This window comes from Panthera leo, chromosome C2 (genome assembly GCF_018350215.1).
Source record: "Panthera leo isolate Ple1 chromosome C2, P.leo_Ple1_pat1.1, whole genome shotgun sequence".
In the NCBI taxonomy this organism is placed as follows: domain Eukaryota; kingdom Metazoa; phylum Chordata; class Mammalia; order Carnivora; family Felidae; genus Panthera; species Panthera leo.
Window position 1 is genome coordinate 58,046,175 of NC_056687.1, and position 244,905 is coordinate 58,291,079.

At 41.4% G+C, this 244,905-nt stretch overlaps 3 protein-coding genes across 5 annotated transcripts; all 3 read left to right on the forward strand.

Moving 5' to 3' along the window:
• Window positions 1-72,898: 72,898 nt before the first annotated feature.
• On the forward strand, window positions 72,899-183,437 carry PHLDB2 (pleckstrin homology like domain family B member 2). Of its 3 annotated transcripts, XM_042955110.1 has the most exons (19): window positions 72,899-72,932; window positions 91,125-92,473; window positions 114,660-115,022; window positions 120,423-120,566; window positions 121,592-121,729; window positions 134,160-134,288; window positions 140,082-140,237; window positions 141,170-141,280; window positions 144,182-144,271; window positions 147,912-148,055; window positions 150,905-151,045; window positions 152,238-152,337; window positions 156,257-156,277; window positions 159,781-159,988; window positions 170,936-171,026; window positions 171,916-172,062; window positions 174,081-174,300; window positions 179,739-179,824; window positions 180,424-183,437. In XM_042955110.1, exons 1-19 carry the CDS (start codon window positions 72,929-72,931, stop codon window positions 180,562-180,564), a joined length of 3,783 nt encoding a protein of 1,260 aa, XP_042811044.1. In that variant the 5' UTR covers window positions 72,899-72,928; the 3' UTR covers window positions 180,565-183,437. The 3 variants fall into 3 exon arrangements, with proteins under 3 accessions (XP_042811044.1, XP_042811045.1, XP_042811046.1); XM_042955111.1 differs by lacking the exon at window positions 156,257-156,277 and having other exon boundaries at window positions 72,900-72,932; XM_042955112.1 differs by lacking the exons at window positions 134,160-134,288; window positions 156,257-156,277 and having other exon boundaries at window positions 72,901-72,932.
• A 1,599-nt stretch (window positions 183,438-185,036) lies between these two features.
• Window positions 185,037-200,386, forward strand: ABHD10 (abhydrolase domain containing 10, depalmitoylase). The gene is made up of 5 exons (XM_042903300.1): window positions 185,037-185,247; window positions 187,905-188,088; window positions 193,730-193,841; window positions 194,362-194,499; window positions 199,110-200,386. The coding sequence occupies exons 1-5, from the start codon at window positions 185,106-185,108 to the stop codon at window positions 199,452-199,454; spliced, it is 921 nt and encodes a 306-aa protein (XP_042759234.1). The 5' UTR covers window positions 185,037-185,105; the 3' UTR covers window positions 199,455-200,386.
• A 6,988-nt stretch (window positions 200,387-207,374) lies between these two features.
• TAGLN3 (transgelin 3) lies at window positions 207,375-221,089 on the forward strand. Its single transcript, XM_042955573.1, has 4 exons — window positions 207,375-207,695; window positions 208,838-209,012; window positions 218,781-218,883; window positions 220,643-221,089. The coding sequence occupies exons 1-4, from the start codon at window positions 207,516-207,518 to the stop codon at window positions 220,782-220,784; spliced, it is 600 nt and encodes a 199-aa protein (XP_042811507.1). The 5' UTR covers window positions 207,375-207,515; the 3' UTR covers window positions 220,785-221,089.
• The last annotated feature ends 23,816 nt before the right edge of the window (window positions 221,090-244,905 follow it).

Sequence of the window (244,905 nt, forward strand, 5' to 3'; positions counted from 1 at the left end):
CGTGAGTTCAAGTCCCACGTCAGGGTCTGTGCAGTCAGCTTGGAGCCTGGAGCCTCTTCGGATTCTGTGTTTCCTTCTCTCTCTGCCCTTCCCCCACTCAATCTCTGTCTCCCTCTGTCTCTCAAAAATCAATAAATGCTAAAGAAAAAAAAATATGGCAGTCTTTCCCATGTGACTTATGTCTTTGGAAGTCATTCTTAGAATATGTCCTCAAATCTCCCAATGAAATATAATATTTTCCTCAAATATCTTATTTTCTACACATGCTTTTTAATCCATGTACAATTTCCTTATGAATATTGAATATAATAGGAATCTTTTCTTGTCCCCTCAAAAAAAAAAAAAAAAAAAAAAAGAGGGGCGCCTGGGTGGCTCAGTCGGTTAAGCGTCCGACTTCAGCTCAGGTCACGATCTCACAGTCCATGAGTTCGAGCCCCGCGTCGGGCTCTGGGCTGATGGCTCAGAGCCTGGAGCCGGCTTCCAATTCTGTGTCTCCCTCTCTCTCTGCCCCTCCCCCGTTCATGCTCTGTCTCTCTCTGTCTCAAAAATAAATAAACATTAAAAAAAAAAAATTAAAAAAAAAAAAAAAGAAAAGAAAAAAGGACCTAGAGTTTTTAACTGACCTAAAACACAGTAAGAAGCAGCAATGAGGCAGACAAACAGATTAATGCAACTTTAAATTTCCTTCACAAAAATCTAGGACGCACAAGAAAGGAAGTAAATTCTATTGCATTCTCCATACATTGGACCATACTTATGAAGTGCACTCTGTGTCTTACATCTAAATTGGAATATTGATAAATTGGAGGATAGTCAGAGAAGGGCCATCAGAATGAGGGTGGTTCCAGAAATCCCGTCTTTTGAAAAACAATTCAAGGAATGTTTTGCTTGGAGAAGAGATTAAAGCTGATGAAAATTATATTCAGATTTAAGAACGACTGCTGTGAAGAAGAGCTAGGTTCATTCCATGTAGTTGTAGATGTCTGCACTTGGTGCACTAGAAGGTATAGAAATGTTTATTTCACTTAAATAAAGGGAAGAATTTTGTGTCAGTGAGATCTGTTCAGAAAGTTTTATTTATTGATATTCCCATTACTGAAAGAGTTCGAGCAATGACTAAATTCTATCAGAAGTTTGTAGAGGAGACCCTTGCCTGCCCTGGGATAACGGGCCAATGATCTTTAAGACTCCTGCAAAAATCTAAGAGTTTACAATTCTGGAAAATGTTTGACCTGCCTGAGGAAAATGGCTTCATAAATAACCCTTGTTCCCTTCAAACTAGTAGGTTTGAGTTCCTAAAATGGCTTTTGTTGAAAATGGCTTAAACAGTTAAGGGACACGAGCACTAAGTTCGGGCCTTGGTGCACTAGCCCAGGCGCCACCGCCCAGTCATAAGCAGTAGAACCTTAGACACATGACTTATGTTTCTGGGGCTATAGTTTGTCATTCTAATTAGAGAAGTGAAATAAAATATCATCATTAGATGATTTAAGGGCCCTCTCACAGTCTAAGATACTATAATTTTATGTTTAATAAGTAGGTGAAATAAACTTTATAATCATGTTTCCAAATAGAAACCCATGTGCCTGATCTAACAAATCTTGGTCATTTCAATACCTTATCTCATTGAGAGCCCTTAGAAGCAAATCCAAAGGATAAACCCAAGGTTCATACATTCATTATTCATTAAAAAAAAAAAAATTAAAAACCTGTTTTGTATCAGGCACTGTGTTAGGCACCAGAGGGTCAAAGATGACTAAAATGAAGTCCGTACTCTCACAGATTTCACGGTTTAGTAGTGATGACAGCCTAGTAGACTAACAATTACAATACAATGTGATAGGCGTGGTGGGTGTCTTTAAGGGCCGTAGGTTCAGACACAGGCATCTTTTATCCAAGTCTCTAAATGGTAGGTCTAGCTGATATCTGAAGATTCTCCCAGCTGTACATCTTGCGCACCCTTCTAAATCAGAGGGAAGACTAGCCTACCAAGCCCACTTCCCCAGGGCTAACCAGTAGTTGTATTAAGACAAATGCTGAGCAATGCCCCCAAGGCTCAAGTCAGAGACTCAATTACAACTGCCTGTTTAAGATTAAAGATGCCCCTGGAGTCTGTCAACCAAACCACAAATGACCTTCATAAATCCCTCCTGATAATTACCTTCTGTGAACATTTTCCATGGTGCCGGCTCATCTAAGATTTCTTAGTATGGTATAAATAAAACCTAATGTGATATCCTTTTTGTGCTTTAGTTATCTGCTCAATAAAGGCACATTTTGTTTCAGGGAAGGGTCTAATGACACACTGACAAGTGATCATATCTTCGTGTGTAATTGTAATGGCAAAGTTCACTGATTTGAGTAATGGCTGGAAAGTGATTCATGTGGTCTAAAGCTGGCCTTTGCAGAGATAGTTCTAAGATCTGCCTCTTAGAGCCTGCAAACAATTGGGGCAGGATTCTAATATTATATTTTGTATATCACTGAGCCCTCAGACTCTCACCTTATGAAATCTCAGCTTTTGCTTCAATAGAAATAACCTGCCAGCTCCTCATGATCAGGAACAGAGGAAAGGAAAGTACGTTAGCTGACAGAAGAGAACATTTCAACAGTCCCTTGACGCATGTGATTGTGTCTCCCACTACCAGATTTCAAATAAAAACACCTCTCCAGGTATCCCACAGCCCAACAGAGAAAAACATGTCCTAGAATAGTGGTCTCAGAATCATCTAGACGGCTTGTGGAAACATGGAATGCTGACCTGTATCCCAGAGTTCTTGATTCATATAGGTATGGCGTAGCATGTAAGAATTTGTATTTCTAGCAAGTTCCCAGGTGATGCTGCTGCTGCTGGTAGAGGCATCAAATTTTGAGAGCCATTGTTCTAGAAGATAGTCAGCTGATGCTTGACAAATGCTTTCCCATCTTGAAGAACTTCTCAAGACAAACCAGGCTTCTGTATCCACTAAGGGTCTTCAGAGAGAGTTCTCTCAGAAATGGAATAAAGATAAGATTGGAAGTAAATATCATTAAGAGTTCCCTTGGGGCCAGAGGAAATGATATGAATAGAACAATGACTCTTTGATGTATTGTATAGGTGGATCACATCCACAATAGGTAGACCCAGTGACCTGATATAAATCAGCATGAGGAAGATAGGACACCATTTATGAGGGTAACATACTTAAGATTACAGTTGTCTCTCTCCCATTCTTCAGTAGTATCCCAGTGCTTCTGTTTTCTTGGTATTTATGGTGCCTACTGTGGAGCAGTAGCTATTGGGCCGTTACATACTCCATATAATACCTGAGAAACTCCAGCTTACAATTCTTACCCTCATGATTTCAAGGTACTCAAAGTGAATGTATTCTCTATTTAAATAGTTCAATAATTCACCATTTAGGGGCATTTATTGTACTCTCTTTAGCAGGCTATGCTATCAGAATGTCTTTAGAGAATAGCTAATGTCAAATCAGATGGTCCTTAGAAGTGAAAGATTCTTCTTTCTCTTTGGGCACTTTTTTTGCAGTTGGGTTTCAAGGCTGGAAGTGAGGACTCTCTCCACTCTGTCATCCACAGACTCTCTTCCTGACTTTGTATGGTGTGTGATGTGGCCCAGCACCTGCCACAGATTAGAGCACTTTCAAGCTGGAACTGCGATGCTCAGTTTGCTTCTATAGATTTCCAAAGACATGGCTGGTGGCCTGGGTTGACTCTGAGTTTCTCTCCCTTGTTCTCTGGAGCTCTGCTTCTGACCTTGCCATTTCCCTTCTGGTCCACCTTGCCTCGGGGAAGACAGAACCCCCCCCCCCCCATGGGAGAAAACAGAGACATTCCACAGCCACAGCCAGAAAGAAAGGACCACCCCAGGGTAGAACCACTGGCAGCCCACCCAGGCTATTCTCGGGTGGATCCAGCCTTCTTGCATATTTCTCTAAAATAAAACATCAAGTTGAAGATACACCAAATACTTTTTCTACAGTTTTTAAAACAAACATAGACTTTGTAGGCCCCCAAAATAAGCCTTTGAGAATAAAGCAGTAAATTTTTCAATAAATATATTAAAAATAGATGGTAAAGAACTCTGTAATCCAGCAAAGACTGGAATGGGAGCATGAATGGGAAATAGGCCAAGATTCCTAGTCACAAATAGGTTCCTCACTTTAACCAGTATGATCACCTCGTGCATTCTGAACTGAGGGGGTCATTAGTTTCCAGGAAGAGAGACGATAGAACATTCCAGCCTTAAATGTGGTTAAAGGACAAGAGAAAGGAATTCAGGCAAAGGAACTAGCAAGTGGAGAAAACCATTACACATTTTCCTTTTTAATTTCAAAGTACTAATTTAGATAGATGTCTTTTTGTGTCTTATGAATGCCACAGGATTCATCTGCATGGTTACCCTCCTCTGACTAAAAACTAAGACTGACATAGTGATAGACTCAGTCCTGATCAGAAGTAGAACCTGGAAATTGTGGCCATCAGTCCTGCTATTTAATGTCAAGGCCTTTAGACTCTAATGGTAGAAAAGGCCTGGAAGAGAAAGAATATGCCAATATCACCTTAAATGACATTAATTTGAGGGCGCCTGGGTGGCTCAGTTGGTTAAGTGTCCAACTTCGGCTCAGGTCATGATTTCGCCGTTCTTGAGTTGGACTCCATGCTGACAGCTCAGGGCCCAGAGCCAGCTTCAGATTCTGTGTCTGCCTTTCTCTCTGCCCCTCCTCTGCTTATGCTCTGTCTCTCTGTCTCAAAAATAAACATTAAAAAACATTTTTTTAATGACATTAATTTGACACTCCCTAAATGGAAAGGCTCCTATAACACTTCCTTTTTTTGTGTGGGTAGTTAATGATTTTTTAATATATTGTTGGATTTGGTTTGCCAGTATTTTTTTTGAGTGTGTGTGTGTGTGTGTGTGTGTGTGTGAGTGTATTTATATTTAAATCCAAGTTAGCATATAGTGTAAGAATGGTTTCAGGAGTAGAATTTAATGATTCACCACTTACATATAACACCCAGTGCTCATCCCAGCAAGTGCCCTTTGACCCTTCTCTTATTTCTCTAATTGATCTACCTTTTATTTTTCTCTCTGAAGAGAGACTGAGATGTGGTGGCAAAATTGAAACGAATAGAACTACCACATAAGGATACTTTAAATATTAAAGGATAACTTATGGGAAAGAGCCCATCATAGACTAACCCCTTCTTCTTCCCTTGTTGACAGAGCAAACACATTACAAGATGTGGGCACAGAAGTGTCATTATAAGCACTCCATGAGGTTCTGCCCCTCGTGGGAGTTAAACTGGTAAGAAAGAAACCAAGGTCACACATCAAATCCCTTTGTGACTCTTTTGCAAACTGAGATTTATTCTCTCTGGTTATCACTTCAGGCTTTAGAACAAAGCACTGGACAAAGAAGTGCTCCTCACAGCCAAGGAAGGTACTACTAAACAACAAATTATGCCTGTAGTTGAAGCTTCTATCAGATTCCTGGCATCAGATTAGGATTTCCTTTGAAGGAAAGATTGTTGTCTTCGATAGAACTCCTTATTAGTCCTCTTTCTTAGAAGGTATAATAATATACTTTCTATGGGAACCAGGTAGTCACTTGGTCAACCAACAATTAAAGAAATACCATTCATATTTGCTTATACAATTAGCATACATCTTCCTGTCTGGGTGATTTCAGAAGCTATAAGAACAAAATAGTTTTGCTGTAAATATTTATAAGTACATTTCCCATTAAAAAAAGAGAAATAATTAAATGCTCTGCCATATACACATGGGAAACCATGTGAATGAGAGTATAGTTTTGGGTTCAGTTGGTCCTGAGTTCAAATTTCTTTACTAGGTTTGTGGACTTGGGAAAACTATTTAACCTTCATGGAATGCAGTTTTCTCCTCTGTAAATGTCAATGGTAATAGCTTACCTTGTAGGGTTGTTAAGAATTACATGAGGGGCGCATGGGTGGCTCAGTCAGTTAAGCGTCCGACTTAGGCTCAGGTCATGATCTCATAGTTGGTGAGTTTGAGCCCCGCATCAGGCTCACTGCTGTCAGCACAGAGCCCTCTTTGGATCCTCTGTCTCCCTCTCTCTTTCTGCCCTTCCCCTGCTCACTTTGTCTCTCAAAAATGAATAAATATTTTTAAATATGCCTTAAAAAAAGAATTGCATGAGAAAATGTGTATTATGCACTTAGTTCATATAGTTTCTGACCCTATAGGGAATGGATCAATAAACAGTGGTTAATATAGTGGTAATGACTACTAACTGCCAGAATCAACCAAGCTACCATCACTGGGGGGCTATGTGCCTTGTGCATTTTTGTTTGACCCTTATCTTCAGCCAAATGAACAATGCAAGAAGGACTTCCTAAAAAATCTTGGAAGCAATAACCTCTCTGATTCTCACCAACACCATATGTGAAGTCCATGTTCTAGTCAGTCAGAGTCTGTCCAGACAAAACCACCTTAGAACTTTCAAAAGGAGTTCATCGCCACCATATCTGCTGAAGTGTCTTATGAGCTTGAGTAGCTTAACTGGGGTGAAGGGGGTGCAGAAAGCTTCAAACAAAATCTATTTTCCAGATTTTCAGTATTGTAAAAATACTTTGATGAATAAATAACATTGTAGGTAAATGGATCTTACCATCACCTCAGAGGTGTTTCAGGTCAGTCAGCTACCAGGAAGTGGAAGCCTAGCTTCTTAATGTTTGTTTCTAGTCAGAAAAAGGCTAGGGTTTTCATAATTCTGAAGAGCTCACAGCATGACCCTGAATATTCAGCCTCCCCTATCAGAAATAAAGGCCATTCTCCACTTAGAGACTGGCTAAGACAGAGGCTCCTGTTATTGGAGCACTACATGGACTCACTCGATTGCCCTTTAACTCCAGGCAGGCTCCAAGTGCCTCCTTTCTGTCCACTAAAGCAGATTAATTCAAACTCCTCAGGTAAATGTCTCCTCTGATAAGGAACCAAGGTCCAAAGTCCTTGAAGATTTTTCGATTTACCTTCTAGAAGTTTCTAATCCACATAATGAAGAACCTGTCTCTTCACACTCTTTTCATAACACTTAAGGCATCAGGACTGTCTCATTAGGTTGATAAGGGATTTCAGTTAAGGAGCCAGACGATGACAGTGAACGAACTAACTTGTGTTTGTGGCCACCCAGGCAGGGTTTGACCAAGGAAGATAAGCTCGTTTCACGGATGCAGTACAAACTTTTGTTTGGTGAGGTGAGCATAGTGTAAGGAAGGCTGCCTACCACTCTGGACAGCTTTTAGCCCAAACAGTGCTCTGGTATGATAAGATTTGTTTTCCATTTGGTTTGCTTCCTTTTACAGGTACTTTAAAAAATGTGTGGGGCGCCTGGGTGGCTTGGTCAGTTAAGCGTCCGACTTCAGCTCAGGTCATGATCTCACGGTCCGTGAGTTCGAGCCCCGCATCGGGCTCTGTGCTGACAGCTCAGAGCCTGGAGCCTGCTTCACATTCTGTGTCTCCCTATCTCTCTGCCCCTCCCCTGTTCATGCTCTGTCTCTCCCTGTCTCAAAAATAAATAAGCGTTAAAAATTTTTTTTAAATGTATGATTATTAAAAGGAAGCATAATAATACAGAGATAAAAAATTTAAAAAAAATTAAATGTTTTCTGGAAATCCACCAATACCTGCTATTAAGGTATAGCTATTAAGGCTATAAAATGCATCCACTTAACCTATTTTTAATGTACATATTCATTTTTTAAATGATGTCGTGTTGAGCAAACTGATTTGTAATATGCTTTCCCCTTGACATATTATAAACATTCTTCATTCTTCATTCCTCTGTAATATGGTTTTAACTTACTGCCCAATAATCCATGTTATGAATGTACCACAATCATTTAACCAAGACTGAATTGTCGCTCTTTGAATAGTTTCCAGATTTTCAGTATTACAGAAATACTTTGATGAATAACATTGCAAATAAATGTTTGCCTTAGTATCATCTCCTAGTACCAACTCCTAGATACAGCCTTTGCTAAGTGAAAGGCTGTGTGCAGGATTTTGCTCACGTGAAGAAGGGTTCTCTGAGCATTTCTACACAGACTCCTACAGAGCAGATGCAGTGGTTTCTCTCGTGGGAGTAGACTTTCTGGGTTTTAGATAAATGATCATATGGCTTGGTTTCCCCGTGGCAGTCTCAGTTAATTCCTGCTGACCCAGGGATGCACCCTACATGTGTCCTTTTTTATTTTCAAAGGTGTCTTGGATTCGGCAATATATAGTCATCCCAGCCATAGGATAGATGAATGCTCTCCTTTAGGAGATAATGCAAAGCTGTTTTTCAAAGCTATTGCACCAACTCAGACTCTCCCAATAACATGTACAAGATGCTGAGGCTCTATAGCCTCTCTGACACCTGGTACTGGTTATCAATCAATGGGTTCTCCAATGCTATTTTATTATAATCATGATTTACATTTCCTGGTTTCTGCTGATGCTAAATATCATCTCATATTTTTGTGAGTTATATATTTCCTATTTTTAGAAATTTCCGTTGATACCTTTTGGTTATTTTCCACTGGGGTGTTTGGATTAAGTCAGTAAAATCTGAACAAAACCCAGATGCCCATCAAAAGAAGGCGTGAATGAGCTGTGCTATATAAAAAGTAAAATCATTCTGCAGCCAAAAGGAGTGAATCAAAGTAACATGCAGCACTATGGGTATCTTACCAATATATTATTAAATGAAAAAAAAATTGCCCATAAAAACTAAAAACACGTGCTCACACACGTATGTGTGTGCATAACAAAATAAAATTTTAGAAATACAAATGTCACAAAAAAAATCTACATCAAAACCAAGGCATGGGGTGATGAATATGAGATTCAGATGACTTCAGATAGGAGGGAAGCAGAAGGATGAAATGCATAGAACTTACAGTTAGATGTCAGTTATCATCAAGATCTGAGCATTCGGGGGTGCCTGGGTGGTTCAGTCAGTTAAATGTCTGACTTCGGCCCAGGTCATGATCCTGCACTTTGTGGGTTCCAGCCCCACCTCAGGCTCTGTGCTGACAGCTCTGACCTAGGAGCGTGGAGCCTACTTCAGATTCTGTGTCTCCCTCTCTCTCTGTCCCTCGCCTGCTTACGCTCTGTCTCTCAAAACTAAATATTAAAAAAAATTTTTTTTAAAGATCTGAGCATTTGTTTTGAGTGGTACATTCTAAGAATTTATCACAAATAAATAAGCTAGTGAGTAAACAAATAAACAAAATAAGGCCATGTGTGTGCAATTAACCAAGATTGTGATTAATTCATTTGCAATGAGGAGAAAGGAGGAAATTCACATTTGAAGGCTATTTATAGATATCACCAGATCCGCCCTCAAGAAAAATTAAACAATGTATATTCCCACCAAAATGTACAAGTCCCTGTTTCACTTCATCCTGAATTACTTTGTAAAGGGAAAGTGGTTGAATTGGATCCGTGTGGGCCCTAGTATGAAGAATGAGACTGGAACCCCTGTCCCTGATGCATGAATGGCAAGCCATTTGATCAACCTTTACCCTGTTCATCTTTGCTGAAGGCTTCCGATTTTGGTCTTGTGTTGGAAGATGGGACACGAAGGAGGGGCTAGGTAGCACTTGAATGAGGAGTGGAACCATATGGAAGGCCTCTCTTACCATTGTTTCCAAAGGCTCTCAGATGTGTAGAGAACCACATGCGCTCCGGCTGTTTCCATTTTTATTTCAGCCACAACCCGGTTTTCAGTAATGTTTTTTAAAATGTATTTGCCAATACTATTCTATAAACTGCCTGCTGTCCACCGCTATCATCATTAAAGGTAACAACTAATGTGTGGTTTTTGTTTAAGGTGCTGCGTCAGGTATATAGATAAGAATAGCTCCTCTACAATCAGATATACTTGTATTTATATATTTATTTATTTATTTATTTATTTATTTATTTTTAATCAGATAAATATGCTTAGGTCTCTGCCCTCTAGTCATAGGAAACTGCATCTCAGCAATATTTAAGAGCTCCTTCCCCTTGCAAAGATGCTATGAGAATAGAAATGGATGAGAAGATGATGGTGCCCTAACTAGAAAATTTAGTTCATCACCAAAGTGCATACTGTCCAAGTCCATTTGAACATGGTTACCTCTATTCTCTCTGTGGAAGGCTGGAGCTGGGGACTTTCTTTTCTTTTCTTTTCTTTTTTCTTTTTTTGTGAGAGAAAGTGTGTGTGTGTGCACGCACGAGCAGGGGAGGGAGAGGGAGAGAGAGAACCTTAAGCAGACTCTATGCCCAGTGCTGAGCCAGATGCAGACTCTATCTCATGAGATTGTGAGATCATGACCTGAGCTGAAATCAAGAGTCAGACGTGTAACCGACAGCTACCCAGGCGTCCGTGGGGACCTTTCATCAAGGCCCTCCACACTAGCCTCCACAATGGCTTCCATTAAAGATCTCTCCATCCCCAGTGAGCTTCATGGGAGCAGAACTAGGCCCCGACCATATTTATTTGAAAGTAAATACACATTTAATAAGACCACCCACTTCCACACATCTTCAAGTCTCGAAAACTCCTGCTCTCTTTCCCACCCATGCTGCTTCCTCTAACCTCTGCAGCTCATACCCCTGTTGGATAATCCCTCAGGGTGTCTCAGTCCCTAACTTTCATAAATAAAGTCCTTTTTTCTTGAGGGGAAATGGAAAAATACTTCTCCATCTTTGGAGTCTGCTAGAGTAGTGAAAACAAAGTAAGCTAATATCTCTTAAAAACATTCCAGAGGTGTTAAAACATTGTCCTTGTGGTTCTACTTTCCAAATTTATGTCAAAGAGCCACCCAATTCTCTTCAGCTCCTTTGCTGTCATCTAATTCAAGCCACCATCATCCTTATGTGTACTCTTACATCAGATATAAACAAATCTCCTTGAATCCATGCCTGCTCACTTCTAAGGGATTCTTTATAGAAGAGCCATTGGGAGATTTTAAACATACAAATCTGATTGTGCTCCATCCCTAATTGGTATGATATAAAACAATAAGAATAACAATACAATTAAATTAAGATCCTTATCAAGTTCTACAAGGCCTACAAGCCTTCGCGCCTTATTCTCTGCAGCTCTTCTCTAGGTACTTGACACAACCAGTTTTGTTTGTTTGTTTGTCTTTATTTTTTATTTTTAAAAAAATTTTTAATGTTTATTTATTTTTGAGAGAGAGAGAGAGAGAGCAGGGGAGGGTCAGAGAGAGAGGGAGACACAGAATCCGAAGCAGGCTGAGGGCTCTGAGCTGTCAGTACAGAGCCCGATGCGGGGCTCAAACCCATGAACCGTGAGATCATGACCTGAGCCTAAATCCATATGCCCAACTGACTGAGCCACCCAGGCACTCTTTAAACTCTCCCTAGCTCTTCACTACCTCAGGTTTAATCTATTCCTCTGCCCGAAATCTTTTCCTGCCTACCTCTCACTCATGTCTCATGTCTTACCTATATACTATTTCCTCAGAGATGTCTTTCATTGATTCCAGAATCTAAATGAGTCACCCTGTTTAAGTTTGTCATTATATCCTTTATTGTCCTTCTTAGCATTATCATAATTCATTATTATCTATGTGCTAGTGTAGTTAGTTATTCAATATCTGTTTCCCCTACTGACCTCATAACACCAGTGATGAACAAATAGTCGACACTCAAGATATTAATGGAAAAAAGAGAATGATATGGAATCTTCAATGGCTTAAATTCTATTTAGGAGGATGCACACACACACACACACACACACACACACACACACTAATCTCATGGGTCATTGAACAGCCCCACCCTTTCTTAATTCTCTGCTCAGACACTGGATAAGTAACTACAAGGCCCAGCCATTGCCACAGCATTTCTGTTTCTTTTTTTTTTAACGTTTATTTATTATTGAGAGACAGAGACACAGAGCGTGAGCAGGGGAGGGGTAGAGAGAGGGAGGACACAGAATGCGAAACAGGCTCCAGGCTCTGAGCTGTCAGCACAGAACCCACGTCGGGTTCTGAAATCACAGACTGCAACATCATGACCTGAGCCGAAGTCGGTTGCCGAACCAACTGAGCCACCCAGGCGCCCCAAACATTTCTGTTTCTTGTTATTGTTGACTACCATACTTGAAAGCAATTCAATCCATGTGTAAGGATTCCACAACACAGTCTGTCATGAGACAAAGGCCAAAATGCCTTGGTTCTATATTTGCTACAAGCTGTGCCTTTTAAAATCCATCCTATATGTGGCCTTTTTGATGCCTGGGAGACCTCTGTCAATCTACCAAAAATGTTTACAGGCTGAAACACTAGGAAGCTGTATCAAAAATAAATATTGAATTATCTCCCAAGCACAAACTGAGAAATATTTGTCCTTGCATTTAATCAACATTAAGAAGAATCAGCCTCCTGAGGCACACCTCACAACCTTTCCCCTTTCACTGTGACTCCTCCCCAACACCTCTCCACCCTCCCCCCACTTCTCCCTTGGAGTCATACGCTTTTAGAACTAGAGTGAACATGCAGGATCCTCTTAGTTTTACATAAGGCAGAACTAAGGCTCAGCAAGATGAAGTGACTTGCCCAAGGCCACTCAGTCATGATTACACAATAGTTAAGGAATGGAAAACACAGTGTAACAAGGTGAGCTTTTAAAAGCAGAGTCCCAATAACTGACAGGCAAATTTTCAACTTAAAAAAAAAGAAGCAAGTAACATTCAGAGAGAGAGTTCTAACTTTTCAAAGGACATTTTAAAAGTTATTATTACCATCAAACTAGAGAAAAAAAGGACATAAGACCTAAGAATTTTTTTTTAATATTTTTTTTTACGTTTATTCATTTTTGAGACAGAGAGAGACAGAGTACGAACGGGGGAGGGTCAGAGAGAGAGACACACACAGAATCTGAAACAGGCTCCAGGCTCTGAGCTGAGCTCTCAGCACATAGCCCGACGCGGGGCTCCAACTCATGGATCGAGAGATCATGACCTGAGCCGAAGTCGGACGCCCAACTGACTGAGCCACCCAGGCGCCCCTGACCTAAGAATATTTTAAAATAAAATCATTTGGTACAGGAATATCTTCACATGATCTAGGCTTGTTTGCATTTACTTTTTTTTAAATTTGTTTTATGAATTTTTTAATCAAGTAAGATTATGTAAAAATTATCTGGACCACAACTGCAATGAAATTATTAAAACATTAATTTAAAATGTTGACTTTTCTTTAATCTGAACAATTCTAGGATCCGGCATTTTTTATGTTCACAATATAAATGATCAATTACAACACATTTACTGGATTCTTATTCTGCAAAGGACAGTATTCTGAACCCCCTGAGGGCCAGGAGGATGAGCTTGAGTTGGGGGTGGCTTGGAAGAACTCGCACTTAGTTGTGGTGACAGAAAACCCACAGCCAAACACTCACATCCAAATTGGCCATGGTATCAACACAGTTTGAAAAAGAACTTGTATAACTATAAGAGCAATACCAGTCTCCAAATTGACTTTTGGGAAAAAGAAACATTAGAAAGGAAAACTACCCAAACTTTGATTCTTCACATTGATGAAGCAGAACGTTTTAGTTGGTCTGTAAAAGTATAGCTCGATTGTTTAGAAATTGTTTTTTTGAAAGCCAGGAGTTACTCTGAAAAAAAAATTTCATACCAGATAGAAAATATTTCTTTTCTTTTTGTCTTCTTTTAATCTTTATTTATTTTTGAGACAGAGAGAGAGAGAGACAGAGTATGATCGGGGGAGGAACAGAGAGAGAGGGAGACAACGGAATCTGAAGCAGGCTTCAGGCTCTGAGTTGTCAGCACAGAGCCGGACGTGGGGCTTGAACTCATGAACCACAAGTTCACAACCTGAGATAAAGTTGCTTACTACTGAGCCACTCAGGAGCCCCAATTAGAAAATATTCCTAAAGGTAGTTGGAAGACAAGAATAAAGAAGTATTTGATGTCTCTAAGTCATTGAGTACTGAATTAGTTTCTCCTTCACATCAACTTATAGAGACTTCAAGCAGTTTCACTGCTGGGAATTTATCCTGTGGATACATTCCCTATGTGAAGATCTTCATTGTGATTTTATATAACTTCTCCAAATTGAAACAACATAAATGTTCATCAGAAGGGATTGATTTAATCTGTGGTGTTCGACCTATGTGGTAGAATACTACACACTCCTGAAAAAGAATAAGGGGGGGTCTACAGGTTGCAATAAGGGAGAATATCTAAGAAATATCACTACATGAAAAGGCAAAGAACAAACTATGTATAAAGAGGATCCTATTTGTGAAAAAACAACATTGTATAAATATACTATTCATAAAGCATTTCCAGAAGGATACTCGTGAAACTCGTATCTTTAGGAAATAAAAGTATGGGTTGGGGTGAAGAGAACTTGACTTGCTAACTCTATGCTCTTCTGTACCTTTTGATTAATTTTTCTTAAGTTTATTTAACTTGAGAGACAGAGAGAGGGGAGAGGGGCAGAGAGAGAGGGAGAGAGAAAATCCCAAGCAGGTTCCACATTGTCAGCACAGAGCCCTACTCAGAGTTCAATCTCACAAACCATGAGATCATGACCTGAGTTGAAATCAAGAGTACGACACCTAACCAACTGACATGCCCAGGCACCCCTTGATTAATTTTAATCATGGATAGGTATTACTTTTTATTAGATTTTTACACTATTATACTTATATAATTTTAAAGCTATCGTGCTTTTAAATTACAGTTACTTGCGAAGCTGTCCTAACTGCTTTTCTTGTTGTCCGCCTTTAGTTTCTATAGCCCAGTGACCCTGCCATGGCCAAAACATACGCCTTAGCTTTTCCCATCTCCAATAACAGCAAGCCCTGGCAAATGTGAATTTTCATTTCCCCTCCTGAACTCTTTCATCTTGCTTTTTTTGAGAAGTACTTTCCAGTTTCTTCACAGAAATCTATTCACACAGTGCATTTTAAAGTTCCTGCTATAATTAAGTTAAAAATTTAAAATCTTATGGGTTCCTTAGTTTTTCAACGAACCGTTCACTCAACCTATCTTTAGGGAGTCTTGAGCACATAGCATTTTACAAGTTACAAGTTGATGAAGACAAAGTAACTGACTTTAGGGAGTATAAAATGCAGTGAGAGAGAGAGAAATTAGTTTTACTCTATATAACATAGTTGAAAAAAGCCTCTTAGAACACCAAGAGGGTGTGGGGACACAGATGGAAAGTTACTAAATTACACCGGATCCAGGATGATTTCCAGGGAAACTTAACAATTAAGATGAATCTTGAAAAAGAAGAGATAGTTGGCATCACTACACAGCCTTCACTAGAACATTTTCCATGGCCTAAAATTAGAGAATTTTAGACCTAGAGGTGACTTTACAGAATAAGTCTAATCCTCTAGTTTTAAAATAAAGAAACATTATCTTTTAAAATAGCAAGGGCTGTGGGGTTAGATTAAGCGGCCAGCTCAGAATGGATGCTTAACAAACGTTCATTTCCTCCAGGATCAGCTACATCATTTACAAGGCCTCTTGTTTGAAAATTATTAAGAATCTCCAGACAGCTCCAGTGAAGTGTTACACTAAGATTGGGCTCTTCTGAGCACTGAGCCCTATGCACTTGCCCATATATCACTCGGGCTCCCGAGACAGGGCTCCCTGCCTCCACTTACCCACCTTTCCCAGAAGCCCCTCAAGGCAGAATCTGAACAAGAACCCCGCATTCTCAGGTTCTGTTTCATGCCCTGTGCTCTTCAGATTTAGAACAAAAATCCAACAATAATTGGCAATGCCAATGCCATGTATAGAGGCTAATGTTCTAAGCCTTGTCCTTTTTCATTTTTGCATATTATAAAAAGCAAATGAATGTTTAATGCCATTTTAAAAAATGTCTAGAACAAGAAAAATCCCTACCGAATATAGGAAAGCATTCTTCCAGCAAGGCTGGTGGTAATACTCAACCCTTTTACCTAGATGGACAAAGACTTCTCAAAACTTAAAAATTCATAAATAATTCATTAACCTAAACTTTTTTTAACTGAGGGGGATACAAAGGTCTCATAATTATTTGTATATATTAAGTAACAAATGTGTGCCTTCATTTATTCACATAACAGATACGAATCAATGTGTCCCAAGAGTCTAGGACATGGCCGGCTCATGGTGGGTGTTCAGTGAAAGATGGGTGACAATAACAGATTATTGAATAAATGAGTAAAGAACCACAATGGAGTGTTACTGGCCACAAAAAGGGATGAAATATTGATACATGTTGCAACATAGATGAACCTTGAGAACATTACGGGAAGCGAAAGGCAAGCCCGCGGAGACGGAAAGCAGATGAGTAGTTGCCAGGGTCTGGGAAGAGGGAGGAATGGGAAGTTATTGCTAATGGGTACAAGCATTTGGGTTTTTTTTGGGGGGGTGATTAAAAGGTTCTGGAATTAGGGACGCCTGGGTGGCTCAGTCAGGTAAGCGTCTGACTTTGGCTCGGGTCATGATCTCACAGCTCATGGATTTTAGCCCCACGTGGGGCTCTGTGCTGACAGCTTAGAACCTGGAGCCTACTTCGGATTCGGTGTCTCCCTTTCTCTCCGCCCCTCTCCCACTCACACTCTGTCTCTCTCTCCTTCAAAATAAATAAATAAATAAATAAATAAATAAATAAATAAATAAATATAAAAAGGGTTCTGAAATGAGAAAGCATTGATGGTTGCAGATGGTTGCTTGTGAATATACCCAAAACCATTGACTTGTACACTTTAAAGAGTGTGGATATTACAGTACATGACTTATAACTCAATTTTAAAACTTTTTAAAATAAATAAGCCAAGATTAGATATTTAAATTACTTGCTAAAGATCAAATATCGAGTAAGTGCATTTCTGAGACTACCACAAAGACTTTGGGCTTCTAAGGAAGGCTTTCAGTCTACCAAGCTACTACCCCTGCAGAAGTCTGCAGGGCCCCATCAGCTCTCTGTACGGCTCGTAGAGCACTGTGCTTACATACAGGAAACCACCTGGACTAAAGCATTAACACAGCGGTAACTACACCTTGATTCCAGAGGCTCTGGCCTGTGAAGATTGTAGCATAAAGCAGAGGAAAGAGAGAGCAGTGGCAGAGCACCTTCCTAGAGGTTCCTCATTTTCTCTCTGTCTTCCTAGATGCCACTCAAGTAGGCCTTGTGCCTCAGGTCTTGCTTGAGAATCCAGAATAACTAGCCAAATACCCCTATGGTGCCTCTGCTGTGTTCCATGATCCCATAGAACATTTATTTCCTGTTTACCAAACCTGATTTATTTCCAGGCTAGCATAGAGTAAGATGACCCATAACCTCTTGTGAAATGCTCGGTATTTGTCCTTCAGGACAGATGTTAGGTCTGTTAATTTGGTTAATAATAAAATAACAACAATCACACCTTCTCCTGGCTTGTGGGTGACATAAAAAGTTTCTTAAAGTCCCTTTTATTTTGTACATATGTTCATTTGTCACAGCAGAATGAGGCAATAATCGTGCATAATGTCTCTCTTGGAAAAAATGGAATGGAGGTGCCTGGAGTGGTCAGTCAGTTAAGCATCTGACTCTTGGTTTCTGCTCAGGTCATGATCTCATGGTTTATGAGTTTGACCCCCGTATAGAGCTCTGTGCTGCCACTGTAGATCCTGCTTGGGATTCTCTCTCCCTCTCTCTCTGCCCCTTTCCTGCTCATGCTCTCTCTCTCTCTCTCTCTCTCTATTAAATAAATAAACTTTCAAAAATAAATTTAAAAAGAGAATGAACATAGGGTTAAAACCTCCATCTTCTGCAACTGAGTTTATTATTCTTTCTTCTTCCCTGCCAAGGGAATCAAGCAGTCTTTCTTGCACTTAATTTTTATTTTGCCGAGATGATGGGGTGAGGTATAAGGGACGTAGGTGATGGGGACATGTGGTTTTTGTCCTCTGAAGAAACGTTAAAGGCCAAGGTACTGTTCCCAAAGGATAGAATTAATCATAGTTAAAATGGCAACCTGTCACTGGAAAAGGAAAGGAAAAGCAGAAATATAAAATAAAGCAGATACATAACATCAGGTAGCACCAAAGAGATGAAAGATTTCACTCTAAATGTGTGTAGGAGATTTTATGCGAAAAGTTTATACTAATCAGTAGGCACAAAAGAAAAAGCAGACTTGTCCACATTTTCATTATGATTATTTGGCCATTGCTCTAATTTTGAAATCAGGGATTATTCCTTGATGTGTGTGGTACTTGGGAGTGCGGTAATGGGAGAACACAGAGAACAAAAGCTCCGCTTTTTTGCTGTGAAGCCGGGAGAACAGGCATCTCGCCAACACTCATGTGGTTCCTCAACTTTTGGTCTGGATCCGAATGTCTCTCCCTCACCAACCAATAAGGAATGTAATGTAAGATGGTGACTAATGGGTTCTCTGCAACCCTGAGACCGGTTCTGTTCAAGCTCTTGGATGCCTGTTAGCTCCAGTCCTTTGAGTCTCCCCGAGGACTGCCCCCTCCATAGAGTGGGCGCCCCCTCCGCCACCCACAGCCACACAGGACTCCTGGCGTACCTCAGTGACAGTTCCACCCTGACTGCTAGTCATCCTTGGAATTTGAGCTATAAGAACCCATCAATTCCTGACTCAGGCACTTGAATCAATTTTCAGTGCATGAAGGATAATTGAATGGGACACCATCCCACCAACCAGCAAGCATGAGGCCTAGAAAAACCTGGGCTTTGAAATCAAACAAACCCAGAACTTTATCTCAACTCTGCCCTGTATTCTTTGTAGAACTCGAAAGAGTTCATCTCACTGAGCCTTTATTTCCTCCTCTATTAAAAAAAAAAAACAAAAAAACAAAAAAAAAAGGAGATGTCAATATTTTTCTTGCAAGTGTCACTTTAAAAAAAAATGAGGTAAAGAATAAAAAATTTTTAATTTACAAGTATTTCTTAACAAATCTTAGGTTTCTTCCTTCCTGTTTCAAAGCTAATGACTTCAGGCCAAGCAGTATCTTGAGAGGGATCAATCCCAGACCAAAAGCCAGTAGTCATTAGACGACATTTGACTTAATCAGTCCCCTGAAACTGTTTACATGTCCTTTCTTGTCCTCTCTGTATTCCAGTATCTCTAAACCTTTTGTTCATTGCCACACTCCCATAGAGCCTTTTGGACATTTTTTCCTAATCGTCCTCTCCGTCATGAAATTTAATTCCACAGAGATACTATTAGATCTGATTATGTACTGCTGTGTATATATGTGCTTTATACATAAAAAGAGTAAAATTCTTTTACCCCTTCCCATGCCCAGAACCAATTTCTGCCCCTCTTGGGGATGCGATGGCTGCCATTGAAAATGCGTGATCTATCTGTAAAAGCTTAGAGGAATTTATGAGGAGAGTTTTTTTGAAGCCTGCGGAGGAAGACATTATTGGAATCCACTTCAGAACACTCTTCCTATCATCATCTCATTACTCTTCAAGGTAGAAAAGAGTTAGGCTAGTTTTAACAAATTTTTTATTTCCTATGATTAGCTGCTCAAGGCCCAAGTGAATATGTCAAACATATAGGAAGAAGCTTAGGCACAAAAACTAAGTGACATGAGTCTCTTACCTTCTGATGTGTTTCTCTCAACTCAGAGGACATCATGACGTGCCATCTGTAGCACGAGGGCACAGATAATGGGTCCAAACTTCCAAAAACCAGTCCCACGTCAACTGATTAATTGGTTTCTACTTTGCTCTTTGAAGATATCCACATTTTGCTCGATTAAACTTTTATTCTTAAAAAAAACAAAAAATTTTTATTCCTGATTTAAAATGACAGCTTGTCCCACTTTCATCTTAGTGTACACGACTGAAATTTTTATGAGAACATTGCTAAACTGCAGTGTTTGTTTAAATTTTTAAATGACTCCGATGACAACCAGTAAGATTTAATTTGCACACTGAGCTTCTGAAAAGTCTGGTCATCATTCTAATTGTTTTCAGGAAAACTCGAAATTTTGTGAGAACAAATTTCGTTTAAAAAATTGTGTTGATATAAATAATATGACAGTATCAACTTTGAGTCAAATTAAAAGCAAAAATATAAAAAATATAACAACAATAGAGTAAAACTTAGCTGCCAGGAAGGTTGTAGAACAACAGAGACTCTCCTGTATTGTTGGTGGAAATCAAATTGAGAGATAGCCGCTCTGGAAAACAGGTGTTTTCTTAACAAGTTAAATATATACTTGCATGTTACAACTCCACTCCTAGATGGGAGCATTTGCCCAAGAGAAATGAAAATACAAGTCCAGGGGTGCCTGGGTGACTCAATCAGCTAAGGGACCGACTCTTGATTTCTTGATTTCTAACAATTCGTGAGACTGAGCCCCGAGTCGGGCTCTGCACTGGCAGCACGGAGCCTACTTGGGATTCTCTCTCCTTCTCTCTCAATCCCTCCCCACCCCACAAAATAAATAAACATTAAAAAAATAAGAAAATACAAGTCCACAAATGATTTGCATACAAATGTGTATGGTGGCTTTTTTCATAATAGCCAAGAACAAATTGTGATACATCCACTGAGTGTAATACTACTCAGCAATAAAAAAACTAATTACTGATAAGTGCAACAACCTAGATGAATCTCAGAAACAATATGTTCAGTGAAAGAAGCCAGATACAAAAGGGTACATACTGATTCCAAATTTATGGAACTCTGGTGAAGACAAATTTAATCTATAATGACAAAAAGCAGGTCTTGGTGACTAGGGCCAGGAGCCGTGGGAAGGGGTTGGCTGAGAACGACACAAGGGAACTTTTTGGGGTGATGGAAATGTTCTGTATCTTGATTACAGAGATGGTTGCATAAATGTATACATTTGTCACGAGTTCCCGACTTCAAACGTGTGCATAAAAAAGGGAGGCCAAACAGACCAAGAAATAGACTCTTGACTATAGAATAAACTGATAGTTACCAGAGAGGTGGGGGGCGGGGGGGGGGGGGAAGATGGGTGAAATAGGTGAAGGGGATTAAGGAAGGCACTTGTGATGAGCACTGGGTGATATATGGAATTATTGAATCCCTATAGTGTATACCTGAAACTAATATTACGCTATATTTTAAGTAACTGGAATTTAAATAAAAACTTTTTAAAACAAGTAGGCCAAAATGTTGTTAAAGATGCAGCATTTCATGAAAGTTACTTGTCATGGAAATGCCATAAATAGTATTTATAGAATTATTATAGGGGCCATCTTATAGTACAAGACTCGGTACCATTTTTTACAGCTTAATTGAGATGTAATTCACACACCATGAACTTCTCCTGTTGCAAATGTGTAGTTAGATGACTTTTAGCAAGTGGCTACAGTTATACAGACATCCCCACATTCAGTTGAAACCCCCCTCTCATCACCCCAAAAAGTTCCCTAGCACCTCCTTCCCAGTTGGTCCCCATCCCAACCTTCAGCCTCAGGCAACTACCAAACTACTCTCTGTCTCCATGCTTTTGCCTTTTTTAGAAATTTCGTATAAACAAAATTTTATCTAACACAAAATGTAGTCCGTGACTGGTTTCTTTTTCATGTTCTCTTATTAGTTTATTAGTTTTCTCTTCCTTTTTTTTTTTTTTTTTAAGATGATGAAATTCAAGTCCAGTTGGGAATAGGACTCGTCTGAGTTCACACGTTGGTAGCAGATCCAGGACAAGAGCCCACATTTGCTACTCCTCAGTCCAGGACTTTTCCACGAGAGCATGCTCTTGTTGGGATGCAGGATGTCAGAATAGAAAACCATGTGGTTCAGGGGATCCACTCTGCTGTCACTTTAGCCGGTGTGGGCTTAGGCAACCAACACAACTTTCTGAAGTCAAGTTCTCCCTTAATAAAATGAGGATGATAATACCGAATGCATAGCTCTGTTTGAGGAATAAATGAAGTATACAAAATGCTTAAGACAGGGCTAGACAAACATCAGGAACTTGGTAAATGACAGTTATTGTTGACTGGAAAATCACTTAAAGCACATTCCATCTTGAGACAGAGGACATAAGGAGGGAAAGCAATACACGTTAGTAATTGAAGATTGGGGTTTAAACATTGACTTATTTAAATTTTAAAAGAAAAACTAATCTCACAGACCAAAGATAGTGCCAACAAAATTGGGGTAATTTGCTAAATGCAGTTAACTGAAACATTGCTTTATCTCCTTCGTAGTAAGAACATTTTATGATTAATCTCTCTCTCTTTTTTTTTTTTTTTTTGCCTGAGTTTATGCCTAACTCGATAGTTCCCAGTCCTGACTGCACATTAGAGTCACCTGGGGAGTATTAAAAATTACCAGTGCCTGGACCCCAGCCCAGAAATCCTGACTTCATTGCTCTGAGGCACTGTCTGGGCATTGAGGATTATAAAGGTTCCCCTGGCAATGTTAATGTATAGCCAGAGTGGAATAGTCATGGCCAAGTTAAATTTGATTCATTCCCTGGGCTTTAGGAAACGGGTGCAAAATTGTGGATTAAACTATTTTTAGAGTGTACCACTTCTGACACCTTTGGACGAGGCAAACCACTGAGCGTGCTGGTCCCCACTCAGAGGTTCCATCCACAGATGATCTTTTCTCATTTTCTAAGCAGCATGGGGTAAGTTTGTGTAATCAAGCGTGAAGGCTTTGTATGAATGACATCCGCTACTTCTGTTTGGAAAGAGGAGGCCATCCTCCCCCCTCCACATCCTATACTGCCATTTTCTCTCCTCCTCAGAACTGGGTATTTAAAGACCTATTCACAAGTGATAAGTGCATCTCACATGAGTAACAATATCAAGGAGACAAAATCTGCCTGGACTGCTGCGTTAACGTAAGAGCTCTGAAAGACCCAGGAGGCTTGAACAAGCCTTCTACCTTCTCTGGTCCTCAAATATTTAATTTCTAAAACTAATGGAATTTATTCAAAGAACCTTAAGGTATTTTCCAGTTACTATGATCTGATGGTTGTAATTCGCATGACTAATATAACAGTGAGCAAATTATTTACTTAGGGTCCAATTTACAATTCAATACCAACACCAAGCAACTTGGAAATGAGGGTGTAGCTCTCTGTTGAAGCCGTCGGCATGTACACATAAATGATATATTTGATCTTTAAGCAGTATATTTAAATTGCATCTCCCAAGATAGGCCATGGTTCAGTTTATAATTCCCAGAAGGAATTGACAGCTACAATCAAGGAAAAGCTACATTAATAAATTATCATTCTTTACAGATAAGGTAATAACAGGACCCCGATTGATCTCCTAACTGGTCACCTTCGGCGTTGCAGAGGTGACAACCGTTACCTGGTAAAATGACGAGGACCTTTCTCGTGATGCTGCTGCTTCCTGGGAAAATCGCTAACAAACCCACATTAATCAGAAGCGCCAGGAGAAATCTCCTGCTATGGAATTGAAGGAGACTTTGCTTAAAGAAAGGAAAACAACTCTAAATAGTAAAATAAATATTTTCCGCTGCCTTTGGTGACCTTATACTCAACCTCTTCCCTTAAGAGAATGCCGTCTCCAAGCCTGTGGTTTTGTGGCATGTTAGTAATTCCTGAGATCCTACCCGTAGTCTGGCAATGGGCCACTTCCTACCCACACAAACCTTATTTCTTCCTCTTTTCTCCACAGAAACCTCTGTACTCACCAGCTCCCTCTTTTCTTAAGGTAGATTCTTTCTTTAACGCCAGTTTATAACTATATGTCAGGTCTTTGTCCCTGAAATCAGGACCTCTTTCCTCATTTCTAAGGCATGGTCTGGCAGATCTACCAGTCATATAGCATCTCTGCTTTCCGACGGTACTAATGTCGGAAGACAAGTAAGTCAGCAAAACAACTTAGCTGAAGAGTCACTTTTTAAATTAAGTTGACTGGTGGGGCACCTGGGTGGCTCGTTCGGTCAAGCGTCCAACTTCGGCTCAGGCATGATCTTGCAGTTCGTGAGTTCGAGCCCCACATCGTGCTCTGTGCTGACAGCTTGGAGCCCGGAGCCTGCTTCAGATTCTGTGTCGCCCTCTCTCTCTGCCCCTCCCCCATTTACTCACGCGTGTGCGCACGCGCGCACGCGCTCTCTCTCTCTCTCTCTCTCAAAAAAAATAAACATTAAAAAATTAAATTAAGCTCAATGGTTTAGTAACTTGTAAAAGGGTTAAGGACAACGGCCCTGATGTAATCCAAGAGAGTATACAAGCCCTAGAGGTCAGATACTGCCTTCAGAATATAATAAGGTATAAAGTTTTAGTTATGCAAGATGATTAAGTTCTAGAGATCTGTTGCACAACGTTGTGCTTACGGTTAACAACATTTTATTGCATCCTTAAAAATTTTGTTAAGAAGGCCTTAAGAAAAGAATATAGGGGTTCCTGGGTGGTTCAGTTGGTTAAGCATCCAACTCCTGATTTCAGCTCAGGTTATGATCACACAGTTCGTGAGTTCGAGCCCCACGTCAGGCCCTGTGCTGACCACGAAGAGCTTGCTTGGGATTCTCTCTCACCCGCTCTCTCTCTGACTCTCTCTCTCAAAATAAACTAATAAACTAAAAAATATGTTTAAAGAAGACTCACTGTATCGTGTCACTGCTGACAATCACAGGTGAGGCCTCATTGTCACAAGTGCCCTGGAGCTGTCTGACAGAAGCTGGAAGCTAACAAGCCAAACGAAAACTTCCTCACACGAAGGCATACACACCAACCAGAGGGAACCGGAGCCTGGAAATACGTGTTGCAGGGGCCAGACTACCACATGTTCCTGCGCTTTCTAAAACCAGGCCTTCTCTTCACGACTCTCTCAGTCTGCTTGTGCTACAGTAATGCAATACCACAGACGGGGCGGCTCACACAACAGAAATTTATTTCTCACAGCTCCAGAGGCCGGGAAGTCTGATATTGGGGTGCCCACATGGCCAGTTTCTCATGAAAGCCCTCTTTCTGCCTTCCAGACAGCTACCTTCTTGCCGTGTGCTCGATACTGCCTGTCCTCAGTGTGTGTGCATGGGAGGGGTGGGCGATCTTCGTCTTATAAGGCCGTCAATCCTATCAGATCAAGACTCCTCCAGTATGGCCTCATTTAACCTTAATTACCTCTAAAAGCCTCGGCACTAAATACAGTCAGATTGGAGGTTAAGTCTTCAACATATGAATCTGGGGGGACACAATTCAGTCCATTGCAATGACCCAGCAACCCACCCAGAAAATCCCCAAACACAGAAGTCACTTTTACTCTTTAAAACAACATTTTACAAACGTCTTGTTTTTGGCAATAGAACATTTGGTACAAAATAAATTTTACTAAGATATTCCATATACAGTATAAAAATAAATGAGAATTGGGGCCCCTGGGTGGGGCAGTTGGTTAAGCATCCAACTTTGGCTTGGATCATGATCTCAAGGTTCATGAGTTCGAGCCCCACATCTGGCTTTCTGCTGTCAGCTCAGAGCCTGCTGCGGATCCTCTTATCTCCCTCTCTCTCTGCCCCTCCCCGCCTGATGTGCTTGCGTGCTCTCACTCTCTCTCAAAAATAAATAAACATTAAAAAAATAACAGTAATAAATGAAAGACTAAATAAATAAACTGGAAGATGAGGTTGGAAAATGTGTTCAATCTGTGTGGGAGTGGATGGTTGCTTCCACATTAAGCCAGTTCTATGAGAAAACACAGAGGAGATTTCGAGGAGCTGTCTTCCTGTGCAAAAGGCTCAAACACATGAGGAAACCCCCAGGGAAAACATCATCTGTGCTATCACACAGGAGAATCTGTAAGAGCAGCTGCACCTCATGGTTACCATGGACAGAGTGGAACCAAATATGACCCTGGCTACATGAAGAGACTCAACCAGAAGGTGTCTCATCTTGAGTCATCAGGTTATTTCTCAGGGGGATGGAAGCAACTGGTCTTGCAAGTTAAAGCCTCTTGAAAGAATGTACACCCTTTAGCATCTTGCTGATAAAATCAAAGTACCTGCCAAATGGGAAGCTTTGCGAACAGGATGTAATCACTGCTCTAGGAAAGTTCATATTTCCTCATCAAATCAGGAAGAAAATGCATTGGACTGGGGTCAGGAGCACCCTGCTCTCACCCATGTTTTGCTACTAGCTAGCCTTGCTGGACAAATGACCCAGTGTCCTCATCAGTAGATGGAGGCTGGAGTAGCCCAGTGTCTCCAAGTTCACTGTGTTTTCTGACTTGTAGTTCCCCCCAAATTCTGCTTTGGTTGCTCTGTGGCAAGACCCAGGAATTCTGTTTACTGGCAGCCTGCTGATTGTGATACAAGAGATTCCAGCCTACACACACAGACACGCACGCCCACATGTGCACACACACACACACACAACGCACACACATTAAGAAACACTGATAATTAAAGTCCTTCTACCTTTCAGAGTATATAATTCCATGTTTGTCAGCTTCATCTGAGAGATGTGATATCAGGCCTACACTCTTGACTTTCAATATGTGGCAGAATTATTAAAAACAAATATCTTTTGCTCACTTTAAGCACATTGGACTATGTCATTGTGATAAAGTCCAGGGGAAAGAGAGAAAATAATGATGCCTGAGTAGTGTTTATGTTTGCGACCTTCATCCTAGGTAAGCAAGTGATTTTCCATTTTCAGTTTATTCAAAACAAAGCCCCAAGTGAGAGACTTGGAATATTCCTTTAGCATTCTCCACTCTTACTTCTCTCCTGCTACCAACAATGTCCCTGGGAGCTCTCAGAACCTGAATCCTGGTACTCGAAAGAGAAACCAGTGCCTCCTTGCTGTCTTTAATGTCCAATTCCATTTCCAAGGTCACTAATGTGTTTGAGGCCAGATAGATGTTTTTGTAAGCATTGTATCCTTTTCGAGGATATTCCCAGTCATTTAGAACCTCCAGGGCATCTTTCTGTGATCACTATTTGTTTTCAGTTGGTATGAATGGAACTTGAGACAGTTGCAGAAGAGAGGGATACCATACATGGATTGTGTCTTTATGAAAAGTGACAGTGAACACGAAAGCCAGTACTTTGGAAGAACAGTACTCTGGAAGGGAAATGGGGGAGGGCAGCACAAACACATGGCATCTGAGTCATCTAATGAAACCCAAATTTATTTGGCAATACAGTGGAGGGGCCAGGGAACTAATTTTTTCATAATCCAAGATTTAATAATGTCTCTGCTTAATGTTGGAAGGGACCAAAGAAGGAGGAGGGATAATGACATCATTAGGACATTGTCACTTGGTCTCTTTGATTCTATGAGGCCACGTCCAGGCTTAGGATAAGAGTTCACTTACTGTGGGTCATCCTGGGACAGTTGCTTGCTGCCTGGTTTCACCTGCACTGTTTCAAGCAACCTTCGCGGAAGGTCTTTGAGGGAAGGATTCCAACTGGGACTCCATCAAATATCACTTGCCTTTGATCCTCTGGAGAGAAAGTCAAAGAATACAGTTCAGAGTCAGACAAATTAGCTTTTTACATTTTCTGTTTACTTTTAAATCTTGTTCCAAAAGCTTAGAGAGAAGAGAACAGTTGGGCAGGCTTCACGGCCATGGCTCAGAGTGAAGTTCTGTGACCCCGAAAAGGAGATTTAGCCGAGAAGATACTACAAAGACTTACAGGATGCTTCTCCAATAGCCTTAGCACATTGCTTGTGCTGCTGACTTATGTAACTATCAGTCATCGGACTGAGAGAGCTTCTCTAAAGGAGACGCCAAGTATTCCATCCCCTTCAATCTAGCAGAGTGCTTCAGCGTATAATAGTGGTTTGTCGCTGATCTGAGAGAAAGAACTAGTGATGACTAGAAACTTTCCATTCAAGTCTTTCAAAAGTGTATAATAGTTTCTTTGGTGTTTGAGCAGCCCAGAAGTTTTTGAAAAGGGGAAAATGAGGTGGCATTTTCAATATGTTTGGGTTTCCCCTCCTTTTGGTCTTTAGTTAATCCATAACGAATGTAAAATAATTAAGTGAGAGGGAAAAACTTTATGATGTAAGGCTCAAGCAAACCTATCAGGCTTTGTGCTTTTATGTTTTTCCTTCTACACGAATGTAAACATTTTGATTGAAAGTCTGAAACAGAATGGTACACACAATTGGAAATTGTACAAAGATGTGGAAAGAACAACTAAAGGAAAGGAAGGTGGAAAAGTGCCAGAAATTGTTAATAACTGCAAAGTAATTGGAAAAACTATAAAACATATCTGAGGCCTGAGCCTGGTTTAGACTTTCTTTTCTTTGCCATCAGCTTTCGAGCTGAATAAAGAGGTAATATATTCTGAAGCCCACGATTCATGACGTGAGTGTGATATTTAAGCCAGTTAATTAGGGTGAATGTATAATTAGGGTGAATATATAATTTTTTAATTGTTCTTTAACATTTATTTTTGAGAGAAAGACAGAGCATGAGCAGGAGAGGGGCAGAGAGAGAAGGAGACACAGAATCCGAAACAGGCTCCAGGCTCCGAGCTGTCAGCACAGAGCCCGACGAGGGGCTCGAACCCGCGAACCGCAAGATCATGACCTGAGCCGAAGTCAGACACTCAGTCGACTGAGCCACCCAGGTGCCCCAGGGTGAATATATAATATAGAATCATCTGAGACACCATTGCAAGTAAAAGGGGGCACTAAACCAGGTCTGTCTCTGGTAACACAATACACGTGCCTGTTCTTCTCTCCATCCTCTTAAGGGACTTCTTTTTATTCCATGTATTTTGTTCAAAATGTTCCATATTTTAAACAGAAACAGACTCATAAACACAGAGAACAAACTGGTGGTTGCCAGAGGGCAGAGGGTCAGGGGATGGATAAAATAGGTCAGGTAGACTAAGAGGTATCAAATTCTGGTTATAAAATAAAGAAGTCACAGGGATGAAAAGTACATCGTAGGAAATACAGACAATAGTATGGTAATAACAAAGTATGGTGACGGTGACAGATGGTGACTACACTTATCATGATGATCACAATGTAATATATAGAACTGTCAAATCACTATGTTGTGCACCTGAAACTAATCTAACATTGTATATCAACTATACTTGTATAATAAAATTTTTTAAATGTTCCATATTTTTCTCAAAGGGAAATCTTAATTAGATTCCCACCATGGGCCAGCCTGAAGCAAACATAAGTTTGCTTCAAACACACCTGATTGCAGCTCAGTTGTGAGAACATGGCCCAGATCAGTGTTTCCCAAAAGGTGGAATGCACAACCACATGAGGATCTGATTTGGAGTCACAAAGGACAAGGAACACTGCACAAAATAACATCACAGCAAGCAGGAAGCTGGATCTACATGCTATATTATCACCTCTCTAAAAGTTACTAGTCTCCCATTATAACGCATAACAGAACTCTAGCTCAGTCAGGTTTTAATGTACTGACATGAATAACTTTGCTTTGCTTTTACTGTATTTATTCCAGATGATCTATTTATTGCAAGTGATACTAGTTTTTCATTTATAATAATGCCATTTTCTTTAAAAATAAATTAAGCAGAACAAAGAACCAACTAAATTACAGGTGATATGTTGATACTGACAAAAGGAATCTTTAAAAAAATCTTCAAGACCGAACCACTAGACGAAGTGATGAAAGAATTAGGAGTTCTGACCTAACGTGTTCATTTCTGATCCGTGGAATTGGCCTGTTTTGCCCTTTGAAAACCCTAATGCAAAAATTGGTACCTAGCCAAGTCTAACTGCAGTGATTTGTGATGAGTTTATAGCTTAAATAACCAATTCTCCAAGTTAATAGGTTATAGGCTCACCTCAGTGATTCCCAAAATGTAAAGTACTTTCACTTGACAACAGGAGAGATGGCTTTAAATGGTACACTCATGCAGCCTAAGATAATCACCCACAAAGTGAGGGCTTTTTCAATTTCCTTTCTATCTTTCTGATTACATCAAGGAGTAAGTCCAGTGGTGCTGTGTCTTCTACACCTTGCTAACACTTCCCAATCTGCTTCTTTTGTTTTTTTTAATGTTTATTCATAGTTGAGAGAGACAGACAGACAGACAGTGCATGAGCAGGGGAGAAGCGGAGAGAGATGGAGACACAAAATCCTAAGCAGGCTGGACGTGGGGATGGAACTCACGAACCACAAGATCATGACCTGAGACGAAGTCGGAGGCTCAACTGACTGAGCCACCCAGACACCCAGTCAATTTGTTTTTTTAATAAAGAGAGAGTAGGTTTTGGGCTACAGCTTTCTTAAGAAGCAATATTTAACTAGAGTGGAATAAGTTGTATAATTTTCTGTGTATTTCTTTTTACGGCTTTCTTCTATTTATTTTATAGTAGTGATACAAAATTTGCTTTTATGAATTTAAGTATTAAAATGTGAGTTGATTCAAAGAAAAAAATAATGGTCTGGTAAATATACAGCATGGTAAAAATCATAAACGGTGCAAATGAATGACTAAAGTTTTGGAAAAGTTGCCTAACAGATAAAGAGCCATGAGCAGGTTAGAGCAGTCCTTAGAATAAGATTAGAAAACAGGTTTTCATATTGTAACCCATGACATTATTAAACATTTATGTCTCATGTTACTTTATGCAAAAGAAGAGCAGCTCATTTAACATTTCTTGCATACACGGTAAGATATATAGGTATATCTTATATACGTATAAGGCGGTGAGGTGTGGGAGACAAAATCCACCTTTTCTTTCTATGGACCATATGCAAAACAACAAAACCCAAGAGTTGCTTATTGGTTGAGGGTATGGTCTGTTTTTACCACTTACACTAGTAATATCAGTATTTCCCACATATTACATATGTATTTAGTAAGTACATACATCTATACATACAAAAATATTTATATTTAAATATATGTATATTTAGAAACTAAATATGATGCCCAACATATAGAAGGTACATAATACAGGCTTCTTATTCCATTGTTATTTAAAATATATGTATATTTAGAAACTAAGCACGATGCCCAACATATAGAAGGTGCATAATACAGGCTTCTTATTCCATTGTTATTCCATAGCTGCTACTCTTCATCATTTTTTAGGAATAGAAGTAAATCATTTTGTAGACCATTCAGCCTTTATCTCTTCTCTGAGGCACTATGGCTCCTTATTTTTATCAGTAACGTTTTTCTCATTTTTTTATATAGTAATGTTTATTTCTGAGATTGATTTCTTACATGAAAGCCTTTGGTAGAAGGTTGTGGTTTCTGTTATATATAAGCTGAGTCATTGAAATGGGTTTTGAGAAGCCAGCTTTGCTTGAAAAGAAAGAAAAAATTAACTGCATGTGTGTTTGTGTTTTTAGTCGGTAAAGTATCAGAGAGAAATTTAGTGGTCTTGTAAATGGAGCTATAATGGTGACTCCCTCTTGGAGGCTGTATGCTGAATAAATGATACAATCTGCTTCCTAAACTTAGTTCAAGCACAGGAAACTATGGAGCTACTACTGTTCCAGTCCAAGATCACTGCATTAAAGCAAATATTGCAACAAAGCAAGTCAAATGAATTTTGGGGTTTTCCAGTACATATAAATGTTATGTTTATACTATATTGTAGTCAATTAAGTGTGCAATAGCACTATGTCTAAAAAAATGTAAAAACCTTAATTTAAAAATATTTTATTGCTAAAAAACGCCATCAACTGAGCTTTCAGTGAGTCGCAATCACTGATCGCAGGTCATCATAACAAATATAATAATGATGAAAAAGTTTGAAATATTGTGAGAATTACCAAAATGTGACACAGAGACACAAAGTGAACACACGCCATTGGAAAAAAATGACACCAGTAGACTTGCTGAATCCAGGGTTGCCACAAATGCTCAATTTGTATGAAATGTAATATCTATGGGGGGGCCTGTGTGGCTCCGTCCGTTGGGCGTCCTACTTCAGCTCAGGTCATGATCTCGCGGTTTGTGAGTTCGAGCCTCGCGTTGGGCTCTGCTGATGGGTCAGAGCCTGGAGCCTACTTCGGATTCTGTGTCTCCCCGTCTCTCAGCCCCTCCCCTGCTCATGCTTTGTCTCTCTCTGTCTCTCAATAATAAATAAATGTTTAAAAAAATTTTTTTTAATGTAATATCTATAAGGCACAACAAAATGAGGTATGGCTGTGTGTTCACCAAATATGATCACATAGGTTGTTGTTGCTGTTATTACTTAGTTTACCATCTCCCCCGACATGGACTAGTCCTACTGAGCCTGGTTTCCCCCAACGAGATCTACTCTCAAGTCTCCTACTTAACCCCATTATCCAAGAACTCCAGGAACTGACTTTACCCCAAGTGAACTAGTCCTACTTCCACTCTCCAGGTTAAGGGTCTGATTGGACCACGGTTGCCATGTTTTCTTAATATCAGATACTGTCACTGTTGAAGATGGGTCTTACAGGGTCAAACCTCTCGTAGCGGTAATGCCTTGCTAGTTGGAGTCTTGTTAGCGTTGTCGTAGGACCCAACAGTGAGGCCTCAAGGCTGCAGCTCTCTCATTTCATTTTCCACACAGGTGACACCAGTCCAGACTGGGTGAATCCTGAGGAAATTCTGTCATTCACAACATGCTGTACCATAATCATTCCTATACATCTTGAACTCTGGTCACCAGACTAGGTGCTTCCTTTCTCTGAAGTTAGGTTTATTTCACAGACCTTGTTGCTTTTCCCTTTCAATGTGTCTTCCCAATGGCCACGTCCATCCTAGTTCACGATGACAAATCTTCTTAACTTCAGAGATACAGAATTCTGACAAATTTTTCTGTATGAGAATCTAAGCAAAAAAGAGCAAAACGGGGCCGCCCAAGTAGCTCAATCAGTTAAGCATCTGACTCTTGACTTTGGCTCAGGTCATGACCTCAAATTTTGTGAGTTCAAGCCTCGCCTTGGACTCTGTGCTGACAGCATAGAGTCTGCTTATGATTCTCTCTCCCTTTCTCTCTCTCTCTCTCTGCGTGTCTCTATGCCCCTCTCCTGCTCGCTCACAATAAATAAATAAACAAATAAAATAAACAAATAAACATAAATAAAATAAAATAAACAGTAATAGTAAATATTTAACAATAAATATCTAAACAAAACAAAAACAAAAAACAGGGTAGATAACCCATCTGAATTCAAGGTCACTTAGTCTCATTCATGTCTAATCACATGATGTGGAAAGCCTGTCTACATCTTTAACACATGATGTAGCCCAAGATATCCCAATACACTCTGACTGCTTCCCAGCTGGAAGACACTGAGTACAGGAGAGCTTCATTTCAAATTCTAGTTTGTTTACTTGTTTGTTTCTTTTCTGGAGAATTTACATAACAGGGAGTTTTGAGAAGCTGCTTGAAATGTCCAAAAAACCAAAGTGGGTGTCCTAGAAATATAATTAGTATATTCTCTATGGGTATACTATACTTCCTTTGAGGAAACAAACCCCTTATTTTCTCAACCCTGATGTTGTTTATCCTTTAGGAGATATCCCCTATCACATCATAGCCCATTCTGGCTTTCTTTTATCTGTGTACCCCAAAGACAAACAAACCCCAATAGGGTTTGTGAATTTAAATCTCAAGATACATCCATGTTTATCAAATAAATTCTTGGGCTGGAAACCAAGCAAGGTTGGTGAGAGCTGTCAGACCTCATTTACGAACCACACATGGCATGGAATGAAATGTCTCTCAGGCTTTAGTGGTCATAGTGGCATGGTATGAAATGTCTCAGGCTTTGAAGTAAAGCAGTGTTCAAGTGGAAGTTTCAACCAAAGGAAACTTGGACTAAGGTCAAACCATCCTTGCCCTAGTGGCTTGAGGTTGTTTCTCTTTGTTTTTCTTGAGCTCTCTAGAGAGAATCTGACCACATTCTTCTGCCTCTAATTACCACATGTAGCATCAGAGTTGGCAAGGGACTTGGTGGTCAGCTAGTCTGACTCTTATCTGAGTCACAAATTCCTTCACTGCTGTAATGACTGACATAGATAATCAAGAGTGCAAATGAATACTCTATGTCTAAATATTTAAAAGTTTAAAAAAGCTAGAAATGGTTAAATAAATATGTTTTATCAGTCTTAATAAAAAATACCTTCATAACCACCTGAAAAACAAGGTCCAAATATAGGATTCCAAAGCCCTTAGAATTCCACTGTAAAACATAGCAATGCAGGGAAAGCCTAACCCGGCCCTGAGACCCTTCTCTTTTTGATCCCAGATCCATTTAACACCGTGTTGCATTTTACACTCACTCACACCTATTAATTCAATCCACATTATCTGTGAGCTGTTGCCCCACGGCCCCTCTCAGACTAGGATAGTAAGTATCTTTTCGAGACAGATCTACACAGGCTATAAACAGAGACTTTGGGCATGGGATTCCCAGATCTGGATTATTCACATTGTGGTCAAGAAGGAGAGGGAAGAAGAAGAAGAAATCCAGAAAGGCAGGCCCAGAGGAGCACGACCAGAATGGGGTCTTCATAGTATGGGACCCATTGCAGGGCTCTATTTGCTCAAGTACAAGAGCAGTATTGTAGTTTACTAATACGAAGAGTTGTCAGGACGTTAACTCCCTTTTGAATTAAGATAGCAGCATAACACTAGAACAAATTGCAGAGTCAGACACAATTCTGCCTTCAAACCTCAGCAGCTATAATGTGCTAGTTGAAAGAGTGCAATTGCAGAACCAGAGTTAGTTCTAAGAAAGTGTCTGAAGTTCTCCCTCCCTAGAGAGCTCAAGGAAATTCTCCTTTTAGGCCTTATATGGGTCCTATGCTAGGATTCCCGAAGATTCTGGATTTCTAGTATGACTCTGAGATGAATCAAGTCTGCCTTGAGAAACTCTCCCAAGAGGGGACCCAAAGAAACAGATGTCCTACCACCTTGGTGAATTCACATTCTTTTCTGGGCCAGATGAGACTCTGCTCTTCTAAAACTCAAGACACTGCGTCAGAAAGCCCAAGAGATTGGCTCTTCCATGGTTTTAAGAGATGAAGTTATAAAGACCTTGTGCCAGTGTGATGGATGTCCATCCATATCATCGGCTAAATGGGCAGAGGACCACAAAGGAACAGCCATGGCCTCAAGGGAGAGCTCAGGGCTGGCTGGTGGGTCCTCATGGAGGGCTTGGCTTAAATACAGATGACTTACTTTAACATAAAACGAATAAATAAGCATGATTCATTTTTAAGGAATTGGCGCATGTGATTACGGAGGCTGGCAAGTTCAAAATCTGCAGGGTGAACTTGCGGGCTGCAGACTTGGGAAGAACTGATGTTACAGCTCTAGTTCGAAGGCAGTCTGCAGGCAGAATTCCTTCTTTTCGGTGGGGTAAGTCTCCTTTTTCTCTCTTACCCACTCACATCATGGAGGGTAAGCTGTTTTACTCAAAGTCTATTCATTTAAATGTGAATCTCATCTTAGAAAACACTCTCACATCAACATCCAGACCAGTGTTTGACCAAATCTCCAGATTCCAAGGCCTAGCCAAGGCCACACAAAATTAACTGTCACAGGCTACGTGACCATGAATCTGTTCTTAGGTACAACGACAGTGATGATACTAAAAATAGGCCCTCATGTGCCAAGTGCGATTACATTTTTTAAAGTTGTATTTAAACATATCCATCTACTGTTCTATGGAGGAAAATGTCAGCAACCTAAGGGCTGCCCAGTGGGCTGCCTGATGGTCAGAAACGGTAGGTCTCATTTCCATTCCAGACTGCTGGCAGGCAAAAAGTCAGTGCTGAAAAGACATATAACTTCCATGGGCTAACAGCTTTACTGGGCATGACCACATTCCACAGAACGAGTTTTGAGTTTCGGTTGCCAGGAAATCCTGTATTTGGCAAATAGGACTGATATGTCAAGCCCCATAAATAAAAGCAGGCCAGGTTACTTATAACCATACTGATTACCTTTCCAGTCCATTTTTTGAAGCCAGGGACCTTAGGTTGTAAAGTTGGGTGGTAGTGTCTCATGTGGTATTTTTCTCCACTTCTTTTGCACTTTGCACCGGGGCAGGTGGGCACAGGGAAGGAATCTCCCCCATTTTATATATAAAACTGGTTAAACTTATAGTTTTGATTTACATGGTTTAAATTAAAAGTTTTTAAATATAAAGCTTCTTTATATATATATAAAATGAGAGAGATACTTGTTTTCTATCTATAAAAATAATCTGAACTCACTAAAGGATTTTAAAAATCCAAATAAAATTTCCTATGCTTTACTGACACCAAATTAGAAGTCACGGGGCTCTGTCATCCGTTCAATATAAACGAACCAAAGAGGAAAAGGGAAAGAAATTTGCAGGATGCTAAGTAAGAATATTAAATATAATAATAATAATAGTATGGATTAAATACCAATTATATATGCCAAACACTGCCAGGCATATTATGTATACATTATTTCTAGTTCTAGATATAAGATGGTGTCATTTCTCCCAATTTTTAAGGTAAGAGAAGACTCAGAAAGTTTAAACGACCTGCCTAGGTGCACTGAATACAACTTGCTGGGCTAGCATTCAAGCAGTGGTTTCCTCTCTGACTCCTCCACCTCAGGAGTATCCAAAAAACTCTCAAGTTTTTTTTTTTATTTTTTTTAATGTTTATTTATTTTTGAGACAGAGAGAGACAGAGCATGAACGGGGGAGGGTCAGAGAGAAGGAGATACAGAATCTGAAACAGGCTCCAGGCTCTGAGCTGTCAGCACAGAGCCCGACGCGGGGCTTGAACTCACGGACCGCGAGATCATGACCTGAGCTGAAGTCGGCCGCCTAACCGACTGAGCCACCGAGGCGCCCCAGACTTTCAGTGGTCATAGAAAATAGCCCTGACTCCCAGAACTGAAAATCCCTTTGTGCAGTCTCCAGACCACCTCAGGTTTCTGGAATTTTCTCCCTCCCTCTTAAAGAGGGAGAATTTATTCCACTGCCGTGAAAATTCAACGAAAAGGACCTAAGAGTCAAGATACACAATCTTTTTCCTATGAGCTCCAGGCAAGATTGGCAAATTGCAGAAGAGAAAGCCTGAGGGATTACGTTGACGATTTTGAGTTCTCTTCTTGCTCTGTCCCTCCTTGGCCCAAATCAGTGACAGAGAACAGTACCAAAGGTCACCAAAACTTTTCTTCCTTCATTTATTCTCTCCTTTATTTATTGATCACATAATACATACCAGACATAGCACCACACATGAGGACATGAAAGGCACGGTCCCTGCCCTTGAGGAAGTCACTCCCTGGCCCTGGAGGAAAACAAACATACACATAATTATAATATATCTGCTTAAGTAAAGTGACACATTATATAATGGATAGTCTGGGAGCAAAGAAAGGGCCTTAAGGCACCAAACATTTGCTTTCCTGGAGGATCCTCAGACATGACGACTGGGTCAGGAGACTGAAGCAGCAGCTTCAGCGGTATTGGCGGCACATGGGATCACCTGTGACACTAGGGTGCTCAACCAGCGGGACTTCCAGAGTCACCTGCAGCCAGGTGACATCAGGGGCCAGGAGGAAGATGAAATGTTGGATCCTCTCTTCTGCTTCCGACCAGGATTCTTGATTTGACTAGAGCTGCAAGGCCAACCGTGCTACGGCTGCAAGCTGAGATATGGAATAGATGTTCTGCAATTTGAACCCGTTTGTACCTGGGGCTAGTCTGTCTGAGAAAATGCTTGTTATCATGTTCGCAGAGACTTCCCAATAATATGTCGTTTGAATCAACTCAATCCAGAAATTTCAAACACAGCAGCAGAATCACATCACAACGGTTGGAAAAGGTGGTATTGTTGAAGGAATTGTGGAATCATGTGTCTGTAGATAACAGGAAGTTAAGGCAAATAATCGCTGATCTCCAGTCCTCTGTCAGGTAGACACTTGCTCTGCCATTTAGAACTGTGGGTTAGGACTGAGCATAAAGTTCTTTAACTAGCCCTTGGGCCCACACTGACCTGTGTCCACCAGGCTTTCATAAACCTAGCAAAGGCCTGTTTACACCTACATGGAGACAGATACATTTACAGCAAACTTAAATGGGAGACAAATTTTAATGTTATATTACAGTTTTCCTTTTTCTTTTTTTTTCTTTTTTACTTTTTTTTTAAGTTTAATTATTTTGAGAGAGAGAGAGAGAGAGAGAGAGAGCACAAGCAGGGGAGGGGTAGAGAGACAGGGAGAGAGGGAATCCCAAGCAGGTTCCATGCTGTCAGCACAGAGCCCGATGCAGGGCTCAATCTCATGGACCATGAAATATGACCTGAGCCAAAGGTGGACACTTAACCAGCTAAGACACCAGGTGACCCGAGGAGACAAATTTTCAATCACGATCAGTATGCACTAATATCTTTTGGATCTTTAGAATGACCTGGTCATGACAAAATGGAGAATGTATGCTGGGTTCACTTTACCATTAAGGGATGTAGAAAAAAAAAATGTGTCTTCTTGATTTCTCTGTGATTAGCCTGATGTTCTTCACCAGCCTGATTTCTTCAGGTAGCAGTGTGTGTGTGTATGTGTGTGTGTGTGTGTGTGTGTGTGTGTGTGTGTGTGTGTAAGGGGTGGAGAGGCATGGTGTGGACATTTAGTCCAACCCAGTAGTCTTATCTGTCTCCTGAGGTAACTTGGTCTGAGCTTGGATCACTGACACAAATGTTCAGTCTTTCAGAGCCCCATTTCCTCTGCCTATTAAGGGATGGACATGTAGCTCTGGGTCATGGAGACGAGGTATGGCTCTAGGACCTATGCAGTGCTGCCTAGAACTTTGCTGGTCCCTTCTGGGGAGCGGCTGATCCCAGCTGCTCCCTGGGCTGATGATTCTGTTGGCATCTGCTGCCGAAAGCCGCAGCTGGTGTACTTCATAATTTATGGTCTGTTCTTTCAGCTCATCTGGGCCCAGGAATTTCTCCTGATGACTCCTCAGCGGTACTGTGCATCCCACCTGAGGTCTGACTGCTCTTCCGTAATGGGTCCCAGCTCAGGTGTTTGGGACTGCAACTCGCAACTCCAGAACCACTTTGCCCCCACTTGGTGACTTTCAGCAAACCTTCCCACCACTCCTGGGGCAAGTGGGAATTTTTGAGTCTGTCTATGCCATGTGGGAGCTAAGCTAAATTCCAGGCCTGTCTAAGCTATACCACTTTTACTTTCATAAGACAACGTCTTAAGGGTTGAATCGTGTCCCCCAAAACATATTTGAAGTTCTAACCCCCAGTAACTCCCCAGAATGTGATCTGGCCTGGAAATAAGGTCATGGCAGATATCAGGTAGTTAAGATGAGGTCACATAGGAATAGGGAGAGCCCTTGATCCGATATGACTCATGTGCTTATAAGAAGAGAAGAGACAGGGGTACAGACACAGCAGGGGAGAATGTCATGTGACTACAGAGGTGGAAGGACTTCAGCCGCAAGTCCGAACCATCAAGGGCTGCCCAAAAACACCGGGAGAGAGGAAGGATTCCCAACAGGGTTTCAGAGCAAGTATGGCCCTACCAACACCTTGATTTCAGACTTCTAGCCTCCAGAACCGTGAGACAATCAGTTCCTGTTGATTTACGCCATCCAGTTCGCAGCACTGTGTTAGAGCAGCCCCAGGAAATATCACAACCAGCCCAGCAGAGAGGTGGGATCTTTTGGGTCCTATGAGGGGACCTCCTTCCAATATCCCAAACAGAAGCAAGACAGACACTGTGGGTTCTCCTCGGTCTGATATGGCCCTGCCCCACCCCCACCCCCACCCGGACCACCTCGCAGCCCTGGAGGTCTGGGCACATTGCTGACTGCCTGGCTCCTGACAATGCAGCAGAACCCAAGTGGTCAAGCGTCCCTAGCTAGCTTCCTTTTCCTATCTGACTCAGACACCTGTTTTCTAAAGCTCTACAATTACATCCCCCAGCCTTACTTTTTGGTATTTCTAAAAATTTATTTAATTTGTTTCAAAGAAAGTTACGAATTTAATTCTTTTATGATACATTTACCAATTAGCCCCCCAAAAACTTTGCCTTAAAAAAAATGAGTCTAAAGTTTTGTGTTAAGTTTCCCTTAAATTATTATTTTTTTATTAGAATTTATTGTCCAGTTGGCTAACACACAGTGTATACAGTGTGCTCTTGGTTTCAAAGGATTATTCCCGTGATTCTTTGCTTACATACAACACCCCGTGCTCATCCCAACAAGTGCCTTCCTCGTTGCCCATCAGCCATTTTCCCCTCTCCCCACCCACCCCCATCAATCCTGAGTTTGTTCTCTGTATTTAAGAGTCTCTTATGGGTTTGCCTCCTTCTCTGTTTGAAACTATTTTTCCCCTTCCCTTTCCCCAAGGTCTTCTGTTAAATTTCTCAAATTCCACATATGAGTGAAAACATATGATATCTGTCTTTCTCTGACTGACTTATTTCACTTAGCATAGTATCCTCCAGTTCTATCCACGTTGTTGCAAAGGGCAGGATTTCATTCTTTCTTATTGCCAAGTAGTATTCTATTGTGTATATAAACCACATCTTCTTTATCCATTCATCAGTTGATGGACATTTAGGCTCTTTCCATAATTTGGCTACTGTTGAAAGCGCTGCTATAAACATTGGGGTACAAGTGTCCCTTTGAAACAGCACACCTGTATGCCTTGGATAAATTCCTAGCAGTGCCATTGCTGGGTTGTAGGGTAGTTCTATTTGTAATTTTTTGAGGAACTTCCACACTGTTTTCCAGAGCAGCTGCCCCAGTTTGCATTCCCACCAACAGTGCAAGAGGGTTCCCATTCCTCACGTCATTGCCAACATCTGTTGTTTCCTGAGTTGTTCATTTTAGCCACTCTGAAAGGTGTGAGGTGGTATCTCAATGTGGTTTTGATTTGTACTTCCCTGATGATGAGTGACGCTGAGTATCTCTTGGTATTTTAAAGAACCCCCGCCAATCAAGACAGAAATTTAAAATATACTTTTCTCCCTCCCATCCCAAATCTGGCTTTTGAGCCTCTTGCTTTGCTGCAGACTCAAATATGCCACTTGGGATGTCAGCAGCTGGCTATGGCTGTCTCATTGTCTTTACAAGTCTAAGGCTCATGCATGTGGAAGGGTCATCACATGTACCCATGATGCAAAAGCTCAGACACAAATGATACTTGAGAACAGAGCTGTCAGGTGCAGGATCATTGCTCTGTTCACTTCCCCGTGTGCAGACAACTTGTAACCATGCTCTTTCCTCTCCCTGAGAAGTGAAGAGATCCTAGCAGTATGCTTTCATCCTTCAACCCACTTATTGGTCTGCGCATTTGCCTCTGGCAGCCAGAACCAGAAGAAGTCTGCCGGGCACACTGTCAGCCATGGGGGTCCTCAGGAGTCAGGGGCAGGTTCTTATAGATAGATCTTTTATCCGACCCATTTGATAGCTTCAAATGTCCAGTCTTACTATGTGTTAATGGTCATGATGGTTTTTCTACTTACTGTATAGCCATGTCCTCTCAGGATCTCTGGAGTGAACATTACTGGTGACCTTCAGCCTTTGCTGTTCTTTCTTCCATTCCAATAAAACTGTGATATTGTTTAGGTCTCCATCCCTTTCTGACATAGCCCATGTCCCTCAGGTGAAAAGGTTATCCTGTAACTTCCTCCTTTGATTGGTTCATGAGTGGGCATGTGACCCAAATCTGCCTATGGGGCTCAAAGAGCTTCTGCTGGAGACTTCCAGGGAAAAAGCTTCCTTGTCTTTAAGGGCCCTTCAAAAAACCAGTCTCCTTTACACTGAAAGTGGAGGAAAAAGCATGTGACCCTGATTGAAGCTGGCAGCTGTCTTGTAATTAGGAGGAAAACTGTCCTTAGGATGAAGCTTGTGTTCAGCACAGCTCAGCAATGAAACACCTCTGGTCCTCCATCTGAAACCCAGTGAATCCTTAATGTCCAGTTACATAAGTCAATGACTTCCCATACTGTTTAAACTAATTTGATGGACATGTTATTGAAAGTATCCTAATATATATAAACTATACTGGACATTTTAGAGTAGGTACAATGTGGGGGAAAAGCCACAGATCAGTTTAGCTTGTCAGTTGAACATGCATGAATAATTCCGCCTGGGTGTTCTTGAAACCATGTGGATTTGTTCCTTATATCTCTACTTCTAGACACTTTGCCTTTTTATGCCATCTCTGGATAGCCCCGTCTCACTTAACATTTAACCTATAAATTCAACGAATGGCTGATTCCATAGTGTACTTCTGAGAAGTGGTCTTTTTTAGCTTTAAGAGTTCCAGTATTACATAGGTGAGAAAACAGGAATACTAAAAAGAAAAAGACTTGCTTAAGCCCACAAATTTCCATAATCTAGGTAATTGTCACAGACACAAATCAGTGTAGAATAATTCAACAAATGTACAAAAGGCTGAGATTTTCTTTAAAGAGCTGCATCCAGCTTCCTAGCTTTGTGTCAATCAATATTCTTCTGTTTTGGTGATATATGAAGATTCTTGCACCATCAAAAGGAGAGATCTGTAGGGAGAGATTAAGTTATTAGTTTCAAAAGATTCTCATGTTTTTGAACTCTTAATAAAGCCAAGGGTACTGGGAAATGTTTGGAGTAAAGTAGGACAAATAGACATTTTCCATTGAAAGGACCCACTAAACCACACTTCCTTTTAAATAACCTTTTAAGCACTAAATTATTATTAAGGTTTTTCATTTAAATGTTCTCAATTTTTGGCTCACTTGAACCATTAGCCTATAAGGGAACTGAAGAAAGGAAAGAAAGATTGAAATACAATCAATTAATTTCCCTTCGGTTGTCTTAAGAAGCTTAATTTAGGAAAGAATTATCTGGAATAAAACTTGAATTATCTTTAAATTAATATTTGTCATCCATTTCTAGTATGTTTGTTACAATTAATATTAATATAATATAAAATTAAATATTGGATTGTCTTGTCAAATAGTTTTTCAAATAAAGCCTCAAAAATATAACAGTCAGAGTGCAGCCACTCTGGAGAATAGTATAGATGTTCCTCAAGAAACTGAAAATAGAAAGACTCTATGGTCCAGCAATTGCATTATTAAGTATTTACCCAAAGGATTAAAAAAATACAGATTTGAAAGAATACATGTACCCCAATATTTACAGCAGCATTGTCAACAATAGCCAAACTATGGAGAGAGGCCAAATGTCCATCAATTGATGAATGGATAAAGAAGACACACACACACACACACACACACACACACACACACACACAGGAATATTAGTCTTCAAAAAGAATGAAACCTTGGCATTTGCAGTGATGTGGATGGAGCTAGAATGTATTATGCTAAGACAAGTAAGTCAATCAAAGACAAATACCATATGATTTCACTCATATGTGGAATTTAAGAAACAAAACAGATGAACATATGGGAAGGGAGGGTGAGAGAAGAGAGGGAAACAAACCACAAGAGACTCTTAATGATAGAGAACAAACTATGGGTTGACAGAGGGAGGTGGGTGGGAGGAGGGCTAGATGGCTGATGGGTACTAAGGAGGACACTTGTGATGAGCACTGGATGTTGTGTGTAAGTGATGAATCACTGAATTCTACTCCTGAAACCAATATTGCACTGTATGTTAACCAACAGAAATCTAAATTTAAAAAAAGGAGAAAAAAGTATACCAGTCAGATAATACTTTTTCAATATGGTATTTGCTGGAATTATCCAGTTATTCAAAAGGATAAACCTGGCACATTGGGGATAAATTTACCAACATGCTCCTTACTCATGTCTAGAAAGTGTAGTTTTCTGAGGTCTATGGATAATATTAAACACTTGTGCCATTTTTCCTTACTTTGCCCAAGCACTGAGGAATCTTGGCAGCCTAAACAAGAATTGGACCCTACATTTTCTCTCAAATAGGTAGAGTCAGAAACCAAGAAAACATGATAACACTAGAACAAGGAGGAAATCCTTAAAGCCTACCAGTGGTGCCATAATTTGGGCCCATTAGCCAAGGAAGGAAGCCAGGAACTCTGCCATCCCACATTCTTTTAGCAATTCTGCCCAGGGAGGTGTGGTCATATGGTGAGGAGGTGAGAGTAGGGGCAGGGCGTGAAGCTCGATGAATCAGAACCCTCTGGGAGAGGCAGCCTATCTCTGGCAGCAAACCAGGGCTACATATCTGTAATTTCTCAGTGTAGGATTGATTCCAGCTAGGACTTGCTGGGTGGCTTGGAATCACATTAATCAGTAATTCCTTCACTTGTAACAAGAACAAGTCCATTCACTGAGAATGACAAGTTGTTCATTATGGCACTTTGGGGTTTCTAGTCAAACCTACAATGTTTGGAATAAGTAATGCTAACACAAACGTTGAAGCATTCACAACCCTAGATAAACAAATCTCTATCTTATTTATGTAAGTTAATGCTAAACGAACATAAAGCAACTCAGTCATCTCTACCTTATTAACGTGGATGGGAATACAAATCTAATCTAAAGATTTCCAAGAAATAAAACTAGTAAATTTAAAGTACTATAATGATTTGATTAACTTAACTGAATTAATTGGATGCTTTGACCTGTACAATGCCCTCCTTTGCTTTCTTTGTTCTGAAAGCAAATACTGAGGACCTCTGGATAATGATGCTAAGTTAGGCTTATATGATAGAGCAAACCTAATGAAATTAGTGGCTATTATCTTCCCTATGCTTAAAAGAAATTGCGCATAACACATGTTAGGTGCTTAGTCAGTAGTTGTTGAAATTGAATGAATAATCTATAGCAAAAAACAGAAAAAAACAACGAAACCAGAAATCAGTTCTCCCAGCATATTTTAATTATATTTTATAGAATATTTATTTAAAGTTGACTGTAAAATTCATTCAGTATATATGTTTGATGGAAGATGAAGACATCTTTATTTGACTATTAAAACTTAGCCAAGAAGTCGTTAAATTGATTATCTATGTACAAATAATGAGCAATATAGTTCATGATTTTAAAATACATCACAAACTTTTTTCACGACCATATGAATCTATTAAATGAAAATAAATCACTCTCTTTAGAGTGGATTTAAAGTTGACCCAAGGATCTGGATAAAGCTCTAGTGAGACGCTGTGTAAGAAAGCACTTGGTAAAGTGCTATGAAGCTTCTTATAAAGAACAGAGTCATCAGGGGGCGCCTGGGTGGCTCAGTCAGTTAAGAAACCATGACAGCTTAGGTCATGATCTCATGGTTCATGAGTTCAAGCCCCACGTCCGGCTCTGTGCTGACAGTTGCTTCGGATTCTGTATCTCCCTCTCTCTCTCTGCCCCTCCCCTGCTGTCATACTATCTCTGTCTCAAAAATAAATAAACACTTAAACAAAAAGACAAAACAGACTCATCAGAATGGAAGATGAACTCAGGCTCTAGTTTAAGTACCAGGTCTGCTCCTTGCTGGCTGTGCACCTTTGGGAAAGTTATTTTAACCTTGTAAACTTTACTTTTCTCGTGTGTAAAATGGAAAAAAAAATAATACTATCTATCTCATGCATTTTTAGTGACTATTAAGTGAGCTAGTACACAAAAGCATTTTAGCCTAGTGGCCCTTTATAACAAGAACTGAATTGACATTGGCCATCATGATCTGCTTTCTCTTCATCATCATCGTCATCATCATCAATCATCAGAGGTGGGAATTCCTGACTACTCATCCTACAAAATGTCAAGATTGCCAAGGGTAAAAAAAAAAAAAAAAAAAAGGAAAGGAAAGGGAAAACAAAAATAAGCAGAGATGCTACTAAATCACATTCGTATAATTTCATACCTGGTCTTTTCAGGCTTGTCCTCCTCAGATCAGTCCTCCAAGCTATTAAAGTGACCTATTCAGAACAGAAACTTGACCATATCACTCCTCTAATATCTAACACAGTTGTTTGGTACCTAGGAGGCAGCCCAGGGCCTTTGCTGTGGTGTCTGAGGAGGGTCTCTCAGAACTAAGCACCTGTTTGCCCCTTGAGCTCCAGTTCTGATCAGGCAGACCAGATCAGATCTAGCACATCAGGGAGATCTGGCTACCTCCTGGCCAGATCCTATTCCATTGTGTCTCAGTTAAGAAAACAAACAAACAAAACTGAGCAACTCAACTCAGACTTTGTTACCCCCTGGGAAGCTATGTGCTCACCCACTTGTCATATTGCTTTATAAGAACACTACACTGTAAGCTCTGTATGGGTAGGGTCCCAGGGCTTACTATGATACTTGGCATTTTCTAAGGGCTCACTAGCTATCTCCAAAACAATGGCAGGATGAATAAATGAGTGAATATGCATCAGATAACCAGATGCAAAGTGTATAGATGCGTAGAATTTCCGGAGCCAAGTACCCTTGTAGGGCTTGAAGAGGACAAGAACATAACATTCTTTTCCCAATCAAGTTTGAAAATGATGGAAAGGTGGACACGGGAAAGTCTGGCAGGGGATAAAATGTCATCTTTGTTACTGATAAAGCCATTAAAGAAGGGTGTGGCTTAGGTACACAACAACAGCAGACTTCTAAAACTGCACTCCATAATTAGACTTACCCACCGGTCACCACACAGCTCCCCATTAGAGGACTTGCCCCTGCACAACGTAGAATATGAAGAGGCAGACCAGAATGTGTAATTCTTAAGGTCAGCTGGCTTCCAACTACTATGCAGAGCCAGGTTATTTCCTGAACATACCGCTGGGAGAGTTGCTCCTTCTCCTCCGAGTCAGTGAGTCAAGTAGGAGAGAGAGGCCTACAGGGTGACAGCAGCTCACATAACTTGGACTGGTAAACGTGGGACTGGTAAACATGGGGCTCTGCTCTGTTCCCGGACAGCCTCCTGGGCACTGATTGATTTATGTGCTGGCGATATTTTCCCACATGTGATAGGAAAAGTCCATCACAAAGATACCCCTAAATTCACATCTGTCAGTAGATTATCTGCTGACTTCCCTAATTCCTCTTTTTCAGTTGACCTGTGAACACAGATGGAATGACGTACTTAGATGAACTTCTTATCAAGATTTAAAAATTGTTTTGGCTTCTAAAAGATTATGACTCCTCTCTGACTCAATCATTTGAAATCTAGCAAATAGACATTGAGACCCCACCAAGTGCCAAGTGCCACGAATATAAAGATGCACGCACCAGGGCGATCCTGTGGAATTTACAATCCAGTCAGCATCTACTGGGTCTCTTCTCTTAGGGAGAAAAAAGGGAGTTCCGTCATTTATGAGCTCAAAATGAACAGAGACAAATATTTGCAGGTTTTTTTTTTCTAATGTTCAAATTTTTTCTGAGTGGTCAAATGACTGTTCACCCAGAATTTAAGACATTTCTCTTCTCCTATCACCAGCATTAATTAGAGCCAAGATATTCATGATAAAGATCATGGAAAGCCACTGGAGAGTCATTTATCTTCTCTCACTCTGTCCCTATTGCGCCATCTCACCAAGGCCTACAGTCGGCAAAGAGAGGAACAGGGTGAAAGCATGTAGATGGTTTGTTCATATTCATCACAACTGAAAAACAACTCATATGAGTGGGTGGATGCTTCTATCTCCCTGAATGAAGATATCATACTTACTCCTTTCTTATCCTGGATTTCTGTATCTTCCATTATTCTCTTGTTTAAAGAAGGAAAACACCTTGATGTCTTACATTTCTAAGAATCTCTATTTTATTTAACTAGATTCTGGAAGACTACCCACATTATTTCACTGGGCCTTAAACTTGCACTTTGGTCTGGTTTGTTTTTACCTCATTTTGTCTTTCGTATCACCAGACCAACAGAACCATTCGAAAGAAATGGGGGTTAGGTATGATTCCAGTTCCTAACAGATTCAGATTCAGAGTCTATTCCCACCTACAACTTTTTCAAACCATCATGGAGCCAAACTGTCATGGAGAAATTGGTAATTTTGTTCCCCCCAGCGGTAGTAAAGGATGCACAGAAAGCTACTAAAGTTTGGCAGAGGCCTCCACATCCTAGCATTGTTCCTGGTTTCAGAAAAGAAGCTTCTCTTCTTCCTCTGGTTCCTGTACGTCTACTAGATAGCAGGAAGTAATGATTTTCACTTTGGAATAGCTTGGCAGGGTATACTGCGGGAGGACAAGCAGGGAAACCAAGTCTGGCATTTCTGTTTGGGAAAGAAAGAAACTGACAAAGTTAAAGCAATCTAAATTCTTTGCTTGAAATGCTGTATTTTTTCTATTAATTTACGAGGTAGCATATACATTCATAGCAGTGATTTAAAATATACACATATATTTTATACAAATACATACACACTTCTTAGGTAAGTAATAGTCACTTGTTTCTAAATGTCATGAGTAAAGAGAATAGCAAAAAACGTGAACACATCCCAGAGTCTAAGAATATCATTGTCAGCATGAAGGGCAGTGAGATTTTAGGCAACTAATATACTCCCATGCCTTTCTTCTTGCTTTGTAAATAAAAAAGGAAAAGAAAAGAAAGACATCATGACAAGGTTTTTTGTTATCCCTATATCTGTTCAGAACCTACAGGAGACAGGATACATAAAAGGAAACTGACAACAGTAGAATTACAAATATTTGGGGGACTTCGGCTGAGAGCTTTGCATATGCATTTCTAAAATTTCAAATGTATTATTTAATACTTCTCCAAGGCAATGTGTATTATATATTGAACAGACTTTAAAGGAGGCTTTTCATGTATTAAAAAAATTCATTAGTGTGCTTTGAGGATAATATTCACTTAATAAAATACACAATGTTTCTTTTGCCCAAAGCATTTTGAAGCCATGAAGGGAAATGAGATCTTCCCAGGAGCTATGATAAGCACATTTCTAGGGTCAGTAGGCTAGAAGGCGCCTTTTTGCAAAAATTTTCTTAGAGTCATCAATTTAAATCCATCTGGAGAAGCAGTCAGTAATCCTGTAATAAAACCCTGGCTCTACAACATACCGCTATAATACCTTGTGTGGAATCCATTCTTATAATATATTTACCCTACATTTAATACGTCCTAATACCTAGTATTGGTCAGGGCTAAATTTGAATAAATGCTGATTATTTTATATGAGAATGTGCAGGCAGGATATTTATTTCTGTCCATATATCTAGACAAATATACAGATAATATAGACGCTATGAATATAGATTTAAACATAGATATGAATATAGCTATAGATATATTCCAGGTTAAAAATGTAAATAAGTTCATGGTGGAGATAGATAAATTTATGAAGACGACTTTTACCTGTAGGAAGTTGTCCTACCTACCGACTTTCATATTAGGTCGGAAGGTCCAGAGTTAATTATTATGGCATCACATAAATGGCATGAGAATAAACAGGCTTTTGGGTAAACAGGCTGTGTCAAAAAGAGTTATTCCCTCCAGTGCTGGGACAGGCAGAAGTAGAAAAGATCTGTGGTGCTTGCCTCTGATGCTCTCAGCTGCAAGCCCCACCTGATCGTCCACATCTCCTGACTGGCCCTACCAGAACCAGATTCTAGAAGGCCTTCCCATGCACACCTTCGACGCTGCCAAAGATTACAACTCCAACCATGATTCAGCCCTTTATGCCAAAAACACATTGATCCACATTGAATCATCATCGATGGCCTGAACCTAATAGTCTTTTCAGACTTTACTGTTTCTGTGAATGATACTCTTTGCTCGTAATGGTATCAGATCTGTGAACTTAAAATGTGTTTTTCATGTTTTGATTAAAGAAAAAAAAGCAAGGAACAACAAAAAATCAAATTATACAAAGTTTTCAAAGTATCTATTTTAAGACCACTTCACTCCCACACCCTTCCAAAATTCCCAGTTTCCAGAGGAAAATAGCATTAATGTTAATGTTTTTTTCTTTCTGACACTCAGGCTTTTCTTCTGCTCTTAACAAAAATCAGATAGTATACATATATATAATATACATATATGTATATCTGTTTACAACATGCCCCTTTCACTTAAAGCTTATTCAGATCAGTTTATTCAGAGTTACTTCCTTCTCACATTATTCCGTTGCATAGACGTATCATACTTAACCGTTACCTGGCTGATGGTTATATTTAAGTACTTTTGCTGTCATTTCTTAATAAGGCATATTTTCAGAAGTGAGACCGCTGAATCATACATCGCCTATCCTATGTGAATAATTTTTAATAAATTCTGCCAAATTATTGGGATCCATTTTGGACTTCTTTTTCTTTATTCTAATCTTCTCCTTTATAGGCTCCAACTCAAAATCTATAGAAACATCTTTGGTAATATCATCCTCCCATTTAATCCTGGCCTGACATTCTCCTGGCTACGTTTTTTAGGTACTGTTTAGATACTAACATGCTTGGACACTGACTTCACTTCCTCACCGGTTTTTGCTTACCTGGTCTCCCATTCCATGCCTTGCAGCCATATTAATCTTCTCAAAAAGTTGCCTTATGCCTATCACATCTCTATAATCTTCCATGAGTCCCCATTACCTAAAAAAAAAAAAAAAAAAAAAAAAGAATCTTAACCGTGCATTCAAGATCCTTTGCAATCAGGCTTCAGTCTTTCTCATTTTGTCCTTATCTCTCTTATTTAAAAATTAGCACTGTGGCATCTAGAACTTTGACTTAAAATTTAGTATAGCTGACAGCAAAATGTATGTTCTTACTATCACATCATGCTTCAATTCAATTCAATAAGTATTTTTTGGCATATACTCCATGCCACACACTCTATTAGGTGCTATAGAGGATTAGCATTTAAAAAATAATGACGCACGATTGACATTTAATCCTGGTGCTTGCCTCCTTGGCAGCAACTGTGCTCTGCGCTATGTGACCTTGCCTCTGGCAACATATAGGAGGTTAAAACAAATGTAGGCACCTATCCTGCCTGTCTGTTGCTACCTAACAAGCCATCCCAAAACTCAATGGCTTAAAACAATGACAACACTTATGTGGCTCACACATCGGCAATTTATGTAAAGCTCAGAGGAGATAACTTGTTTCTGCACTGCTCTGCTCAGCATCAGCTATGGTAGCTTAAAGGCCAGGACTGCGAATCATCTGAAATCTTGTCCACTCACCAGTCTGGAGGTTGGTACTGGCTGTCGGCTGGGTCCTCGGTGGGGACCATAACCTGGGACACTTTCACATAGCAACTCTGTGAGGTCTTTCCCCTTCCTTGGTTTCCAAGCGTAAGCACCCCCAAAGGGCCAGGCATAGTTGTTTTGCCTGTTAGGACGTAGCCTCTGAAAGCACATGATATCACTTCCACTGCAGATACAAGCCCACCTAGATCCAAAGGGAGGAGGTATAGACTCCATCTCATGAAGGACTGTCAATGTCACATTGCAAGAAGGTGTCACGTTGCATGTTTGGTGGTGTTGCCATCCTTAGAATAAAATCTGACACACCACCTATAGATGTGCCTGTGACCTGTCATGGGAAAATAATTCAGGACAACCAAACTCCCTTTCAAGTAAATATAGCTTGAGAACAATTTAGACAATGAATATAGCTGATGGAGATTAATCTGGAAGAACATAACAAAGAAAGAGGAGGAGGGCATGATGAAGCATGTGTTCACTGAAGTTATGGGGCCATAGAAACCGAGAGTAAGAACCCAGGTTCTGTTCATTTTTATACATACATATCCCTACCAGGGCATAGTACCAAACACGTAATAGATGCTCAGATATGTCGTAGGAAGAAATATGTGAATGACTGGAAAGGGAGAAAACAAAAGGAGGGGTAAATTTGGAGGGGGAAAGATGAGATTCTATTAGAATTATATCGACTTTGAGGTTCCAGTGATAGCCCCCCACTGAGATGTCTGGCAAGCAGTTAGTGAGTGGGTCTGTGGCCCAGAAGAGAGAACAAGAGTTGGGGAAAGGGTTTAGTAAGGCGTGGACAAGGTGAAGCTTCGACTAGATGAGACTGCCAAGAAGGAGCGTGGAGGAGCAGAGGAAGTAGAGGAAGAGCAATGACTAATGCTCAAACAAAATAAGACTGGTTAATACTATCAACTCAGAGTCCGAACACCTGGATTCAATGTCTGTAATACCTGATTCACCACTTAGTAACTGTGTGTTTTCTTAGGTTTAGCTACTTAATCTCTCTTTACATCGATATCCTGTCATAACATCGTTATAATAATAAAACCTACTCCATAGGGCTATGGATTAATGATATAGGGCCCGAAAAGTACTTTGAACAGAGCCTAGCATTCAGGAAGTAATCAATGCATACCAATTCTATAACTACTTTTATTTTTTTTAACATCTAAGGTTTAGGAATGAGCAGAGGACGAGACAGAGACTAGTATTGAGAACGAAGGCCCTATGAAACCTTGTATAATAGTCCTGATAAGTGGCTGCAAGTTGTATGCATTAGTGAGTTGACAAACATCAGAGGTGCTGATTTTGTTAATAAAAAAGGGGGTGACACGGTGAGTTGTATTTTCTCTCCCAACATTTCATAAAGCTTGTGCTTTTTGGGATTGGTATAGTAATGCGCTGTGTCAAAAAAAAAAAAAAAAAAGTGTATTCTATAGTCAAATAAGTTTGAGAAATGTTGCAGTAAACAAAATTAAGTAGATGTTTCCTTAAATGCATATGCTAATATGAGCCACAGTGTGCTAAGAAGGGGCTAGGGAGAGCATTATTTCCCAGACTCTTGTAAGTTTTTTTAGGGATCTTTCTGCAAAACGTGTGTGTAAAACACAACTTCTCAATGCTAGTCAAGGAAGAATCTCTTGAGAAATTTCTTTAAAAAATATGTATTACTGGATTTATTCCACAGATTCTGATTCAAAAGTCTGGACTGGTATTAAGGAATCTGTATTTTTTAATCTTCCCTGGTGTGGCCTTGTCTCTAGGCAACCAGAAAGTGGAATTTTGCCCCTCCCATAATCCATCTCTTTCCAACCTTTTCTGAGATAACACGGCTCCTACAAAGAACGGTAGGGAAAAAAAAAAAAAAAAAAAAAAAAAAAAGGTGTGTGTGGTGGGGGGGTTATTCTGCCACCAAGGAGATAAGAAAATAGAACATCAACATTCAAGAATACTTCCGCTGAGTTAGCCTCAAGAAGCATGGATCCCAGGCACTAAAAGAAATCTAGAATTTGCCACAAAAACCTGGCAACTCTCCATGTGATCATTCACACTGGCTCCAGAAACCTGTCTGGACTCCAGAAATAAGGTGCTCTGTCTCTCCCCCACTCATTTTCTTTCTCTTTTTCTCTTTCTCTCTCTCTCTCTCTCTCTCTCTCTCAAAATGAATAAACATTAAAAAGAAAAAACAGAAATAAGGAAATCCAATAATGTATCTGGGTAGGTTAATGAGCACAAAGATTCATCAAACACACATACCATGATGGTTACCTATGTATTTGTTATACTTTTAAAAGCCTTCAGATAATTGAATGAAAGCTAATGATATGATGCCAGAAAAAATATAGTTATGGAAAAGTAGTTGTAGGCTCTACATGTAAAGAAATTTGAACTATCATTCCATGAAATTAGTGGTAATCGAACAGATTTCCAAAAATTCCCAACAGAACTTTGAAGCAAATTCAGACTAGAATTTTTTTTTTTTTTTTTTTTTTTTTTAGCTTGCTTAGAACCCATATCTAACACAATGGGGACAGTTGTATTCTTTGTGTGCTTGTATAAAATTTAATCTAAGAATAGGCTCCTTACCTGAGATTTACTTAGAGATCAGACCTGAGAATATACAACCTAAGAGACCTTGTCTTAGAACCATTTGGAAAAAAGACATTTTTTTTTTCCCGTGAATATTCTATCTAGGAAGAATTCAGCAAAGAGTGAATGATTTAACATATTTCCACATTCATATTCTATTTCAAAACTTTTATAGTAAAAATAAGAGAAGATAAAAGCCATGGCATCATTTCCAAGCTTCTCTCTACACATTCAAGCAATTATTCATTTTCTATGTCTGGCAGGATAGTTTGGGCTGTGGTCAGTCTTGGCCTTTTCTGATACCCCTGGTGTAGAGGGGCGGGAGTGAGGGTAAATTAAGAAAGGCCACCCATGCTACACTTTTACAGGGTGGAAAAAAGACTAAAGAGATACAACCACTAAGTGCAGGACATGATCCTAGATTAGCTCCTATAAAGGATATTGTTGGGGGTGCCTGGGTGGCTCAGTCGGTTAAGCATCTGACTCCAGCTCAGGTCATGATCTCACAGTTCATGAGCTCAAGCCCTGCTTCTCTCTCTCTGCTCCTCATGAGATTCTCTCTCTCTGCACCCTCACTCACTTGCGCCCCCTCTGTCTCTCAGAAAAAAAAAAAGATACTGTTGGGACAATTAATTAAACTTAAAAGAAGTTAGTGAATTCAATGGTAGTGTCAATGATGATTTCCTGATTTTGATCCTTATATTGTGAGTTTCTGGAGAATGTCCTTGTTTGATGAGTTACATCACTAAACTATTCAGTAATGCCGGGCACCGTATTCAAAACTTACTTCCAAATGGTTCCAGGAAAAATATTTGTTGTGTTATTCTTGCAGCTTTTTAAAAAAATTCATTTTATTTTATTACTTTTTAAAATTTCATTTAAATCCAAGTTAGTTAACATATAGTGTAAAAATGGTTTCAGGAATAGAATGTAGTGATTCATCGCTTACATATGACACCCAGTGCTCATCCCAACAAGTCCCCTCCTTAATGCGCATCACCCATTTAGCCCATCCCCCCACCCAACACCCCTCCAGCAACCCCTCAGTTTGTTCTCTATATTTAAGAGAATGGTTTGCCTCCCTCTCTCTTTTTATCTTATTTTTCCTTCCTTTCCCTTACGTTCATCTGTTTTGTTTCTTAAATTCCACATAAGAGTGAAATCATCTGATATTTATCTTTCTCTGACTGACTTCTTTTAGCATAATACATTCTAGTTCCATCCACATTTTTGCAAATGGCAACACTTTTTGATCACTAATATTCCATTGTGTGTATGTGTATATATATATACGACATCTTCTTTATCTATTGTCAGTTGGTGGACATTTGGGCTCTTTCCATACTTTGGCTATTGTTGATAGTGCTGCTATAAAAATTGGGGTGCGTGTGCCCCTTCAAATCAGCACTTTTGTATTCTCTGGATAAATACCTAGTAGTGCAATTGCTGGGTTGTAGGGGAGTTCTATTTTTAATTTTTTGAGGAACTTCCATACTGCTCCAGAGTAGTTGCACCAGTTTGCATTCCCATTTTGCAGCTTTTCTGAAGGTTGAAGTTATTCTAACTATAACAAAACTAAAATTGGCCCTAGTAAATTAGCATTTATTTTATTGTTTGTGTTAGTTTATGGTTGATTTCCTCAGGTTCTCTGAGTAAGCTGTCATATCATTGGAAAACAGTTTTAGCTCTTTTCCAATTCCTGTGTCTCTTATTGTTCTGCCCTTTTACATTGTATTGGCTAATGCCTCTAGAACAATATTCAACAGTAGTACAGATGGTAAGCATTCTTGACTCTTTCCTAATCTTAGTGGAACTATCTCTAGTATTTCTCACTAAGCACAATGCTGATTTTAGGACCAAGGTCTTCTGTTTAGGAAATATGCATCGATTCTTATTTTCTTGAGTGTTTTTATCAGGAAACTTTTGTCAAAAGCTTTTTTTTTTTTTTCCTATAGGGGATAATCACATAATTATTCCACTTACATCTACTGATGTGGAATTTTATATTACTAGATTTCTTAATTCCCAATCATCCTTGCATTCCTGAAATAAATCCCACTTGATCATGGTATATTTTCTTAATGTGGTGTTGGATTTTGTTTTCTAATATTTAATCAGTATTTTTGCATTGATATTGGATGATTGCTTCTGAATATATCTAGATATTTATAATCATGTTTCTCCTTACTGCTTCTAGGAGAGCAATCTCCATGAAAAGGAGCTTGGTGACAACAGAAAGGATGTGGGAGGTGGGGTAATGGAGAGATGGAGAGACTTCAGAGTCACCTGGACCTTTTGAAGGTTGCTGGTCCCCTCTGCAAACTGACTTGGTGACCTTGGAAAAGTTATTCTTTCTCTTCTTCCTTTTATTTTCTCATCCGTCACGTAGGAGAACCCACCATAAGAAGTTAGGTGATGGGGGCGCCTGGGTGGCTCAGTCGGTTAAGCGGCCGACTTCGGCTCAGGTCACAATCTCGCGGTCCGTGAGTTCGAGCCCCGCGTCGGGCTCTGTGCTGACAGCTCAGAGCCCGGAGCCTGTTTCGGATTCTGTGTCTCCCTCTCTCTCTCTGACCCTCCCCCATTCATGCTCTGTCTCTCTCTGTCTCAAAAATAAATAAACATTAAAAAAATTTAAAAAAAAAAAAAAAAAAAAAAAAAAAAAAAAAAAGAAGTTAGGTGATGACGAAATGTTGTCTATAAAAACTTCAGTACGATGTCTGGCACAATGGAAGCCCACATAAGCATTGGGATATTTTATTACAAATAAATATTTTCCTTCTGCTGATCCTCACATTATTTTTTAAAAAAGTGGTATTGGTGAACAGTTGCCATATTTCCTCAGGAGGTACTTAGTGTCTCAGTTTAAATGGTCCCCAGAATTTTGCTAGGATTACTGAGCACAGAGGAGATTAAGCAGACCAGTTTCAGTGAACCAGGTTTGTATTTTGTCTCTGCTTTTACAGTTCACCCTTTCTGCTCTGGAGGTCTGCATGTGAGTAATAAGCACTTGATGAGTGCCAAGTGGGGACAAGAGGGAGGACAGTGAAAGGAATGGAGAAAGAAGATAAAATTTCTTGAACCCCTACTCCACTGCAAAGGCCATTGTAGGTATATGTGCAGTTAAATAGGTGAGGAAAGCTGAAAGGTAGCATCAAGACCTCAAAACCTGAGAGAACCATCTTGAGAAGCAACTTGGTAGGAGCATTGCTTCTCTAAGAGTTAAGATTAGCCTCTGTTCTTCTCATTCACAATTTCTCTGGATAGAGGAGAATGAAGAGACACCTTCTCTCTGGGTGGAGCTCTTGGCTACTTTATCTCTTAATCAGTGTCCTGAACAGCAGGAAATCGCTCTGTACAAGGTAGCAGTCCTGCTTCTAAGGCCCCTGGGTGCGAAGGAGGTAAAGAGAGTGCTAATTTATTGAGGTATGTATTCTGTAACTCTTTATTAGTGTTGCATTTATTTTACAACCCTTACTTGGGATGGCAGAAACGAAGACACTCTGAACTACTCTAAGGTTGGTAGAGTGCTCCCATAAAATGTCATGGCTGGGCCAGTGAAAAGAGGCTGGCCTAAAGACATTGGCATTTGTGCTAAACCCAGAAAGTTGAAGCTAAATGGGACAGCAAAATTTGTGGGAAGTAGCGTAGTGCAGGTATTTAAGAAACAGGCTCCTCCTGTTGGGATGAGCACTGGGTGTTGTGTGGAAACCAATATGACAAGAAATTTCATATAACAAAAAAAAAAAAAAAGAAAAAAGAAATAGGCTCCAGGTGGACACAGACACAGGTCTATATATCTTGTCTCTGTCTCTTTCTTGTTATTAACCTTGAACAAGTTCCTCACATTTTCTGAACTTTATTGTCTGCACAACAAGGAAAAAGTACCTAATACACATGTGTTTGTGGCAAAGATTAAAGGAGATAATGTAGGTAAAACACTTAGCACAGTGCCCAGCTTGTGAATCCTCAAACATAATGGCTATTATTATCATTATTATCTGGTCTTCAACAGTGTTCTTTCATCCATGCCTCTGTCCATAGTCTTTTCCTTAGACCTCAAGCTTCATTTTTGAAAACAACTTACTGAGATGTAATTCCCATACCAGAGTATACATCCATTTGAAGTACAGATACCAATGGTTTTTAATGTATCTGCAGAATTTTCCACAACCCAATTTTACAACATCTCCATCAACCCCAGAAGGAAACCCCATACCCATTAGCGGTCATATCCTATCGCTCTTCCACCTCTCCCCCACACCCAGCTCTAGGCAACTGCCAATCTACTTTTTGTCTTTATAGACTTGTTTCTTCAGGATACTTTATATAAATAGAATCATATATGATGTGATGTGACTTGCTTTTCTCACTTAGCATAATATTTTCAAGGGTTGTCTACATTGGAGCATCCTTTACTTTTCGCTGCCAAATAATATCCCATTACACAGATATACCACATTTTCTTTAACCATTCACCCATTGAAGGACATAAGGGTTGTTTCCACTTTTTGGCTCTTAGGAAAAATGAAGATATGAACATTAGTATTCAAGTTATATGTGAATGTACGTTTTCATTTCTTTTGGGTATATACCTATGAGTGGAATCCTGGATCTTGTGGTAGCTCTATGGTTAACCGTTTGAGGAATCACCACATCGTTTTCCAAAGTGGCAATTTCCATTCCCCCAAGCCCTTACAAGTATCCTCTCCAACAACTTGTTATCTGTCTCTTTCATCATAGACACCCCAGGGGGTATGAAGCGATATCACATTGTGGTATTAATGTGATTTTCCCTGAGGGTTAATGATGTTCAGCATCTTTTCACCTGCTTATTGGCATTTGTATATATTCAAATCCTGTGACCATTTTGAATTTTAAGAGTCATTTCATATTCCAGATACAGGTCCCTTATCAGATGTATGATTTGCAAATATTTTCTCCCATTCTGTGGGTTGTCTTTTCCCTTTCTTGATGGTATTACTTGTGGCACAAATGCTTTTCAAGTTTCTTTTTAATACAACTTATGGAAGACTATATTTCTGCATTTATCTCCTACAAAATGTTCAAGCTGGTGGACTTTCTTTTTTTTTTTAAGTTTTTAAAAAAAATTATTTTTCAAAGTTTATTATTGAGAGACAGAGAGAGACAGACCTTGAGCCGGGGAAGGGCAGAGAGAGGGAGACACAGAATCGGAACCAGGCTCCAGGCTCCGAGCTGTCAGCACAGAACCCCACGCGGGGCTCGAACTCACGAACTGCGGGATCATGACCTGAGCCAAAGTCGGACGGACGCTCAACCAACTGAGCCACCCAGGCACCCCAAAGCTGGTGGACTTTCAATGGGAGAGTTGACCTTGTCCTTCACTGACAACCATGAGGCACACAGCCTGTAAAAATCCACTACTCTTACTGCTTCCTGACACACAGTCATTGATCCATGTAGGCATCTATCCTCATCACCTTTCCCCTATGTAGTCTTTTGAAAGGAGGAGCACTTCTAGCCAAGGCCAAACCTCCAACTGGGCTCTTGACCCAATTCTCACCCTTTCTCCTATGACCCTGATCCATCACTTAATTCTTCTCTTCTAGATCTTCACCTTTTCCCTCTCTATCTTCCCTCAGCTTCTGAACCAGCTTAGCTTGCTCCCTCCTGTTTTGAGAAAAAGCAAAACCTCTCATGACCTGACCCTTCCAATTTCCAACTCCAACCATGATCTCTACCTCACACTTTATTTGGATGCTCTGCTGACATATTCTAAATCAACATATCCAAAATTGAATTCCCTTCCTTGCTTTCCATCTGTTCCACTTCCTGTATTTCCATTCTTGGATAATGGCACATTATCTATCAGCTACCAAATCACACCAGACTCTCCCCTTACCCACCTGCCAGTACCAGTAAATTATCTTGAGTTCTCTTGGGCTGATGAGTTATCTATCTCTATCTCTGTCCTTGTGCCTATGCCTATTTCTGTATCTACAAATATATCACAGTTTGAACCTTATTATCGTAAACAAATGCTCTACTTTATTTTCTTAACGTGTCTCCCTGGAAATATTGTATAGACCTCTAACTGTCTTTCTGCTTCTAGTTCTACCACCATTAAAATCCATCCTCCTTAATAGATTAAGAACAATTTAAACAAAACCTGATACTTTTTTGGCATCTGAATGGTAGATGAGGATTGTTACCTTAAAAGGTAGCATGCATTACTGGTTATGTGATTTTGATAACTCTCTTCTTCTTCCTGAGCCTTAGGTCTCTCATCTGTAAAATGGGAATGGTAATACTTAGTCTTAGAGTCATTGTGAAAATTAGATGAGGAATATTTGGCATAGCAGATACACAACAGATGAGATCCCTCTTATGGCCGTGGGACCACATCATCTCCTGGGGCATCCCTGAGTCTGCAGAGAAATCTAGACACATACAAGAGCTGAGAAAGGCCTGACTTAGGAGCTCTTTGGAAAGCTCTTAAGAGCAAAGATACTGACTTCCTTTTCTATAATATGAGATTTTATAAAAAGTAAAAGAAATAATAAAGACAAAGAACCTAACAGGATGACTGACAGAGCATGGGATGAAAAATATAATATAAAGTAACATCAAACTCCAGGTCAAAACAACAATGTTGAGAAACTGGTTCTTCTGTCCAAGTATTGACCCTTACTTGTTTGCTGGCATCTGTTGTGGTTTTTTTTTTTTGTATTTGTTTTTGTTTTTTAATATGTAACAATTCTACCAAAAATGTACTTTTGTTGGTAGTGGTTAGTGGCGATGGTGTTGAAATTTGTCTTTCTAAAGGATAGTCAGCAGTGGGATTATAGGATGATCCAAGATGTCTGTTTTTCAAATTCAACAGCAGTTAGTGTTCCCCAAGTGTTAGCTCTGTTGACCTTCAGTTCTCCAAGGTCACCTTGGCTTCCCAGTCATGGTACTTTTCTTTTCTCAGTTTCTCCTTTGAGATTTAGAAGAAGATCCTGATGGAGGAGGATTATACCCAGAGAGAGGAGCCCAAGCAAGAGGGAACTGGTGACGTGCGAATCGGTAAGAAGTCTCGGTGTGCACTTTATTCTCAGAGATTTTCAGTAAATATTTACCAGTACCTATTCTCTGTCATACCTACTGGGAATGATCTGGCATTTTTTAGTGTAAATGCAGAAGTCCAGCAAGCACCAGAAAAAATAGCCGGAGGCTGGCCATCCATGCCTAGAGCTTTGATCATGTGCTCGCTTACCTCACTGAAGACATGTTGAGGTTTGTTTAGACCAGAGGTTGAAGACAAGCAGTCCAAAGCGGCTGGTGTGGAGACGTCTTTTTCAGTGACTCATCAGTCATTCAAAAATCAAAGCCCACACAAAAAAGGGTGAAATGGGACCACAGACAAAGGCACCCCATTTCTAGGCTCTCTTGAAGAGCAGCTGATTTTGCGCCTCCTTCCAGGAGGGCTGAGGCCCCACCCCGCTGTTCTACCCTCCAGCACTGATATTGCTTGTGTTGAAATCTTTGTAACATGTTTCCATGTTTCCCTGCATTCAAAAACAGAATGAGTGGACTCATAAAATGTATATTTTCCTCATTATTTTTTATTATGCCTCAGATGATCAAGTCACCGGGGGGCAAGGGAGGGGCTGTTCAGGGATGTGCTGGAGACCAGGTTAACTCACTAGTATTTCCCTGACACGAGCTGATTATCTCTGCACTGCAAAGTCCTCTTCTATTGGGGGGGAGGGGGGTGATTTCATGCTAGACTTAACTTTTCATTTATTCATCTGCTAAGTTCTAGACATAGGAGGAGTTAAAATAGAAAGTTCCTGTATTAGTATAGGTTCTCCAGAGAAACACAATCTCTGTATAAGGGGCGATGGGTGCTGAGCTGAGCTGAGAGAGAGAGAGAGAGAGAGAGAGAGACTGATTGATGGATTGATTGATATTACACAATTGTCTCCTGTGGTTGTGGAGCCTAGCAAGTCTGAGGGCTGGTCATGAGCTGGAAATTCAGGCAGCGTTTCTGTGTTGCAGTCTTCAGGAGATTTCCTTCTTCTTTGGGAAACCTCAGTCTTTCTCTTTAAGTTCTCCACTGTTGCATGAGGCCTGATCATGTTAGAGAGGGCAATTTGCTTTATTCAAAGTCTACTGACTTAAATGTTAATCATATCTGTGGGAGCCTGGGTGGCTCAGTTGGTTAAGCACCCAATTCTCCATCACAGCTCAGGTCTTAATCTCAGACTTCTGTGTTCAAGCTTCGTGTTGGGCTCCATGCTGGACATGAAGCCTACTTAAAAAAAATTTTTTTTAACGTTAATCATATCTAACGAAAAAAATTTTCATAGCGACATTAGAATGGCATTTGACCAAACAACTGGGCACCATAGCTTAGCTAAGTTAAACAAAATTAACCATCACTGCCTTCTTACTTTACCAAGGCCAGAGATAAAGTTGGGAAAAGCTTTTTGGAAAGCGTGTTTCCTGAACTATCCCTGCTTATTAAGAAAGAAGTGAATGAATATGACACATGTAAAAAGCCACTAGTAGTGTATTATGATCAAAACTGCCCCTTCCTGCAGGGAGAAGAGGGAGGAAATGTTAAGCTACTAGGTAGGAAAATAACCTGAACTAACCAAATGGCTTATTTTTTGTTTATTTGTTTAAAGCTAAGCTGAAGATTCTGGGTTTATTTTACCCTAAACGCTTGATGGAGTCACTGAAGAATTCTTAAGCATTGAAGTGATAAGATTAGATTTTCAGTATTCAAGACCAATTCATATAGTTATTCAACAAATATTTCATTTTTTGCTTTTTTAAAAAATGTTTATTTTTGAGAGTGGGCGCAAATGGGGGATAGAGGATCCGAAGCGGACTGACAGCAGCAAGCCAGATGTGGCGCTCCAACTCCCAAACCAAAACTATGGATCATAACCTGAGCTGAAGTCAGAAGCTCAACTGACTGAGCCACCCAGGGACCCCTCAACAAATATTTGACAGTGTTGATCATGCCTGAAGTACTGTGGGAAGCACTGGGCATATGATGGTGACACACATAGAGGGTCCTTGACTTCAAAGCTTAGATTTTAGTGGGGAGATGAGAAAAGAAAAGGAAAATTAAATAATTATGAATTTTAGTTAGTGCTATTGAGACAAGAGCCTTGGTTTAGAAGCTTACAGTTCCGATGTCTGTCTACTCCTGTTCCACTAGACCATCACATTCCTGCCATAAGTGCCAACTTCAAACGCAGAGTAATCACTCAGCAACTGCCATTTAACCCCATCCCTTCTCCCACTCAAATACACAGGGTCTTAGATTTGATACTTCCTGACTCTCTCCCCAAAATGTGGATCTTAGCTGTCCCTTTAGACTCTTCCATCTTCTATTGCCTTGGGCGAGGCTTGCCAGCCACACACCCATTGTCCCTCTAGCTCCAAGTCCAATGAAACTATATCTCCCCTGGGCCCTGGGCTTGCTCCTGGCCTTCTCTGGGAGTGAAGTTAAGAATACCAGGTGATCAATGAAGGCAAAGGGGATGGAGAAAAGAGTACTATTTAAGATATTTAAGAGGTAAAAATGATATGGTTTGGCAATGGATTGATAATAGGGGTTGGTGAACATGAGAGACTGAAAAAGTTTTCCAGACTGGCAGGATTGGATAACTGAATTAAGGGGGTGACTTTTATTTAATTATAGACTCTAACAAAGAAGGAGGGTTGAGGGATGCACACGGGATAAGGACAGGATGATTTGGGCATGCTGGGTCTGCTGTGCCCAAGGGACTCCCTGTACAGTATGTGATGACCACCTTCCTTCCTGTGCACCCCTCAACCCTCCTCTTCCTTGTTCTAAGGATTGTGACAGTTAGAATGGAAAACAGGGAGTTGATATTTCCAGCAAGAGCAAAGCATTCAACTATTTACGAAGTCCTAGAGAATTTAACATGAAATGCTAATAGCCCATGAGAGATGAAACTTCCTTTTGAGAACTAATTATCAGTGAGTTATTTATTAGCGGTAATGTTGCTCTCCATCCATATGGCTCCTTCAAAATTGACTGTGTAAGGAATTTTCCACCTGGATAGTCACTTTGATGAACTTCAGGAGCCAGATGGGATGAGAGACAAAACTAGAGTGTGCAATAGGAAAACAATAAACCACATTAGGGCTTGTCTTAATTACATTGCCTATTGATGTTAACAGACGAGAGGAATCGAGAGCGCTTAGGTGATTTCTCCCCACCAGCACTCCTGCTGTTGGAGATCCTCAGACTTTATCCGGGCTTTTGTTGAAGAGGAGAGCAGGGGATAGGAGGAGAAAAATGCCCCCTTTAAATGTATCCATATTTGCCTTCTTGACTAGCAAATTCATCTCAATGTATGTAACTTTTCTCTTGTACTTTGTTGGGTTGATAAGCCTTTTACAGAGCTAACTTTAATATTAAAGGTATAGTACATTCACCCACCCATGTTTACATACTGGAGTTTCCTATGTCAGTCTTATAAATACAATACCAGTACGTCAAGAATCAGCCTCTTGAAATGAACAATAAGAGAAGGACCTTTTAAATAGTTTCTTTTTGTTCCTGTTTGAGAAACAGTAAATAAATTTTGATCATCTTCTTTCGGCATAATTGTAACTCATAAAAAGTTGGTTCTTGACAATAGCCAGAAACTCAAATGAGTCTAAAAGAACTGTGCTAGCTATAACCATCACCGTCTGTATCTCAGAAATAAGAGCTTCAAACAACCATTTATAACTTACTGAATACTGACACTAAATCTCTAATCAGAGCTGGGTTCTATACATAAATGTTTTTATTAGCTGTCTTAACAACTCCCCCAAGAGAAACAATGCAATTATCCCCATAATGTGAAACATTATAAAAAGTAAGTGGCCCCAAGCCCCTGGTGACACAACCGGTTCATTGCAATTTCCAGTCCAACACTTGGCCCAAAAGCTAACAGGTACCTGTTTCGTGCTTATTTCTATGAGAATCTTAAGATCTGTAACTATGGGATCATCATAACGTGAAAAAAAGAATGGCAGTTAGGAGTGGGCAGAGGGAGTCAGTGTTTTAAGTGGGCCCTTAATGATTAGTCAACTGAGCAGCCTTGACTTGGATTGACAGCTTTGTTTAACATATTAGGAAACAGAATCCTATTGCTTTATTGGAGTCTTTAAACCCTGTGGCTGGAGCTCATCTCTCTCTTTCATCCTAGCCCCATATAATCAGTTTCTACTTCCTACACAGCCGCCGGCTCTTCCTGTATTTGTCCGGTGAGAAGGAGCCAGTGCAAGTTTAGAGCAAGGAAATGACCTAATTAAAACGGCATTCGACATGAAATCTAAAATTCAAAGACCTATTCTTCCCCTCCCCAAATCTGGCCCCAACTCCCCCGTCTTATCTCTCATGCCTCCATCCATGTCCCATGGGCTCAGGCAGCCAGTGTTACTCACCACTTCCCTAATCAGCCTTGGCTTTACCGTCTCCTTGCTTTCTTAATGCTCTCTCTTCTGTCTAAAAGGTCCCTTTTTTCCATAGGAAGGTTACATACAAGTAGCTTTCTTGATAGATTCATTGGGCAGAGATATCCCCTTCTCTGAACTTATTTGCTTTACTTTTTTACTGTAGGTTTTATAGCACATTACCACATTACAGTTATATGCTAGGCAGTAAATTCCTTATATAGAGACACAACAGATGTCTTATTTTGTCTCCATCTTCCAATCCTCTGGGCACATTGTGTGGAACAGAGTAGGTGCTTAATAAATTTGCCTTTGTGTTCTGAATCCTGGCTCCTGCTTTGAGTTGTCAGAAGTCTCTAGAACAGTGTGGTCTGTATATATCTGACACATCAATTCAAACACTTATCCCTGTCCAACGTGGCTCCATAGAATTGTATTATAGCATAGCATAGCATTAGGGAGTTTGAAATCAAGGAATGGGATAACTGGAGAGAGATGAAAGTCAGATGAAAGAAAAAATGAAGAGGAGAGACAGAGAAGCTGAGTTTCCTGCGGTATTGAGGAGTGGTGCTCACAGAGTATTGCTTTTTTCTGTGATGAGCAGATAAGCTACAAAGAAAACTCCTTAAGTCTGCTATACGGAAAAGTAAATCAATTCAGGCTCTTCAAGTGATTAGAAAAGAAAAATGGGCCTGATAAACACTGCTGGGATAGGTTGATTAAAGTTTACACACACACACACACACACACACACACACACACACACACACACAAAGCGTCCTTTTCCTACCTAATTCCAATACAAACTCACAGAAAAGGTTACGGGCAGGGGAGAAAGATAACATTTGATGCAGAAATTAATCAGATGTTTCAAATGTATTTAGATTATTCTCATAATTAGAGAAACAATCTTAATAGTTCGAACATAAAGCTGTACAGGGGTAAAAATGTCCACTTTAATTTTGGTTAATATTATGGTGTTAATTTGAAGAGCTAAGGTATTTTGTATACTTCATATGTTTAAATATATATTTGAGAACACAGAGTAAAATCCAAATATCCAATAAGGTTGTTGAAATAAAAAACACATCAAAGATGTTTAAAAAAAATGGTAGGAAGCAAAATCTTTATTTCCATAGTACAATCATTTAATGACTTTGAGCTTCCTGGCAACCAGGATACAAAGGGAAACATGGGTTTACACAGTTCTCCTTAACAACAATGGCAAATCCACTGTGAAAGTAGACAAAATACCTTTTCTAAGAAATGAAGGAACATCAATTTTTTAAGAAAGAGAAACTTTATTTTAGTACTAAATTCTAAAATGAGTTTATGATGTGGAACTCAACATAGGATAATCCAAACAAAATGGTTGATGTCATTGACAACAGTTCCACAAGAGAAGACAAGTGTGGTTGGAAACGACTCTTTCGGTGAGGACTTTAAATATGCCAGACATGGAAAGAAAAGAACTGCATGATCTCACTTATATGTGGAATCTAAGGGTCGATTACATAGAAGCAGAGAGCAGAAAGGTGATAACTGGGGGCAGAGAGATGGGGGAAATGGGTGGGGAAAGTGGGGAGATGCTGGTCAAAGAGTATAGAGTTGAAGTTAAAAGTATAAACAACTCTAGAGATCTAATGTACAACATGATGACTATAGTTAATAATATTGTATTGAATATTGGAAAATTGATAAGAGGGTAGATTTCAGGTGTCCTTACCACCCACACAAATAAGGTAACTATGTGAGAAGATATGTTAGGCTTAGTAAACCTTTTACTATTTGTATGTCCATGAAATCATCATGTTGCCTTAAATATATACCATTTTTATTTTTTAAAAAAGGAAAAAAAAACTACACTTTCGTGTGTTCCCTGGGTGCTACCTATCTCCTGTGGAAAGCATGGTGCCTTATCACATTCATTCATTAAAATACGAGTCAGGTATTATCAGTCTCATTTTTCAGAAAAGAAGCTTGTTTCTCAATGAAAGTAAGTAACACATTCAAATGGGGCTGAGTCAGCCATTCAAATGGGGGTCAGCCATTCAATGGGGCTGACAGAGGGCTGTCTGACTCCACGACCAGTGATCTTTCCATTGCACTCTGCAAATAAAAAATTCTCGATTCTTTATACAGGCTTGGGGCACCTAGGTGGCTCAGTCGTTTAAGCTTCTGACTTCGGCTCAGGTCATGATCTTGCAGCTTGGGGGTTGGAGTCCCGTGTAAGTGCTCTGTGTTGACAGTTCAGAGCCTGGAGCCTGCTTTGGATTCTATCTCCTTCTCTCTCTGCCTCTCCCCCACTCATGCTCTGTCTCTCTCACTCTCTCAAAAGTAAAAATAAACGTAAAAAATTAAAAAAAAAAACAACTTCTTTATATAGGATTAATATTAAAGAGAACATCAGTACAAGTAAGCTGTTCCACAAGTTGGACTGGGGTTGAGAATGGCCCAAGTTACTAGCTATAAAGATGTGTTAGGCTATCACTGCAGAGAGAGGAAGAGATGTTCAGGTTCAGGACATGAGTTAATCAGGTCCAACTGGTGTTTGCTGATGAGAAGGCACAATAGCAAAATTAATTCCAAATGCACTAACTCATAAGTAATTTACAATATCACTTTGTGCAACATTTCTCCGTTTCCTACTTCAGGGGAGGAAACAGCAAAGTAAAATCAGGTATTGCAACCACTCCAGATCCTAGAGAAGGGGACAGGGAAGGAAGTTCTGCTGTGTTGTTTACGACACCAAATCCTACTGGACAATAGAGAAGGGCAGATAGAGTGAGGTGTGGCTCTGGTCTGGGATTACATAGGGGACTTCATTGTAAAGAACCCAGGAAATGGAAAAAGTAGAAGGAAAGAGCTCATTTTTTTTCTATTTTTAAAAATATCATAATTAAAAGAAATTCTGATAAGAATTATTACATAATAGCTGGTGTTACATTTTGAGTGTCTTCTCCACATTTTAAGATGCTTGGAGTCTGCATTTCACATTTAGTTTAAGCTTTGCACCTTTTGGGGGAGCGCTTCATCTCAGGCGCCCGTGGAATAATGAAAGCTATTGAAAACCACACGAACGAGGGGCGCCTGGATGGCTCAGTCGGTTAAGCGGCCGACTTCGGCTCAGGTCATGATCTCGCGGTCCGTGAGTTTGAGCCCCGCGTCGGGCTCTGTGCTGACAGCTCAGAGCCTGGAGCCTGCTTCCGATTCTGTGTCTCCCTCTCTCTGACCCTCCCCCGTTCATACTCTGTCCTCTGTCTCAAAAATAAATAAACGTTAAAAAAAAAAAATTTAAAAAAAAAAAAAAAAGAAAGAAAACCACATGAACACAAGCAGGAGTGAGAAGTACCACTGGCTTTAGTCACTTTAAAAAGTCACAGTGAATAAATACTCTTTGAGCCCCTCCCATGTATGTGTTGGTAAACATACTCCTCAGACCCTTTGGGGGAGCACAACCATCTTGAAAATGTCTATCTGGTCAACTGGCATCATTCTGGGCAAGGAAATATTTGCAACCATGTGCTCTGGCCCAAAGCTACCGTGCATACTAAATGCCAGCCATCATTCTAGGGGCATTGGGGATCTATCTCTGGAGAGAACAGACAAAAATCCCTGCCCGCCCAGAACTCCTATTCTAGTGAGGAGAGTTAGACAACAAATACAACTTTTAAAGGACATTTTATAATATTATAGAAGGTAAAAATTCTGTCAATAAAACACTAAAGAAAGCTTACTATATGAAGAATGCATTTTTAATTTTAAATACTGAGGGTAGGCCTGAGGAACATGGTGACAATTGATCAGGGTCTTGAAGGAAGTGAGGGAGCAAAACAGCTGGGGAGAGGACAAGTCCAGACAGAGAGGCCAGCTAGCATAAAAGCCCTGAGATGGAAGCATACCTGTCCAGGGATCTAGTCCAGGAATACCGAGGAGGCCACTGTGGCAGGAGCTAAGTAAGTGAAGTGAGAGAAGTAGGAGCTGAGGCTAGAGAAAGGCAGATCATGTATTGTCCTTCTGGGCTATTGTATGGACTTTCGCTTTTGTTCTGATTGAGATGGGGTTCATCGCAGGGTTTTGAGCAGAAGAGGGATATGAGCTTCCTGTTGAAAGGGATTGCTCTGGCTAGTGTGTTGAGAAGAGCCCAGAGGGGGGCAAAAGTAGAAACAGGGTTAGGGCAATCAAAGTGAAGACATGATGGTAGGTTAGACCTGGGTGGTAAGAACAGTGGTGGTGCTAAGCAGTTGAATTCTCGGTCTTCTTTTGAAGTAGAGCTAAAAGGATTTCCTGACGGATTGGATTGGAAATGCAAGAGAAATAGAAAATCAAAGATGATACCAAGGTTTTAGGCCTGATAGGAGCGAGACTTGAGTTTGGACAGGTTGGGTGGGGGACAGAGGGAGGACTCTCAGGATGTCAGCGTTGGAAATGTTCAGTGGGAGAAGCCCTATAGGCATCCAAGTGAGCAACTGCCTGAAGCCTGCAGTTCAGGGGAGAACGCCCGGCTGGAGGTGAGATTTGGGAGTCGTTACCACATAGGTGGTACTTAGTGCCATGAAACAGGATGAGATCACCATGGGAGAGAGTGTGGATAGACAAGAGATCCAAAGTCTGAACCCTGGGCACTCCACAGCTCAGCGGCTGGGAGAAAAGAAGGGACAGGCAAAGGTTAGGAATGAAGCCATGAAAACATGGTGGTGTGGAAGTCAAAACCGTTTCCAGGAGGAGAAAGTGATCAACTGTTAATTGCTGCTGACTGTCCAAGTGAGGTAAAGACTGAAACACCTTTTGATTTGAGAGTTTGATCTCGGTAAGAAGAATCTGAGGGACGTGGTCAAAGCAAAAGCCTGACTGGAGTAAATGGGAGGACAGCACATGGAGACGGCTTTTGTTAACAATTCTTTGTTTTGTTTTTAAAGTTTATTTGTTTATTTTGAGAGAGTGCAAGCAGGGTAGGGGCAGAGAGAGGGAGAAAGAATCCCAAGCAGGCTATCAGTGCAAAGCCTGATGTGGGGCTTGAACTCATGAACCATGAGACCTGCGTGGAGGTCAGATGCGTGAGCCATTGAACCGCCCAGGTGCCCCTTGTTAAAATTCTTTACAGGCATTTTGCTTTAGCAGAACAGAAGAGGGGCAAGTGGCTGGTGGGGGAAGTGGATTCAAGAGTTTTTTGTTTTTAAGATGGGAGAAGTAGCATGATTTTATGTTGATGGAGATGATCCAATAAAGGGAAAAAATTAATGAGGTAGGAGAAGAGAAAACTGCAGGAGCACTTAACCTTTGGATTGGCCTCTGTATGTTTCTGTGGGGCAAAGAGCCAGGACCGGGTGGGGATGGGGTAGTTCTATAAAACACCAAGCAGTTCATAGATGAGTCTCTCCCTGAAATTAGAAATCAGGCTTTTTCTTGCACAAACGAAAAGTGCATTAAAGAAGCCATTTGTTGGGTGACTACTAGGGCCACTCATGGTGTCAGGTACTTTGCCTACATTATGCAAAACCTTATTAACCGACTTCCAGCATCAGTATCATTATTACTGCACTGTAGACCAAGAAACTGTTACTAGGAGCTAAAACAACTTCCCCCAAACCATACAGAGCATAAGTTAAATAGCTTGCATTTCATGGTGCTCTCTTCCTTGCTTCTGCGGGTTCCTCGAGGGCCGGCGGCCTTTATCTTTGTAACCCCAGAGAAGGGCTCCCGACTTGGCAGAGACTCACATTACCGCGTGCCCAGATGGACCGCGGATTGCCCTGGGTCCATTTCGGTGCCTTCGTCCGAGGCACTCGATGGAGGCCATTCACCACCAGCATTGTTCTCATTGGTTGCAGCAACTGAGAAAAAAAAAAAAAAAAGTTGGAAAACAAACTTTCAAAAGAAATTACCGAAAGGAAATCAGAATTAGTTCCAATCATCAGCCCTTAGCTGAGGCCATTTCCCAAGGAGCTCGCAAAGCTGCTCTTCTGACGCATCAGGTACCTGCCCGCGGGCGAACTGTCGGGAGCAGGTGAGGTGTGGTCACCTGGAGTTTCCCAGTTGAAACTTCACGTCGGGCGAGGAAATCATCACCCGAGGACGTGTACCCTCCCGCCCTTCTTCCAGCTCGTAAAAAAAAAAAAAAAAAAAAAAAAAAGAAAGAAAGAAAAGAAAAAGAGAAAGAAAAAGAAAAAGCCTGCCACAAACGTCTCTAGCGCGGGACTGTAAAGGCACTAGAGGCGGCTTTGAGAACTGGCGCCGGGAGCCGGGGCGAGCAGCCAGGCTCCTCCAGCAGCCGTGAAGAGCCCGAGTGCACACCGCCCGCGAGCTGGGCGGCTCACCGCCTTACCGCCTCGAGTCCCAGGGTGCCCGCCGTGGTGGCTGTGAAGGGGTCGGGGCCCGAGAGCGCGGCGCGCGGAGCCCACCACCGCGGCCCGAGGGGGAGCGCACGGCGTGGCGTGGCTCACCGAGCGCGCCTTCCCGCCCTGGCCGCCGGGACCCCGCCGCGCCGCAGCGCCAGGTGAGGAGGGGGGGCGGCGGCCGGCGGGCAGGAGGGGGCGGCGCCGGCTCCCGGTGTCCGGGCCGCGCCCCTGGGGGGCGCTGCCTCCCCCGCGCCGAGTTGGTCGCCGCCGGTTGCGCGGCGGAGGGCTGGGGGCGGAGAGGAGGCAGTGGCCGCCGGGGCCGAGGAGGGGCGCGCTGACTGCGCACCGCTAGCCCGGAGTGGCCGGACGGCGGCGGCTGGAGCTGCGGCGGGGCCCGGCCTGGGGGGCCGGGGTCGGAGGGAGGGCGGGGGCCGGGGCCAGGCGAGAGGGCGGCGGGGCCGGTGGAGAACCGCGGCTCGAGGAAAGATGAGACGGTGAGTGGGAGCCGGGGACGCGGAGTTGCTTTGCTTCTCTTGCAGGCTGTAGGGACAAAAGCCCGGGCTGGGGTTAGCGGAACCCTGGCCGCGCAGTTTGGGGGGCCCTGGACCCCGGTGGATGGCTGGACCCTGCAGGAGAGTGTCGGCGTAGGGGAGACTCTCACAGAGTGATTGCAGGGAACGGGCGGGATTTGGGGGGGCACCGGAGGCAACTTTTGCCCAGAACTCTGGAATGACCAAGGGGAGAGGTATGGGGATCTTCGGTGGAGAGCTGCTTTGTCGCGATGGGCGGAGGAAAGAGAAGGTCTGCTGCAGGATGGTGTGGGGCGCGGGATTCAGAAAAAGACCCCCCTCCGCCCCCAAATATCTGACTGGCTGCGCTTCTGATTCCACTGTTTCAAAAGTGGGGCTCGCAAGTTTGAACCGTGCAGAACCTCAGATTCCGATCTCCAAAAGTTTGTGGTCTGGCGGTCTCCGCAGCCCTGGAGACAGCGGCTGGAGGAAGCATTGAGGAATGTCCTGAACCCCTGTTTCACCCGCGTCGGGCAGGGCGGAGGCGCGGCTGAAATGTTTGCTGGTGCATTCAGTAACTTAGCTCCAGCAGTCATCACTTTAAATTAAAGTGTCCAGGAGCTGGCTAACTCCCGCCACCGCCAGGCAATTAAAAGGCTGACAGGCTGTCCCTTCCAGGGGGGAGGTGTTCTGTTTGAAAGAGCTTCGGAAGTCCAACCTGCTTCCAGAGGCTGCCCATCTACCTTTCTTATATGGAAGAGGGAACTGTGCCCGCAGCCTTTTAAATTGGTAGACTGGCCTGGGGCTGGAAATACTCTGGGCAGGCCCTGCCCTCATCCCTGGAAGTCTTCCTCCGGCAGCTCTGAAGTAGCTCTCACGAGTTCTAGAATGCACAGCTCATCACTGCCAAGCGCGGCTGGGAGTGGAACTAGAAGAAGCAGCGTACGAATGTGGATTCCTTTTAGGAGGAGTATTTGTCAGCCATATTTCCCTTCATTCTATAAATGTGTAAGTTGCGGACACTTCTTTTCAAGTACTGGAGTGTAACTTCGAGCTTCCTCGTTCGGTCTAATTTAGGTGTTTGACATACGTCCCTGAGATTCTGACTTTGCCTGAATTCAGCTGGGAGCGATCTAAATGAAGTTCAGTTTCAGAGGGTTAAACTTTTGCCCTGAGAGCACTTGAATTCTTGCTTCCTGGTAGGACAGCAACAGAGTAGTTGGATTTGGGATAAATAAACCTTTAGAGTTGCCCAGTATTTTAACAGAATGGCTATATCCCTGGTACCATTGCCGTCAATTATGTAAATATTTGTTTGATTAAAGAGCTGAGTTCTTTGAAAAGTAACAGTTGTGTCTATTCAAGATTCCCTTTTCATATCCTGGACTTAGTTCTTTAAAAGCGTTTTTTTTTTTTTTTTTTTTTTTTTCACCTTACATTTTTAATGTGGAAATGTAAACATTATATGTACTTTAGAAACTCTGTAAAGTTCTCAAAACGTGTATAACTGGCATTTCCTTTAAAACCAAGGAGAGTTGAGTTTTTGCTCTTAGTTGACTGGTGTAGCCTTCACCTCCTGAGACCCAGAGGTTTGCAAATCTCAGCCTTTCTCACCAATGGGAAAATGAGATGTTTGGTTAAGAGTACTAATCATTTCAGTTTGCAGCCTTCAGTCTGTTTCATGCAGCTGGCAACTGCTGTTCCTTTGGGCTGAGGACTGAAGGACTGTAGGGAGGGGGTGTCTCTTGGATGCCTGTTTAAAGTGGTGGAGGAAAAAGATACTTGGGGCATTGAGCTAAGAGTTTGCTAAGCCCTATCTTAAAGGATATAGACCAAAGCCAAAACTCATTAGCATCCTTTGCGGAAACATTTTTTATTTACTGGCTTTGCACAAGAGAAGGAAGAAACAACCAAAGTGCTTAAACCAACCATTGGTTTTCCTTATTCTCGTCAAAGCCCTTTCGTGAAGTCTCTAAGCAAGGATTGTTTCTAGAGTGTACTAGGGAAGTTACTGTGAAAAACGTGATTCCTTAGGAAACTTTTAAAGAGCAGCTGAGGTTATGACTTTGTGTGCTAATTCTCCACCCTTAGCAGGGAAGTGTGCTATGAACGATTTGTAAAGGCTGTGCTTTGTACTTCTTCCAAGTGGAATACATGTGCTTTATAAACCCGACTGTTAGGTCTTGGTGTACTTTACTTATTAATAGTGTAAATGTCACCCATTTGAAACTAACAACAACCACAAAAATACTTCTAAGTGATGTGCATTATTTTAAAGCCCTGATATCCAGTATAGCAGTGGTTCTCAATTGGAAGTGGGGGTAGCTTTTGCTCCCCAAGGGATATTGGCTAACGTATGGAGACATTTTTGGTTGTCCGTCTGGAGGTAGAGAACAGCCCACCCCCTGCCAACTGGGCTGACATCTATGGTGGGTAGAGGCCTCAGCTGCTATGTAATATCCTACAATGCACAGAACAGGCACAAAGAATTCTCTAGCCCCCAAAATCTAGAATACTGCTCCAGAATAATACACTAAAATACCAGAGTATTACCTCGTGGGCATCTGTTAATAAGATTAGGGATCTTAATCTAACTTGGATCCTCAAGAAACCAACTGTGTTCTTGTTAAACACAAGAGACCATGTCATAGAAGCCTTTTTGTCAGCACCAGATTCTTTTGCCGTTGGCATTAAGAGTCTTAATATACCAAAGATGTGAAAGAACTTGTGTTTATCGACAACTTTGTTCACTTAAAAATCACAGAATTTGGGAGTATTAGACTACAGGGGAGCCTCAGAGATCACCAAGTTCCACCTTCTTATTTTATAGATGTGAAAACGGAGATGCCTGGAGATTAGTGACTCATAAGATCACACATGAGTTTGTGGCAGACTTAGTCCTGGGTACAACCCAGAATTAGGGAGTTCAGCAATTGATGTTCAAGCAACTGTAATTTTTTTTTTTATTAGTGGACCTGACCCTTTGTGAGCATTTAGAGGTACCATTCTTCATGAGGAAATAAATAAACCCCTTGGGGAAGAGTAACATTAGCCATGGTGACTGTGGAGCATATGCCTGGGTGTGTCAGCCCTAAGAAGGAGATAATTCCATTGTGTGATCTGTGACACTCTACGTCTGATGCCTACACTACCCTTCCCATGGCAGAGTGGGCAACAGATGGTTCCACAAGGCTAGCAGATGCTGCTTTTGAATCCAGGTACAAAATAGAAACATTTGAGATTTTCCATCCCTCCCTGCCTCATGGCTTAAGAGTAGAGTACATGAATGGAGAGGAGGGAAATGAGAGAGGCCTCCTGAGTATGAGGTTTGGAAAGCCACCTGGCATATAAGGAAATGAGCAGTTGTGGGGGCAATTCATAAGCTGATGAAATGGCTGTCTACAATAAGTAGGATTGCAAAGAACTTGGGTTAGGAATCTGAAGACCATTCAAGTTTAGCTATCCTTTGGGCAAGTAAGACAAAGTAATCCTGAGAATAAAAGGAATCCTCTAATCTGACTCCTTTGCCTCCAATGCACTCACTTGACTGGATAGTGCGGGGCCTGCAAGTCAAATCTAACTCCTATGCCACTGTTACTTTCTTATACCCCAGTCTCTACCATTCCATCCGTTTCCCTGATGGGGAAGAATATGACAATAGTGTAAAGCTATTGTTAATTTTCTGGGAGAGTTTAAAAAAGCATGGCGTTTGTGAATGGCTCTGTTTATAGAAAGGGGTTATCTCCGTGAGTTTTGAAATATCAAAAAATTTGTGCCCAGTCAGTTACAATCAGTTACAAACATGTACTCGTACATTTACATTTCTATGAGTAGCCATTAAGCCTGTGATTAGGAATTCTAGGTCTGTGTGCTAAGTGTTGCTGCCAGGGTAGTTATAATCAATCCAAGTCTGGGAGGTCCTGGCGTTAGAGGAGACTGTTTTAGTATGCCTTTCTTGGGAGAGGTCAGAACTCTGAACTGTGCTGAGGTAAGTTCTTATCATCTTGATGACTAGCCAATGGGTGCACCTCAAAGCCAAGTATGTGGTGGTATATTTAGAAATGATTTGAAAGTGGTGACTTTTTTAAGGGGTCTGCGCCCTGCAGGTACTACAATAAAGAAGGCGGCAGCCTTCCCATGATCACCTTCCTTGTAGTTATTGTTGTTACTTTTGTTTCAGATGATGGGAGAGAAGACAGGCGTTGGCCTTGTTTTGTTTTTTAAATAACTGCTGGCTGGAAATATTTATTGGCATCTGAGTAATGTGACTCTTGTCTTTTGAAAATGAATAAGACCAAAAATGGTAGCTCAGGGTGTCACATCCCTTCAAGATAAACAGTTAGGCAAGAACTTGTCTTTGTCGCACAGGATTTGAATCCTCTAGGCGTTAATTTCAGTTGTTTTCGTGATATTTAGGGATGTTTCTTACATGTTGAAAAGAAGCTTTGTGCTTTATGTGCTTTAAAGGCAAGATTTTATCTATAGCAGCTAGTGGTCAATAATAGAAACCCAGGTTTAAAACTCATTTTATTGAGGTGTTGGTGGGAAAGCCAGTGTTTGGAGAAGCTTGCTGTACAAAGAAACAGATAAGTAAGACCTAGAATAGCAAGCAAAGTTACATGGAAACGTTTTGGAGAGTTTTTTACAAGAGCTATTTTTTTTTCTTTAGAGTGTGAAAGTTGATTTATTACACAAACTGCTGCTTTTTTCTTACTTTGCAAATGAAGGGGAAGGAAAAGTTTGTGCATGCCAATATTTAATATCGTTACCTCAAGCAGGGTCAGCCTTTTCTGAGACTTGCTGCTAAATCTGGAGTTCAGCAGAAATTAGTGTTGATCAGCTTAGAATATTTGGTTTACACATTGTGTGTGACTTTTCCAGATGGTAGTATGCTTGTGGAATTAACATATGGAATGGCAAAAAGCTAAAGGTTACAAGATTTTTCCTAGGTGTGTTTCTTGACCAGTGTACTGCTAAAACAAGGGCAGGTAAAAAGCAGAGGAAAGGCTGCTCCTGCATTCTTTTGGCCAGTTCAGACCCAGTGTGAATAGTGCTTCATAGCCAAGAGATACTCAGAGGAGACTGGGAAGTGATGTCTGGCTGCCACACTGCTTACGTCATTGCAGAAGTAGGTTTTCGAAAACAGCTTAAGATTTATTAAGGAAATTGCAAGCCATGGGAATGCAGAGCACATATTTCTTATACATCACACTGAATCAAATACCCGTATTATATTGCATTAATGTAACTCTGACCAGGCCTTTGTCCCACTCTGTTATGCTGAAACAATTTACCACGCCCTTGGAATGTCATGAGCAACGGCACCGGTGCAAGCTTTTCCCAATTAGGTAGCTGCTACCTTATCACTAAAACATGTTTCTGTCCTTTGGTCATTTCCATGTCCTGCATTGTATAACTGGCACTCCTGTGTTATTTAACCAGTATCTATCTGTTGCTCCAGAAAGTTGGAGCAGAAAGAACACCCAGTTCACCCTTACCATTTTAAATATGGGAAACCTCAGCTAACACAAGGTGAAGACAGGAGTGACTTGCTCCCGCTTTAACTTCTGTTGGTGATTTTGGCAGAACCAGGACTAGGACGGGTCTCCTGACTCATGTTCCTGGCAGTCTGTCCAGTGTTCTTTCTACTATTTTGGCCATTACAATAAGAATAACACCCCGAGGAAACCATTTCCTTTATTAGGTCTTTTGGCCAGAGCTATAAACAACTGCATTGATTAAATTTAATTTAGTTAGTTGATTATAGATCTCTGGTTCAAGTCCTTTCTCTTATCCTTTTGAGCAACGTATGGTCCAAAGGTAGGCATCAGGAGAGGGGAAAATTAAATGTCTTGTAATACCCATTCCCTGTAATCAACCATTAAGTAATGAAGGCATGGTATCATTACTGTTTTGTTTACTTTATGGTATTTTTAAAATCCATCGGCTCAATTTTTGGGTTGAAGGGAAAAACACAACTATGGAAGATGTGGTCCCCTTGTGTTCCATCTCTCCTGAGCCTACATGCTCCAACTATTCCCAGTTTGTAAGTTTTGGGTAAGAGAATGGGAAATGTAGTGTTTTGGGTTTTGGCGAGTGTTACTTTGGAAGATTACAAAATGACTCTTAAGAGAGTGTATTTTGATCGGACACTGGAATGGGGGGACAGGGTGGTGGAAAGATCAGAGTTTGGTCCCATAGACTCTCAGCTTCCAATTCAAGTCCCTAGGGGTGGTTTCAGGGCCAAGAGAGAGCATCTTTATTCCCTTGTGATCCTAGGGTCAATATTGTTCTTGTTGGAAATTGGATACTGGAGTACCCCTCTGCTTCAGGAAGTGGACCTGAAGGAGGGTGTACACACAGTCATGACCTCCGGTTTAGCTATTTTGTGACTCCCCCCTACCTCTCTGGTTTCATCTTCACTGTAGTGATCACATAATAGGAGGATTCTTCCAAGGTCTATAGTCAGAGTCACCTCAACCCAGGGATGAATTATTCCCATGATCAGAAGTAAGAAACATCTGGAAACATTGGATTTATTTGGGAAAATTTCAGGAATCTTCATGTTGACTGGAAACTGCTTTAGGATTCTATAAAGAACCCTAAAAATATGGGTCTATAGTTTCCTTTAACGCTCTCACTTTCAAAGAGGAAGTCACCTAATTTAAGAATCTACAAAGCATGTCAGTCTCTCTTAGCATAGATCTATAAAGTGTGAGTATTTAAGTTTTTTGAGGTTCACATTCCTCATTATATAGCAAGGTTGGCAGTTTTTGTGAATACTTTTACATTTTAACTGTCTGAAGAGATGGTTTTTCTTTGGGCACACATAGTGGTGAAATTTAGTTACTGCACCTAGCATTATCGTGCAAGCATTCCGAATATAACAAATGGCCTGACACTTGCAATCTGAACAGTGCATTTTTTCTTTCAAACTTCTCCCACATACTTAAAAGACTCAGGTTTTAGGAGCTTAATTCACTATGATAGAGGGTTAACATTTCATACTTAAAAAAAAATAAGCTAGGAGCCACCGATTTGACCCTATCACGTTTTGTAAGTGAGCCACTATAATTTTTAAGTCAGTATATGTTCATGTATTTTTATTCATATTGATTTGCAAAATGTATACATCTCACTTTTTAACTATTGTATTATGAGAAACTTTAAACATACCCAAAAGTTAACAGAATAATACAGTGAAATCTCATGTATCTTTCATATGTAATGCTAATCTTTGTTTCATGTGCAAACCTTACTTCTTCCCCCAAAATATGGATTGTTATAAACCAAATTGTAAACACTGTACTATTTCATTCATAAATAAATATATAACTCTAAAATATGTAACTCTTAAAATATAACTCTAAGAGATTAGGATTTTTTTTTTTTTAAGTTTATTTTGAGAGGGCAAGGGCGGGGGAGGGGCAGAGAGAGAGAATCCCTAGCAGGCTCCTTGCTGTCCGAGCAGAGCCTGATGAGGGATTTGAACTCACAAATCCTGAGATCAGGACCTGAGCCGAAATCAAGAGTCAGAAGCTTAACCAACTGAGCCACCCAGGTGCCCCAGAAAAGATAGGGATTTTTTTTTTTAATGTAACTATATCATCAGGACACCTGAAAAAAATAGCAGTACTTATAATATCATCTGTGTTATTGTCAATGTTCAGAAACTCTCCTGAGTCTCTTTTAATCTAGTACAGTTCCCTCTCTGTCTTGTTCCTTTTTTCCCCTTGCCATATGCTGGTTGAAGACATTGGTTTGTTGTGTTTTTTTTTTCTGTAGCCTTTCTCATATTCTAGATGTAAGTGATAGCATCTCTGTGGTGCCGTTTAGTATATTCCTTCGTGTCTCTTATTTTATATAATTGGAGACAGCGTGCTTTGAGACCTTTCCTAGCATGTTACCGTGTTCTACTTAATTTATTATAAATGTATGTAGTATATATATTATATATATACACGTGCTTCTTGGATTATTATTGTCTCTCTTTTTAAATATTGCTAAAGCTCCCTTAATAATGGTGTAAACATACATGTGAGTCTAACTGATAAAAGTTGCATCTTGGGGATTTAGGTAAAAGTCAGGAATTTTGTTGGTGGGAAGGGAATATGAATGGCCCATAGGTGTTTTGACATTGTTTCTGCTTTGCCTCCTCCCTCTCGCCTTCCTCACTGGCTGGAGAGAGCTATCACAGGAAATCTATTGCCAAATTCCTTGGGGAGTCTAAAGAATATTTTAAAGTTCATACAAACAAGTCTTATTCAAGGAACTAGCACAAAATTTTTTTAAGGCCCATAATTGATGTTTTACCCTCTTCACTAAGAGTCCTCAAAGATTTTTAGGGACGCCTTGGGTGGCTCAGTTGTTTAAGTGTCCAATTCTCGATTTCGGCTCAGGTCATGATCTCATGGTTAGTGAGTTCGAGCCCTGAGTTGGACTCTACCCTGACAGTGTGGAGCCTGCTTGGGATTCTCCCTCTGCCCCTCCCCTGCTTTCTCACTCTCTCTCTCTCAAAATAAATAAAATAAACATTAAAAAAGAGTCCTCTAAGATTTTTATTCCTATAAACACTCTAGACTTATTTAAAAGTAGCCTCTGATCATAGGAGATAAAGATCCCCATTTGAAGTATGGTTATTGCTGTTGATGGTGATTACTTTTAGGAAACTTTGGATACCATCTGGAGTTCTCTTTTGGACAGAGCTTAGACTTCAGGACAGCAAGAGATGACAGAAGGGAATGGGAGCGTGAGGTTCGACTCCTTTATTGTGATAGGAAGAAACTGGAACTCTTTTTAACTTTCTGTCCTCACGTCTTCCATCCATGTTAAATGTTCTTATTATCCCCTGGTGGCTCACCACTGCTGGCTGTGCTCTTTCCTCCCTGCAGCCCCATTTCATGCTTTTGTTCTTTCTTTAATGGTTTCCCTGACCTCTTTGTTTAGGTGATTTCAGAATATAATAGAATAAAACTTCAAACGCAAAAACAAAAGCAAACCTAGAGAGAAACTGTGTGATCAGTGTCCTTTGAGACCTGTCAGCCATTCCAGTGGTCCTCACCTTTCTTCCCAGCCCGGCTGTGGGCCACCCTGACACAGGGTGTTTAGGTGATTTCAGAATATAATAGAATAAAACTTCAAATGCAAAAACAAAAGCAAACCTAGAGAGAAACTGTGTGATCAGTGTCCTTTGAGACCTGTCAGCCATTCCAGTGGTCCTCACCTTTCTTCCCAGCCTGGCTGTGGGCCACCCTGACACCTGGCCAATTCTGAGGATGCCACAAGTTGCTTGGGTTCTGGAGAGCCTGTTCTGGCAGTCACGAAAAGCCTTCATGCGTTTTAGGCTGCCCTGGGCATGTGGGCAGCATGCGTCTGTCTCTGCGTGTCTGTGAGGGTGTGTGTGCGTGTCTGCACACAGTAAGATTTACAACCGCCTGTGAATAGGTTCAGTCTGCAAGGACAAAACAGCCTCCTTATTCTGCCATTAAAATACATGTATTCCTGTGGAACTGCTTTTTTTGTTTGGGATCTTTCTGAGAGATGAAAATAACCTCCTTGGAGATTATCAACCTATCTAACATGTGTCTAGTGGATAATAATTATTTTGTTCAAAGAGGAAGATCTTTAAATATTAAGTTTATTTATTTCTTTTGAGAGGAGGGGAGAGGGGCAGAGAGGGAGACAGAATCCCAAGCAGGCTCTGAGCTGTCAGCACAGAGCCCGACGCCGGGCTCCATCTCACTGAACTCAGGAACTGCAAGATCATGACCTGAGCTGAAATCAAGAGTTGGATGCTAAATCAACTGAGCCACCCCGGTGCCCCTAGGAAGATCTTTAAATGACAAACATGGAGCAAGGGAAGAGTGGGAATTCATTTGCTCCTATGTTTACTTACAAAAAGAACAAGAAGGGTACTATGCCCCCCTACAGAAGTGTTTTTCTTCTCTGTGCTAGGATATAAAATCTTGAGTGAGGAAGAGTTGAACAAAGTTTAAGAAGTGGGATGAGTGAGTGGGAGATGAGGATAGGTTGAGACCATGACTTGGGGATGCTTGCAGAAAGTGTATGGGAGGCGTCTACGAAGGAGACAGGATCTGGGGATATTTGCCAGCAGGAGGTGTTTGCCAGTGGGTGTGGGGCTAAGCAGAGAGGTGAGGCTTCTTTGCACAAGATGGACAAGGACGAGGAGGATTTAGTGATGGAAGGAAATATTTGTGCAAAAGGAGGGTATGTTTGCGGAAGGGAGAGCTGAGAGGATTGAAGATTTAAGTGACGATGATGTTTGGATTAACAGAGGATAGGGGAAATGGCTGCTTTGGGAGTTCTGAAATGAGAATATTGCTAGAGAAGGAAATGGTTCTTCCTGAAGCTTCTAATTAGCCCCCCCCCCCCCTTCATCATGTTTTCTTGTTGGGATTAGTGGAAAAAGAGGGAGGTTTTGTATCCATTGTTCTCCATTCTTAAGCTTCCAGTTTGGGGCTGAAATGAATTCCCCAGGTTTCCCTTTTCGTCCTCTAAAAGTTCCCCTCAGGGAAAAAAAAAAAAAAGCTCCCCCTCAGGCCCCATCTGCTGCCACAGGAATACCCCTCCTCCCCAGAATTCATGTAAAGAATGGCACTACTTCTGAGGGACTGCTCCAAGCTGGTGTCTGAATTCAATTACATGTCATCAGCACGTGCTTTATTTATAACATCACCATATTGTAAACATTAGCACTGAAAGAGACCAGCCTGTGGACCACCAGTGGTCTGGGAGAGCTTTGAAACCAGTGTCGGCCACTGTCTGTGACAACATATGTTCCCAGAGCCAGCGCCTCTGCTTGGAGGGCCCGAGTAGGACACAGTAGAGACTCAAACTTTTTTATTAAGTGGAAATTTTAACGTGTACCCTCCCGATTTTAGGGGGTATTCTTTTTTCTGAATTTGCTTCTGTAATCTACATCCTCATCCTCACCTTTTCCCAGCCACTCTGCAGTTCACCTGCTCTGCTCGGGCAGGTCTGCTCTGATTAATCCCCACTGTTCTGGGTGACCCTACGAAGTGTCTGTGCATGGCAACGTCAAATGACAAGTAACGTGTCATATACAGCGGGACTCCTGCAAAATCTTTTGGGTTTCTGAATAACTGCATTTATATGGACCGGACTGTAAGTCCCGCTCCCTTAACACAAGCCAATGCAGCAGGGTGCAAGAAACACAACACACGCTTTGCTTTGATTTGCTTTTTTTTTTTTTTTAACCCTTTGATCGCCGGGTGTGTTTTCAACCTCTTGACACCAAGATCCTGTAGCTCTGGCAATCTCAATGCTGTCAATTCACTGTAGGCGACACAGTTTGAATGAGATCAGCTCACTGTATTGAGTGTAAATGGCGCTGGAGAATTCCGTTTTAAAACAGATACCAGAGCCATGTGTCAGAGAGAAAAGGAGCTACCAAGACACTTAACCAACATGATCCTTGAGATTAGTTTTGCAAGTCATTTTCTTCTCTAGGGAAAACATACTGTGAGTTTCTGTGGTGTCATCCAGAGATCTCTTCATGTCTTCTGGCATTTTCTAATTGATGATGAGTTGAAGTACATTTCAGGTGATAAAATAACCAGAGCTCTGGGGGGGAGGGGGGATTAAATTTATGGATTGGAAAGTAAACCGAAACATTTCAACACACATTAACTTCTTTCCTGTTTAGACTTCCCGGTGTTGTCTTTTCTCTCAGATGGGCACCAGATGCCTTCTCCCTTCTCCACGCCCATTCTGTGGATCCGCGTGTAATGTATGTACTTGTGAAAGCCCTCGGGACTCTTTTGCTTCTACAACAACAATGCAGTGATTTTTATAATTTCCCTGAGACTTCTTTTTTGTTGACATAAAATGTACAAGAAACCCAAAATAAACACGCAGAAGCCAGGCTGGAAACAGGGTCCTCCTCGCCTGCCTCCCCTCTTACACATGTTAACACAGATCTCTCTCCTCTGCTGCCCTCTCTCTTACTCACCGCTTTGGCACACCTCTCTCGTGGTGCTTCCTAGTCCTTCCTCGTCCCGACCTCGGCAGCAGTCTCTGATGCATCCGTCTGCAGTGTTCCCATGTCCCACCGCTCCTTCCCCTCATCGACAGGGAATTCATCAAACCCAAACTCTTCCAGTGTGTTCTCCACCTTCCTGCCCCCCCCCCCTCCTGGCTCCCCCTCCTTCAAAGCGCATATTGGCTCTACGGGTCTCCATTCCCCTGTGCTTTCCCCATCTCTAGGCCCACACTAACGTGATCTCACCTGCAATGAAAAGCATACTCTGGAAGTAGGGAAGGGGAAGGGTATCACAGCCATATTGTCATGCCTGGGGTCAGGAAGGGCACCGGCTTATCCTTTACCTTTTGAGTTGAGTGGGCTGGCGGCATTAAGAGATAACCAAACTGAGACAAGTATACATATCACTCAACTCTGGCACGTGGACGAAGCTTTGGGAAAACGAGTAAGTTCCATATTTGTGTTTGATGATGTATTTTTATATGCACAGCCTTTCACATATCCTTAATAGACCTAGTGAGGTTGAACAGAAAAACTGGGGTGTCAAACACAAATATCCTTTCAGATATTCTCTGGAACGTGCGTACATCCAAATCATGTTTAACTTTCCCCTACAAGCATGTATGGGGGAGAAATGTTGCATGTTTCTCAGTTGTGGCTTCTTATTTGCAAATGTCCTGCTTGTCTCTTCCCTGGAGTCTGTAAAGCTGATCTTCCTTCAGCAAGCGCTGCTTTGCAGTACTTTGGTGTTGCATTTTGTTTGGTCAACCAAACTGTTTCAGTAATTACACTTCTTGATTTTTAAAAAAGCGTGTGTGAGGAGGAGAAGGGTATCAAGTTTGCAACCCTGCAGGTTAGGAAGAAACCTGTGGTAGTTTCATATTCTACAGTTTTATTTGCCCAGATAAAGAGGGAAAAGAATTTGTGAATATTTCATTTGGGTGATTAAGTAGCATTTGCAGCTGCAAATAGGCTCAAATAGAGTAATATATTTTATAGTCTAAAATGACATCAGGGGCGCCTGGGTGGCTCAGTCAGTTAAGCGTCCGACTTCAGCTCAGGTCATGATCTTGCGGTTTGTGGGTTTGAGCCCCACGTCAGGTTCTGTGCTGACAGCTCAGAGCCTGGAGCCTGCTTTGGATTCTGTGTCTCCCTCTCTCTCTGCCCGTCCCCCACTCACACTCTGTGTCTCTCTCTCTCAAAAATAAGTAAACATTAAAAAAAAATTTAAAAAGCAAATAAGTAAAATCACATCATTATCTTATATGGCTGAGTCAAAAAATAAACTTTTATTCATACCAAAATAGAATTTATTTGTTTTATACATACTGGCCTGACTAATTTTATTAGGAGAAAACAGAAAAACTATACTCTTTTAAAAAATTAAACTTTTAAGGATCCATTTTGATATTAAGTGTTAAGCCCTTCGGCTCTGTGCTGTTAACAGAGTAAATGTTTAAAATGCAGCATTTGGGCTCACTGTTTAATTTTTGACTTCTGTTTAATCACATGTGCCCTGGCTTGCTTTCCAGATTGCTGTCTCCGCACATTGTGGGAATTCCTCTTCTAACTTAGCTCTGTTTCCTATTTTGTATACATTATCTTTAAACCAAAGTCACCCCACTGACTTTCATTCTTTTCTTGTCTATTCTAACATCTCACTTAGAGATTTCCTTTTGTAGCCTTGTCTAAAATATCCTAAATGGTTGGAGGATTGCTTTCCAGTTTAACCTACTTCTAGGGTAGGCAAATGGCTTGGACCCTTGAGGGCATATCTTACATGGTGGTAGAGATGAGAAAGAATTTAGATCACTATGAGAGAGAAATGCATGGTTATTAAATAGAGTTCATCCCAGAAGAGGTACATGCTAGAAATTTTCAAAAAGGACCATGCCATCCAAAATAGCTCTTTTTCCTTACATGATTTTTGTTATTAATTCTGTCAGAGACAGGGCATTTGCTGCATGTACCAGTGGTCTAATCTCTAATGGGCTTGAGATTTTGCTTATACCCTTAAAATCACAGAATTTTAGGGGCATCTGGGTGGCTCAGTCGGTTAAGCGTCCGACTTTAGTTCAGGTCATGATCTCACAGTTCACAAGTTCAAGCCCTGCATGGGGCTCTGTGCTGACAGCTCAGAGCCTGGAGCCTGTTTCAAGATTCTGTGTGTCTTTCTCTCTGCCCCTCCCCTACTCGTTCTCTCTCTCTCTCTCTCTCTCTCTCTCAAAAAAAATAAATAAAAACATAATTTTTTTTTTAAATCACAGAATCTTAAGTGCAGAAGTGGCCTTATGCTACCTTTGGGTAGTCCTTACCAGATTCCCTTTCCTTCAATGAGACATGAGTTTTTTTGTCATTTCTTTCCACCATAATTTCCACAGGCTGCCACTCTTACTGAGTTAATCCCCTCCACGCTCCTTTACCAGTGTGTCAATCAGTTCTTTATTAAGGCATGTGTCTTAAGAGCAATCATTTGTTCATATGAGTGTCTCTCCCCTTGGACTATAAGCCGTGTAAGGCAGGAAGTGGTGTCTGACCACATACTTCCCAGTACTCAGCTTGAGAGCCTAGTTTATGGTAAGAACTTAAGGAAGATTAACACCTTCCTGGTAGCAAGCAACTCCCAAATCTCAGTGGCTTAAGACCATCTTGGGTTGGCAGGGGTCCTGTTCCATGGTGTCCTCACTGAGGGGTACAGACTTGGATGGATGCTAGCCGTCTCAGCAGAGGGATGGAAAGAGTGAATCATGCCCCAGCTCTTAATGTTTCAGCTTGGAACTGACGTCTCACTTTCTCTCCTAGTTCCTTGATCAAAGCCAGAGACATAGCCGTATCCCAATGTTACGGGGTGTAGAAGAGCAATACTGCTTTGTTTCTGACAGGAGGAGAACAGGACCGAATCAATATCTGACACACGATGGGCACTTAAGAGCCACCTAAGGAATGAAGTACCTAAAGCTTTCTGTTGGGATTTTAATTTCTTTCTGTACAGTAAGCAGAACCACTTCAAGTATGTATCCTGTCAACTACAGTTTTTAGAAGATGAGGATACTAATATTATTGTCCCAGCTGTGTTCAGCAAACTTGTGGGACTTTTTCGGTAACCACTCTGTTCACTGTACTCATATCAGGAAAACTGTTGTGTTGTTCAGATGAAGAGAGTACGAAATGGGTAAATTTGCACAATTAACATTTTGCCTGAGTCATTTAGAACAGAACCTTTTTTTTTACAAGAGTTACGATCTCACTCAACAGCTCGACAAGAACTTAGGAAGAATGAGGACCTAATCAATTTAAACATGAAGTATTTCTGACAACGTTTTAAGTTCTATTTTGCAAATTTCAATTACATAATAATGTTTTCGACTGTAATATAGTCACCATGTTTTGCATTACATCCCCAGACATCCAACTTAAGGCCGAAAGTTTGCACCCTTTTACCAAGTCATTTACAACTTGAATGCTCACACACACATACGTGTGAGGTGGTGGGTGTGTTAACTAACCAGATGGTGAATGCTTTCACAGCATATATGTACATCACATCACCACAGTGCGCCTTTTAAATATCTTACAATTTTATCTGTCAATTGCACCTCAAAGATCTGAAATAAAATAAAGTAAAATACATGCAAATTTAAAAAAGAGCAGTATTGCCACAGATTATATATACTCTAGTATTTTACACTAAGTATTTTTTTCCTCCTTAATTGTCAAAACAACTCAGGTTGTATGAAATGTGGAAAGTACAAACTAGTATGAGAGTGAATTAAAAATCACTGGTAGGTATGCCTGGGTGACTCAGTCAGTTGAATGGCCCAACTCTTGATTTCGACTCTTGATTGATCGTGGGTTGTGGGATTGAGCCACTCTCAGCATGGAGCCTTCTTGAGATCCTCTCTGTCTCTCCCTCTGCCCCTCTCCCCTGCTCATGCATTCCCTCTCTCTCTATAATAATAATAATAATAATAATGATATCACTGGTAATACCACTACCCAGATAAAACCACTACTAACTTTTTGGCATGATCTCTTCCATTCTGTTGTTCTTGTTGTTCTTGGCATATAGACAAAGCAAGAGAAGATACTGGCTCATAATGGGGGGTGGCAGTGGAAATGGTAAGAAATGATTAGATTGAGACTGCTGTTTTAGGGACAATGTTGATGAGATTTATTGATGGACAAAAGGAGGAAGGACATGATAGGCCAGGGATAGAATTGATGGAGAAGACACTGATTGGGGATATCAATGATGACTCCCAGAATTTTGGCCCGAGCATTTGTCTGTAATCTGTGTGTATGGGTGGGCGTACCTATAAGAACACTGAGTTCATTTATATATGGCTTTTAAAATTTACTGAATATTGTATGAATGTACTTTTTATGCTACAAATTACACTTCAGGGCCACCTGGGTGGCTCAGTCAGTTGAGCATCCAACTCTTGATTTTGGCTCAGGTCATGATCTTATGCTTCGTGGGTTTGAGCTCCAAGTTGGGGTCTGTGCTGACAGCACGGAGCCTGCTTGAGATTCTCTCTCTCCCTCTGCCTCTCTCTGCCCCTCTCCCATCCTTTCTCTCTCTGTTTGTCTCTCAAAATAAATAAATAAAATTTAAAAAGTACCTCAAAATAATTACTTTGAATGGTTGTGTAATATTCACTCATATGAAGTATGGTAGCTTATTTAACTTTCTCCCTGTTGTTAGGCATTTAGGGTATTTCCCCCCACCCACCATAATATATTAACACCGCAGTGTCCTCAGGACCCACTTATTTCCTTGTTTCTTCCATTCAAAACTATTTAACCTGAGAGAATTGGCCAAGGTTTGCTGGATTTTTCAGCATGGCAAACCAGCCGGAGATGAAGTAGGTTGAGAACAGAGAGGATCATGACTGCAGGTCATCTTGGTTTCAGTCCTCCAAGGGGGCAGAGTGACGTATGTCCCAAACTGGACTCGTGTGGCTTTCAAGGTCATAGCTGGTGGTCACCGACAGTTGCTCAGAGGGACATTTGTCCTGGGGGCAGAGATGGTGCTGTCCCTGAAGAATGAAAGACCTGAGCAAAGCCAGATGGCATCACCACATTCCAACCGGGAGGCAGTTTTAAAGGAGACTCTCGGTTTTGTTTTATTTTGTTTTGAGGTCTACTTCAAAAGATAATCATGCTTTTGGGGCGCCTAGGTAGCTCAGTTGGTTGAGTATCTGACTTCAGCTCAGGTCGTGATCTTGCGTTTTGGGTTCGAGCCCCGGGTCAGGCTCTTTGCTGACAGCTCAGAGCCTGGAGCCTGCTTTGGATTCTGTGTCTCCCTCTCTCTGCCCCTCCCTTGCTCTTTCTGCCTCTCTCTCTCTCTCTCTCTCTCTCTCAAAAATAAGTTAAAACATTAAAAAAATTTTTAAAGATAATCCTGCTTTTAATCCATCAGGGTGGGATTCGGGTTGGAGGAAAGGGAACCCAAGGCAGAGCTTGTTGGGGAAGCTGAACTTTCAAGATGTTGTGTACCTAGCTCATCAATAGGATAAAAGCACCTAGACTGTTTCTTGGCCCCCGGTCTGGATAAGAAGCAGTTCCCTACTATACTGCCTGGATCTTTCTGGGAAGTTCGCACAGCTGAGCAACCAAGGCAAAATCCTCAATCTCTGGCTAGGAGGCAGGGGGAAGTCTGTAACTGAAACTGAAAACTTGTGTTCATTGAGTATCTCACCAACGGGTCGGTGTGAATCAAGAGAGGTTGGAAATGAGATAGGAACACTAGAAATACCCCTCTTTTTTAAACTTGTGGCCTGGGTACAGAAACAAGCACATTATTAAAATTGATTACTAACCATAAGCAACACTGTTCACATAGAGACGAGGGATGTAATAACTAGTGTGTGAGGAGCCTGACACGTTGGACAGTGTCAGAAGTGCATGAATTCAATGAGGATGTGTAAATGGTATTTTTGCTTTGGCGGTAATCTAAAAAATACATATCTTTATCAGTTACAAACGCCAGCCTTCTATTTGCAGTGATCATTTGTATTTATTTTCATACACTAAAACTTTATTTTCTTAAGTTGTTACTCACATTAGAGTCCAAAATACTCTTATGGGTACATAGGTTTTTTGAAAAATGATAAGCATGGAATATAGAATCCTAATCTGAGCCTTGAAGAATGGGGGTGTTCAGATAAGCACCAAGGACAGAGAAAAGCATTTCCACAAGAGGAGAGAGTGTGAGATCAAGGATGAGCATGATTCATTAGGGTACCAAGAGCTTGAAAGAATACTCCCATTTTCACGTTTTAAATACTGCCTCCTGACCCTAATATGGCAGTAGTTTCAGGAGCACTCTTACCTCTGTTTCCTTAATTACCTGCCTTTTTCTGATGGGTGCAGGAGCATTATGACATCTTTTTTCAGAAGGTAACTCTCATAGCCCCTTTTAAAGAGTCATCTGCTGTCTTTTTTTTTTTTTTCATTTTATTTATTTTAGAGAGAGAGCACAAGCAGGGGAGAGGGGCAGAGGAAGAGAGAGAGGGGGTGGGGAGGGAATCAATCTTAAGCAGGCTCCATGCCCGGCACGAAGCCCGATGTGGGGCTCGATCCCACAACCTTGGGATTATGACCTGAGCCAAAATCAACAGTTGGACGCTCAACCCACTGAGACACCTAGGTGCCCAAGAGTCATCTTTTGACCCTCATATTACTGATCAGTGTCTAGCTGAAACTTTCTTTGTGTGCCAGAATGTGAATTTTGTCTCTGCAGGACTTGACTTCTGAACAGTTAATGATTCTAGCAGAGACATCCAAAGGAGGGTCCATTGCGTCACCAGTTTGGGTGTTTGCCTGGTACTCAGGAAGCAGGTGGTCCACCAAGGACTGGAACACTAGTGGGAAATTGTCTTTTTTATGGACCAGCCTAATCCTGCACCTGTACTTTGTTAAAGATTTGTTCTCGAATGTCATTGATGGCCTCTTGAGTTATTTTTCTTTTGCACAAAAATCATCCCAGATCAATGTTCATTATGCTTCTTCATTTTAGTAATAAACCTAGGTTTATTACTAAACCAGAGTTTGTGTTTGTTAATTACATCAGGCCAGACTGTAAGGCTGTTTTTGTTCAGATGTAGGCTGACAAATACTTGGTCTTTTTCAGTCTTCTTTGTTAAGTAAAACTTTTTTTTCTTTTTCCTTGACAGATTCCAGCAAGATCATGGCAGAGCATAGCCACGTGCAAAAGCAGCTTGATTTACAAAATGGTAGCTTAGAGGCAGGCTTTGTGACAAATTCCCTGGAAGACGATTCCCAAAACGTGATGGAGAGCCTGAGCCCCAAGAAATACTCTTCCAGTCTGAGATTTAAAGCCAATGGAGACTATTCTGGCTCTTATTTAACCCTCTCACAGCCTGTGCCTACTAAGAGAAGCCCTTCCCCTCTGGGAACGAGTGTCAGGAGTAGCCCCTCCCTGGCCAAAATCCAAGGAAGCAAGCAGTTCTCCTGTGATGCAACTGACAAAAGCCTTTCCCTGAAACCACCTACCCCTCTACTCAGCACCTCCCCGTCCCTGAGCGGGTATCCACTTGGGAGAGCGGACTTTGATCATTATACCGGCAGGGACAGTGAAAGGTCCTTGAGGCTCACAGAGAAGCCTCCCTATTCCAAATATAGCTCAAGGAATAAATCCCATGACAATGTCTACTTTCTCGGGGGGCTAGAAGGCCGAAAGGCGTCCGGTTCACTCCTGGCCATGTGGAATGGAAGTCCCCTGAGTGACACCGGCTTCTCTCCCATCAGCAGATCGGGGGCGGCAAGCATGCCTTCAAGCCCAAAGCAAGCCAGGAAAATGAGCAGCCAGGACAACCTGACACTTCAGCCCAAGTTGACCCGACACAAGGAGCCGGCATCTGAAAGCATGGGTTTAAGAACTAGGAAGTATTCGGGCAGCAGCCTGAGTCACATGGGGGCCTACAGCCGCTCTCTCCCCAGGTTACACAGGGCCACAGACAACCAGCTGACACCCCTCACTTTGCCTCCCAGAAACTCCCTGGGCAATTCCAAACGAGCGAAACTGGGGGAAAAGGATCTACCTCACAGCATCGTAGACAATGACAATTACCTGAATTTCTCTTCTTTGAGCTCAGGGGCTTTACCCTATAAACCCTCGGCTTCTGAGGGCAACCCTTATGTAAGTTCCACCCTCAGCGTCCCTGCCAGTCCTCGAGTGGCTCGGAAGATGCTTCTGGCCTCCACCTCCTCCTGTACCTCCGATGACCTTGACAGGGCTTCCTATCAGGGGCCCGGCCCTGGTCATCTGTTTCCTCCTGGAGAGCCGGACAGAGTCTTCGCCACCAGGAGGAACTTCTCTTGTGGATCTGTCGAGTTCGATGATGCGGATCTGGACAGCCTCAGACAGGCCTCAGGAACCCCCCAGCCTGTCCTTCGGGAAAGGAAAAGCAGCATCAGCTCCATTTCAGGCCGCGAAGACCTGATGGATTATCACCGGCGGCAGAGGGAGGAGAGACTCAGGGAGCAGGAAATGGAGCGACTGGTAATCTCCTTCATCTGGCTTGACCTCACTGTTCTCTTGAGCGGCTTCTTGGAGACACGCTCCAAGGATATGTGTGGGCCTGGAGGATGTCCAAGTGCAGCAGCCACGGCTGTGCCTTTCTAGAATTCTGCTGTCCTTCCTTCTCTCGGTCACTCTTAGTGGCCACGTGCGGGTATTTGAAGGCCTCCCTGTCCCTAGTATTGAATTAAGTTGCTCGGCAGAGTCCTCTCAAGCGTAGATTCTTGATCAATGTAACAAGGTAGTTGTGCCTCTTACTGAATTTCTTCTAAGTCTTACAAACATGAACACTGTGAGTAAACCCTGACTTATATCCTTGATGTCATCAAATTCCCATGTGCATGGTCTGATAGAAGTAAGCAGTGAAATCGTGACTCACTGGGAATTAGGCAATACATTTTTCTGAATAGCATGTTGTCTGGAAGGTCGAAAGGTTGGCTAAGTGTTGCTCAACCTTTTTTCTGTCCTGGACACATACACACACCACCCCCATCCTCCCTTCAGCAGTGCCTCCTAGTACATACAGTGACCCCCAACTACACATACGGAAACATTTTTTGAGTTGTCTTTTTCTACTTAAAGTGGATTTATGCTTATTGTGGAAAATACTGAAAATACAGAGAAAAGAGAAAACATCCCTTGAGAGTCCCGTTAATGAATGAGGACAAGCTAACTGCATTCTTATTATTTTTTTCTTTTAAGCATAGACCTTTTTGTTTATTTGTTTTTCAGGATGAACAGGGTCAGAGATTATTTTAACTCATTAATGATGAGTTGTTCCTTAATGAGGGATGCAGCAGGACGATAAAGCTGAGTTTACAAAAGTGTCAGAGTATCAAGCTTTAGTTGCTGAAAGAAAGTATGCTGGAATAGGATTTCTGAACCACAGACCAAACTTGATAATGTCCTACAGGACAACAAAATTGTAACGTTTGGATTGTAGTGGACAGAAGCCATTTCCATCCATACGGAACAAGATTCATTTGGAATTTTAGAAAAAGAATCGTTTGCATCGCTTGTAGTTTTTGGTAGGTTAATATCTATCCTCACAGATATCCTGATCAGTAATTGGGAATGAAAACAAATGTGAGTACCTTTACAGAATTCTAAGTTCCTTGGGTGGGTCTGTGAGATGGCACTCCAATATGACGGTTCCCTTTGTGGTCATAAATAATCTCCAGCGATTCTTCATGGTCACAAAAAGGCATTGTATTTGGGCTTGATTCTTTGACATAAATTCAGAGAAAGTTTTAATTAGCACCTAAAAGACCTTCTTATGTAATGGATAGCAAACCTGGCTCAATGTTGTGCTGAACAACTCTTGCTTTTTTTAATGTGGTATAATTCACACATAATGTTACACTAGTTTCAGAGGTACAGCATAGTGATTTTGCAAATCTATACTTTACGCTATGGACACCACAACTGTAACTGCCATCTGTCACCATACAACTTTTTAATACCATTGACTATATTCCTTACGCTTTACCTTTCATCCCTGAACTATTATTAATGAAGTCAGAAAATTAGCTTCTATCTGATGACTTATTAAGGAATCTAGGAGAGCATTTCAGTGTCTTCCCTCACCCCAGCGATCTTCCTGAGATGATCTTAGTCACTCTTCTGTTCCAAGGGCAGGAAACCAACCTCAAAAACCACCTCCAGGGGCGCCTGGGTGGCTCTGTTGGTGAGGCATCCAATGCTTGATTTTGATTAGGTCATGATTACATGGTTGTGAGATTGGGCTCCATGCTGGGCATGGAGTCTGCTGAAGATACTCTCTCGCCCTCTCCCTCGGACACTTTCTCTGCGTGCTCTCTCTCTCAAAAACAAACAAACATCACCTCCAGTGCGTTTCATTTTTAGCACTTTTAAGTGTTGGTGAATTTCTGTTTCCTCTAGTGTTCCCAAATCTGCTAAAGTTCCTGGAAGTCCAGGAAGTAACCTTCCTTACTGCCTGTAAAGCCAGTGCCTCAATAATGGGCTTTGTCATACTCCATGAGTTGAGGCTTATTTTTATGACGCTCTGGGTTTGGCCTCTGCTGCTTTCTCTCTAGTTGTCTGATTACATCCCAGTAAAAGAGAAGATAGATTCTCATTGAGCCTCTGCAAGTAATGTTATTGCAATTAAAAAATAAAGTGACTTAGAAAATACAGTTCTTCGGGAATTCTGAGGCACCAAGGAGAAAAAACTACCATTGAAAACAATGTTCCGTTTAGTTTGCAAAATCAAAGTCAACTAAATTGAGGATTAGAGATAGATGAAGGTGGATGCTACAGGGTTTTCCCCATCAGACAATAGGACATCACACGTAATGCCAATGATTTTCCACAATGCATATGGCGATTGGATTTCTAGTATCAGTTCAATGAGTTCTATGTAATTAATTCTTACTCCTCTACATCTTGAGTCATTAGTTTGATTTCACAAAGTCATCTATTTATGGACTAAAAGAAGTCCTGAAAATCTGAGTTAGCCGCCTAGTGCTGTCTCATGCTTGTCTGTGCAGTGTCAGCTCAGAAACCTCTACCCACAAGTCTGTTCTCTGAAATCTCAAGAGTGAAGAAAGAGTATCTGGTAAAGTCCTATCCCCAAGGCTCTGAGACTCTTTCTTTGTTGAAGGCATGATACAGTCTATAACTTACAGCCAAGTGTCTAGGCAAACATGAGAGGAAAGTAGAGACCACTCGGTAAGGATAAGAGTAGGTAGCTATGGTTAATCTGTGGTGAAGTTAATGAGTGGTATAAGCAAGGAGAGTTAAAATCCTCTATCGGGGCATAGGACATTGGACTTATTTAATCAGCATTTCCCCTGAGGGTAAGAACATATTATAGAGGATGAGGACATTGGCATATATCCAAGACCTTTCTGTAAAGGGCGCCATCTCTGGACTTAATATATATTATAATATTTCACCTGTACCACATTAGCCTAGGGAAGGATGAGCTCCTCACTTGATTTGACAAATCTTTCTATGCCATTTTTGATGGTGTTGAGCTATTCATCAATAAAGGGCATAGCAAACCCAATTATTTCCAACATTCTTCTTTTCATAGGTCAAGGAACAAATCTTGCGCTCGCCAGGGGTCCTCTGGGAAAACTTAGGGATAGTTCATATATAAAAGATATCTTGGAAAACTTGTTTGGTTTTTTTCCCCCCTGAATTTAGGGTCTGATTTTGGGAAGACAAAATTAAATATTAATCACAGGTGATTTCGTTATGTGACTAATAAAGGATTGTGGATGCCTAAGAACAATATTTGCAATTTGCCTACCTAATAAAGCAACAATAGATTACTCTGTGATAAAGAGTAAATCTTAAATAATTAGGAAATGAGGAATTTTTTGGCATTTAAATATTCAGGGATATCTCTCAGCACAAAACACAAAAAAGTTACTCTTGTGAGATACTGAATCTCTGTTCTCTGGGCAGATCACATAGAAAAATAACCTTTTGTTACCTTTCATAAGCATGGGCTGATTTCTCCAAGATCAGTCTGTCATTCCAATATAGATAACTGCGTTTTAGTTTTATGTTAATAGAGCATTTGTCATGCAATACATTTTTTAAACAATTACTTTATGAGTAAACCCATCACAGTTGTGCAAGCTTTGCCAAAATTTGACCGTTTTAATTACATTTTTATAGACTTACTATTTGCAAGTATTATCAACCAAGTCAAATAAAGCTCCCTTCGTGCAAACCTACAATTTAAAAAATTTTTAGCAACTTTTGTTCTCCATGGTCTTCTTTCAATTCTGGAACAACCAGATACTTTAAGACCATAGTACATAACTTACAGATATTGGAAATTATGTTTAAGCTGACACATCACAGAACATAATTACTATTGACATAAAAAGGTGTGCCACAATGATCATTCAGTTTAGTTGAATACAACTTCTATATTTTTCTTAATCTTAAACATAACCTTAGCTTATCTTTTCAGTAAACTAATACTATAAGACATTTTAAAAATTTCAGCTAAACTAGGGGCACCTGAGTGACTCAGTCAGTTAAGCGTCCAGCTTCGGCTCAGTTCATGATCTCACACTCCGTGAGTTCGAGCCCCACATCAAGCTCTGTGTTGACACCTCAGAGCCTGGAGCATGCTTGGGATTCTGTGTCTCCCTCTCTCTCTGCCCTTCCCTTGCTCACTCTGTCTTTCTCTCCCTCAAAAGTAAATAAACATTAAAATAAAATTTAAAAATTTAAAAATTTAAAAATTTAGCTAAACTAATCTCTAGAAGAAAACAAATCCAAACTTATTTTAAATATGAAATTATGTGTGTGTTATACTATACACTGATAAAACAAGGAAAAGACATATAGCTGTTTTTTAAACCAGATTGTCAAATCACTTTGACTTGTGTGAGAATTTGTTTTGATCACGTAAACTTGTTTTCTTGCTTCTGAAATCAGCATTTTTTAAAAAAAAATTTTTTTTAACGTTTTATTTATTTTTGAGACAGGGAGAGACAGAGCATGAACGGGGGAGGGTCAGAGAGAGGGAGACACAGAATCTGAAACAGGCTCCAGGCTCTGAGCTGTCAGCACAGAGCCCGACGCGGGGCTCGAACTCACGGACCTCGAGATCATGACCTGAGCCGAAGTCGGCCGCTTAACCGACTGAGCCACCCAGGCGCCCCTGAAATCAGCATTTTTTGATGCGAAAGTTCTTTCTCTTAACCATAAACATGTTTAAATTTTTAGAATTTCATTTTATTTTCTTCGAATTTTCAAAATGTTAGTTTTATCTAAATGCTAATTAGTCCCTGTAAACCAATCAGGACAGAGGTCCTTCATTTTAATTTATTATTACTCTCAGAAGGTCAGAAGATGATTCACATGTACCCAGTGATTTCCCCCCCCCCCCCACCTCAGGTACAGAGACACAGAGAAAGAACTTAAAGTTTAGTTCCATAGCTTTGGCTACAGGTCAGAAGTAAACACTGGAACATAAAATTTCACTGTTCCAGATCTCAAGAGACTGCTTGCTTTTCCACTGGGCACAAAGTATTGTCCTGATGTGAACTCACAGATAGAGAAACAACCAACAAATGAAAACAACAACAAACACAAATGCTCAGTCATCTGTCACTGAGCAAGGCTAGATTTCAGTCCTACCTGAGCATCCCAAGTGGCCAAACTGAAAACCAGATCCCCAGGCCTTGCTGCCACCAGTGGAGATAACCACTGGTTGTGTGCAAACCAAAACCCCGGTCAAACTTGGCCAAGAATCAGATACAAAAACAAAGCACAGCCAGAAAAGCAAAAACTGCAGGAAAATAGCAAGTCGGTGAAGGTAAAGTTCTCCTGCCATTTGGGATTTACCCCAGGAGCCCAGAGAAGCTCCGTCTGGGCTTCCAGCCCGTCAGATTTATGTTGTGAGCAATGCAATTTAATGGACTCCGTAGGATGAGTGTACTTGAGCATTTCACAGGCACCTCCAAGATGACAAAGCCTAATTTTCAAAAAAGAAACAGAACTCTCACACAAATGTAAAATGAATAGATGCCAAAGATTGAGTTAACTCATCAGTGAGGAAACCAAGCAGAGTAAGGCTGGTTCACTGAGCATAATATCTGTAGTACTTTTTAGCTAAGTTGTTTCATACCAGTGTTTCATCTGGATTTTTTTTTTTTTACTTGCTCAATCTTTATGTGAAAGCTCAAGGTAGTTGTATTGAGTATTAAAGATTGAACCCTAATTATGAACCTCCAAGGGCCTATTATAAAGTATAATAATCCACTTTGAGTCTATATTAAATGGCCTTCAACTGCTGTGCTATTTGAGATGCTTAGTTTTTTTATAATTTTTATTCCTTCTTTCTTGCTCTCAACTGCCAATTCTTGCCTTTGTCATTATGCCAACCTTTTCTTTCTTTTTTTTAATGATTTTAGAAACCAGATATCAAGGCTTGTTTAAAAATATTCCAAACTATGAGTTACTAGGTGCAAGTGAGGTCTTGAGAAGGCTCTGTGTGCATGAAGTGAGTGTATTTCAGTTTGCCAATCTTGTGACATCCTTTTGGGCTGATCTGTGGTTGTTTAAACTCCTCAGTTCTGAGCTGTTTTCCATGTAGAGGACATTAATGGATAAGATACCTCTCGAGGGCTAGGATGCTGATTCTTTGACAAACAGGATATTCTAGAGGCTAGAGAAATAATTGTACAGTAGACAGGCTATTCTTAAATTTTTTTTAATGTTTATTTTTGAGAGAGAGCAATTGGAGGAGAGCAGAGAGAGAGAGAGAGAGACAGAATCTTAAGCAGGTTCCAGGCTCTGAGCTGTCAGCACAGAGCCCAACGTGAGGCTTGACCTCACAAACCATGAGATCATGACCTGAACCGAAGTCAGATGCTTAACCGACTGAGCCACCCAGGCGCCCTGACAGGATATTCTTTTACTCATCTCGTTTGCTACCTACCTCCCTCCCAGTAATGTGGAGGTAGTGATGGCATCTAGTGCATCTTACAGTCCAGGGAAAAGACATTTTAAAAAGAAAAGGGGGAAAATAAAAAACTCTGTAGTAAACCCTGCTGCTGTTAAGAGTTTTCCTTTGGTTACATGGCCAAAAGCATCTGTGCGATATCATGGAGAACCAATGGATTCCCTCACACTGCATTGTAGCAATCCAACATTTTCTTTCTGGCTGATGGCAGTCATCTGGGGTGCCTTGATAAATAGCATTGTCGCCGTATAGAACTCAGTAGGGCCACGCTTGCTCTTCATTTCTCAGACACATTGTAATGTGATGCAGGTCTCTGAAGCACCACAGAATAAGGTTTCTGACTTTCTACATGCTCTCCCTTCCTGAAGACAAGGGTGGCTTTCTTTCAAGGAAGATACTAATATTCCCATGGTGTTATTATCTGAATAGGTGAAATGTCTGGGAAAGCAATTCTGTACTGTTTGGAAGATATTTAATTCTAATAGGTTCTCTGAAAACACTTTACAACTGAAGAATTGTGGGTTGTACAAGGCTGAGACCACATCAATCTTACTCTCTGCTATATATCCACCTCCTAGCAAGATGATTAGAGTATGGGAAGCATTGTGTATGTGGGGTTTTTTAAATGTTTATTTACTTTTGAGAGGGAGGGAGAGAGAGTGCAAGTGGGGGAGGGGCAGAGAGAGAGGGAGACAGAAGATCCCAAGCGGGCTCTGCACTGTCAGCACAGAGCCCGACGTGGGGCTTGAACTCATGAACCGCCAGATCATGACCTGAGCCGAAGTTGGATGCTTAACCGACAGAGCCACTCAGGCGCCCCTGTATACGTGTTTTTGAAAAGAGTAAATGAATGTTTTTGATACCCATTCACAACATTCATTCTGGCTTTCCTTATTTTGTGGCTGAAGGTTTTGCCCCTAGTTCTCAGACATATCAAAGTTAAGTTTATGTACTTAGTTCCAGGTAACTCTGAAACTCTGTGCAAAAGGACAAAAATATCCTCAGCATAAATGTATTCTTTGTGCTTCCAGAAGCGGGGTGATTCTCTTCCAATATGCCATCAAAAATGAAAAGATGAAAATGAGTTGCTTTTCCCTATTTTGAAAATTTCACAACATTCTTGGTAAGAACTGGTGCTCTCCAGGGTCATATAAAAACCAAGGCTGCAGGCCCCATAGTCTCGCTTGTGTACTCTTGAGCAGACCAGATACCTAATGTTTCTAAGATTAAATATAATCTTACTGGAGTGTATTTAAGGAATTATAGCATTTTATAAAATAAATGTATATGTTCACTAATCTTAAGATGGTAAGGTGCAGATACCATTTTAGAAATGAGACAGTACAGGTTAGTACTATTCACTTTTGTAATTAGGAAAAATTGTGTGGGGACCCAAGAAGTGTGAGCCTCGTCGGGTGAAAGTCCCTCCACCTGTAGACGTGCATTGCTCCCTCTTCCTTGCGATTCCTGACTCCAGAAGACAATTTGGGCATTAAGACTTTGATAGCATTTCTCGGGTGGAAGCAGAATAGACAATGTTATGAGCATGCCTAATGCAACCTAGCCATTGTATTATTTTTTCCCCCCTAAGACGAATGTGTTTGAAATGTGAAGGCCAGCTTAAGTATTGAGAACTATTTTTTCATCCAGTCTCATGGACTTGGAAGGCATCTCCTCCTGGTGTGGCCCTTCCTCTTGCTACATCCTGGCTATAGTTTTAATTTTACAAAAATGGTTGCACTAGTGGGAAGTGAGCCAGTTAAACTGCAGATGGGTGAGAGGTTGGTTTACTGACCAAATAGAGTTGGTGGCTCAGACTTTGTAAAGAGATATTTAGAAATCATGACTCACTTTCTATATTCTGCATCGGATTGTCTCTCGTTACATTAATCATTAGTTTAACCTTTGGATGTAGCATAAGCCTTAAATTGACTTGTTTCTATGAAGGCTTGCTTTTCTTAGCTCTGATGCTTGAAACAGTCTGTCAGTTCTCTGCCATTCTGCGCCTTCTTTCACTTTGATGCCTTACCTGGATGGTCTGTCGGATCTAGCTCAGAGATATAACGGAAACCGTAAATGTGAGCCGTATATGCAATTTTAAATTTTCTTACGCTGAGAAAACTTTTTGAAAAGATGAAATTAATTATAATATATGGGGCAGCACAGGATTAGAATGCTGATGTTATTATCTACTGCTTAAGTAAGCTGTCCAGGGGCTCCTGGGTGGCTTAGTCAGTTAAGCACCTGACTTTTGATTTTGGCTTGGGTGATGATCTCACGGTTTGTGAGTTTGAGCCCCACATTCAGCTCTGTGCTGACTGTGCAGAGCCTGCTTGGGATCCTCTGTCTCCCTCTCTCTCTGCCCCTCTCCTGCTTGTTCTCTCTCTCTCAAAAAACAAAACAAACTTAAATAAGCTGTCCCTTCTCTAAGCAGACATTTTTTCATTTCTAATAAAATAAGAGTAAAATTCTGTAAGTAGTGAGTAATATGAAGAAGACTACTGTCTATGGTTAGATCACTTTGGGTCATCAGAGAATAAACTAAAGACTTTCTGTATTTTTAAGTAGCAAATTGTTGGTATATATGTAGATGTTCAGTAAATATTGAAGGAATTAGAGGTGCCTGGGTTGTTCAGTCAGTTAAGCATCCGACTCTTGATTTTGGCTCAGGTCATGATCCCAGGTTCACAGGACAGAGCCCCATGTCGGGCTCTGTGCTGACTGTGGAGCCTGCTTGAGATTCTCTCTCTCTCCCTCTGCCCCTCCCCTGCTCATGTGTGCACACACACGTGCGTGCTCTCTCTCTCTCCCACCCTCTAATATACACACACACACACACACATATATGTGTGTGTGTATGTGTATATATATATATATATATCATTCACAAATTAAGAGTGCCAGCTGTCCTTGGTTAACTGAGAGTAAAAACAGTTACTACATCTTTTTGTTCTTCTTCAATTGGATCACTAGGTGGGTAGAAGAGGAATTGGAAAGAAAAAAATAGCATTTAGCAATAGTCTAGTGACTCCACATTGGGGAAACACAGAGCCAAGGTCTAGGTATATGTCTTTGTTAACGATAGTCTGGACTGTTGCTATTAAAAGCAGGGTTCTCTATACTTGAGAGCAAACTCTGGGTTCTTGTTACACCAGCACTACAAGCTATTGCCTCTTGATGGTGCCACACATTTAAAGATTCGTGCTCAGACTTGAGGGATGTGTGCTGTGAATCTTCACATGGGTTAGCATTCTGGGCTAAACGCAGAAATAGATCAGGCACCTTGGACTAAGAACTGGATGCCATGTCTGCTAAGGAACGAGTCTCATCCTTTTTTAGGTGGTAAATCCATATAGGAAGGCTTGCTAACCAAATAAGAAGTAAAGCTCATAAATAAAATTCACAGAAAAATGTACAAATGATGAAAATTGAAAATAGAGTATATCAATACCAACAGGGTAATGTGGGAGTGCCAGTGATGCTTCACAGAAAAATGATCCCTGTATTGGTTGTTAAATTATCGAAATTAAAAGCCGTTTATGGATCTACCCTTTTAAAAATTTCTCATCCATAGTTTTAGTGACCATGCTGGCTAATTGGAATGTGAATTTTTCTTCCCCGATTCTAGAAAAGTTTATGGGAATATTTGCTATGAAGAGTGCTTTTAAAGTTTGTGATTAGTTTTTCCACAAAAATTATAAAACAGCTATTACAATAGAAACACATACATGACTTTTTCATTGGAAGGATTTTATTAACCATTTCAATGTGCAGATTAAAATCTAACAGGCACTTGAAAAAAGTTAATCTCTTTATTTGAAGTAATTGTAGATTTACGTGCAATTCTGGGAAATAATTCAGAGAGACCCTGTGCACCCTTTACCCAGTTTCCTCTAGTGCTAACATCTTGAGAAACTATAGTTGCAATATCACAGCCAGTATATGGACATTGATACAGAACAGATCTATCACCCCAGTCTCTCCTGCAGGCCTCCTACAGCCTCTCCACTTTCCTCCTACTCTCAGCTCCTCTTTAACCCCTGACATCTGTTCATCTGTTCTCCATAGCTATAATTTTATCATTATAGGACAATTACATGCATGCAGTCATATGCTTTGAGTTTAGCTTCTTCCTCTCTGCATAATTCTTTGGAGATTGGGCCAGGTTGTTGCATGACATTCCCTTTTCTTCAGCTCCAAGTCTGGGATGTATGAGGTAAAGGAAATCACTGGGAATTCATTTCTGGGTCCCTAGCTGCCTAGCTGATCAGCTGCCTTTTCCCCATCTTTCAGTCTTCTTACATTTGTCCTATTTAGAACATGGCCAGGGTTCTTACATGTACTTGGTGGGAGGAATAGGGAAAAGTACCTCCTCTCCAACTTCCCAGAGGCAGAAGTCAGGGAGGTTCATGTTTTAAGTTTCAGAACAGCCAAGAACTTTGCTCTGGTGAAGTCTAATTGACCTCAGGGGGGAAATCTTTATGTTTGGGAGCATGTTCTGTTGAAGAATTTGGGTTTGGAAAAACTGATGTTTCTCATTCGAAATTCCTAAGACCGTATCCCAGCTCTGGGATTGTAATTTGGATTTTGAGAGAAGACAGTTTTAATAAAATACGGAGTCGAATGAAAAGGAACAAGTTTCTCAGACATGGATTCCGCTTTCATTTTGATTACAGAATAAGACAGGCAGGATTCTGAAAGTCCATCTTTCTCCTTAGATCCTGAAAACAAAGGCCTAAATCATGTCACGCAGGATTGCAATTTTTTTTTTCAACGTTTTTTTTATTTATTTTTGGGACAGAGAGAGACAGAGCATGAACGGGGGAGGGGCAGAGAGAGAGGGAGACACAGAATCAGAAACAGGCTCCAGGCTCCGAGCCGTCAGCCCAGAGCCTGGCGCGGGGCTCGAACTCACGGACCGCGAGATCGTGACCTGGCTGAAGTCGGACGCTTAACCGACTGCGCCACCCAGGCGCCCAGGATTGCAATTTTAAAAGTTGTTCCGGGGGGCGCCTGGGTGGCTCAGTCGGTTAAGCGTCCGACTTCGGCTCAGGTCACGATCTCACGGTCCGTGAGTTCGAGCCCCACGTCGGGCTCTGTGCTGACGGCTCAGAGCCTGGAGCCTGTTTCTGATTCTGTGTCTCCCTCTCTCTCTGCCCCTCCCCTATTCATGTTCTGTCTCTCTCTGTCTCAAAAATAAATAAACGTTAAAAAAAAAAAAAAAAGTTGTTCCGGGAGAAAGGAAAATGGAGTTACTTTCTTAACATCTCCAATAGGGAAAGAAGACTTGTCACTGTTTATTTGGCATTTCTCTATATAAAACTGTCGCATGCTTTTTTGAACTTTAGCACATAGTATTTGCCATTGGCTTTATCTCTCATAAGTAGTTGCATTACAGAACTTTCAGTTGATGCATGATAGTCAACCCTTTCTTTTTTTACATGTTAACCTCTCCCACTTTTTTACTCTACCAACTTCTTGATGCATAAAAGGAGTCCCTTACTTTGTTTCGGGATAGATTCTCTGTTACGAAGATTCAGTTGTGGTACCTGTCATGCACTGATTTTGATTGAACAAAAGAAAATATTACCTACATTCTAAAAGTACGGCAGCAGATGGCATTTTATAAGTTATGATCCTTCAGGGGAAACAAACAAACAAAACTATCCTCTGGAACTTGGTTAAGCCAAGGTGAAAATGTCAACAAATGACAGTATATTAGACTTTTGTTGCGTTTCCTTTAATGATGTGGAGTAACACATTTGTTACACATTTGTTAACAGAAGGGGTTTAGGCACTTTGTAGATTTTCTTCTGGAACACTGTCCACGGAAGAGTGTTACTTCCAAAAATAATTGGCGTACTTTTTAGATACTATGTGGAAATTATGGATTACATTGATCACATGAGTTTCCTTTCTTTATGGCCAGTGTTTTTCAGTCTGTAGGAAGAAGTGCATTTTCTTCCTTCAGTGATCTGAATTGAGGCAATAATGTTACAGAGTCATTCATAATTGGCACTTTCCTTGAAGTGCTATCTATTAATATTTTAAGAATAGTTCACCTCAACCCTTATATTATTCACCTCAATTTCTTATAAAAGTAAAACTTCATCATTTGCATGTCTGCCAGTTGAGTTGAAATGGCAAAATGATGGCAAAAGGCATCAGGAAAAGGACTAAAATACAGAAGATCTGAGTTAGATGCTTCTTGTGGTGAGAGATTAACTTGAGTCTGCTGAACAAATTCAAGAAATAACTGGAGGTGGAAAATGCAAGTGGCAGAAAGCATTCTTGGTCTAAAAAGCAACAGGATTAATTAAATTAAGTGATAGTATTGTAGGACATTTTTGGTAAATGAAAATCAAAAATAAACATTACTTCAGCATATATATGTATTATATATAATTTATATAATTACATAGCATATTTCACATTACTGAATTATTAGATATATTAATAATTAAATATATCTGGCAAATGTATTAATGATTTAAAATGCTATATGCTAATTATATATACAAATACGTACCTATATATATATCTTAATTACAAGCTCCTAAAATAGGGACATAGATAGAAATAGTAGGGGCAAAAAGAAAAAAAAAGAAATAGGAGGGGCAAGTAGGTTTAAGAGCTGACACACCAGTGAGTAATGGTAATTAAAAAAAATAATCTGCAGTGTGAGAGATTGACTTATGAAATGAGATTAAAACAACTGAGTTTCTTTGTCTGAGTCTGAGCAAAGACAGGATATGATAAGGTCCTCAGGTATTTGAATGATGCACATACTCATAGGGCAGGAACACTAATGGTCTCTCGAGTATGAGGTGTAGCCACAGGCAGTGTGAAATATAAATCTGCGTTTTATGTCAAGCATGAAGTGTGTGCATTGGAGAGGAACATGGATTTTTTGGAGGGCAGTTCTTTCTAAAAGTTACTCTCCTGGACTTGCTGTGGGAAATCTATGTTGCCCTGTATTGATTGGGATACAGGGACCAAATGGCAGTGAGTGACTGAAAAGATTCCTTCCTCCCTGGGTTACTATGGCAACTGGGCAGCCCTCTGTTGCCCAAAGCTCAGGCATGTGATGCACCACACGGGGAGGGAGTTTTGAGCAGTGGAGGAATTTTTCTCTCCTTCCAGACTGGCAGAAGAACCCCACAGATCTGTGAATTTTTCAGGGAGACATTTGGCCGCATGATGTATTTTTCCTGTGTTGCCTTTCACTGAGAACAATTGGATTTGGCTTTTAGACTTGCTTGTTTATTAGTACAGTAATCCCCCCTTATCTGCAATTTTACTTTCCCTGGTTTCAGTTACCCACTGTCAACCTCGGTCTAGACCCAGCTGATCCTCCTTCTGACCTACCATCGGAAGGTCAGTAGCAGCCTAATGCTATGTCCCAAGACCTACATCATTCACCTCACTTCATCTCATCACGTAGGCACGTTATCATCTCACATCACCATAAGAAGGGTGCATACGGTACAATAAGATATTTTGAGAAAGACCACATCCCTACTTCTATTGCAGTGTATTGTTATATTGTTGTATTTTATTATTACTTCTTATTGTTCATCTCTTACTGTGCCTAATTTATACATTAAACTTTACCACAGATGAGTATGTATAGAAAAAACCATAGTGTATATAGGGCTCAGTACCATCGGTGGTCTCAGGTACATCCCGGGGGTCTTGGAACATATCCCCCTCACCTAAGGGAGGACTCCTGTATTCGTGATGGTTGCCTGGGAGCCACAAGACAATTATCTATTTCACTTCCATTTTTTTTTATGGAAATCCTCTTTAATCATTGATAACAAGCACTGAGCACTTGCCTTGTGACAGACACTAACTTATTCTTTAGAATAAAACTTTATCCCGCACACACTCCTTTACTGATTTCTCACAAGAACTCTAACGTTGGTGCCGATCTTATCATCTGTGTTTTGCAGACCAGATTATAGAAATTCAGAAGGTTGAACTCGTTCAGTGCTTCTGTGTTTTAAGTCTGGTAAGTGCCAGAACTTCAAATCCAAATCTTTGTTCTTCCCATTAAATCAGACTTAGACACAGGTTCTGCTCTGAAGATCCAGTGGTTCTGTGGGAGAGAGAATTCAATTTCCCCACATATCCTTACAATATATGGTTACAGAGAGAAGCACTGAGCTTTCTTCATGGAGTCCTGATATCTTTATTTCAAAGCTTTTCATCTTTCCGCTCACTTTACTCCTAATTTTCCTGGAGAAGTGGGAGGTACCCCTTCTCTTACAGAGTATCTATTCTGCATGAAGGCAGGGCACACTATCCTAGATTCCCAAGGGCTGGGAAGGATGGGAAGTGAAGTGTTGAGCTTTGGTAACTTATTTGAGACTGAGAGTGCATTTTGGGTTTGAAGGGAGGTAGGGAAGTAGGATAGTAAATCTATGGGGTGCTCCAGTGATAATAATTTATTTTTTCTTGGGGCGGGGGGAAGGAGGGGATTTGAGTACATTTGCAGACAGAGGCGAAGGAGTCAACAAAGAAGAAATAAGAATGTAGGAGAGGGATAATTGGTAGAATAAAACCACAAAGATGGGAGGAGGGAATGTGGATGTAGTGATTCAGGCAGAGGACTTCACCTTGGAGAGACTGAGGGACTCTCCTTAGACACCTGTGCTAACACTTAAATTAAATGTAGTGTGTTTCAGAAACTATTATATATGCTATTTTTAAAATCCTCATGACAACCATACAAGAAAGATATTCTAGCAATTCCACGCTTCATACACAAAGAACTAAGACTCACAGAAGCTACATGACTTGCCCAGGGCCACGCAAGTAGCTACGGAACCAGCATTCAAACTGAAGCGGTCTGGCTCCAGAGTTCATGCTGTTAGCCACCGCGGTACATTGAAGAAAGGTGGACCCAATATATAGAAAGAGGTAGAGGAGGAAAGTTTAGGGCATTGAGCAGGATGACCTTGATCTCCTTAGACAGTGTGTTTGTGTATTTGAGTGCATTGACTGTATTTGAGAAAAGGGTACTGAAAAATCACCGAGTGCCCTGATTATCTGCAGATGCCTTACCCTCCCTCAGTATCTGGTTATCCATTATTATGGAGGCAGAATAGGAATACATGATACAAAATCCTGATAGTAGCCTGCACATAACAAATGCTTGATGTTCAAGTAGTAGCCGTCACATTATTCAGTAACTCTTCAGATAACTTGCAGTTGCCTCCAGAACAGATACAGTCATACAAAGCCATTGCTCTTTCATTTGTCAGATGGGCCTCTCTCCAGTGCAGTCCTCCGATGGGGCACACACGTACATGCTTTTTAAATGATGGATGGCAGAATAAAGCGCTTCCCTGACCACAAGCCTGAAGGTAGACTTCCCAGGTAGACCGTAATATAAAATGTTCTTAACTAGACATTAAACTGACTTTTATAAAGATAATTTGTAAAACCACAAAAATGAAAACTCCTCACTTGTATATACAATTTCTTTATCAGATCAGTTGTCCTAAACTGATAAAAATACTACTAAGGCAGGGCTCCCCGGGGGCTCAGTCAGTTGAGCGTCCGACTCTTGATTTCAGCTCCGGTCGTGATTCCAGGGTCGTGGAATCAAACCCAGTGTTGGGCTCCATGCTGAGCATGGAGACTACTTAAGATTCTCTCTCTCTCTCTCTCTCTCTCTCTCTCTCTCTCTCTCTCTCTCCTCCCTGCCCCTCTCCCACACTTGTGCATTCTCTCTCTCTAACAAAAAAAAAAATGTTTTTTTAATAATAATAATACCAAGGCAATATTCTGGAAATGTGAAGGCAAGTTACGAGGTTAAAGGACGCTTGTCTCCGCATAAGACTGCCCTCTCTTCTGACACCAAGCACAAACTGAGAGACTCCCAGAAACCACCGACAGGTTCATTAACTCACTAGAAGGTCTCACAGAACCCACTGAAAGCTATTAAAGTCAGGATTATCACTTATTACAGGATTATCATTTATTTATTTTCTTTATCTACGATAAAGGATCAGCCAGGGAAGAGATGCAGAGTCAGGAGGTTCCAAATGCGAAACTTCTACTGCCCTCTCCCTGTGGAACTGGGAGTATTAGTCTACCTGCATTGGTGCGTGACAGTACGCATGGAGAATTGGCAGCCAGGGAAACCTTCCTGAGCTTCAGTGCCCAGGATTTTTATTAGGACTTCATCATGTAGGCATGACCGATTGGTGGGTTGTCCACTTGGTTAATCTTATCTCCAGGTTGACTGATATCACATGCCTCCCAGCCCCCCCAAAAAAAACTCACATGGTTGTCTTTCTGGAGTGGCCAGCCCTCACCCTGAGAGCGATTATCAGGAGTGTCCAACCTGATGCTAAACAAAGACAATCCTATCAGGTATGACATAGAGTACCTTCCAGAAGCCAACAGCAAAGGCCTGAGCCCTCTCTGGGCCAGGCCCATTCTAAATGACACAGAAAATAAATGAGCTGACTTTAGTAGGATCCCTGAGGCTCTCATCTCTAACTTTTGGGCCCATTACCTGCTTGAAATTAAGCAAGGCTTATCAGTCATAATGGGCTTCTGTGGAGAAAACGAAAGAAAAAAATCTCTCTCAGGCTTAAAACAACATGGATCTGTTTCTCCTTCACTCTCCATGGCCAGCATGGGTTGAATGAGGTCTCTGCTCCACATTTCCTGGCTCAGGGTCCAAGTTCATGGAGCCAGCACCATCTGTAGTGCCACTCTGCCATGGCATAGCAAGACATGTAATGAATCATGCACTGGCTGTCCAGGCAGAAGTGACACACGTTGCTTCTCACACTTCGTTGGCCAATGCAAGTTTGGTGATCATATGTGGTGTAGGGGTGGGGAATTGAAAAGCCATTTTACCCTGTGTCCAAAAAGATGAGAATTGATCATAATTGCCCCAGGTACTACCCCAAGGGATTTATCTCTAAAAACCAATAGACTCACATAAAAGACTTTTAGCCATTGCTTCTGTTTTTTACCTCCCGATTGTCCCGCCTAAGTGAGACATCAGAATGTGTTCATGGAATCCTGGAAATTCTGCTTACTTGTGGTCAGCTCCATCTCATTCTGCCATCCACTTTTAGGCCAGGGCCACTGACCCTTGCTGGTGTTTCATTTAGGGTTGTTGGTATTTGCTAAGTCCTGATACAAAGAGAAAGTTGACCCAGTTCCCTGCGTGTACTTCGTCCTTCTTTCTCCAAAGAATCCCGTCTCTCTAGCCGCAGAATAGTTGCTAATCCCTGAGCATACTGTGTTATTCCATGCTCTATGCCTTTGCGCATATGGTTCCTTTATAGAAATGCCCATCCCAAGTTACCTGGGTGGCTCAGTCGGTTGAGCATCCGACTCTTGGTTTCAGCTCAGGTCATGATCTCACAGTTCGTGGGATTGAGCTCCTCGTTGGGCTCTGTGCTGACAGCATGGAGCCTGCTTGGGATTCTCTCTCTTCCTCTCTGCCTGCCCTCCCCTACTTGTGTGTGTGCTCTCTTTCTCTCAAAGTAAATAAATAAACATTAAAGAAAGAAAGAAAGAAATGCCCGGCCCATGCCACTGTCCAACACCTCACACAGGCTCATATTTATCCCAAGGACTCAACTCAAATTTGTCTTCCTGGAATTTTTGTCTACTACTTCCTTATATGTGAATCTATTGGTTTTTTGTAAAGCTCCTTTACCACCCTTTGCTTTAATTGACGATTTGTGCCTTTTGCTAAGGATGTAAAGGTAGACTTGCTGTCTCTTTCCATGTGTGTATCCACATTAATGGCCAGAGAGTAACTTCATAGGTCTTTATTGAATCTCTAGGGCTAACAGGAGAGAGAAGTATGGCCCATACATAGCAGTTATAGTAGGTCCTCTTAAGAAAAAATACCTTCTTTCAATTAAATTATTTCTAACCACTAAAAGTTGACCCTTTCTTTTATATAACAAGTGACCCGACATAGTTACCTATAACGGAAGGAGTTTAGTAAAGATTTCAGCTGTGCTTGGGTATCAGCAACTGGTTTTTTGCACGGTTTGTTTGTGCATTACACTTACAGTCCTGTGGCCTAGACTGGCTGCTGTTGGTTACCAGGAGATGGATGGGGTTGGCAGATGGACGAGGTCCCTGATGGAGGGCTGTGAACTGCAGTGAGGCATTGCTAGACACATTCCTCTGACAAAGAAAGAAAGCTCTGAGGTCAAAACACATTCAGTCTGCCACTTTTTTTTTTTTTCTAATTGCCGAGGGAAAGAATTGCACACCGTTTTCTTCAGGTATATATTTTAAGATCCTGTGCCCCCATTCCAAGCGTTCTGTAATATATGCAGTATATGGAGAGGAGGCAAGGAAAATAGTGAGGGAGATCAAAAAAAAATGTATTTAAAATAATTTGATTCAAATGACCTACTTTCCAAGCCCATAACACCAATGTTTTGTGCCAATCAGATGCATAGGCCGTGCACAAACGGCTTCTCAGAAGAATGCACAGCAGAATGCTGATTGGGAGACGTGGGCAGGAACTGGACATCTTCAAGAGGGTGGCCCTCCCAACTTGGCAGGTGGCCAGGTGAAGCGCCAGATGAAATGGAGTTTTAGGTAGGGGGCCACTCATCTCATTGCCAGTCCCTGGTGGTACTTGACGTTCCAGCATAATTCTTAACAGTGCCCTGTTTGGGTCTCCAAAGTGTCCTGGTCTGGAATGGGCACCCTGGTTTTAGGTCCCCCAGAATGGAGAATATTGGTGTGATGGGTGGGAAGCAGCAAGACTCCAGAGTGAAGAGGGCTCAGGGGAGAATTATTTTATGAGCGTACATTCTGTACAGGGTTTTCCTTAAAAGGCTTCATATAGTGCTTTCCGAAATGCCTCGCAGACTCTCTTCTGACGCACTTCTCGACATCAGTTTATTTTTCTTCGGTGCAGCTTTCATGGGGCCAGTGTGTCTCAGCACAGCCTGGATTTCTTTTAGACTCACGGGCAGCAGGACCGCATGTGTGTGTGACTCAAGCCTGGACAGATTGGCTGTGAACGGGGTGATAAGAATAGAGAGAAGCACATACCAGTAGACCACACTTCCTGTGCACAGGCCTTTGAATACTGCATTTCACTGTCTGAAATAGCATTCATCTTAAGGCTGGGATCATTTATTCCCCGTGGAATTAAGCAATAGCACTGGCAGCAAAAGCAACTATTTTGGGAAGGAGATGTGGGAGGAATTTTGCCGTGTCTGACAGGCTAGGCAGAAATACCCTTCGTGCTTTTGAAGACCACGCTGTTCGCCGAAGCCCCGGTAAATGGGAATTGACGACTTTCAGATAATCCCACATGTAAGTAATGTCCAGGCTAATGTACACACACTGTGATCTGTAAAGGTCAGTAAAGACTGAGTTTAGATGCTTCAACTTAAGTCCCCCAAATGGCAGAAAGAAGAACTTTTCTTTGGAGATGAGCAGTAGCTTCTAACGCAGATGCTGTTGAGAAGGGTTAAAATATAACACCTCGTTCCTGTCCCTCTCTTGACCTATGCCCTAGAACGTTGTTTTTTGCAAATTCCCATGTAAACGTTTCTCGATTGTTGAAGGAGTTTCAAATAAGGCAATGAGGGCTGTGCCCCCCCCCCCCCATAAAGCTGAGGTGGGTAGGGCTTGGCAGCCGGTGGCAGCTGCAGAGATAAATAAACACCGGGCTCCTGGATGGGCAGGATGCAGGAGCGCGTGGGAAGAGGTTGTGCGGCTATGAGTACCTTCCGTGGGACGAGGCCATGAGGACAGAGCTGCAGCTGGAGACCAGAAGTTCAGTCAGTGAAAGGGAGGTGGGGGCTTAGAGGAGCCAGTTTAATTGTCCTTTTGATCAAGCTATTGTATTTGCGGGGGCTGGGGGGGGGGGGCATACTTTTTAGAAGACGGATAAAAGCCAGATACGACTTAAATTTTTCTGTCTTGTCACTTAATTCATGTATTTTAATGGAAACCAGGGAATAACGTTGTTCTGTTCCAATTTAACTTTTCAATTAGATGGTCCTTCAACTAGTAAAGAGCTGACTGCCAGAATTTTGTCTTTATAAATTAGCTGCCATTAGAAAGTGAAAATAGCAGCCCAGTGTTACTTAAAAGTGTTCTATTTTGTTACTGATAACCAGTTTGGAAAATGTTTATCTATGGGAGGCTTCCGAATTCTGTTTTCAATGTGATACATATAACCACAACAGGGTTTTTTGTTGTTGTTGTTATTTTATCATTTTTTTTTTCACTTTGGCCTTGGAATTATTGTGGGAGGCAAAGATGTTGAGGTTCCCCACCCCAAAGAGTGCTATCCAGGCTTATGATAAGCATCTCATAAATTATATCCTATGCCTCACAAACGTATAAGTGAATTTGCTTAAAGTCAAAAACATCAATATCTACTTGTTTTGCATGGGAAACTTGGTGAAGGGTCAGTAGTGGTATTGTTATAGATATTAATGTCCTGTATATTGATTTTTTTAAGTTTATTTATTTATTTTGAGAAAGAGAGAGTATGTGCAGGGAGGGACAGAGCAAGAGCAAGAGAGAGAGAGAGAGAGAGAGAGAGAGAATCCCAAAGCGGGCTGACTTGTCAGTGTGGAGCCCAATGCAGGACTTGAACCCACGAACCATGAGATCATGACCTGAGCCAAAACCAAGAGTCACATGCTTAACCGACTGAGCCAGACACCCCTTATATTGATTTTTGTAAGCAAGTGAACTATCATTTTATTTTTCAGTTAACTGAACCAAAGATGTAATGGTATCAGAATCTGAAATACCTTGATGTCTTTCTGTCTGGACTTGACATGAAAAGTTTTTCATTTTTATGCAATATTTCTACTTCTTTATAATTTTATTTTTTCTTGATTTTTATTTTGTGTTTATTAATTTATTTTGAGAGAGAGAGAGCACAAGTGGGGGAGGAACGGGGCGGGGGGAGAGGGAATCCCAAGCAGACTCTGCACTGACAGAGCCCTATGTGGGGCTTGAACCCACGAACCATGAGATCATGACCTGAGCTGAAATCAAGAGTTAGATGCTTAACCAACTGAGCCACCCAGGTGTCCCTCTACTTCTTTATAATTTTAATTACTCATGTGAGAAAATGGTGGAAAAGACCTTTATCTTGTGAGAAGACGTAAGAAAAGTATTGAAAAATTTGAAGCATGTCAAGAAAAAAATATTGAAAAAATTTCAAAAAAAAATTATATTTTAAATTGAAAGATCCTCTAAGTAGTATTCATCTTTTTGTGCATCTATTTGTCTAGGATGTTAGAGAATTAATTTTAAGTGCAAGTGTTAAGTTGGCTAATATTTAGAGGCAGAGAGATAGAAATGGGAGGAGGGTGGAGACTTTTTGAAAAGGAGATTGAGGGGCACCTGGGTGGCTCGGGTGGGCGGCCGACTCTTAATTTTGGTTCAAGTCATGATCTCGCCATTCCTGAGTTCGAGCCCTGCATTGGGATCTAGGCTGACAGTGCGCAGCCGGTGTGGGATTCTCTCTCTCTCTCTCTCTCTCTCTCTCCTCTCTCTTCCTCTTGTGCACATGCTCTCTCTATGTGAGTAAATAAGTACATAAGTAAACTTAAAAATGGATTTACCTGTGGGATGAAATTGCCAGTGGTCCCAGCCTCTTCAGTCTTTTTATTTGTGATTGTCTGCATTCTCACACACTCACTGACCTTCCCGTCTTCTGTGTTCTAGGAGAGACAGCGTCTGGAGACGATCCTCAGTCTCTGTGCTGAATACACAAAGCCCGACAGTCGCTTGTCCACTGGCACCACCGTGGCAGATGTGCAGAAAATCAATAAGGAGCTCGAGAAGCTGCAGCTCTCTGATGAGGAGTCTGTGTTTGAAGAAGCCGTGATGAGCCCTGAAACCAGATACAGGTGCCACCAGAAAGGCTCTCTCCAAGAGACGGACTTGGCGGTCTTCGGGGGCGTTGGTCAGAGCAGCGCCAGCTTCCTTTCCCCCAGGAGCATCAGGAATGAGGACCTGCTCAGGGACCTCACGTCTGCCTTCCTGAAACCTTCCAACGAGTCCGCTTATCTTAGTATCCTACCGAAGGTAAAGGCTACAGAGCAAGAAAGACCAGGATTTAGGGCCTGGGGCTCTCTGCATCTGCATTGGCCTAGAGACTAGAGGTTTTACCGTGCTTGTTTTCCAAAATGTTTTCAGTGAAGCTTCCATTTAAGAGGTAATTAGCTAAACAATGTGCAGCAAATTAGGGTGTTTAGTGTGAAGTAACAAATTTGCACTGTAAAAAATGTAGCAGTACAGAAAAGTAAGAAGAAGGAAGTTTCTCTTTTCTCTGCCCTCTCCCAGTTGTACACCTGAGAGATAAACACAAAGTATCTTACCTGCCTTCTTAATATTTCTGTGCATATACAAAGCCCCATGTTATAGGCACAGATGTACAGATACACACACATAGCGTTCTGGTCTTTCTTTCCTCACTAAATGTCTTACACATCTTTGTGTTTCAGTACACACAGCTCTGCCTCATTCTTTTCAACAGCTGAATAGTATTCTCTTGTTTGGAAATACTAGTTATTTTATTATTTTTTTTAAGTTTATTTGAGAGAGAGCACGAGTGGGGGAGGGGCAGAGAGAGAGAGAGAGAGAGAGAAAGAATCCCAAGCAGGCTCCATGCTGTCATCATGGAGCCTGATGCAAGGCTCTAACCCATGAAACTGAGAGATCATGACCTGAGCCGAAACCAAGAATCAGACACTTAACCGACTGAGCCACCCAGGCACCCCTGGAAATACTATTTAAATTGTTTTCTACTTTTTTTATTAATAAAACCTATATGCAGCAAATATTCTAGTATGTGTGTGTGTGTATATATATATATATATATATACACACACACACACATATATATATATATGTATAGATAGGTAGATAGATAATCTATACAGATATATCTATACAGATATATATATATACCTATATATATGTCTATATATATATTTGCACCACTGTACAAATGTATCTGCAAGATCACGTACTAAAATTGAAATTAATGGATGAAAGAGTTTGCATATTATTCATGTTAGTCAATTATTCCAAATTATACTCTGAAAAGACTGTGTATTTCCAGGCGACACTTTCGCTAACAGTTTATGGGCACCCCTTGCTCTTCATACACTTGCCAAGGCTGTATATTATCAAAATTCTTCAACTGGCCTGATTAATTGGTGTTTAATTTGCTTGTCTTTAATTATGCATGAAGTTGGGCATCTTTTCATATTTTAGTCGTTAAGTTGTATTTTGACCCACTTCTTCACGTTCTTCACTCATTTTTAAAAATTGTCTTGTTTTTACTAAGTAGTGAGAGTTATAAGAAAATTAGTCTCTTATCATGAGTGGTCTTCCCCTTGACTTTACTCCTGATATTTTTTAGATATATAAGAGTTTAAGATTCACAGTTAGTCATAATTATTACTCAGTCTCCTGGCTGTATATTGATTTTAAAATGTCTTCTGAATTTGAGGATTTCTTAAATGGAATTGAAGGAGAATCTTCTGGTGTTACTTTTTTCACATAAGTTAGGAATCTTTTTTCAATGAAATTAAAAATTGTCCTATGTCTTTTCTAGAAAGGTCATAAGAGAGCCGTAATAAGATATAAATTTTATTGGAATAAAATAAACACACAAAAAGTGGTAATAAGGAGGAAAAAACAGAAACCATAATCACAAGAATTTACTTAGTTAAATAGACAGGATTAGGTTATTAAGTAACTCTGATCATTAAGTTCAATTCTGAGATTCATGGCAATTATGGCCAAAAGATCAAAAACAAAAAAGACATATCAGTTAAAATTTTGTTATAAGAGGGACACAAACTGGTTAAGAGAAAGATGTCATCATGATCCCTAATTCTGGAGGTAGTTTATCACATGGAGTATAGTTCAGGGGGAATTGGTGTGTTTGTTTTGTCTTTGGCCACAACAAGACTTTTTCAGTGTTCCTAGTTAGCAGTCCACATCTACCTTCTGAGTCCCTTCTTCATCTGCATTAGGACTCGGAAATGTGCAATCCTTCTTTCTCCTGATGACCACATTGACCTTCCTCATTCTCAGTGGAGAGCAGTTCTGAATAGGACATCTGTCTCTATTGCCAGAATGTTGTAACTGTTAGAAACTAGGATCTGGGGGGCAAATCAAAAGTCGTTTGTGTTCAGGCAAAGTAAATGGCCCACCGTTTGAAGACTTGAGCTGTTTTCATCAACCACTGGGTTTTCTTTGAAGTCCGTGGCTTCCTTTACATTTAAAATCCTTTCCCATTTCTTCCATCATGGACAGCTGCCAGATTTTTGTTAAAACAGTAAGCTGTGTGTGTCTCTCTCTAAGGACAATCTTTAGGGAGACAGGTTTCCTCCTGAAGAGGGCTGTGACAAGAAAGCTGCTGGTGTGTAAATGGGCGGATCATGGCAGATTTTTTTAATTGCTCAAATATGCTTTTGTGGAAAAGGAGGCCTCTGAAGCTTCCAGCAGCCTCCGTTGTGGCAAGACATATAAGACCGTGCATCCTTTCGAGACAGGAAATATCAAAGGCACCTCTGGTTACAGGCAACAGCTTAGACAGGCAGCAAGTGAGGGGGATGAGTTCCAAGGAGGGAGGTTTGCATTTATTACTTTTTGGAGACAGATATATGTTACTTCAAGACAACAGACAGAAGAATGCTTTCTTAAAAGTCCTGCCCATTTGTTTTGGACGCTTTTCTCTTAGTCATCTGCTCGCTGAATTCCTGGCTTAGCAAAGGACAGTGTTTGTTATTAATCGATCTAAGGATGAGTGGAGAAGAATGTGAAAACACTCTAAGCTGCTTTAAGGAAATGAAGATTTTAATGATATTTAGGAAACCTGAGATTTACCATTCTGGAACTTGTTTTACCTAACACTTAAAGATACCGATGACCTTAGAAATAGGCTAATTTTAACTGGCTTTTGTGAACTTGTCTTCCTCTCCCTGAGGTGAAAGCTGAGAGTAGCTCTCTCTTCTTTCTCCCTTTTTTCCTGTCACGTTGAGATGGGATTGGCGCACGGCACCATGTTCGTCTGTGTATGGCATCATGACCTGACCGACACATATTGTGACATGATTACCACAAGTTTAGCTAACATCCATCACCTCATTTAGTTATTTGAGAAAAAAATGTTATTTTTCCTCGAGAACTTTTTCATTCTTCTCTTTTTAGTAATCATTCTGTCTACAGTGGACAACCCTCACACTTGTAACTTCCTCTGGTTGCAAGACGTTTCTAAGAAGAGATTGGGGGGGAGGGGGGAAGGCAGCTACAAAGTGTCTTGTTCCTACTCTCCCTCCCCTTTCTCTGTGGAGGCCAGGTTACCTCAAAGAAGGGATATTTAGAGATGTTCATACATGTGTAAACAATATTTTCATCCCATTCTATCACAAACCATTCAGAGTTTTAGAATGCCTTTGGAAGCTATTGCTTTTTTATAAATAACAAAAAGAACAACCGTTTCCTAGAGAGCATTTATTGCTATAAACAGCCTCTCAAGTTGTCTGTTATCAAATATGCCGATGGTGATAAATTTTTTAGAAACTTTCAGTTAGACATTTATAATTGCCACGGTTCTCTTTCTTCACCCACTGCTTGCTTAGAAAGTTTGTAGTTATGCAGATTGTTCAGTTTTTGTTTTCTCCTAATGCTTTACTTCCACCAAGTGAGAGAGATATTTTTAAACCCTGTTGGCGGTTGAAACATAATATGAAATGTTGACCCAACAGGATACTGGCCTTCTTGAGGCTTTCCTGCTAGGATTACACGTCAGTGATTTTGGAATGCCATTAACTGTTACAGGCGTCCCTCACGCCCTAAAACGGGCACCTGAGTATTAGGACAATGAGATTCATTGTCTGTGATCAAAAAAGGTCAGCAGTTGTTTTCTTAATTGGTAAAATGCTGCATTGAAGTTGGCCATTAAAGGGCTAAATGTTAAAGCTTGGAAGGTCCGCATACCTCTGCGAATCAACCGGAGATACTGTGGCATTTCAATTGTTTAATCTCTGTGAGGAGCAGTGAAGTAGGGTAAAGAATAAAGAATATGAATAAAGAATATGACATGATGGCGATCTTCCTAAAGTTATTTTTAAGATCATTAAATAAATGAACTTAGCACGGCATACCAAATGTTAATGATCTCTTTGGTTAGTATGAATATTCTTTGTACCGATTTATGAGTAATTTTCAATAATTTACTTATGGAGGCTGCTCTTTTCACTGTGCAATTGTGAAATTGTTTGATGATTGACTTACTAATGAAAAGAAATAATTTCTTTTTCAAAGAGAGATAGAAATTAAGTAAATAGTGTGCCAATCCCCCAACACCCCTTGACCTACAGAGAGACTGATCTCTATCAGGTGGTATCTAGGGTGACTAATCGGAAATTCCTGAAAGAAGAGGCTATTTTCAATTCACTCTACTCTCTTCATAAAACAATAGGCAGTCCCATTTTGGCTAAATGTGTATGATCTAAAACATTTCTTTATTTCCTGGGCATTTGTTGTAACTCTGTTACACCTATAGGGTGTAAGTATGCCCTCTCTTACTTAATTTCTTTCCTGACTTTCACTTTCCTTTCCAAGGGAACACAGGTTTTTCTGTGAAGTGGTTTTATAAATGATAACCAGTGTGCTATTTTGTGTCATAAAAGCCCATCGGCCCAGGGAGTGTCTTAAACATTAGACGTGAAGAAAGTAGTGTAGGATAAAGACAGTAAGTAGTGTGCGAGCACAAGTGAAACATGACTTGATATTAAGTGTGTCGTTTTTAGTCATCTGGGGAGTCACTAAAGTAACGAGGTCTTGTATTGTCATGGTTTTTCACTTCATGGAACATTTCGGTGAAATGGGCCAAGTGTATCGTGTCCTCACTTTTCCACCATGTGTTGGAAAAGAAACAAATCAGTCTGAATACTCATCTGCAGATAAGCCTAGTAGTGGGACGCAGTAGTGAGGCTGGAGATTGAAGAGACCGTTGTAGGAGATGTGCTCACTTGGAGACGGGAGAGAATATGGGGCTTGGCGTGAGGGTAGCAGCCTGTTCAAGAGATCCCTGAGGAAGATGTCAAAAGTCTTGTCTAGCTCTAGTTCTAGTTCTTGGCCATGCCAAACTTCCTCTGTAACCTTAGAGCAGTCACTGTAATTTCTATGGACCACAACCTCCTCATCTGTAAAATCTCTTAGTTATTTCAGCTTTAAAAGGATATGAATTGGTAAATTTAAGTTGGTTTGTATGAGGTAACTTAAGAACCTTACTGCTGGGGATCTGTGAGAAAATGCACAATTCCAATTGAACAATCACAAGGATGCTTTTAGAATTCCAAGAGGCACAGAGACTGTGAAACACTAGACTTACTACTGGTTTATAAATTGGGAAATTCTGGAGTGGAAATGTGAATAGCCCTTTTCTGTGTTGATTAATTGCAGACCCCAGAGGGTATAAACGAAGAACAAAGGATTCAGGAGTTGGCAGCAATGGAAGAGACCCGGATAGCAATTCTCAATAACCTCGAGGAACTTGAACAAAAAATCAAAGATATAAATGACCAGATGGATGAATCTTCCAGAGAGGTATAAACCAGGGTTTGACTTTTTACCCTTCTCTTTTTTCCTCTCTTTCCTTCAGCTTAAAAATATTACTGCCTATTAGGGCATAGGCTTTGGAAGCAGAATACATAGAAATCAACATGAGTTAACATTTTTTTTTCAGTGAGTCCTGTATAGGGTAAAAATACCTTTTTTAAAATATTTCTTTTTTCCTTGTCTTTTTTTTTAAGTCAGATGAAACAAACATATGAAGCCATTTTTAACGAACTCTCGGTATAACCAATTTTGTCTTAACTAGTGTATGTTTTCTGACTTTCTACATGCAGATCTCAGCTGAGGTCCCACATATTTAGGTCTCCAAGTTCAAATCCAACAAACATTTTCTGAATATGCTCACTATGCGTTGGACATCATGTTGGTACACAGGGGGATTTGCGTATGAATCAGTCCTTGACCTCGCTTCTGGGCTTTGTAGACCAGAGAGGAAACAGACACATGGTCTGTTACTGTATCTCCATGGAGCAAGAAGGAACAAATGATTCTGCCTAGCATGTTTATACTCACAGATGATGCAGATAGCTATAAGTAGAAGGGGACTGCTCACCTGTCATCTTATACACAGCCCTTGGATGCCCCTCCTGCTGACATTGCTAAGAATCCATTGCTTGCATGCTGACTGGGTGTAATTTTCACCTCCCATGCTCTGTGGACAAAGAAAGACACGGCTGCTCCCAAGATGGTTCGTGCTTGAGCCTGAATCTGAGCAAATCGGCAAAATATTATTGAGAAGTAAGCAGAAGAGGGGTTATAGTAGAAAAATTAAATGATAGGTAGATTTCTTAGTGAATATATTGTGGGCTCACCAGCTTTCTTACGTAGGAATTCCGAATCTCAACTGGACTCTCGGAACTGTTCTCTATAGCACCAAAGTCCGGCTGATAACATAGTACTTTTTGAAATTTGTAGCCGTTAAAAATGCATCTCTAACGTGGGCAGTTGAGAATCTCTCTGAAAGTGAAACACCTCTGAGCTTTGTTTTGTGTCCCCAGTTGGATATGGAATGTGCTCTTTTGGACGGAGAACAGAAATCTGAAACAACTGAACTTATGAAAGAGAAGGAGATTTTGGATCATCTAAACCGGAAAATAGCCGAACTGGAAAAGAACATTGTCGGTGAAAAGACCAAGGTAAAAGAAAAGTATATTTGAATGCAATCTTTATGAGTAACATGGTGGTTCTATTTGTTTGGATTTAAATGTCATATGAATTCCCTTGGTTTTGGATTTGTGTGTCATGCTCCTACAGACAGTAGTACCAGAGGAAAGTCTTAAGATGAGGTAAGTTCTTCCCAAAGAACCGTCAGGGACTGAGCAGCAGGTGCTAAGGGAGTAGAGCCCATGAAACTTTCGAGCTGATAGGAAAGCTTCTCCTACTTGAGATGAGTGACTTAATTGCTTTTTTCCAACAGCCTTGCCGCTCTTCTGATTGTGCTGTGTTTTTTTGAAAAATGGTTTTAGTATACTAAACTTCTTAACCACTGGTGTCCTATAGGGGATGACTTAAGCATATTTGAATACGGTTGTCTTTTTTTTTTTTTTTTTTGTCATTTTTCTGGTTGTTATTTTCTCCGGGAAATAGTTTACTTACTCTCCTACCACATTTGGAGTCAGTGATGGCTAAACTAAGCCTAAAATTAAAAAATGAAATTCCGATTTAGGAAAGAGAAAGCAAACAAACTTTAACACGTTTTTTTCTTTTTTCCTTGCTCACCATCTTCTTTACTAAGCCGAGAAAAAGACAAAAAATTCCGTTTGAGCAAGTTCTAGTAGGCAAGGATTTCTATGTGGAAGGATTTCTGCTGAATGCGGCTTCCTTTTTTAGGCTCTTCTTTGTTTGAGACCTATAAATAAGGGCATTTGATCTTGGTGCCAGAGAATGAGCTCAAAGTGATATTGTCAGAAATTGATGTCAGACTAAAAGCTGCACATCAATTTCTTGGTTGCCTGCTTGTCAAGATTAACTACACAGCTTTTTCACATTAAGTTTTATGTATGTTCCTTCAAGCTCCAGGCTTTGAAACAGTAAAGAATCCATTTGGGTAGGTGGTATGTATGTCTTTAAAAGCTCAAAACCAAGTCAAAGGATTAATTGTCTAGATCTGCACTTAAGGAGGATGATGCTTTTCAAAGATTCTGCCCTGATACAGCAAGGAACACTGGGAAGCAGTAGATGTGTTTGTTTGGGGTGCGTATTAGTATTTTACTATTTATGTCATACTGGAAAACTCATGGGACATAGGATAGGGTATCCTGTTATCTATGAGCCTCTCTGCCTTCCCCATCCATGTAGCATGTGGTTATTTATCTTTGTGCAGCCCACATATGGCACGACCCACAAATTCTATTTGTCTCCATCATTAGCATGAGACAGAAAAGTGAAGCAAGTAGGGTCAATGCTTAACCCCACTTCCCAGGGAAAGTTGTGTCATATTCTGTGGCCCTCAGGGCATAGTAGACCTCCAGGAACACGGGCAGAAACAAGAAAGGAGGCCACCTCCATCCTTCCTATTATTGTGTTGGTAAGCCTGACAGACGCTCTGCATAGGAGAGGGGACAGTGGAGGCTTTAAGTGTGGGATTGGCCCTTGCAGCTGTTGGGAGATTCATTAGTCTTAGAAAGTTGGATTATTGTCTGTCATCACACAATGTGAAAAATGGCAGAAACTGGCTTTGGGATTCCAGAGAAGGATGAGGGAAGTGGAAACAGACCGGGTGAGATGATGTTATACATACTTTTGACAACCAAAGTCAAATAGAGACTCAGCACCACTTGGCAGCATTATTGTGTTTTTCAAAGAAACTTAAACCATTTTATGACATGGCTATTTCATTCTTTTACTCTACTCAAACCTCTGGTCCATTTTCCTCCCGCTGAGATGACCTCACCACCTACTTCCCTGAGAAACCAGATGTATCCCATCCCTTCAAGCTAAGGAGGGTTCCCTCTTCCCCTCAAAGATAAGTGCCTTAAAGGTCAGTTCTTGTACCCTATCACTCCATTGTGAGCCCTCTTCCTCACTTCCTGATTTACCATTCCCCCAGATGCAGTTGGGTGAGGCCCCCACTATTCCATCAGGTTTGTGCCTGTTAAGACTCCTAAAGCCCTAGGTGCCACCCACCTCACTGCATGCTTTTTAGTCCTCTTGTGATCAGACTTCCTGAGCAGCATTCAAGACAGGGGACAAACCTGTGTCCTTGCCCTGGCCCCTCCCCGCCCCACCCCTTGGCCTCTGGGTGCCCCCTCATGTGGTATTCCTTGTCTTTCTCTTATTCATTGTCTCTGACTTTTCCAACTGAGTTCCCTTTGCTTGTCCCTCTGCCTCTATACAACCAGTTGTTAGAGTGTTTGTCTCTGAGCTGAACCCTCTTCTCTTGTAGCCTCACATTCTTTTATAGCCACGGCTTCCCATCACCTGTATATGCTGGTGACTGTCGAGTGTATGTCTTTAGCCTACAACCCTTTTCTGAACTTCTGACTCCTATCCAGTAGCCTACCCGACATCTACACTCAGAAATTTCACGGCTATTGCCAAGTGAACACTCATAATGAACTCTTGATCCTTCCCCTTGTCTTCCAAATCCCTCCCCGGCCACCCACCCACCCCTGCCTCCCCACCCCCCCGCCCTGGCCTCCACCAGTCCTCTTCTTCCTCCAGTTTTCCCAGTCTGGGCGATGGCATATAGAGCCACCTCTAGGTCCAAATAGAAACCTGGAGGTAGATCTTGACACTTCTTTTTCTCCATCACCCTCACATTATAGTGATTCCAGAAAGAGTTCCCAATTACTTCAACCTCTCAGCATCTCCACTAACAGCCTTCTCTTCTAAACCATCAGAATCTCTTCTTTAGTTAACATTCCATTTGCTTTCCTTTAGTTCCTTCTCTTCACAGCAGTGAGAGTGATCTTTAAAAATACAGAAATTGGGTCATGGTGCACCTGGGTGGCTCAGTCAGTTAAGTAAGCATCTGACTCTTGATTTCAGCTCAGGTCATGATCCATGGTGAGCATGGAGCCTGCCTGGGATTCTTTCACTCCCTCTCTGCCCCTCTCTCATTCGCTCTAGATAGATAAATAAATAAGTAAATAAGTAAATAAATAAATAAATAAATAAATAAATAAATAAATATTAGATCATATCATTCTGATTTGTGTTCCAGCATATTTTATATAAATCTTAATTCCTGAGCTGGCATGTGCCTTTCTGTCATTTTCCCCTCCTTCATATGATGTGCACAGTGGCCTTCTTTCTATTTGTTTAGACAGCCATCCTCCCCCACTTCCTGCCAGATCTGTTTCCTTGCAGATCTGTTTCCCATGCCTGGAATTCCCTGCCCCATATTCCATATCTTGTCGGTTCTGTCCTTCAGGGCTTAGGTTCATTGTTAGCTTTTCAGAAAAGCCTTTTCAGGCTGTTCCAGTCCGGAGTGTGTTCTCCCTGTTGTTCTTTTAGTCCTTTTACAAATCACATTTCATGATTCACATTTGCTTTGGGCTTGTGAGGTATTGATCTCCCTCTCTAGCCTGTGAAATAGAGCAAGGCCCCGCTAGCCACTGTTTACCCAGCTTACGGGAGATGTTAGAATACCACCCAGCATGCGTTGGGAATAGTGTCCCTGCGTCTCCTGCTAACAGTGAGTCCAGGCTGGGCCTTAACAGAAACACAGAGCCAAACACCTGCTCCAGAGCTACGTGCTGCCAAGTTCAGGCCATCTGGGATGGTCTGCTTATGTGCACATGCCAGTGGATTTCTAGTCAGGCTGCCAGTGGAGACCGAGTGTAAGACAGAAGGAGGAAGTGGCCTTTGCCCTTTTGGATCTCGTTTCCTTTTCTATACACCTGTTGCTGCTGTCAGACATAAACTGTGGAATGAGAAAACCAAAACCTGAAAAGATATCCCTGCCAGGCAAGCTCTGCTTCAGATGTTGATGGCACATCCTGTGAGCCTGGTCCTAGTGTTTTGGAGACAAGGCCTGGGGCCATAGGAAGAAGGCTTAATAACACCTCAGATTTCAAACACTGGTGTGAAATTATCGACATCGTTTCCTTGGCGATCGAGGCCAGTCTTTACTATTGTCTCTTACCGGCTTTGGGGACTGTGATTCTGTTTTACCTATTTGGTATAAATGAATGTACAGGTATCACTCGCTGCAAAAGTTCACGTTATGCCACTTCACGTTTGTGCAAGACCTCCATTAGTACCTGTTTTCACTAACTCAAAGGAACCGCAAGAGGATTTGTGCTTTTATGAAAAAAGGCAGGAGGTGAAAACAGCCTTCAGGTGTGTACCGCACTCAGCGTTTACCCCGCAGGAAGCAGCAGAGTGGCGCCCCCAGGCGCCCTCCCCGGGAACTACAGCAGCCTCTTAGCATCAAGCCCCCACCGCCTGACCATTTATGTCGTGCGTCAGTTAAATGGGAAGATGTGTCCTAAGGTATCAGAAAAACCTAACAGAGGTTATTGGGGGGGGGGGGGGGGGGAGGTGTCTGGGAATGCTTAAAACTTTCCCCCTATAAATTAGTGGTAATTGCTTCTTTGCTTTACACCCTTTACGCTTTATGAAAGGTTTCATAGGAGCGTTCCACTTTCAGGTACAGGGGGAAACCTGTACGTTAGAGATGACTACTATTCATTATATGTTACCATATAAAATATAAACTGTAGACATATTTATATATACAATATAAAACAGAGACCATGTGTTCAATTATATATTTACTGAACATTTTTGCAGAGGCTCCCTGAGCTCACTTTCCCTCTGCCCTCATGGGTTCCACTGTCAAGACCATCAAGACGTCCATTTCCATGCGGCTCTATACCACCTGCCTGTCATGTCCTCAGACAGTAGCTACATCACACATAGAGTCTCTAGGAACACGGATAAACCCTGCACAAATACAAGTATCGGACTAGAACATAAGTCCAGAGAGGATATTTATTTGAAGAAGTGGTAAGCAAAGAGGCCATAGTGTTTTTCTGGGGCGAGTAAAAGGAGAGACAATTACTAATCTCTGCCCTAGTGAACCGATTCAGTTTAATGAGCTTGGTGACAGAGCAGAGAAGCCAGCAGAACCATGAAGCTCAGTTCTGGCGAAGGCCTGGTTGTGGACTGGCTTCCCTTCTTTCCACTCTCCCTGCCCCCCCCCCCACAACTTTCCCCCTCTAAGCAAAGCCAAAGGAAGGGACTGCTGAGCAGGTGTGGACATACGCATTTCTTTATGTAGGTTTCCTTCTGGTTTTGCCTATTTCTGACTACATTAAGAACCCAAAACTAAAAATAGTTTTCCAATTTCCTCTACTTTATTATAGAGGAATTGCAATTTCCTCTAAGATTATTCTCTTTGTCTCCTTTGGCATACAAAACTCCGTAGTTGTACTGAGGTTCAGTAAAATGGTCAAGGAGGGGCTGTGCGTCCGTAGTCTTGTTGAAGAATCTTTCCATTACCCGGATGCTCATCATAAAGCTCAACCATTCTTTATTTTAGGATCTGTCCCCACACAGATAGATTATGGTGTTTTGTTGTTTTCCTGGCCTGTACATTTTCATAACAAAACAGGCTTAAAAGTGTGAGTTGAAGCTTAAATCACTCTATGCCATACGCCATGTTCCACAATGAAATCTTAAGTTATTTGACTCATTTTTCTACAATAAGCGTATATCATTGTATCTTAAATGGTTAAATTTTATTCCCCATTATTATCTTGCCAAAGTACCTGTTACTTCCTCTCCATCCTTCCTTCAGAGCCAGGGGAAGACAGAGAGCCTGGCCCCAAATTCCTCAGCAAAGTGTTAATGCCTCTTGAGTACAGAGTGTTTGCCAAGTCACAGTCATGTTCAGAAGGGACCCAGCCCTTCCCGTGCCTCTTTCTTACATTTCAAAGTCAGCTCCTTGGCTAGAGGAAGTGGAAGTATATCGTGGGATTTGGGGATTAAATCAACAGGATTCCAGATTAGGGTTATTTTTTCTGGCAGTTGTTTGATTATATAAATCCCTAGTGTTCTAATTCTCCAGTTTTTTTGATACTAAACATCCATCAATTGTGTAATTAAAATGTCAAAACCAGAGGGGGAAAAAAAATCTTAAGAAAGGAGTATAAGGATGTGTCTCTTTAGAAGCAGGCAGACAATGAGTTCTCAGCTCCCAACGTTTGTTGACATAGGTCCATAATCTTTTCTCTGCAATTCTAAAATCTGAAAAGTTTTGTGGAGGGAAAAAAAAGTCATTTTGTGAGATCGGCACCAAAAGGTAGTTGGTTGCAAAACCTGACTTTGACTGATATTCACACTTGTGTGAATATTTGTAAGTAGCTGCAGAAATTGAACCATGTTTGATTGCAGGTACTGTCCCCGGATCTTACTGGAAATGCCTTTTAATGCCTGTTCCCAGATCTTATTGGAAATGACTTTATATGAACTGTGTTACCTCTGTAAAATTCAGAATATTCATAAATCTGGAACACATCTGGCCTTAAGAATTTCAGATAAGTGATTTTAGACCTAAAACAATTGCCTAATCTATGAACCTGTGAGAATGCCTACCTACCAAGCCACAGGGTTTAAGAACTAGAAGGAAAGGTGTTCTCAGGGTATATGGAAAGGACTTTGGATTGACTGCCCTTAGAAATGATGGCTTGGGTACTATGAATTTTAACACATCACTGTAACAACTCCAAATCTGACCCAGTGTTGCATGAAACACACTCAAATACTTTAGTATGTGCTGAGTTCTGTGCTAAACAGTTTGGAAATTAGAAAGGTGGGCCTTAAGTCTTAATAAAATCTTTATTAAGCTAATAGGTTGCCAGATTTAACAGCAATTATATATATTATATATATAATATATAATATATATATCGCCTATATATATGTGTGTGTGTATATATATCCTATATATATGTATGTGTATATGTATATGTATATCATAAATACATGCCATCTTATAGATATTTATATATAAACATAAACATAAATATAAATATAAACGTATAGGATGCTCAGGTACATTTGAATTTCAGATAAACAGAAAATAATTTTTTGGTGTAATTATGCCCTAGGCAATATTTGAGACATACTTACATTAAAAGATCATTTGTTTTTTATCTGAAATTCAGACTTAACTGAGTGTCCTCTATTTTATCTGGCAGCCCTACAAGCTAATAAAGTAAGCATCTTTTTAGAGTAATCTTGAACCATCTGCTTACCAAGTATTACTTACATGTGGTAATATTATTTTTTCTTTGGTATCCAAGAATTTTCTGTGTAATATTGAGATTCAAATAGAGCTAGCAAGTTAAATTTCAGTTCCTTCAAGAATACAACTTAAAAGAGAGAAAACTTGTGTTACTGTCTTCTAACCACATGTCCAGCAAAATAAGTGGTCCTATGATGAGCTTTGGATTATTCAGTTCATTAAGAATTATTGGTAATTCATGTGTACAAGTTCCAACTATCTAGGGTGAACCCATACACATTCCTGATCGTTTGTATGACTAGAAGAGGGCCACTTTGCCTCTGAACTTGAAATGCATCATCCCTCTCTGAATGCACCATGGTTATTGGAATCTCACAGTTCTTTTGGTTTACTTGAGACATTTAATCTGAATGTAAAAAATCACACAATTGCGGTGTTACTTCTAAGAGGGGCCTTTTACACTATAAAGTAAAGGTGCTAAAGTCAAATGTTTTAAGAACAGTCATTGGTGCCTTGTGTATTAATGTCCCATGTCTTCATTAGAAAAATCAAATTGTTGGGCCACCTGGGTGGCTCAGTCGGTTAAGCATCTAACTTTGCCTCAAGTCATGATCTCATGGTTCCTGCGTTCAAGCCCCACATTGGGCTCTCTACTGTCAGCACACAGCCTGCTTTGGATCCTCTATCCTCCTCTCTCTGTCCCCCCCTCTCAAAAATAAATAAACATTTAAAAAAAGAAGAAGAAAGAAAAAGCAGATTGTCAATTGCCTGTGCCTCTCACATCATCTTAGTTGGCTCATTCAGTGGTTTCCAGCCTGGCTGTGTATCAGAAAACATGGAGGGATTTTTAAAATGCTCATTCCCAGGTTGCCTGGGTGGCTGGGTCGGTTAAGCCTCCTACTCTTGACCTTGGCTCAGATCATGATCTCATGGTTCGTGAGTTTGAGCCCTGCATCAGGCTCTGCTCTGACAGTGTGGAACCTACTTGGGATTCTCCCTCTCTCTGCCCCTCACCCACTTACGCACCCTCTCTAAATACATGCATACATGCGTACATAAATGAAATAAACTTTAAAAAAAAATGCCCATTCCCTAGCCTTCTGCTCCTGGATGTCTGACTGAGTGGAGACCTGGAAAATAGTATATTGAAAAACCCACCCAGGTTTTTCTAATGTAAAGTTGGGGCTAAGAACCATAAAGCCAACTGGGCTATATTTTGTGAGGACAGTGATCAGGCTCCCTCTTTTCTCTACTTACAGTCCCCTTAAATATTTACTGAGTGAATAACAATAAACAATTCACCATGGAAACAAATGTAAGTCTGATTTTATATACTGACTTCTGCTTTAATTTGCTGTGAATAATTTACCTTTTAGGCACATCCATCTTAAATATTAAAAAAAGAAAAGGCAGAATCTGGCAATGAATGTGTGACCCAGTTGCATTTTGCCAGTACAGGAAAACAAGTCAACTCAAGAGCAGTGCTAACATAAGCAACCATGTCTCCAGTGAAGTCACATTCTGGTTTTGGTCGTGTAAATGCACCCTCGTACATCTGGTTTTCCTGGAGTGTTCCAGTTCCTTGTAATCTTATTTTTTCAACAAAGTTATATCTGTTAAATTTACTTAAGATTTATTAAATGGACTCATTAAAATTTAATAAATTCATTAAAAGTTTAAATTTTATTTAATTTAAAATTTGTTACAATTCACTCAAATACATTTATTTCCTGAAAATAAATTCGTGACTCCAAAAAAAATGTTATGCTTTCTGCCAATTTGGTGTTTGCTGTGCCTATAGTAATTAGAATAGGTGAGTTTGCCAGTTTAAATCTGGGGAAAGGAAATAACACCAGTTTTCATACCTTACATGTCAAAAGCAAGAATCTCTGAACCCTGGAATGCCATCAATTTGCCCATATATTTGTCTTCACTGTAAAAGGTGAGGTTTTCAGTTCTGATTAACTAGTTGCCTAGAGCCAATTTTCCCTTGGAAACTTCCTGGACAATAAATAGAAGATAGGAATATTAATTTCTTTCTGGCTGGCACGGGAGTGATATCACCTCTGTGGTCCTCTCTGATTTATGGCCAGGCCCCAACTGCCACTAGACCTTTCATCCTTCCTTTGCCCTAGCTTTGGCCCCACTAAGCTTTCGCTCTGAGACCCAAGTAGTGGTCACAGCATTATTGGTAAACCAGAGGAGCTGCGGAAGGTTCTGATGGTGCCCGCTTGCATAATTCTTCTAACTGCCCCTTTGTATGGGATTGCAAAGCATTTTCAGCACCTCAGAAGGAAGGCACTATGCACACAGAAGGTACTTTTTATTAGTTATCTGTGCTTATTAGTAGTAATAAAAAATTGAAAAAAATAATTTTAAAACTTGAGAGCATGATAAGAATACTTTGGGGGGGCCTGGGTGGCTCAGTCGGTTAAGCATCTGACTTCGGCTGAGGTCATGATTTCACGGTTTGTGAGTTCGAGCTCCGAATTGGGGCTCTGTGCTGACAGCCCAGAGCCTGAAGCCTGCTTCAGATTCTGTGTCTCCCCCTCTCTCTCCCCCTCCCCACTCACACTCTACTTCTTGCTAAAAAATAAATAAACATTAAAAAAAATTTTAGGGGCGCCTGGGTGGCTCAGTCGGTTGAGCATCCGACTTCGGCTCAGGTCATGATCTCACAGTTCGTGATTTCGAGCCCCGCGTCAGGCTCTGTGCTGATAGCTCGGAGCCTGGAGCCTGCTTCTGATTCTGTGTCTCCTCTCTCTGCCTCTAACCCACTCGCATTCTGTCTCTGTCTCTGTCAAAAATAAATAAACATCAAAAAAAAAAAATTTTTTTTAAAGAAGAATACTTTGGTTATTTCTTTGGATTTGAGACCTATGTTTCAGGCCAGTGCCTTTCTATGTAATCAAATATTGTATCAATGTTTTCTAGCAAATGTAACTTTAAATTTACACTTTTGCACATACTGGATTGGATAGTTTTCTTTTTTCTTTTTTTCTTTTTTTTTTTTTTAGCTTTCTTCTTGGATCTAGAATTGCTGCAAAATCCAATGATACAGTATCTAGAAATAGAACTTTTTTTGGATAAAATTCTTTTTTTTTAATGTTTATGTATTTTTGAGAGAGACAGAGACAGACTGAGCGGGTTAGGGGCAGAGAGAGAGGGAGACACAGAATCTGAAGCAGGCTCCAGGCTCCGAGCCGTCAGCACAGAGCCCGATGCCGGGCTCGAACTCAGGAGCTGTGAGATCATGACCTGAGCTGAAGTCGGAGGCTCAATCAACTGAGCCACTCAGGCGCCCATTGGATAAAATTCTTTTGCTGTGTAAATAGGGCAATCTTTGATCCATACACAGAAGAAATAATACATTTTCTTATCCAAAAGTCAACAGGTGTTTTGTATTGCTGGTTGTATTAAAGGGGAAAAAAATGATTCATTCTGAAACTAAGGAAAGAATCTAAGTGGCCCTAGTGTTTTGAACTTTACTGTGAATGAACACATGATAATCCTTCATTCTGTGAACCATGCCATTCTCTCTCCAACTTCTGCACTGTCCATGTGCACGGTGGACACAGTTGCCATTAAAGACTGAAGAACTTTCTGGATAGTCTCTGAAAGTTGCAGAGGCATTTTTAGATTGATATAGGAAATAGGATTCTCAGTTTTATGACTTCTGGATTTAATCATTTTGAGAGAAAAAAGAATGTACTTCTAAATCTAAATATACATTTCTTTTTTTGTTTATTTATTTTATTTTATTTTTTTATTTTGAGAGAGAGATAGAAAGCAGGCAAGGGAAGGGCAGATAGAGGGAGACAGAATCCCAAGCAGGCTCCACACTGTCCACACAGAGCCCGATGAGGGGCTTGAACTCGCAAACCGTGACATCGTGTCCTGAGCCAAAGTCAAGAGTCAGACGCTTAACCTAAGCCCGAGCCACCCAGGCACCCCTGAATATACATTTCTAAAATGCCCTTGACATTTTCAAGTTTTCTGCCAAAAATGGAGACCTAAGTGAACTGGTATGGGTTTTTGTGTCGTACAGTTTTAGATTTAAACCATAACCTCTTTTGTAAAGAATTTAAATATATGTTTACCCAGGAAATCGTGGCCATTTGGATGAAGACATTATAGTAAGTATTATTTTATAGGACTACTGCAGGAGCTTCATCTTTTAAACAAACCCTTCTCTGATAATGCTTAGAAGGCAGTGTCACCGCCACCAGTGTGCATAGAATGAACTAAGGAGAGTCAGGTGGTGGTCACTGCGTGTACTGAGGGTCAAGCCACGGTAGTGCTTCATGAAGTAGGCTGTGTAGGCTGAGAGAGTTACACCAGGTAAAATTTAGCTTTCAAGGCTTCAGAGCCTCATGAAGAGAACAGGAGTTGGGAAGCAACTACACAGCACTACACAGGTCGAAGTATTGTTTCTCGACTCAATAGGTGACACGTCAAGCTGGATAGTCACTGAATTACAGGATTTGTCTGGTAGACCTGCATCCAGAGTCACTTTGGAGTGTGTGACTGGGAAGGACTGAGTGTTGTCTCCTCCTTTCTCTTCTGTTTTCTGATTCCCGGTGTTCTCCTTTCCTTTTCCCCATAATCCATGTTTCAAGTATTTCTTATGTCAGTCAGTGTAGAGAAGTCTTCATCTCCACAGTAAACGTCACACGTTGTTGGTGTATCTGAACTGCACAATACGCCTTCCCTTGCTGTTTTGTCAGGCTTGATTTCTCCCTTGCTCTCTCAGCCTTTGAATTCAGTGCTCCTCTTAGAATCAGATTTTCTAATTGCTTAAGCTTTGAAGTTTGCTAAACAGCTAGACTTATTTCAGATGACCGGGGAGACAGCTAGTGCATCTGGCAGACTTCCGACCTGAGAACAAAGTTACAATAATTTCCAAAGCTTGCTTAACAAATGTCTTGAGTACATTGGAGCACGACAGTACTTGAGGTAAATGCCTGGTTTCCTTTGTCTGGTTCGCTGCCAAGGGACTCTTTGCAAGGCTGTCTTATAAATTTGGTTGGCATTTCTTTTGTTCTTGGTTGACCGTTGACCAACATCGCCGTTGCTTCCTTCGCTCTGTAACATGGTGGAAGGAAGGAGGAATGGAAGGAAAGGCGGGGGTCATTGCCTACACTCAGAAAAGTGGGCCATGTTTTGAGAATGCAGAAATGGGACCCCCTTGTCTTTACTTCCACTTATACCCCCTTATCTTAGTCACTAGCAAGGTACGTTTCAATATTCATAGGGTATCTCATTTGTGTGTATGTGTGTTTGTGTTACCCTTGGGAAATATTCACTAACGCCTGCCTCGGGTATGAAGGTAATTTCTGTTCTTCTATTTTCTGATTTCTGAACTTCAGGAGAAGGTAAAGCTTGATGCTGAAAGGGAAAAACTAGAGAGGCTTCAGGAGCTTTACTCCGAGCAGAAGACCCAGCTGGACAATTGTCCTGAGTCCATGAGGGAACAATTACAACAACAACTGAAGAGGGTCAGTAGCAAACAGGAATGTGTCAGGTTTTTTTGTTTTTGTTTTTTGGTGTCTTTTCGATTAAGTTCTACTTACCTATGACTTCTACTTCACGTAGCGTAAATTTGCATAAGTTCTAGTCATTAGATACTTTTTAAATAGAAATATGCATGCTGACGATATATATATATTATTTCATGCTAATCAGTTAAACAACTCCTTGTCAGAATCCTTCACTAATTTATAATGCAGAAACAGTCCTGGAGTCATTCTCCAGAACAAAAGAGAGCTATTCCTGACATATAACTGACACCAAGATTGTAGCATTTCAATCGACTGACATCTTTCCCTGCACTCTCTGCTACATCATGAGTACTGTTTGCCCTTGGATGATTTTATACTTTGGTCCAAAAATTATCCTATTTTCTGACTTGCTTCCCATCATCACTCGTTGTTGTTTTTTTCTTTCTGCTTCTTAGTGACATTGAATTCATTAGCACAACCACAGCAAACGCCAAGGCCCAACCTGCAGGTCAATGCCTTCAACGTCTTCTCAGGCGAGCTTCATAATTTTTTAAAGCTCAGTGCCGCACGGGCTTTGTAGTTGGACTTTATTCTCGGATCATTAAAGTTGGCAGTGCTCACCGTGACCACGCTGTTATCCGCTGCAATGAGGCTCCTGGGGTAGATAGTTTCACAAACACCAGCAAGACCACTTGATATTTCAGAGTCTCTCATCAACTGAGTTATTTGCTATAAACAGCGACCCAAATAAACTCTGACCTTGGCGGAGCAGTCATGAACGGTCTGAGGTCTCGAAAGGAGTCACGTAATAGTAGTTTGTGTGAAGTGACTAACAATTTATGATTCCATGTGACTAGAAAAGAAGGCACGTTTCATTCTTGGGAGTAGGCAAGTTGAAACATCCGCTAAGAGAGCCACCCTTGAAAATGTTTAAGATTGCTTTTAATACAAAAATGTTTGATACCTTAGAGTATCACCAGCTTATGAAAAATTACATCTGAAACTTGAATGTATCACAGAGACTGAAAGCATCTTAATAAATAGTACCAAAGGCAGACAGGTTTACCTGAAGCATAATGATTTTAATATTTTAACAAATAGTAAATTTCTTACTAATATTGGATGAAAAAAGTCCCAGCAGTGTTTCTTCCTCGTTACTCATGTTATTGTATACAGCTGAATTTGCTGGAAGAAGATAAAACTTCCTGTCCCTCAATGTCATAATTCTCTGGAAATCTTATGATAAAAACAATTGGGGAAAATAATTGTATTTGTAAAATCATTTTCATTTGCAATTTGTTTGCGTTTATGCCAGTTCACCATAGAGACTGAGAGACGGACTTTTATATTTGTTTCCTGTTTTTCAACTCTCCTTATTACTGAAGATTTTACACCGTGGCCGTAAGACTTTATTTAGAGTCGGCAGCAACTTCTATATGTTGTTCTTCTCTGCCTCTGGTTACCTAGTTATTGCTTTGCCTTCTTTATCAACATGGCTGCACATAACAGTTGGAGGATTTTATTAAGAACCTGGACTCAGACTGATACAAATAATGATGGCTTCATCTAGCCTCTACAGGATAACTTATAAACTTATGTCTGTTCTAAGGATGTTGACTGCAAAGGAGGACAGGGTATTCCACTCTTTCAAGGCAGAGACCCCTTCTTCTTCCTCTCCAAGCGGAGTGTAAAATTCATATTGCAAACCCCTGTCCTTGGGAGAGATAACTGGCTTGTAGTAGTAACAGCTTCTGTTCACCTGTATTAAGAAGTCTACCGATTCTATTTTACAGGGATGACGACCAGAGTAACTTTTCACCAATCCCGTGACCTAATCAGTAAAAAGTTCACGTAGTTCATGAGAAGTCCGTTCATGCTAAGAACTTCCTGTGTTACCACAGCTCATTTCCCTTCAGACTTCAAACACATCAGAATACCACCTCATTACAAAGCTTTCCTGAGGCATTTAAACTAGATCCAATAAAGGTGGTTTTATTACAACGAATTTCATTAGGTGGCGAGTCATACAAAATAAAAAAATAAACAAAAAAGAAGAACATCATTGTTTTAAACCATGTGTTGTCCCAAATACTTAAGCTGAAATTCTGGAATGATTTTTTGCATACAAAACTATGGATTTATGACTGGGCTTCTCCATCTTCTTTTTTTTTTTTTTTTTTTAAGTTTTTTCATTTTTGAGAGTGTGAAGAGAGAGAGAGAGAGACAGAGCATGAGTTGGGGAGGGAGAGAGAGAGAGGGAAGGAGACACAGAATATGAAGCAGGCTCCAGGCTCTGAGTTGTCAGCACAGAGTCCGATGTGGGGCTTGAACCCATGAAGCGTGAGATCATGACCTGAGCCGAATTCAAACACTTAACCCACTGAGCCACCCAGGCACCCCAGACTTCTTATATCTAATTCCCTGCCTTAGAAGCAGAATGCGGTTTCTGTCTGAGTAGTTGTATACATACAACTAGACATGGGTTCACCAGTTGAATTGTTCCCTGGGATGCAAGCATTTTGGAAAAGAAAGCAGAAGTTAAAGGTGTCTTTTGTTTGCCAGGATAAGTTCTACTATTAAACGAAGGAGACACCTGGCTAAGACAGTTTTCAGATGCTTTTGATGATTTACTCAACTGAATGGTTGATTTCAATCTCTTGATTTAAAAAAAAAAAAAAAAATATATATATATATATATATATATATATATATATATATATGTATATATATTCAGTGATATCTATAATTAGGAGACCATTTTTCTCACTGGCTTTACAATCAGTTTCTCCTTTAAACTTAGACAAGTCATTCAACCTCTATGGGCCTCAGTGTCCTCATATTATGAAATGAGGAGGTTGCTTTAATGATTTCCATTGTCTTCCAAATTCCAAAGATGTGCATTTGTTAAAGTGTTTGACTATTGGGCATAAGATGGAAAAGTGTTAACAAATCCTGAGCCCCACTTAAATTTGTTTTCAAAGTTGGCCTTGAGCTGTCATGAGATTGTTACTGTACCACATACCGTATCTATTCTCTTCTTCTGTCCCTCTGCTAAGCAAAGAAAACATTAAGGTCTGCACATAAACTTCTGCCATATAAATTCTCAAAACAATTATTAGCAAGAAGGAATGGCATTGAATTTTCTTGGGTGCAGCTGTTTTATTTCCTTTCACTCCTGGCCTTTGAGGTTGCCAGCCAGTAGAGATTTGTAATGTTCCTTTTAGAGAGTGAAGTTGAGTTACAATTTTCATTCAAGTAGTCATGGCCTTGACTTTGAGCTTCCTGTATATATTACTCTGCGCTCAATGAAGCTACTCCTGCCCCCAAATTCCATCCCCTGAATTCTTATTCTTATCCAAAATCTTTGCAAGCTTTTTTCCCCCACCAAGTTGTGTTTCTCTTACAGTGTAAGTTTACATACACACATTCTAATTGTTTAGATAACTTGATCAGATGATTATACCAGCAGATTCTGAGTGCTCAGCCTAGCTTTAATTTTCAACCTTCCTACCCAGTGTGCTGTTATTGTCATGCAACAGTTTAAATATTTACTACAAATTAGTGGCTCTGTGACCTTCATGGGGTTAAGATAACAAATGCTGCATTTTAACCAGATGTGGAGTAAGTGACTGACTGGTGTAGTGTGTATATTGTGAGACATATGCCCACTTCGAATAAAGATTATTTATATACTAAAAAAAAAAAAAGGTTTATGAAATTATTTATCTCAATAATCTTTAGCCACAAACCAAACTTAATGGAAAGACCTTAAAAACTTGGGCATGCATGACCACATGGGTAAATATATTCACTGATGTATTGCTTCAAGACTACAGGTATTTTGTTTCAAGACATGATACTTGAGTTCTCTCTTAATTACTTCTATAGTGACTAGATTTGGTCCAAACTCATTAATTCCTTTAGAAGTTATAAGCATAACATGTCTGATAAACTTGAAATGTCAACCAATAACTTCAAACCAAGACCACTTTCTGTTTGGCCAATTAAAATATAAAAAAGTGCTAAGAAACGCTGAATATATTTTTCAAACTGTTTTTCCTGCTCTTAAGTTTTAAGAATCCACTGTGTTGACATAATAATCTTGTTGCTATAGTGTTGCTTGTAATTGCATGGTAGCTAATAGTCCTTCTATGAATCATCTCCAGAATAAAATTCATTCCAGAAGGCAGAAACGTATTATTCCATTTGATTAAAAGGCTCAATTTATCACTTACATTAAAAAAAGGGGGTGGTATGTTTAAAAACTGATATAAATCTCATTTATCATATTTATTTATCCAACTCTTTGTGATGTTTTGGTTGAAAGAAAAAATGCCCTGGCTGTTTTACCTATGTAGAGTTGTAAACCATATAGCCTAGCTGCTGTTTCTTTTGGCCATATATTACTTACAAATTATATATTTTTAAAAAAATATTCTATACATATACCGCATTTATGGTTTTGTCAAAGGCTCCAAAATTAAGTTTTTTTCATGTAAATTGAAGAATAATTTATACAACATGAGCCAGACTCTGCACAGATACAGATTCACGTCTGTCTTCAGACATTTCATAGGTTAGGAAATACCTGTCCTAGACCATCTGATTTTTGTGATTTCTGATCTTTCTTAAATGTCTTCAAATTGTTCCCAAATAGTAGTGCTTAACCATTTGAGTGACTCTTTGTGCCTAATGAATGCTGTGGTTCCACTCTTTCCAGTAAAAATCTTTGTAAGCAATTTTACGGGATTCGCAGAAGCCCAGTGTAAAAATACCAACCTCAAACTGTTTTCAATGACTTCTCTTTTAAATAAAATTATTTGAGCATACATGCCTATGTATATGAAGATAGGTCATATAATATTATAAATATGTATACTGCATACGTGCTCAAAAATATATATTTATTCAAAATAGTGTACATAGACTCTACCTAAATATACATTAGAGAACATTTATTGAGAAATTGTAAAAGACAAGAAAAACTAAAAATAAATATGAAGAAGGTCTAATATTTTCTTCTTATACCCCAGGGGATTGTGTCGTGTGCCACTTGGGGCACACATACCCCTCTTAGAGACCTCTAATCTGTATGTGTGCCAGAGTTTGAATCTTTTTTTATAGTCAATAACTTTGGGATCTTGAATTTGATCTCTATGCCAAATTCTCATTTCATTTGAAAATGTGTGGAAAATAGGAGTTTTCTCAAGAGATCATGTCACACCTTGGTCAGCAGATAATGTTTAGTAATTTACTGAGTCTTTTTATACTTTAGGATCTATTTTAAAACCACTTAGTTGATTTAAAGCAAGAATTCCAATATCCAGGGGCCCCTGGGTGGCTCAGTCAGTTAAGCATTCGACTCTTGACTTCGGCTAAGGTCATGATCTCATGGTTCATGAGAGCTAGCCAGTGTTGGGCTCTGTGCTGACAGAGCAGATTCTCTCTCTCTCTCTCTCTCTCTCTCTGTCCCTCATCTGCTCATGCTCTCTCTCTTTCAAAATAAATAAATAAACTTAAAAAAAAGGAATTCCAACATCCACAGAACAGTCTAAAACTGAGTCAAATAAATGCTCCTCTCCCACCCCACCCCCAGTTCCTTTCAATACCACACTAATGGCCTTGGCTCTGGGATTTAACTCCAAAAGAGAGGATTATCATGTTCCCACCCTGGTCAGTTTAGTAATTGAAAAGATATTTTGGACTGTTTGCTTTTAATAATTTTTTCTTCATGTTAACAAGGCTGCAGCCATACTGGTATGTCTTGTTTTCATTTTGTTTTCTCCCCAGGATGCTGACCTGTTGGATGTAGAGAGCAAACACTTTGAAGACTTGGAGTTCCAGCAGCTTGAACATGAGAGCCGCCTGGATGAGGAAAAGGAGAACCTGACCCAACAGCTCCTGCGCGAAGTAGCTGAATATCAACGGAACATTGTTACCAGAAAGGTACTTTAGCCAGGCGTCATTCAGTGTAAAAAATCCAATTCGCCTCTCTCTCTCTGTCTACCAGTCTTTATATCTGAACATCCCTGTGTGTGAAACCACATGTGATGCTGGAAAGAGTATGGAGCCTGCCATCGATATACCATGGGGCGCTCCAAACTAGATAAACTGACATGTGGTCTAGTTATCATTACTTAATGCTACAGATGCATTTAGAAATAATATCTGGTTGTTTCACATGCATGGAAACCAAGGGAGAGAAAATCAGAAATCTAAATATTTGTCTTAAGTTACTTGCTTTTGCAATCATAGTAACTGGATTTAGAATAACTCTGTGAACAAAGCCTATTTTGGAATTGTCTGTTGCCATTGCTCATAGTTGTCAAGCTAACTGGTAGCTTACAACCATTAGAAATAACCCCGTGGGATGCTATCGACATTGCTGGCCCACCTAGTGGCCACACCCAGATGTCCAGCCCAGGATTCACCTCTTTTTCCAAAATTTAGACTCACATCCCAGGGCTCGGTACTAAACCAATAAAATTGAGGGAAAGGAAGATGAAGAAGGTGACATCTTAAGCTCTCAGTTTAAATAAGAAATTCCATTGTTATTTTTTCCATAAGGCGTCTCCCAAGATGATGTCAAAAATTCATTTATAATCTAAAACAAGATTTCCTGTTGACTTCTGGATTCTTCAAATAGATTTTTAAGTCACTTGGACTATATTGACCTCAGGTAAAGAAAAGCCTTGAGCTTGGGAGGTCAGAGAAACTACCTCACAGTCTCTGGGTAATGATAATCACTGGCTGCCACCAACGAAAATGTGGCCGCTGCTGATCCAGCTGTAAACACTTTCCTCCCTTTTCCAGAACATACTGGCAAACTTTTGAATTGTCTAACATGCATCTACATATGATCATGTTTTTCCCTGCAGGAAAAGATTTCTGCCTTGAAAAAGCAAGCCAATCACATTGTTCAGCAGGCTCAGAGAGAACAAGATCATTTTGTAAAAGAAAAGAATAATTTAATAATGATGTTGCAAAGAGTAAGTATTTCCTTTTTGCCTCTGGTTGCAAAAAAACTCAGGTGCCAACTTGGGGAAAGTTGCTTCCTTCAGAGCAAGTACCTTTTACTTGTGAATAGTGAATTATAATTTAAAGAAGCTTTTTAATATATATTTGTATTTTATCCTCCACATTAATAAGCTGATGATCTGTGAATAATTAACTATAATTCAGAAAATAGGCAAGGACATTTTCCTCATGCTTTTTCCAGTGTGAAAATTCAAATTATGGAAAATATGTACATTTTCTGATTGTCCTCTTTTAAATCGTATTTTTCATCGAATAGGCAGAACATATTCTGCTTTTTTTTCTTTTTTTCTTTTTTTTTTTTTTTTTTGCTGCTATCAAATATTTGGCTCCGCTGCTGTGGTATTTTTAACTCCAGTTATTTGCATGTGGCAAATTGCCACATTGAGCTTAGTCAGGCTTAATTAACTAGGGAGACATCCTACATGGGTGACAAGATCATCCTCTCCAAAGGGACTGTGTGTTCCCATCTGCCCAGCACCTAAAATGGCTGCATTAAAGGGATTCCTTTGCCCAACCTGCAGCCTGATCTTCTGACATAGTCCCTGGCCTAATGTTAGGTCTAAGATGCTGAGAGATAAAGTTAATGGGGCTAGTCTCAGGACTGAGCCTTGTATCCAGGCCACTACCTAGGATGTGATTCTGAAAACATGAGATGGACCCAGAATGGGGTACAGGAGAAAGAATGATGGATTAAAGCATGAGGCTGTACCGTGGTCCCACCTAGAAGAAATGTAGCTGCACTATTTTCATCTTGGCTACTCAGCTATTTTTAGGTTGAAAAGAGAGAGAAAAGTGGTCCTTCACATAGAATTATGAGTTCACTCAAGGTGCCTATGTAGCCCACACAGATCCCTGATAGCTCCCCTCCTCCTGCTTCTTCAGCACCTGGAAATCTCAGAATGGATGTATATTTTCCACCCCTGTCTCCTGTTCTGGGATGAACTCTGGTTCCACTAACCTCCCCATCACCCTTTGCATGTGATAGTCAAAGACACAGCTTAAATTAGATAGTGTAATATGTAGTATTTAAGTGGTTTCTGAACCTTTAGGAAAAATGGGGGGAAAGTCTCATAAGAGATAGATTTTTTAAATGGGTAATCACAATCATAGAAATGCCACTTTCTCATTAAAATATATAAAGTATAATTCTATTCTAAAAATTGTGGTCTAAAGGTTATGGTTTATGTTTTCCCAAATTGATCTATAGATATATCTCAATCTTTATAAAAAAGCTTTTAATGTTTATTTATTTTGATGGAGAGAAAAAGCATGAGTCAGGGAGGGGCAGAGAGAGAGGGAGACACAGAATCCAAAGCAGGCTCCAGACTCTGAGCTGTCAGCACAGAGCCCGATGCAGAGCTTGAACCTATGAACCATGAGATCATGACCTGAGCTGAAGTCAGATGCTCAACCAACTGAGTCACCCAGGTGTCCCTAGATATATCTCAATCTCGATCAAAATCCCAACAGACTCTTTTATAGAAATTGACACAAGTTGATGCTAAAATTTACAATTGATCTGCATTATTTATGAAGTTTATATTTGTGAATTTGCCGGCTCACTAAGATCTATTTGTAGTCCCCAAATCAATACTTGTCTTATGGTTCATTGATGGAAATGTGCAGAACGGTGGCAATTTGTAATCACTCAGCATACACCATCCCAACTGAGGTTGAACGAAGCAACACTGTGCCTTTGTGCTCCAAGTGTCATAGAGTAAAGAGATGTGTCCTTTTTGTGGGCTAGTTCGTGCTATGTTTTCACATTCTTTGTGCTTTTCGTTGATGATTTTGCTGTTTAAATTACCTCCCGAGCATAGTGCTAATGTACTGTCTACTGTTCCTAAGGGCAGGAAGTTTGTGATGTGCCTTATGGAAAAAATGCATGTGTTAAAAGAGCTTTATTCAAGCATGAATTATAGTGCTGTTAGATGTGAGTTCAGTGTTTAGTAATCAGCAATATATCTTAAATAAGATGCCTTTGAACATGAACACCCAGAAAGCAAAATTATGTATTGATCAGTTGATGAAATGATTTCGACCAGAAGCCCACAGTAACCCAACTCTGTCTTTTCGATAGGAACAACAGTTCAGTATTTACTAATGCAGTGTTCACGGCGATGTTATAGAACATAAGAATTACAAGTAATAAGAATCAACTCTGTATGAAAATGCCAAGGGCATAGAATAACCAGAATAACTTTGAACAAGAACCAAGTTGGAGGATTTATACTGTTTGATTTCAAGGTTGCCTCTAAAGCTATATAGTATTTAAAAATGTTGTGGTGCTGACACACAGCCAGACATGCAGATCAATGGAACCAAACAGAAAGCCCAGAAATAGACCCACACATAAACTGTCTATTGATTTTTGACAGAGGGTTCCAAGACAATTAATCCAGTGGGGAAAAGAAAGTCTTTCCAACAAATAGTGCTGGATCAAGTGGGTAAACATGGGGAAAAAAAGAGCGCTAACACGTCTGTCCTCACACCATGCATATAAATTAACTCAAGGCGGATTGTAGCCCTCAACATAAAGTGATAAAGTTTCTAGAAGAAAATGTAGGACTGCAAGTGCACTTCCCTGGCCTTGGGATAAGCAAAGGTTTTTTAAAGAGAGAATGACAAAGGACTTATACCCAGAAAATAACAAAAACTCCTATAACTCATTAATGGTCAATAAACACTCAATAAATAATTAAAAAAAAAAACAGGCAAAAGAACTGAATACAAACACTTCACAAAAGAAGATATATGAAGAGACAATAAGTCACATGAAAAAATACTCACTATCATTAGTCACCAGGGAAATCTAAGATTGACTAAGCTTAATAGATTTTGTGTTCCTTCAGGAAAAAGAAAATCTTTGTAATCTGGAAAAGAAATACTCCAGCCTCACTGGGGGGAAAGGGTTTCCTGTCAACCCCAGTACTCTAAAAGAGGTAAGCTATGATTTTATATGTCCACTCATATCACCTTGGAAATCAAGAGATATGCCTCAGTTTTATGTGATCAGCTAAATAGGAAAACGTTCACTTAAGTGACTTAGAAAGCATTCAATGCTTTTATGGTTTCCCTGCCTTTTATTTATGCTTTGAAGATTTCAGGGCTTATCTTTGTGTCTAATGCAGATGCACTCGGTGTGTGTGTGTGTGTGTGTGTGTGTGTGTGTGTGTGTGTGTAGACTGACAGTGACATTGTGGGTTAATTTGGAGTTTCAAACAAGTTGGGATTCAAACCAATACTAGTCTTAAATTCTCTTCTCTGCAATTTTCTTTTTCGGTTCCTCCTCTTTCTTACTTTATGTCTCTTTCTCCTAAGTCTGATAGCACATGAAAATGCCTCTGCACATTTGATAAGATGGTCTGGTTTCTTCCTTTCTCTGTCTCTTTTTTCCCCCAATGTTGTTTCTGCTACTTCCCTCCTTAAATCAGAAAATACTATTTACATTAAGCTATATACACTCTTTATTCCAAACATCCATCTTTGAAATATCTTCTTATGGAGCTACACCGCTACAATGGGAGAATATTTTAACTCTAATTTGGTTATAACCCTGACTGAAAAAGAAAATAGTCATTATTTCTTTAGCATGGTTGACACGCCATGTTGCATTAATTTCAGGAGCACAACACAGTGATTCAGCAAGTTTATATATTATGCTATGTTCACAAGTGGAGCTATCATCTGTTCCAATACAAAATAGTTTTATTTATTTTTATTTTTTCCAGAAAGCTAAAGAAAAAGCTTGCTTCTGTGTAATAACAGAATAAACAGTTGTGTAATAACAAAAAACCCCACTTTATTTATAAGTATCTATTTAAAAGGCAGCAGAGTTAAGACTTCCTACATAGGGAGTAGTGTGTGTGTGTGTGTGTGTGTGTGTGTGTGTGTGTAGGTATATGAAGTAAATGCTCATCACACAATAAGTATGAATAATGTGTACCTCAGAAGCAATTTGAACTGTTTCCACAAGAGCTTTATTAGCTCATTTAGTTTTGTAGTTCCTCTCTATTATTCAGAACACAGAACTGGCAGATTCCGTGAACAAAGGGTAATAGTGGTTGGAGTATGGTGGAAGGAGAGAATGTCAGTGAGGTGGGTGGGGACCAGGCCTTGTGAGACATGTTAAAGAAATATGGCGTATCATATATGTCTGGGTTATCACGGAGTGAGTGGTTTTAAGCAGGGAAATGACATTATTCAATGTCCACTTGTTAAATGTCACTCTGGGCTGCTCTTCTGGGTTCTAAGGAGTAGGAGGAGAAGCAGAGGAACCAGGAAGGAGGTTATTGCAGTGGTACAGGCTGGAAATGCTGGTGGCTTGCCTTCACACCATGGCAGAGAGAGGGAGAGAATTAGCTCGATGTGGATAAATTTTGGAGCAGAGTTGACAGTTCTTGCTGATAGATTGGATGTGAGGATGAAGTAAATTAAGGGAGGTGTTGGGAATGATGCCATTTTTCCAGTTTGAATAATGAGCCTGATAGTGAGGACCTTTTCCTGAGGTAGTGAAGACAGGAGGAAGCGTAGGTTAAGAGGGAAGATGTGCAATTTGATTCTGGACATACTGAGTTTGAGGCACTGTGGCATCCAAATGAATTAGGCTCTTGGGTCTTTTTACTTCTTAGTATAGTAATAAAATCTTTCCTTTTCTGTTGATGGATTGTTCTTTTTCTATGCAGACTCCCTGTTGCCAAAAGCCCATTTGGCTTTTTGACTCTGTGTGTGTCTCCAACGCTTGTGTTTGTTGAGTAGCTATGTTCCCTTTCATGGACTAAGCTGACTTGGCTCATGGGATGTTTTGAATTTCTTCCTTTCTTCCTCTCTCTCTCTCTCTCTCTCATTCACTGCTTCACTCTCTCTATTTTTTTTACAGAGTGATTAATTTATATACAACTCTTTTAAACAAGTCCCACTTTTGATGAATGGCATACATTTTCGAAGCAATGAATTAGGTCATATGGTTTATGACGTGTGAAGAATGAAATGTTGGTTTTGAAGCACTGCACTGTCAACTGAGCAAAAGAATAATTTAAAGTGGTGACTCTTCACCCTCATTCATTATCAAATAGAAAATGAAATTTAACAACCCAGTTGTCAACTTCCTTTCTTCGATTTAATCTTATGAAACTTTACATGGCATATATTGCCATGAAGTGCAAGACTGTCCTCAGCAGCATTTTTAAAACTACAGTTTTATAAAAGAGTCAACTTTAGCTTTCTCAAATTGTTGTAATTATAAATTCTCAGTAAAACCTTGCTTTCCAGCCTGAAAAGTTTGCTTCTCCAGCATAATGATATCTTACCTATCCTGGAGCCACTTTTTCTTTTTAAATTTTTTTTAATATTTATTTATTTTTGAGAGAGAGAGAGAGACAGAGTGGGAGCAGGGGAGGGGCAGAGAGAGAGGGAGACACAGAATCTAAAGCAGGCTCCAGGCTCTGAGCTGCCAGCATAGAGCCCGACGCGAGGTTTGAACCCATGAACCGTTGAGATCATGACCTGAGCTGAAGTCCAGCATTTAACCCACTGAGCCAGCCAGGTGCCCTCCTGGAGCCACTTTTTTAAAGGATTGATGGGCTAATAGAAGAGCCCAAGTGTTAAATTTCACTCAATTTTACTTTTAAAAGAGAAATACTATTCTGTATTCTTTATTCTATTTTTTCCAACTGTTGGTGTGGTGAAAATCATGATTGGTCGGTACAATTATTTTGGATGAAAATTTATAAGTGCCTTTTCCTCAAATATAAGTGGAGGAGTTTTGATTCTTGCAGGTTTTGATTCACAGACATGTTCTCTAACCTGAAGCTGGAACTGAATCATTGAACTTAAAAGTCAATGAGCAATTCTCTGTCCTGGGGTAGAGCTGAGAGTTGGGGAAGCTACCTGGAATTGAAATAGCCTCGAGCTACAACTCCACCTGAGGGTGTGTGTGTGTGTGTGTGTGTGTGTGTGTACACATTTGTCTTGCTAGGGAAGGCTCATGAGCGGATGAGTATCCCTTTTATTCTCATTTAGGTGAGATGCCTGAAAGCTAGATTCCATTACAAATAAATGACTACTTATAAAATGTCTTCACACAAAACCCAGAAGCCCTCAGCCTACTGTTACTCACACTCTAACTCATCGGGAAACAGAAGAAAAGGGGAAAATCTAAAAATAATGATTTGTGGGAAAAGCTCTTGAAGTATGAGTGATTGCATTGTAAATTTTATATCTCAGATTTTCATGTATGTGATTATTTTAAATGTTGTATAGTGACCCCCTCATTCAGTCAACAGAATGAATGGCTGATACCTCTGGATATTTTGAAATCGAAGGCACGGGTTGTTTATAATATAATCATCCTGATTTCACCTCCCAAAAATGTATTTGTAGTGTTTGGCGTATCAGTTTTCAAGATTAAGCGTCGTAAATCCATTTTAATGGCTGATGATTCCCTTAATGAAACATTTGGTAATACCACAGATATTTGGCTGTGCCGCTCAAAGCTAACTCCATTGTACTGGGAGCATTAATACTCTCGCATGCCTCAGCTTTTGCTTTCTTTGTGTTTAACTTCTGAATTCCTCCTTTTAGGGCTATATCAGTGTAAATGAAATTAATGAGCCATGTGTCAATTCCACGAATCTATCCCCTTCCTCTCAGTTCCCTGCTGATGCTGATGCTGTTGCCACTGGGCCTCCCACAGCTGTGCCGGTGAGCCAGCCACAAAATAAAGAGGTGTGTTGGCATGACATTTCATTCATTCACTGCTTTCCTCATGTCAAAGATTAACCCATGGTTACCTGAAAGGGAAGGTGTGTGTGACCAGTATACATCTGGTTGACCAGCGGGCCGGAGTGATGCCGGGTTTGAAAAATGTACCAATTTGGGGTCCTGTTCTGTCGGCCATGATACTAGAAATCATGAGATGGATGGTACAGAGTGGAGTAGTAGGAGAATTAAGTTCAAAACCATAAACTCTAGATCGTAGCACTCTAACCTGACACCCTTTTCATAGAAAACAAAAAGCCTTCCTAAAATTGTTAGTTTGAATCGCTTTTCCAGTTTGATTTTTTTTTCTGTTGTGTTGTGCAGTATGGATTTTTTTTTAATATTATGCCTTCTAAAAACATCTGGGGAGGGGCAAATAATAGTAAATTAAAATACCTTCTAACTGATCCAGGTTGCTCGCAGAGTGGGATTTTAACAAGAGACTAAGTTGAAAGATACTGCCTGTCATCTGCGACTTCTTGATTAAAACACAAGAGAACAGAATAATGAGATTATCGATTTCATTTCTTTGTCTAATTCTTTCATTTCATATGGACACATATATACTTTTTCTTTCTCCTATAAAGCAAAGATCATCTGTCTGTTCTGGATTTATGTTTCCTTCCACCCTTTCTCCTCATCCTATCACTCAACCTCCATCAGCCCCTTGGCCCGAAGTCCTGGCTCCATCTGTCGATCCTTTCCCTTTAAATGACACACCTCCTCCTCTACCAGCTAAGAAACACAGAAGGCAGCCACAGCAGCAGGAGCAACAGGTAACTTGACACTGGTGTTCAGAGTTTGAGAGCTTGACCTTGACAACAAAGTTACTTACGTGGAATCTTTCCATCAGCTTTTCCAAAGGTATCCTTAAAAAGACCAAGTACATATTCCTTTGCTGGGTTTTCTTTTGTTTGGTTGGGTTTTGTTTTTATTTTTTTTAAGGCCATTTAGTATTTTTTAAGGGTGTGGGGGATTGTTATAAACTTCAACACTTGATTGCCCTCTCCTGACTTTTGATATGTTCAAGCTAGGTATGTTTCATATCCTCAGGCTTCAGTTCCTATTCAACCAAAATACTGCAACTTATCTCAGGTATTTTTCAAAAGGATAATAATTTTTCCATTAAACCCATGGTATAAAAAGTTGCTGGGTCAACACAAAATAGTTTTCTTACACATTACTGAAGTCATAATAATAGACATCATGCCCTTACATATGTGTCAAAATTTGCTGAACATTTTACAAATAAATATCTCATTTCTTGCTTCTACTAATCCTATGAAATAAGAATTAATTCCTTATTGCCTGAGGTAAATAGCTTGTCTAACGTCACACCACAAAAAAGACATTTGGGTCATAGAAGATTTTTATTGATCACATTTTTAAATAAGGAATTCATTATTATGAATGTCACCCTTCTTCAAGCACATTAGTGCATATTCATGCTTGGGTGTTCAAAAAAATCTGTTTTGAGGTTCCTTTCAACTACAATCAAATTTCTATATGAGTTTGGCTCATATAGAGAAGATACTAAGGAATCATAGTCACTAGATCCCCAAATTAGAGGAGCTGTGGTTTGCTATGCCCAGCTGTTACTTTTCTTTTTTCTTTTTTTAATGCTTATTTATTTTTGAGGGAGAGAGAGAGACAAATTGTAAGCGGGGGAAGGGGAGAGAGAGAGGGAGACACAGAGTCTGAAACGGGCTCCAGGCTCTGAGCTGTCAGCACAGAGCCCGACGCGGGGCTCGAACTCACAAACCACGAGATCATGACCTGAGCCGAAGTTGGACATTTAACCGACTGAGCCACCCAGGCGCCCCCAGCTGTTACTTTTCTTGAAGTTACCTTTACTGCCTTTTACCTTTTGTTAAAGGACTATATCCCCTCACTAGTTTTAGGTTAATAGATATTAACTAGAATAAATAGATAATTATGAGGTTAAAATGTAGATATTTTTCATTATTGGCATCTTTGAAGAGTAATCATAAATTTGGTAACTCAAATTGCATTCATTTTTATGTGTTTCAAAAGCTTGAACTTAGTCTAAATATGATCAAACCCTAAGAGCCTTTAATTAGGAATTAACTTTACTGCTAAGTAAGACCTTTTGGGGGAGGCTAAGAAAAATTTGGATACATTTCAAGTTAGCAAAAATTTTGCCTTAGGAATATATACTAAAAAAAATAAAGAAATAGTCAACAGGAGGATTTTTAAATGTGAGGAACTACTACAGGGATTTCTTGACTAAGATCCTTTTTTAAAATAAAAGAGTAACCTAGCAGGATGTCTTATATGGAAACGTTATATGGATTTGGAGTGTTTATATGTAATTAAAATATTCCGACTTTAAAACAACTTCCCTGTTTACTCGCTCTTTCTCTCCATCTTCTTCCTTCTCCCTTTCCTTGTTCTCCTCACACTGGGATCTGTGCCAGCACACAGAACTGTCCAGACAGACAAGGGGAGAAACTGCTTACTTGCTTTGTCCACTGGCTGTTCCGCCATCCACATGGCGGCCATCATAATAATTTGTAAGTTGTCCTGAGGCCCCAAGGCAGCAGGCACTATCTATGAAAGTGAAAGGTGGATTTTTTTTTTAAGTTTCTAGGTCCAGTAATAAATTCTTCCAGTGTCTATGTATCTTACCGAATGTTAGCCCTAGTCTGTTAGTGAACACAAGTATAAGCTGAATTTTTTTTTAATTCTGTGTTAAAATTCCAAAACTTCTTTGTGAATGCATACTTCTTAATTTCTTCAGTGACCTGTTCCAATTAGTCAAGTTTTGCTATTCTGCTTTACATTTGCATTTAAAGCATTTTAGAAGTCTGGAAGAAAGGAAAAAACAGCATAAAGAAGGCCTCTATCTGAGTGACACTTTGCCTCGAAAGAAAACCACACCTTCCATATCCCCACATTTCAGCAGTGCTACTATGGGGAGAAGCACCACCCCAAAGGTAGGACGTGGGGTGAACCACGGGCTTCACATCAGTGAGTCTTCTTGTCCTAGCGTTGACCAACGTGCAAAGGCTCTTAAAGAAAATGCTGAATAATAAACCACTAAGTTTGCTTGTTGGGCAGACATATAACTGTATTGCATTTTCGATCCGATTCAGGGGACACTTGAAATTGTACCCTCCGGGGCCTAAGGACCCCGGTCCAGGGTTTTTTTTTCCACCACCATACAAGTGGTGGGTAGCATTTGCTCAGGTGACAGATTCCAATGACTGCCTCCTAGATCTAGAAATTGGAGGATAGACGCTCTGGATTCCAGGAATAATAGCAACAAGTATGTATTGAGAGGCATTTCTATATGCCCGATCCTGGAATAAACCCTTTACGTGGATTGCCTCATTTGAATATCCAGCAGCACTATTCAGTAGAGGTACTCCTTTTCCGCATCGTACTTATGGACAGACTGAGGGATGAAGAAGCAGAGTGCCCTCAGCTGGTTAGCAGTGAAGCTGGACTACGAACCCACACTCAGGTGTCACACTTGAGTCCTCACTCATGTTTTGCTGACACATCCAGAGGGTCACTGCAGAAAGAGGGGGTGAGGCAGATGAGAAGGAGGTTCTGAGTGGGCCAGGCTTTTGGGCCCTTCCCTTACCCTTAATCAGAGTAACTCGGTTTGAATCTATTTTATGAACTGGTGTTCCGAGTGTATTTTACCCTAAGGATTTTCTATTTTGAAAGAGTGCTAAACCCGCTGGGGTAGTTGATAGGTTTCTCCAGTCGCCACAGGGAGACGGAAATGGGTGCACTTATAACAAGTGTAGATCTTCTCTTCTTTGTGCATGATGTGCATGCATTCTTGTCCCTGCATCTGCCCTCGGCTCCTTATGCATGAAGAACTTTGAGTTGTTCTCTAAAGTGGTTTTGGACAGTGTTTCCCCATCTGTCTTCATTTTTGGAATTACTGCCACTGGAGAAATTACTGTGGTGTCGAGCCTGCCATGGAGCTCCTTGGAAGGGTCGGTGACTGGCCTTGGCCATTGAGTGTGAATAAATGGGACGCATTCGTTCCTCCTTCCTACTTTCCCTGCCCTCTGCACTTGCATTGGAGCTGTGGAAACAGGGATGAGGCCATGTCCCAAAGGACCATTTGGCCTGCGGTTCACCTGAAGTATTTCCCCCCGGTTCTCACAGGCCCACCTGCCCCTGGGACAGAGCAACAGCTGTGGCAGCGTGCTGCCTCACTCCCTGGCAACGATGACCAAAGACTCAGAATCTCGGAGGATGCTCAGAGGTAAGCACGTTTTGAATCAGACATCATGGCTTTTGTTACGCATCAGAATTTCTCAGGGAGAGCAAGAACAGAGTTGGGGATCGATTAGAAAGGAGGTCAGATCCTCAGTTTCATTCTTTTTTTTTTAATTTTTTTTTACATTTATTTACTTTCGATAGAGAGAGACAGAGCACAAGTGGGGGAGGGGCAGAGAGAGAAGAAGACACAGAATCCTAAGCAGGCTCCAGGCTCTGAGCTGTCAGCACAGAGCCTACCATGGGGCTTGAACTCAACAAACCATGAGATCATGACCTGAGCTCAAGTCGGATGCTTAACCAACTGAGCCACCCAGGTGCCCCCCTCAGTTTCATTCTTAATGAATCTTCTTGGGGGAAGGATGTATATCTCCTTATTGTTGTACTAAAGTAACTTTTTCTATTATACACGTGGCTGGTACCTTTTAAATATACCCACTGTACTTTATAAATTCAATAGAATTCTTAAAACAGGAAGGCCCCTACAGCATTACTACCCTTCCCATTTGGTAGAAAGAGAAGAGACACCACTGAAATCCAGAGAGATCACCAGGGCACTTAACCAAGCCACTTACCTGGTCTGTGGCTAAGCCACGCTGTTGAAACATATGCTCAAGAGTCACTGAGCTAGCACAGTAAATAGAACACTAGTGGCCCTGGACAGAAGTCCCTAAGGCCTTTTAATGTGGTTTGAGCTTTTATTCTATGTGATTGTTAGGTTTCAGGTACACTTTGATTCTCAGCATCTTTTACTTCTTTGTGATAATAGATTGCATTTATAATGAGGTTGTCAAATAGTCTTTGTGGGGCTAGGAAAAATTACAGTAATGCAGTTCCAGAGGTGAGCTTCTCCTTGAGAGGATTAGATGTGCGTTAACAGTCATCTAGGTCAGTAGCTTATCTTGACCCTAACTTTTGAGCAGGCATGGTGCCAGAGACCAAGAACACAAATGAATGACACAGTCAGCCCTGACATGCTTGTAGTCCAGTGAGGAAGAAAGACACATAACAGAGGATGTAAATAAAATATGGTAAATGCAGTGATGGAGGAATGCCCAGGATATAAAGGGGGATGCTGACAGAGTGGTGGGCATTCATGCATTTGTGAGATTGGAACGCTTCCCTCCAAGCAGGCCAGGATTCAGTTCTGACTGTTCAGCCCTTCTGCCGGTGGTACCAGGGGATAATCACTGGTTTCCTGCCAAAGAAAAAAAAAAAAAAAAAGAATATAAAAGAAAAGAAATATATATAAATCGGGGTGCCTGGGTGGCTCAGTCAGTTAAACGTCTTACTCTTGATTTTAGCTCAGGCCATGATTTCACAGTTCATGAGGTCAAGCCCCATGTTGGGCTCTGCGCTGAAAGTGTGGAGCCTATTTGGGATTCTCTCTCCCCTTCCCTCTGCCCCTCCCCTGCACCCACTCTCTGTCTAAATAAATAAGCATTAAAAAAAGAAATGTATATATATATGAATTTCAGTATACATAAAATGTGTGTATGTGTGTAATATATATAGTATATCACTTGGATGAGGTTTTTGAATCATTACTAGAAGTGATTTAAGAGTTAATAGAGTCTGTAGTATTCATAAGAGAGGTTTATAACTCATGAAAGGTTTACAATGTTACCATGTGAGTCGAATGCAATTGATTAAGCTTCTCTTATTTTCTTTACTATAATTTCTTAATAAGCTAAAATATCTCTTATGATTTATAAATAATAAACATAAATGAGTCTTGATATTCTGGCTGTCATTCCTCATTGTTCACTTGTGGGTCAAGTCTATTTTCTGTGAAAGCATTTTCCTGTGGTATTTATAGACTTTTTAAACGTATTTTTCCCACTGGCTGAAGACATCAAAGCTTGGATTGGCCACAATGCCCTATTTTATGTGAAAAGTCTTTTTCTTAAAGAATAAGAAAAACTAGACCTTTATACTAAATGGAGAGATTTGTAAATTCAAGAGGTATTAACATTATTATGTAAGAGGATTCTTAAGAGAATGTGGTGAAACCAAAGGATGTTTGATCTTTCGTTTTCTGATCTCACTTTGCCCATCAAATGATGGAAATCCCCATGCTAGGTTCCTAGAGGAAAACTGACCCAATTCCCTGAGGTCACATTAGGACGTACTCTGCAAAATCCATTGACTTTGACCTATCTTTCTGCTCTGGTTCTTCATCAATGCCCTTCACTTTGGAGCATCTGGGAAGACGGCAGCTTCATTCTTTCCTGCTGCAGCTCTAAAGTGGGGTTCTTCTTGAAGAGTTTCATGTGGTGCTGATGAGAGAGCCTCTGAGGAAGTAGAGAACCATCTTGTATGTGTTGATCAAAGCGGACGTGATGTGTCTTATGAAGCCAGAGGAGGAGGGGACAGGGACTGCAGTTCTTAGAGCCACACTGGAGCATAAAATTGACAGGATTTTCCACGAAGCCCATCCAGGTGGCCCACACAGACCAGGAGGGATGAATCATTATTTCATTTAGAATTGCTTTACTGGTACCTTGTTGCCTTCACTAAAATAGCAAACAAGTAAAATTCCATGGTTTTGAACAAATTGCACCTAACACGTTTTCATTACTCAAATTTAATAGATTTTATCATGGGGGGGGACTTACATAATTAAATTAAATGAACTGTGTTTTTTTGCTGCTTATTCATAATGGATACATCAAGGACAATGGTGTAAGTATAAGCCTTCCTTCGATCAGCACTGTTTTCATAAAACTGACAACCTGAGCCATGCAAACAAAGATCTTTGAGAGCCGAGTTTAGAGCAAAGAGCCCAGGAACTCAACTCTTAAAGTTGTAATGGTTATTGGCTTTTATACAACTTGTGAACTGGTCCTTTGTAAGCTTTAGAATGAATGAAATCTTTGTCCTTTTGTCTTCTGTTAAATGCAGGGAAGTCCAAGAAAGGTAGGACAACCTCCTTGTGTGGTGTTTTTGTTGCCAGCAAATTAGTGAAAGGTCATTGTGGAGTCAGTCATCTTTAAGAAATGATCACACTTGAAACTGTAAAATAGTGGATTTTTAGTCTAATGATCATTCCTTTCACACAGTGGGGGAAAATTGTTGCACATTTGCTAGAAATGCAGCATGAGTACAGCTGCTGGTCACACACAAGCATTGTATTGTGAGGCTCAGAATCGAGATAGAGATAAGAGTAGGCACTGACATGTGTATAGGCTAAGTGTAAAACATGATGTTCCTCCTTTCCAAAGGCCAGGCATAAATAAGACTGGGAGGAGTCTTATTTATACATACATGGGAGGAGGGAAGGATTCAGGATGCTCCTGCTTACTGACTCTGTTTAAGTCTATTTTAGAAGTAAGACCTCATGGTGAGTGAAGACCAGTTTAAATGACTGGTTTGAATAAATATGAGGCTCATTACTGTGGCTACTGGTAGAGATGCAGGATGTCGGAGGACGGAATGCTTATAAAGTGTGATGGACGGTGCTTCCAATAACTGAATGGCAATTTTGTAAACCCTAGCTCTTAAAAACTATTCGTTGCTGTCTGCTTGAGAAAAAGAATTGTCTTATCGTTATGATCTTGTTTTTATTCTCCCTGTTTTCTGGTCGGCAAGTATGTGTGAAAGCTGTTAGTTTCCATTTTTTTTTTTTTCACTAACTGTATGTATGTCTCGTGAGCTTGTTATTTTTTGACTTCTCAAGTCCTTCTCTGTACACTCAGATTTAACCTAGAAATGTGAAAACATCTTGCCTTGTTGATCTGGTGTTGTTATTAACACTGTCAATGACTGCATGTTGGAAGTGTTGTATATTTTTCCTGTCCCCTGTCATCCTTTTTTGATCTTGTCTCTTTCTCCCTTTCTCCATCATTCTCCTTCATCCCTGACTCGTCCTGTACCTTCATCTCCCGGCTGTGGACTATGGTTAGGAAGAATGAATTTCTCAGCAGGTGAGCTATGATAGGCTAACTTGTCAGAAATACTGATTAATTTTATCCTCTTAAACCCAGGTTATAGTTTTAAGTCATCTCATTTTCTATACTAAGCCCAGATAACCATTGAAAATATACAACACACATTGGGAAGATATTGGCAAGACTATATGTCTCACAATGGTTAATTCACAAAGGACTTTCCAGGTCTAACTGGCCAGAATTCATGGATAGGCAATAATAAAAAAATAATAATAAAGTAAAAAAGTAATAATAAGTAAAAATTTAAAAAAATAATAATTAATAATAGTAATAAATGGGCTTTGCACATCTATTCTACTGACTCTCTGAGACAGTGAAGACAGTTGAGTTGGTTTGGGTTCTTTGCATGTGCTATGCTTAGCGATGAGCCTCAGATATCATCAGGTCTTACTTTATAAACCTTATAAACATTCCCTCAAATGGCTATTTCTGTCTAGATAGAAAGAATTTAGAGCATTTACAAGGCCCTTTTTGCTTTTCAGTTGCTATCCCACTGCTGAATGTTACTCTTGCTACATAATTTAAAAACAAAACAAAAAATGAGTAGTCTCAAATATTGGGAAAGTCTCATTTTTCCCAATGCACTTACTCTACCCCATCCCAGACAGTGGATGCATTCCACTTCCTTATTTAGCCACTATAAAGCTGGAATTCACAGATGAGAAAATGAATTGATTCAGTGGCTCTTTAGTTCATGACATCCCTATACTAAATGAGTGAGGATCCTGTGGTGATCAGGACACATGTGTCCCCCTCCCTGTTAAAGCTTGCACCTGTCTTGGGGCTACCTAATGGCAGGAACAGTTCTTCTTGGACATTCTACCAGGGTTTCCTCTGGTCTGCTGCTCTCCTCAAGTGTTTCCTCTATCAGAAATACCTGTACCTTTAAACGGACAGGCCAGAGCCCGAATCCCAACACCAGCTGTTTGGAATCACCCTGGTATAATCCCAGGATCACAGGGACCAGGTCCATGCCCTTATATGTGATTGCAGAGGTAACTTAATTTTTTGAAATTGTTCAGGAGGGAGCAGTTGAATCCAGGTGACTAACCCACTGCGATTAGTAAAGTGTTGCCGGTTGGGAGAAACGGGCCTCTGCATGAGGTAAAACATTTCCACTCACGCTGGATCCACAGGAAACAAAACGCCTGCCCTGGGAAACCTATGCTCATTAGCAGAAGGCTCTTTCACTAAAATTGCAGAGAAAATCTAAGGTACTCACCCTACCACCAGAATGGCGGAAAGTTCTCACAGACACAGAGCCAAACCTCCACAGGTATTGAGGTGATCTGGGGTATTTATGATGTTCACAATCCTTAGCACAGTACACATTGTGACACAGCTGTCCCTTGTGCCCATATCTGAGCAATTTGAATCGTTTTAGTGTACTGTCTATCTCACCTGAAGGTTGTAAATTCATGTTCTTATTTTGTGATACTTTTGGGGGAAAAAAATCATGGGGGATCTGAGGATCAGGACACACAGGGGCTTTAAGAAGAAATATACTCGCCATCTTCTCTGCTTTTCCAAGAAGGTGTTAGTTGCATTATAGGGATTGGCCTTTCCTCATTATGAAAAACCGAAGGGGAAGAGGAAGTTGTGGCACATGTCATTGCCAAGGAGATAAGTCTCATATGTTTTAAGTTACATGGCTGTCTTTTAGGGATTTGTTTTTCATACTAACAGGGAAATGGCTTCCACGTACTCAGTGCCAGTGCAGAAGTTTTCTTTGCCAACAGGCCTTTTTTGAAAGCATAAGGAAAGATACGTGTGTGACTTTTTCAAATAATTTCTGGTGTTTTTTTTTTGTCCCCCTCCTTTTCATAATGAATAACTGGAAACAATTTAAAAGGAGCAATTAGTAATTCCAAAAGTTCAAGTATCAAAGGTAAATATTTGAGTAATAAATTTTTTTTAAAGGCACAAACTCCATGCTTATAAACGTACTGGCTTCATTTCATGCTTTCTGCATTAATCATTACGAATAATGATATTCTATCTAAAGTCTCATGGTGTGCTTTTTTTGTGTTGCATCTTCCCTTGGCCAAGTGATCTGTCGCTTTTACATATGTATTTGTAATTTATAATTACAGCTTATATTAAGGAAACATTTTCCCAGAAATGCCATAATCTGAACTAACATATTTTCACTTAGATATCTAAAACCACTCCAAACTGTTTGGCATGCAAACTGTCTGTGGAACTAAAATCATTTTACAGAAACTTTTGGTGGATGATGCTTTACTAAAGCCCTCCTGGTTGTGGCTCTGCTTTTCAATGGAAATGTTCAACTGATAGCTGAGGAAGCTGTTTGGAATCACTGCCCTTCTTTCACCCTCTGGCTGCTTTTTTGACTATTTCATTACCAATTGAGAGCCTCACTGAAGGTTGGTAGAGTGCAAGGAAAGAGGTGAAATTCAAATGGTCGAGTTGTAAACGCTCAATAGGTCCGGTAGTAAATTTGATGAGAGAGAAAGAGATCGCAAACCACTGCTGGCTAGAGAAATGTCTTTTTCATAAATCGAGGGATTGGCTGATCATTATGATCCCTGGTTCCTACATATATATGGTAAAGAGAGAATTGAAAGGAAAAATAATTCAGTTTGCATTGCCCAAAAGCTCCCACCAGAGAGCAAGCCATAGCAATAAGTCAAAGTAAAGCCAATACCTAAGACACCAGCTGACCAAGTACCAGGGTAAAGATGAAGCCTCTTACTGATGGCACTTTTGCTGCTATTGATCTAAGTGCGACGGTTTTGTATGGTTGGTACCACCAACTAGCTTGGGCTGACATTTCCGGTGGAAGAAGAAGAGAGCTCTGCCTACGGTAATTAGGAAAAGCACAACCATTTAGGAGGGCCGTTCACTGCAAAGTTTTTAAACAATTGGCAGACCAGAGAAATTGAAAAACGAAGAATGAGAAACGGACACGGTTTGGATTTTTACCAGATTAAAAGTGTTTGTGGCAATATGAGTGAGACCCAAGACTCTTACATCCTGCGCCTAGATGATCCACCTGCTGTTTTATGACCTTATCGAGTCCTCAGACTGGAATACTGCTGAGCAAGTGACTGCCCTAAGACCCTGCTGTTGCTTGCCACCGGGAGTTCTCTTGCTTTACTTGAGCCCAGCTATTTTTAGAAGATACAGGGCCTTTGACTGTGTTTCCATTTTTTTTGTTTTTCCCTTTTTTGTTTTTGTGTGTGCTGATGAATTCTTCTCAGTTGCGCTGAGATGTGGGAATGGCAAAGGGAAATGTGAGGTGATCCCCTGACCAAAAAGATCGCTTCCAAGACCACTTCTCTGAAACTCTTGCTTGCACTGAGCATGATGTTGTGTCTTTGATCTTCTTGGCTTCGAAACAAATTAGACCAAGGCCCAAGTTTCACAGGCAGATGTTTTGGGCTGCTGGTTTGACTCTCAGAAGATCTAAGGCTGAAAAATGAGGCATACTAACATATTTATGGCTCTTCCCTCAGGGTATAATCACCAACAGATGAGTGAAGGACAAAGGCAGAAATCTTCTGAATTTTACAACCGCACGGCATCTGAATCAAATGTCTACTTGAACAGTTTCCACTATCCCGATCACAGCTATAAGGACCAGGCCTTTGATACTTTGAGCCTAGACAGCTCTGATAGCATGGAGACCAGCATCTCTGCCTGCTCACCTGACAATATCTCTAGGTAAGATATATTCACGGCTAAGGTTTCCAGTTTATAAAAGGACCTGCTGGTCTCAAAAAATAAAGCCATTCGCTTGGGGGTAATGTATATGCACCAGCCCACATTTCTGAGACATACAGAGTCCACGGTGAGGAGGAGGGCTGAGTGTCATGGCAGCCTTTGAAAGTAGTTTCCTTGTATCCTGTGTGACTTAGCCAGTCAGACACCATATAAGCCATTTTTCTCCTTTGCTTTATGTCTTTACATTTGAGTTCACATGTATTCCGTGCTTCAACATTGATTTGCCTCTGTTGGTTGACTCCGACCTTCATTAGGACTCCTTTTGATTGAATAAAGAAATAATTTCCAACAGTATAGTAAGACTGTTGAAGGATTGCTTACACTTATGTTTCATTAAAAGGAAGGCTTTAGCTCTTCCACATATTAGAATTTTTGTAAGGGTTTAACTATTCACATTTGTGTTCATACTTTGAGGCAAAGTATGGTCTTAAGGAATTATGGCTAACGGCACATCTAAAATATAGATCTGGTCATGGTACTCTGCCCCTTCAAGAGCTGTGATGATGCCCTACTACCTTTTGAGAAAAGTCATACCCTTGAACCTGCATTCTACATCCAACTCAACTTCCCATTCACCCTCTCCTCCTGATACACCTCACAGAGCTTCTTAATACTCAAATCTCTGAGCCTTTGACCATATTAGTCCTGGGCCTGGAATCAAATAGTTTGTTCATTCATCCATTTACAGGCTCCTTCATTCCACAAATACTTATAGAGTGCTCTAGAGTCAACAGTGGGCTGGACTTGGCTCATACTAGCTGGCAAGTGCCACGTGTGCGTCTTTCCCCCTCCGAGTGATCAGTGATGTCATGTTGGTAGTTTGAAATTGCCCATGGGGGGAGCATGTACTCCACATAAATTGATATTTGCCATGTATCAGGGTTTTATTTCCCTCCAGAGAACGGGTTTACCAGCACAACACTGACTACGGTCAAATTAATCCTTCCTTTTTTGTATTCACTCAACCTATATATACTTACTGAGCACCGGTAGTGTCTGTCATAGCAAAACATCTTTATCATCTCCAACCCCCTCTCCTATCTGAGCCTGAGGAATTTTCCTCATCCTTCAGGCTTAAGCCTAAGTTGGAAACTCATGAAGATTTCTTCCTTTAGGGCCTTTTTCTTCTATGTTTCTATTGCGCTTGATGCTTTTTTCTATTATATCCCTGATCACATTGTGGTATGAAATTTTTCCTTTGGTAATTAATTGGTGAATTCCTCAATGGCAAGGAGGATGTCTAATTACCTTTCGGTTTCTCCACCCAGCAGAGATCTTAGCAGATAGCAGGTATTCAGTAAGTGTTGGCTGAGTAAATACCTCAGGATATAGTGAAATGGACATATTTTCAATTTTGGTATTTTTCTGTGTTTGATCTATTTTAATTGGCTGAGAACCATTATGATTTCAACCTAAGAAACAAGCCAATATTCAGTAAATGTTAACTGAGCACTTGTGTGTCCTAAATGTAAATGTCTGGCTGGATAATTAATTGCCATCAACAGACTTCCATATATTGGAATGAAGCCACAGGTGGGAGCAGGAACTTCCTTCCGCTTGTGCTCTATGGCTTTGACCAGACAACTGATTGTCCTACTTGAAACAGATCACACAATGCTCTTGGTGCTGATTTGCTTCTGGTGTGCAAAATGGAGGGGTTGTTTCTTGAATACAAGATGATGGTAAATTTTAAAACATCTTAATGGAGGGGCGCCTGGGTGGCTCAGTCAGTTAAGCATCCAACTTCAGTTTAGGTCATGATCTCACGGTTCATGAGTTCTAGCCCCACGTCGGGCTTTATGCCGATAGCTCAGAGCCTGGAGCCTGCTTCGGATTCTGTGTCTCCCTCTCCCTCTGCGCCTCCTCTGCTCATGCTCTGTCTCTCTCAAAGAAAATAATAAACGTTAAAAAAAAACCCACATTTTAATAGAAAATTACCATCATGTAAATAAAATTTATTTCATTGCAAAGGTTCAAATAATCTGCTCTCCCTCTACCTAAAATTAAAAAAAAAAAAAATGACAGAGACAGAGGGAAAGTAATATCGGCAAGGTCTACTCAGCTTTAGGTTTTTTTGTATTTCATAAATGAAAAGAATATGAGACCCTTTATTGGGGCGCCTGGGTGGCTCAGTTGGTTAAGCATCCAACTTCGCTCAGGTCATGATCTCACGGTTCGTGGGTTCGAGCCTCATGTCGGGCTCTGTGCTGACAGCTTGGATCTTGGAGCCTGGCTTTGGATTCTGTGTCTCCCTCTTTCTCTGCCCCTCACCCACTCACACTCTGTCTCTTTCTCTCTCTCAAAAATAAATAAACATTAAAAAAATTAAAAAAAAAAAAAAAAAAGAATATGAGAGACCCAACTATAGGTAGCCATTATAGCAGGAAATTTTAGGGGTGGGGGGAAAACGAGAAAAGGACAGATGCTACATTCTGCGGTAAAGAACAGTGAATTTTAATTTTGGCATTAATGGGTAGAGTATTAATATTACTGGATATATCCTGCCAGAGAAAGAAAGGAGTCTCTGGGGGAAAACACTAACGCAACGATGAGAATCATATTGCTGCTTGTCACATGGAAATGACCTCAATTGAAGGAGGAGATTATGTAATGATAAAAAATAGGATTTTTTTCTTTTTTGCTGCCATTATGATGTCAGGTTAGAGGGCTGAGTGTTTTACATTATTCAATATTAAAAGATGCAATATCTCACTTTTTAAAAAGTTCAGTATGACTGCTTGGGGGGCAGACATTGAGTATGGGGAAGGGCTTGTCTGGGCCATGCCGGTAGGTGCTGGGAGCTGATGTTTTCAGAACAGAAAGCCTTGAATTTTGAGTAATTATTCGTAAATGACAGTCAACTGACCAGTCAGATGTGGTGCTTTTGAATAACAAGACACAAACAAAAGTCGGCAGCCCACCAACCATCATGCCATAAGGGCAAGAGGAATAAAAGTGGGCATTAAAAGCAAGAACACAGATGGGTCGCCTGGGTGGCTCAGTCGCTTAAGCGTCCAACTTCGGCTCAGATCATGATCTCGTGGTTTGTGAGTTCAAGCCCTGTGTCAGGCTCTGTGCCGACAGCTCAGAGCCTGGAGCCTGCTTCAGATTCTGTGTCCCCTTCTCTCTCCACCCCTCCCCAGCTCACACTGTGTCTCTCTTTCTCAAAAATAAATAAACATTAAAAAAATTTTTTTTTTTTTTAAAAAGCAAGAACACAGAATGTAGGATGCAGGCTCCCAGTGTCAGAGTGACTCCCATTCTGTGGCACTTTGTACTTAGTCGTTATTTTGAAAACATCAGACTGTCCTCCCCTCTTCACAAATAATTGTGAAGTTTTCATGTCAATATTTCCTTCATGAACTCTTGATAGTTTGATCTTTTATTTTTCTATTCGTGAGCCGTCTTTTGTAAAGAAATACACTCTATGCGGTTTCCTGTCTTGGCGTTTTCTACTCCCCACCTCATCCTCCCCTCCCAAAATTGAAGTGAATATTCATCCCTTCAAATTACCACTCCTCATGTCTCATATTTATTTTTTTATTATTTTTTTAAAATATGAAATGTATTGTCAAATTGGTTCCCATACAACACCCAGTGCTCATCCCAACAGGTACCCTCCTCAATGCCCATCACCCACCCTCCCCCCCTCCCACTCACCATCAACCCTCAGTTTATTCTCAGTTTTTGAGAATCTCTTATGTTTTGGCTCCCTCCCTAACTTTTTTTTTTCCCTTCCCCTCGCCCATGGTCTTCTGTTAAGTTTCTCAGGATCCACATAAGAGTGAAAACATATGGTATCTGTCTTTCTCTGTATAACTTATTTCACTTAGCATAACACTCTCCAGTTCCATCCACGTTGCTACAAAAGGCCATATTTCATTCTTTCTCATTGCCACATCGTATTCCATTGTGTATGGTAAACAACAGTCGTGCATCAGCGGGTACAGGAAATTACCCAAAAAGGAACCACTTCGATTCTAAGTACCAAGCATTACACGTTCAGCTCTGGACACTTAACACAGTGACAGGCAAAAATTTAATTTATTTTTATTTGCTCACCCAGTTGCTTTTTACTAAAATGGCTTCCAAAGGTAGAGAATGAGCATGGTTCCCCTAACTATGCCAAATGAGGAGGACAGCATCACCGTAGAGCATTCCTGGCAGGGGGTTATTCGTGGCCATGATTATCTTCCATTCTTACTTCACGTAGACCTGACTCAGTGGTAATACCAATCACAGATAACCAATCACCATGGTCAGAAATTACTAATAGTATTTATTCCATATGACTGTCTGATCCTTTGAACGTCAAAAAAAAAAAAAAAAAAATGAAGCCCAAGTGGAAGATACTTGTAAAAGGTCTAGTGTAAAAAAGAAAGAGAGAAACAAACATTTTTCTTCTGTACCACCATCTACTTTAAAAAGTTCATGCTACCCTAAGATAAGCTTGTATCCACTATTATAATGGAAAATAATATGATAAACATCAGGCAAATGGGTAATAAGAAACTAATGTTTGGAATGTATATTACGACACCACATCCTTAATGAGAACTTTTTGAGGTTAGATAGAGAAAGAAAAGACTAAAACATTTTCCCTTTGTGTGATTTTTAAGTTATGTATGAAAATCCCCTAAAATGATATGTATATTAAAGAGGTAATTCCATGCTGAAATTCTAGTGACATAAACCTGGTCTTGTGGTTTATTATGTCACAAAAAGCCATTTGTAGAATTATAGAACTACTCAGAGTTGTGGGTACACTGGCCTTTCCCTTTTTGTTGAGACATCATTTTTGTGTCTGCCAGAGAGTTACTTGAGTCACATAATGTTTTTGCTTTTTCAGCATCATTACTTACACCATAAACAAACAAAAAGCTAAGAAAACAGGTCTTGGGTCATAGAAAACAGCAGCTGAGAGTCAATTCTGCATAAAACCTCTACTCTGCTAAAATTACTGACTTGGCTTATACCATGCAGATCCCTGCATACCGCCTGCAATGATATGTTATTATCACAATTGCTATTACTAATTTCCTAAGCCCTGACCTTGTGCTCATACTTGGAGAAAATGTTGAGGAACTTGATCCCTCATTATGGCTTAAATACCAGCAGTGTGCATGGGTGGTGGGGAGCAAGACTGAGTATGGGGTTGAGGGCAATCCACGGCTGAACTTGGCTTTAAGGGATGCTTTCATCCAAATTCCGCATGCTTCTAATTTCTTCAGTTTAGGCAAAGGTTGGTATTCTGCTTTCTTCCCCAGTATGTCAACACCCAGTGTATGCATTTTATTCTCGGGAGTTCTTTCAGAAGAGATCCAGACAACCAAAGTGATCGCAGGGGAGGGCAGCCATGTGTCAAAGGGACTGGATATGTCAAACCATGTGAACGATGGTCAGGAGGGGTTAGAGGGCTTGTGTTCTTGTAATATTCAAGGAGCTACTGACTAGAGAAAAATTAGACCCCTTATAAGGAGTAATAATTTGCTTAAGCTGAAAAAGTACTTGAGAAGATTCATTGAAAATAAATAATCTAGTTCTTCACTTAGTGGTAGTGTTAGTGCACTGACAGCAGTCCTGGAAAAGTTTTGTGTGTCTTTATGGAGAATTTTGTTTTGCTTCCGTTGGTTTTGTTTCGGTCTGGTTTTGTTTACTTATTTCTTGTATGACATCGTTCTTAGCTTTTCTCTCTTCCTTTTTTGTTTTTGCCTTTGCCTATGAATGACTATTCTGAAAAGCACCAAAACCCCCAAATATGCTATTTGGATGCTTTTCCCCTTGATGGAAGCTTTTTTTTTTTTCTTTATGTATATGGTTTTTGCCAAAGTCGGTCGGTAAAAAGAGGTCTTCAGTTGATAAAATAGAACGTTACTAAGTGGGAAAGGCAGTCAAAACTAGTCATCTGTATACCATTAATGGCCCAATGACTCATATCACCAGCATCCTTACAGCATTGACATCGAAATTTATGCCTGCCTTTTAAGGAAGGTCCGAAGTTGAGGCAATGGCAGGACACATTGCTCCTCTTGTAACTTTGAGAGGCTTGCGAAAGCAAAGATGAGTGTTGTGCTATAGGTAATGCAGGATAAAGCTTATCTCCAGTGACTTCAGACTCTCCTCCTATATGGCAGGTGCTACACCAGATGGCATTTCATTTGCTGACATTTGGGTATACCATGGATGCCATGGTATTGACAAGCCTAGACTTCTCCCTACATTCCTGTTGTAGTGGCCTTTGCTTGTCACTCTAGGTGCAATCCCCATGGGACATAAAAGCAAAACTGGTGATGACATGGTAGGACACAGCAGAGAAGTTTTGCTGAATAAAAATGGTTTACACGTCAAGGAAATACTAAACTCAAGAATAGTTGAAGTAGAACCACAGAGAACAAGTAGGTACTCATGGATACAAATTATTTTTTAAACAAAATAACCAAAGTAGCTTTAAAAGTATAAAAGGAGAGGGGCGCCTGGGTGGCTCAGTCGGTTAAGCCGCCGACTTCAGCTCAGGTCATGATCTCGCGGTCCGTGAGTTCAAGCCCCGCGTCGGGCTCTGTGCTGACAGCTCAGAGCCTGGAGCCTGTTTCAGATTCTGTGTCTCCCTCTCTCTGACCCTCCCCTGTTCATGCTCTGTCTCTCTCTGTCTCAAAAATAAATAAACGTTTAAAAAAAAATTTTTTTTTAAAGTATAAAAGGAGAGCTTAAAAAAAAATAGGTGACTGTAGGTGCCTAAAAGTTATGAAGACAGGAAGTGGTAAATGTTAACATGTACTTTCTGTCAAACGTTTTCAGAAAATTGAGTTTCTTTGGAGCGGAAGTTAAGACATTTATGGAATATTGCCAAATAGGCAGATTTAAATATAATTGGCAGAAAATAATTATAAATATTTATATATTTTTTATATATATAATATATATATTATTTATATATATATAATATTTATATATATTATTTATTTATTATATAATTATGTATATATATTATATATATATTATTTATATATATATTTAAATATATATATATATTTATATATATGCCTGAAAAAATTCTAAAATAAGAATGAACAGAAATATTTAAAGACAGGTAATTGTTTTAAAACTTGCCCCCAGGATATGCCCAAATTACAGATACATGAAAAACCATGGGCTGAAAATATTTGTTTCTAACCGAGTTATTTCCAACCAATTCATGTGGATAGGTTTCATGTAGCTCAAGGTCATACTTAGGCCAGTAATTGGAAGCTTTAGAAAGACAGATTTTGATTCAACTTAAGTATCAACATTCTAAGAATGTTGTCCGGTCGATGAAGAAATGGATACAATAAGTTTTCTGTATCTAACAATGTTCAGGCACAAGCTGGACGAAAAGTGAGTATGTTGTAGAAAGAACTATAGGGTAGATGGAGGTTAGACTCTTGGTGAGGGCTTTTTTGGTTTTGTTTAATTGATGAGTTTTTGAGACCTGAGACATAGTGAACAAATTATTTATTTCCAAATAAACTGGAGACATAAGACCTATATATCTGATGTCACAGAGAACACGATAGAATATAAACATGATTTTGTGCTGTTCTAGGGCCTGATGTTTGTCCGGGGCTTTCTCAGTTGAGCTGACAAAGTGTGCCCCTTTAACGTCTGTGAGGTTGACTATTCTTAATAAGGAGGAATACAAATTCTTGCACAAAAATTTAAAGATTTTTTGGGGCGCCTGGGTGGCTCAGTCGGTTAAGCGTCCCAACTTCAGCTCAGGTCATGATCTCACAGTCCATGAGTTCAAGCCCCGCATCAGGCTCTGTGCTGCCAGCTCAGAGCCTGGAGACTGCTTCAGATTCTGTGTCTCCTTCTCTCTCTGCCCGCCCCCCCGCCCCCCGCCCTCAGCTGTGCTCTGTCTCTCTCTATCTCTCAAAAATAAATAAACATTTAAAAAAAATTTTTTTTCTTTAATCCTTGCTGGTTGAAGAGAATAGAATTTACCCTTTTGTACCTCTCCCAACAGTTCATGGAAATAATGAGGAAAAATTGCCATGTTTTTGTCCTTGTCAGGAGAACACTCCTGGCTAAAAATGGGCCCAAAGTAACCCTGCAAAGTACAGAGATTAGTTAACTTCTAAGGATACAGCATTCCTAAGGATGTCCCTTTCCTGGATGAATGCATTTTGTAATAGGGCCGGAAATACTGATTTTTTTTTTCTAAAAGATAATTTTTTAGAGCAGTTTTTGGTTCACAGCAAAACTGAGCGGAAGATACAGAGATCCCTGTCCCTGCATGTACATAGCCTCCCCCATTATCAACATTCCCCATCAGAGTGGTACATTTATTACAGTTAATGAACCTATGTTGAGGGGCGCCTGGGTGGTTTTGGTGAGGCATCCAACTTCAGCTCAGGTCAGATCTCACAGTTTGTGGGTTCAAACCCCACGTCGAACTCTGTGCTGACAGCTCAGAGCCTGGAGCCTGCTTCGGATTCTGTGCCTCCCTCTCTCTCTTCCCCTCCCCCACTCATACTCTGTGTCTCTTTCTCTATCAAAAATAAATAAACATTAAAAAAAATTTTCTCATGAACCTATGTTGACACATCATTGTCACCCAGGGTCCATAGCTTACAACAGGGTTCACCTTTGATGTTGTGCATTCTGTGGATTTGAACAAATGTATAATGTCACATATGCATCATTAATTACAGTGTCATACAGAGGGCTTTCATTGCCCTAAAAATCCTCTGTGCTCTGCATTTTCATCCTTCCCTCCCTCCCACCCGCCACTTCAAACCGCTGGCCACCACTAAACTAATCTTTTTACCGTCTCCATGGTTTTGCCTTTTCCAGAACGTCATATAGTTGGAGTCATACAGGGTGTAGCCTTTTCAGATTGGCTTCTTTCGCTTAAATATGCATTTAAGTTTCCTCCATGTCTCTTCATGACTTGATAGCTCATTTCTTTTTAGAGCTGAATAATATTCCATTTTCTGGAAGTGCTGCCATTTAGTTATTCATTTACCTACTGAAGGTTATCTTGGTCGCTTCCAAATTTTGGCAATTATGAATAAAGCTGCTATAGAGCTGCTATTACTGACTTTAAGATAAACTGTATGTATGACGTTGCTGTGGTCATTGATCTCTAGAAAGGAATTTAGCCCTATGCTTGAAACAACCTAGATTTGAGTTGATCAACAATATAATTTGGGGAGATATACTAAAAATTATCCTTTTCATTTTCATATGAATTTAACTTTTTAATATTTATTTATTTTTGAGAAAGAGAGAGAGAGAGACAGAGTGCGAGCTGAGAGGGGTGGAGAGAGGAGAGGGAGACACAGAATGTAAAGCAGGTTCCAGGCTCTGAGCTGTCAGCAGAGCCCGATGCGGGGCTCGAACCCACGAACCGCGAGATCATGACCTGAGCTGAAGGTGGATGCTCAACCGACCGAGCCACCCAGGTGCCCCTTATTTTCATATGAATTCGTTTTTATATAAATGCATCTGACATGAATCCCTACTATGTGCCAGTCTCTATGCTATGGAAGATACAGGCACAAAAGCATCTCTGTCACCAAGAGAGTCTAGAAAAGAAGACCTATATTCAATGGCTATACAAGGATACATGCATAGGAAATAACACTGGTTCTCTATGGCTGGAATATCAGAGTAAATAAGTTTTGACCTAGGTCATGCCCTTGTTTCCAGAACACTCAAATAAAACGTCAGTAAGAGAAAAATAACATTTTTTGGTTTGCGTTAAACATTTCCAAGTTCTTCTATTTCTCTTTTAGTTACTTACCCTAACTGTTCTTGCAGCTTTTACTCCTTAAGGTTTTTGCCTTCACTTGTTTGCATGATGTCTTTCTCGGGATGCATTTCTTATAAATTCTCCGATTAAAAAAAAAAAGATGCATTTCTTTTGAAGCTCTTGAATCTTTTCATAGCGTTTCCTCATTGGTATATGGTGGATGAGTATTGGGTATCATTGACAAAACTAGCCACCCACCACCCTTCTGTTGCACCTACAAGAAAGGTCTTTTTTTAATTGGCATCGTCCTGTAAGAATAAAATGTCGGGGCACCTGGGTGGCTCAGTCCGTTAAGCGTCTGACTTGGGCTCAGGTCACGATCTCACGGTTTGTGAGTTCCAGCTCCACATCAGGCTCTGTGTTGTCGGCATGGAGCTTGCTTTGGATCCTCTGTCCCCCTCTCTCTGCCCCTCCACCCTCCCTCAAAAATAAACATTAAAAAAAGAAGAAATAAAATGTCACAAGTATGTATTTTTTTAGTAATCTCTACACCCGATGTGGAGCTTGAACCCATGACCCCGAGATCAAGAATCACACACTCTTCTAACTGAGACAGCCAGGTGCCCTCTAAAATGTCCACGTGTATAGAGGCACAGCAAAAAAGCGCTGAGAACACATATTTCCAAACCAAATAAAGTGTCTTCAAACCTTAGGTATCATCTGCATAGAACTCTGTAGATAGTCTTATTGGTCTGGTATCTCTGAACGTTTAAATTAAAAAGAAGGCCTCCCACAGTCCATTAATTTTTAGACCTTGGAAAAAGTATTTTGAGAACACACTTTGTAAGATTTAGTTTGCGTTTATTTATTTATGAGTAAAGCACTCTACTTTAGTATTATTTTCCTTGCCTATATTTTGTCTCCTAAACTGAGATAAGCCAATGTCACCTACAGTTTTCAGACCTGAACTGAGTTTCCTTTTCAGGCCAATGACTCTCCTAAGTAACATCCTTTAAATTACATTGGATTGCATCGTTCACCATCCTGGAACCTGTGAGCGGGTGTGCGTGTGCACATCTGCGTGGGTACTTAAAGAGACATCCCTCCCAAACAATATTCTTGAAAGGGTATTTTGTGTTCTGCTGTGTTCTATTCAGTGCCAGCACTTCAAATATTGCCAGAATAGAAGAAATGGAGAGACTTTTGAAGCAGGCGCATGCGGAGAAGACTCGGCTGCTTGAATCCAGGGTAGGTACAAAATCTTTCCACCAGAGGTCAATGAGCTCATGGTTCAAGCTGTCCTGCACCTGAAAGGAAACCGTCCTTGGGCCTTATTAACCAGTATAATCTTGGAGTCGTCACTCAACCTTTTTGGTCTCATTTTTGTTACCTGAAAAGTAAGGGTGTTAGGACTTGGCCTCCTGACCACACTACAATATTTTGTAATTTAAAATAGGTATAGTGTCAACGTAGACCGAAATGAATGCTTTGTATTGAATTTTCCCTTTGATGGCCACTGTGGTTGCCTGCCAAAGAACAAGGAGGAATGTCATGTCTTTATGTTTTCTCTCTTCCTTGCCAGTTTGTGTGAACTGTGCTATTGTAATATTTAAAATCCCACATTATTGTGACTGCATTTCAAGCCAGAATCTGAACTTCCTTAGGAATCCCCCTAAATGCCTTTGCATCCTGCTTTAAAGGGCCCCTCCTTTCCTCTTCCGACTTCCCCGTGGGCTTCCTCTGCTACCTCCAGCCAGGAAGCCGCGAAGCAACAAAGAAACCAGAGGGACCGATGGCCTTCAGTTAGAAGATGGCCACTGAAAGGAGGGCTCAAGGTCATGACTAGTGTTGGGTGACCAGTTTGATCCTTTGTTTTAAAAATGCGAGGGTTGTAGTCACCAGCATGAAATGACTGAGTTCCACAGCTGGATGTTCACTTAATATTCAGTTGTTAACTAAATGTCATGGTTGCCTTTCTGCGTGGGATGATTTTAAAAACTATGTGAGGGGTGATTCTAGTCTAGAGCCCAGGCTATAAAGCCAACAATTGTCTAGGGAGAATTTTCTTTTCCATTAGTTGGAATCATCCAAGTATAACCAGTATATCTTAAAATTTGTTCGGAATAATGATATTTAGGAACGGGAAATGGAAGCCAAGAAACGAGCTCTGGAAGAAGAAAAACGACGCCGAGAACTCCTGGAAAAACGATTGCAGGAAGAAACTAGCCAGCGGCAGAAGTTAATTGAAAAGGAAGTAAAAATAAGGGAGAAACAAAGGGCACAGGTTGGTCGGTCAGTCTGGATGGATTAGAATAGGTTGCCCCCTGCTGGTCATTGTTTAGAAGACAGTCATGCTGTGCCAGGATGGCTTTCTTGTCACTGTGCTCAGCAGCCCTTCTTGACATGTAACTGCCGGGACAGAAACAAACAAACAAACAAACAAACAAACAAACAAAATATATGCTTATCTCAAAACTCATTGAGGGGCACCTGGGTGGTGCAGTTGGTTAAGTGTCCCATTTCGGCTCAGGTCATGATCTCATGGTTTGAGAGTTTGAGCCCCACATTGGGCTCTCAGAGCCTGCTTTGTTTGGATCCTCTGTCTCCCTCTCTCTCTTCCCCTCCCCCCCCCCTTTCTCTCTCATGCGTGGTGTCTCTCAAAAATAAGTAAACATTTTAAAAAAACTCATTGAGACCTACTACTCAAATGATACTTTGGTCACGCATAGAACAATTCGGCGGGAGAGGCAGTTTTTCTTCTGCCCATTTTTGGGAGTATATTTAAAAGGACCATGTTTTTCCAAGCAGCTTTGAAAAATGCAGCCAGATACTGAAAACAAATACAACACCCAAACTAAAACCTTTGGCTGAGGAAGAGAAAAGCTTCTATGAAGCCATTTTTGGAAGCAAATACTCCAGAACAAAATAATTTTACCAACCCAATTTCTTGGTAGTTTTTTTTCCTAACCACTGTATTGTCACACATATCCCCTTTGCTACAGCCGTGCACACATGTGTGCAAGGTTACTGAGCTCCAGCAAAACTCAGGAAAATCACCCATTTCCTTTCACTTCCTATCCCGCTTATCATAGAGTTTGAATCTTTGCAAGTAAAAAGCTGCTTATATAATGTAGGTCGGCTGAGGAGCTAAAATAAAATCTTGTGAAGTGCCAATTATTCCAAGTTCAAACCCATTTTACCAAGTTTTACTAGACTTCATAAAAGGTACCGTTCCTCTTAGTCTTCATAGTTGCTGGCAGTTTGGTAGCATGGCAGTGAGAGACCCATCTTGGAGACTCTGTGTGCTTTTGAGGTATCAGTAAGTCTCTGGCATCTGTCTAAAGCCAAAGTACCACAGACTCAAAGGCAAAATATTGCAGGAAAAATTCAAAGTAAAACTTGTTCATTTTATTTCATTATGCCTATCCTTTGCCAAATTATGATTCGCGGTGAAGGTCATCCCTGGCTATTTGGTATTCGAAGCCAATCCAAAAAAGTACAATTCTCTATTTGAATCCTAATTATAAGGTTTTCCTCCAAGTATATATGTAGGTCATTTTCCCCAGGGCAGAGGGATGGGGTTATTAACAGAATAAAGTCAAACGCCATTTTGGAAACGTGACCCGTGGTGATACGTGCTTCCTAGATTAGATGAACTTCTCTACTCCAGCCATAGTAAAATAAAAGACATCCACATACATCTTTTCCATATCTGCTCATTGGATAGCTCATTGAGTATGGCTTTGATTCCACATCTCACCTTATTTTAGCTTCACTTCTCAAAACACACATCTCTGCCTTCAGTTTCTACCAGAGGGTGTGTATCAGCCAACATGTATAGCTTTAGGGGATCTCGCAGGGCCGGGGGGAGGGGGGGGCGGTATACTTACTAAATACTGTTCACCAGTCATATCATGTCTGAGATTATTTAAGAACTAATGTTAGGGGTGGTGATAGGGAGAGGCCCAGGGAACTTCGTGCTTCATTTCCCTGTGTTTTGAAGGGCGATATGCCTCTTGTAAAACTAAGGTTAATGACGTTTTTCCATTTTCTCATCTGCCCTTCTCAAGGAGTAGAACCTGTCCACCTGAGTTTATCCCTCCCCCTCCCCCGCATATTGTAGCATCCTTCTGAAAACGCTATGCATTTTTTAAACTCCAAAGAATAATGTTTATCTTCAGTTCTCATAATCACATAAACATTTGAATGCTTAGGCTTTCCAGTTCATGTCCACTCAAATAACTGTGACCTTAAACGAAATAAGTACTTAGCTATATATGACACGGGGTTGTGCTTTTCCAGGCCCGACCTTTGACACGCTATCTGCCCGTCCGGAAGGAAGACTTTGATTTGCGAAGCCACGTAGAGACTGCAGGCCACAATATCGATACCTGTTATCATGTATCGATCACAGAGAAGACCTGCCGAGGATTCCTTATCAAAATGGGTGGAAAAATTAAAACTTGGAAAAAACGATGGTTTGTGTTTGATCGGAACAAGCGCACATTCTCTTATTATGCAGGTGAGTGATAAAAAACTCTTAAGTGATATATTCAAATCAGGAACTCTCTGCTAAAGAGCAAAGGTAATAAAAGTCAGTATAAATAGGTTGATTGGTAACTAATAGAATTAAGGGTGATATTAGCTTTGTAGGTCTATATTATTTTATATTAGGGTTGTATAGTCCCATGATATGTATGATTTCCTCCCTAGAAATAAAAATTTGGGGCACCTGAGTGGCTTAGTCAGTTGGGCATCCATCCGACTTTGGCGTGGATCATGATTTCAAGGTTCAAGGGTTCGAGCCCTGCATTGGGCTCTGTGCTGATAGCTCAGAGCCTGGAGCCTGCTTTGGATTCTCTCTCTCTGCTTCTCTCTCAAAAATAAATAAACGTTAAAAAAAATTTTTAGGGGCACCTGGGTGGCTCAGTCGGTTGAGCGTCTGACTTTGGCTCAGGTCAGGATCTCGCAGTTTGTGAGTTCCAGCCCCTCGTCGGGTTCTGTGCTGACAGCTCAGAGCCTGGAGCCTGCTTTGGATTCTCTCTCACTGCCTCTCTCTCTCTCTCTCTCTCTCAAAAATAAATAAACGTTAAAAAAATTTTTAGGGGCACCTGGGTGGCTCAGTTGGTTGAGCGTCTGACTTTGGCTCAGGTCAGGATCTCGCAGTTTGTGAGTTCCAGCCCCACGTCGGGTTCTGTGCTGACAGCTCAGAGCCTGGAGCCTGTTTCAGATTCTGTGTCTCCCTCTCTCTGCCCCTTCCCCACTCATGCTCTGTCTCTCTCTGTCTCTCAAAAATGAATAAACGTTAAAAAAATTTTTTTTTAATTTTTAAAGAAATAATAAAAATTATCTATTATTTTAAAAGTGTGAATTAGTCTGTTCAGGTTCTGAAATAACCTGAAGTCTGAACAAATATTAAATGGAATTTATCCTTTTAGACCAAAATATTGACTTTTATACCACAAAGCCAGAAAAAAGGTTTCTGTTTATTTATTTATGGTCATATGCCCTATTTAAGTCACACACAATTAGGCAGCCTTAGCTGACAGACATCCAGCTACAGTTTGTAAATTAGAATGTTATTTAAGCCGAGAGTAAAGCTCATCAGTGAACAAGTGACCAAGTATTTATTAACTGACTGAAATATTTTTGGATTGCTTAAATGATAGATTGTGAGAAACATACCCACCTGAGTCTTCAAAAAAATACAGGAATATTTATGTAACTGCTGTACTTACTAAAAAGTCTCGGGGCCCCTGGATGGCTCAGTCCATTAAGTGTCCAACTCTTGATTTCAGCTCAGGTCATGATCTCAAGGTCGTGAGATGGAGCCCTGTTCTGCATTGAACGTGGAGCCTGCTTAGGCTCTCTCTCTACCCCCCCCCACCCCCCTCTCTCTCAAAAAAAAAAAGAAAAGAAAAGAAAAAGAAAAAAGTTTCTTACTTACTCCTGGGTCACATATGAAACACGTCCATTGTCAGCACAGATTTAGCTCTGCTCTCTTAAGCAACTAAAGAAAAGTAATATCATGCAAGAGTTTATGAAGAGACCCTGTGGTGACTGTATCAGCGTTTATGAGCAATGTCAAATAAAGAATCAATTGTTAAATCAATGTAATAAGAAATAACAGTCTAGGGGCGCCTGGGTGGCGCAGTCGGTTAAGCGTCCGACTTCAGCCAGGTCACGATCTCGCGGTCCGTGAGTTCGAGCCCCGAGTCGGGCTCTGGGCTGATGGCTGGGAGCCTGGAGCCTGTTTCCGATTCTGTGTCTCCCTCTCTCTCTCTGCCCCTCCCCCGTTCATGCTCTGTCTCTCTCTGTCCCAAAAATAAATAAAAAACGTTGAAAAAAAAAAAAATTAAAAAAAAAAAAAAAAAGAAATAACAGTCTAGTCACTTAATCTACATAGTGTGAGGTCAGGATATGTTTATGAAGAGAAGTATGAGGCACCAAGAGGCATGTGGATAACAAGGAGACCCTGGCTGGGGGGCCCCAGAGTTGGGGTGGGGAGGACCCAGGAGTGCATGCTGTTCAGTTAGGAGCTCTTTGGTGGGGCTCCAGTATGCAGTTAATGCTGTAGTGGCCCCAAGCGAATGGCCTAAACCCCCTTCTGGGTTCCCTGCTTGCCTCTTTTGGGCCTTCTGATCTTGGGTTCTAAGAAAATCCAGAGACGTTCTCTTCAGTTAGTACAATAGGAAAGATGACAGTTTAATGAGAAATGCCAATTTATGTCTGCAAAATCCATAAACAAAACTTTGCCCTGTGCTAGTCTCCAAAGACAACCTCACCCAGAATTTTCCAAAGATAACATGTTAATTAACTTCAGACAAAACAGCTTCACTCTTCTTCTCTGCTTCTCTTCTCCGAGACCCTTATTTCATTCTTTCCTCTGTCAGCCAGGTCAGCTGCTCACTCCCTCCTCCTTCTGACCCATGTTAGAACCTGTGCTCCTAATGACCACGTAAACGCATTTTTCCAAATGTAAACTTCTTGGTGACCAGTTTTCTCTTTAAAAAATATATTATTTTTAAAATATTTTTATTAAAATATTTTATAATAGTTTTTATAATATACAACAAAAATATATTTTTATATATATCTACATGTTTTATGTAATATATAATAAAAAATATCTCTTTTTGATAGATGAATGATTACTCAGAACTGTAACATATAAAACAGGCAAAAATTATGTTTCATTTAGCTTTTTAATATTCCCATATTATATAACTGACCAGTGCGTCCTAGTTTGACAGACACTGTCCATTTGGCTCTGTTTACAGCCATCAGTAGCTTGTCCGCTCCCCTGGCCTCCGCCCCTGCTCTTTTCCCAAACATCACCAAGTGCAGGAATAGATCAGTCCACAGGAAGCCTTGCAGATTGCAGTTCAGGCTGGACTTGACCCCACAGACACCACACCCGCCCCTTCAGCTTGTCGTGAGATAAAGGGTACCGTGCGTGTGAAGGAGCTGTAAACATGAGTTCTGACAGCTAATGTCATAAGTCTCTGTGCTCATCACAGAGTCTCTGTGCCTCCATGCTTGGCCTCCTACATATTAACTGGGTAACCTTAGAAGAGTCTCTAAAGAAAACTGAGACAGAAAATATATCTGAAAATTGATGGGCTAATGCTACCAAAAGGAATGAATAGCTTTGTCGTGTCAAGTTACAATAGCGTTATTAATTCTCTTAGTTCACAATGCTCTTGTGAGGCCAGCATTTTTGAGAGTTCTTTCTCAGATATGAACTGCCCTACAAACAAAAGGTTCATTCCCCAGTTTTCTGCCTCCTTGAAACACTGATGAAATTTACTTTTAGCTCCAGATTTTATTTTACACCTGCTTTCAGAAAGTAAAGTATTATTGTATTCCCATTAATACTGCAGTATCCTTCCCAGTGAACTGATTGAAACCCACTGAACGTGGCATTAATTAAAACGGTGCTTCCCAAGGAAGAGTAAAACAAACAAACAAAAAACCAGAACACATACAAATATGGCCCATGGTCAAACATGGTCAAATAAGTTTGGGAAATGCTGAGTTAAGTGTAATTTAATAGCTTTATATTTTCCACTGAACTTCTCAGGGCTATTGTTTTTCAGACTAGCTTTCCATTGTTGTTGGAAAAAAAGGGACATTCTTGGGTAAAAAACTTAACAGTAGAACAAAAGTGTAGGGGGCACCTGGGTGGCTCAGTCAGTTAAGCATCTGACTCTTGATTTCGGCTCCAGCTCCGGTCATGATCCCACCCCACATGGGACTCCCCACTGATGACACGGAGCCTGCTTGGGAGTCTGTCTCCCTCTCTCTTTGCCCCTCCCCCACTGGTTCTCTCTCTCTATCTCTCTTTCTCTCAAAATAAAAACAAATAAACTTAAAAAAGGTCTATACAATGAAAATAAGTCTCTTTCACATCACAAAAGTTCTGAACTTTCACATCACAAAAGTCTGAAATATCTTTTCAGATTTTCTCTATTCATTTATATATACATTTTTTCAGATATATGTTTATATATGTATATGTTTCAGATAGATGTATATATATGCATGTGTATATATATATATATATATATATATATATATATATATATAATACATATATATGTATTCTTTCTTCTTTAATACAGTTAAGACCAGGGGCTCCTGGGTGGCTCAGTTAAGCATCTGACTCTTGATTTCGGCTCAGGTTATGATCTCACAGTTTGTGGGTTCGAGCCCCACATCGTGCTCTGTGCTGACAGCGTGGAGCCTGCTTGGGATCCTCTCTCTCTCCCTCTTTGTTTCTGTCTCTCAAAATAAATAAATGAACTTCAAAAATACACAGTTGAGACCAAATTCTTCACTCTGTTCATAACTTTTGTCGCATAACAGTATTTCAGGATTTTCTCTGACGAGCACTTGCCGATCCAGCTCAGTCTTTCCAGTGGCTGTGTGGATTCCATTATGTGACCCGACCATAATTGGATCAGTCCCCTGTTAGAGTTCAGACAGATTTTTTGCTGTCTTCTGCTGTAACAAACACAAATCCGTGTGCATGTGCATGAGTGGCTCTTATACAATAAAGTTTTAGAAGTGGACTTGCTGAGTAAGAGAATTTTTTGCATTTTTAATTGGTGTATTTTCCCAAACCGCCTTCCAAAAGGAGCTTTCTTATTTGCACTTCCACCAACAGGCTCTCTCTTTTTGCAGCCTTATCCACGCTTTGAACACTTTTTAATATGCTCACATGCATTTATGATCTTCTCTGTGTTTAAATTACAAAATATTTCAAGAACTTATTAGATCGTAGAGTGATGCTGTTTGGTTTGTGATTTGGTTGCTTTTGTTTTTGTTTTACGTTTTTGTTGGGTTTTTATGGCAAATTTGATGAAATCTTGGAAACAGTTTGAAACATGCTGCATTGAAAGATCACTAAATTATTGACATGAAGCCCTACTGGGAACGGGGAAAAAGCATGCTGAACAAGAAATTCATAGAAATATAAGTGGAATATTAATAAATAGAAATATAAGTAGAATATTATTTTAAGTTAGGTAAAAAAAAAACACCCTTCTTAAAAAAACAAAAACCTTCTTACAAATCTCGTTACAACAGCTCTACATATTAACATTTCCATTACAACCACAGTTTTGGAGAACGTGGGGAGATAATCAGTATTGGTGTCAGCAGTGTTTATATTTTGTGTGCTAACTTGACTGTCAGTAGCTCTGGGTTGTCTTTTTGACTGCAGATTTGCTAGAGAGCTTTGGGCAAAATCAATTAGTCCCCGAGGTTTGGGCTGATGGTTCCCTTTTTGTTTGTTTTTTTTTTTTTTTCAAAATAGAACTGGGCTAATGCCTTCACCTAAATTATCTGAATTGATCTCAGGTAACTTAAATACTAGGTAAATATTGTAATAATTATACTGAAATTATAATCTTCCCAGTCTATCGTTGGTGATAAGGTATTTAACTATTATTGCAGACAAGCATGAAGCTAAATTAAAAGGAGTAATATACTTCCAAGCCATTGAAGAAGTGTATTATGATCACCTCAAGAATGCTAATAAGGTAAACACTGATTTTCAGATGTGAATGGATAATTGGGTTGGAAAAATGGTTTTTGAACTGCAAGCAATTTAGATGTGTTGCTCTGACATAACAGATTGATATGAGCAGAATCACTCTAGAAAAGCGAACATAGAGTAATTAGTATCGCTGATCTTTGGTGGAAGAAAAAATCATGGTGAAATGAGAAAATATTCTGGACATATTGATTCAGGAGACCTGCTAAGTGACTTGCTGAGGTTCGAAGAAGGGTCTACTACCTAGTTATAAGGAAGGATCTTAGTAGGACTAAGAATAGCAGCGGTTATTTATTGCGTACATTATCTAGGCACTGGGCTGGAGCTTTATCTGCAAAGTAGCTGCTAAGAGGATTGATTGGTGAGCTGTGTGAGAGTTATTGTGCAGTGAGGCCAGAAAGATAGTGCTGAGAAAAATGCTGGAGGTGGGGGTACAGGTTCTACGAGAGCAAAAGTAATACCAATTGAGATTTCCACAAACTGGAAAACTTTTGAAGAGGAAAAAGCTCCCATAGATGTCTGTGTTATTTAATGTTACGATTTCAAGATGTTTGTTTTACATTCTTTTCCGTTTTTGATTTTTAGAGTCCTAACCCATTACTCACCTTCAGTGTCAAGACGCATGACAGAATCTACTATATGGTCGCGCCATCGCCGGAAGCCATGCGGATCTGGATGGATGTTATAGTTACTGGCGCAGAAGGTTACACCCACTTCTTGTTGTAGCGAACTGGCGCCAACAGTGTACTTCCGGGCAGACTGCAATAGTCTCTTACAAGAATGAAGCCATATTCAGTCCGGGATGGAGAGACCCGGACCCACAGGCCCATCCCTTTAACTGTGTATACTCAGAACTCTTTTTTACATTAACAGGAAGTCATTTGTAAAAGAGAAAAAGGGGGGTTGAATTCAAAGCTTGACTACAAGTAGCGAAAGGATTGAAGCACCTGTGAGAAAGAAAACACTATTTTGGTAAATAGCATCACTTATAGGAACACTTCTTATAAACTGTTTTTTATCAATTGTTTACTTTGGTGAAATAAACTGAACAGTTTACAAAAATGTATGTACTTGGAAATACGAAATTATTTTAGCACCCAAATTATTGGCATTGACATTATTCGTTAATCAACTGACGTTTTAAAAACCATTTTGCCGAAGGTTATTTTGTAAGTAGAAGCAAATAAGGGGTTGGAGGAGAGTTTTAGGAGTTTTGCCCTAATTATTAAGTACTGCACCTAAACCAAAGACTTGACGTGACTTCTGTTTAATAGTGGTAGTTTCAAGTGATGAATTGTATTTGGTGTTACTCTACATTTTAAAATGGTACTTTGATGCCATCAGTTACCCAGGAAGTTGACTCTGGAGAGTTACCACTGGCATAAGCGACTGTACATATATAGCAAATCACTTGTTGTAAAAGAAGAAAAAACAAAAAGTTGTGTGTTTTAGACAGAAGCAGTCTTATTAGACAGGCATTCTGTCACTTGGAGCGATTAAAAATAAAGAGACTATTTCATGTTTTGCTAAAGATTTCTCCATTCCCGGTGCTGAGAATAAAGGTAGCCAGTAGCCAATTTCCTTAGGTTGTCTGTTTGCTCTTTATCGTGGAACACACCTTTTTGCAGCCTCACGTGACATAATGATGAAACCAGAGCCCTATTTTCACCAAAGAACAGACCAGTGAAAATACTTACTTACAGAAGTAATGTTATAGAACAAGGAAAATGAACTCCAACTTAATGTTCTCTGTAATGTACTATTTTATTATGTATTTCTTTACAATTAGCTTTAGTTTTTTTAGAGTTAAGTTAATTTTTCTTGAATGAAATGACTTCAGGCAAGTCTCTTTTATAACAGTTTTTCAAATGCCACTTATCCTGGTCTGTCATGTTGTGTGTATTTGTAAGTATGAACGTATTCTTTCCTAGAAGTTTGCAAATGAATAGAAGTAGAGAATAATTAATGGCTTTGCTTACTAGTACAAGGTGAAATGACTAGATTGGAAGTGTCCATAACATCTTGATCTGGCCTGACTGGGTACAGTGTTTAAAAATTTGCATTCTGGTTTGCACACATGTATACACGTTGCCAATAATAAGATTTTGCAACTGGATGACTCATGATTTTACTTGAACAGTGGAGGACAAGGTCACTATTGCAGAAGACAGTTTTATAATCTGTTTTTTTCAGACATCAGCCCTAAACCCTTGTAATGATCTAAGAGAGTGAAATGCAGTTGCTAAAATTTTGTTGGTTAATGTAAGATATAACTTTTCTGTACTGTACTGTACTTTCTCTACAGGATTATGAAGATATTCTAATCAACGTTATATTATGCATGATGTAGTAAGCCTTTTAAAATGTGTGTTAAAATATGTTGAGTATGGATTAAAATGTTGACCAGATTTCACAGCTGAAAATAAACTCATCTCTCACCAGGAGGTTACCTATTGGTGACATAAGAGGAGATGGATTAATCAGCAAAAGTCAATTGTCAACCTCCATAAAGGTGGAGATTTTGTGTGCTAACATTATGATTTGTAGTTTTATAAAACTGAAATGAGATGACTCCTGACAAATGTGACATCTGACCGTCTTTTTGCAAAGATGCAATTATTACTGGGGATTGCAAGGGCTGTGTTTACTTATCTGACAGGGGAAAAAAAATCACGCAGGTGAGAAGTAAAGGATTTTACTTGAAGGCAACCTCACTTGTCTCCCTGGACTAAGGCAGCAGATTTCAAAGAGAGAAATGGCCCTGAACAATATATCCTTACACTCCTGATAATGAAGGCAACATTGACAGTGGGTACGGAAACAATAGGTCTACTTCAAGCCCATCACTGTAGGTAAAAGCATCTTCACTTGACACTAGCCACAGTTTTTCATGATTTGTTATACTGATAAGGGCGGATAGAGAAAACAATCTATGGGGTTCCCTACTCTTTTGAGCAGTGTTTTTCCCACTATGGAGACAAGTCAGATTGTTTTCATTTTGCTGTACATAAAATGCAAGACCTACAAAAATAAAAGGAGAGAATAGGGACAGGAATGATTGAGGATATTTGCAATTATCCAAAACCCACAGTGAGAAATGTTTATTGTTAAGATTTAAAGGACGACGAAGTGACACACATTGTCTATCACCTTAGTGATTTAGTTTCTTTGGAATCTACAACAGGCCTAATGGAGAACTGGCAAAATAGCTCAACAACTTTTGGAGTGCATCCTGAAATCGAGCAGCCGTCCTTGCTATCTGTTTCTGGCACTACACCACTCAAGAAAGATCTATTTAGTTTTTATTTATCCAACTTTTCCCAATGTTCCAATAAGACAGGTTCTCAAGACTCCAAAGATAGGCTGGATTCACTGTATCCAACATTTGCCTTTAACTTTAGCACCAATCATTGCTCCAAAATGTATGACTAACATAGTAAAGTGGCTTTACTTAAGTATTTTATACCAGCCACCTTAACCTTAAGTAGAAAAAAACTAGATAAGATCTTACTTGCTGATGCCTGGGGCCCCCAGAATTCATTTTTTTTTCTTCTGCTTGCTTATAAGAATAGTGGTGTAGGGGTGCCTGGGTGGCTCAGTCGTTAAGCCACTCACTCTTGATCTCAGGGTTTTGAGTTCAAGCCCTGTGTTGGGCTCCAAGCTGAGCAGAACCTACTTAAGTAAATAAATAAATAAGATAAATAGGGGTGCCTGGGTGGCTCAGTCGGTTAAGCAACAGACTTCGGCTCAGGTCTTGATCTCACGGTTCGTGGGTTCGAGCCCCACGTCAGGCTCTGTGCTGACAGCTTGGAGCCTGGAGCCTGCTTCAGATTCTGTGTCTCCCTCTCTCTGCCCCTCCTCCACTTGTTCCCTCTCTCTCTCTCTCTCTCCCTCTCTGAAAAATAAAATGTAAAAAAAAATAATAAAATAAAAAATATATATATGGTGTATATATTTATGGTGTGTGTGTGTGTGTGTGTGTGTATATACGTGTATATATATATATACATACATATATATATACATATATGTATATATATATAGTGCTGTAGCAGATTATATGCATCCTTAGGAACTAATACTGTTCTTTACAGAAGAGTCACAGACTGGAGCCATTAGATCAAGGGCGCTGAAAATGATGCACATTTTAAATTGTGCACAGATTACTTGACAGAAGAGTTTAGCAATTAACCCTGCTACCAACCATACAGGAGTGCCAGTTTTCCATCATCCTTGCCAATAGTTGCTCTGTTAATTTTTCCCAATCTGACAGGTGAGAAAAATAACATGTTATTTTTTTATTCACATTTTTCAATTAGTGAAGTTGAACATCTTTATAGATGAAGCGCCTACTCACAGCCGTTGGCTAATTCCATTGAATTATAGGGTTTTTTTTTTTCCTTATTACTAGGAGCAGGCTGAATAGAAGTATTAATGTTCTGTTATCTGTGCCGTAAAATCAGTTTTTCTAGACTCTCATTTGACTCAAGATGCCTTTTACCGTTAAAAAAGTTGAAGTTCACATGCAAACATTTTTATTTATTCCGGGGTTTCATCTCTTGCTTATGAAAGTCCCTTCTATCTCCAAACTACAAAATACTGCCCTGAAGTGTATTTAAATCCTTTGTTTTAATCTTCCGTTGAAAGCATATATCTCCTGGGATTTATTTTTGCACGTAACATGAGGCAGGGGACAGAATAACTAAATAATTCAATTGTCAGGCATATAAAGAGCTAGATAGAGTAAAAGCGAATTGGAAAGCGGCGAAGGAGCGGCGAACGAGTCCACCTCGGGTATTTACACAAGCAGGATTAAGGTCAGATTTTGGAAGCATTTCCGGTACGGTTTAAAACTGTTTTAAAACTGTCGGGGTGGGAAGGCGATTTGTAATGCAAGCAGCCTAGCATCTTAAGCTTCCGCTCCCTAGTGTCCTCGGGATGATGAGATGGTTTCCTATCTAGGAACGTTGGATACGGATCCTCTCCGCGCCTCTATCTATCTAACAGCCAGCTAACAACCAATTGAGAAAATCACCTACTGAGGCTGCTCAAAACATTCCACGCCTTCACAGGCAAAAACTCCCTGTAGAACCAACCGTCCAATTGCGAGAGGCTCGCCAGAGCGACGACTCTCCGCGCATGTGCGCCCTCAGTTGAAACTCTTTAGCAAGTCCCGGCTTCCGGCCGGCGGCGCATGCGCAGTTCTGGTTACTGTGTGCTGGGAGATACTCTGTGGGTTAGCACGCTACTCAAGGGCCTCTGGGAAGATGGCGGGGGCGGGCATGGCTACCCTGGGCTCTTGGGTACCTCGTCGGAGGTGGGGCAGAGAGGCCGTCTTCTTAGGCTTCTACCGTGGCCTCAGCGCGTTACTTGCAAGGAAGTCGGAGCGGACGCCACGGTGGGTCCCAGGTCAGTGTCCGAAAGGCGGGAGAAGTACGCGTTCTTTCGAACTTGGAGTTCATTCCGTTCCTGTCTAGTGCGTTTTTGGCGCCTTATTTAAAAATGCTCTTCCCCCGTTCTCAGTACTCTAGTTTTACTCGCTTTCAGCAATTCTGGTGAAAGCTGTAGGAAGAACTCTGCCGGCCCTTGCTGGAGTTTTACGCTCTGCAGCTTAAGGATCGTACTCTGTGCCTGCCTCCCTGTGTTAAGCGCCAACGCTAGGAAAAATTTAAGATGTGCGTTTGGTTATTAGTTGCTTTTTCTTTCGTTTGTCTTCTGGTCTAAGGGCTTTACAGATCTTGACTCCGTTAGGATGCTGGGACCTGACCTTGCTTCCCTTTGGGAAATTTATAGTATGAACTTTGTGTGTGTGTGTGTGTGTGTGTGTGTGTGTGTGTGAAAGTGTATACGCCGTGAGCAAGCCAAATTTCTGATTTTGCCTTCTCGATGCTCCCGCTCAGTGAAAAGCATATTCATTACTCTACAAAGGAAACTAGAATTTGTACCAAAAATGAGAGCATCAGAATATTTTCTTCAACTTGTGTTCGATTCTTCTCCATAGCACCCTACCCCCAGTATATATAGTCTTTCTGAATTGTGTCTTTTTATTCTCTAGTTTTGTTGTTTTTACACCTTTGGCGTACAAGCTGTCAGATGCATTGTGCTTGGAATGGGAACTGTCATTGCTGACACCCTTTGCTTTGGTTAAAATTTTTAAATGTATATAATCAGTTTAACTTACACTTAATTATGTACAGTCTAAAGGCTTGTTATATATATAAGTTCCCCTAGTGAAGTATAGTATGTCCATTCATTAAGTAAATTGTAATACTTTTTCATCTGTTTAGCACATCATTTAGGATTTATGCATCAGGCTTTGAGCTAATCCTTATAGTACAAAGATCATTTATGGATATAATGTTAAGAACCCCTCCACTTAAAACTCACCAAAATGAAGTAAATTACTGTTTCAGAGGAGAAATTTCTGTTTGGAGGTGTAATATTGAGAAGACAATAGGAAGGATTTGAGTGCTGAGCTAAGGAACTAGGAAATTGACATTTTTGCTGATACAACCTACCAACCAACATAACTGGCCCCCACTAGCCCTGGTTTTCACTAAAAAAATTTTAATTTTGCATATTTCACTATACAGTGAAACTTTGAAACACTTACATGTAATAGGGATAGCTTTAAGGCCTTCAATTCAGTTTTTAAAAAATCAACTTCTCAAACCCAAAATGAAGGAAGCTTTTGTCAACTCACGTGGAGGGGGCAGAGATGTTTTCCTTGGCCACAATAAAGTGGAGGAAGGTTTCATTTCATATAAAAGATGAGATTTTCTTGGTTCAGGAAAAGCGTATAAGGAAATACACAAACTTAATTTCTTTGGAAGGAGGAGGTGGGATTATAAATGACTTAATTTTTTAAAAATCTCTTTACCTTTTTTTAAGAGCAAGTATAGATTTTATTGTAAGGAAAAAAACTTGAAAAACAGTGAAATAGAGTACCTTATAAGGTTTGCCGGTTGTGCTGTTATACTTAAATTGCACTAAGATCTGTGTGCCATTCACAGAAAGCCAAACCAACAAATAAAACATAGTGATTGCAGAGTCCTGTGAGAAATCTTTTTCCTAAAATGGTACTATTATAAATTATTCAAGGTTTCTTGTAAAGTAACTGCTCATTGAACCCACCTCAGCTGATACAAAATCATGACAGGCTATTAGCATGGCCCATGATTTTGTGGATGGCGAGGGAGCAAGTATTACCAGCAGGAGCACAGCACCTCTGCCTTGGAAACAGTTTCTTTGCCTTCTCCCCCTCCCTGCCAAAAAGTGGAGGATGTGAAACTCCTCCAACACTGAAAAAATTAAAAAGAAAAATCTCACAAGAGAAGGCTTAAACTAGTGTAATTAAATCTGAACATTAATTGATACTATTTAGGACAGATGATACAGCAGCATTTTTTACAGGAAAACTTTTTTTTTACAAGTCTCTATCTTTTATTGCCTTGAAATTTCCACCTCATTGTGTATTTTGGAAGAATCGAGATTGGACCTTGTTCAAATGATTTTGAATATGAGTTCAAAATATGAACTGATTTTGATATGAGTTCAAAAGATACCATGGATAGGCTTGTGATTTTAATATTTCAAGTCTGTTTCTGTTTTTCCTCTTAAATGGAAGTAGTTTTGACATCAATTTGACAAGTTAAGAAAGTTAAGATTGAAAATATACAGTTGACCCTTGAATAACATGGGTTTAACTACTAAGGCCCACTTATACATTGGTGTTTTTCAATAAACAGAACACTACTGTAAATACATTTTCTGTATGATTGTCTCAACATTTTCTTTTCTCTAGCCTACTTTTTTGTAAGAGTGCAATATATAATGATATAAACAACACACAAAATGTGTTAATCAACTTTATGTTATCGGTAAGGCCTCCAATCAACAGTAGGCTGTTAGTAGTTAAGTTTTGGGAGGTCAGAAGTTACACACAGATTTTCGAATACACGGGGGCGTCAGCGTCTCAACCCCCATGGTGTTCAAGGGTCAATTGTGTATGGTTTTCCAAAAACAGTATTTTTAAACTATAGTTTATGTTTTTGTACTTTGTTTAGCTTGCAGACCAAAGTCATCGGTCTCTTTCCTTAGTCGACCAGACCTTCCAAACCTGGCTTATAAGAAGCTAAAAGGCAAAAGTCCGGGAATTATCTTCATCCCTGGCTATATTTCTAATATGAATGGTACAAAAGCATTGGCGATTGAAGAGTTTTGCAAATCTCTAGGTCACGCCTATATAAGGTAGGAACAACACATTTCTCCGAGAAAAATACTACTACCATTGAGCATGGCAATGGAGATATATTTCTGCTGTAACCAATTGTAGCAAATGCCAGTGTCTTTATGGATTAACTTATTTTAGTAGAAATATAAATAGTATTTAGTAGAAAAATACTACTACCATTGAGCATGGCAATGGAGATATTTCTGCTGTAACCAATTGTAGCAAATGCCAGTGTCTTTATGGATTAACCATTATTTTAATGGTCTGTAAACTTTCACCTTGTGATTTAGGGCTATTGCAAATGCAGCCCTAAAAAGACCTTCTTTAATGGTCTTTGTGCCACCCTGACAATGCTGGTGGAAAAAGAAACTCGTAACTAAACTCTTCAGATGTAATAATCTAGCAGGACAACAAATCAAAAATAGTAGTTGACTTTCTTGTAATGTCTTGTAATTATTTTGTGGCTTTCCATTGGGGATTTTATTTGGTCACTCTTTATAACTCTACTTTCAAAATATGTATTTAAAAATAATACATGTATTTGAGAATATTGTATATTTTTCATCTCTCACAATCTTTTAAGTTCCCACTTCACATCCTCATATTGAGCCCATTCTTTCCTTTGGTTAGGTATAGTTTAGAACTCCATTTCTCTGGCCTGGTATTTTCATTGATGTTCCATGCCTGTATAAATAAATAAACGAATGAATGAAAGTATTCTAAAATTAGTACTGTATAATTCATGTTTGCACTGAAGTTTTCTCTTTCCCCTCACTCCTGTAGTCTGAGTGTATAGAAGCATAGAGAGGATATGTGTTATTTAACCGAAATCTGATTTCATAATTCCTAATATTTCATTCCAGTAATTATTTTAGTAAAATAGTGTGCTTACATCGTTATTAGGTTTGTTTACTTATAACAATCATTTAGTTAGTGTCTACTTTGCCAGAAAAGATAGTATGGTTTAATAGAAAGAATGCTGGCCCGGAATTCAAGAATTATGGGTACTAGAATCCATTCCAGCAATAACTGTGGCAAGATGAGTCAGCTGATAAACACTGGACCTATTTTCTTCATCATAAAAAAGGAGGAGGATGAACTAAAAATAATGTCTGAATCCTTTCTAGGACTAATGGCCTAAAAATCTGTTCATCTACATGGTTAGAATAATAGTTTCACTAACATTCACTCAATATGTCTAGAAAATATAGCTTTCAGAAATTAATACATAAATACAAAAAACCTTTTAGATTTTATTCAACATATTAGCAGAGATTATGTCAATTAAATGGATTTAGTGTTACTCTTTTTTATCATATTGAGTTTCATTTTCCTACTCAGAACTTTTAAAAATCTATTCTGACTTAACTGTTATTCTGAAGACTGGGGTATCTTTTCCAAGTAGACATTCTAGCACTATTACTGGGTGCTGTAAAATATACAACAAGTTCTAAAACATGGCCGTTGTTCTTAAAGATCAGGTTGGGGAAACAAGACAAAAAACATGAGAAATTAGGCAGAAATACTCAACAGAATATACTGTGTCAAAAGGAATAGCATACTTAATTGCACAGGTGAGAGAAAACTGGGGATTGAAGTGGATAAAAAAAACACTTCATAAAGGCACACTGATGTTAGGATTGGGGTAAGGAAGAAGATCTGTACAGGAAGGGAAACTACACTGATCAAAACACAATACAGTCAGAAAAATTGCCGTCGTTCTTTTTATCCCCCAGAGAATTTGAATCAAGAAATTGCCCTTTTACCAGTTCTTGGATTTAAGTTGAAACTGAGCACTGTAACCAGTTCCTATCTCCCTATGACACATGACATCTGTGCATTTTCTTTATTTTGAATACATATGGAAAACTTTTTTTAAAGTGTATTAAATAAACATGATTAATTATAATGTGTACAGACCATTCATTGGTTCTGTGTTAAAACATAGCCTAAGTATATCTTTATAAACCTTTATAAAAGTGTAGCCTTTCACTACAAAATTTTAATTTGACCAGATTCCTTTTTATTTGCTTTTATCAAACTTCATTGCAACCTAATCACTATTAACTATTGATTGCATTGTAGCTTGTTATTGGAGATTTTATCTTTTATATATACTCCAGTTTCTCAGTTTACCTTTTTTATGTTTTTGGCTGTAAAATCTTAGATCTTGAATGAGGAAATGGTTTTGTATATTATACAAGAAATGGTACATATGACTATATGAAAACAGTTTTTTGATGTTCTGTCACCATGCCTAACATAAGATTGAGTCAGAGCTCAGGAATATAGCACACGATGCTAGGGCTGGTATTCTTTCATAGTTATTTGCCATAGAATATTTAATTCTAGATTTGGGAATATGTCCTAGAGTGTTGAGGCCGCTAGAACAGCCTGTGGGGTTTTTTTTGTTGTTGTTTGTTTGTTTTTTTAAGTAGGCTGCACACCCAAAGTGGGGCACAAACTCTCACACTGAAGATCAAGTCTCATGCTGTACTGACTCAGCCAGCCACTCCTTGCCCCACCCATTGCTGTTTTAAAGTCCTAAATAGCTGAATATGTTTGGTTTTTGTTTAGTTTTGTTTTTTTATTTTTGAGAGAGACAGAGTGTGAGTGGGAGAGGTGCAGAGATAGGAAGACACAGAATCTGAAGCAGTCTCCAGGCTCTGAGCTGTCAGCACAGAGCCGGGCACGGGGCTCGAACCCGCGAACCTTGACATCATGACCTGAGCCGAAGTCTGACCGCTTAACCAACTGAGCTGCCCAGGTGCCCCAACAGCTGAATATGTTTGAATTGTCTTTGTCCCTTGGTTAGGGTTCAGCAAGAGTGAACTATATTTTTTACTTGTACCTTTTAGTATCACCAGGTGTTTATATTTTCCTTTTTGAAGGGTTTCTACTTGTATTCTGCATCTGCATCATATATTTCGAAGGCAGCTGTGAAAGATGCAGCAAGTAGAGATGCCCGATTGCCCGCCAAGGGAGGAAAAAGGATTAGCTGGTACCTTTCTTCCCTCTTCTCCTGGATCTGTTTTCTATGTCCTCTGGATTGAAGGGAAATAATGACTGTGATTGAGATGTGAGCAGTGGCCTTGTTACACGATTTCCCAAGGGTCCAAAATCATTTCACTTTATAACAAAGAAAAATTTAATTTCTTCTTCCTCCATGACTCGTAAATCCCTAAGAAAATGTGTGTATGCTGTGTGTCACATATATATTCTTACATGTACACTAAAAACACTAGGATTTATTAGTTTTCATCAGATTTTAAGAATTAGAGAAACCTGGACACTTCAAATTTGAATCAAGTGATTCTTTTTATTTTTACCTTCCACTTTTATTTATTTAGTATGTGTTATCATACTCTGTGTGCGAGGTGTAGGTGTCTCACCTCTGGGAAGAATGCAGACACAAAACAAAGAATGGTGTTTCCCCACCAGGATCTGACCGTCTCACAGGAATGATGAGGCACATCACACACATACAAACTGTCTTATAGAGCAGGGTATAAAAATTGATTGTGACTGATAAAAATGAATTCTGTATAAGTTTCATTAGGTAAGAATTTTTTCTTCAGCTTGTCTGGGGGAAGTTTTTCCAGGAAAAAAAAAAAAATTTGTTTGGACTAAGTTCTGAGAGGATGAGCTGTGAAGGTGAAAGGAGAAGGTACTCCCAGTGATGGAAATAGTATGAGGCATGAAACAGGAACAGAAAGCAAGAGCCAGTTTAGTAACAGCAAGTTGATCAATTGGGCCAAAGCACTGGTTTCCTCAGATGACATGATAAATGATCAATCTGAGACGACCAGAATATAAGGGTCTAAAAAATAGGCTAAACCCCTGAATGTTTATGTTGTATGTTACAGGGAACCGCTGAAGTTAATTCCATAACAATAAAATGTTTCAGAAAAAAGCCTGACATGTATAAAGTGGATCCATTTGGAGAAAGAGTGGACAGACACAGGAGGCTACTATGCTAGGCCAGGTTTAAGTTGACAAAGATGTGGGGCGCCTGGGTGGCTCAGTCAGTTAAGCATCTGATTTCAGCTTAGCTCATGATCTCATGGTTCATGAGTTTGGCCCCGCGTCGGGCTCTGTGCTGACAGCTCAGAGCCTGGAGCCTGCTTCGGATTCTGTGTCTCCCTCTCTCTCTCTGCCCCTCCTCGGCCCATGCTCTGTCTCTCAAAAATAAATAAATGTTAAAAAAATTTTTTTTAAAAAGATGACAAAGATGTGCAGCGTGATACTGGTCTTACCATATTGCAGAGAAAGAGGTGAATGGGAAGAAGCGAGAGTGAGTGAGGATGGCGCAGGGCAAGCAGTGTTTGGCATCCTGGAAAAAAAATTTGAGTGAAACAGTCTGCTCTTCAAGAACTGACATTCTAGTCACACAAATATTTGACCTGATTACTACATAATATGAAAAGTGTTAAGTGAGTACATACAAAAGAAAGTGACTGAGGGAGTGTATGTCAGAGTTCCTCAGGAGGTGACATGACTGAGGGATGAGTAGGAGTTTGGGTGGGAAGGAAGGCTTTCCAGGCTTTCTAGACAGGATGCAAAGGCCCAGCATTATAAAAGGGTCTGTCCAGGGATCGGAGTAGTTCAGTATGACTGTGGTTTTAGGTAATCTGCAGATGTGATGCGGTATTTCCTGGTCTATTGAATTGAGGCCTTGAAAATGCACAGATCGACAGACTTGGAGCCTGGAGAGCTAGGCAGTTGGAAGAAGAAGCAAACTAGGGGGATGAGTTGATGATCGTGAATTTGATTTACCTCTTTCCCTTTTATTAATTTAGTAAATACTAAGCACTTATCATGTGCAAAGTACTGATGTAGGCATTGGGAAGGCAGCGGTGAACAAAACAGCCTGTGCCCATATGGTGCTTCCATTCTAGTGTGGGAGATGACCATAAACAAATAATCAAATTTTTTATATGTCAAGTAGCAATATTTGCCATGAAGAAAATAAAGCAGGGTAAGGAAATAGAGAATGATGAAAGCAGCACAATTTTGCATTGAGTAGTCAGAGAAGGCATCTCTGGAGATGTAACATTTGAGCCAGAGGCCTGAATGAAGCAAGGGAGCAATCAAAGTGGATATCTGGAGGGATACAGTATGCCCTGTAGAAAGAAAAGCTGATAGCAAAACCTGGGTGGTATATTCAGTTTACTTCAAGAAGGCAAATGAGAATTCATTTGGGAGGGAGAGAACTGTAAGAAATCTGTAAGAAATGAAATGAGAGAGGTAGTCAGAGGCCTCATTATGTTTTGTTTAAAGATGGTAGAAGGCTTTTGAAGGGTTTGTGCAAGACATGATTTTTGTTTTAAAAAGAGCACTGACTGCTACGTGGGGAATAGACTACTGGGGTAGAAAATGGACACAGGGACACTTAGGAGACTATTACACTACGGCAGAGAAGACGGTGACATGGACAGGCTGCTAGCAGTGGAGGAGGTGAGAGAGTGAGTGGACATGGGTGATATTTGAAGGTTATGCCAGTTGGATCTGCTAAAATATGTATTGACCTCATTGCTTTATTTTAATACATTTTAAGCATTGTAATAATGATAAATGAGCTGTCTTCTTTAAAAATCAGAGAAATATATAGCTAGATACAGATATCTAGATATAGATATATGTTTCCCCTTTTTCTAGGTTTGATTACTCAGGAGTTGGAAATTCGGATGGTAACTTACAAGAATGCACAGTGGGAAAGTGGAGAAAAGATGTTCTTTCTATAATTGATGACTTAGCTGAAGGACCACAGGTGACTATTTGTGTTAAATATAATTATTGACTAACCTCATTTTTTTTTGAGCTGTTTCTTTAGCTATGAAAATTTAATAGTTAAAATGTTTAACAATTAATTTTGGTATTTGATTTAAAATTATTCTATTCACTTTCTCATAAAATGTAAGTGGCATTTTACTTTACCTTGTAATCCTAATTTTAATTCTACTTTGTGCCAAATATTAAAAGCCTGGGAGCTAATGGATATAGAAGAAAAAAGTACATACATAAATTACTGAATCCCCTTACAGAAAAGAAAAAGAAATTCCTCTTTAAAACTGTGTATCTTTTGGGGGCACCTGGGTGGCTCAGTAGTTGAGCGTTTGACTCTTGATTTCGGCTCAGGTCATGATCCCGGGGTCAGGGGATTGAGCCCCGCATCGCTTAAGATTCTGTCTCCCTTTCCCCTGCTCACAGGTGCGCGCGTACTCTGTCTCTCCCTCTCTCTCTAAAATAAAATTAAAAAAATAAATATAACTGTGTGTTTTTGTTTTTAGATACTTGTTGGATCTAGCCTCGGTGGATGGCTTATGCTTCATGCTGCAATCGCAAGGCCACAAAAGGTCGTTGCTCTTATTGGTATAGCCACAGCTGTAGATGGCCTAGTGATACAGTTTAATCAGCTCCCTGTTGAGGTGGGTCACAAGCAACCTCGGCGTACGCCTCCTGTCATAGCTCTGCTTCTTCTTTCTTTGGATGTTTGTTCATGTGTTATCTGTCCTTTGACTTCCTGTGCTGGCTCATCTTTTGCCTTAGCTGCCTTTTTGTATATAATCTCTTTGCCTTATGTAACTGGGCTCTTGTTCAAGGTCTCCTTTTCTTCATTCAGTCCCTTCAAGTCATTCTGCCACGTATTTCAGCCACATTAATGAAATCACACGTTAAATTTCTTTTTTTAGCAACATTTTCGTTATTAATCACATTTACTTACTTGGATCGGACATTGTGATCTCTCTTTGTACCTTTTATTCTTATTTTGTGGCATATGGGAAATAGTACCTATTCTTACGACCACATTAGACGTGGCTCATCAATTATGAAACTTTTTTTCTTCTCCTGAGAGCAGCCTCAGAGCATCTCCCGGCAGAGTTCTCCCGTACATGTTATCATCCATCAGAGTCCGCACACAGGAGATGAGGTGTGTGACTCCTGGCTTAGACATGGAGTTGGCATTCTGTTCTACTAATTCTCACCTTTTAAAAAAATGTGCTTTTCATTATTACCATGCACTTTAGTAAATCATGGTCGAAATGAGGTTTCTGAAGTAAATGAAAATAATTTATTTGTTAATGTTATTATTAGACATGTTTAAGCACTTCGGTTATCTGCAGGGATAAAGAAATAATGGGTAATGGCTGTTTATTTTTGTGTGTTTTGTTGTTGTTTTGCAGTCAGTTGAGTTCTCTGGGTGTCTTTTTCCTAAGGATCTAAATGTCACCTGTGGGACTATGATCCTAGCAGGATGAGGCACAGAAAATTAAAGAAAGAAAAGCATTCTATTCAAATGGTTCAAAGAGTGTTTTCACTAGGCCGGCAGCATCAGCGTCACGTGAGAACTTGTTAGAAATGCATGTTCTTGAACTTCACCCAAGACCTACTGAGTCAGAAACTAGGAGTGTGGCCCAGCAATCTGTTTTAACCAGCCCCTCCCGTGAAGTTTGAGAACCACTGCTCTGGAGAGTGGAAGAGCAGGTAGAGGAGGAAAGGACATAAAGAGAAGGAAGAAGGCCTATGTAGTGGTGAATAGTAGAATATTGTTGACTTTTGCCTCAAGTTCTGCATTGATACCAGTGCCATGTACTATCTGTCCTAAGCTTCTTCTCAGCCCACGTTCCTCTCAGCCCCTTAAGAAATGTTATTATCTGCATGTGCAGTTTCTTCATGTAATTTCCTCTGAGAGCTAAAATTGCAAAGCTGGTCTTCCTTGCACTTACCTCAGATTTCTGAATTTTTTTGCTTTCTTAGTTGTTTCTCATACATAGTGCCTCAATGTTCGATGCTGTTAAATACTCCTACCATTGTATCTCTGCATATAAACCTTAAAGCCCTTACTCCATCCTCTAACTCAATTAAATGGTGCTTCTCCTGGTAGGAAATTATTTAAAGAACATAGCGGATGAGGAAGAAGGTGATTAAACAATTTTGTGTTGTTATTATGGTAAAAGACAAGGTCTTTGTACATTATTCTTTATGTGTGTATCCACGTCACTCATGGAGCATATGGTCAGTAATCCCCTAAGTGACTGAGAAGGTCTATACCTGCAAATGAGGACATGTCTCTGCTAATCCTAAATCAGACGAGCAAATGCTGGTGAATAGAAGCATGTTAACTTAAAAGCATGTAAGCAAAGAACAGGGACAGTAGGACCACTATCTCTTCTTCACAGAAGCAGCTAGCTCTAACAATGGCAAGGGAGCAGAAGTGGTGATTTTTACTATCATCTTTAGCCCTGGGAATGTTAACACTCAGCATTGCTTATTGCGTAGGAACTGACTCTGATTGTTTGCCTCCTTTGAACACTAGAGGATGGCAGATAGATGCACAGCTGTTTGGAATACAAGCTTCTCAACCACATCACCTTGATGTGGTTTCTTATTGGCATAGAACTTAATGTATATTGTACATTTTCTTCAGTTAATGATATTTTTGCTATTTCTGAACTTTTTGAGAGTTCAATTACATATAACATTCTATAAAGTTAATTTGTTCTACAAATGGATAGTATTCATTCACTTCAGTGGCAGATAACAGCTGGTTGGGGGGCAGGGATGCTTAAAATGCAGCTATTATTAATTGTATCCGTAAATTAGCATGGTTCCCACTTCATCTAATGACCAATGAAACTAAGTTCTAATTACTGAAATTACAAATTCAGGAGAATGATCCTGAGGATTTGAGGATCACTGAATATCATTTTTGCTTTAAATATCCAGTTCACATGTTCTTTTTTTTTAATTTAATTTTTTTCATTTACATCCAAATTACTTAGCATATACATGTTGTTTTAATACAGAGACTGCCTTAATATTCATGTAGATTCACATTTTATAGTTTTTTAGAATTTCCTTAATTTCAAGTCACTTGAAGACGTATTTAGGAGTATAGCTTTCAGTTATGCAGCTTTTTCACTGAATCAATAAATCGTTCTGGAATTTTAAAAAACACATTAAAATGCCTAAATACATATAGATTATATCATATATCTTATTGTTTAAATTTTTATTTTCCTTTTCATATTTGTAATAAATTAACAATTTTAAACATGGAAAAAATCATAATATCTTTATTGAAAATTTAAATACAAAAATTTTCAATATATTTGGCTTTTCTATCCTTATAGTTTTCTTTATTTTTGATAAGATGTCCACCTGTTTTTCTAGTCAGAAATTCCCTTAATATGATATGGTTTCAAGAGCCTTAAAAATACTTACATCTTGGGGTGCCTGGGTGGCTCGGTTGAGCGTCCGACATTGGCTCAAGTCACAATCCCACGGCTCTTGGGTTCGAGCCCCATGTTGGGCTATGTGCTGACAGCTCAGAGCCTGAAGACTGCTTCAGATTCTGTGTCTCCCTCTCTCTCTGTCTGCCCTTCCCCTCCTGCTCGTGCTTGCTGGCTCTCTCTCAAAAAAAATAAACATTAAAAAAAATTTTTTTTTAGTTTACATCTTCATGTACTAGTTCAAGTTCTGATAATCTTTCCAAATAATTTATTTATATACGAATAAATCTTTGTGCTCAAAGATGTTAATGGAAGTATCCAGCAGTGTGGAAATAATCAAGTTAATTAGTTTAGATCTAGCATAATGGACTATTTACTATGCAGCCTTTAAAAACTTTTCATAAAAAAAAAAAAAAAAACTTTTCATAGAATTTTTTTAAACCCAGAAATATATGTATGAAATAAGTAAAGCAACATAGAAAACTCTATGTGAATGGGTAATATCTGTTTTACATATTACATATATAAAACCAAATACATAGAGAAAAAATACTGGAAGGAAATGAGCCAGGATGTTAATGATTATTATATCTATGAGGTGGGATTATGTATGATTGCTTGTTTTTTATAATTTCTGTATTTCCCATATTTTCTATAATGAGTATATGTTACTCTAATTAGAAAAATTGTTTAAGGGGCACATGTGTGGCTTAGTTGCTTAACCATCCAGCTCTTGGTTTCAGCTCAGGTCATGATCTCTCATTTCATGATTTTTGAGCCCCACTTTGGGTTCTGCACTGTCAGTGCAGAATCCCCTGCTTGGGATTCTCTCTCTCTCTCTCTCTCTCTCTCTCTCTCTCTCTCTGCCCCTCCCCTGCTTGTGTTCTCTGTCTCTCAAAATAATAAACATTTTTTAAAAAAGAAAAGAAAATTAATTATTTAACACAAATTATAGTCTAGAAAATTAAAACTCTTCAAGAATCCAAAGATACCCGGTGTTTCATCTTAAGGAAATATGTGTAGAAATGATATCCTTGCTCAGTTTTCAGGAAATATCTGGAAGACTTCATTGTCATCCAGAACAACACGTTTTTTTCTCATTCCCTAGGACTCTGGAAAGAAAACAGTACTTTTTTTTTCTTTTCTTTTTTTTTCCTTTTCTTTTTTTTTTTTTTTTTTTTTTTCCTTTGTTTACATTTAGCCTGAAATTGCACATGTTTGGTTGTCCCAGAGTAAGTACTGTATTATTTTTCATTTTTAGTTCTGGGCTTGATTCTTTCTTTTCTTCTTTTTCCCCATCCCCATTTTAGTAGCTTCACATACAGATACTTTTAGTCTGTGATTTTGAAATCTAAACAGTTGTTATTCCTAAGATTAGGGTTTATATAATATGAATGATGCCTGAACTGATTCCCAGAAATTACTTTTTCTCCCCTTCATTTTCCCTTTCAGTTGGGGTGAAGTAACACCCGATTTAAGATGTTACCTAATAAAGCTAAATCTAATTTGAATCCTGGTTATGACAGTTGTTACCTTTCAGCTTTGAACGTGAAATTTAACTTCTCTAGATTCCAATAGCCTCTTTTGTAAAAATGAAATAATAACAGTTGTTATCAGGATCTTAGGAGACAACTATGTGTAAAGTACCTTTCACAGCTCCTTGCACGTAGTGTTTAATTTTTGATAATTATCATTGTTACATTTTTATCTCTTTTCCTCCTAGGACTGCTTTTCTTAGACTGTTTAAGACTATTGCATTTGTTAGTGTTGTATAAATACTTTTTTCCCCTCATTTTTCCCAATAGGTAAAAAAGGAAATAGAGATGAAAGGTGTGTGGAGCATGCCATCAAAATACAGTGAAAAAGGAGTTTATGACATTCAGTACAGTTTCATTAAAGAAGCTGAACACCACTGCTTGTTACATAGCCCTATTCCTGTGAACTGCCCTATAAGATTGCTCCACGGCATGAAAGATGACATCGTACCTTGGCATACATCCATACAGGTTGCCGACCGAGTAGTCAGCAAAGATGTAGATGTCATCCTCCGAAAAAACAGTGATCACAGAATGAAGGAAAAATCGGACATTCAACTTCTTGTTTACACTATTGATGACTTAATTGATAAGCTTTCAACTGTAGTTAACTAGAATCACATTTTTAGTTGGTATGAATTAACGGATCCAGAAAATTGCAAGAAGGGTGAAAGACCCTGATACTTGGGTTTTTTCCTCTTATCTCTCTGTTTTGTAAATATCACATGAGTATTTATTTAACGCTGTATGATATAAGTGATACAAATTGTGACGAAAGTATAAGCTGCCATCTGGAAAATTTTCTTCCTTCGATCCTTGATTTCTTTTAATTGAAGTAGAGTTGACACAGTGTTATAATAGTTTCAGGGATACAACATAGTGGTTGGACAGCTCTATATGTTATGCTATGCTCACCACAGATGTAGCTGCCACCTGTTACCATGCAGCACTGTTAGAGTGCCACCGACTGTTCCCTCTGCTGTGCCTTTCATCCCGTGACCCACTCATTCTGTACCTGGAAACCTGTGTCTCCCAGTCCCCTTCACCTATTTTTGCCCATCCCCCCACCCTCTCCCTTCTGACAACCACCAGTTTGTTCTCTGTATTTATGGGTCTGTTTCTGCTTTGTTGTTTGTTTTGCTTTTTAGGTTCCACATAAAAGTGAAATAATACTGTGTTGTCTTTCTCTTGTCTGACTTCACGTAACCTAGTACCTTCTAGGTCTGTCCATGTTGCGTGTTGATTTTTTTTTATTACTAAAAGATTTCCTACTTTTTTATTCGAGGTAATTTGTTTGCTAAATGCTTATGTTAACCAGGACAGCTCTTAATTGTGTTCTCTTCTACTTAGAATTGTTAATAAAGCTTGAATTTTTTTGTCCTTTGTCGTCGATCATATATGGAAATTTGTAAAATTGCTTCTGATTTTAAAATGCTATTCACAAAATACAGGACAATGTTTATTGAAGTAAATCTGAAATGATTGGAAAAAATGAGGTACGATAAAGTTCAAAACGTCAGAATATGACTATTAAATACTACATGTTATATTTGAGTTTAAAATTACGGTTATCCTTTTTTTTGAAGCTTATGTATTTTGAGAGCGTGCATGTATGTAAGTGGGGGAAGGGCAGAGAGAGAGGGAGAGAGAGAATCCCAAGCAGGCTCGACACTATCAGCACAGAGTACAACTCGGCTTGGTCTCGCAAACCGTGAGATCATGACCTGAGCCAAAATCAAGAGTTAGATGCTTAACCGACTGAGCCACCCAGGTGCACCAAGGTTGTCCTTTTTCAAAGGCTCAAAACTTCACAATGATACAAAGGAAATCTATCACTTCTAAATTTTGACTTTATCTGTCATTTAAATGGGATTTGATCTTAGTAATGGAGTATTTGCATATTCTGAAGAGGCAGTTAATCCTTATATATTCTTGCCTACTTGCAGAAACATTTCCTTTTCTAATAAAATGTGCCTTAAGTACAAATGGCCAAGTGATTGCCATCTAAGTCAGGGCTTTCTGAAGTGCAGAGACAGTAAGAAAATATGAAATGCAATTTATAAAGGTGTTTTCAAGAACTAAAATGGACTTGTGCAGTAGTGAGCCTTAATATTATTGAGCTGGTGTCTTAGCTTTTAAGTTTGGCTGGATTTCCTTTAGCCTTAGGTTATGTCTGTCAAAGTGAAACTTACTAAGTTGATAATGTGACCTGTATAGAGAAAATTCTTGGGGTGAAATTCCTGAGCCAAAGAATTAGCCTCAGAGAGGCCTGCTTACAAGGTGAGCCCTTGACCGGCATCTGAGAACTTGGCTTTTAGGAAGTTTCCGCCATTCCCAGAACTGGTAAACGTGGCTCACTACACCTAAACTGTTGACATTGTATGAACAGTATGGTTTGTGCTGAAGTCCTTTCCTTTTGGGAGCCTGGAATTGTGGTAGGTGCCAGGCAGAGAGTGCCTAAGGGACCAGCTCCCAATACCTGGGCACTGAATGTCGCGAACTACCCAGTGGACAGCATTGCCTGTGCTGTCACAACTCGTGACCGAGGGAACGTCAGCTCATCTGGCAGGACCACTGGGAGAGAATTCTTGGAAGCTTGTGCCTCATTTCCTCAGACTTCACCCCATGTGCCTTTTTCCTTGACAGATTTTGCTTTGTATCCGAAGCATAGCTGTGAGTAGAATTATGTGCTGGGTCCTGTGGATCCTAACAAATCATCAAACCTATGGGTGGCCTTCAGGACCCCTGACACAGACACTAAACAGGCTAATGTCCTCAAGGACTACAATCTAGGAGCTACCTTTCATACTGAACAGAAATCATTTACCAATCAAATGCACGTGAATCCTGCATGTGCCACGGTGCCTGGTGCTAGAGTGAGTTGACAGCAGACGGCAGGGTGGCCATTCTGGGGCTTGTTCCGCCCAGATACTGCCTAGGCACAAGGATTCAAAAGACAAGAGAAAAGGGCCCTGCGCCTGAGAGTTTTCTGAGGTTAAACATCGTAATGTAATAAGCATGCTTAGAGATTTGCAGCACACCTGTAGAGGCAATACAATACGCATAACAGTTAGGGACAGACTATACAGTGTGGGTTTAAATCCTGGCTCACCATTTACAAACACTGAAAGAGCAATTTACTTAACCTGGAAGTTTCCTCAGCTGCAAAAGGACATAAAGTTAGATAATAAAAGCATAAGGATTAAATAATTACTGTACATTTAGAACAATGACGCATACACATAGGAGTCACTGCCTCTTCACGTTTATTGTGCACTGAACACAGGCCGGTGAGAAACTGGTGGACATAATTCATGCGGGTTAGAAAGGAAAAGAGGCAAGGAAGTGGGCGGGGCTTCCACAACACCTCACTCGCCTGTTAGTTGTGTGCTATCCTTTCAAACCTTCAAAGGTTAGAAAAGGGGAGGAGGAGGACCCTTCACTATCTGAAGAGAGGAAAAGCCAATTTTAAAATTTAACCTAGCTTTGCAGAAGGTAACATCACAAATTCCAAATGATTTTGTATCTAGTACATCGTTAATTAGTGGGTTTTTTTCCCCAAAGCGCTCTCTCTCTTTTTTCTCTAAAACCACTCCATGCCATGTATCCAGGGACACAGAAAATGCTTGAACAACCAGCAGCCCCTCAGTCCCTTGTCCCCTGGAACTCCTGCATTATGTTAAAAGTGACATGACCCTTCTTAACAATGTCAGCATGTGCAGTAGAAAGAGATAAGGCAAACGCCATACGTAAGGAAGGCTAAGTGAGGTCACCGAATACGTTGGCTTTTGCTGCATCTGTTGAGCTTAGAGACATCTCCAGACCAAATCTAAACAGTATGCTGTTCCCTGAACAGCCAATAGAAAGTTCTGTGTGGAAGAGAGGAGGAAAAGAGCCTTGGGCATGGCTGAGCTTTAGAAAACATGGAGATGGCAAGGAGAACACGACTCTGCCACCTAACTATTCAGTGCTCAAAGGGAATATGCAAATTTTCATTAAATTTGAGACTTTTAAAAAAACAAAACCCAAATAACTAAGGAACTCTTATTTTCTGAAGGAAAGAAGATGGGAGGAATTTAGATACACCTTTTAAAGATCCCTTTTAAATACACATTTAAAAGTAATCTTTAATTTAGAAACATAATCATGTAGTATGGTTGGTTTGATTTAAAAAAATGTATGGGGCATCTGGGTGGCTCAGTCAGGTGACTGACTACAGCTCAGGTCATGATCTCACAGTTCGTGAGTTTGAGCCCCACGTGGGGTTCTGTGCTGATAGCTTAGAGCCTGGAGCCTGCTTCGGATTCTGTGTCTCCCTCTCTCTCTGTCCCTCCCCTGCTCGTTCTCTGTCTCTCAAAAATAAATAAACATTAAAAAAAATTGTTTTAATGTGGCACTTTGGTACATCTAGAGAATATACCTAGGAAGAGGCAGGCAGTTTTTCTTTTTTAACCAAATGTGTCTTTTGAGGAAATTATCCTTCCAGACATGTGGGGTCTCCCTTTTCTTGGGCTTTCAGGGGTTTGCTAACAATTTCTTCTACTAAAAAAATTAAAAATAACAATACTAATAAAATAAAAGGCTCAAATCAAATGTCAGTTCCCCAGTGAAAGCCTTTCCCAACTTATATCCACCTCAGTTTCTAAGAAGTTAGTTCATTCTGTGCATTCTATTCTCACCTTTTTTTGTTTTACGTTCACTTATTTATTTTGAGAGACGCAGAGAGAGAACATGAGCAGGGGAGGGATAGAGAGAGAGGGAGAGAGAGAGAATCCCAATCTCGACGTGAGACTTGAACTCCCTACGCAGGGCTCAAACTCCTGAACCGTGAGATCATGACCTGAGCTGAAATCCAGAGTCGGACGCTTAACCTGAACAGGCGCCCCTCTTCTCACCTTTCTGATAGAACGTAACTGTTTTGAGATTCTCACATATATGCCAGCCTCCCTCTCTCACAGGACCACTGAGGTCAGGAGCTCTGTGCTGACATTGCCTACCCCCAGGCAGCTCTGACTCTGCTGTGTCCCCTTATTTGCTGGCTCCTCCTTCTCACCACCCACTGCTTCAGCGTGAGCATTCCCATGAGTTCTAACCCTGGCCCTCTTCTCCTGCTACTTTGCTTAAGCACCCCTGCTCCTGGTTTTAACCCCACTCGTATGCAGTGATCCAAGTTCATTCCTCCACTCCAGACTTTTGTCTTGAGCCCCAGACCCATAAAATCAACTATCTAATCAGCTGGGATGGATGGTAGCTTCCAGATGCAGTTAGGATGAACCTTGTCATCTTCCCCCTATATGGACCTCCCCCCATGCAAGTCCCCTTACAATAACGGCACCACATCACCCGTTATACAGGTCAAATTCGTGAGTCATACTGACCACGCCCTTTTCCTTCATCCAAATCAATCAGATGATTCTCATTCTCAGTGAAAAAATTCAAACTGTTTTGCATAAGTCCAGTGGCAGGCAAGTCTGGTAAATATTTAACAACTAGCTTTCCAGGCAAAGAAAACAAAACAAGAACACGCTGATTTACAAATTTGCCAACATCCATGCCATAAATACTCCCGTTACGGCCGGTTTGAAGCTACCACTGTGATGTCACTGAATCCACCGAAGCTGGGAAGCGTGGCCAGTAGCAAACCATTACATAGTATATACACCATATAGAGACAGTAAACCTAATAATATTCTCAAAAAACACAGGCAATAGTAATACGTAGCAAAATAAAAGCGATCTGTTCTGAGTATTCAATATTTGTAAATTACTTAAGTGTAAATTTACATAATTCAATTGCTTGTAATGGCTGAGTGACAAGTGGCTCTCAACATTCCTGAAAATGTAACCATGGGCACTTGCAAGCAGACAACTTTATGGTCTAGAGCTTGCCTGACATCCAAGCCTTACTTTTCTTCCTGTGCGTCTCTTCTCTTTAATCCTATGTTTTGTTGACATTAGAACATTTGCACCTGCCTAAATAAGCTGCCTTTGCCAGCCATGTTCCTGACGCTCACAACCCCTCTTGCTGCAACCCATCCACCTGACAACACCTCTCCCCATTCACCTGGCAAACACGCATTCATCTTTTGAGGCTTAAAGTCATCTCCTTTATAAACCCTTTTTCCAATCCCCTACCCCCTTCCTCTGAGCACCTTGTGCACGTTGTTAGCATGACACCTGGCTCGCATTTATTGTTTACCAGTTTAACTTTGCTACTAGACCATGTTGCCATGTCTCATGCATTTTTTTGGTACTCAGATACATAGGCCCTTTAAAAAAGTTGTTGAAAAAATTAACTCTAATACTAGTAGACACTCAGTAAATGTCGAGTTGATCCCGTATCTCCCAGGGACCAAGCATTGTTTTCTCAGACAACTTCCTGTGGATTGCTGGACACTTCTCACCTACTCCTTGTTGTGGCTCCCGCTCTTTGCCACTGTATCCTCTTCAGAACCATGAGCTCAATCATTCACTTAAAGTGTCGCAGTTACTTTGTTACAGTGGAAAGGAATGGGTACAAAAGATCTGCGAAAGAAAGAAGAGAGAAAGAAAGAAGAGAATGATAGAAGAGAAAGAAAAGAGAAAGAAAGAAAGAAAGAAAGAAAGAAAGAAAAAGAAAGAAAGAAAAGAGAAATAAAGAAGAAAGAAAGAAGAGAAAAAAGGATAGAAGAGAAAGAAAGAACAGAGAAAGGAAAGAAAGAAAGAAGAAAGAAGAGAAAAAAGAAAAAGGAAGGTAAATGTACATGTACATCTTTCAGAATTGTTTTTAGCTTTATATAACAAGCCAACCTCTTCCTTAGAGCAATTCCAGCCACAGAGAAAGTAACATGTCTTTTGTTTGGACTTCATTGACCTTACTGCTGCCACCCAAGATGCAACCCAGTAACTTCCAATATTCTGCTGACAATTTCCCTGCTCTAAGCTCTTCCCCTAAGCCCCAAAGCTTCAGAGACAGTTCTGCCGTCTTTAGAGCTTCTTCAACCAATGATTCCATTCAGCATTATTGAGTCCTTTCTGTGCCTTTTTCTAAACCCACTGCTCTCCTCAAAGCTGATTCTCTCCCAGACCTTTATGTTTCAAAATTCTCTCTCCAGGCCTTCAGCTACTGACCACAAAGTCTTTTTCTCAGGCATACCGCCCACATGTCTACAAAGTGATTACATTTTCACTAGTCCAGGCCCCAGTGGGTAGGAGATTCCTCTCCATACATGTATTATTTGAGGTGTCATTCCCTGCCTAGCTTTCAACCAATTTTGCGCAGGGACAAAGATTACCTTCCTGTGCACCAGAATTGCTTTATCTAATGTGCCCAAGTCAACTGGTTCCAGGGGCAAGAATTCGATTTGATTCTTCTCCAGCACAATACTTGGCATAGTTAAGCGCTCAAATCATATTTGCTGCATGAACCAAAAGAACAGATGTTTGAGTGTTTTTCTCATGAAAAGGACCCAGAGACTCACACAACACCAATGAGACTTTACCCCCAAGTCACTTACAGTCTAGGAAGACAGATTGCCAAGTTCTTGAGCAGTTATAAAAATTTCAGCCCAACTTAGATCTAAGTTGATTACTCCTCCGGTCTTGTTTGACCAATCAGTTACCACAGTGGGGCCTGACAGGCCCTTGACTAAAACACACAGATGAAATGGTTACACGCTACCAAAACCTTTCACTCCACGAGCTCTTAGTACATTGACAGTGAGCTTTGTTTCTTTATAGAACATGCTCTTAGTATCTTTCCATTAAAAATAGCATTTAAAAGGTTCATTCTTTGGATAAGTCAAACTGAGGCACAACAGTTACGGCCAGGATGGAAGTTTCCAGATGAAATCTGGCTGGCAGCTGAACAAGTTAATGGATGCAGCTCTCAGCCCCTCCCCTCTTGTCCAGCCAGACAACTGTTACCCCAGGGCAGAGGGAAAGTGGTCTCTGGCAACTCCTGACAGATGGACAGCTGACAGAATGGACCCTCCCCTAGGCCCCAGGCCTTGTGCAGCTGTGCTCGGCCTTGTATACAATCGGCTGTCTCCCCCAGAGGAGGGGAAAGAATTGTGCAGCCAGAAAGAAGCTCTCAGCGGGAGGGAGGTGGGCGGGATTGACTGACATACGAGAGGGCTGGCTTTTTGGAGGGCTCTTAGCAACGGCCCCGGTTTGACCCTCCTCAGCTAGAAGAAAATCGAATCAGTGTACCATTCTTCCAGGCGCCATGCAGCATCAGCAACTGAACGTCAAGGCGGCCTTCCTTCCTTCCTGTTAATTACCTGCTCTCTCCCATTTCAGGATCCCCGTCTCTGCAAAGTGCTTCTAGAGAGGGGACGCCACGACCACCACCCAGCCCCCTTGCTGCCTGGGGTTTCAGCCTTGATTGTGAGTCCTTGTACATCACCTCATCTCATCCCATCGATAGGCGGGACCGAGAGGGGCGTTCCAGCCCCCCTGGACCAGCAGGGGCTTTATTCTAGAGTCACTGGCGCGTGGCTGCGCTTTCCCTTCGCGTTGGTAGGTGAAACCCCAGTGGCTTCATTGGCTCCTTGATTTAAACCACGCCCGGCTTTCTGCCCGCTTTGCTGCTGCTGGGCCAGGCCGCCCAGCCACGTCCCAGCCCCCGTTCGCAGGGAGCCGGGCCGCTGCTGCTATTGTGTGGATGCCGCGCGTGTCCTCTCTTCTCTTCCAGAGATGGCTAACAGGGGCCCGAGCTATGGCTTAAGCCGAGAGGTGCAGGAGAAGATCGAGCAGAAGTACGATGCGGACCTGGAGAACAAGCTGGTGGACTGGATCATCCTGCAGTGCGCCGAGGACATAGAGCACCCGCCCCCGGGCAGGGCCCATTTTCAGAAATGGTTAATGGACGGGACGGTAAGGCCGGCTGCGATCTTGGTGGCCAGGGCAGTGGGCTGGGAACCCCTCCAGGACTTTCTCTTCTAACAGGAGGCTGCAGGTGGAGCTGCGGCTGCCAAACTCTGTGTCTCGCGGGGTGGGCATGGAAATGCCTTTATTTCTTCGGGGTGGAAGGTCTGCGCTCCCCGCACAATTCCCTTCCTAGCTTAAGGACTCTCCACCCAGCTGAGACATGGCAGCTTCCTTGGGAGTTGTTGCCAAATTAAAAGCCCTTTTTGCTTTCTCCAGTGGGAATAATCAGTTAAGGATTTCCCTTAGATTTCTCCAGACTTTTGGTCCATCAGCGCGTGGGGTGGGGGGAGTAATTATTCCTCCCCCCTGGGGAATGGATTAGTTACAAAGTACAACAAAAGAAAGGGTCAGAGAGACTAACCACCTTCCCATCCTTCCCCAAGCCATGCTGCCTGGGGTGCTGGATGTCTTGAATGCATGGGTTCTCAAGAAACCGAAGGGAATCCTTACTTGGTAACTGCTTTTCTGACCAGATGCTCTCGTGCGTTTGGGGGTTGGAGACTGCTGATTCGAACAAGCCCATCTTTTCCCCGCAGGCTGTGATTTACTGTTACATAACAGCTATCCTACGTTTCTGTTGGGTCGCCCAGGACTTGGGTTACAAGCATCTAGGAGGAGGGTACCCGGTTCACCTCTTTATACCTCATTGGCACATATGGGTTGAGTTATTGAAGGCTGATTCTGATCTGCCCTTTGAGAGAAGAAATAATATTCGATTCTATTATTTGACCTCTCCTCCTTCCATTGAAAGTCTGGAAATCACGGGCTCATCATCACACATTGTTCCCTATTTGTAAACATTCTTTCCCTCCCCCAGAGAAAGGAAGGGAGGAGCCAGCAAGGAAGGGGGTTCCCAGGATGCAGGACCCACTGTAGCCAGGAGCAGCCCTGGGAGTGAGGCCACCTGGGTGTCTGGGGTTTGGCGTGGGAACCTGGCCACCCAGCCCTGAGCCGTGCCTTCCTGGGGCGCAAGACTTGCCTCTGCCCAAACCCGGAAACTGTACGCTTTAGGCCTAGGACTCACTTTGCATTAATGATGGATAAATACAAAGGGAAACATTGATTTTGTCTCCCCTTTCTCTCTTCAGGTCCTGTGCAAGCTGATAAACAGTTTATACCCACCGGGACAGGAGCCCATTCCCAAGATCTCAGAATCAAAGATGGCTTTTAAGCAGATGGAGCAAATCTCCCAGTTCCTAAAAGCTGCAGAAATCTACGGTGTCAGGACCACTGACATTTTTCAGACGGTGGATCTATGGGAAGGTAAACAGCCCTCATGCCTTTGGGGTTATTCCCCCTCCCCCTCCACTTTGGCTATCTCTTTGGGAAACCTGTTCACGGTGTTCTTCCTTATGCCTGTGTGTGCCCCTGTGGGGGTGGAGGGTGGGGGTGGAATGGGGGTTATCCGCTGTGACCCCGGGGCACTGTTAGCTTACAGCTTTGTGATATTCTATTGACAAGGCTACCCTCCTCTGAGGGAAGGCGCACCCTGGGGACATGGCGGGGGACCTCAGCAAACCAGCACGTAAACAGAAGCCTCCATGGAGAGAAAGCTAAAATGGTTACATGGATGCCTTTCATTCCTGTTACCCCTCCCACAACGTACTCTTTCTGAACAAATGGTAGCTACTGGAAGAGAAGGGGGTGGGGTGGTGAGCGTGCTTCTGACTCACCGGCAGCAACAGGGCTCGTAGACAAAGCCGCCTGGTGCGGTCTGTCATTCAGTCTGAGAAATCAAGAGCACCCCAACCTTTTACGAAACTATTATCTGAGGGCTTGGTGACTATCCCTTCCAGATATATATTCTGCTCAGAAAGTGTGAAACATGATTTTTTTTTTTCTTTCACATTTGTGAATTGACTTGTGAGGCATAAGTCTTATGAGGCATAAAAGTCAAATCACATTTCTGGACGTATTTGACAGTCCACCATTACTGGGGGAAATGGTGTGAATGGAGACACGGCCCAAGAAGTTGGGACCTGTGGTCATAGTGCTTAGTGTTCCCCTGGGCCCGAATGTGTGTGCCCATCCGTGCAACGGTTCCACGCCAGGCTGGCCAGGCACTGGAGCTATGGAACAGTTCAAGCAGGCCTTCCAGGTAGGCTCTGCTCGCTCATGCTCAGTCCCTGGCTGTTAGCAGTGGTGCGCCCAATAGGATGCCCAGGGCAGTGACCCAAATGGCCCCCCTGATAGTGAGAAGGGGGTAACTTTCCTGTGATCGGGAGATATGGTATTTTAAGAGGTATTTAGATGATGGATGAAACAGATTTCTAGCAGAGGACCATCCTACGAAACAACTTCTAAAGAAACAATTGCCTCCTTAACCCTTACACCCCCTCTGTGTCAGGCAGAGAGCTGGTATTTCCTGTTTCTCTCACACGTGAGTTGTTAAAATCCCAAGACACCCGTCACATAACCTGTGTTTTGCCATTACTTAGAAAGTCAGATATCCAGACCTTCAGTCCAGGCCATTGGACTTCTTGGCTACTCACTTCCAAATCTCGTGAATGTCACAGTTGAGACTTGGTTTCTGCTCTTTAGACCAAAACGATGATGATTTTCCCAGCTAATAAAGAGAGCCCCTGCCTATTGATATTTCCCTGTACCGTAGGCGTGGAACAAGTACTTTACTGTGTAATGCCAATTAATTCTCCTCCAGTTCTATGAGGTGTTGTTAATTTTCCCATTTCAAAGAGGATGAAGCTGAAGCTTGTCCATGAGTACTTGTACGCATCGTATGGCCTGTAATTAGCAGAGCCAGGGCTCAAACTTGAACTCTCTGAGGCCAGAAAATAGGGCCTCAACTAGTCTGCCCTGTCATGCTTTGACCAGGAGGCTGTTTCCTGCACCTGCACCATGAGTGTGCTGGTGAGTCATAACAGGAGGATGAAGAAGAGAAGGAGGAGGAGGAGTCAGGACTGTGTGGGACAGAAGGGTGGAGCCCCTGTATTAGGAGTTCATGTGAATAGAAGGGTGAGCCACCCACCAAGTGCAGGAAGTATGTAGGAAGAGAAGGAAACTGGGAAGTCTGTAGGAGATGTGGACCCCGAGCTTGCTTCTCTGTCTTTACGCGACTGACGATGTTTTACTTGCCTTTCCACTTTTATCAGAGATCACGCAGGTAAACTTGACATCCCGGAGGTGCTGGCAGTGACGAGGAGGGGTGTAGGGAGCCATGGTCCCTGATTAACAGAGCAGGGGGAGGTCTACACCACCTGTCCCAGCCCTGTGTGTTCATACTTCTTAAGGGAGAGGGAGGTCAAGAAGCATGAATGAGACTGTGGTCGCCTAAGGTAGGGTCGTGGACAGGTGGGCTCCAAACCAGGTTAATTCTCCTAGAAAAAGGAAACCAGGCAGACACGGAGCCAGGGCAAAAAGGATGAAGCTTTAAAGGAAAAAAGGAAGGGGATTCACTCCAAGGGTGGCTGACCGGGTATAGGTAGCCATGACTGACACTAACAAAGCAGATGCCTGGGAGTGTCCACGGCCTCCCGTGGGCCCCTTCATGGGAGGACTGAGGTTCTGGAAGAGTCATTCTAAGGGAGGGGGCCTCTGGATCACTGACTGAGGCTCAAGCCAGAGCTGGTTACCATACAATGGAGCAAGAGGTAGGAAAGTGGGTTGTTTGGGCAGAGAAGGGAGGGGCGGGCTTGGCCTTGAGCAAGGCCAGGGTGAGACCCAGGGTACTGAGTGAGAGAGGCTGGGTGCTTCCTGCCAGAGCTAGTTGTCGCTCGTGTCTGGGGATGAGCAAGCCTGAATCAAAGGGATGCTGCAAGGCAGGGTCGGCATGTGTCAGCGTGAGGGTGCCCATGTCTACTCACACAGCTATCAAGCTGGCCATTTGCTTGGCTTCATGCCGTATCCCCCCCACTGCTCCGACGGTGGTTTTCCGTTTATTCCCATTCCCTCCTGATGCCACGCACTGGGGGTGTGGTGGCTGTGGCTGCTGTGGGTCCAGCCCTTCTCGCTTGGGCACTTCTCTTCCTCCTCTGCAGGCACTTTATGCTCAACAGCTCTCTGCCCCCTGCCCCCCATCTCCCCCGCTTGGCATCTTCCCAATAGGGTTCTGCTTGCCCACGGCTGCCCAGTGACTCCATGTTGCTCTGAGGTTACAGACAAATGAAGCTGCAGGAGGCCAGGCTTGCAAGATGCCCTCCCATTTAGGCTTCAGTTAGACAGGCAGGGGCCCCAAATGGACCCATTATCCTGAAACCCCTGTTCGATGCACACTGAGATGTTTGGAATGGACTTAGGAGCAACCAGAATAAAGGTCCTGGGCTTTAAAAAGGAACCCCAGGGGCGCCTGGGTGGTTCAGTCGGTTAAGCGTCCGACTTCGGCTCAGGTCATGATCTCGCGGTCCGTGGGTTCGAGCCCCGCGTCGGGCTCTGTGCTGACAGCTCAGAGCCTGGAGCCTGTTTCAGATTCTGTGTCTCCCTCTCTCTGACCCTCCCCAGTTCATGCTCTGTCTCTCTCTGTCTCAAAAATAAATAAACGTTAAAAAAAAAAAAAAAATTTAAAAAGGAACCCCAGGCCTGAACAACGGCCCAGAAAACAACCCAACCAAAGGATATTAGAGACAAAGCTACTGAAGTTCCTCTGGGAGGAAGCTGGGTGAGCAATCCCTTTCAGGGCTGGGGAGGAAGCTGGGGCCGCTTAGAGCCCTGGGAGAGGACTAAAGAAGTCTTTCTCTTGCATGAGGGCAGGTGGATGCTGGCAGGTTCCTTCTGGATTTGTGGAGGGTGCCGGGAGGGGGTGGGAGTGGGGCTGTCTCAGCTGCCCATGACTCAGGAGAGCATACCGGAGATTAGACGTCAGTGTCTTTTCTGTGGAGGGAAAGTGAGAAGGAGACGAGGGAGGAGCAGGAAAAGGAAGTATGTGTGTTTGTGTGTGAGAGAGACAGAGAATGAGAGAGAACACGGGAGAACTAGGGGGTGTGCTGGTCAGAAAGACTCAAAGAAAACTTACCCTGGAAGGTGGTACAACACAGATTTCTAAGACTGCCTGGTTCACATCTCTGTTCCACCACTTATCAATTAACTTTTCTAAGCTTGGATTTTCTCAGCTATTTCACAGGGTTGACATGGGGATTAAAGGGGATGATGCATTAGAAGTTGCTTAGCAAAGTGTCTGGCAACCGTAGAGCATAATATACGGTGGCAAGGTAAACATTACTACAGTCATTGCCCTGTCCCTTTTTAGGACAAATTGAAAATGAGGGTGGCGGGAGCAAGGCTGGAAAGGCACATATTCTGCCTTGGAACAGATGGACTTCATTAATGGCTTCATACAGAAGCCGGTGTTGTTGCCTGGATGGCATTCGCCCTCTGTCTGTCGTGTGGTGCCTTCACTGCATCGGCCAGCCTCCAATATGGAGGGGCCGGCGTCACGGGTCACCTTACTGACTTTTTTCTATCCTGTGGCCATTACCCTCTTGACATCTTTCCCCAGAATATATTGCTTTGCCAATTCCAGACCCAGAAGATCTTGGTACAGTGAAAAAAGCATGAGTTTGGAGTGAGATAGATGGGTTGAAGCTCTTTAGCTACATGCCAACTTTGTGAACTTGTTTCAGTGCTCAGCTACTCAGAGCCTCAGTTTCCTTCTCTGTAAATAAGTCTAGCACCTTCCTCGGAAGGTTCTTGTAAGGATTAAGTGTGTAAAATGCCTGTGACCGTGCCTGGCTAATAGACACCTAATATATGTTGGCTTCCTTCCCCCTATACTATAAGTCCATCAGCAACTATCTTTTGGTTTCTTTGCACAGCCACATGGTGAACAAGCGTTAGACATGTAGAATTCTAGAATGTCAGAGCAGGCAAGACTCAAAGATCAATCCAATCTGATTACTTTTCTCAGGAGTCCTACTGACAAGGATCCTGGCCACATGGTTTTGCCCTGCCCCCCTGTTCCCTTTCCTTGATGACTAGGAGTCAGGGAAGAGTGTGGTTTATATTGGGGGGGGGAGTACCTGGCAGTCCAAATATATTCTCTCTGGGGAGGTGGCTCTATATGTGTCATTCCGTAACAGCAAGAACAAGGAAACATTTCACCCAACTCGAGAGACACTTGGGGGTCTTGTGAGGTACCTGTAGTGACTTGAGTCATCATAACGTGCCTGCTGCTTGCAGTCTCCACAGCCTCCACTGCTCGTGACTTTGTTTGGTGGGTTTTTCCTTCAGCCGTGGTTCTCAACCTCGAGCCTGGTAGGTTTATGAAAACACAGCCCCAGTGTTTCTGAGGTATTAAATCTGGGGTAGGGCCCAGAAATTTGCATTGCTTACCAATTCATAGGTGATGCTGCTTCTGCTGGTCTGGGAACCTGGCTTTGAGAACCAACAGAGTGTCTGCAGAAAGGCAAGCGACAAAAATTTGTGAAACTCACAGAGCAAGCCCAACCTACTCTCTGACATTTCTCCTTTGACCGTAGCAATATTTTCTCAATCTTGAGGAGAGAATTGGGGACTGTGCCTAAGTTATTACTCAAGGAAAACAGAAATGATACCAGAAAGATGAAAACAGCCAGTATTCCAAGAGTAACACAGATGAGTCAAGACGGATAACAAAACAAAGTAGCTCGGAAGCAAAAGTTTTGACTGTAAACTGTGAAACACTTTTATTTTTTAAAACCACTTATTTATTTATTTAGAGAGTGAGAGAGAGCACTAGCAGGGGAGGGGCAGAGAAAGAGGGAGACAGCGAGTCCCAGGCAGGCTCCCTTTATGGTAATAGCGCTCAGACTTTATGGGTAATAAGAATCCCGGTTGGGGGGGGCGGGAGAGCCTTATGGTGCAGAGCCCTCAGCCCCACCCCCCGGAAGTTATCATTCAGTAGTCTGAAGTACAAGACCACACTTGGGGAAACACCGCTTTGTGCTAATGCAGGAAAGAGGGCACACTCAGTTGTCTGAGCAAAGGTTTGCCAGGTTGAGTACAAGGGAGGCTGCTACAACACCATCTCATTTTTTATGATTGCAAGTCTAAATATCAGCCCCTCCTGTAAGAGGAGGCTAGAAGAGTCCAGCTCACCTGATCAAAGTGCTGAGCTGGTAATGCACATTTGGCCCCTCTGATTCCATGTGTCACTTCCCTTTTTATGGCCAGTGGTCTCACTTTTAGGTCACCACCAAGGACTCAGCATCTAGAAAATTCCCAGTCCTTCCCAGTAGTCGCTACTTCTTTTAGGACAGTCTTCTTTTTTTTTTCTTTTTTCTTTTTTCTTGGAAGAATAGCCTTGAGCAGTGTTTTCAAGCTGCCTTGCCAAAGTATCTAGGGTGTAGCTTTCAGGGAGCAAAGAGATTCCAAGCTGCCGGACTCCGAGCTGGCTCCCAGCTTGGATCAGAGCCCTTCTAATTATTGACTTTACCATTTGACTTTGTGCAAGATGTCTCCAAAGGGAGGAGTTTTTGCTTAAGGAATAGCGTGTAGTACTTACCGTGTGCTAGACCTCGCAATGTTTTTAACAAGTGAAAACCCAAGTAGTGGAACAATGCTTGCCTCTCCATCTGGCTGTATCCGAGTCATCTCAGGAGATTGCTCCAGAATCAGAATTTTTAAGATTCGCAGGTATTTCTTTCTTTCTTTTTTTTTTTTAACGTTCATTTATGTTTGAGAGAGAGAGACAGAGTGTGAGCTGGGGAGGGGCAGAGAGAGAGGGGACACGGAATCTGAAGCAGGCTCCAGGCTCTGAGCTCGAACCCACGAACCATGAGATTATGACCTGAGCAGAAGTCAGATGCTTAACCGACTGAGCCACCCAGGCACCCCTCATTCTCAGGTATTTCTGGTAATCAGTCTAGTTTGAGAGCCACCGTGCTTCTCAAACTTGCCTAATGGTGTAAATCACCTGGCGAGCTTATTACAAATATAAACTCCCAGGCCTCTCCCCAGGCCTACTGAATCCATCTCTAAGGGGAATGACCTCAAAATTCATATTTTTAAAGAGATGTCTCCCACACTATCCCATAAGTAGTCCAAGAGGCTTGGGAAACCTTGTTCTGAAGTAGGCCGTGTTCTAGGCAGATGGTTATAAGATTCACAGATCTTCCTTAACCTCACTGCTCCTTTGGACATTTAATATGTGACCCCCAGTTATAGAAATCAGCCTCTACAAATGGTCCCTTCCCTCCAGCAGCATGTGATCTGGGCTTCTGAACTGGCAAGAGAGGTGAGGCTAGAAAAAGGCCCTCTCACCATTTCATGCTGGAGTTCATGAGGGATGTCTGTTAGAAAGCTGAGTAGACATGCCAGGAAAGCAAGATAGACAAGTTAGAGGGGCAGATTCCTGCTCATAGTGTTACTTAGAATCTTGGCCAGGATGAACTTGACCGGCACACTGATGGGGGACTCTAGGCCCCAACTCTTCTTCTTGCTTTAACCTTATTTGAGTTGCGACCTGGAGAAATTATTCCAGACAAAAACGCTCAGAGACTTATGGCTCTTGGGGTTGGTACTGTTGAACTTATGGGGCGCAAGAACAGTGACCCAGTTTTGTCCCCCTGTGCATTCCCTCTGGCCTGGTCCTCACACAGCCACTGCCACCCCTGCAGGTTATCTCTGATCACCAAGGAATGTGCCACCACAACCAACCTGCAGTGGGGACCCATGGCTGATGGTGGCCTAGTGGACTGTTTGTGGGCTTTGCATTCAGACACCTGAGCTAGAGCCAGGCTCTGGTTTACTTGCTGAGTGACTCTGGGCTCGTTAATTAACCTCCCTGAATTCATTTTCCCATTCATACATTGGAGGGAATAATATCAATTCCACTGGTTTGATACCATGTATAAAAATATCTGGCTTATAATTTATATCAAATCTCTTGCCTTGGGACCTTTCTTAAGGAAAACTTTTCCAATGTGTTTTTGTCAAATAACGCCTCCTTCCCTAGCTTCTTCTGCCCAATCGTGTAATTGCTTCCTTTCCCACCTTCCAGGATATATCTTTCCTTGCCAACTTTTCCCCCTCCTTCCTGCCTGGTTTCATGCCGTGTGTATGACACCAGCTAGCTCCCTGTGAAGGGGGCTGGGTCTGTGCTAACACAACCTGCCTCTGCACCCGGGGCTCCAGGGTCATATCTGTAGCTGGGTTGCTGGCTGTCAGGCTGCACGTTCCCCCAGATGCTGGACTTCCTAGACCTGTGCTTTCCAACCACCAGAAACCGATTTCCTGTGTGGCCCTTGTACAGAGTAGGGTTAAATGGTATACTCTAACCTTCCCGACCCTCCCTGTGCTTAATTCTTGCTGTAAGTTCTCTTTAATGGATCACTGCTTAAGAGCAAACCCTCTCTCCATCTCTTTCCACAGTGATCCCTCAGAATATCATCACTACAGCTCTATTTAAAAAAAAAAAAAAAAGGATCGCATTACACAGTGACAATTACAGAAAAGCTTTTTATCTACGAGAAGTCATTCTAGTACCCACCTCTGGGTTTGCTCTTAAGTCTTATGATTCCTTGTGCCCTCCCCCACCCATCTGCTGCCCAGACACTTCCGTTCTGTTCTGCACGCCCTCCCCCCCCCCCCCCCCCCCCCCCGCCACCTCCTTCCCCCCCACCCAGCACTGTTAACTATCAGCTAACCCAGCCAGGCCTCAGGATTCCCGAAACCGCCCTGTGGTTAATGGGGTAGGGAAGAAAAGTGAGGGAAAATGAATCTACTCTTTTTCTTTCTTTCTTTCTTTCTTTCTTTCTTTCTTTCTTTCTTTCTCTCTCTGTCTCTCTCTGTCTGTCTCTCTCTCTCTCTCTCTCTCCTCTTTGAATAGATGGACATCCTGAACTGGACTTCCTCTGTGGACCTGAATTGTTTATTTCATTAGAGTTCTACTCCAGTCTTGTTTACCATCTGCCTTTCTCCTGTAATTCTGTATTCCCCAGTGACCAAGCCGCAGCAGCACGGTGGGGGGAGAGAGCACAGATGGTTCGCTCAGTGCAATGAGGGCCTTTTAGTATTTGCCCTTAACTTTTGCAGCTTCACCCACCCCTCCACCCTACCCGCCCCACTGAACGCTGCCTTCCTTGCTAACCCTGTGCCTTGAGCTTTGCACCCCACATCCCGTGCCGTGCACGGATCTCTGTCTAATCCAGGGCTGACCACGAGGTAGCATCTTTCCCAGCCCCAGGCCTGGCAGTCAGCTGGGAGGGAGGAAAGGAGAGAGGATGAGAGGAACAGGCTGACTTTCAGGGTCACTTGCCTCCTCTGTGGATTCAGGGTCACTGGGCTCCTCAGGGCATGCCCCCCCCCTCCCACTGTATGAAGGGGCACACCACACATCTCTCTCTCTCTCTCTCTCTCTCTCTCACACACACACACACACACACACACACGGCAGCTATTTATTATTTCCATTTAGCTCTTTCCAAGCTGCACAAAATAAAGGGCCTATCATTTGTGTCACATTGAGTGCTTTCTGTGTTGATTTGCTTGCCTTCATTTGCCCGCCTCCAGCCCAAAGAGCAAAGTGAATACCCTTTGAATCAATTGAATACGTCAAGTGAATACAATTTGACGCACATGGGTGATTTTAGACCCTTTTAAACCCAGAGAAAGTAAAAGAGAGGAGCCACCTGGGGTTTGGCACATTGAATCCAGCCAAGCAACTTCTTTCCAGTTTCCTTTTCCCCCTACCCCCAGTCCTGAGGAAAATCGTCTTCTGCGGACCAGCTCGCAAGCCTACCCACAGGATTTCCCCTTGCCACAGTCTGTAGAACCCACAGAGGCAAGGGCCTCTGCTCAGGGCAGGGACCTACTTGTATCTGGGCTGATAAGTGTTTGGAATGTTTTATTCATTCGGCAACTATGAATGAGTTAGAAACTGGGCGAGTCATGTAGAGACTAGCCAGGTAGTTTTTTGTTCTTTTCTGGGAAGTTTTGCCATGGTTATCTTCGGGGCTTTGAGAAGTATTTGGTATCCCTCCTCTTGAATGGGATCGGCCTACAGCCTCCCATCAGAACTTCCTTCCCAGAGGACCAGCCCCATCCTTCCAGATTCCTTAGCCCTGACACATGCTTGGCTTTAATGTCTTTGTTGGCTTGTAGGGAAGGACATGGCGGCTGTGCAGAGGACTCTGATGGCTCTTGGCAGCGTTGCAGTCACCAAGGATGATGGCTGCTACAGGGGAGAGCCATCCTGGTTTCACAGGTAAATATCCCTTCCTGCCACCACTCCCCACGCTCCACTCGGCAACCGAGGAGGGAGATTTCTACGAGAAAGAGCATCTGGAGCGCTAGAGGCTATTTCAACACAAAGCACTCAGGGCCCCCACAGCTGATTCCCCAAGAACAAGGGAAGACTGATGCTGTCATTCAGGTCAACAGCCCACCCAGGGCAGAAAGGATTGGGGGTTTCCTGCTGGATACTGGGACCCTTCGGCTCCGGCTGTGCTGTTTCTCCAGAGGCTGAGCAGGACTGACTGACTTTTCTCAGAGGTGGCTTGAGGTCTGAACTTGGTTTTGTTATGATCCAAGGAGCCCTCAAGTAAACTTACTTACTTATTTATTCTTGAACTTAATGAAGGGAACATATGTCCTGGTTAATGCCTGTTGTCCCAGTGTATTTCTTTATTTTTTTTAAATGTTTACTTGTTCATTTTGAGAGAGAGAGAGAGCACGTGCATATGAGCAGGGAGGGGCAGAGAGCAAGGGAGAGAGAGAGACTCCCAAGCAGGCTCCACACTATCTGCACAGAGCCTGATGTGGGGCTTGATCCCACAGATTGTGAGATCATGACTGAGCCAAAATCAAGAGTCAGATGTTTAACCAACTGAGCCTCCCAGGCAACCCCCCCAGCGTATTTATTAATAACTGTCTCTTTCACTTTCAAAAGTGGCATGGTCTGGATAATGTATTATGTGGTCATATCAGTAAAGGATTTATTTTCTTGTCCTTGTTTTCAAGGGTGGGGGAAGCAAGGAAGGTGAAACTCCACCCAATAGCTCAGGGGGCCTTGGAGACAAAAGAATACTTTGTAGCAGATAATTGACCCTTCATTTCCCTAACCTGGCTTTCTTTTTCTAGACAGTTATAAAAAGTTACCCCCTTGTGTCATTTTAAATGAACCTTGTCTGAAAATCTAGATTTTGGCCAGTTGAAACTCTGCTTTTAGTCCCAGCTTTGCTAGTGACATATCGTGGTTTATATGACCCACAAAACCAAAATTAATTACTACCTGGCTCTTTACTGAAATTTGCTGACCTCTGGGTAAGAGTAAGAAAATTTCCCTCCTTAACTCCTAGGTCCTACAGCTCTAAAACAGGAACATTAATCCTTGGCCCTACACAGGGAAAGGCCGAATGGGATTTATGACATGCTTTGTAAGAAGACCTGACTGTAATTTTCACAAGGGCTTGAGGTAACTTTGAGAGAGAGGGTGACAGGAAAGTTGTCTGAGAGTGAAGTCTTCAGAAAGGAAGCCACTGACTCTTTTGTGGAAATTCTGAAAAATCATCTGGGTTCTAAGGAGTGGAGATCTCCTGTGTCATGGAAGGGCCTATTTGGAGTAGGGCTAGAGCTCGTGATAGGACCATAGCCCAGGGTAGGAACATAGCCCAGGATAGGAATAATGATCAGAGTAGGGCCATAGCTTAGGCTGGGGCCATAGACCAGGTAGGGACTCATAGATCAAGGTAGGACCATAGCTCATGATAGGCTTATAGCTCAGCGTAGGGCCTCGGCTCATGGTAGGGTCATAGCCCATGGTGGCCATTGCTCAAGGTAGGACTGTAGCTCAGGGTAGGATCACAGTTCCTATCAGTACTATAGTTCAGTATAGGGTCTGCTATTCTATTTGGTGGCCTTGGGTTCTGTTTGGTGACCCCAGTAGAGTCTTTCTAACTACGTGTCTTGGGAAGGGCTTGAAAACTGTCAGAATGACATTATTCCATCTCACTTCCCCTGCCCAGGAAAGCCCAGCAGAATCGGAGAGGATTTTCAGAGGAGCAGCTTCGCCAGGGACAGAACGTCATCGGCCTGCAGATGGGCAGCAACAAGGGAGCCTCCCAGGCAGGCATGACCGGGTACGGGATGCCCAGGCAGATCATGTAAGATGCTGCCTCCTGCCCCCCCGTAGAGAGGACGAATGTTCCACACCACGGTCTCTGTGATAAAGAAATAGTTAGTCACCTTCTGACCTTCTCTTTCTCAAAGCCTCCCAGTTTCTGGTTTTTGCAAGTGCTGCATTTCTGCTGAGAATCCGCGTTGCCTACTGCTGCCACCTTGTGTTCATTTAGAACTATGCAAAGACTCCGCCTCCTCTTCCTGAGCTCCCTCTTTTGCCCAAGAGTCTCCCTTTGTCTGATTATTTATTTATTTATTTATTTGCCAAAAACTCCCCTCTTCAACTTATTAGAACAGACCTAATAAACAAATTAGTCTTGTGTCTTCAAACGTAAACTTCATTCTTCGCCATAGGGTCTTTGCCACGCAGGGCTGGCCTCCGTCCATTCAGGGGGCCAGCAAGACGGAATGAGGCTTAAGCTGAAGGTGTACAACTATAGGCTCTCTCTGAGGAAGCCCTGATCAGGTTGTGTTCTGTGTCTCAGCCACGGAAGTGGAAGTTTAGACATAGTTTTGCCCACTCTGATAGCCTAAAGCCAGGAGTTCCAGAACAAGGTCTTTGAGTCACTTGGGCAAAGTACCTACCTTGTGCCTATGATGCTGGACTCTGGGGGAGGGAACCCCGGAATGAGCAAGCCGAAGCCCCAGTTCTTAAGGGGCTCTCATATAGAGGCCCAGGAAGTATTTGCTGGATGGGTAGTTTTATCAAACAGCGGGTGACGGTCGAAGGAAAGAGCGGTTGTTACTTCTGTACCAGTCTTTCCCCTGCAGGCCGGACCCTGGGTCTGATGTCCACGTTGATATGGTTCTTCATAAGCCAAGCATTAGAGGCGATGTAGATTGCTCCCTTACACTCACTTACAGGGTCTAAATCCGTAAAACTGCTGGATATTGCCGAAGACAGACATCTAGCTAAGATGGGAGAGGTTCCAAAGATTCTCTCATCCATATGAAAATTAAGAAGGCCAATAAACTTCGAGACCACTGTTTAATCTTATTCTTTCCTACCAGTAGAAACAAGAAAAAGTGATTCATTTAGTAAGAAAAGAGATGAGGCCTTTTATCCATATAATGAATTATTAAGAAAAGGTAAATGAAACTATAGATATTGCCACCTCCTAAATGTTTGGGTGTTGGCTTTTCAGACCGTGTTCTCTGCAGTTCCAGGTTTCCAGAAGGATTTCTATGGGATCCCCGTTGGGGTGGGCAGTGCTGCTTAGGAGGCAGCATCCTGGGTCCCCATTTGTTCTTCCGAGAGAGCATCATTGATCTTATTTTCTATATTAGGATTCAGCATAAGACTTTAAGACTTTTAATATTAAAAAAAAAAAAAGGATAGCCTGAGTCACACAAGGAATATAATGTATCCTTCAGGAGCCCCAGAGACTTTCTAACAGCCACTGGTGAGTTGTCCATTCCTGGAAAGATGTCACATGAACATGGCAGCTGAACCTTTACCTCAGAGTTGTCACAAAAGCAAGAGAGGCGGGTTGATGGAAAAGGGTAAAATAAGACTGGGAGGAATTCCTGGAGAGAATAGAAGGTGGTCAGGTCCCTGTCTGGCATTGGGAGTGGGGGTGCGGGAGATAGCCTCCATCAGCGGGGGGATAGGTTTGGCATAGCTTTCAGGCTCCACCCGTTCCGTTCCCCACAGTGCCCTGGCACCACCACTGCTACGCCAGAGACGCGAAGAGGCTGAGAAACAGCAAAATCAGCTCAGGGCTGGAAGGAAGTAACCCACCAAATCTAGGGCGGTGTTTGAGCGCAGCTGGGAGTGAGGAGCAGGTGGTGACACTGATAGCCTCATCTGCACCTGGGCCTTTCCTCCTCTTAGCACGACCCCAACCAGCCCCTCAGGATCCCACCCCTGAGTCCCATTGGATGATGACAGCCTGGGGATGAGGCTGTTAAAAACAAAATTGAGGCCCTAGGGGGAAGGTGTACTCAAGTCATAGGGATTGACTAGGAATTAACACAGAATGAGAGAGCCTAGTTTATAATTCCAAAGACTACCTGCCTGAATTTAGTATTTCCATCTCCCCAAAGTGGCCAGAAGCGATCCAGACTGAGGTCTGAGATTTCCGCCCCTTTACCCACTTTGTATTTGCGATCAAGGTAGCAGATAACCTCAGGGTAACATGAGCTCCTGGACCCTATCTGAAAGACTCTTGAGGAACAAAAGTACCATCATCAAAAGACACAGTAGATCACCCTTACTGGATGAAGCAGAATTCGCAGACCAGACAGAAGAATCATTTCAAAGGAGTCTAATAAATATGCTAAAAATGATAAGGGAAAATACTGGAAACATGAAGTAATAATCCACTATGAAGAAAAATCAACTGGTGATATGGAACATTAAAAAATATAAATGAAATAAAGATTGGGAGTGGAAAGGATAAAATGAACAAGCTAATAAATTGGAATATCAAAACAAATTCTGTAAAAAAAGACATAAAGTGTAGGGGTGCCTGGGTGGCTCAGTCGGTTAAGAGTCCGACTTCTGCTCAGGTCATGATCTCACAGTCCGTGAGTTCGAGCCCCGCGTCGGGCTCTGGGCTGATGGCTCCGAGTCGGGAGCCTGCTTCCGAGTCTGTGTCTCCCTCTCTCTCTGTCCCTCCCCCGTTCATGCTCTGTCTCTCTCTGTCTCAAAAATAAATAAATGTTTAAAAAAAAATTAAAAAGAAAAGACATAAAGTGTAAATATAAAAAAACATTAAGTGATAGGAGTGAAAAATCATATCATTGAAACTTCACAAGGAAAGGAAATAAATCAATACAGGGGAGGGAAAATTTGAAGAAATGATTTTGAGAATTTCTCAGAAAAAAAAAAGCAAAACCAAAACCTAAGGACTCAGTTTTTTGGGTTTTTTTTTAATTTTTTTTAAGTTTATTTATTTTTGAGACAGAGAGAGACAGAGCATGAACGGGGGAGGGTCAGAGAGAGAGGGAGACACAGAATCGGAAGCAGGCTCCAGGCTCTGAGCCATCAGCCCAGAGTCCGACGCGGGGCTCGAACTCACGGACCGTGATATCGACCTGAGCCGAAGTCGGACGCTTAACCGACTGAGCCACCCAGGTGCCCCAGGACTCAGTTTTAAAAGACTTAGAAGGATTCCAAAAAATAAATGATAGAAGTCCTTAGCGGAAAACATTGTAGTGAAAAATGTGCCATTAAAAATAAATACAAAACTCTCAAAGCCTTTAAAGAGTAAAAGCCCATTACATGTAAGGGGGAAGAATCAGATTAACACTGAACTTCTCAACATAAAGTGATATTTTCAAGATGCTAAAGAGAAAAAGAAAACATTACACATGATTTTCTACATAGCAATTAATTTTTTAAGCCCAAAAGTAGAGCAGAAATATTTAACAAAAGCCCTCTGAAAACATAATTGGATTAAGTATTCCAGTAAGAAAAATATATTATTACCAGGAAAAGGCTACTTCATATGGAAAATGAGGATATGTAAATTAGAAAATTTTATTCTTGTTTAAATAAACAAGGATGAAACAATAGAGAGAAAAATTATATCTATGACAATTTAGGAAAAGAAAAAGAAAAGGAAAATGTCCTCTTTGGAAGAAAAATATAGATATTGATAAATTCAAGAAATTGTTAGGAAAAGAAACATATGGAGTCCAACTCACTTCATGAAGCTAATTTAACATTAATTCCAAAACCGAATAAGAAAATTACAGACTGATTTCGCTTGGGAACATAGATGTGAAAACTTCTAAATAAAATAATACTGAACCAATTCCAGCAATGAATTTTAAAAATCTGTTAGGGGGCGCCTGGGTGGCTCAATAGGTTAAGCGTCCGAATTCAGCTCAGGTCATGACCTCATGGTTTGTGGGTTCAAGCCCCGTGTCAGACTCTGTGCTGACAGCCCAGAGCCTGGAACCTGCCTCTGATTCTCTGTCTCTCTCTCCCCCTCCCTCACTCACACACACTCTCTCTCTCTCTGTCTCTCAAAAAAATAAAAAATAAAAATAAATAAATAAAAATCTGTTAGAATAAACCCTTTGTCTCTTTTTAAGAGAACTCTTTTTCCTTTCCTTTCCTTTCTTTTCTTTTCTTTTCTCTTCTTTTTTTGTTTGTTTTGTTTTTTTGACTGGATGGGCTCTCTGGGAACCTAACCCTAGCTAGCCCTGAGTAGAAACTTGAACCCATGTTCTATTCCTTGCCTTTTCCTCTTCTAAAATCAGAGAGATTACCTACTCCAAGCCCTGATTTTTATTTATAATACTTGAGACCAAAAATGAAATGACTTTTCCTACATTATTTAGATAATTAATTGTTGGAGGAGGATTTAAATCTAGTTTCCTAGGCTTCTGGAATAGCATTCATTAATTTTTATTATTCAACCTTTCTGCTAATTCTAATTCTTCCTAAGGCTTTATTAAGCAATGTCCTAATGTGGCATTCCATTCTTATTTATTTAATTTTTGATTTATTCAAAAATTGTCCTGGTTCAGCAAAAGCCATCTGTAGGCTGAAGGTACAAAAATTGAAAGGGCGGGCCTATGCCGGCCGACTCCATCTTGTTCTGTGTCCTTCACCTTGACCACACCTCCTCCCCTTGAGTAACCCCCCCCCTCACCTGTCTAACAGGACTCGGACCCTTCCCCAGCCAATCGGCTGAGGCCACAGCCGTTACCTCACCAACTGCCCCTGGGCCCCAATAAAACCTTTGTCCTTTTGAAACTCGCTCTCTCTCCCTGGTATCTCACCGCTGCGTCGGTGCAGGTAGGGGATTGAGCTCGAGCTAGCTCGAATAAAGGTTCTTTTGCTTTTGCATCGGACTCGGCTCCCTAGTGGTCTTTGGGGATCACGAATTCTGGGCATAACATTTGGGGGCTCGTCCGGGATCCCCAAGACCCCTGAGGGACCCCCGACCCGGAGAGCCTGACTGGCCACGGTTAGTGTCTGTTTGTTTGTTCTGTCTTTTCTGTGTGAGCTCACTTCTGGAGTTCTGGTAGTGCCCGACGTGGTCTAAGTGGACGCACTGGAGGACCACGGGCCGGGAGTTTCGGAAGACGTTCCGATTCTCCCTTCTGGAGGGACGTGGAATCCCCTCAAAGGTCTGAGACGAGGCGGGTCGCTCCCGCTGGTCGGCGTGAGGCGTCGTCTTTGGAGGGACGTGGAATCCCCTCATCGGTTTTGGAGGGACGTGGAATCCCCTCAAATGTCTAAGCTAGCTTTCAGTTTTGCTTCCATGGAGTTGGAAGATTTTCTAGGGGCCCTCTGTTTGTCTGTTTTTGTGTTTCTCTGTTTTGTTCTGTGGACTTACTGGACGGACGTTATGGGACAGACTCAGACTACTCCTCTAAGTATTATGATTGATCACTTTAAGGATGTGAGGGGAAGAGCTAACAACCTCAGTGTGGAAGTCCGAAAGGGTCGGTGGCAGTTTTTTTGTTCTAGCGAGTGGCCAACTTTCAATGTCGGATGGCCACCAGAGGGGACCTTCGACCTCCCTACCATCCACCGAGTCAGGAGTATCATCTCTCAGCCTAAGACGGGCCATCTTGATCAGCTCCCTTACATTATCACTTGGCAGGACCTTGTGGAAGACCCACCCTCTTGGCTTAAACCCTTCCTAGCCCCGCTCCCTCCGGAGCCAAAACCCATTCTTGCTTTGCAGGGGACAAAGAAGAAGAAAAGTCTTATCCAGCCTTCAGCACCCCTCTACCCTGTCTTACAGGGGGGTACTGAAGAAGAATTAATTTTTCCTCCCTCGTATAACCCCTCTAGGATGCTGGAAGAACACCATCCTCCCCCTCCGGGGGAGGCAGATGCTGTTCCGAGAGCGGGAGGCGGAAACGCTCCAGTGGGAAGCCCGCCCTTCACCAGACAAAGGGCTCAGAGGGAGCAATCCGCCTCCGCCGCCGACTCCACTATTCTGCCCCTGCGAGCCACCGGACCCCCAGACGCGGAGGGGAACCAGCCCCATCACTATTGGCCTTTCGCCACTAGTGACCTCTACAATTGGAAAGCTCAGAATCCTAAGTTTTCCGAGAAACCGGCAGGGCTTATTGATTTATTAGACTCTGTTCTTTTTACCCATCAGCCCACGTGGGACGATTGCCAGCAGCTTTTGCAGGTCCTGTTCACGACTGAAGAAAGAGAAAGAATCGTCAACGAGGCCCGAAAACTAGTTCCGGGCACAGACGGGAATCCCACCACCAACCAGGCTCAGATAGATGCCTCCTTCCCCTTAACTCGGCCCCAGTGGGATTTCAACACGGCAGAAGGTAAGGAGAGGCTCCGGGTCTACCGCCAGACTCTAATGGGGGGTCTCCGAATGGCTGCTAGAAAGCCAACCAATTTGGCCAAGGTAGGAAATGTACAACAGGGAAAAGATGAATCTCCGGCTGCCTTTTTAGAACGGATCATGGAGGCATTCCGTACCTATACCCCCATGGATCCAGAGGCTCCGGAAAGCAAGGCAGCTGTTATCATGGCCTTTGTAAACCAATCGGCCATAGACATTAGGAGAAAATTACAGAAAATAGATAGACTAGGAGAAAAAAGTCTGCAGGACTTACTGGTGGTAGCCGAAAAGGTATATAATAACCGGGAGCTTCCTGAGGACAAGCAGGCCCGCGCCATGGCGACTGCCAGCAGTAAGCAGACTCGAGACCTGGCCAGAATACTACTAGCTACCACTGCTGACTCCCCTGAGGAACGAGACCGCCATCTCCGGCAGCTGGCAGACGACACAAGAAAAGGTAAAAGAACCACCAAGGGGGGGAAGCAGAGGCTGCAGAAGGATCAGTGCGCATACTGCAAGGAGATAGGGCATTGGGCCCGAGATTGTCTGAAAAGGGCCGGCGGGAAAGGAAGCAAGACTGATCGAGTAAAAGTCCTAGAGCTAGATGAACTAAGTGATTAGGGGAGTCGGGGTTCGGACCCTCTCCCCGAACCCAGGGTAACTCTTAAAGTGGAGGGGACCCCTGTTGACTTCCTTGTCGACACCGGAGCACAACATTCGGTCCTCCGCACCCCACAAGGAAAACTAGCCAGCAAGAAGTCCTGGGTACAAGGGGCAACTGGTATGAGCCAGTATTCATGGACTACCCGAAGAACAGTAGATTTGGGAACGGGCCGGGTATCCCACTCCTTTATGGTAATACCAGAATGCCCCTACCAGCTGTTAGGACGGGACTTACTGACCAAGATTGGAGCTCAGATAACTTTCAGACAAGGGGGGCCTCAGGTCACCGATGGCAAGGGCCACCCCATCCAGGTCCTGACCATGAAACTGGAGGATGAATACCTCCTCCACCAGGAGGCGCTCCCGAGAGAGGATAATATAGACAGATGGCTACAAGAATTCCCCTCGGTTTGGGCAGAGACTGGGGGGGGGATGGGACTAGCCGCTCATAGGACCCCAGTCCTGGTAGAGCTCAAGCCAGGAGAGAGTCCGGTAAGGATCAAACAATACCCCATGTCACAGGAGGCCCGGAAGGGGATCCAGCCACACATCCGGAGACTACGAAGCCTAGGGGTACTAGTTCCTTGCCAGTCTGCCTGGAACACCCCCTTACTGCCGGTCAAAAAGCCTCACACAAATGACTACCGACCGGTACAAGACCTCCGGGAAGTAAATAAGAGGGTCGCGGACATACACCCAACTGTTCCCAACCCATATACTCTCTTGAGCTCCTTGGCGCCCTCCAGGGTCTGGTATACTGTACTAGATTTAAAGGACGCCTTCTTCAGTCTGCCGCTGGCACCCCAGAGCCAACCCCTGTTCGCCTTCGAGTGGCATGATCCGGAGGAGGGCTACAGTGGGCAACTCACCTGGACACGGCTACCTCAGGGATTCAAAAATTCACCCACCATCTTCGACGAGGCACTACACGAGGACCTGGGTGAGTACAGAAGGGAGCACCCTGGCCTCACCCTCCTACAGTACGTAGATGACATCCTGATTGCTGCTGACACGGCCAAAGACTGTGAGCGAGGGACCCAGGACCTGCTGGCTACCCTGGGAGCTTTAGGGTACCGGGCATCCGCGAAGAAGGCTCAGATATGCAGGGAGAGGGTAAGTTACCTGGGATATATCCTGGAGGGCGGACAGCGGCGGTTATCAGATGCCAGAAAAGAAACTGTCCTAAAGATCCCTACTCCCACCTCCCGAAGAGAAGTGAGGGAATTCCTAGGATCAGCCGGCTACTGCCGCCTCTGGGTTCCAGGTTTTGCTGAGATCGCCAGGCCCCTATATGAAGCTACCAAAGAGGGGAAAACATTTAAATGGACTGAAAAAGAAGAAATTGCCTTTAATCAGTTAAAAAAGGCCCTCCTAAGTGCCCCAGCCCTGGGCCTACCAGACATTATGAAACCCTTCCACCTCTTTGTAGACGAACATAAGGGAATAGCAAAAGGGGTTCTAACTCAAGCCTTAGGCCCCTGGAACCGCCCAGTGGCTTACCTGTCTAAGAAACTAGACCCAGTGGCTGCCGGCTGGCCGCCATGCCTAAGAATTATTGCGGCGACAGCACTCCTAGTCAAGGATGCAGACAAACTGACCCTAGGACAGGAGATCTGGATCACAACCCCACACGCCATTGAAGGGGTCCTGAAACAGCCTCCTGATAGATGGATGAGCAACACACGTGTGACTCATTACCAGAGCCTCCTACTCAACCCTCCACGAGTGCGGTTCCACCCCAGTGCAGCCCTCAATCCTGCAACCCTGCTGCCCGACCCTGACCTAGGTGCTCCACTACATGACTGTGCGGGAATCCTGGAACAAGTACATGGATTCCGGATGGACCTGACCGACCAGCCCCTCCCCGATGCCGAGGCTACTTGGTTCACTGATGGCAGCAGCTTTGTGCGAGATGGACACAGGTATGCGGGTGCAGCGGTGGTCACCGAAATGGACACCGTATGGGCAGAGGCTCTACCCTCCGGAACGTCAGCCCAGCGAGCGGAGCTCATAGCCCTCACCAAGGCGCTGATGCTGGGAGCTGGAAAACGGCTTAACATCTACACAGACAGCCGTTATGCATTTGCCACAGCTCATATTCATGGGGCAATTTATCAGGAGAGGGGGTTACTGACGGCAGAAGGACGGACTGTAAAAAATAAGCAGGAGATACTTAACCTGCTTACGGCCTTATGGCTTCCTGCCAAGCTAGCCATTATCCACTGCCAAGGGCACCAAAAAGCTGATAACCCAGTAGCTAGAGGTAATCGAAAGGCTGACCAGGCAGCCAAGGCAGTAGCCCTTACTCCAGTCCCCACCATGACCATACAACTACCAGACCCGGGAGACCCAGTTTTACCAGACCAGCCCAAATACTCCCAGGAGGAGTTACAGCGGATCAAGAAACTCCCCATGGCCCAGGAGATAAAGGGATGGTGGTATACACCTAACAAGGAGCTCGTGCTGCCAGACCGGCTCGGAGTCTCAATATTAGAGCACATGCATCGGTCTACTCACATGGGGGCCCGAAAATTAAAAGACTTAATCCGACATGCCGGAATCAAGATTCACCAACAGGACACCAAAATAGAGCAAGTTGTATCTGCCTGCAAGACCTGCCAACTCACCAACGCGAAAGCCACATCAAATAAAAAAGGAACCAGGCTCAGAGGCACCAGACCGGGAGCCCAATGGGAAGTCGACTTCACTGAAGTCAAACCAGGAAAGTATGGTTATAAATATCTTTTAGTATTTACAGACACCTTCTCTGGCTGGGTGGAGGCATACCCAACCAAGCATGAAACGGCTCAGACGGTGGCTAAGAAGCTACTAGAAGACATCTTACCCAGGTATGGTTTTCCTGCCATGGTAGGATCAGACAATGGACCAGCTTTTATCTCTCAGGTAACACAGGCAGTAGCCAAGGCGGTGGGGGCAAACTGGAAATTACATTGTGCTTATAGGCCCCAGAGCTCAGGACAGGTAGAAAGAATGAATAGAACCCTAAAAGAGACCCTTACCAAATTAACCATGGAGACTGGCGGGGACTGGGTGACTCTCCTACCGTACGCCCTTTACCGGGTTAGAAACACTCCTTACACTCTGGGTTTTACTCCCTACGAGATCATGTTTGGCAGGCCACCCCCTGTTATTCCCAGCCTTCGAGCTGAACTTCTTGCAGAGTTTAAAGATCAAGAACTTTTTCTTTCCTTGAGAGGGCTCCAGAGGGCGCACGAGGATATTTGGCCGCGCCTCCGTGCCATCTACGAGGCTGGCCCGACCCCGACACCTCATCAGTACAAGCCGGGAGACTGGGTCTATGTCAAGAGGCACCACCGAGAGACTCTCGAGCCGCGCTGGAAGGGACCCTACATTGTAGTGCTGACAACCCCCACCGCTCTCAAAGTAGACGGCATCGCGACCTGGGTCCATCACACCCACGTTCAGCCAGCGGACCCCTCCTCGATCCGGAAGGACTTCGTCACGCGATGGGCCATCAGTCGGGACCAACACAACCCGCTCAAGCTCAAGCTCAAGCTACAGCACATTCGACCCACCTAATATTGGTAACTCTGTTAACTCTGCTTGTCATTGCTCATGCTACCGGGAGTCCCCACACCCCCCAAAACATCACCTGGCAGATCATAGATACCAGCTCAGGGACAATACTTAATTAGACCTCCCAGAGCCACCCCAGGGACACATGCTTCCCAGAACTTAGCGTAAACTTCCAAACTGTTCCCCTTGTCACCATAAATGCAGCCGGTCCCATGATTGGGTCCGTAAGTTACATGACAAGGGGGGAATGAAAGGGCGGGCCTATGCCGGCCGACTCCATCTTGTTCTGTGTCCTTCACCTTGACCACACCTCCTCCCCTTGAGTAACCCCCCCCCTCACCTGTCTAACAGGACTCGGACCCTTCCCCAGCCAATCGGCTGAGGCCACAGCCGTTACCTCACCAACTGCCCCTGGGCCCCAATAAAACCTTTGTCCTTTTGAAACTCGCTCTCTCTCCCTGGTATCTCACCGCTGCGTCGGTGCAGGTAGGGGATTGAGCTCGAGCTAGCTCGAATAAAGGTTCTTTTGCTTTTGCATCGGACTCGGCTCCCTAGTGGTCTTTGGGGATCACGAATTCTGGGCATAACAAAATGACTAGCAAACCATTTGTGCCGTAAATCCGTCAACAAGAATTTATTGAGTCTCTAATATATTTATGGAATTGTATTATAAACTAGGGAGATAATAGGTTATGAACATGGCTTTTAGTTGCATGAATTTGTAGTCTACGTGAACAAACAGAATCTGCTCTGCAGTTCCTTGTGTCTATTGCTTATTTAAGTTTGAAAGCCACATGAGAGCAATGTTCACTCGGACTCTCAGAAGGAAGAGTTCTCTGGCCTGGGATGGCCAGGGAACGTTTGCCGGAGCAGACAAGTCTCAGGAACTTCTGCTCAGGGCTGCCATGGGAACGTATTGGATGCTTTACCACTTATTCCAGCCGGCCTGGACTCAACAGAGTTAAAACAACAAGAAACAGGCTTGGATTTCAAGACAAATCCTTGCTGAGTAGACTTGAGCAAGGGCCATGGGGACGTGCGAAATACCTGTGGCGCCCATATCTGGGAGCCTCATTTCATCTTAGACCTCTAGAAGACAGTTAAAGGTCAGGATCTTAAAAAAAAAAAAAAAAAAAAAAAAAAAGACATCAAGGTTGTTTGCTTTCTTTTTTTTTTAATTTTTTTTTTTAACATTTATTTATTTTTGAGACAGAGAGAGACAGAGCATGAGCGGGGGAGGGGCAGAGAGAGAGGGAGACACAGAATCAGAAGCAGGCTCCAGGCTCTGAGCCATCAGCCCAAATCCTGACGCGGGGCTCGAACTCACGGACTGCGGGACTGCGAGATCGTGACCTGAGCCGAAGTCGGATGATCAACCGACTGAGCCACCCAGGTGCCCCAAGGTTGTCTGCTTTCAAGTTACTTTTTAAAAGTTTAGTCAGCTTTCTTAGAGATCAACTTGATGTGGCATGTACAGAACTTTCCCTGCTGAGGGTTGCAGATCCACCATGGGATCAAGACATCCAGTTCTCAGCTTCATATCTGTTTCAATCCAGGAGCCAAGCTCAAGGCTCCTGAGGACCATGGACACAAAAGGATGTGCTAATGTCTAGTGACATCTACAGGCATGCCATCTGTAGGGTTGTGCCAGGTTACAGTGTGAATATATGGCCCATTTCTGGATGTGAATATATGGTCCATTTCTGGATACATGTCCAAGACAGAAAGATGATTTAAGAAATCTAGGCAGACAGACTAGGCCAGAGTTTTCTACTTTACCTATCACCCCGCCCACCAACAACAGTGATTGAAGCTGGGTCTTATGTCAATGGAAATGCAAAGCTCAACTTTCATAAGGTCTCATTTTTTATTTCCAGGTATCCTGCCATTTTAGTTATGATTTACAGAAAGCTTTAATGACATAATAGATTGCAGCACTATTGTTGAAAATAAATTTAATTACCATGGCCTCAAAACTGCTAAATTCATCAGTCATTAAAGTTAAAATAATTCTGTGGACTCTGAATCTTTCATTGCTATGATACCATGAAGTACAAAGCAACTTTTGGTAGCATCATTGGCAGAAATGAGCAGATAGTTCTTTCAAGTTGTCTAGTTCCCTTGGACATTTTGAAAGATAAATGTCCCTATTAAACAGGACACAATCAGCTTCTTGAATGATGTAGATTCAAGGCCATCCTTCACATGAGCTGGTAATGCCCTCATGTTATGCAGATGATGAGTAAGCTTAAGGTCACTCTCTCCCCTGAGTACTGAGAAGTGTGGCCATTTCTCTATACTCTCATGAGCATTATCACTTAAAAAATATGTTTGTGAATGGGGTGCCTGGGTGGCTCAGTCGGTTAAGCGTCTGACTTCAGCTCAGGTCATGATCTCACAGTCCGTGAGTTCGAATTCCGTGTCAGGCTCTGTGCTGACAGCTTGGAGCCTGGAGCCTGCTTTGAATTCTGTGTGTCCCTCTCTCTGCCCCTCCCCTGCTCATGCTCTGTCTCTCTCTGTCTCAAAAATAAATAAAAACATTTTTAAAAATTAAAAAAAATATGTTTGTGAATATTCTGGAAGACACCCTCTGTGTATTAGGATGTTAGTGGAACTTGGTGGTCTTCTTGAGCAGCTGCAAAGGAGTTTTATGATTGCTGGGTCTTTACCCCATATCCCAACATTTTCCATCCCTGCCAAAGAGTACATTAAATCCACAAGCTGTTCATGCTTGTTACTAACTCTGATGTACACAGGGTTTGGAATACAGAAGTCAACTGGAAAAAAAATTTGCAAAATATAAGACCAGAACAGAAATGATTACTTACAGAATTCAACTTGAACGTCTTAGGCAAAAAACTAAAGCAAAATATGGTTAATTTGTCATTCAGCAAAACGAAAGATCTGATGTAGCTATAAGCCTATTATATATTCACAAAATAAATATGTCAACTTTTATGGCCCTGAGCAGAGAATGTAAAGCTATTCTGAAGGGCAAGGATAAATCTCACTGTGGTTCAATTGGGTTTAGAGTGATTATCGCCCTATTGACCTTTATTTTAATGAAACAGATACTGAAGGGCCTTCTGTTGGGTAAAATTAAACATCCATGCTGGTTCCACATTCTTGGATCAATAATTCCTTGGGAGAACACTGCATCGGTCTTATGATGGAATGAGCCTGGCTTGCAGAGATTGCAAAATGAAAAAGTCTTCCTGAGAAGAAATCCTGTTTCAAAACAACTGAAGGGAAAAAATAATGAGCTAAAGGAATGTCACTTGAAAGGTATTTAGTGAACACCTACTTTGAGTCAGGAACTCTCTATAATCCGTCTCTTTTAATGCATGCAACAATCCTGCAAAGTGAGTATTTACATCATTTTCCAGATAAGAAAGTGAGGAGATCAGAGAAGCTGAAGGACGGCCCAAGGTCTCATAGTTAGTCACGAGGAAACTAGAATTTGAACCCTGAACAATGATTCCAGAGTTTTATGAATTCCATCATACAACACTGCCTCCTAGACGCACTGCTGGGCTCTGGGAGACACACAGGCGACGACGTGGTTCCCCCTGCGCTCAACTAGCACTTAATCTTTCCCCAGTAGGAACTCACAGTGAAGGGCTCACTTGTCCATAATTCAGGAAAGCACAAATATGTGCAATTTTCTAGACCCAGGTCAAAAGATGTGTTTAATTCCTTCCTGAATTCAGAGTACTCTGGTGTATATACAGTAACCAATACTTAAGATAGCTTGTTTTCCATGTGAAAGTTTAACATCTGATTCTTGATCAGAATGATTCCTGTAAAGCTGTACAAATGTTACGTTAATTTTTCCTTTTCTTTGGCATCGTTTAACGAGGGCCAGGATTAGGCTAATTGTGAGTAAGGCTCTCCACTTGGGCAGAAAATTTAATTTTGAGAGGCAAACTCATCTGTAATCCAACCACCCCTGTGTGGCAGAAGAAATAAGTATAGATAAACTGGGAATGTTGTATTCCTTAACCCATGGTAATTAGTAGATGTTCTTAATTAATATTTCATAAACACATTAGCCAAGATTCACTGAGCATTTGCTATATGTCAAGGCTCCTGCTACCCTCGGGGTTTTCGTAAGGAACAGAGACTCCCTCAGCTGACATGAGTTTGTCACTAGGAGAGTCAGGAAGCTGAACCCTCTACCGGTGCAGCCTTGCTCCACGGATCTGGGTTACCATGCAGAGCAATGACTCCTACTTACAGCCTGATACCAGCCCAGTGGACAGACTCCAGCCTTTGCTGGTTCGGTCTCGCGAATTTCATCCATGAGGCTGAGGAACCTGTATTGAGAAAGGGGATGTGGAAGCTGTGGATAACCCTTGGCTGGCGTTCTCAAGGACCTCTGGTGACATTCACCTTGTGAGGCAAGTGCAAAAATACCATTTAAGATCAAACTCTTTCCGGTCCAGTGGAGCAGACTGATGTACTTCATGACCACTTAGCAGAGACATCCACTCATACGCCCTCTGCGCTTAATGGGAAAGGGAGAGGATGGCGATAATCTCCCTCAAGAAGTCAGAAGCACTTCGCCTGTTGGAGAAAAGGCAATGAAGCTCCACGGGGGCCTCCGCATCCTCCTGCTGGACCCATGAATATTCCCAACCCCGTCTTCCAGCTCTTAAGTGAGATCTGTCCCAGTGTGACAGCCTGGGGACATGCTGACAAATCAACACCTGTCTCAGATACCCTGAGGGTTTAGGTCGGCCTTCATCAAACAGAGACACCAGTGGAAATGAGTAAAAAATAATTTAGCAGCGAATGCAACAGAAAGCACATACGAAGACATGGTGTATGTTGGCTGGAACAAAACCTGAATCTACAGCTGGTTTGTGACTGCAAACAGAAGGGGAGAAAAACCTGCCTCCGCACTGTATCACTTCCCTCAATGAGGGTAGGAAATGTTGGAGAGCCAAACTACTTTTTTAGGAGGAAAGATTTAATTCAATTTGGAAATCTCAGAAAAGGTATGAAAATTAGAAGGCTTTCTTGGGGGTGGCGGTGTGGCAGAAGGCAGGATTTTTGCATTACCACATTACTGACGTTTTTATTTGGATGTTAGCTGTGCTCCCAAGCATACGATCTTTGACAGAAATGACCAGAATATATACGGAGGTATTCTTTGTTTGCCATTTTTTCAAACATTTTTCAATGTTTATTTACTTTTTGAGAGAGAGAGAAAGAGAGAGAGAGAGAGAAAGAGTCCAACTGGGGAGGGTCAGAGAGTGAGGGGGACACAGAATCTGAAGCAGGCTCCAGGCTCTGAGCTGTCAGCACAGAGCTCGATGCAGGGCTCGAACTCCTGAACTGCAAGATCATGATCTGAGATCATGACTTGACCGGAAGTCAGATGCTCAACTGACTGAGCCACCCGGGGAACCCCTCTTGTTTGCCATTTGTGAATGACATCAAGGCCACGGAGCCTCTCATTGGGAATGATTTAGGGTAATGAGCAAATCACTGAATGGGATTTATTTCAGATTCCAGAATATGCACATAGCCTCTGGGAAAGATGGTATGACAAGGTGCTGAACTCCACAGTTGCTCAGAGTACCAAAGGGCAGAACAAATGACATCGGTGCAGAAGCTAACACTGCAGAACAGTGTAAGAACAGAACCGCGCTAAGAAGAGGGATCCCCAGTTAAGCCAGGGGATACACCTTTAAAATGACTTCGTTGCTCTTATCTGTTTTCTCTCCCTCTTGTTTTTACTCTTCCTTTTTTCCCATGCCTCCCTGTGCCACATTCATTTTGATTTATGTTTTATTTCATCCTTTCTATCATATATTGTTCTCCTTTTTCATCATTCTGTCATTCCCCCGATCCTACCCTTTCAATGTGATGAATCTGATTTTTAAAGTTGGTTTGAAACAAAGCATTCCTTTGTAATCTGGTGACCTGTGCATAATTTCCAAAGTAATACTTTTTAGTATAGCAGATTAATTCTTTCATTAAACACTGAGCTGATTCAGCACCTACAGCAAGCCAGATGTGTGGCCAGATCAATACAGTGATAGTTTTCTGTGCAAATGCTTTTTACCAACGTGGGCCAATCTGAGCCCTGTAGGGTGTATCTGGTTAGGGGTGTATTATAGAATAATTTCCGGACTAGTTTATTCAAGTGTTACTCAACCCAACTACATGTTTTTACTGAATTGAGCACTCTTTTTTTTTTTTTTAAGTTTATTTATTTTGACAGAGAGAGAAAGAGAGAACCAGCGGGGGAGGGGCAGAAAGACAGGGGAACCGAGGATCCAAAGCAGGCTCCGTGCGGACAGCAGAGAGCCAGACATGGAGTTTGAACTCACAAACCGTGAGATCATCACCTGAGCCAAAGTCGGACACTGAGCCACCCAGGTGCCCCCTGAACTGAGCATTGTTTATACCAAGCACTTAAAAAGAGAAAAGAGGTCTTTTTAATGTGGTTATTGAACCAGAAAGAGAAGAGGCATTAACCATCCACCCCTTTATTCTCCCATTACTGATCTAATGCGGGACTATCTCGTCTGAACAGTTGCCCCTTGGTATTGATATGGCTGACAATGGGTGGGGTATTAATGGCTCCTCTTGGACCATGACTCAGCCATACTGTACCATCCTTCCTCCTTCTCACCATAGAGGAAAAGGGAGTCAGAAGAGTATGGTGGAGTTTCAGGAAAACATCTCAATAATCTGGTTAGAATACTACCTGCAGCTGCCCCAGACTATGGCCAGGCTCTAGAAGTTTGGCAATGCTGTACATTAAAAGTAAGTTGATTCTGTTGAGAGTGACAATCCTCCTATAGTCTCTCCCACCTCTCCAGATCTTGGGGAGGCATTATGGGCTTAACTGTGTCACCCCAAAAGAGAAATTGAAGCACTAATTCCTTCTACCTCAGAATGTGACCTCATTTGGAAATAGGCTCATTGAAAATGTAATTAGTTAACGTGAGGTCATACCAGAGTGGGGTGGGCCCTTAATCCGATATGGCTGGTGTAAGAAGAGACACAAAGATACATAAAGGGGAAATCCAATGTGACAATAGTGGCAGAGACTAAGTTGCTGCAGCTGAAAGCCAAGGTGCCCATGAGCACTGGCCACCATCAGAAGCTAGGAAGAGGCAACGAAGGATTTGACCTTACGTATTTCAGAGTGAGCATGGTTCTGCTGACTCCTTGATTTTGGACTTCTAGCCTCCAGAACAGTGGGACAATCAATTTCTGTTGTTTTCAGTCCCCCAGTTTGTGGCACTTTGTCATGGCGGCCCCCGAAAACTAATACACTCTGTATGCCAAGAACACAGTGCCCTGACTGCTGTCTTGGCCGTTTCTCTGGGTGTGTTTTCAGGGAGCAACCTTAAAGGGTGAGGTAATATCTCCATCTTGGACAATGGACAGTCTTGCTTATCATTTGCTATAAAAATGGTGGGTTCCCCCAGCTCAGTGAAGTAAGTCCACTGCACTCATCTGAACCATGTTGTGTCACCCCTAGGGGACTCTGGGAAAGAGGAACCAATGCCAATATGCTGGTACTCATGCTGTTTGCAGAGCCATGAACTGTGTATCTGCTGCCACCATCCATGTACTAGTGACGAACTGACTTGTTAGCTAGTAGATAAGGTGAAGCCAATCCCAGACATAGCTGATTTCTGAAGGGGCTATCACCACCACCCCCTAACTCCCAAAGCTCTTGTGTTGCAGGGGCTTCTGTCTTCCAGGAGCTTAGAGACAGGATATACATATGACAGGAGAAGTAACCAACAGACAACATGAGCGACGTCACAGAGTAGTGTGTGATGAATTATGAGCACATAATTTAAGTCGTTAAGTGCTGGTATATCCAATAAAAACTTTCATTTAGGGAGAAGAAGAGAGTGCAGCAGGCTGGGGTGGAAATGCTTGCAGGTGAGCTACAAGTGGAATCTTGAAAGTGGTTAGCATTTCAATGGTAATATGAACCAGAGGCACAAGAGTCAGAGGAGAGGACTGTTGCTATCAACCTCCTCTAAGATTCTTTTTTTTTTTAATGTTTATTTATTTTTGAGACAGAGAGAGACAGAGCATGAATGGGGGAGGGTCAGAGAGAGGGAGACACAGAATCCAAAGCAAGCTCCAGGCTTTGAGTGGTCAGCACAGAGCCTGACGCGGGGCTCGAACTCACGGACCGTGAGATCATGACCTGAGCTGAAGTCGGACGCTTAACCGACTGAGCCACCCAGGCTCCCCAACCTCCTCTAAGATTCTATAGCATCTTGTTGATGCCCCTTTGATAGCACTCGTTACATAATATTGTAATCTGCACTTTGCATGTCTTCTCCCTCTACTGAGAGCTTTTTAAGGGCAGGGATATATATTTTTAAGTTTATGTATTTATTTTGAAAGAGAGAGAGAGAGGGACAGAAAGGGGGGGGGGGAGAGAGAGAGAGAGAGAGAGAGAGAGAGAGAATCCCAAGCAGGCTCCCCGCTGTCAGCATAGAGCTCCACGCGGGGCTCAGTCTCATGAACCGCAAGATCATGACCTGAACTGAAATCGAGAGTCGGACATTTAACCAACTGAGCCACATAGGCGCCCCTTGGGCAGCGATATATTTTATTCATTTAAAAATATTTGGCCTCTGTCACATGGTAGGCATATAATAAATGTCCGGTAAATGATGACAGCCGAATAAATGGATGAATTAAAGACTGAAAATGCATGCTTTGACAGAGTAGATTTAGTGGGTGTGACAGGAGGACCGAGGAGGTACCTGGTACCACATTGAGGAAGACCTTGAATGTCAGCCTGGGGCACTGAAAAGGAGACCGGACTGTCATTGTCAGGATGGAGGTGATATTAAAGAGTTATTTTAGGAAAATTTAGTTAGTAGTGATGTGCACATGAGGGATGAGCCCAGAGGAAAGAAACCAGTTTGGCAGATATTTTGATAGTCTAGATATAGAGGTTCTCTAAAATGAGCCACTATTGCTTCATTTTTTTTTTAAAGATTCATGTGATGTGACAAAGAGGATTAGGACTGTGGTCTATGTGAATCAGCAGGGAAAGGGAAGCCAGGATCACTGCCTTGTCATTTTATTACAGCACACTAAGGGTGATAAGGTTAAGTGGCTGGCTGGCTTCCAGCCTCCTGTACCATCTTGTGATTCCTCAGGCTTCACTCCCCGTCTGCAGAGAGCGTGGTGGTGAGTGGTGATCAGACGGCAACTTTGCACGTGGCCATCCATTCATCATGATAGACAGAAGTGGGTCCTAAGTAGTAGACGTGAACTTTATCTGTTGCTGGGAAGCTGGCCCCTCCTCTCGGTGGGCAAGGATGGAAATGGCACCTGCTAAGTGCCTTCTATGCCGGGGGCTCAGAACCTTGCTCGGGTTAGGTGGGTGACTTGCCCCTACCTCTAGACCTTCAGATGCGCCAGGCTTGCCATTCAATGGGAGGTTGAAACCTTAAGATGTTTTTGTGTGGGCACCTGGGTGGCTCAGTCAGTTAAGCGTCAGACTCTTGGTTTTGGCTCAGGTCATGATCTTACGATTCGTGAGGTGGACTCCTGTGCTGATAGCACCGAGCCCATTTGGGATGCTCTCCCCACCTCTCTCTCTGCCCTCCCCTCCTGCATGCTCTCTCTCTTAAATTAAATAAAGATGTTTTGTGGGGCATCTGGGTGGCTCAGTTGGCTAAATGTCCGACTTTGGCTCAGATCATGACCTCACGGTTCGTGAGCTCGAGCCCCGCGTCAGGGTCTGTGTTGACAGCTCGGAGCACGGAGCCTGCTTCAGATTCTGTGTGTGTCTCTCTCTCTGCCCATCCCCCACTCGCGCTCTCTCTCTCTCTCTCTCTCTCAAAAATAAGTAAATATTAAAAAGTAAACAAAGACATTTTTGTGTGTTGAATTGATGTGTGTGTCAGTCATGTGCTCCCAGTGACCTCTGCTGAATCCAATGGAGAGGTATTTCTCCTTCAATACAGGTCATTGCATACTTGTCTACTTAGCCAGCCGGCGGACAGGACAGGGACTTTTGTCCCTGAGAAAGGAAGAGAAACATCTTCACTGTCTTTCAAACTGCGTATGATAAGAAGCACCAATCTATATCTGGCCATTGTGATCGTCTTTGATCATGTGTTCTGGAATTGAAGGGAGGGGCTCTGTTCCAGAACTTCCATGCCAATAAAAACAATAAGGAGATGGCTGAATGTTTGGCCACCAAGACTTTATTTTGCATCCCAGCTTTCTTTGCCCTTGTCTTCCAAAACCAATGGTTTATCCAGAGTATTTGACTCCCAGAAATGATAATTCCATAGCTCCATAACATTTTATCAGGAAAAATTTCAAACATACAGTTGAAAAAATTCTATAGTGTAAATACGTATACCCACACCTAGATTCTACCATTAACATTTGTTATATTTGCTTTATCATGTATCTATCTAGAATGGATTATTTTTTCACAACCTCTTCTTTTATGCAATGAAAATTGTTTCAGTAATGATCACAAAATAAAATGAATAATAATAATAGCTAGAAAAAAGAGTGAAAATTTTTACACAATTATGCTAGTAAAAAATAAATAAGATAAATATTGCATAAAGATACTATATGGAAAATATTACACTTTATTATTGACATCCTGTATACCTGTTTTAAATTGACAGTGTAAATTAACTCCAAATGGTCGCATGGATTATCAAAAATTAAATCATTGAAGTTCTGTTCTTTTATCTCTATCATGGTGCTATTATTGCCCACATTAAATCTTCTGTTTAAATGCAGGAATATGGGGGCGCCTGGGTGGCTCAGTCAGTTGAACGTCAGACTTCGGCTCAGGTCATGATCTCACGGTTCGTGAGTTTGAGCCACGCGTCAGGCTCTGTGCTGACGGCTCGGAGCCTGGAGCCTGCTTCAGATTCTGTGTCTCCCTCTCTCTTCCCCGCTCATGCTCTGTCTCTCAAAAATGAATAAACATTAAAAAAAAAAAAATTAAAAATAAATAAATAAATAAATAAATGCAGGAATATGTAGTGCCACGGTTTGTTGGAGACCCAAGATTCTGCAAGTAAGTTTAAATGATTCCAGACTGGGGCGCCTGGGTGGCTCGGTCGGTTAAGCGTCCGACTTCGGCTCAGGTCATGATCTCGGGTCCGTGAGTTCGAGCCCTGTGTGGGGCTCTGTGCTGACAGCTCAGAGCCTGGAGCCTGTTTCAGATTCTGTGTCTCCCTCTCTCTGACCCTCCCCCGTTCATGCTCTGTCTCTCTCTGTCTCAAAAAATAAATAAACGTTAAAAAAAAAAAATTAAAATAAGTAAATAAATAAATAAATAAATGATTCCAGACTATTAGAAACTTACTCCTTACTCCTGAAATAAGCATGTGTCACAGAGTCCTCCTGAGTTTGAGACCAACTGTACGAATGGGAGTTCTCTCAATTAACTTCTACATGACTTTCATTATTTATTGAAAGATGAGAATAAAAGCGTGCTCATTTGAAGCTTACATATATATATATATATATATATATATATATATATATACACACACACACATATAATCTCATTTGTAAATGGTGGCAATTGTTTCAAACTTATACCAATCAAAGCTTTTTTTCAGGGAGGAGTATTTTATTATTTAGACATTGTTTAGAATTTGCTGGTATTTGGTAATAATATAAAAGCAGACTTTAGGGTTGCCTGGGTTACTCAGTTGGTTGAGCATCCAACTTTTGATCTCAGCGTGGGTCATGATCTCATGTTCTGTGGGTTTAAGCCCTGTGTCAGGCTCTGCACTGACAGTGCAAAACCTGTTTGGGATTCTGTCTCTCCCTCTCTCTAATCCTCCACTATTCATGCTCTCTGTCTCTATCAAAAGAAATAAATAAACTTAAAAAAAATTAAAAATCAGACCGTAGCTGGCTTTCTGTTTGTCTTAAAATTCTGTACATACAGTGCAGACTCCTGTGATATGCCACCCCTTTCCACTCATGGTGATGACAAAGAGAAACATCTGGATGTTAGTGAAAGGTTGTAAAGACAGATTTTATGCAGTACTGTGGCAATAGGGGAAAGAGACTTCAGAATGGAACTTAGCTCAATTCCAAATACAACACAGAGAGCTGGCAATTTATGGCCAATGAACAGAGTAAGGGGGCCAGTGGGTGGAAAATCACTAAGAGAAGACATCAAGGGTAGGGAGATCCTTGCCTAGAGGCAGGCCAAGGACTTATACGTCAAGGGTGGGGGATGAGGAGCTTGATCAGGTATCAAGGGTGACCAGATATCAAGGTGGGGGCAATCCTCACTCAATTGACATCAGGATTCTTGCTACCATCGGGCTAGGCAGGCCAAGGTCAGGGCCCAAGGGTGGGGCCTAATCAAAAAGAGGGCTCAGAGGAGCCTGTCTTAGGGCTGACTCTCAGGGAAAGAATCTTTGTCAGTGGCCACTGCCCAGGACATGGAGCTTACTTATACTGGTGAAATGAATCATTCTAGAAATAAGGGAAATAAAACAGAAAAGAGAGGCAATTAAAGCAAGCCCTAATTTTAGATTTCCCAGTCTTACCATTACAAAGCATTATTAGTCATGTGAAAAGTGTTATTAATACATTGCAGACCCAGGGAGTGAATTTGTACAACATGGCATTGTCTGTCATTCTGTCTTTATCTCTGACTAATCTTTGACCACTTTCAACAGGCAGTTTCTCATATGTTTTGTTATGAACAGCCCTTGAGTGACAGCAGAGTTTGTGTCTGGAACAGTGCTTCTCCTCTAAGTGGCCACTGGTCAGCTTTCCATTAATGCCCAGTGCTCACGGGAAAACCTGCCCGTGTCACAGGGATGGACTGTGTAATATGTGAGCCAGCCTAGCCTTTTCCTTCCCTGTCTGCTGAGGACAATGTCCCTCACGACTCCCTTCCTCTTCCCGCCCTTGAACCTAATTCAGGTTGGCATACAAGAATGGGGGACAGCAGTGAGAGGATTTTCAACCAAAAACTCCCAGGTTTACTGAGGACTGCCAGCCGGGGGAGAAAAAAGGAAAAATTCCTCTTGAATGGGGATTTTCAGAGCCTGTAGCTGTACAGTCAAGAGCAGAATTGGAAAGTCAGGCTTCGGGAACCATCTTGGATCTGAGCAAGAGAAATAGGAATGGTAAGATTTCAAAGAAGCCGAGCTGAGAGTTATGTTAGATTTCTTCGTATTCTTTAGAAGATGCAAATTAACAATCTTAGTATTCTTTGGAAGATGTAAATTAGAAATTTTTCTTTTCTTTTCTTTTCTTTTAATTTTTATTTTAGAGAGAGACAGTGTGTGTGTGTGCCAGTGGGAGAGAGGGGCAGAGGGAGAGAGCAAGAGAATCGACACTGGGCTCAATCCCACAACCTTGGGATTATGAGCTGAACCAAAGTCAGATGCTCAACCGACTAAGCCACCCAGGCATTCCCCCCCCCCCCCAATTTTGTTCAACCTGATTTAACTTTTCATCTCTGTTATTTATTTTATAGCCAGGAGGCAACATTTTAATGACTTGTAAATATCTTCAGATTGTTGGACTGTGTCCTTGTGAGGCAACCTTGCCTTGAGGCTCCGTTCCGAGGGCCTGACTTATACAGT

Bases quoted from the DNA above. Each gene is read 5' to 3' on its own strand.
- TAGLN3 (XM_042955573.1), top strand. From the start codon at position 207,516: ATGGCTAACAGGGGCCCGAGCTATGGCTTAAGCCGAGAGGTGCAGGAG. The intron at 209,013-218,780 runs GTAAACAGCCCT...GTTGGCTTGTAG, and splicing joins GACGGTGGATCTATGGGAAG to GGAAGGACATGGCGGCTGTG. The intron at 218,884-220,642 runs GTAAATATCCCT...TCCCCTGCCCAG, and splicing joins GAGCCATCCTGGTTTCACAG to GAAAGCCCAGCAGAATCGGA.
- PHLDB2 (XM_042955110.1), top strand. The intron at 141,281-144,181 runs GTAAGTATTTCC...GTGTTCCTTCAG, and splicing joins TAATAATGATGTTGCAAAGA to GAAAAAGAAAATCTTTGTAA. The intron at 144,272-147,911 runs GTAAGCTATGAT...TCCTCCTTTTAG, and splicing joins ACCCCAGTACTCTAAAAGAG to GGCTATATCAGTGTAAATGA.
- ABHD10 (XM_042903300.1), top strand. From the start codon at position 185,106: ATGGCGGGGGCGGGCATGGCTACCCTGGGCTCTTGGGTACCTCGTCGG. The intron at 188,089-193,729 runs GTAGGAACAACA...CCCTTTTTCTAG, and splicing joins CTAGGTCACGCCTATATAAG to GTTTGATTACTCAGGAGTTG. The intron at 193,842-194,361 runs GTGACTATTTGT...TTTTGTTTTTAG, and splicing joins ACTTAGCTGAAGGACCACAG to ATACTTGTTGGATCTAGCCT.